General features: G+C 41.4%; 3 protein-coding genes across 14 annotated transcripts in view; all 3 read left to right on the top strand.

Moving 5' to 3' along the window:
• LOC126427329 (histone acetyltransferase KAT2A) overlaps nucleotides 1-28,900 on the top strand; it is a 339,982-nt gene extending 311,082 nt beyond the window's left edge. For all 3 annotated transcript variants that reach the window (XM_050089640.1, XM_050089639.1, XM_050089641.1), the window contains 3 exons: nucleotides 2,043-2,267; nucleotides 10,720-10,810; nucleotides 26,942-28,900. In XM_050089640.1, the coding sequence (XP_049945597.1) occupies nucleotides 2,043-2,267; nucleotides 10,720-10,810; nucleotides 26,942-27,135 (510 nt within the window). In that variant the 3' untranslated portion in view covers nucleotides 27,136-28,900. The remainder of the gene's footprint in view (nucleotides 1-2,042; nucleotides 2,268-10,719; nucleotides 10,811-26,941) is intronic.
• A 46,533-nt stretch (nucleotides 28,901-75,433) lies between these two features.
• On the top strand, nucleotides 75,434-245,199 carry LOC126426669 (GRB10-interacting GYF protein 2). 8 transcript variants are annotated; one of them, XM_050088555.1, is made up of 24 exons: nucleotides 75,434-75,496; nucleotides 76,216-76,256; nucleotides 82,319-82,634; nucleotides 99,533-99,880; nucleotides 103,075-103,294; nucleotides 112,089-112,317; nucleotides 124,021-124,105; nucleotides 129,467-129,702; nucleotides 135,146-135,459; nucleotides 144,988-145,157; nucleotides 152,285-152,445; nucleotides 162,869-162,965; nucleotides 170,861-171,088; nucleotides 176,699-176,941; nucleotides 182,766-182,999; nucleotides 188,316-188,362; nucleotides 193,412-193,817; nucleotides 196,300-196,448; nucleotides 200,442-200,724; nucleotides 206,509-206,670; nucleotides 209,461-209,635; nucleotides 211,806-212,096; nucleotides 214,739-214,968; nucleotides 244,016-245,199. In XM_050088555.1, exons 2-24 carry the CDS (start codon nucleotides 76,225-76,227, stop codon nucleotides 244,139-244,141), a joined length of 4,782 nt encoding a protein of 1,593 aa, XP_049944512.1. In that variant the 5' UTR covers nucleotides 75,434-75,496; nucleotides 76,216-76,224; the 3' UTR covers nucleotides 244,142-245,199. The 8 variants fall into 8 exon arrangements, with proteins under 8 accessions (XP_049944512.1, XP_049944514.1, XP_049944513.1 ...); XM_050088557.1 differs by lacking the exon at nucleotides 75,434-75,496 and adding an exon at nucleotides 75,590-75,700 and having other exon boundaries at nucleotides 103,078-103,294; XM_050088556.1 differs by lacking the exon at nucleotides 75,434-75,496 and adding an exon at nucleotides 75,590-75,700 and having other exon boundaries at nucleotides 112,092-112,317.
• Nucleotides 245,200-249,581: 4,382 nt separating this feature from the next.
• LOC126426809 (male-specific lethal 1 homolog) lies at nucleotides 249,582-268,122 on the top strand. Of its 3 annotated transcripts, XM_050088809.1 has the most exons (8): nucleotides 249,582-249,919; nucleotides 250,015-250,304; nucleotides 252,556-252,729; nucleotides 257,430-257,892; nucleotides 259,593-259,855; nucleotides 262,192-262,316; nucleotides 264,794-265,024; nucleotides 267,645-268,122. In XM_050088809.1, the coding sequence occupies exons 2-8, from the start codon at nucleotides 250,029-250,031 to the stop codon at nucleotides 267,790-267,792; spliced, it is 1,680 nt and encodes a 559-aa protein (XP_049944766.1). In that variant the 5' UTR covers nucleotides 249,582-249,919; nucleotides 250,015-250,028; the 3' UTR covers nucleotides 267,793-268,122. The 3 variants fall into 3 exon arrangements, with proteins under 3 accessions (XP_049944766.1, XP_049944765.1, XP_049944767.1); XM_050088808.1 differs by having other exon boundaries at nucleotides 249,582-250,304; XM_050088810.1 differs by lacking the exons at nucleotides 249,582-249,919; nucleotides 250,015-250,304 and adding an exon at nucleotides 250,420-251,564.
• The last annotated feature ends 20,236 nt before the right edge of the window (nucleotides 268,123-288,358 follow it).

Here is a 288,358-nt window from a genome sequence, read left to right as displayed (position 1 = left end):
GTGTTCGAAGGAACTTTGCATTGTAATCAGAATAGTGTAGGCCCTTCAATATTGTATTATTTGAGAGATGCTGCTTGTTAGTAAGAACTGTGTCTAGTGTTATTTTGGTGTGCTATATTACAGCAAGACTTGGCCTCTGAATCTGATGTCTCATTTGTAATTTCCGTGTCTGCTGCTTAGCTAAAATGCAGATATAACTGAAACTTCCTGGCAGATTAAAACTGTGTGCTAGACCGAGACTCGAACTCGGGACCTTTGCCTTTCGTGGGCAAGTGCTCTACCAACTGAGCTACCCAAGCGCGACTCACACCCTGTCCTCACAGCTTTACTTCTGCCAGTACCTCGTCTCCTACCTTCCAAACTTTACTGAAGCTCTCCTGCAAACTTTGCAGAACTAGCACTCCTGAAACAAAGGAGACGAGGTACTGGCAGAAGTAAAGCTGTAAGGACGGTGTGTGAGTCGTGCTTGGGTAGCTCAGTCGGTAGACCACTTGCCCGCAATAGGCAAATGTCCTGAGTTTGAGTCTCGGTCCGGCACACAGTTTTAATCTGCTAGGAAGTTTCATATCAGCGCACACTCCGCTGCAGAGTGAAAATCTCATTCTGCATATACGAGGGCTATCCACAAAGTATATTATGTTTTGGAATTAAAAATAAATAAAGTATTGGAATTTTTATTTTGTTATACACGGATGAAAGCCACACTTAAATACTACTTTTCTACATAGTTGCCATTTAAATTAAGGCACTTATCGTAGCGATGGACGAGCTTGGAAATTCCTTCGTCGTAAAATTCGGCCGCCTGCGCCTTCAACCACGTAATGACTGTCTTTTGGGACAGAAAAGGTGTGATTTTTGTGGATTTCCTGGAAAGAGGCAGTACAATAAACTCTCAAAGGTATTGCCAATCTCTGCACAACCTCAGAAGAGCAATACAAAACAAGTGCAGGGGAAAGTTGAGCTCAAAGATCTTGCCGATTCACGACAACGCCCGGGCCCACACGGCAAATGCCACTCGTGAAGTTCTCGAATCTTTTAAGTGGGAGTTGTTTCCTCATCCGCCGTACAGTCCCGACCTGGCACCGAGCGACTTCCACTTATTCCCAGCAATGAAGAAGTGGTTGGCTATGCAGCGTTTTGATGATGACGTACAGCTTCAAGAAGAGGTAACCATGTGGTCGAAGACGCAGGCGGCCGAATTTTACGATGAAGGAATTTCCAAGCTCGTCCATCGCTACGATAAGTGCCTTAATTTAAATGGCAACTATGTGGAAAAGTAGTATTTAAGTGTGGCTTTCATCTGTATATAATAAAAAAAAAAAAATTCCAATACTTTATTTATTTTTAATTCCAAAACGTAATGTACTTTGTGGATAGCCCTCGTATAACTGTTTTGTGGTGATATGAATATAATAGAGGGAAACATTCCACGTGGGAAAAATATATCTAAAAACAAAGATGATGAGACTTACCAAACAAAAGCGCTGGCAGGTCTACAGACACACAAACAAGCACAAACATTCACACAAAATTCTAGCTTTGTACAGGCCTTTACAAATGTCTGCTTGTGTCTGTGTATGTGCGGATGGATATGTGTGTGTGCGAGTGTATACCCGTCCTTTTTTCCCCCTAAGGTAAGTCTTTCCGCTCCCGGGATTGGAATGACTCCTTACCCTCTCCCTTAAAACCGACATCCTTTCGTCTTTCCCTCTCCTTCCCTCTTTCCTGACAAAGCAACCGTTGGTTGCGAAAGCTAGAATATTGTGTGTATGTTTGTGTTTGTTTGTGTGTCTATCGACCTGCCAGTGCTTTTGTTTGGTAAATCTCATCATCTTTGTTTTTAGATATGTTTTCTAGTGATAGGTGGAGTCACCATGTCCAAGGCTTCCACATCTTGTGAACCCAGAGCCTAATCATCTCGGTGTTAAACACAAATTCAAGTTAATTTGATCTTTCTTGGTTGTAAATTGTATTTTCTTATGTTTTTCCTTGTTTCTTACATGTATTATGACTTTCAGAGTTAACTTTGCATTTCCCTGCAGATTGTGAAGAAGATCATAGAAGCCCGGCAGCAGGAGGTACAGAAGGTACACCCCGGGCTGACGTGCTTCCGTGAGGGTGTGCGCTCCATCCCTATTGAGAGCATCCCGGGCATCCGCGAAACGGGCTGGCGGCCTGCGGCACGGGCGACACGCGTCTCCCGTGTCACGGAGGAGACGGCCGACCCGGATGCGTTGCACGCCACCCTCAAGAATGTCCTCAATACGGTCTGTACCGTGTTGCTCGCATCTATAAAGAATTTGAATTGCTGTGTGTGAGATGTGATAGATTCAGTGAAAGCTTCTGACAGTGTTGACTTGAATGAGTTCTTCAAAACTGTGAAGGTAGCAGGGATAAAATATGGGGAGTGAAATGATGCTTGGAATTTGAGTGGAAACTGGACTGCAGTTATACACTGAAGTTCCAAAGAAACTGGTATAGGCATGCATATTCAAATACAGAGATATGTAAACAGGCAGATTACGGCACTGCAGTCAGCAGCGCCTGTGTAGGACAACTATTGTCTGGCGCAGTTGTTAGATCGGTTGCTGCTGCTACAATGGCAGGTTATCAAGATTTAAGTGAGTCTGAATGTGCTGTTACAGTCTGCGCATGAGTGATGGGACACAGCATATCTGAGGAAGCGATGAAGTGGGGATTTTCCCGTACGAACATTTGATGAGTGTACCACAAATATCAGGAATCCCGTAAACGTCAAATCTCCGACCTCGCCGAGTCGGAAAAAGATCCTGCAAGAACAGGACCAACAACGACTGAAGAGAATAGATCAGCATGACAGAATTGCAACCCTCCCACACATTGCTGCAGATTTCAATGCTGGGGCATCAACAGGTATCACCGTGTGAACCATTCAGCGAAACATCATCGATGTGGGCTTTTGGAGCTGAAGGCCCACTCGTGTACCGTTGATGACCACACTATACAAAGCTTTACGTCTCACCTGGGCCTGTCAACACTGACATTGGACTGTTGATGACTGGAAACATGTTGTCTGGTGGGAAGAGTCCCGTTTCAAATCTTATCAAGGAGACGGACGTGTACTGGTATGGAGACAACCTCATGAATCCATGGACGCTGTATGTCAGCAGTGGACACAGGATCTCCGAGGAAGCAATGAAGTGGGGATTTTCCCGTACAACCATTTCACGAGTGTACCACGAATATTAGGAATCCGGTAAACGTCAAATCTCCGACCTCGCCGAGTCGGAAAAAGATCCTGCAAGAACGGGACCAACGACAACTGAAGAGAATAGATCAGCATGACAGAATTGCAACCCTCCCACACATTGCTGCAGATTTCAATGCTGGGGCATCAACAGGTATCACCGTGTGAACCATTCAACGAAACATCATCGATGTGGGCTTTTGGAGCTGAAGGCCTACTCGTGTACCGTTGATGACCACACTATACAAAGCTTTACGCCTCGCCAGGGCCTGTCAACACTGACATTGGACTGTTGATGACTGGAAACATGTTGTCTGGTGGGACGAGTCCCATTTCAAATCTTATCAAGGAGACGGACGTGTACTGGTATGGAGACAACCTCATGAATCCATGGACGCTGTATGTCAGCAGTGGACACAGGATCTCCGAGGAAGCAATGAAGTGGGGATTTTCCCGTACAACCATTTCACGAGTGTACCACGAATATTAGGAATCCGGTAAACGTCAAATCTCCGACCTCGCCGAGTCGGAAAAAGATCCTGCAAGAACGGGACCAACGACAACTGAAGAGAATAGATCAGCATGACAGAATTGCAACCCTCCCACACATTGCTGCAGATTTCAATGCTGGGGCATCAACAGGTATCACCGTGTGAACCATTCAACGAAACATCATCGATGTGGGCTTTTGGAGCTGAAGGCCTACTCGTGTACCGTTGATGACCACACTATACAAAGCTTTACGCCTCGCCAGGGCCTGTCAACACTGACATTGGACTGTTGATGACTGGAAACATGTTGTCTGGTGGGACGAGTCCCATTTCAAATCTTATCAAGGAGACGGACGTGTACTGGTATGGAGACAACCTCATGAATCCATGGACCCTGTATGTCAGGAGTGGACACAGGATCTCCTAGGAAGCAATGAAGTGGGGATTTTCCCGTACAACCATTTCACGAGTGTACCACGAATATCAGGAATCCGGTAACCGTCAAATCTCCCACCTCGCCGAGTCGGAAAAAGATCCTGCAAGAACGAGACCAAAGACAACTGAAGAGAATAGATCAGCATGACAGAATTGCAACCCTCCCACACATTGCTGCAGATTTCAATGCTGGGGCATCAACAGGTATCACCGTGTGAACCATTCAACGAAACATCATCGATGTGGGCTTTTGGAGCTGAAGGCCTACTCGTGTACCGTTGATGACCACACTACACAAAGCTTTACGCCTCGCCTAGGCCTGTCAACACTGACACTGGACTATTGATGACTGGAAACATGTTGTCTGGTGGGACGAGTCTCGTTTCAAATCGTATCGAGGAGATGGACGTGTACTGGTATGGAGGCAACCTCATGAATCCATGGACCCTGTACGTCAGCAGTGGACTATTTAGGCTGGTGGAGGCTCTGCGATGGTGTGGTGCATGTGCAGTTAGAGTGATAAGGGACCCCTGATATGTCTAGATATTACTCTGACACGTGACATGTGTGTAAGCATTCTGTCTGATCACCTGCATCCATTCATGCCCATTGTGCATTCTTCTGATGGGCTTGGGCAATACTGGCAGGACAATGCAACACGCCATGCATCCAGAATTGCTACAGAGTGGCTCCAGGAACACTCTTGTGAGTTTAAAGACTTACGCTGGCCACCAAACTCCCCAGACACGAACATTATTGAGCATATCTTGGATGCATTGCAACGTGCTATTCAGAAGAGATCTCAACCTCCTCGTACTCTTACAGATTTATGGACCGCCCTGCAGGATTCACAGTGTCAGTTCCCTCCAGCACTACTTCAGACATTAGTCGAGTCCATGCCATGTCGTGATGCAGCAATTCTGCATGCTCGTAGGAGCCGTTTGACAGTATTAGGCAGGTGTACCAGTTCCTTTGGCTCTTCAGGGTAAGAGTGAAATAAAATGAACGGAGAGCAGTAGTTGACAAGGGAATGATACAGGGCTATAGCCTATCACTAATATTTTTCAGTCTGTATGTTGAGCAAGGAATCAGGAAACTAAGAAGAAATTTGAGAAGATTAATTTCAGAGAGAAGAAATAAAAACTTTGAGGAAAGGCAGTCATGTTGTAATACTGACAGAGGACTCAGAAGATCAGTGCAACAGAATCAGCAGCATTTTGAAACTGGTTTATAGGATGAAGTGAGCAAAAGTAAAAAATGTGTAATTAGTGTCACTAAATTAAATGTGACAATGCTCATGAAAATAGATTAGCAAATGGGATAGATGATGAGTCTTAGTATTATAGCTGCAAAGTAACCAAAGATGCCAGTAGTCGAGAGCAGTGTTGTGCAAAATGGTTTGGAAAGCTTTAAGCGTGTTGTAGGATAGCTTATGCTGAGAAATAACTGATAATTGTTAGGAAAAAAATTCAATTCATTGCACCATTTCCGAGCGAATGAGCATTTAAGTTAGCCAATCAGGCTGTTGCATGCGCCAATTCAAGTGGCCCACCCGATGTAATAATTCTTATAGCATAGTTGATAGTGCATGACCCTGTTCAGCATTGGGTGCTGGTTCAATCATCACTAACGTCCCGTGTCCAATTTCTGTATCGATCTCTTATCGGTTTTTAGAGACCAAACAAAGAATACATTTAGCAGTACTGTCTTTGGCGGGCCACTTGAATTTGTGCACACAGCAGCCTGACTGGCATACTTCAGTACTAATTAACTCGGAAACAGCACAATGTATCGAATTTTTTTCTCGAGGATTATTTCTTGGCATAACTTACCCTGTAAAGGAGTTTTGCTGTTTGGGGAGCAAAATAACTGATGATGATCAAAGTAGATAGGATATAAAATGTAGACTGGCAATGGCAAGGAAAGCGCTTCTGAAGAAGAGAAATTTGTTAATATCGAGTATAGATTTAAGTGTCAGGAAGTCATTTCTGAAAGTATTTTTATGGAGTGTAGCCATGTATGGAAGTGAAACATGGATGATAAATAGTTTGGACAAGAAGAGAATAGAAGCTTTCGAAATGTGGTGCTACTGACGAATGCTGAAGATTAGATGGGTAGATCACACAACTAATGAGGAGGTATTGAATAGAATTGGGGAGAAGAGAAATTTTTGGCACAACTTGACTAGAAGAAGGGATCAGTTGGTAGGGCATGTTCTGAGGCATCAAGGGATCACAAATTTAGCATTGGAGGGCAACGTGGAGGGTAAAAAATCGTAGAGGGGGACCAAGAGATGAATACACTAAGCAGATTCAGAAGGATGTAGGCTGCAGTAGGTACTGGGAGATGAAGAAGCTTGCACAGGATTGGGTAGCATGGAGAGCTGCATCAAACCAGTCTCAGGACTGAAGACCACAACAACAACAACAACAACAACAACAACAACAACTACTTAGCCTGCTCCTTACAAGCTTTTCAGACTCTTTCTAAACCCCTGTATAAAATTCAGACTGGCAGTAATAAGAAAAGCCTTTCTGAGAATGAATATGCGTGTGGAGAAATTTGAAGTGGAATGACAACATAAAATTAATCACGGATAAGACAGATGCCAGACTGAAATGCATTGAAAGAGTCATCAGGAAATGCAGTCCATCAACAAATGAAGTACCTTACAAAACACTCATTTGACCAACTGTGGAAAACTGCTCATCAGTCAAAGATCCTTACCAGATAGGACTGATAGAAGAAATAGAGAAGATCCAAAGAAGAGCAGCATGTTTTGTTACAGTTTCATTTAATAAGCAGGAAAGCATCATGGAAGTGCTCAGCCAACTCCACTTCCAGATGCTGCAAGAGAGGCATTCTACATAACCGTGTGGTTTACTGTTAAAAGTTCCAAGAACATACATTTGTAGAAGGCTCAACTAATATATGAGATGTGTCAAAAAAACTAAGGTGACTTTATATTTTTATAAAAAGATATTTATTTATTCATCGATACTCATGTTGTCCCCTTCAAAGTAATCCCCATCAGATGCAATACACTAGTGCCAATACTTCTTCCAATCCTCTAAGCACTTCTCGTAAGCACTTTTCGGTACAGCCTCAAGTACTTCCACTGATGCAATATTCTCAATTGCTGAAAATCTTCATCCTTTCATTGGTCTCTTCAGTTTTGGGAACAGGAAAAAGTCACAGGGGGCCAAATCTGGTGAATATGGTAGCTGAGGTGTGATTGTCGTGTTGTTTTTGGCTTAAAGACCTCTCACAAGCAACGATGAATGAGCGTGTGCATTGTCGTGATGTAAAAGCCACAAATTGTTTTTCCACAATTCTGGGTGTTGTCTGCATATTGCTTCTTGCAAACGGTGCATAACATCGAGGTAATACTCCTTATTGACTGTATGACATTGAGGAAAAAATTATTGATATACTACACCACAGTAACTGGAAAAAAAAACAGTGAGCAAAACTATGACATTTGATCAGACTTGGTGTGCTTTTCTCAATCTTGGCTCTCCGCGGGATGCTTCCATTGTGACGATTGGGCCTTGGTTTTGACGTCATAACTGTATACTCATGTTTTGCCACCAGTTATGGCCCTTTTGAGCAAATCAGGATCATCATTGTGACATCATTCAAGAGCTCATGACCAATGCTCATGTGACGGTTCTTCTTATCAAAATTGAGAAGTTTTGGAACAAACTTCGCTGACATGTGTCTCGTGCCCAAAACATCTGAAAAAATTGCATGACACGAGTTGACTGATATACCAACATCCTCAGCAACTTGGTAATTCAATGATTTTCCAAAACATTTTTCTTCACAGCGTCAACATTATCATGTGCTGATGATGTGCTGGGGCATGCAGAGTGAAGTTCGTCATTTGCATATTCTCGGTCATCTTGTAAGAGTTTGTACCACTTGTAAAGGGTTTTTTTTTTATTTAGAGCAGACTCATCGTATGCCACTGTCAACATTTCAAGTGTTTTAGAGCACTTGATTCCAATTTTTCCACAAAATTTGATGCAAATTCATTGCTCCTTTTTTTATAATAGTCGAAAATTGCCAAGCACACTAAAACATGTCTAATCTTTCCGTCTGTCAAAAACAAATGAAGTATGCTGCTCACTTGAAACTGTGAACGTATGTTCGGGACATGTGTACCAACATAACAAAAATAATAAAAAAAGAGAGATTGATAATCAAATGTACATTGTCTGCACAACAATTTAAAAAATCACGTTTCTTTTTGATCAGCCGTTGTATCACTTCCCCCTACATATATCTTGCAAAAATACCATGAAAGTAAAATTAGAGAGATTCAGTACCACACAGAGACTTACCAGGAATTGTTCTTCCTGTGAACTATTCGTAACTGGAACAGGAAAGGGAGGAAATGATGACGTACACAAAGTACCCTCTGCCACATGCCCTAAGATGGCTTGTGGAGTATAGCCGTAGATATGCAGATGCAGATATGTTGACCATAACACCTAACAGATCTACTCAAAGGGAGCTTTTATTGACAAAGTAGGTGCTTTCAGATATCTAGGAAACAAGCTAATTATGAAAGGAAACATCAAGAAAGAAATTTCATAGAGGGTAGAAAACAGCTCAAAATTTTATTACTATTATTTATCAGACATAATTAAAGACTTTGGTGAAAAAAGGGCGTAACTCATATTTTACAAATCCAATGCTGACTGCAGTCAATGGTCTAATTAATGTGACTGGACTTTATATGTTTAGTGCAAAATAGGGATAGCTCAGTATTTATCCCTTTCTCTGACCAAAGTGGTAATAGGATGAGATTCTAAAACTTAGAGTGTCTGGTGTATTTTGTGGGAAAAAGTGTAGTTCTTCCACCGAGGTCTTCGATTAGGAACTGTGATATACCTGCCAGAGCAAAGAGTGTGATATATGAGTTATGTTATCTGCCAATTATGACCTATGGATTGGAATGTTGGACCTGGACAAAGAAAGACGTGAGTAGAATAGAAGCAGCAGATATGCCCTTTCTTCAAGGCATCCTGGGAAAGACAAGAAGGTACCGGATAAGGAATGAAACATATGTCAGATCTGTCTCCTAAAAGAATCTGCGGAAAGAAATAGGCTAAAATGATTTAGCCACATTAAAGGATGGGAAAGAGAGCTTTGAAGTGGCCAGAATTTGAAAGAAGAGCATAAACAAGAGGGAGAGACCTAGTGAAGGATTATATTAATTTAAGGGGACTGCAATGTAAGGAAGTTCCGAACGATAGACTGTGGGAGAAAAGAGAAGATTGGAAGAGACTTTGTGAATGACTTGCATGAGCAGAAACATTTCAATAAGAAGAAGAAGAAGAAGAATTCTCAACAACAATACTAGAAGTAGAAATAATTTCCACTGGAAGACATCAGGAAGGTAACTGGAAACACAAAATATTCAATAACAAAGTAAAAGATTATCTTATTAGCCACTGTTTCTATAATTTATCAGAATATTCAGACACTGGGTTCCAGATTCTGGTTAGCATTAATTTTCATATTTACAAACTTCTAGCACACTGAAGTAAGTGCAGGGCAGCAATTGGTGCTAATCAATACAATGGAAAAATAGCCAAAGTTGCAAATATCACTTTTATTTACTTGATGACTATCTGTACGCTGTAACTGTTCATTTGCAAAATTTGCTATCTTGGTAAGGTTCTTATATTTTGGGAAATAATGTTTTGACTATCTGAATGATTTGAAAATGGGTCCTGACCTGAAACTAGTCATCAAGTACATAAAAGTGAAATTTGCAACTTTGGCTGTATTTCTGTTGTATTAATTTTTAAATTAATACATGTTTTTAACTTTTCCAGTACATAGACTGCAAATAGTGTTCTCTGAAATCAGTCAGGGTGCATAAAAGTATACTTTTGGACAAGCCAAGTGTAGTGATTAATTCTGCCTTTTAATGTATAATTTGATTCTTTCAACGTTCCTGAAGGTTCTTCTTCAGTATGTGATTTACAGAACAACACATGTGAACTGGGAATTAGATTAGAGAATGAGACACATGAAGTAGTCGATGAGTTTTGCTGTGTTACTGATATGAGGAAAATGTCCCCATGTGAGTAGGCCATATGATTTATGTGACCAAAAGAGTGTAAAATATGTCATTCGAAGATAATTTTTGCCGACGATATCTTTCACTTTCCACACGAGGTAGTACACATGTGAGGTCTTTTTACAGATTTTGTGATATGCACTTCCCAGTTCAGTTTGGCATCAATATGTACTCTTAGGAGTTTGACACATTTATTATCTACATTCTTAGACAGTCCTAACCTAAGCTTGTTAAAGCACCAATTTCATTTGCCTTGTTCTCTTACATGTATGATGTATAATTATTTAATTATGATAACTTAAATTTTCGTCATTGAAGAAAGAGTTTGTTAGCATATTTTGCTTTTCAGCTGATACAGTTTGTTTGATGATTTTGAGTTATTTTCCTGTGTTCTGGTAACTTTGTACGTATGAGACACAGTAAGTAATAAGATTAGTGTATCACAGTACTCTCTGTTCTTCTTTTTGCAGATTCGCAACCACAGTGCGGCATGGCCCTTCCTGAAGCCTGTGGACAAACTGGAGGTTCCAGACTACTATGACCACATTAAGTACCCTATGGGTGAGTGTCACTATCTACTTTGCTTTTCTAACCATGTATGTTTTAGAAAAAACATGCAGGAAAACATTGTGAAACCAACTGAAACATAGGAGCTGGTTTTCAGTAAGCTGCTGCCTCTTACATTATAGCCTTTGTAGGAGACTTCATGGATTGCATTTTCTTTTTCTTATCCCAGAACCTCTTCATCCTTTCTGTTCTTTTGCTCTCTTCTTCTGAGGTATTCAGTATCCTCTTATCCTCTCTGCTCCACTAGTAATCTAGTTGTTCTAATTATAATCATTATCATTAAACTGAAGAAACTGCAAAAGGTGGGAATTTAAGGAGAAGGGACCTGGATAAAATGAAAGAACCAGAGGGTGTACAGATTTTCAAGGATACCATAAGGGAACAATTGACAGGAATGGGGGAAAGAAATACAGTAGAAGAAGAATGGGTAGCTTTGAGGGATGAAATAGTGAAGGCAGCAGAGGATCAAATAGGTAAAAAGACGAGGGCTAGTAGAAACCCTCGGGTAACAAGAAATATTGAATTTAATTGATGAAAGGAGAAAATATAAAAATGCAGTAAATGAAGCAGGCAAAAAGGAATACAAACGTCTCAAAAATGAGATCGACAGGAAGTGCAAAATGGCTAAGCAGGGATGGCTAGAGGACAAATGTAAGGATGTAGAGGGTTATCTCACTAGGGGTAAGATAGATACTGCCTACAGGAAAATTAAAGAAACCTTTGGAGAAAAGAGAACGACTTGTATGAATATCAAGAGCTCAGATGAAAACCCAGTTCTAAGCAAAAAAGGGAAAGCAGAAAGATGGAAGGGTCTATACAAGGGCGATGTACTTGAGAACAATATTATGGAAATGGAAGAGGATGTAGATGAAGATGAAATGGGAGATATGATACTGCGTGAAGAGTTTGACAGAGCACTGAAAGACCTGAGTCGAAGCAAGGCCCTGGGAGTAGACAACATTCCATTAGAACTATTGACGGCCTTGGGAGAGCCAGTCCTGACAAAACTCTACCGTTTGGTGAGCAAGATGTATGAGACAGGCGAAATACCCTCAGACTTCAAGAAGAATATAATAATTCCAATCCCAAAGAAATCAGGTGTTGACAGATGTGAAAACCGAACTATCATTTTAATAAGTCACAGCTACAAAATACTAACGCGAATTCTTTACAGACGAATGGAAAAACCGGTAGAAGCCGACCTCGGGGAAAATCAGTTTGTATTCCGTAGAAATGTTGGAACACGTGAGGTAATACTGATCTTACGACTTATCTTAGAAGAAAGATTAAGGAAAGGCAAACCTATGTTTCTAGCATTTGTAGACTTAGAGAAAGCTTTTGACAATGTTGATTGGAATACTCTCTTTCAAATTCTAAAGGTGGCAGGAGTAAAATACAGGGAGCGAAAGGCTATTTACAATTTGTACAGAAACCAGATGGTAGCTATAAGAGTCGAGGGGCATGAAAGGGAAGCAGTGGTTGGGAAGGGAGTGAGACAGGGTTGTAGCCTATCCCCGATGTTATTCAACCTGTATATTGAGCAAGCAATAAAGGAAACAAAAGAAAAGTTCAGAGTAGAAATTAAAATCCATGGAGAAGAAATAAAAACTTTGAGGTTTGCCGATGACATTGTAATTCTGTCAGAGACAGCAAAGGACCTGGAAGAGCAGTTGAACGGAATGGACAGTGTCTTGAAAGGAGGGTATAAGATGAACATCAACAAAAGCAAAACGAGGGTAATGGAATGTAGTCGAATTAAGTCGGGTAATACTGAGGGAATTAGATTAGGAAATGAGACACTTAAAGTAGTTAAGGAGTTTTGCTATTTGGGGAGCAAAATAACTGATGCTGGTCGAAGTAGAGAGGATATAAAATGTAGACTGGCAATGGCAAGGAAAGCGTTTCTGAAGAAGAGAAATTGTTTTAACATCGAGTATATATTTGTGTCAGGAATTCGTTTCAGAAAGTATTTGTATGGAAGTGAAACGAGGACAATAAATAGTTTAGACAAGAAGAGAATAGAAGCTTTCGAAATGTGGTGCTACAGAAGAATGCTGAAGATTAGATGGGTAGATCACACAACTGATGAGGAGGTATTGAATAGAATTGGGGAGAAGAGGAGTTTTGTGGCACAACTTGACTAGAAGAAGCGATCGGTTGGTAGGACATGTTCTGAGGCATCAAGGGATCACCAATTTAGTATTGGAGGGCAGCGTGGAGGGTAAAAATTGTGGAGGGAAACCAAGAGATGAATACACTAAGCAGATTCAGAAGGATGTAGGCTGCAGTAGGTACTGGGAGATGAAGAAGCTTGCACAGGATACAGTAGCATGGAGAGCTGCATCAAACCAGTCTCATGACTGAAGACAACAACAACATCATTACATCATAACATACATAAAAACATTTAAAAATACTCATATTCGCTAATTTCAGGTGCTTCTGTCTGTTAATTAAGCTTATTTGCAATATAATTGAATTGCTTTAGAACATGCGATGCTACAGGTTTACTGAGTTCCTGTAGTTGGAAATATTCCGGCATGAATATTTTGCAGTTTGAGGGTGGTAACTTCTTCTCTTAATAAGTACTCAAACTCTATTTATAATTAATCTTTTTAAAGAGTACAACTTCCACTTCCACATCATTGTCCTAATTTTTACAACTCCATGTGACTGGCACTAAAACAGATCCACACATATTCTGCTGGGTTACATTGCACTCATTTGGCAGGAGTAAAGTATTGGTTTGATGGGTGCAGCTGTTGAAGTATAATTATGTTCTTAACAGCGTAAACAGTACATGCGTTATTGATAGCAACATTTTAATTTAGTTAGAATTATGACTAGTAATTACAAGATTATCTAGATGAACTATGGTGTAAATGACGGATAATAATTACAATTTCTAAAGCAAAACTTAACAAATTTGCATTCCTTTGCTGCAGAATTTACATTGTAAATGTTTTTAACAATTAAAATTATAAAGTTTGAATTTTGAAAAATAATTAGATTAGCTTATGTTTTGCTAACATTTGTGTTATCATATATTGTTATTTTTTATGTTTTTATTCTCACTTCACAAAAGGCTAAGACTATAGCATGTGCTTATATGACAGTCATGGCTGCCACAAAAATTGGGTAAAGGTACTGTTAATTAACTTTCCGTATAGCCAAAAGAATAATAACCAAAGTGATTAAATAATAAAAATGTGTTCATAAGCATTTAATGTGCCCCAAAAAGTGTATCAGGTTGCGTCATAGATTAATGTATCATGTTGTTCTACTAATTCATCTTACATTACATTACACTCACCATCATATTCCTGTATCCTCCTTTGCCATTGATCTCTGGCTTACTGATCAGTGCATACTTGCCTCCAGTTTCCCATCTCTTCCACCTTGGTCATCAATTCCAACCAATTTTTCCTTAACTTAGCCTTCTGGGTCTCTGTCTTTTCTCTTGTGCTACCCATTGGTTCCCCCACTCATCGGAACCAGGAGTATCTCTGAAGATGTCAGATGCAGCTCTAGATGAAACTACAGGGACAAGAAGTTTTGTAGACCATGATCACACAATCCAGAAGAATCAAAAGCAGCTAAGACTCCTGGTTGCAAAAACCTTTTCCAGTCTGCTATTTTGTCAAAAACTGATATATTGAGCCTGTGGCTGTGTACAAAATGTAGGTCAACTCTTACACAGAAGATTACAGCAACCAGCCATTTATTATAAAGCTATTTATATACTTAATCAGCACCGTTACCGGTTTCAAACCGATAGGTTCATTTTCAGATGGCAAGTTCATGTTTTACATTACATTTCATTTCATGTTTTGTTTCCCCACCTGACAAAACTTCCTTGGGGTGGTGATGCCAATGAAGAATCTGTGCCATTACATTCCAGTGCAGGTTGCTTATCATCTTGCAAACTCGAAAACTGTATCCAGAATGAGATTTTCGCTCTGCAGCGGAGTGTGCGCTGGTATGAAACTTCCTGGCAGATTAAAACTGTGTGCCGGACCGAGACTCGAACTCGGGACCTTAGCCTTTCGCAGGCAAGTGCTCTACCATCTGAGTTTCATATCATCACACACTTCGCTGCAGAGTGAAAATCTCAGTCTGGAAATATCCCCAAGGCTGTGGCTAAGCCATGTCTCCGCAATATCCTTTCTTTCATGAGTGCTAGTTCTGCACGGTTCGCAGGAGAGCTTCTGTAAAGTTTGGAAGGTAGGAGACGAGGTACTGGCAGAAGTAAAGCTGTGAGGACGGGGCGTGAGTCGTGCTTGGGTAGTTCAGATGGTAGAGTACTTGCCCATCACATGAAGGTATACAGTTTTCGAGTTTGCAGTATGATAAGCCACCTGCATTGGCATCACCACCCTAAAGAAGTTTCGTCTGTGGCGAAACAAAACACGAAATGTAATGTAAAACATTAACTTGCCATCTGATGACGAACCTATCTGTTTGAAACAGGTTACGGCACTGTTTCAGTAAATAAATAGCATTATAAAAAGTGGTTGGTTGCTGTATCTTCTGTGTAAGAGTCAACCTACTTTTCCAGTCTGCTTTTCTCCTGATACTGTGCGTGTGCTCCAGTACTATTTTCCCCTAGGCCTTTACACTGGGACATGGTCTTTTGACAGGAGAATCATTATATCCACAACTAGTCGGATACTGGTTGCACATGTCACACAAACAGGAAAGAAATTATGATGACACATGGCAGGAAGACTGTCTGCAGACAGGACTCATATTACACTTGAGTTGAGCAACAGGCTGACCGAATGGCAGACCTGACACAAGAGGAAGTCAATGGCATCCTATGCAACAACAAAGCACAACAAAATTTCCACACAACTCTGTCAACTACGTGGTGCAATCCAAATCGAAATTGAAGGGGAAAATCAATACCAAAGCTGTCAATGAATAGTCAGTACTATGGTGAAGATAGTAGCAAATGTTATCAGACAAACTACACACCTGAGTGAGTGATCGATGTGTGGTGGTTTTTATGCCAGCCACGAGGGGCACTATTGGCAGGTGTATTCATGTGGTGAGACGGTGGTAGGTGGCACACTCACTGTGTGAGTGCAGCTCTGTGACAACTCTCTCCTCTATCGTCCATTTGCTCAGGCAGGCATTCTTTGTACAACCCAATACTAGGTCCTTGCTGCCCCCCCCCTCCCCCCAAACCAGAGCATACAACCAGAAACACCCTGGACAGTGCTGTGGAAGGTGGAACAATACGGGTGAAGGAGCAGTTTCAGGAACCATAGGCTGCGAGGGGGAAATGCAGTCGGCAGTGTTCATCGGAACAGCACTGGAGATGGGTGTGACAGGGTGAACCACTGATCTACAGGGAGCTAGAGAGAAGCGCTCGCCCACAATGGGACATCCGCAGTAGCCACCCGGGGCTCTGGCTGTGGTGTCACAGTGGCACCAGAAGGTAGAGGAGATGCTTGTATCCGAGGTCAAAGCTGGTTGTGGTGATGGTGCTCGAGCCCCTTCTGCACTTGGGCAGACATAACGTGTTGCCCGTCGGTGGATACTACCGTTTCTGGTATACGAGCTGCAGCATTCCCGTAGGAGCATACCCATACCACCGTGCCAGTGGTGTAACACCAGGAGGGATGCGAGTGAGATGGTGTCAGCAGAGGAAGTAAGGTCTGAGGCTGGCAACCATGGAGGAGCTCTAGTGGACTACGATTGTTAATCGGTGTGGTTTAATAAATGCTCAAAAACAAAGTAAGGGCTGTCGTAATGGCAGGGGATTCAATAGCCTTCTTCATCTGCTGCTTTAAAATCCAGACCAGAAGTTTAGCTGACCTTTGGAGGAAAGCTATAATGGAGGGCTGCAGTTGTGGTTAATGCCATTGGCAGTATGTAAGTCCTTGAAGCCAGGGGCATGAATCATGGGCCATTGTCAGAGACCAATGTTGAGGTAACCCTTCAATGGCCAAAACTTGGTCTAAGGCAGTAAGGGTGGCCTCGGTTGTGGTGGATGCCGTGCATATGACATAGGGTTACTTTGAATAAGCATCCACAGTGAGCAGCCACACAGAACCTAAGAATGGGCCTGTAAAATTGAGAGGGATGCGGTTCCAAATGAGGCAAGCAGTAGGCCAGGGGGCAAAGGACCGAAGGGGTGCCAGCTGGTGCCAGGAACATGCTGCGCAACTACAGACCATCTTTTGTATGTTGCTGTTGATTCTGGGGCAGCACACATGATGTGCCAGCAACGTGGAGCAAATTCAATACCTGATGATGCAATTCCATCTGAATAAGCATTTGATGTACATCCATCTCACAAGGGAACCTCCCCATCGCACCCCCCTCAGATTTAGTTATAAGTTGGCTCAGTGGATAGGCCTTGAAAAACTGAACACAGATCAATCGAGAAAACAGGAAGAAGTTGTGTGGAACTATGAAAAAATAAGCAAAATATACAAACTGAGTAGTCCATGCACAAGATATGTAACATCAAGGACAAGGTGAGCTCACTGTCGCAGTGGTCCCGTGGTTAGCGTGAGCAGCTGTGGAATGAGAGATACTTGGTTCAAGTCTTCCCTCGAGTGAAAAGTTTAATTTTTTTATTTTCAGTTTATGTGACAAACTCTTACGTTTTCATCACTTTTTTGGGAGTGATTATCAAATCCACAAGAAAACCTAAATCGGGCAAGGTAGAAGAATCTTTTTACCCATCTGCCAACTGTATAAGTTAGGTGGGTCGACAACATATTCCTGTCATGCGACGCACATGCCGTCACCAGTGTTGTATAGAATATATCAGACGTGTTTTCCTGTGGAGGAATCGGTTGACCTATGACTTTGCGATCAAGTGTTTTCGGTTCCCATTGGAGAGGCACGTCCTTTCGTCTACTAATCGCACGGTTTTGCGGTGCGGTCGCAAAACACAGATACTAAACTTATTACAGTGAACAGTAAACTAATTACAATTAACAGAGACGTCAATGAACGAACGGACAGATCATAACTATGCGAAAATAAAAAAAAAGTGAAATTTTCGCTTGAGGAAGGACTTGAACCAAGGACCTCTCCTTCCGCAGCTACTGACGCTAACCACGAGATCACGGCACTCCCGCACTAACATTCTCCTTGATTTTGGCTATCATGGACTACTCAGTTTGTATATTTTGCTTATATTTTCATAGTTTCACACAGCTTCTTCCAGTTTTCTCGATTGATACGTGTTCAGTTTTTCAAGGCCTATCCATTGTGCCATCTTATAACTAAATCTGAGGGGGGTGCGATGGGGAGGTTCCCTTGTCAGTATCCAAAAGGATGACATCATCCAGTACCGAGCATCGGCAAGGAAGCTTTTTCCGAGGGTGGAGCCCTGTCATAAACAGACGAGGGAGGTACGTAGTGAAGAACCTGTCACACGGTGAGTTCCTGGAATGTTGCAGCAGCAACACGCATGGCTGTAAAGGGAAAACCAACCGACATATGTTGTTGTTTGGCATTGACGTGGAAGCAGAGTACCTCCTGTTGGTAAAAACCAGGGTCTGAGCCAGGCAGTAGATCGGACACTGCATCAGCATCAGGATACTGGACTGTCGGCTTGTACCAGATGGTATAATTGAAGGCACTGAGGAACAACGTCCAGTGCTAGAGGCATTGGGCTATTCATTCTGGGAGGTTGAAACATGGCCCGAATAATGCTACCGATGGCTTGTGATCCGTTCCTAAAGAGAACTGCACCCCAAAAAGGTAGAGATAAAATTTCTTGACTGCGAATACTATTGCCAAGGCCTCCTTTTCGATCTGGGAATAGTTGTACTGTGCCGAGGTCGGGGTTTTGGATACGAGGTGTGGCTAGAAAAAAACCGGACTAGTACTGGTGAAACAATAAAACGAATGCAATAAGGCTGAAAGTCGCGTGGCCTGTCACGTGACTCTCGCTCCGCCTACTGCTCGAGTTTCATCTGCCTCCTGCACTCAGTCTGCCCGTGGCGTCTGGTTTAAGTAGTTGACGTTTTGTCTGTGTGTCGGAAAATGTTGAGTGTACAGAAAGAACAGCGTGTTAACATCAAATTTTGTTTCAAACTAGGAAAATCTGCAAGTGAAACGTTTGTAATGTTGCAACAAGTGTACGGCGATGATTGTTTATCGCGAACACAAGTGTTTGAGTGGTTTAAACGATTTAAAGATGGCCGCGAAGACACCAGTGATGACACTCGCACTGGCAGACCATTGTCAGCAAAACCTGATGCAAACATTGGAAAAATCGGTAAACTTGTTCGACAAGATCGCCGTTTAACAATCAGAGCAGTGTCTGAGTTAACAGGAGTTGACAAGGAAAGTGTTAGGCAGATTCTTCATGAAAGTTTCAACATGAACAAAGTGTGTTCAAAAATGGTTCCAAAGTGTCTCACAATTGAACAAAAGGAACGCCGAAGAATGATTTGTTCCGACATCCTGGAAAGCATTGAAAGTGATCCCACCTTCTTACAAAATGTTATTACTTGCGATGAATCGTGGTTTTTTACTTACGATCCCGAAACTTTAGCATCCTGGCTACCCTACGTGAGCGAGTACGGAGAAAACGGAACGATTTGTGGAGAAAAAAGTCACGGATCCTTCACCAAGACAATGCCCCAGCTCACAGTGCGTTGTCAGTGAAGACGTTTTTGGCAAAACACAACATTCCCATCTTAGATCATCCACCCTACTCACCTGATTTGGCCCCCTGTGACTTTTTTCTTTTCCCTAAAGTCAAGTCAGCTTTGAAAGGAACTAGATTTGAGACTGTTGAAGCAGTAAAAGAAAAAGCGACGGAAGTAATGTATGGACTTACCGAAAATGATCTGCAGCATTGCTATGAACAGCGGAAAATTCGTATGGAGCGGTGTAGAGACCGACGAGGAGAGTACATTGAAGGAGATAACATGAAATTGTAAATAATTGTAAATAAATGTTTTTTCCAGCATCAGTCCGGTTTTTTTCTAGCCGCACCTCGTATGTATAGGTTGTTCACAACCGTCCCCATTCCTGTGTGCCAAGACTCCTCCGATCCCATAGGTAGATGTATTGGCTGCCACAACCAAGAGTGATTGGGAGAAAAGGGCATGAGGCAGGGGGTGGATGCCAGCATAGCTTTCAATTGGACGAAAGCCTAGTTGCAGGCGGGAGTCCAGGTATAAGGGACCCCCTTTTCATACAATCAATTGAGAGGTTGTGCAACGTGAGGTGCCTGGAGCAAGATTTTAGCATAATGGTTGTAATTCAGGTAAATCAAACAGTGGAAACTCCAGGAAGGAATATCGACAGTGTAGGAAAAGACAGATTGCTACTTATTGTGAAGAAGACACATCAAGTTGTGAACAGGCACAATTAAAAGACACTTACATAAGTGTATTTTAGTTGTGCCTCTCTACAAGTTGTCGTGTCTCCTTCACGGTAAGTAGCAATCTGTCTTTCCCTACATTGTTGTAATTCACGTAACTTCTTCATCTGGTACATAATCTTGGCCTTGTTGTCTATACTAAAGAAGTAATATATAACAGCATTTTATAGTATTATTATAGTAATTGTGCCATATTTAACTCAGTTTCACAAGTTTTGCAATCAGCAATTTAACTTCCATGAACACTACTGTGGGCTACACATGTAGCCCACAGACTTCAAGGACAATTTATTTAAATGTCTTTGAACCACAGTAATCACCATGCTAGTAGCCGGAGGGAGGATTCACACCTGAGGAATACACCAAACGGCAGCACTGTGGCATGCCAATTTTTGAAAATAAATTACCATTTTGCTCGCTGGGCTACACAAATAGCCCGCATGTGCACTTTAGTTTTAAAACAGGAGCTCACTTGGATTCAAATTCTGTACAGAATCTGACATCAAGTACATTGGATCCTGGAGCCTTTTCTAGTTTTTTTCAGTTTCACCTGCTGCTCAACACTACTAATTCTAATATTTGCAGATATCATCATACCAGTGATGTGAGAATAAAACTAGGTCCTGTATCTTTATTTGAAAATGCAATTCGGCACTTCTGCTTTCGCTTTGATACCCTCAAGTTAGTCCCTGTCTTGTCCATGAATGTCTAGACACTAACTTTGGTGCCACTGACAGCTTTCACATACGACCAGAATTTTGCAGGGCTTTGCAAGAGATCTCTTGGTAAGATTCTGGTACAGAAGTCATTGAAGGCTTCATGCATTGTCATCTTGACAGCCAAGTGCATTTCACTGGGTCTCTCTGTATCTATAGCCCTATGCTTGTTCTACACTTACCATGCAGTAGTCTGTACTATGCAGTAGTCTATTTCCATTGAAGTTTCCTCACAGTGACTGCTGCAAGGGCATCACTTGGTGGGGCGGGGCAAGGGGAGGGGGGGAAGCTTATACCCAATATTTCATCTGTGTGTAAAACAAGATCAAATGAAAAAGACAAAAACATCATATTTCTCAAGGAGAATTTTCCCACTATAGTAGAAGCCTTGGAAACTTTATCAAGTGAAGGAAACAGTTCAACCAGAAAATATGCTTTTCACCTTTATGCAGCTGCTTCTGGCTCTCCATTTATTGTTGGCGTAATTTTAATTGCCAAGTATTGTGCTTTGATGGTACCTGTGGTTAATATTCTGCAGTCCATAACTTTAGGCACAGTCAAGGCCTCGCAACACATAAAATTAATTTTGCAATTGCTGGAAACTCACCGTGACAATGTGGAAAAAGTAACAGATGATGTTTTGAAAGAAACTATGGCCATTGCAGAAAAAATTGGTCTTGAAGACATAAAAACAGTGCTGCGAGTTGCTGGAAGTCAGTAACATCCAAGCAGTCCTCCAGTGGAAAATCTATTGGAATTTTGCAGTAGGCTATTTATAATACCTTATTTGGACTTCATTATTACCTCTCTCTAAGTGTGTTTTGCTAATCAAAACACCCCAGTGTTCACTTTCTCTGAATTACATCCAGTGCAAATGAAAAGCCGGCCGCAGTGGCCGAGCGGTTCTTGGCGCTTCAGTCCGTAATTGCGCAACTGCTACAGTCGCAGGTTCAAATCGTGCCTCGGGCATGGATGTGTATGATGTCCTTAGGTTAGTTAGGTTTAAGTAGTTCTAAGTTCTAGGAGACTGATGACCTCAGATGTTAAGTCCCATAATGCTCAGAGCCATTTTACAAATGAAAACCATGTCAATTGATCAACTGATAGGAACTTGTGAAACATTTGCCTGGTTTTACGATTTGTCAAACATTAAAAGTGAAATTGAACTTTGGAAAAAATTATGGAAGAATAACAGAACCAAGAGGAGCTAACTATTTGTGATATAATTAAAAACACAAAAAACTTCTTTCCAGAAATACAAAAAGCTTTGAAAATTTTGATTACTCTCCCTTGTACACCATGTCAAACGGTCTTTTAGCAGTTTAAGACGAATAAAAATTTGGTTGAGAAGCATGATAGTAGAAAGTCGTCTCAAAGGCCTAGCAATGATGAGCATCCACAGGAAATTAATTTTTGACAATAAAGAAGTTTTCATTGACAAAAAATTTTAATGCCAAAAATCAGCCAACGTCTTTTTTTAAGAGACTGTTTTAATGCTCACAGTTAACATAAATTCAATAGTATTTTCCATCAGTTTAATCACAAGTTATGTATGTGTATGTGTTTTTTAAACAATCCTGCAGGTTTAGTGAGGGCCTCTTCCCCCAGACTTTGGTTCAAAATCATAGTGCAACGCCCTCCCCCCCCCCCCCCCCCCCCCCCCCTCCCCCATAACACTGGCCCTGCTTCTCTGCTTCTGCTGTCTTAAACTGTTTTGATTGTTTGGATTATACTTCATGGCAGTGTAAAAAATAACAAAAGCTTGTGAAATCTACCCACAACTTTAAACATAAAAAAAAACTGAAATGAAAAATTAGTGGATACTGTGGCTCAATAAATAGAATTCAATGAAAATAACTGTTGTTGATATCTCAAAGCAGTCGGGAAACATCATCTTTGACGTGCAAAAAGCATTAAAATTTTGGTGCTCTCCCCTGTACAGTAATACTGTGGCATGACATTAAGCAAATTAATACAAATTCACGTAAAGCTTATTTTAAGAAACCATGATGAAAATTAATGTATGTTTTACAATGAGAAAAAAAAGAGACCAAACGTCTGTGTTGTAATAAGTTTTATTTGGTTTCTTAAATTTTTACTCCTGTGACTACTTTTATTTGTAACTCACACACATTACATATGTCGGCAGGCTGGCGACCTCCTTGAGTGACTGCGTGCCATGGTGTGACTTGGTCACTCGTAGGTCCACTATTGTTCCTCATATATGTAAACAGTCTTCCATCTGAAGTATAATTAGTTCTTTTTGCAGATGACGCTTGTATTGTAATCAATCCAAGAAGACATACAGAAACAATAAATGCTAAACAGAGTTCTTAAAAGTATCATTAGCTGGTTGTCTGTGATTGCTCTCACTCTCAATTTTAAAAAGACACAACATATTCAGTTCTGCACATCTAGAGCTACTACTCCAATGATAAATGTAACACATGGTGGAAAAATAATAAATAGGATGGAAATTTAAATGTAACACATGGTGGCAAAATAATAAATATGGTGAAAATTTAAATGTAACACATGGTGGGAAAATAATAACTAGGGTGGAAACTTCAAAATTCTTAGGTGTCCATGTTGATGAGAAGTTAAACTGGAAAAAGCACATTTTGGAACTCTTAAAACAACTTTGTTTGGCCACATTTGCACTTAGTCATTGCAAGTCTTGGGGAGAGAGAAATCAGGAAGTTTACATATTTTGCATACTTTCATTCAGTAATGTCATGTGGAATAATGTTCTGGGGTAACTCATCTTTAAGAAAGAAATTCTTCATTGCTCATAAATGTGAATATGTGGTGCTCACCACAATCATTTTGTAGACATCTGTTTAAGGAGATGGCATTCTATTGCTTCACGGTATATTTATTCCCTCTTAAAGTTTGTTGAAAATAATACACTACAGTTCAGCAGGGACAATGATGTACATAATTACTGTCTTTAGCCCAAAAAGTGTTGCACAATGCTGTAACAAAATTTTTTGATGGATTACCCAGTGATACAGTGATATAAAATGACCGACAGACAGCATAGTGAAATTTGACAACAAATTGAGAAAGTTTCTCCTCGACAACTCCTTCTGTTTTGTAGAAGAATTTTTATTACTGTAATGAGGAAAAGGTAGTGGGTAGGAATCACTACCTCACATCTGTATATCTTTTTTTCTTTCTGTAATAATTTAAAAAAATTAGAAGTGTTCAGAATGAAATCATATGTACAAATTAATGTGTGATGTGAATGTAGAATGACTCATTCCACATCATTACAATCTATTGTGCAGCATTATCCATGGAACTTGTAACTAACTAACTATACTGTGGAGGACTCGTTTGATCTTGAAGTGTTCTACTAAGTATATTTCTATCAAGTGCATGGTCAGGTCTTCTTTTAAACCTGAACCACAGTTCTGCATGTCCCTCTACAGCAGTGGTCACACCCTGAGAGGCAAAATGAAATTTTCTGGGGCACAATTTCGGGGAGATGAGTTTGGATAGAAAATCCAGTGAACTGGCTAAACAGACCCTAAGCAACACAACATCCAAGGTCAAGTTCAGAGGAAAGCTGTCAGAGGCCTTTCAGATTAAAACCAAGGTGAGATAGGGAGATGGACTCTCCCCTTTGCTCTTTAATTGTGTACTCGATAAGATGACTAGAGAGAAATGAAAGGATTGGGAGAAATACGACAGAGGTGTAAGAATAAAGGAGTACAGGTAGATTGCACTAATATCTAATTCAACTCGGAAAACAGATGGCTCTACAGACTTAAACATTTCTGAGTTTCATATTGAGACACTCTTTATCTAGTTTGGTGAGCATGTAGCGCTTCCTATATGTTTAAACTGCCCTATTTACTATAGTGATTACCAGTAACCCTAACCCTCATTCTTTAAATAATCAAATTTCCATGTATCAAACTACAACACAGTGTTTTAAATTTTGTAAAGATTTATAATGCTGATGTTGAGAACTATTTACATTTTTATGAAAAGCTAGTTGTTCTCCTAAACCATGTGACATACAGTGATAAAATTTTGTAGGTATCTTCAGTGGTATGTGTGGCTATTGTCTGCAAAATAGGTAGCAAATAGATAGTAGTAAAGAAATAATGAAATATCATGGTTGATTCTGAAGTTTCACCACATGAACAACGGACATTTAGTAAGCGATAAACTTTTTTCCTTTCGTTATTTTGTAGCAGTTTCAGTGAGAGAAAAATTGAAAAACGTTTTAAAGTTTTTCAGAAGTCACTAAGTGCCCCCTCTACCTAATGTTGGGTGAGTGTAGTCTGGGTAATTTGCACTTTGCTATAAGAAAGGCTAGTTTTTCTGGCTTCTGTGAACTGTGTGTTGTACAGTGATATAATTGTGCTGGTACATTTAATTGTGTGGATATGATCTGCAAAATGTATTGTGTGTAATAAATTAAAATGCCATGGCTGATGCTGGAGCTCTATTGCACGAACACAGAAATGTAGTAATCGATAAACTTTTTTCCTTTCATTATTTTGTGTTGGTGCCAGCAGGAGGAAGTTTTGAAAAGATTTGAAATAATGTCTAAGTTTTTTGGATATCACTAAGTACTCTGTCTCAAATACTGGATGAATATTGTCTGGGTATTCGCGCACAGTGAGTTGCACTGCATCGAGGTGGAAACTGTGCGTGTAACTTTAATACTTGAGCTGTTGTGTTAAACCTTTAAAGTGCGAGGGTAATCCCAAAAGTAAGGTCTCCTATTTTTTTTATAAGTACACAACTCTGTTTGTGTGGCAGTTGGTCACACTGTTATGAAGAGTGTTTCACGTGCTGTGTGTAAACATGCGCACGCCGCACTGAGGCACCCAGTCTCAGCTTGGCAGCCGTCAAGAATGGAGCTCCCGTCGGATGTTACTGCCAAGTGCGAATTGCGCGCAGTTATTTGGTTTTTGAATGCAAAGGGCACTGTGCCGATTGAAATCCATTGCCAATTGACGGAAGTGTATGGTGAGTCGTGCATGGATGTCAAAAATGTTCGTAAGTGGTGTAGAGAGTTTGCAGCTGGTCAGACCGAAATTCACGGTGGACAAAGGAGTGGGAGACTGTCAATTTCTGAGGAGACAGTGTTGAAGGTCGAGCAAAGCGTGCGTGAAGATCGGCGGATCATCCTGGATGATCTCTGCACGTTGGTCCCTGAGGTTTCCCGAAGCACCGCTCACAGAATTTTAACGGAAACATTGAACTACCGGAAGGTGTGCACAAGATGGTTGCCAAGCATGCTGACTGAGGCTCACATGCGGTAACAAGTCGATGCTTCCCGCGCATTTCTTCACCGCCTTGCAGCCGAACAGGACAACTTTCTGGACTCAATTGTCACGGGTAACGAAACCTGGGCATACCACTTTACACATTTGGCCAGAAAGCGAATCAGCTCTGATGATGAGGTGATAGAAGAGATTCATAACTTTCTGAACAGCATGGCGGCGAGCTGGTATGACGTGGGCATACAAAAACTGCCACAGCACCTACAAAAATGCATCGACAGAAATGGTGATTATATTGAAAAATAGCTAAATGTTCAAGCTGTAAACTGATGTAAACAATTGTAGAAATAAACAGGTCTATGTACTTATAAAAAAATAGGAGACCTTACTTTTGTGATTAGCCTCGTAAGATTGTGTGTGTTAATGATCACATTATGGAAGCATTTTAAATTTTTAAATCCAATCAGTAATTGTATGAAGTACTGAAAATAATGTGATTCTTCAATTTCTCCAGGCGTATTTTACGACGAAAAAAATCTCGGGTGAACAGCCTGGTATGAGTGTGCATAGGACACAATATTTTGGCAATCAACCACGTTGCCATATTGCCGAAATATTGTGTCCTATGCACACTCATACCAGGCTGTTCACCCGAGATTTTTTTCGTTACTGAAAATAAAATTTTTGTGGGCACTAGAAGTCATTAGATGGCCACCTGCAGCTTAGTAACGTAGATTGCTGCTGTAATCCGATGACATTATCGTCGGCAGTGTGTTAACCTCCACTCTTTCCCTCACAGACCTGAAGACGATGGGGGACCGGCTGAAGGCGAGGTACTATACGACGCGGCACCTGTTCGTGGCGGACATGACGCGCATCTTCACCAACTGCCGGCTCTACAACAGCCCGGACACAGAGTACTACCGGTGCGCCAACGCCCTCGAGAAGTACTTCCAGACGCGCATGCGTGAGCTCGGCCTGTGGGACAAATAGGAGCGGCCCTGCGGCTCGCCAGCCGCCGAGTGAAGGTCGTGACGGACGCCGAGTGCCGGAGTGCTGGACACCTATCCGATCCTACGACAGGTCACTCACGAGTCCGCGTCGGCTGCTGTGGCAGCGAGAACTTGAAGTGAGCGAATGTGGTGGAACAACCACTCGCGAAAGGACAGTGTGCGCGTGCGTCGGGGGAACTTTCGATTGTGGGGTGCCACGAGTGTATGTAGGGGTAACCGAAATGCTGGAAGTGGTTCCCAGATGGGGGCGACACGTCTCTAATGACAATGCATTTAGGCTGTCTTCTGCCCCCCCCCCTCTCCCCCCTCCTTCTCCTCAAGATGCCGTTTGAATACATTGGTGGCAAACATTAGCAGTGTTGCCATTACATCGACATATATCCAACTGTCTCTGGATCTGAAAGCGGAACTTAAATTTTTACGAGTGTAGATTTGCATACTGTGTATTGCAGCTGCAGTTCAAACTTTAGCAGTAGCTGAATATTTGTGATGTGTTTGTAACTACGAACTGAGTGCTGAATAGGTTTACATACATCTTGTATTCTTTCACAATAATGACTCAGTTCTGGCAAACTGTAAAAGATACATGCATTATTAGTCAGCAGCCTTCAGCGTAGTGTAAACTCGGTAGCTCCAAAGTGTGGCAAATGTGTTATTTCAGCACTGGGCACGTCTTCTCGAATGAGGTAGCTTCGAGACTTCTCACAAACATGGTACCACAGAAATTGGGCTACTTAATCATATAAAGCTAACCTTAAAAGATCCTGTAGTTCCATCTTGTATGAAGTGAATGGGGCTGCAGCTGATCAGAGACTTGAAGAAATTAAATATTGACAGCCACAATCTTATGGATTATTTTATTGGACTACCGGTTTCAGTGTTTCAATGGCATCATCTTCAAGTCCCTTTACATGTAGCTAAACAAGTCATCCAAACATTCACACTATTATAAGAATCGCTAGTTTCAACTGGCTTCCATAGATTTCTGACTCTTCTACGCAGATGTGGACTCGCCACTCTACTGATGACAGAGTTGTGGAGAGTCCACGTCTACAGAGAAGTTTCAGAAATCTATGGAAGCTAGTTGAAATTAGTGATTCCTATAACAGCAAGTACGTTTATATAACTTATCTGGCTATGTGTATAAAGACCTGAAGATGGTATAAATGAGGCACAGAAACTGGAAGTCCAATAAAATAAATAATAAAATTATGGCTGTTGGTATTTATTTTCTTCAAACCCTAAAAGAAGTTATATTATGTTAGACACATTGTAATTTAGATGGTCAGTGTGTAAAGTCTGATTCCTGATGAAATATTTAGGGAAAGCCATCTATTAACAAAGTGTGATGTAAATTTTTATTACATTTCTTAATTATAAGGCCCCTGTGTTTCTGTCTTATATAGAGAAATATTAACAGCTTGTCTTGTAAGTAGGCGACTTTCACTATGAGCTCTTCACTCTAAACTTGAACGTGGCACGTCTGTTCCAAATAAAATAATATGCACAATTCTTTGTCTTCTGATAGTGTGGAATATTTATATTGTTGCCATATCTATGACAGCTCTGTCACTTAAGTGTACCTGTGTGTTGTTTTTAAAGACAGCATAGTGCTGATACCATTTATGGATTCTTTGTTTAGCTTACTGGCTTATAATGTAAACAATGGGTGTAATATTTTCTGTAGTCATGTGTGTCTTGTCCATTGTTTATGAAGCCAATAAAGAGAAATGTTAAACTGTTGATTGATTGATTCACTTATCACATTATGTAGATTTATTTATTTTATTCTCCAAAGACAGATATGATTTGTTTTGGATTGAGGGCACATTCATACAATAACTTTCTGGGTTCAATTACAGAAAAACGGTGTATGTCAATAATTTCTAAATAGTACAGGGAGGGTGACTATACTCTACTCCTCTGAGAAGCATGCATTAATACTGTGAAAACACTTTTTAGTTTTACGTTTATACTTGTTACTTGTGGTCCATCTAATTCCAACAAAATAAAATGAACATTTTGTGCCATACGTGTTTCACCTTTATTATTTGAAATGCATCATCAGTGGCTTGAAATATTTACATATTTTGTGTATATTATTTTGTGGTACATATTCGATATTGTACATTGAGGTTATAATAGTTCTGACACTTTTTGATTTTCCATGGTGTAATGATAGTTTAAATTTCTATTAACAATTTTTTAATATACACACTGTGATCAAAAGTATCCAAACACCCCAAAAACATATTTTTTTGATATTAGGTGCATTGTGCTGCCAGGTACTCCATATCAGCAACCTCAGTAGTCATTAGAAATTGTGAGAGAGCAGAATGGAGCACTCCGCGGAACTCACGGACTTTGAACATCGTCAGGTGATTGGGTGTCACCTATGTCATACGTCTGTACGTGAGATTTCCACACCCCTAAACATCCCTAGGTCCACGTTTTCCGATGTGATAGTGAAGTGGAAACATGAAGGGACACATACAGCACAAAAGTGTACAGGCCGACCTCGTCTGTTGACTGACAGAGACCACCAACAGTTGAAGAGGGTCATAATGTGTGATAGGCAGACATCTATCCAGACCATCACACAGGAATTCCAAACTGCATCAGGATCCACTGCAAGTACTATGACAGCTAGGAGGGAGGTGAGAAAACTCGGATTTCATGGTCGAGCGGCTGCTCATAAGCCACACATCACTCCAGTAAATACCAAACAACACATCACTCGGTGTAAGGAGTGTAAACATTGGATGATTGAACAGTGGAAAAACATTGTGTGGAGTGACAAATCTCAGTACACAGTGTGGTGATGTGATGGCAGGGTGTGGGTATGGCGAATGCCTGGTGAACTTCATCTACCAGCGTGTGTAGTGCCAACAGTAAAATTCAGTGATTGTGGTGTTATGGTGTGGTCGTGTTTTTTATAGAGGGGGCTTGCACCCCTTCTTGCTTTGCATAGCACTATCACAGCACAGGCCTACATTGATGTTTTAAGCACCTTCTTGCTTCCCGCTATTGAAGAGCAATTCGGGGATGGCGATTGCATCTTTCAGCATGATCGAGCACCTGTTCGTAATGCATGGCCTGTGGTGGAGTGGTTACATGACAATAACATCCCTTCAATGGACAGTCCTGACCCGAATCCTACAAACACTTTTGGGATGTTTTGGAATGCCAGCTGCGTGCCGTGCCTCACTGACTGACATCGATACCTCTCCTCAGTGCAGCACTCCGTGAGGAATGGGCTGCCATTCCCCAAGAAACCTTACAGCATCTGATTGAGTGTATGCCTGTGAAAGTGGAAGCTGTCATCAAGGCTAAGGGTGCACCAACACCATACTGAATTCCAGCATTACCGACAGAGGGCGCCTCGAACTTTTAAGTCATTTTCAGCCTGGTGTCCGGATACTTTCGATCACATAGTGTACTTCTTACTGTTCTGGGTTTAGAGCTGTTTCCTGTTTACTGCCACTTTAAATTTTGTTTGCGCAGCATTAGGAAATGAACAGTCCTTTACTTCATGTTATGTTTCGTATATTGTCGCCAATTAGTTAATGCTGTTGCCAACTATCACATGTGTGTTTGTGTGTGTGTGTGAGAGAGAGAGAGAGAGAGAGAGAGAGAGAGAGAGAGAGAGAGAGATAGTAGGTTAGATACGTCTTTGAATTTGTAGCATATCGTGCATTAGAGACTGTGGCTGAGTGTATCATGTCCGAAGGCCAGATATACAAGAAAATGAAACAGAAAGAAACCTGTCTGATCTAGATGTGTAGCCTGTGACAGCATTCCTCTTGTAAATTTTGCACTGATTGATTTTTCAGACCCATTGTCACATTTTTTATTCACACTGCCGTGCAAACAATCATTTCAGCATTTAGGTTCGATTGAAGGGATGCATAAAGCTGAAAGTTGAGTCACCTGCAGCAGTGCTGAAAAACTTTCTGTATGTAAACAAGTCAAAGGTGCATCCTTTACTGGAGTAGTTTTTCAGAATTTTTTTTTTTTTTTTTTTTTTTTTTTTTTTTTTTTTTTTTTTTTTTTTTTTTTTTTTTTGCCTAATAAGTTAAAAACTATAGATTTAGGACTCTCATATGTTTTCACTATGCAAGTGATTGCTTAGGTTAAGTTACTCGCTGCCTATTGTTTGAAAAATGTGCAGTCAATTATGAGTGTGAACTTCAATTCCAAAAGGGATGGAAGCAGAAACTGACATTCTGAAATTCTTATCTTCTTGTGAAATGAGTCTCCCAACCCCCTGTAGAAGTCTTCAAAATTTTCTGTAGTCATCCACTAGGAGTTTCTGAGTGCCATTCCATCCTTTATTTTTGTGGTTTTAAGATCATACCCATGTCTGTCTCCTTCTTTAAGAAACTCACAAATCCACCAACATTTATGAGCAATACTGCTACTTTTCGGTTGGTGCATGTTAGGTTATTGAGTGCTGCGCACAAAATGTAGCTTAATTTCATAGTTTCCAAACAAATAATAACTGAATATGTTAAGTCACATCCAAACTGATGGTGCTATGCCAAACCTATTCCTTGCATTGTCAGTACATCAAAGGGAGCAGAGTGTTCGCAACAGTAAGCTTGGTTGCGGATACGATGTTGCATTGTGCAGAACTGTGGCTCTGAGGAGTTCTGCCATTTGCCACTGGGTGGCAATGGCATTGGCATTGTTCTCACAGTGGCAGCTGGCAAATTCATCATAGCTCAGCCAATTTGCTCGAAAATTTACAAATTATTACACTACCTTTTTCATAAAGCAGTGTATCTATCACTGAAAAACATCTAAAAATCCCTACTGTTGTTCCTGAGGTTACCTCAAATGTACAGAAGGAAGTGAGCAGGGGCATGTGTAGAGATTGCCTCTAATCCAGAGAGTGAAATTTCAATAAAAATTTTAGTCAATCTCAGGTGAATCGTAGATCACTGACTTCCAATCACAATTTATTCACCAAAAATAGTATTACTGGCACTGCACTTCATAGAAACAACCATGTAGCTATCTTTTAAAAACATCGTTAACTGTGATACCCCTTGTGCAGTTAAGAATTGGTCCGCCCAGAATAAATATAATGCAATGACTGACCACTACAATGTTCCATTTTGTGTTGCTTTTTGCAAGCGACTGCCAGTAATGGATACTAAGTCTCCTAGACCATGGACCATGAAGCTTGGTGGTGGTTCAGACATATTTAGTGGTGAACAGAAACAATTTTTTCCCAAATTTATCGATAAAAAGATTTTCCCCCCACTTGGTGCCATTCTAACATCACTCAACGACAGTTTGATTTCCATTCTTGTAATCTGAAATTAATATTTCAGCAGAGCATTAAGATGTATGTAGCTGGACCATTGCAAATGTAATAGAAAATTCATTTTGAAATACTTCATAGGTGTTCTGTGTGGTGTATACACAAATAGCTTAATTTCAAAGTAACCAAACAAATAATACCTGTATACTGTAAGTCACATCTCAACCGATGGTTCCACATCATTCCTTCAGTTCTCAGAACATCAAAGGAAGGTTGTGATCAAAAAGTAACAGGAATTCTTTAATTTAGCAGGCTTTATACATCAGATTTTCAATTTTTTTTAATCTTGTTGATACACATGTTCCTGATGTGTGTGTGTTTTCAGCTGTTTTGAATATTTAGTTTATTGTTGACAATCAAAAGGTTATATGTATTTTCGAGTGCTCAGTGAATTTTTACTTACAAAAAGCATGAATCAAAGAAATTGCATTAAATTTTTCTTGAAAAATAAAATAAAGTCCAGCCCCACATTCAAAAAGTTGTATGTAGCCTTTGGCAAATCTACTACAAGTTAAGACAAGAGTTTATGAGTGATATAAATGTTTCAGAGAGGGTCTAGAAGATGTTGAAGATGATGACCACTGTTGATGCCCTAGCACACCAATTATTGATGACAATGTGGAAGAAATAAAAAAAATTATTCTGGAAAATCGCTGAATCACCATCAGAGATGTTGCTGCTGGTGTCTGCATATCCTTTGGCTCATGCCAAGCGAGATTTTGGAAATTAGGGGCTTGATGAAACATGTAGCAGCAAAGTTTGTCCCAAAATTGTTGACTTTCAACCAAAAATGACATCACACAGACATCACTCAGGAATTACTGGATGAAGTTAACAAAGATAAAAACTTCTAAAGAAGGTTAATAACACTGTTCTACAAAAAAAAACCTTTTTTTTCTATTTCTGATGAAAAATGTTGTGATTCTAGTTGTATTTTGAGTGCTGAATTGAAAACTGTTTTTGGTTTTTTTCTGTCAGGGATAGTTTATGAGTAATCGCAATTTTGTTTCTCTTTTCAGTTTCTGATATAGTGCAGCAAATGTGAGTTGAAATTCGACAAACAAATGCACATCTTTATGATGTTATAAGTTCATCACATTAATGGAGGGTTGGATCTAACATATAACACAGTAACTTTTGTGTATACACTTTGAAACATTTATTTGACATGAGAAATTACAGAAAATTGACAAACAATGAGCATCTGCCTTGTAATGCACATCACTTTTTTCTCTTGTATTGTGAATCTTTCTTCTCTCGAATGATATTCCAGCAATAATCTGCTAACATAGAAGGTACCCACTTCTCTTCATAGCGCCTTTCTATGGTAGAAATGTCTTTATGGAATCTTTCCCCATGTTCATCCGATACGTCACTACAACTATCTGTGAAGTAGTCCAGATGAGAGTCCATCATATGTACCTTCAAAGACATATTGCATCCCAAATCCTGATATGCTTTGATAATATCCTTCACCATTGCTTTGTAGTTAGTATCTGTTCTTCTTCCGAGGAAGTTTTCCGACACCGTCTTGAAACAGTCCCATGCGGTTTTTTCTTTATCAGTTAAACATGCTTCAAAATTTGCATCTTTCTGCAGCTCCCTGATTCATGGGCCCACAAATACACCTTCCTTTATTTTTGCAGCTGAAAGACGGGGGAATTTGGTAGCTAGATATGCAAACCCACAGCCTGTTGGATCCATGGCCTTCACAAATTGTTTCATCAGGCCAAGTTTGATGTGAAGCAGTGGAAGTAGTATATATTCAGGAGCTACCAGACTTTCATGTTGTACATTCTTTTCGCCAAATTTCCATCTTCGCCTAGGCCATTTATTTTTCACGTAGTGAGAATTTCTGTCTCGACTATCCCACTCGCAAAGAAAACAGGCTTACTTTGTGTAGCCTTGTTGCATTCCCAGTACCAAAGCAATTACCCTGAAATCTGCACATATTTTCCATTTGTGTTCATTGTATTTTAATGAATTTAGTTAGCATCCTTTGTACGAATTCGTAATTCTCTTTTGTCAAACTAGCGTAAGCTACTGGAATAGAGGGTATTTTATTTCCGTTATGGAGCAAAACACCCTTCAGACTTGTTTTCGATGCATCTATGAAAAGTCTCCACTCCTGTGAAATATAAGTGAAGTTCAGCACTTTCATCAGGCCAGCAACGTCATTGCAAAATGCCAGTGCTTCGTCAGTTGAAAAATAAGAAATAAAGGCATGTTCTCTGTGCCTGAACACACTGACTTTAGTACTTTGGTGCAGTAGATTACACTCTTGTAATCTTGAACCAAGAAGTCCTAGACCACGCACTAAATCATTTAAATCTGCCTGTGTTAACAAATGTGGCGATGACTCACTTGTGCAGTGATATAAAGAATCATCATCTGTGATTTCTTCAGTACTACTTATTCCACTGTCACTCGGAATTTGACCTCGAGCTCTTGAAGGTACTGGAAGGCTGTCGGAATGCTGCACTGGTATTCTCGGTGAAGGCAGATCTGGGTAAACAATGTGTCTCTTTGACTTTTTGTTTGTAAAACCCAGAATTTTTGTTAGACAGAAATAACAATCATTAACATGGTCCTTAGGCTCCCTCCACACCATGGGAACATCAAACAACGCCACATTCTCTTTACCTTCCCACCACTGAATTAGTTCGCAGTAACATGTAGCACAACAGAAATATGATGCCCATTCTTTATCTTGGTCTCCTACCTCTACGCCAAAGTAATGTTTGTATGCTTTCTTTATGACTGAAGAAATGTTCTTCCCATTTCTGCCAAAAGTGAACTTCGCACAGATGTAGCAGAAGTTGTCCGGCTTATATCGACATCCACGACGACGTGGCATTTCTGCAAATTTAAAAATACCACTTTGGTAATACACCTGTATTAAATTAATAGTAGGGAACTAGAGGAACGCTGATGTGTAAAAACAAGCAGTCGTTTTACCTTCAGCACCAGGCTCAATCAGTTTACACACAGGAACTAAAAAATTCAACCGTGCTCGGAAATATGACAGACAGTTACTTGTCAGCCAAAACACCCACTCGTTAAGACTGACACAAATTGCGGCTAACACAACTGTAAACTCGATGCACCTGCCCCTAGGAGGCGTGAAGCTTTACTGTCGAGGCAGCGATCGGCTGTCGCCGTTCGAGTTAATGAAATGTTTCAGGTGGTCTTAATGACATAGGTGTGGCGGGGGATAACCTAATGATGTCTGATTCTTCCCACCTGCTGTTGCACAAGAAATTATCACGTTCTATCACTACTGGATGCGGCAACATACCCGTATTTCTCTATAATGTCTGTGTTTGCCATGAATTGTGAATATACATATTACATAAAAAGTATCCCTGACAACAATATTTTGTTTACATATTTGAATTTCCCACGGTAAAATGGTCTAGAAGCACATACTTTAATATCAGAAATAGAGCCCATGTCGAACAGTGTAACAGGTGTTGAAACATGGATATACACATATGATGTTGAAACCAAGGCCCAGTTGCCCCATTGGCAACTGCCTGAAGAGCCAAGACCAATGAACTTTGACAAATTAGATCGCATGTGAAGGTTCTTCTCACTGTTTTCTTTGATTACAATGGGACAGTACATAATGAGTTCCTGCCTTATGGTTGTTCGGTCAATAAGGACTACTACCTCAAAGTTCTGAGCTGTTTACGTAAAGCAGTCCGAAGAAAATGACCCAAATTGTGGCAAAACCACATGTCGAGATTTTATCACAATAATGCCACAGTTCACTTGTCAATGCTTGTTCATGATTTTTTGGCAAAAAACAAAATCTTTATTTTGCCTCAGCCACCATATTCACCGGACATGCCTCCCCGTGACTTCTTTCTATTCCTGAGGCTGAAGAGAACCGTGAAAGGATACCATTTTTCCACCGTTGATGATGATATAAAAACCGAATCGCTGAAGGAGCTGAACACCATAATGAAAAGTGAGTTCCAGAAGTGCTTCCAAATTGGAGAAAGCACTGGCACAAGAGTATTATATTTCACGGGATTACTTTGAAGGGGACAAAGTTGTTGATGGTGATAAATACATAAAGATACTTTAAGAAAAACAAAAATTCCTGCTACTTTTTGATCACACCTTGTGTGTGCGCTTCGCAGGCCTCGTATAACCCTGCCTCACCTCAGAGGTTGTTTGTCTGCAGAAGAGAGAAGAGTCGCTGAGTTGTTTACCACTGTGTGTCCTGCAGATCCCACAGGATCTGGTGGTGCAAGCCATGCTGGTACACAGCGCTGCAGCCACAAGCATATATTAGCAGTCACCTGTCCACATGAAACTGCGTTTGCAGTCTTCCACGGATTAGGTCATGTGTCCAGCTATCAACAACCTTACAATCTCGGATCCAAACAACCAACAGCTGTCATGAGTTGCAATATGGACTCAACACCTGCTGCTACTGCCCACCACAAGGCGGCATCTCGCCCTTGCCATTAGCACCATATGACAATGGACTTATGAGGGGGCATCCAAAGAGCCGGAATAACATTGCCATGGGCGGAGCTTGTGTAGTATGTATTTCTGCTGCTAGGAGTGTGTAGTACAACTCGCTGCCAGTTCAGAGCCGACTGTGTTGTCAACCTTGCCTGTTCTGTTCATCTGCAGTGATTGTTTTTGCTATCACTGTTTGGTTCTTGTTTCATTTTTTTATGATGGTAAGTTTAAGTGAACAATATGCAGCTGTGAAATTTTGTTTTCTATTCGGTAAAAATGCTGTTGAAACTGTTTTAATGTTCAAAGTAGCTTGCCAAGATGATGCTTGGGGAAAAGCTCAAGTGTTAAGGTGGTTTACTCTATTTAAAAATGGCGACATGTCGACTGATGGAGAACCTCATTCTGGATGTCCATCAACTGCCCGAATTGATGAAAATATTGTAAAATTCAAGAGCTTGTGCTCATAGACTGTCAAGAAACAATTGGTCAACTGTCCAAGATTAGTGGATTATCTTGGGCTCAGTTCAGTGAATTTTAACAGATGACTTTGAAATGAAAAGGGTTGCTGTCAAGTTTGTTCCTCAGTTTCCGACTGACAGTGAAAAGGAACATCGAGTTGAAACATGTCATGCTTTGAAACAAAGCCTGAAACTGATCCAGATTTTCTATCAAAGGTCATTACTGGAGATGAGTCATAGTACTATGGTTATGATCCCGAAACAAAGCAATAACTAAGCCAATGGAAGATATCATCATCATCACCATCCAAGAAAATGTTGTCAAGTCAAATCAAACATTGAAACAATGATGATTTGCTTTTTTGATTCCAAGGGCTTGTTCATTCAGAGTTTGTTCTCCCAGATCAGGTCATCAATCAAACCTGTTATTTGAAGTTTTAAGAAGGTGGAGCAACAGTGTTCGTCAAAAAAGACCCGATTTGTGGAAGACGGGAGACTGATTCTTCCACCACGACAATGCACCTGCATAAACAGCCATCTCCATTAAACATTTTTTGGCTAAAATGGCACAGTTATGCTGCCCCACACACCTTACTGACCTGATTTGGATCCATGTGACTTTTTCTTATTTCCACGCATGAAAAGGGGCATGAAAGGACACCGATTTGCCAACACTGAAGAAGTCAAAAAAAAAAAAAAAAAAAAAAAAAAAAAAAACAGATGAGGAGCTGTCAGCCATTTCTAAAGATGACTACAAAAAATGTTTCAAACCGTGGAAGCACTGGTGGAACAAATGTAGTAGTTGTAATGGAGAGTATTTTGAAGGGGTAAGGTTGTTTTGCAAACAATTTGAAAATATATAGCTTTTAAAAAACAGTTCCTTTATGTCAGTCACTCCAAAGCTTACCACTTTACAGGATCTGCATGTCGACTGCCCATGAGGTCACAGTCTCATGTGACTGTGTCATTATTTATCCTCCCTGCTCCTTGCCACTGTGACATTCATGGACTTCGTCCTAGTGAGCACCTGTTAGACATTGTCAGGTATCACCATTTCAATTTTTATCAAGTTGTGTGGACATTTGTCCTCAAGAACCTGTATTTAGAATAGTTCATGTCAATAAATCAATAGTTGTTATTGCAAAGTGTGTATTTCAGTTACTGTCAGTTGCACCACTCAGCAAAGAACATAATCATCTGTTTCACTCCTCTCAGTGACACAGACAATAATCCATTCCATGCCATACATTCTGAAGCAAATGTAGTCATGAGCATGTTAGAAATGCGTATTTTGAATTTTGTAATTGTTTTTGGCAAGGGAGGCATGTACATCAGGTCTTCCACATACCCCATGACAGAAACTCCAAGGATGTCACATCCAGAGATCTAAGTGGTTAAGAGCATTACACACCACTGTCATGTTGACTACAGCCAATCTAACAATTTTGAAGATGTCAGCTCAAAAGTGAGCAAACCTGTATACACGAATAACAAAGTGCTTCATCTAGCTGGAAGGAGCAATCTGTAATAAGCTGTAGCATCAATCATTGCTCGAGCACAGCTAGGTAAATGTATGTTGAAACAATGGAAAGCCCAGGATGGAGCAGTGTGCGATTTTCAGGGGGGGATGGGGGGGATTCCACCCCCCTCTGCATCAGACCATCCCCTCCTCTGGCTTTAGTTTATGCATCCCAACCTGGGATGTTTATTTCCCACACACTGGAGTAAAACTCATATAATTTAAATTTGTGGAGACGAACACTGAAAGTTTTTAATACAGTCTTACTATTAATACTATTAATATCTTTGCTTATTAATTTTCCAAAAGTGTTACGTAGTAGTTAAGCATTTCAAAACATTTAGAACTAAATCATCATTCTGATGTTGTCATTGTTGCTTTCGTCTAAGGTGCGTCACCCGTTTACTTGCGAGGGAAGTAGTGTGTCAGTCATACTGCAGCAGCCGTACCGCAGAGTTGGGTGATCTGGGGGCTGAAGTTCCCACCCCGGGCCCTGACACAGGGTGGCGACCGGCCCGGTATCTGTGCGAACATTCACCGTTAGGCCGCCTTTTGGCAACGGTACGGCGCGGAGTAACGCGCCTGTGACGAAAGCGCACATCACTAAATAACGCACCATCGTCTGATTCTAGTTCCTAGGATACTACTTCGTGGACCTTCTTTAAATACTCTTCTCTTCAACCATCATTTTCTTTTCCTTTGGTTTTCATTTCTGTTGTTAGCTGCATGTGCAAGTACCAAGTAGGCCCCAGCGTAAACGAGGCTTTAGAGCAAGGTCTGTATTGTATGGTGGATTTGATGTGTTGCGTACGAAACTAAAACCTGCAATCACATCCAAACGTCGTGGAAAACTCTGAAGAGGTGTCATCCTGCAGCAAGATAATGCCGCCCCCCCCCCCCCCCACATTCTGCCAATCGGAGAGCCGGCGCAATAAAGGAGTTGAGATTCGAGGTGCTGGAACGTCCACCATACAGCACAGACCTGGCTCCAAGTGATTTTCACATGTTTGGACCCTTAACGGAAGCACCACAGGGAAGAAGATTTGAAAGTGATGAAGACGGCATTGCTGCGGTGCAAAATTGGTTACAGATGCAACCGAAAAACGTATTTTCTGATGAAATAAAAAAAAAAAAAAACTCGTAAAACGTCGGGGAAACTGAGTCCAGGGAGGTTACGTAGGGAAATAATGCATGTTTCAGTTTTCTATCATCAGAATAAGTACAGCTTTTCACAAATGTGCCTTTACTTTTTGAATTCCCGTCGTATACCTGTATGTAGATGATTCTGTAAATAAGCTTTACCTATAATGTACTTTTAAACATATAACAAGGGATGGCTTTTCTGATAGTGCATACGCGTGCATAGTGAGTTTCGGCATTAACATCTATTTATAAATAACTGTTTAACCGTGGGTAACGCCACGGTCCAAGCTAGTAACACATGTACACTCCTGGAAATGGAAAAAAGAACACATTGACACCAGTGTGTCAGACCCACCATACTTGCTCCGGACACTGCGAGAGGGCTGTACAAGCAATGATCACACGCACGGCACAGCGGACACATCAGGAACCGCAGTGTTGGCCGTCGAATGGCGCTAGCTGCACAGCATTTGTGCACCGCCGCCGTCAGTGTCAGCCAGTTTGCCGTGGCATACAGAGCTCCATCGCAGTCTTTAACACTGGTAGCATGCCGCGACAGCGTGGACGTGAACCGTATGTGCAGTTGACGGACTTTGAGCGAGGGCGTATAGTGGGCATGCGGGAGGCCGGGTGGACGTACCGCCGAATTGCTCAACACGTGGGGCGTGAGGTCTCCACAGTACATCGATGTTGTCGCCAGTGGTCGGCGGAAGGTGCACGTGCCCGTCGACCTGGGACCGGACCGCAGCGACGCACGGATGCACGCCAAGACCGTAGGATCCTATGCAGTGCCGTAGGGGACCGCACCGCCACTTCCCAGCAAATTAGGGACACTGTTGCTCCTGGGGTATCGGCGAGGACCATTCGCAACCGTCTCCGTGAAGCTGGGCTACGGTCCCGCACACCGTTAGGCCGTCTTCCGCTCACGCCCCAACATCGTGCAGCCCGCCTCCAGTGGTGTCGCGACAGGCGTGAATGGAGGGACGAATGGAGACGTGTCGTCTTCAGCGATGAGAGTCGCTTCTGCCTTGGTGCCAATGATGGTCGTATGCGTGTTTGGCGCCGTGCAGGTGAGCGCCACAATCAGGACTGCATACGACCGAGGCACACAGGGCCAACACCCGGCATCATGGTGTGGGGAGCGATCTCCTACACTGGCCGTACACCACTGGTGATCGTCGAGGGGACACTGAATAGTGCACGGTACATCCAAACCGTCATCGAACCCATCGTTCTACCATTCCTAGACCGGCAAGGGAACTTGCTGTTCCAACAGGACAATGCACGTCCGCATGTATCCCATGCCACCCAACGTGCTCTAGAAGGTGTAAGTCAACTACCCTGGCCAGCAAGATCTCCGGATCTGTCCCCCATTGAGCATGTTTGGGACTGGATGAAGTGTCGTCTCACGCGGTCTGCACGTCCAGCACGAACGCTGGTCCAACTGAGGCGCCAGGTGGAAATGGCATGGCAAGCCGTTCCACAGGACTACATCCAGCATCTCTACGATCATCTCCATGGGAGAATAGCAGCCTGCATTGCTGCGAAAGGTGGATATACACTGTACTAGTGCCGACATTGTGCATGCTCTGTTGCCTGTGTCTATGTGCCTGTGGTTCTGTCAGTGTGATCATGTGATGTATCTGACCCCAGGAATGTGTCAATAAAGTTTCCCCTTCCTGGGACAATGAATTCACGGTGTTCTTATTTCAATTTCCAGGAGTGTATTTATACTAGCCCCCTAAGACATCCCCCCCTCTGGTAAAAGCACAAATCGCACACTGGGATGGAGTAACAACAATATGGAAAACATAGATTGCTCCTCACCACAAAGGCAGGCACAATAGAAAAAAGCCTTAAAATATACACGTAGCCACTGCCTCCAGCCACTGCTGTCCCAGCCGCCAGAGACAGTGTATTTGAGTTGTGCCTTTGTGTGTGTGTGTGTGTGTGTGTGTGTGTGTGTGTGTGTGTTGTGTGTGTGTGTGTGTGTGTGTTGCTCGAAAGTTTAAATATTTTAGCTGTCCTTTCCATTGTGCTTGTCTATGAGTCAACACCACCTCTGTGTGACGCAGTTGCAATCTGTTGTTGTTGTTGTTGTTGAAGACTAGGTTGATGCTGCTCTCCGCACTACTCTATCCCATGCCAGGCTCTTCGTCTCTTAATAACTACAGCACTCTCCATACATTTGATCCCATTTACTGTATTCATCTCTTAACCTCCCCCTGCAATTTTTACCCACCCCCACCCATTTCCCTGTAGTACCACACTGGTGATTCCTTGATGCCTCTGAATGTGCCCTATTAGCTGATCCGTTCTTTTGGTCAAGTTGTGCCACAGATTTCTTTTCTCTTCAGTATTATGAGAAGGAAAGTTGCTACTCACCATATAGCAGAGATGCTGAGACGCAGACAGGCACAACGAAAAGGCTCTCACAATTTCTCTCCCGTCCTATTCAGTACCTTCCCATTGGTTACGTAATCTACCCATGTAATCTTCAGCATTCTTATCTAATACAATGTTTCAAAACTTTCTGCGGCCTTCTTATCTGACATATTTATCGGACATGTTTCACTTCCATACAAGGTTACCTTCCATACGAATACCTTCAGAAGAGACTCCTAACACTCAAATTTATAGTCAATGTTAACAAATTTTTCTTCTTCAGAAACACTTTTATTGCCAATGCCTGTCTACATTTTATATTCTCTCTGCTTCGGGCATCGTCAGTTATTTTGCTACCAAAATAAGAAAACTCACACACTACTTTTCATGTCTCATTCCCTAATCTAATTCAATCAGCATCACCTGATTTAATTAGACTGTATTCCACTAGCCACATTTTGCTTTTGTTGATGTTCATTGTATGTTCTCATTTCCAGACACTGCCCATTCTGTTCAACTGCTCTTCCAAGTCTTTTGCTGTCTCTGACAGAAGTACAGTGTAATCGACAAATCTTAATGTATTTATTTCTTCTCCCTGAACTTTAATTACTTCTACAAATTTTTCATTGGTTTCTTGTATTGCTTTCTGTATGTACAGATTGAATTACATCGGGGATAGGCTATAGTCTTGTCTCCCTCCCTCCTCAACCACCGTTCCGCTTTCATGACCCCCAACTCTTATAACTCTTGTCTGGTGTCTGTACAAGTTGTAAATAGCCTTTTGCTCCCTGTATTTTACGCCTGCTACATTCAGAATTTTGAAGGGAGTATTCCAGTTGACATTGTCAAAAGCTCAAAATCCACAAAAGGTATAGAATCTAACCTTTACAAATTAAATGTTTGTTGACACACTTAGCTCACAAGGGAACCTCCCCATCGCACCCCCCTCAGATTTAGTTATAAGTTGGCACAGTGGATAGGCCTTGATAAACTGAACACAGATCAATTGAGAAAACAGGAAGAAGTTGTGTGGCACCGTGAAAAAAATAAGCAAAATAAACAAACTGAGTAGTCCATGTGCCACATAGGCAACATCAAGGAGAACGTGAGCTCAGGAGCGCCGTGGTCCCGTGGTAGCGTGAGCAGCTGCAGAAGGAGAGGTCCTTGGTTCAAGTCTTCCCACGAGTGAAAATTTTACTTTCTTTATTTTTGCATAGTTATTATCTGTCCGTTCGTTCATTGACGTCTCTGTTCACTGTAATAAGTTTAGTGTCTGTGTTTTGCGACCGCATCGCAAAACCGTGCGATTAGTAGACGAAAGGACGTGCCTCTCCAATTGGAACCGAAAACATTTGATCGCAGAGTCATAGGTCAACCGATTCCTCCACAGGAAAACACATCTGATATATTCTATACGACACTGGTGACGGCATGTGCATCACATGACAGGAATATGTTGTCGACCCACCTAACTTGTACACTTTGCGAATGGGTAAAAAGATTCTTCTACCTTGCCCGATTTAGGTTTTCTTGTGGATGTGATAATCACTCCCAAAAAAGTGATGAAAACATAAGAGTTTGTCACATAAACTGAAAATAAAAAATTAAAGTTTTCACTCGAGGGAAGACTTGAACCAAGGACCTTTCATTCCACAGCTGCTCACGTTACCACGAGACCACGGCGCTCCTGCGTTGCCATTCTCCTTGATATTGCCTATCTTCCCATGAACTACTCAGTTTGTATATTTTGCTTATTATTTCATAGTTCCACACAACTTCTTCCTGTTTTCTCAATTGATCTGTGTTCAGTTTTTCAAGGCCTATCCACTGTGCCAACTTATAACTAAATCTGAGGGGGGTGCGATGGGGAGCTTTCCTTGTCAGTGGAGAAATACTGACATTACAGCTTGTGTACTGAAACACAATAACATCCAGTGAGATACACAGATGTTCAGTCACAAAAAATGCTTTGCTGTACGTCATATTCAAATGCTGTGCTAGTTACATTTTCCTCTTATGTAGAAGTTTGCCTCAACACCTAAAAATGAGCTGTGCAGCTAATGTGAGTTCCTCCATGGCTTCAAGATTTATCATATTATAATTTGTACATGTGACATCATCTACCTGTGTCCATTCCAGTACAATTGATTTTCAGCTTTGTTTTGAGAATGCACTACACCATTTTCTGTGGCATTCATCTCTCTCTACTGGCTCTGTCTGTCAATTTCCATGGACTAAATTCAAATAAAAGATGAATTCTTTCAAAGTTCTGTGCTGATCCACATGGGTGGCCAGTACTTTTTCCTTTGCACAAATATGTGTTTCTACAAACTGTCAGTGCTACCAGCAAATGTTGTTGGCGATTGGAGGTGATCGACTGCACTGTTGAAATCTCTGCAGCATAATGACAGAGTGGCAATTGTTAAATTCTAACATAAAGGAATGCCTCATGTACTGGAGTTGCCATTTTCACAAAACAGTTCATTTGTGCATCACCGTGCAAATACCAACTTCCGGCTTACTGAGTTTGCACAGAAATTGGTATTCTGGTCTTTTTTTATATTCTCTCTGATTGTTATACGAAGGAAATAAATCTTGATTGGAGGGACAGAAGATTAATCTGGAACCTGCATAAAAGGCAGGAAGCAGAGATACATGTGAATGGTGTGAAGAAGAAAGCAAAAATAAGGAGGGGAGTAAGGCAAGGATGCTCATTATCACCATATTTTTTCAACTTATTTATTGAAAAAAACATTGAAAAATTGAAATGGCTAGAGGACAAACATAAGGATGTAGAGGCTTATCTCACTAGGGGTAAGATAGATACTGCTTACAGGAAAATTAAAGAGACCTTTGGAGAAAAGAGAACCACTTGTATGAATATCAAGAGCTCAGATGGAAACCCAGTTCTAAGCAAAGAAGATAAAGCAGAAAGGTGGAAGGAGTATACAGTGTGTCCCTACAAGGGCGATGTACTTGAGGGCAATGTTATAGAAATGGAAGAGGATGTAGATGAAGATGAAATGGGAGATACGATACTGCGTGAAGAGTTTGAAGTCGAAACAAGGCCCCGGGAGTAGACAACATTCCATTAGAACTACTGACAGCCTTGGGAGAGCCGGTCCTGACAAAACTCTACCATCTTGTGAGCAAAATGTATGAGACAGGCAAAATACCATCAGACTTCAAGAAGAATATAAAAATTCCAATCCCAAAGAAAGCAGGTGTTGACAGATGTGAAAATTACCGAACTGTCAGTTTAATAAGTCACAGCTGCAAAATACTAACGCGAACTCTTCACAGACGAATGGAAAAGCTGGTAGAAGCCGACCTTGGGGAAGATCAGTTTGGATTCCGTAGAAATATGGGAACACGTGAGGCAATATTGACCCTACGACTTATCTTGGAAGCCAGATTAAGAAAAGGCAAACCTACGTTTCTAGCATTTGTAGACTTAGAGAAAGCTTTTGACAATGCTGATTGGAATACTCTCTTTCAAATTCTGAAGGTGGCAGGGGTCAAATACAGGGAGGGAAAGGCTATTTACAATTTGTACAGAAACCAGATGGCAGTTATAAGAGTCGAGGGGCATGAAAGCGAAGCAGTGGTTGGGAAGGGAGTGAGACAGGGCTGTAGCCTCTCCCTGATGTTGTTCAATCTGTATATTGAGCAAGCAGTAAAGGAAACAAAAGAAAAATTTGGAGTAGGTATTAAAATCCATGGAGAAAAAATAAAAACTTTGAGGCTTGCCGATGACATTGTAATTCTGTCAGAGACAGCAAAGGACTTGGAAGAGCAGTTGAATGGAATGGATGGTGCCTTGAAGGGAGGATATAAGATGAACATCAACAAAAGCAAAACGAGGATAATGGAATGTAGTCGAATTAAGTCGGGTGATGCTGAGGGAATTAGATTAGGAAATGAGACACTTAAAGTAGTAAAGGAGTTTTGCTATTTGGGGAGCAAAAAAACTGATGATGGTCGAAGTAGAAGGATATAAAATATAGACTGGCAATGGCAAGGAAAGCGTTTCTGAAGAAGAGAAATTTGTTAACATGGGGTATAGATTTAAGTGTCAGGAAGTCGTTTCTGAAAGCATTTGTGAGGAGTGTAGCCATGTATGGAAGTGAAACATGGACGATAAATAGTTTGGACAAGAAGAGAATAGAAGCTTTCGAAATGTGGTCCTACAGAAGAATGCTGAAGATTAGATGGGTAGATCACATAACTAATGAGGAGGTATTGAATAGGATTGGGGAGAAGAGGAGTTTGTGGCACAACTTCACTAGAAGAAGGGATCGGTTGGTAGGGCATGTTCTGAGGCATCAAGGGTTCACCAGTTTAGTATTCGAGGGCAGTGTGGAGAGTAAAAATCATAGAGGGAGATCAAGAGATGAATACACTAAGCCGATTCAGAAGGATGTAGGCTGCAGTAGGTACTGGGAGATGATGAAGCTTGCACAGGATAGAGTAGCATGGAGAGCTGCATCAAACCAGTCTCAGGACTTAAGACCACCACCACCACAACAACAACAAGAACAACAACATAGAGACTGGACTGACGAGGAGTGGAGTCATGTGCTCATCTCGGATGAGATCAGATTGTCTGCATAGTGATTTTTGTTTAACCTCGTATGGTGAGAAATGGGAACATGTAATGCACCCAGAAAATTGTCAAATATGATTGTTTTGGTGGACCAGGCATTATGGTGTGAGGAAACATAATGTTACAGGAGTGTATTGCTCTCCAAATCCTTGAACATGTATACTCACCACTGAATGTTATTATGACACTGTACTCCTTCTCATTGTGCATCCTTTAGGTATGCATTGGCCCTGACAGATGGATGACAGTGCAGGACTACATTGAACAGTACGTGTGTAGGAGCTCCTTGAATGAGAAGATATATGTGAATGGATTGGCCTGTCAATTCCCCGGACTTAAGTCCCATTACGCACGTGTAGGAAGCATTGGCAATACATTTTGCAGGATATCCTCACGCACCGATGATTATCCGACAGTTGTCAACCGTACTGCTGGAGGAATGAAACGCCCTACCACAAGAACTCCTGATCAAACTTGTAGATAGCAAGGGAGCATCTTGCACAGCAAGTGCTGCCATGCGTGGTGAACACACAGTATTGTAAGAATCATGTCTTCCCTTTTGTAATGTACAGTCCACCATCATAAATCACTGTGATTTCAGTGTAATTATTGTCTTTGAATAAATATGTCATTTCCATTGGTTACCTTCTGTGCTGTAGTGAACTAGTTCTTTCTACACTATGTGATCAAAAGTACCCAGACACTGGGCTGAAAATGACTTACAGGTTTGAGGCACCCTCCATCATAATGCTGGAATTCAGTATGGTGTTGGGCCACACTTAGCCTTGATGATAGCTTCCACTCTCACAGGCATATGTTCAATTAGGTGCTAGAAGGTTTCTTGGAGTGCTGCACCGAGGAGAGGTGTCGATGTCAGTCAGTGAAGCCTGGCATGAAGTCACGTTCCAAAACATTTCAAAGGTGTTTTATAGGATTCAGGTCAGGACTGTGCAGGCCAGTCCATTACAGGGATGTTATTGTCGTGTAACCACTCTGCCACAGGCTGCGCATTATGAACAGGTGCTCAGTCGTGTTGAAAAATGCAATCACCATCCCTGAATTACTCTTCAACAGTGGGAAGCAAGAAGGTGCTTAAAACATCAATGCAGACCTGTGCTGTGATAGTGCCACACCAAACAACAAGGGGTGCAAGCCCCCTCAATGAAAAACATAACACCACCACCTCCAAATTTTACTGTTGGCACTACAACACACACAAGCCATTGGATCACCACATTGTGTACCGTGATTCGTCACTTCACACAACATTTCTCCACCATTCAGCCGTCCAATGTTTACACTCCTTACACCAAGCAAGTTGTCGTTTGGCATTTACCAGTGTGATGTGTGGTTTATGAGCAGCTGCTCAAACTTGAAATCCAAGTTTTCTCACCTCCCACCTAAGAGTCATAGTACTTGCAGTGGATCCTGATGCAGTTTGGAATTCCTGTGAGATGGTCTGGATAGATGTCTGCCTATTACACATTACGACCCTCTTCAACTGTCAGACAAGGTCAGCCTGTACACGTTTGTGTTGTACATGTGCCTTCATGTTTCAACTTCACTATCACATTGGAAACAGTGGACCTAGGGATGTTTAGGAGTGTGGAAATCTCGCATAAAGATGTATGACACAAGTGACACCCAATCACCTGACCACGTTCAAAGTCCATGAGTTCCGTGGAGCACCCCATTCTGCTTTCTCACAATGTCTAATGACAACTGAGGTCACTGATATGGAGTACCTGTCAGTAGGTGGCAGCACAATGCGCCTAATATGAAAAACATACATTTTTAGGGGTATCAGGATACTTTTCATCACATAGTGTATATGAAAAAATTTGGCAGTAATAATATGAGGGATCAAACTTCCTGGCAGGTTAAAATTTTGTGCCAGATCAGGACTCGAACTTGAGACCTTTGCCTTTTGTGGCCAAGTGCTCTACCGACTGAGCTATCCGAGCACGACTCCTGACTTGTCCTCACAACGTTACTTCCACCAGTAGCTCATCTACTTTCCAGACCTTACAGAAGTACCTGCATACTTTGTGGGACTAGCACTAAGAAAGAGGAGGATACTCAGGAGAAACGATTGAGTCAAAGTCTAGGGGATTGTTTCCAGGACAAATTTTCGTTCTGCAATGGAGTGTGCTCTGATCTGAAAAGTTCTGGAAAATTACAACTATGTGCCAGATTGGGGCTCAAATATGAGACTGGTGGAGCACTTGCTGGCAAAAGACAGTCCCATGTTCGAGTCATGGTTTGGCACACAGTTTCAAACACCCATGAAGTTTCAAATCAATGCACACACTGATGCTGGAATATAAGAAATAAAAACTGCTCGTTGATAACAGAAACTTTATGTTCACTGATATAACATCAAAACTTCTAATAGAGAAGGCAAATGAAACCCACAAGGATGTGTACAGTTCGACAGTGTGTGGTAAATTACCAGTGAATGCAAATTTCATTACTGCAGATATGAAATCCATTAGCGGCACTGTGACTGTGTTTGGCACTACCAAAATATTTCTTTTATATTTCACTCCTTATGGTGTGCTTCGGTGCCGTCATCGTCAGATCTGTGGCACAAAATACGAGGGCAGTTCAATAAGTAATGCAACACATTTTTTTTCTCGGCCAATTTTGGTTGAAAAAACCGGAAATTTCTTGTGGAATATTTTCAAACATTCCCGCTTCGTCTCGTATAGTTTCATTGACTTCCGACAGGTGGCAGCGCTGTACGGAGCTGTTAAAATGGCGTCTGTAACGGATGTGCGTTGCAAACAACGGGCAGTGATCGAGTTTCTTTTGGCGGAAAACCAGGGCATCTCAGATATTCATAGGCGTTTGCAGAATGTCTACGGTGATCTGGCAGTGGACAAAAGCACGGTGAGTCGTTGGGCAAAGCGTGTGTCATCATCGCCGCAAGGTCAAGCGAGACTGTCTGATCTCCCGCGTGCGGGCCGGCCGTGCACAGCTGTGACTCGTGCAATGGCGGAGCGTGCAAACACACTCGTTCGAGATGATCGACGGATAACCATCAAACAACTCAGTGCTCAACTTGACATCTCTGTTGGTAGTGCTGTCACAATTGTTCACCAGTTGGGATATTCAAAGGTTTGTTCCCGCTGGGTCCCTCGTTGTCTAACCGAACACCATAAAGAGCAAAGGAGAACCATCTGTGCGGAATTGCTTGCTCGTCATGTGGCTGAGGGTGACAATTTCTTGTCAAAGATTGTTACAGGCGATGAAACATGGGTTCATCACTTCGAACCTGAAACAAAACGGTGATCAATGGAGTGGCGCCACACCCACTCCCCTACCAAGAAAAAGTTTAAAGCCATACCCTCAGCCGGTAAAGTCATGGTTACAGTCTTGTGGGACTCTGAAGGGGTTATTCTGTTCGATGTCCTTCCCCATGATCAAACGATCAACTCTGAAGTGTATTGTGCTACTCTTCAGAAATTGAAGAAACGACTTCAGCGTGTTCATAGGCACAAAAATCTGAACGAACTTCTCCTTCATCATGACAACGCAAGACCTCACACAAGTCTTCACACCCGAGAGGAGCTCACAAAACTTCAGTGGACTGTTCTTCCTCATGCACCCTACAGCCCCGATCTCGCACCGTCGGATTTCCATATGTTTGGCCGAATGAAGGACGCAATCCGTGGGAGGCACTACGCGGATGATGAAGAAGTTATTGATGCAGTACGACGTTGGTTCTGACATCGACCAGTGCAATGGTACCGTGCAGGCATACAGGCCCTCATTTCAAGGTGGCATAAGGCCGTAGCATTGAATGGAGATTACACTGAAAAATTGTGTTGTGTAGCTAAAAGATTGGGGAATAACCTGGTGTATTTCAATGCTGAATAAAACAACACCTGTTTCAGAAAAAAATGTGTTGCATTACTTATTGAACTGCCCTCGTACTTATAACATAAGACGAGGTGGAAAACAATTTTCCGTACAATGACACAATAAGATGATTTACATACCTTAATCAATACACAGTATCTGGTCAGTTGTAAACATGCTGCCTTTACATCAGTGTCCAAAGTGACCCATGCCATACGGCATGTTACAAGGTAAATACCTTTTGCCAAAAAGTGGCATAAGAGACATCATCAACACCAGAATAAAAAATATATGTGATGTGCATGCTGTAAGCCATAAATACATATTCTACAGCACTGTACAAGTTATGTAGCTAATACTGACATCAGACACAAGCAGACATATGTAAAGACTTTGCCTTTACACATGTCTGCTTGTGTCTGTATATGTGCGGATGGATATGTGTGTGTGTGTACGTGTGTATACCTGTCCTTTTTTCCCCCTAAGGTAAGTGTTTCCGCTCCCGGGATTGGAATGACTCCAAACCCTCCCCCTTAAAACCCACATCCTTTCGTCTTTCCCTCTCCTTCCCTCTTTCCTTATGAAGCAACCGTGGGTTACGAAAGCTTGAATTTTGTGTGTGTGTTTGTGTTTGTTTGTGTGTCTATCAACATACCAATGCTTTTGTTTGGTAAGTTACATCATCTTTGTTTTTAGATATATTTTTCACACGTGGAACGTTTCCCTCTATTATATTCAAATTATTTAATTGGATAGATAAAGAATCTACTCACCAAGCAGCAGCAGAACACACACGTAAATGATTGTTGTGATTGGGAAGCTTTCGGAGGCAGCGGCTCCTTCTTCAAGCAGAAGGGTTGAAGGGGAAGGAAGAAGGGTAAAGGAAAAGGACTGGAGAGGTCTAGGTAGATTTAAGGAAAGTCACCCAGAAGTGATAGTCAGGGCAGAATTACCGTACAGGATGAGAGGGAAAGACTGACTGTTGGCGACTGTCTTGGATGAGATTTGAAAACCTGAGAGCTTAAACATGTAAGACAGGGTAATATGCAAGACAGAGATCACTACTAAACCATTTTGCATGAGTTAATAAGAGTGAGAAGTTAAGTGCATTGTATGTAACAGAGGTGGGAGGGGGCAGTGAAAAAAATACGGGAAGAAAATGAAAGATATAGAAAACTAAAACAGAGTGAAGCACAGAGTAGTTACAGTGAATAAAAGCTGAGACGGAAGAAATTAACGTAAATTAAGTCCCAGTGGTTGGCGAGAACCAAGGTTTCAGTGCTAGTTCCCACCTGCAGACTTCTGAGAAACTGGTTTCTGGGGGAAGAATGCAGATGGCGCATGTCGTGAAACGGACGCTGAGGTCACGAATGTCATGTTGTAGAGCATGCTCTGTAACAGGATATAGTGAGTTACCAGTATATACCCTCTGCCTATGCCCATTCATTCAATTGATAAATTGGTGGTAGTCATGCCGATGTAAAATGCTGAACAGTGTTTACATAAGAGCTGGTATATGACCTATTGTTTTGCAGGTGGCTTTCCCTTCGATAGTATACGTTTTGCCAGTTACAGGGCTATTGTAGGTGGTGGTAGGAGGGTGTATAGGACAAGTTACGTACAATGTGCTTAGCTTCTCACTCTTATTAACTCGTGCACGATGTTTTAGTAGTAATCTCTGTCTTGCATATTACTCTGTCTTCCACCTTTAAGCTCCCAAGTTTTCAAATTTCATCTGGTGCAGTCCCCAACAATCAGTCTTTCCTTCTCATCCTGTACGGTAAGTCTCCCCTGACCGCGGTTCTACCATTTTTCCTAGACCTCTCCAGTGCTTTCCCTTCACCCTTCTTCCTTTTTCCTTCACCCTTCTTCTTTCCCCTTCAACCCTTCTGCCTGAAGGAGGAGCCACTGACTCTGAAAGCTTGCCAATCACCACAGTCTTTTATGTGTGTGTTCTGTCACCACTTGGTGAGTAGATTTTTTTATTATTTAAATACTGTAGCATACATAATTATGTCTTTCATATTATCTGAGGTAAATATTACATGTCAGAGATATTTCTTGTTCTGGTGTTTCTGATGCTTTTATGCCATCCTGTGCCGAAAAACGTTTTCCTTGTAACTTGCTGTGTGGCATCAGTCACTTTGGCCACTGATGTAGCTTACTGAATCATTGTACAGAAAATTGTTCTCCACCTCATCTTATGCTATTCAATTTTTGTAGCATAGGTCTGACAATTGTGATAAATGTGTCATAAGGAATGAAATGTAAAAGAAATGTTTTGGTGGCCAAGACAAGAGTCATTTATTAATGAATACCAAGAAAACAAACAGCAGGTGTGTCAGCTTTTAAAGGGGGAAATATCACTGTAGTGATAATTTGTAGTAAAAACGAACTTTTTGTGAATCAGTATTGATTAGCAATCGACATGAATTGAAAGAATGAAGACTGGCAACAGAACATCAGCATATGCTTAGAGTCTCGTCATCATGGGGTCAAGTCCTGGGCAAACCACAGAAAATTTTTCACTCTGCCTTTAATCTAGTTTCCACTTCTTAAAGATGTCACAATTTGCTAGGAATGACACATAGTGTGGATTACAATTTAAAGTGTAGTCCCCATTTCCCTGCTGAATACTGGGGTTAGTGGTTGGATAGGAAAGATGCTAAAGTGGTGTCCACATGGAAGACATGCACCAGGCTGTCACACCACATGAAATTATGAGAGTGGTTTGAAAAGTTCTCAGAACAGAATAGCAAAAAAGTACTTACATCGCTGAAAGATTTTTATATTTTTCAATATAGTCTCCTTGTGGATTAATGCACTTGGTGCAATGATGTTCCAGTGCCTTGATCCCACCTCGAAAATGAGTTTCCTACGAGACTGCAAAATAGTTGTCAACTCCAGCTATCAATTCTTCATTTGAAGTGAATCTTCGTCCACCGAGAAAAATGTTCAGTTTTGGGAAGAGAGAGAAGTCTGATGGAGCCATATCAGGTGAGTAAGGTGGGTGTGGCAACAATTCATACCTTAGTTCGTGTAATTTTGGCATGGTGACAGCACGTGTGCAGGCGCGCATTGTCTTGATGGAAGATGACTTTCTTCCTTGCTGAACCTGGCCTTTTTTCATGTATCTTTTGTTGCAATTTGTCCAGGAGGTTAGCATAGTATTCTCCAGTAATTGTTTGCCCAGTGGGGAGATAATCTGCAAACAAAATCCCCTTCGCATCCCAGAACACTGATGCCATGACCTTTCCCACCGAAGGAATTGTCTTTGCTTGCTTTGGTGGCGGAGAATCAGCATGTTTCCACTGCTTTGACTGTTATTTTATCTCTGAAGTATAGTAGTGCAACCAAGTTTCATCTGTGGTCACAAACCAGTGCAAAAAATCTTGTTTGTTTCTCCTAAAACAGGCCAAACATTGTTCCAATATGTCCATGCTCAGGTGTGTTTTTGATCCATCGTCAAGAGTCTGGCAACCATCTTGCAGGTAATTTTTTTTCCATTTCTAATTCTTCTGTTAAAATGTGATATACCCTTTCAGATGACATCTGGCAAGTGTGAGCAATTTCACACACTTTCAATTGGCGATCTTCTATGACCATTTTGTGCACTTTTGCAATGATTTCTGGAGTAGTGACACATCTTGGCTAACCACTGCTCGGATCATCATCTAAGTTCCCCCAACCAAATTTAAATTCATTTGTCCACTTGGCAACAGTTGAATATGAAGGAGCAGAGTTCCCCAGTGTATTCTGGAAATCAACATGAATGTCCTTTGCTTTCATACACTCCTGGAAATTGAAATAAGAACACCGTGAATTCATTGTCCCAGGAAGGGGAAACTTTATTGACACATTCCTGGGGTCAGATACATCACATGATCTCACTGACAGAACCACAGGCACATAGACACAGGCAACAGAGCATGCACAATGTCGGCACTAGTACAGTGTATATCCACCTTTCGCAGCAATGCAGGCTGCTATTCTCCCATGGAGACGATCGTAGAGATGCTGGATGTAGTCCTGTGGAACGGCTTGCCATGCCATTTCCACCTGGCGCCTCAGTTGGACCAGCGTTCGTGCTGGACGTGCAGACCGCGTGAGACGACGCTTCATCCAGTCCCAAACATGCTCAATGGGGGACAGATCCGGAGATCTTGCTGGCCAGGGTAGTTGACTTACACGTTCTAGAGCACGTTGGGTGGCACGGGATACATGCGGACGTGCATTGTCCTGTTGGAACAGCAAGTTCCCTTGCCGGTCTAGGAATGGTAGAACGATGGGTTCGATGACGGTTTGGATGTACCGTGCACTATTCAGTGTCCCCTCGACGATCACCAGTGGTGTACGGCAAGTGTAGGAGATCACTCCCCACACCATGATGCCGGGTGTTGGCCCTGTGTGCCTCGGTCGTATGCAGTCCTGATTGTGGCGCTCACCTGCACGGCGCCAAACACGCATACGACCATCATTGGCACCAAGGCAGAAGCGACTCTCATCGCTGAAGACGACACGTCTCCATTCGTCCCTCCATTCACGCCTGTCGCGACACCACTGGAGGCGGGCTGCACGATGTTGGGGCGTGAGCGGAAGACGGCCTAACGGTGTGCGGGACCGTAGCCCAGCTTCATGGAGACGGTTGCGAATGGTCCTCGCCGATACCCCAGGAGCAACAGTGTCCCTAATTTGCTGGGAAGTGGCGGTGCGGTCCCCTACGGCACTGCGTAGGATCCTACGGTCTTGGCGTGCATCCGTGCGTCGCTGCGGTCCGGTCCCAGGTCGACGGGCACGTGCACCTTCCGCCGACCACTGGCGACAACATCGATGTACTGTGGAGACCTCACGCCCCACGTGTTGAGCAATTCGGCGGTACGTCCACCCGGCCTCCCGCATGCCCACTATACGCCCTCGCTCGAAGTCCGTCAACTGCACATACGGTTCTCGTCCACGCTGTCGCTACCAGTGTTAAAGACTGCGATGGAGCTCCGTATGCCACGGCAAACTGGCTGACACTGACGGCGGCGGTGCACAAATGCTACGCAGCTAGCGCCATTCGACGGCCAACACCGCGGTTCCTGGTGTGTCCGCTGTGCCGTGCGTGTGATCATTGCTTGTACAGCCCTCTCGCAGTGTCCGGAGCAAGTATGGTGGGTCTGACACACCGGTGTCAATGTGTTCTTTTTTCCATTTCCAGGAGTGTATCTTTCTTTACGAAGTACTTAATCACTGCTCGAATCTTGGTTTTTTTTTCCATCTTCGCAAATCACAACGTGGGAACAACAACAGAGATACATCACCACCACAGCTCTCTTCCAAGAGCACTGGCGTGGCACGTGTTTACAGGCAACAGTCCAACGAATAACACATGAAAAACTCACTGCGTTAGCACTGGCCACTTGTGGTGGTTCTGAGAACTTTTCAAACCACCCTCTTATCATCATTACAGGGTTCTATCATCAGTAATAACAGTCAGTGCTTTGTGGTGGCATATTTATGTTGGTACACACTGCACAACAATGTAATACATTTGTCAAATTGATACGTATAATAGTTTTATTTGTATCTCTTTTCGAAGTATGTTTGAGTGTTTCATTCAAATGGATAACCAGAAATAATGTACCATTTTATAAGTCTTTCTTATCCTCACTGTATAGGCAGTGGGAATTCATCTCAAGTTATTGAAGAGATGTAACACGTGTGCACTTTCATATTAAACAGTTAAGAAATGGGTGGTTCAAATTAAATGCACAGTACTTTTCTTGATCAGTGTCAAGGATATCATAAAATAAGACCCACATATCAAAACATACAGAGCGTCATTGCAAACGTAATTGGCTTGATGTATATTTGACTATAGTAGGAGTTGTGACAATCATGGTTGAGTTTTGGATAGTTCTGTGCATCTATGTGGTGTATTTTCCGACAGCTGATGAACATTTAGTAGACCATTTGACTTCTGTATTACCACCTTACATGTTCATTCCACTTCACACAACTTTGCAACATCGTGCCTAGATTTTTAATTAAGGTGAGTGTGTCAAGTGGCACACAACTAATGCCGTATTAAAATATTACAGGATTGTTTTTCCTATTCATCTTCATTAACTTACATTTTTCTACATTTAGAGCAAGAAGTCATTCATCGTGCCAACTAGAAATTATGGTTCAAATGGTTCTGAGCACTATGGGACTTAACTTCTCAGGTCATCAGTCCCCTAGAACTTAGAACTACTTAAACCTAACTAACCTAAGGGCATCACACACATCCATGCCCGAGGCAGGATTCGAACCTGCGACTGTAGTGGACGCGCAGCGCCAGCCTGTAGCGCCTAGAACTGCTTGGCCACTCCGGCCGGCCAACTAGAAATTATGTCTAAATCATGTTGTCTTCTCCTATAGCCACTAAATGGCGATACCTTACTGTATACAGGAGCCACCGGCGCTTTTTTACAGTCACTTCGGACTTTGCACTGGGTGAGAGATTTGTGATAAATGAAGTTAAGTAACGGCCACTGCTATAGAGCACTCTCTGCAAAATTGAATTGGTCCTCCACCAGGATCTGGTAAATTATTTGTTTTTAACTCTTCTTGTTGCTTCTCCAAACTAGGAGTGCCAATTACTATGTCTTACAATTGGGAGTCTGTACAACAGTCCAACAATGGTAGGTTTGTATAATTCTCCTGTGTGAATGATTTATTAAATGTGAAATTTAAAACTTCAATTTTCATTTTACTATCTTTTATTGCCATACCAGATTGATCAATAAGTAACTGGATAAAAGCCTTTGTCCACCTTTCTGTGAGTTACACATACAGGGTGTTTCAAAAATGACCGGTATATTTGAAACGCCAATAAAAACCAAACGAGCAGCGATAGAAATACACCGTTTGTTGCAATATTCTTGGGACAACAGTACATTTTCAGGCGGACAAACTTTCGAAATTACAGTAGTTACAATTTTCAACAACAGATGGCGCTGCAAGTGATGTGAAAGATATAGAAGACAACGCAGTCTGTGGGTGCGCCATTCTGTACGTCGTCTTTCTGCTGTAAGCGTGTGGTGTTCACAACGTGCAAGTGTGCTGTAGACAACATGGTTTATTCCTTAGAACAGAGGATTTTTCTGGTGTTGGAATTCCACCGCCTAGAACACAGTGTTGTTGCAACAAGACGAAGTTTTCAACGGAGGTTTAATGTAACCAAAGGACCGAAAGGTGATACAATAAAGGATCTGTTTGAAAAATTTCAACGGACTGGGAACGTGACGGATGAACGTGCTGGAAAAGTAGGGTTACCGCGTACGGCAACCACAGAGGGCAACGCGCAGCTAGTGCAGCAGGTGATCCAACAGCGGCCTCGGGTTTCCGTTCGCCGTGTTGCAGCTGCGGTCCAAATGACGCCAACGTCCACGTATCGTCTCATGCACCAGAGTTTACACCTCTATCCGTACAAAATTCAAACGCGGCAACCCCTAAGCGCCGCTACCATTGCTGCACGAGAGACATTCGCTAACGATATAGTGCACAGGATTGATGACGGCGATATGCATGTGGGCAGCATTTGGTTTACTGACGAAGCTTATTTTTACCTGGACGGCTTCGTCAATAAACAGAACTGGCGCATATGGGGAACCGAAAAGCCCCATGTTGCAGTCCCATCGTCCCTGCATCCTCAAAAAGTACTGGTCTGGGCCGCCATTTCTTCCAAAGGAATCATTGGCCCATTTTTCAGATCCGAAACGATTACTGCATCACACTATCTGGACATTCTTCGTGAATTTGTGGCGGCACAAACTGCCTTAGACGACACTGCGAACACCTCGTCGTTTATGCAAGATGGTGCCCGGCCACATCGCACGGCCGACGTCTTTAATTTCCTGAATGAATATTTCGATGATCGTGCGATTGCTTTGGGCTATCCGAAACATACAGGAGGCGGCGTGGATTGGCCTCCCTATTCGCCAGACATGAACCCCTGTGACTTCTTTCTGTGGGGACACTTGAAAGACCAGGTGTACCGCCAGAATCCAGAAACAATTGAACAGCTGAAGCAGTACATCTCATCTGCATGTGAAGCCATTCCGCCAGACACGTTGTCAAAGGTTTCGGGTAATTTCATTCAGAGACTATGCCATATTATTGCTACGCATGGTGGATATGTGGAAAATATCATACTATAGAGTTTCCCAGACCGCAGCGCCATCTGTTGTTGACAATTGTAACTACTGTCATTTCGAAAGTTTGTCTGCCTGAAAATGTACTGTTGTCCCAAGCATATTGCAGCAAACGGTGTATTTCTATCGCTGCTCGTTTAGTTTTTATTGCCGTTTCAAATATACCGGTCATTTTTGAAACACCCTGTACCAATGGTTGCAAAGTAGAATGGAGGCCACGGGCCATTGGACCACTGAAAAGAGTAAACGCAGCTGTACGAATGCTGCAAGTTACAGGCAGAAGGAGCCCACCGGCACAACCTAGGTGTGGTGAGTACGTGAGTCGGAGTGGCGCGTTAGCAAAACAGGGGGCACACAGCCGAGTATAAACAGCTGCCATTTTCTAACGAGAGTCATTCAAGCGTGACAGCTCTCCTGGACGGCGGGGCGTGTCACACCACTGGCTACACGCAGCAGCAGATGGGGTGCCAGCGTTCCAGTCCACAGCGGGTCGCTGGTTCGGTCCTCTGAGGGTTATGTAACCGAGGTCACTCGCTGTGTATATAAGCGGGCAGTGCACGCCAGCGGAACCATTCCGCTGTGAGCTTTATCTGCAACAGCATTGAAGCACTATGCCCCGTTGATGTGTGTATCGTCAACACCGCCACCGCATGCCTGTCTACAAACATATTATCAGCCTCGAGAATAATCTTGGGGGAAATGGAACAGCCCAAGCTGTTATATTGAATGGACCTATATTCTTCCGTGGCTGCAGGGTTAATTTCGCTCTCAACGTCGTTACTGGAAATTCTGGCAGTGGTCGGTTCACACTAGCCATTGTTCGTTGTGAGAACGCTTCGCTTCCTGGACTTGAATCTTTCGCCGACCAAGATGTGATCGCTTACAAGACCTGGCATTGAGGAATAGATCCTAAGGCCCAAAGTAGACCTAGTTACTCGCTCATGTAGAAAAGTTAGTAATGATGAAAAAATACATGTATGGTTGAAAGGACTTGGTGTACTTACTGAAAATGTAACTGTAACTGGAGATATTACTTTGTACTATAATTATTAATAAAGTATGATCTGTAGTGTCAGCCATTAACCGGTGAGCGTACTTCGCGAACCGAGGGCTCAAGGATGCAACAGTTTGAAAATATTCCAAAACATAGTGCCACACTGCTCGCTCGGCGCCTAGCCAGCTGGTTACGCAACCCGCTCGGCTCGGCGCTAGGCCTCAGCCAGCGACAGGCCACTCCACAGCTCGGTATCGTGGGCAGTCGTCTCGGTTTCCAACACGTGCCGGAGGCATCCCGAGGCGAGGCCTGCAGATTCAGACTCCGGATCGAGGGTGCTCGGGGTTACCGCAGTTCAGCTATGCCAGCGAGGAAGAAAGCAGTGGGCTGCTCGGTGGCTCCCAGCAAAGCAGCGCTGAGTCAACAGGGAAGAAGACCACCGAGCAGGCTGTCGACGGAGCCCTGACGACGCGGTCCTACGAGGCCGACACACAGCAGTGCGTTGCACTGGATCGCTGGAGTGGTGGCCCCAGCATTGTGGGACCCTGTGACACGGACCGAGGTGAACAGGGCACTGTAGTGGAAGCAAATAAATCGTTTGGAAAGTTCTCGCCGAGTTTTAATACGGAACCTTCTCGCACCATCCACTACAGATTTTACGTAGGACCAGAATTTTATTGAGTTCTCGGCATGATCTTTTGCTAAGGTGCGATAGTGGTAGTTGTATGTTTCAGAGATCAATCTTTTTGCAAATGCACAACTTTCTACCAACTTTTGCCTGCCATCACTTTTGTGTATCCTTTTTCTGTGCTGGGAACGCACAGGCTTTGCTTCGTGAGCATTTTCTGAATTCTGTTATTAAACCATGGTGGGTCTTTTCTTTACTTAATCCACTTACTTGGCATATAATTCTCCACAGCAAGATCCGCAATCAGTTTAAACTTTGCCCCTAATTCCTCCACATCCATCATATTGGAACTAAATGGTCTCCGCTCATTTTTTACGTGGGATGATAAAAACTGATTATTGCTCTTTCTACCAAAAGTACTCTCTTAGGCTTCTTGATGAATTTATTAACTTTAGTAACAATCATTACTGTATGACATCAACATCACTAATCCCTGTCTCTATACCAACACTGTTGATAATGTCAGGCCTGTTTGTAGCTACAATGTCTAAAATATTTCCATTGTGTTTGGGCTATTGAACTAGCTACTCAAGACAGCTTTCGGAAAAGGTGTTCAAAACCACTTCATGAGACTGCCTATCCATACCACATACAACAAATTCATAGACATCCCAGCCAATACATGGTAGGTTAAAGTCGTCTCCAACTAATATTGTACAATATGGGTGTATCTGCATAACTGGGCAAAAAGTTTCTTTGAATGTTTCTAAAACCGTTACGGTGAATTGGGTGGCTGGTAATATCATCCAATAATTAATTTTAGTTCATCTAGACCTGTCAGTCATTTCCGGACAACTTCACAGCTAGACTCAATCGCCTCCTACAGCATCTAATCTGGTTTTCAATGTAAATTCCACATATCACTAAGTATTTTGGCTTTTTCACTTAAGTTTTCAGCCAACTTGATTCTGATAATAATTTGAGCATGACAACTTTCCTAGGGGGGCAATAAATCCAGGAATTTTGTGACAAATACCGGGTGATCAAAAAGTCTGTATAAATTTGAAAACTGAATAAATCATGGAATAATGTATATAGAGAGGTACAAATTGACACGCATGCTTGAAATGACATGGGGTTTTATTAGAACCGAAAAAATACAAAAGTTCAAATAATGTCCGACAGATGGCACTTCATCTGATCAGAATAGCAATAATTAGCATAACAAAGTAAGACAAAGTAAAGATGATGTTCTTTACAGGAAATGCTCAATATGTCCACCATCATTCCTCAACAATAGCTGTAGTCGAGGAATAATGTTGTTAACACCACCGTAAAGCATGTCCGGAGCATTGGCGTCGGATGTTGTCTTTCAGCATCCCTAGAGACGTCGGTCGATCATGATACACTTGCGACTTCAGGTAACCCCAAAGCCAATAATCGCATGGACTAAGGTCTGGGGACCTGGGAGGCCAAGCGTGACGAAAGTGGCAGCTGAGCACACGATCATTACCAAACGACACGCGCAAGAGATCTTTCACGCGTCTAGTAATATGGAGTTGAGCGCCATCCTGCATAAACATCGTACATTCCAGCAGGTGTTTATCAGCCAGGCTGGGGATGATGCGATTCTGTAACATATCGGTGTACCCCTCACCCATCACGGTAGCAGTTACAAAACCAGAATCACGCATTTCCTCGAAGAAAAAAGGCCCGATAACGGTACATGTGGTAAATCCAACCCATACCGTGGCTTTCTCATTGTGCAATGGAGTTTCCACGACAGTTCTAGGATTTTCGGTAGCCGAAATTATGCAGTTGTGGGCATTGACAGACCCTCGGAGTGTGAAATGTGCTTTGTCGGTCCACAACGCGTTACTCAACCAATTATCATCTTCCACCATCTTTTGAAACGCCCACACTGTAAATGCCCTCCACTTCACTAAATCGCCAGGTAACAGTTCATAATGCCGATGGATTTTGTACGGATGGCATCGGAGGGTACGCCTAAGTGCCAACCAAACAGTAGTGTATGGAATGCCGGTGCGACGTGCGACTGCATGAGCGCTACAGTCTCCATTTCTTCATGAACTGTCTCAGCAGCATTACACCTTGTGCTCGGTCAGCCACTACGGGGTCTATCGTCTAAACAACCCGTGGCTTCGAACTTCGAAATCATTCTCGCCACAGCTGCATTTGTCAACGGACCTTTACCCGTTCGAATTCCCTTCCTATGGCAATAGGATCGTAACGCTGAACTAGCACATTCCCCATTCTGATAATACAGCTTCACTAAAAGTGCCTTTTCAGGTAATGTCAACATGCTGCAACTGCTGGTGCATCTGATTCTCTCTCTCATTACAGCTCCTTTTATACACGACTGTCATGCGCAGTCACTGACGTTTTGCTGTCCAGCGCCATCTGTCGGACATTTTGTGAACTTTGTTTGTTTGTTTGTTCTAATAAAACTCCATGTCATTCCAAGCATGTGTGTCAATTTTTACCTCTGTATCTGCATTATTCTGTGGTTTATTAAGTTTTCAAATTTATACTGACTTTTTGATCACCCGGTACTTTGACAATTTATTGTTAAAATTTTAACAGTCGAAGAGTCTTTACTTTGTACATGATCTGATTTAGCTGTCTGTATGTCAACTAGCAAGTGTTCGCCCAACCTCAGAGTACCATCTAGGCTAAAAATCTCCCATGTGCACTTCACAAGTACTCTGCTACCTAAGTAGCTGCTTCCTTTGTGTAGTGCACCTGTAACCAATCAAGGGGAGGCACTTCTCTTGGCTTTATACTAAAGGACCCCTATCAACTCTGGGTACTATGCTGCACGCTGTGAGCTTTGCTTGCACCCCAGATGCAGAGTTAGTGGGTTCACCAGTTCTGCCAGTGTCCTGTACGAAATGAGGATGGACTCACAATCTAACCAAAAGACATCATTGGTGCTGACCTGAACCACAACTTGAAATGCAGTTGGCAACCTTGATAGCTGCAGGCAGGGCCTCCTCTGCATCTCAGATGAGGATACCCCCCCCCCCCTCTCTTTCCTGGACAGACATACCGAGTGCACGTTGAACTTCTTTACAGCCCTGCAGGCCATTTCCCAAAGGGGTTCCATAATGTACCAAACACTCGAGTTTCAGATACCAACAAACCACTCTTTGCCTCGAGTGATGCAAACATGTTACAGCGCACCACTCACACTGTAGTAAGGGTGGACCCCGTGCCAAATACGCTGCAAGGTGATTCGACAGCAGAGCTGGTGGGCGAAACGAGCTACATCCCAGTTGCCTTGTGTCATGCACCAGATTTTCTGCCACCGTCACATTCCGAGGCAGCAGCCTGAAGCCAGATGACCATGGCCAAAAGTGTATTCAGCTGTTCACGAATTGCGGCCAACTCCTTCTGCATCCGCACACAGAATGCACATGTCCTATCCACCCTAGCCATCCTGAAGACAGACGTTGACTGTGGATATTGTGTCACAGACACAGTCCCTTTGACTGTTCAGAGATGTCACTAAACCTGCCCAAAGATGTAAACAAATTTAAATATTAATTATATGAACACATTGGAAAGCTAAGTATATAACTTGCTAATCTTCTGGTGTACCACCAACAGAACCAAGTGTCTCAGAGGGCTGTGTAGCTGGCCATTCAAAACCAAAAAATGACAACTGCACTACAGAATTTGAAAAATTTACACTTCACAGTTACTGAAATGTGAGACTACAGACACATGCAAAGAATTTATGAATTAATCTGTGAAAGCACACAGAAAAAAATTTATATACACACATCAAAAAAAGTTTTGCATCATCCTGGTTCCCAGCACTCCTGAAGATAGACATTGACTGTGGATATTGTATCACAGACACAGTCCCTTAGACTGTTCGGAGATGTCACTAAACCCACCCAGAGATGTAAACAACCATGCATGAGCAGCGCCTATTAGACGGAGGGGTGTCTGACAGCTGATCAGTTCCAGTCATTCCACCAGGAAGGAGGTACATAGCTCGTGTTGTCTGTAGTTCAACCATGCCTAGACGGTCAATACTGTGGTTTGATCATGTCCGCAGTCCGCATTGTTACTTTGTGCCAGGAAGGGCTCTCAACAAGGGAAGAGTTCTGGCATCTCGGAGGAAACCACTTGGAGGGGAGACGGAGAGACAGGAACTGTCGATGACATACCTCGCTCAGGACGCCCGAGGGCTACTACTGCAGTGGATGACCACTACCTAAGGATTATGGCTCGGAGGAACCCTGACAACAACGTCACCATGCTGAATAATGCTTTTGATGCAGCTACAGGACATCTTGTTACGACTCAAACTGTGCGCAATAGGCTGTGAGATGCGCAACTTCACTCCCGGCCTCCAGGGCGAGGTCCATCTTTGCAACCACGACACCGTGCATTGCGTTACAGATGGGCCCAATAACATGCCAAATGATCCCTCAGGATTGTCATCACATTCTCCTCATTGATGAGTGTCACATATGCCATATGCCTTCAACCAGACAATCGGAGACACGTTTGGAGGCAACCCGGTCAGGCTGAACGGCTTAGACACATCATCCAGCGAGTGCAGCAAGGTGGAGGTTCCCTGATGTTCTGGGGTGGCATTATGTGGGGTCAACGTATGCTACTGGTGGTCATGGAAAGCGTCGTAATGGCTGTACGATACGTGAATGCCATCCTCCGATCGATAGTGTAACCATATCGGCAGCATATTGGTGAGGCATTCATCTTCACGGATGACAATCAGCAACCCAATTGTGCACATCTTGTGAATGGCTTTCTCCAGGATAACGACATCGCTCGACTAGATTGGCCAGCATCTTCTCCAGACATGAACCCTATCGAGCATGCCTGGGATAGATTGAAAAGGGCTGTTTATGGATGACGTGATCCACCAACGACTCTGAGGGATCTACGCCGAATTGCCGTTGAGGAGTGGGACAATTGATGAACTTGTGGATAGTATGCCACGATGAATACAGACATGCATCAATGCAAGAGCATGTGCTACTGGGTATTAGAGATACTGGTGTGTGCAGCAATCTGGACCACCACCTCTGAAGGTTTTGCTGTATGGTGGTACAACATGCAATGTGTGGTGTTCATGAGCAATAAAAAGGGCAGAAATGATGTTTATGTTGACTCTATTCCAATTTTCTGTACAGGTTCCAAATTATCGTAATTTAGGTGATGCAAAACTTTTTTTGATGTGTGTATGTAATTAGCAACTCTTTTGGTGTGTCACTAATGGGGGCTGGAGCCTGACAGAAAAATGCAGATGGAATTGGACAAAATTTCCACTCGCTGTAACAAATAGTGGCCCTCTTTTAACTGTGGAAATGTAAGATAAATTTTATGACAATGAGAAATAACATTGTAATAGCTAATTATAAGACTGGAGATCAGTGGTGAAAATTTTGAGCATGTAACATTGTGTAAGTACTTAGAGGTAATACTAAGAAGCAATATAACATGGGATGAACACGTAAAATACATATTGGGGATTGTGACTGGAAGGCTTTGATTTATTGAAAATATTTCAGGAAAATGTGGTTCATACATAAAGGAAATCGTATATGAGATGGAACAAATTTGAAGACATGCTGGTAGGATGGCACAAGGTGGAATGGCTGATATGAAAATGTAACTGATATTCTTGGTGAACTTAATTGGGAATCCCTGGAAGAAAACTGATGTCGCAAAACACTACTGGGTACATTTAGAGAACCCGTATTTGAGAAAGACATCAACCATTCTGATCCTGCCACTGGACATCTTGTGAAGCCATCACTGGAAAAAGATATAGTGTGTCATATTTCCCTCAATCAATACATGAATGGGACAGGAAATCACCAATGCTCGTATAAGATACCCTCTGCTATGCCCTGCGTAGTGACTTGCAGAGTATATGTAAACATGAAAACATCAGTAAATTGCGCAAAACGATGCCAGATGCTCGGTGGGTCTTATTAAAATGCAGAGAACTTTACATTGTGAATTAACTACAAAATAGCTTTGCACAAGATGGGTGCCACTCGTAGAATGAGCAAGTACGAAAATCAATCTTTCACTAGTCTCGAAATCATTTTGAAAAGAATCGTCCTGATTTTTAGAACCAATTCATTACATCTACATATACACTGTGAAGTGCATAGCACAGGGTACGTCCTACCGAACTGGTTATTTGTGCTTTTTCCCATTCCATTTACATATGGAGTACGGGAAAATTTATTGTTTAAATGCCTCGTTGTGGTTGGTAATTCGTCTAATCTTGTGCTCACTGTACCTATGCAATCGATAAATAGAGGGTTGTGGTATATTCCTACAGTCATAATTTAAAGCTGTTTCTTGAAATCTTGTTAGCAGACTTTCTCGGGATATGTTACTTCTATCTTCAAGTGTTCACCAGTTCAGTTTCTTTAGCATCTCTGTGACACTTTTCCACGGATCAAACAAACCTACGATCATTTGCGCTGCCCTCCTCTGCATACTTTCAATTTCCCCTGATAGTCCTATCTGCTAGGGGCCCGCACACTTGCGCAATATTCTAGGATGCGTCGCATGAGTGATTTGTAAGCAGTCTCCTTTGTAGACTAATTGCATTTCCCTGGTCTTCTTCCAATAAACCGGTCTGTTACTTGCTTTATCCATAACTGAGCCTCAGTGATTGTTCCACTTCATGTCCCTACTAAGAATTACACCCAAGTATTTGTGCAAGTTTATAGATTTCATCTGTGACTCGCTAACATTATACCCATAGGATACTACAGGTATGTTCTTTTGTTTTCTGAACATTCAAAGCAAGCTGCCAACCACTGCACCACTTTAAAATGCTACCGAGGTTTGACTGAATATTTGTACAGCTTCATTCAGACAGTATTTCTGTGTAGATAACAGCACACCTGCAAAAAGTCTGAGGTTACTATTAATATTGTCTGCAAGACCATTAATATTCAACATGAACAGCAAGGGATCCAACACACTTCCCTGGGGATACACCCGAAGTTACTTCCACAACTGTCGATGACTCTCCATCCTAGATAACATGCTGTGTCCTTCATACCATGAAATCCTCAATCCAGTCACGTATTTCATCTGATACCACATGTGGTCATACTTTCGGCAATAAGTGTAGGTGTGGTACCAAGTCAAATGCTTTTTGGAAAAACTGCCTTGATTGTTGATGTTGTGGTCTTCAGTCCCAAGACTGGTTTGATGCAGCTCTCCATGCTACCCCATCCTGTGCAAGCTTCTTCATCTCCCAATACCTACTGCAGCCTACATCCTTCTGAATCTGCTTAGTGTATTCATCTCTTGGTCTCCCTCTACAATTTTTACCCTCCACACTGCCCTCCAATGATAAATTTGTGATGCCTTATTGCCTAAGAACATGTCCTACCAACCGCTCCCTTCTTCTTGTCAAGTTGTGCCACAAACTCTTCTTCTCGCCAATTCTATTCAATACCTCCTCATTAGTTATGTGATCTACCCATCTAATCTTCAGCATTCTTCTGTAGCACCGCATTTCAAAAGCTTCTATTCTCTTCTTGTCCAAACTAGTTATCGTCCATGTTTCACTTCCATACATGGCTACACTCCATACAAATACTTTCAGAAACGACTTCCTGACACTTAAATCTATACCCGATGTTAACAAATTTCTCTTCTTCAGAAACGCTTTCCTTGCCATTGCCAGTCTACATTTTATATCTTCTCTACTTCGACCATCATCAGTTATTTTGCTCCCCAAATAGAAAAACTCCTTTACTACTTTAAATGTCTCATTTCCTAATCTAATTCCCTCAGCATCACCCGACTTAATTCGACTACATTCCATTATCCCCGTTTTGCTTTTGTTGATGTTCATCTTATATCCTCCTTTCAAGACACTGTCCATTCAGTTCAACTGCTCTTCCAAGTCCTTTGCTGACTCTGACAGAATTACAATGTCATTGGCAAACCTCAAAGTTTTTATTTCTTCTCTACGGATTTTAATACCTACTCCGAATTTTTCTTTTGTTTCCTTTACTGCTTGCTCAATACACAGATTGAATAACATCGGGGAGAGGCTACAACCCTGTCTCACTCCCTTCCCAACCACTGCTTCCCTTTCATGCCCCTCAACTCTTATAACTGCCATCTGGTTTCTGTACAGATTTTGAATAACCTTTCACTCCCTGTATTTTACCCCTGCCACCTTCAGAATTTGAAAGAGAGTATTCCAGACAACATTGCCAGAAGCTTTCTCTAAGTCTACAAATGCTAGAAACATAGGTTCGCCTTTCCTTAATCTTTCTTCTAAGATTACTGCAAAAAATTTATACCAAAATAAAACAACAATCAGAGCAGTGAGTCGCAAATGTATCATACTGATGATTAATGGAAGTACGTGATAAATTCTCTTCTCAATTTTTGGAAAAAATGTATAAATATGAGGTTATCATGCGTACCTTTTATGAGTACTCAAAAACTGTGATTGTAAAATATGACCATGCTGTTCAGGTAACTATCCTTTTCTCCCCATACAGTAATATGATATTAATTTGTTTCATATGTGTTAGCCTTGTTCCAAGGTCACAAACAAGGCATTTCTTGTAGATTACTGGTTGCAACTTACGAGAGGCATTCAGTAAGTAATGCTACATATTTTTCTTCTTGGCCAATTTCGGTAGGGAAAAAAAAAAATGCAGATTTTGTTTTGAGATGATGTGGAATATACCTGCTTCAGCCCCTATCGTTTCAGGAAGTTTTGATACGTGGCAGACTATACATAATCTTCAAATTGGTATCTGTAATGGAGGTGCATTCTCAAGCAGAGAGTTGTCAGCGAGTTTCTTTTGATGGTAAACCAGAACATTGCACATATTCATGGGTACTTGCAGAGTATCTATGGAGATCTGGCAGTGAACAAAACCCTGAGTGACACCTTCCGACATGCTTCTGTTTGGCCCAATGAAGGGTGCTTACTGTGGGAAGCAATACATGGATGAGGGGGGAGGGGGGGGGGGTGTTATTGATGCAGCAAGACTTTGGCTCTGATGTCAACCAGTAAAGTAGTACCACACGGGAATACAGGCCCTCACAGTAAGATGGTGTACGGTTGTTGCATTGAATGGAGATTATGTTGGAAAATAGGGTTTTTTAGACAGAAGAATTGGGAATGATCTGGTGTATTGGAATTCTGAAACCAACTTGCGTTCAGGAGGAAAAAAAAAGAAATGCTGCATTACTTATTAAATGCCCCTTGTAGTTCGTTCAGTCAGTCAGTCATGTTTACAGTGTGTGTTCTATGTAAATAATGCATCCACATTTCAAGCTTTAACATTATGATGGGGAAGAGGTAACTTAAATGCACTGCAGAACAAGTGTCCCTTGAAAGTAGTTCTGTGCAACTATAAAGCAGATAAACAACTTTAAGTTTTTATTCTTGAAATAAAAAGTTGTAGGTAAACACACAATGCTCTATGAAAAGACAGGGTAACTGGCACGAAGAAAAGGTGTCACTCAGGTGTAAAATTCAATGACAGCAAAGCGACCAATGAAAACAGTATTATAAACCACAACAAGAGTAATAACTTATGACACTAGATTACATTTCACCACCAGAGATTTAACAACTGTACACATTTCAAAAGTGTTTATTTTTACAGTTTCAGTTGTGCGACATAAATGACTAATGATTAGTTTCAATCATATGTAATGATCATCTTCAGGGCTGAGAGCTCACCCCTGATAAGCAGTCAATATCTTTTGCTAAACACAATCACCATTGAGTTCATTGTGTAACTTCAGGAAAATTACTTTTACCAAAAGATTTTGACTGATCACCAATGGTAAACAATCAGATCTGAAGATGATTACATATGATCCAGACTAGCCATCAGTCATTTATGTCGTGCAACTCAAGAATGAAAAAAAATCATTAAAAACAAACTAACTGCCGGTCCCAAGGCCGGGGCCTCATCTCGCAGGCAATGAGGAAGGAGGAGGGGGAGGAGTAACACCTCGTAAAAAAACCTGGGTCCATTTGGCTCTGGATGGTAACACCCTGTGAGGTCCCCTGCCTAGGGATACAGGTGAAGCCCAGTCAACGGTCTCAAAGGCAGAAGAGGAATCCTAACTCCCAACGGCAGAGAGAGCAGAAGAACCTAATGGAGAAAACCATGAAAAATAATCATTTCGGACTAACAATCCGATGTTACCCAGGAATTCATTTCCTACCATGTACAATTTCAATTGCAGAATGGAAAATCTGCTAGAACAAAGCACTAACCCAGGTGGTAACTCAAAAGAGGAAGCCACCATTGCTTTATGCAATGCATTGGAACCTAGGGTTCTGGAGAGTCCCAACATCTGCATTAAGGATGAGTCGGAGTATCCTTGGTATCCTTCCAAAACTCAATTTCAAAAGGAAATTCTTTGCAGGCACCTTGAACGTAAACTCATTACTAAAAATTGGTAAACAAGAACAACTTGAGATTCTCTTAGATAAGCATGAAATACAAATTTTAGCAGTTCAAGAAACAAGATTTTTGGATGAAAATGTTACAGAAAGCAAAAACCATACAATTTTTAAGGGTAAACCAGCAATAAAAATCATGAAAGGCATGCCAATGCTTGGTTCCGCTTTCTATGTTCACAAAAATTTAGTAGATACATTACAGAATTCAAATCCAGTTCAGAAAAACTCTCTCTTCTCACCGTTAAATGCAAAAATAAACTGTATACCTTTGTTAATTGACATCATCCAATCAATAATGACAATAAGAAAAATCCAAGTAGAAGCATTCTGGGAATTTCTAGAAAAAGAAATATCAAAAATTCCAAAACCAAATGTTTTTACACTAATGGGGGATTTTAATGCACAAATAGGGAGGGAAAAATCATTCTGAAAAATAATAGGATATTATCCAGCTCATAAAAGAACAAACAAAAATGGCAAAAGACTAATCAGTTTTTGTAGAACGTTTCAGTTGAAGGTAATGTCAACCTTCTTCAAAAAATTACCAAAAAAGGCAAAAACATGGATCTCTCCGAATCCAATTCTAGGGGAGTTCCAGTTAGATCACGTGGCTATTTCTAAATGCAATTTTAAAGAAATCATGAATGTAAAAGTAGCAAAAAACAGGGAATTTGATTCTGATCATTACCCGACTAAAATTAAACTGAAACTTCTCCCTAATAAAAACCGAAAGAGACAGAAAAAATTAATTAAATATAATACACAGACAGACTCATCATCGCCAAAGAGGTAATAAAAAATTTTCAGGAAGAAACTGATGGCACTAAATCAGGGAAATGGGAAGAAATATCAAAAGAACACCAGGGCAGCAAAAAATGTATTTGGAACAGCAAAAATGAAGAAGAAAGTCTGGTGGAATGAAATTTGTGAAGAAGCAGTAACAGAAAGAACAAAACAGTGGAAGAAATGGAAATGTTCTGGGAAGCCTGAATACCTTAATGCATTTAGAATGCAAAGGAAAGAAACAGCAAGAACAATAAGGAGTTCTTAAAGATCTTTTGAGAAATCACAACTTCTCGACATACAAAACTATTTTGTAAAAAATAACTCCAGAATTTATATCAGATGTTTAAAAGTCATCTAAAGGGCTACAAAGCTCCAAATATTTGCTTCACAGATGAAAATGGTAAAGTAGGCCTAAGCAACAGCCAGAATTGTGAAATACTTAGAAAGTACTTTGAAAAATTATTGAACTGTGAAGACCCAAACTGTAAGCAAGAATTTCGAGATCTCCATGAAAATACAGAAGCAGATCCGCCACCTACAGCTGAAGAAATTTAAAAAAGCAATAAGTACCATGAAAAACAACAAAGCCAGTGGAGAAGACTCAATTACAGCTGAACAAAATTATAACTAACCTTCAGCTCATGTTTGAAGAAATATGGGAAACTGAATAGATACCAGAAGACTGGAAAGTGGCTCTCATCCATCCCTTACACAAGAAAGGTGATAAGCAAAGTGTAAATAACTAAAGAGGTATATCTTTGTTGCCAGTGGGTTATAAAATACAACACTATTAAACAAGGTAGAAGCAACACTTGGTAGCCAATTGGGAGAGTATCAGAGTGGATTTAGAAAGGGCAGGTCTTGCTCAGAACAGATTTTCAACCTAAAATCCATAATTGGTCACAGACTTACAAACTCCAAAGATAAAGTTGTAACATTAATAGATTTTGAAAGGCATTTGACGCAGTTGATAGGGAAACACTAGATAAATTAGCAAACCCTATTTGTGAAACAATCACAGACACCAAATCAAAAGTAAAGATTCAGGGTGAAATATCGAAGGCATTCAACATAAAAACAGGTGTAAGGCAAGGTGATGGCCTGTCTCCACTCGTCTTTCACTGCGTACAAGAGAAAATAGTAGGAAAATTGAAACAAAAAATAAAAGAAGAGAAGCTATCACCAATCAGACTGGGAACTAAAAACAAAGGTGTGGAAATTCACTGTTTCACATTTGCGGATTACTTTGCCATTCTTTCTGAAGACCTAACAAATGCTGGAATACAAATCAATCACTTAAAAGAAATAGCCAACAAAGCAGATTTCAGAATATCTGCATAAAAAACAAAATTTATGACAAATATAGAAAAATGCTCCAGAATCCCTAGTGACAGATATTGGCCAGATAAAGACGGTAAACAAACTTAAATATCTGGGAGAAATTATCCAGGAAAATGGCTTAGAAAAATTCGCTATGGAAGAAATAGTACATAAAATGGAGAGAGCTTATGGAATAACTAGGAATGTCTACAACAAAAGGTGTCTGTCTAAAAAATTTGAAGATACAGCACTACAAAGCAGTAGTAAAACCAGAATGTCTTTATCCAGGTGAATGTTAAGTACTACAGATTACACACACTTGAAGTCCTAGAAAGAAAAATAATTCGAAAAACACTTGGACCACCAAAAAATACAGAGGTATGGAAATAAAGAAGCAATGAAGAAGTTAATCGCAACATAGAAAACATACATGAAACACTACGAAAGAGGTGACTGCTATTTTTTGGACATTTATACAGAATGAACAACAGGATAACCAAACACATTTTTAAATATCTTTGGGACAATAAGTCATCAATAGCCTGGATTCAAGAAAATAGGAAAGAAACAACGTAAGTGAAAAAGATGCAACAGAAAGAGAGATTTTAAAGAGGAAAGTGTTAAAAATGGAAGGATCCCAAGGCAAGAGGGAGAATAAGATATGGTCAAAATGGTCGGAGAAGAGAAAAAGGATACATAGTGAAAAGATGAAAGAATACTGGAAGAAAAAGAAAGAACAACAAAAAAAGAAGCATTGAAATTGGTGTGTGGTCCTTAGATGACCCAAACAAAGAAAGAAGAAACTAACTGCAAACATAGAAAATATTATGAGGCAAGGTAATTCCATGGCTAGTAAAGGAAACAACAGATGTATAAAACTTCATCCCCTGTAGCAACAAATACGTATCATTGGTATAGATTAAATAATAACAGATGCTCTCAAAATATGCCAACACACATAAAATTGAACTAATTTAAAAGACATATTGCTCTTAAAATAATTAAAATCGTTTCCTCATGCAAAAGATTTATCATATAACAAAGCATAACACATCTCTTTTTAACTTCTCTCCTTTGTCTTACGCCTAGACAAAAGTTTCATGTAACCTTTGTTAAGGAAAACAGGATGTTGGTGATTTCTTCAACTTTGTAGTTATTAAGTTAGCCAACTGAATGCATAAATAATAAATAATCCATTCCAAAACAAAGCACAAAAATTTGTAGCGCTCTTTGTGGACATTACTGACTTAAGGGCACAGTTTCATGTAGGGCCAAAACCACTGCACCGCATTCTCACACTTGGGGGAGACAGGAAGTTTAGTGTGTGACTCTGTTGCCATCTGAATCATTAGAGAAATAGAGACTGTGCTCCACCTCTGCTGGACAAGAACGGCAAAAGACATCAGCCACAGCCTACTGCAAGGCTCTTCCCCGAAAAATTAATCTACAGTGAATTAAGGCAACTACGGCATTCCCAGACCTAGACGGCCACTCATATATTTCAAAAATCTACCCTTCAATGCATATACGGTGTACTAATTGCTGTGCCACCTTGCTCTGTAGATAAATAAATAAAGGTTCTCTCGATGACTCACTTTGTAATAATTTTACCAAAGCATCTCAGTCATTACATGAAGCTAATTAATGAAACAACTATTAATGATCGCTGCTGAAACTGCACAACTAATTATTTCACTCTCATTTATAAATATGGTTTAATGAAACAGAGGCAGTAACTTCTCATGCCTTGTACACCAGTTTACATTGTATCTATAAGGGTAAATATCACAGTCTAACATATGTTAGAATGTGGTAAATATTCTGTATACGTGGGTTAGATTATTTAATTTCACTCAAATTTATTGCGTTCTAATCGGAAACTACGCTTTATCTAGTAGAGGCAACATCGAAGTTAAGAAATATCTTTTTGGTAACTTTGATCGTGCAACAAACTGCCTGCAAGACAGAACATTGGAACAACTAATCCTCGCTCTAAATTCTCACAGCCCTCAGCCCACGTAGTTTATGTTTCTACGGTCCACGAAAACATCTTTGGATACACACGCCAAACATCTTTGAGAATCTTTAGAATTGCATTGGTTTCAAATGACAAGTCGATTGTTGTTATATTTAGAAGATTAGCAAGTTTGGTGCTAATAAGGTGAGCTGCTTGTTACATATGTATCATTCATAGGATCATTATAGCACCGAGATACTGTTGTGTTCATCTGTTTAATACTGTCCATTTCTCTACTGAACTTAACAGACCGTTGTTCACGTGACCTTTTGTTGCTCATGCGCTGAATTTTCTGCGTCGGCCATATTGCTGTGCTGCTTCTACAGATAGTCACGGCGAGATACATAGGTATTTAATTTTATACATACTGAATCGAAGCAGTTGCCTTAATACGGAAAGACGTTTGTCGAAAAAGATAATTTGTGTTATTAGAGTTACTGTCATGCGCTCATTCGGGACTGTTTATAAAGAAATACACACATAAATACAACCAGATTGAAGAAGTCTATGTGGCTGTGTGCTGACACTCAGTAATTTTTCTTCAGTAGTTCAACGGAGTATTTTTTGAAGTGAGCGGCGTATTTCTTTCGTTAGGATCCATTTGGTACTATCTGTTAGGCAACCCGAATTTCCAGTTGAATTTTTGTGGTTTGCAACCTCGACGTCCTTCTGTTCGTATACTTTTAAGGCGTGTGTTATTTTTGTTATATTAAGGGCATACAGCTGTTTTGAGTTAAAGAGAACTTGGGTTTTGACCTTGTGACATATCTCCGAAAGTGAATAGTTCCAGTTGATCGTCAGGAGACTTGTTAATTAAAATATAGTTGCAAGTAGCCTTAAGAAGATATCTTTTCCTGTTGCAGTCCTCTGCGATGGCTGATTCTCTGAAGTTTGGACCTGAATGGTAAGTATTGTCTGATTTTAATATTATTGCTATCTTTTTTGTGTTACTGTAAAATTTTTTAGATTGTACACTACCACTGTCATGAGCAGACAGTTTGCAATACATGACTATTTCACTGAATGCGTTATGTTTTTGTTTTGTGTGTGAATGAAAATTGTTTTTTACGAGACTGTAATGTTTTGGGTGGTAGCGTTTTGATGCGTCGCACACCCAGTGTTTTCGTTTATAATTCAAGCGCACTAATGAATTGTTAACTCTTAACGTTTAGTACTGATTGCAACCAAGTAATAACACGAAAGTTTGATATCACAGCTGACATCCAACTACTGAACCTGTTAAATGTTATAAGAATTGGGAAGTGATAGAGTAGGTGTATTGATCCCAGGTTTTTTGTGTGTACCACTGAAAGTTTGTTCCATTCGGGGTTGGGTAAAATAACTTTTATGAAATGAGTTCCAAAACATCCCTGGAGAATGATTCAGTGTTGTTGAGTTTAAACTCATTTACTATTGTGAGCCGTAGTTTGTTGCCCGTGTGCTACACATAATGCAAAACTTAATTAGTATTGAAATCCATTTCACAGGTAAATTCCTATTGTGGCTATCATTTCATTCTTAAGTATGAAATGAACATTACTCCTGCAACTGAGGTAAACATTGAATGTTGTCTTCACTTAAGCCACTTATAATATTGCCTCCAGTTGAGAAGAGGTTGCTCTAAAAACATGTAGGCAAGACGTTTTTGTCATCATTTCCTCATTCTCAGGAAGCTGTAACGATCATATTATTCATTTTCATGAGACAGTTTTTTCCATGAACAGCAGCGACAGGATAATTTAGTTTGGAGGCCTTAAAAAGCATTTATTTTCCACTGAGTATTGGATATTGACACATTTGGTACAGCTACATATTCCATAGCATAAAACTGCAGAAGTCTGTTTCTTAAAGACGGCTGAAAGGTAAAAGAATTTTGATCTTTAGCCCATAGGTGCAGTGACAAAGTGCATTTGCTACTTGCAGCAATATGTTAGAAGTAGTAGGTTGTTGAGAAAATTGGTTTTCATGGCAAGATAAACTTCTTAAAAAGTGCTCTCACTTAGTGTTATACAAAATATTTTATGTTGGGAAAATGTTTATGAAACGCAAGGATGTTCCATCAGAACTCAATGGAATAACACCATGTGGCCTTCTACATGCTATTAAGTATTGTTGACATGAAGTTATTTTTAAGCCTCTCTAGAGTGATACAGTTATTTTGTCTATCAGTGGAATGAGAATATTAAGGCAATATGCTTTCCTGCAGAGTATCTCTTGGTATGTCAGTGATTTTCAGAATATAGACTTATAAAATAGTGTGACTGCATCTGTTGATAAGGAAAAGTTAATTTTGCATCCCCATTCTTTCATTTGTTCATACACATCCATAATGAAAACAATTTTGATAACACAAGGTGAAATTTGCCCTCTTGTTTACTTTGAATACATCCTTTTTGTGCAAATGTTTATGCCTAAGATTTGAAAGTAGCAGCCATATACTAAGTGACCTAATACAAAGCTTCCCTGGTTTATTATTTAGCAATATTTTTCATTACAGAAATTGTTCTTCATGCATTATTTTCATCTTTTAAATATTGTAATGTCTGTAAACGTGTTACATTCGCAAAAACTTATTTTGATGCAAATACCAGTCCTACTATTTCTTTTTAGTGTGTGTGTGTGTGTGTGTGTGTGTGTGTGTGTGTGTGTGTGAGGGAGTGTGTGTGTGAGAGAGAGAGAGAGAGAGAGAGAACATTTCATTCATCAATTTTTTATTTATGCTGTGATTTATTCACTCTCATTACCACATTTATCGTCTGCCCCACTAAATAAGCTCACAACCTGTAGTCTCGCTTACCTTGGTTGTGAGCTCACTGTGGGAATGTAATGTCCAACGTGTTGTGCCCAAAGGAATCCTTCTGACATCCTAATCTCATTTCTGCTACTCTTCATTACTTTGCACAATTTTACCATTTTCTGTACTAGTTTGGTCTGAAGCAGGGTATCATTTGAGAGCTTAGCAACATTTTCATCATTCCATGAGGTTTTGGGTTGCAGCTGGATGATATCGAAATATTGTATCAAGGTGTTGTCATGTAGCTGGAAGCCCGAAACCTCTTGGTATGCCCATTTCTCTGAGAAAACTTCAAGAATCACATATTCTGTGTTGTTGTTTATGGGCCCATTGAATGCTCAACACAAATCATAAAGTGAGTTATCTTTCCTCCTTCTACTATTTACACTCTTGTTGCATTTTTGATTAAGGTCTGTTTACCAATTCATGTAAAAGTGATTGATATTTATTATCTCAAGGGCTGCGCTTCTTGAGATCGTTATCAGACTGAAGAGGGTGATAAGAGGACCTCTAAACTGTAGTATTAGATGCAAAAGCAACTATGATCTTAATTCTGTGAGAAAAGAATGAATTACTTTGCTACAGTAATTTTTTCTGATCCACCCACATATTCTTGAAAGAGTACAAAGATACACAAATAATTCCTACATGGAATTTTCTCTCTGTGAGCTGGTTTTTTTCTAAGTGGACAGAAGTGAAACACAACATTTCTAAGCCAGCAAATGCTATGTTGTGGCAAAGATTAAGTTTCTTGTTGTGGTGCAAATGTTATCACTTAAGCTAAAACTGAGTTTTTGCTGTTATCATCATACTGGTAAAACCACAATTACAAGTATGAAATGCAATTCTGTATTTAATTATATCATTATTATATGAAGACTGCTTATCCTCTTGCCAACTTCTCCCTCTTTTTCTTATTTTTCTTTCTGAAATAGTTCTACTTGTGCAGATTGTTCAGAGCTTGTCCGATCTTTTTTTTTTCCTCACACAGTCTAACCTTCAACATTTTGTTCTGTCCTCTTCGATTTGCGACATTCCCCAGGTCTCCATCATGGGTCGACAGAAGCGTCCAATCCAACGCGTCGGCTTTGACCCATGACGTAAGGGTGTTGTCGTGTGTGACGTCATGACGGCGCGGAGTTTGGTTTGAGTGTGGCTGTCTCCAGTTCTGTTTTATCTTATTTTATTTACTTTTCTGATCTGTTCGTTCTATCTCGCGAGATTTTTTTTTAAACACTTATTACTTATTTTAATTATCTGTTTCCTCGAATTTCTGTTTTAGTTTATTATATTTATCTTTCTGATCTGTTCGTTCTATCCCGTGAGGGGGTGGTTTTTTTTTAAGACAAAAAACACTAATCAGCTACTGAAGCATCTTTATCTTCTATGGGTTGCAGGGGTTACGACCCCTGGGGAGGTGGGTGGGTATTCATGCATGGCTGTCTTCACTTACACGTTGTAGCTACGCAAGGCGTCTAAATTTGTTTATATTTAGTTTGCCCCCCACCCAAAACACCCCATTTCCTGCGCTTGTCCCGTTAGTGTCATTAGGCTTCTTGTGGAAAGTGTGTGTGTGTGTTTTTGTTTCCGCCATATTTGTGACGTCATGGGCCAAAGCAGACGGGTGGGATCGGACGCCTCCATATTTCCCTCCATCATTTTCATGGTTTTCCAATCAGTCTTCTTTCAGATTCTGCCCATTCCAGATTGCTTTGTGGTAGTTTTTTCCATTCTTTTAGCATGCCCAAATCTTTCCAGTCAATTTAGTTCCACAATTTCTTTTACGGGTTTGATTTGAAGAATTTTTCATTTCTTTTCTCTGCCTTTTTATTCTACTCAGATATTTTTGCTCAGCTGCAGCATTCTGATTCATAGATCAAAATTTGGTAGAGAACAATTTGTGTATCATAGTCTTTGCTTGCACAGGTGTAAGCCAATTCTTAGTTGTCTGATACATAATAAATTCTTAATATTGTGAGATACACAATAATAAAATTTAAATATCTTCCTTGATTTTTTTTTTTTTTTTTTTTCCTGGAGATTTTTGGAAACATTTTTTATAATTTTTCCATTACAACTTACATTCCTCATTTTCCTTGTTAATTTTCATTACTCAACTCTATTAGGCTTATTTTCATGCCTGATTTGTCAAATCCAGTCTGCCAGGTATTTAGTTGTTTCCCAATTCCTGCTCATTGTCTTCCCATATCACCTCACCTGCATGTGGTACGAGTTTCATATAATCTGTTGTTGACCTTGGGCAAATGTTACTTACGATGTCCATGAGCAGATTGAAGAGCACTGTTGGTCGCGCACATTCATGTTGATCAGAGGTCTGTTCTAAACCATTAAGATTTTTTGGTAGCTGCTCAATGTTTAGCATATTAAAAGAAGTCTAGTACCTATACTTTCTGGTAATATTGTGGTTTTGAGTGATAGATACACTTCTGGTTTACATTTTAGTGTCTCAAATATCTAAGTAATTTGTGTCTGTGCTTTGAAACCCTTTTTTTAATTTGAGTTAGTTTCTTTTTATGTTATCCGTGTTTGTACTAATTTGCTGTAAGAAATTTCTATTTTTGACGGTAGTAATTTGGCTTTATAAGATTACTACTTTCGAGAAAAAATTGTTGAATTTTATACAGAAATGCTTTTTGTGCTGTTACCCTGTATTGTTACTCTGATTTCACTAAAATAAGCTGACAACCTTTAGTGTCATTTACTTTTCTTAAGAGCTCACTGTGGTAACAGTTATGATGGGAATGCGTGTGGGAATATCAGATATGGTGTACCCAGAGAAATCCTTCCGACACGGCTTTAATTTGCTTTTTGTGAAACATGCAGCCAGGTTGACTTGGGCTGAACAGATTTTGCGAACTTGGTTGGTTTTTATGTTACTGTGCATGGAGAGATAACAAAGAACCTCTGAAATGAGAAATTACACTTCCTATTTTCCTGTAGCCTTTTCCCATTTGTTGTGGGGTAGGGGTTGTTGTTACCAGTTTTGGTAAGGTAGTGATATTAGGTGACTGGATCCCTCCATGATGGCACAACTCTCCCACCCCTCCCCCTCCGGCAAGGCATCGTTTTACCCAATCTGTCTCTATCTCATGTTAAAGTGTGGTAATATTCTTGACGTGTTTGCAGAAAGTGTAACCGAGTCGGAAACTGGGTACTAGCCCAGTATTTACCTAGTTGGATGTGGGAATCCACCTAAAAGCCACAGAAAGGCTAGCCGGCTCACCAGCCCTCATTGTTAATGTGTGAGGCAGATAAACTCTGGGGCTAACTCGCCTCCCTGTGTGTATTGAAAGCAGCCCTTTAATGCATCCATCTATGCAAATGGGTAATATGGGAAATTGTCCTAAATCACAAGTCTGTTGTTTCTTAATTTAATAGCCAGTCTGCGAATTATATAGTGACTTGTTGGATGATTGAGTAGTTTTGACTCACATGTTGTCAAAGAAACTGAGAAAAGTAAATAAATAATTTAAAATTATTGTATATAAACTAGTAGCTGTTGGAGACTTCGATTTGAGTGACTCTGTTTTGAGCTAACGTTGTTGTGCAGAAGTAATTTTTACAGCTGCCCTCATTGAATATTTAGTTAAAGTTTGTATGTGTTGAGTGATTCTTCTCAGTGCCTCACTATACGCATGGTGCGGATGTTACTTGATGACGGGAATTACTGGTAGAATAGAAAATCGATGCTGTGGGATCAGAGTCAGTGGAAGTTTGTGCCTTACCTTTCCACAAGACGTATCTATGAAGGGTCCGGTAACATCAGTGACAATGAGCCTTTCAATTGCACCTGGAGGTATCAGATGCCCTGACACTTTAGGTGGCTGTTTGCGATAAGTGGGAAATGTGGGATCGAGTCCAAGTTTGGCACAAATTTTTGTTTGTCACGACATTCAGTACGATGGAGGTTCAGCATTTATGAGCAATTTTCACTGGCATTCCATATCATTAATTCTTCACTAATATCACCCCTCCATTTCATTTTATGTCACTGAATTTACGAAGTGTACTTTTTATTCATTTGTGTCTGCTTTTTAATGTGTATGACCATAGTGTGCTACATTCCTTCCAGTACCATAAGATATGAGAGTAAAGAGAAGGTGTTGAGGAAGGGGTACAATTTTTAACTTGTGTCCGATCATATTTTGCAGGCTGCGCACGCTGAACCAGTCACTGGCTGCGTCAGCTGCTGCGAGCAATGCCTGCACGCCGCCTTCCAGCGAGGGCAGCAGTGGGGGTGGGGGCGGGCACGGGCCCTCGACGACGACTGCGGGGGTGGGGGCGGGGCCGACGGTGCCGCGGCCTGCGCTTACCCTTGCTCGGCACCGGTACGGCCGCGAGGAGATGTTGGCCCTGTTCGACCCGGGCCTTCCGCCCCCGCCTCCATCGCCAGCTGCCCTTGCCGTGCTCTTCGTGGAGCGCGCTCAGCCACCTCTTGCTCTGGTGCAGATGTCGGATGATGAAACAGTGAGTGAATATCTGTAATTGGCATTCCTAATTGTAAAGCTTTGAGTACACAGAGTAAAGACCAGCAAATGATTTCAACTCAGTTAAAATAACACAATGCTTGGCAGTAAATTCACGTCAGTCATTGAATACATTATGGCTGTGGCAGCAACAGCTGGATATTTCTGGTCTAATTACATTGAAACACTATCCATTAAGTCAATTAACTTGCTGCACAGATAAACAATGCACACAGTGAAAATGAATCCCAGTTATTAAGACACCGACCTGTAGTGTTGTCTGCAACTGACTGTGGCAACTGACACATGGTGGCAGAGCATTAAGCCAAAGGTGAACATAATTAATACAGAATTGTGTGTTTTATGTCTTAACTGTGATATCAGTAACTTTTCTCTGTCTTTCATTGTGATTACTCAAAAAGTTGTATGATTTGTACAACATTGTATGGTGATGTTCATGTGGCTAACTGTTTTATCCTGCATCTGTAAAGTCATGTGAAAACACATCTGTTAATTTCTGTCATTTCTCCTTGTCTGTAATTTCTAGTAGACATTGTGCGTGTATCCCACTTTCATAAGATTCGGCCTGTAGTATCAGTTACTTAGGTTGTGCATCAAAGTGGGAACAGTAATTGTGGGAATGTGTATGGATGTGTCTGCACACATTGCCGTGTCCAAAGGAATCCCACAGACATTCTTGTCAATTATCTCTCTGCTAGTGTTTTCTGGACCCACAGTAACGAAGTTTGATTAAAAAGAAATCATTATCATTTTATGTCAAACTTTCGAAGCAACTAAAACATAAGCCGCAGCTGTGATTGAGTGAGTGTTTCTGTCTGAGTTTTTGTATTTTTAGTGCAATTAATTAATGATGACTTTGTATCTGCATTGAAGTCTTCATTAGAAATGCTATACACATTGCTCTTATGTACTGAAATGTAGGGGAGGGAGTCATACTTGCAGAGAAGCCATTGCGTTGATTAGTGATAAGCTGTAGCTGTTTCTTCATTATATGCATTATCAAGGACGAATTTAAAAAATATATCTTAGTTTAATTCTATTTTTCTCCTTCGTCCACAATTCCAGTGTCATTGTTCAAAAGTGTAGCCATCTTACATTAGCTGGTAGCCCATTGTATCAATTACTGATGTTTTATACCGAGTGGGGGGACACCGTTTGCAAGGAGGTCTGTGGGTCTCTTTCCATATATTAGCATGTCCAAAGGAGTCCTGCATATGTTTGTGCCTTGCATGTTATATCTGTGTACTGGCATCAGATGGCTCATGCAGTAACCTTATTTGACAACTAGAAAGTTGCTACAGTTTCATCTGTAATGACTCCCACAGCTCTGGATATCTTCTTTGAGTAACTTCAGTAGTCTTTTGATGCAGCTACGATTACGTAGGATGTTATCCTCAAAAGTGATAGGAATGAAAAGCATCACATAAGCTTAGTACTGGTAATCAAATGCTTTTTTAATTATTTTTTTTTTTTTTATTTCTACATTTCCCTCTAGTATGAGTCGTAATGTACATTCGGCAATAGTGCCTAAGTATTGAAAAATATAATATGTAAATGGTATATTGATTTAAGTCTGCCCACAGCTTTAGTACCACTGTTTTGAAATTTGTCCAACTTTCTTGAGGTGGCAACCTTTAGCATGATTTACTGAAGTTGTGCACTGAATGTGGAACAGCAATTGTGGATATGTGTATGGATGTGTGTGTTCATTTTGCAGTGTCCAAAGGAGTCCCATAGACATTTGTACCTCGCATCTCATATTTCTTTACTAGCAATCAGTGATCCATTCAGTAACCCGCTTTGAGTGCCAAAAAGTTGCTGCATGTTCAGATTAGGAGCACTTCTTTGAGTAACATTTAATTGTGCCAGTTACTATTGTAAGAGTTGTTATCTTTAAAAGAGATTGAAAGTAATATCAGCACAATATTTTAGTAAAATATTGTTTTAAATTTTATGTTTCTGCCTTTCCATGTGGTGTGAATTGAGACATAAAACAGCCAACAAAGGCTGAAAAGTGTATCGTCCAATCATTGTGACTGAAAAATCAGTGTATTTTTTAGTGTTTGGTTTTCTGTTGCCTCATTACTTGTATTGTCATGGTATAATTTCTGTGGATATGAAATCTTACAGTAAAAAGTATGATGGGATAATCATTCATTAGTTGAATTCTATGTCACCAACTCCAGTAGCCTTGTTTGTAAGATAACCCCACTTTCTTACGCCAACAGCCTGTAGTATTAATTACTGAGGTTGTGTGTTCAATGTGGGAACAGCAATTGTGGGATGTGTATGGATGTGTCTGCATATGTTGAGATTTCCAAAGGAATCCCACAAACACTTCCAATATCTCTTATCCTATTGATTGCAGGTATAAGATGGCCCACTCAGTGGCCTGATTTTACTCATTAGAAGTCACTTCCATTTCGCCAGTGATAGTTCTAAGGTCTGATCAGCTACTGTAAGCAGCTTCCATATTGGCATTTTGTGTGTGCCTTTCCTTTTCAAAATTTATTTCACTTCTACCTGCTTATGTTTTGTCCTTTTATTGTATCCCTCCCTAATAATTACCATGTATAGCAAATCTGGAGTAATGTAGGAACACAGAAGTCAATACTTTCAGTACTTATCCTGCAGGCTAGATTGTAGAAGTACAGGATGTACATTTATAGGTTTAAAAAAGTTTTTAGCAATGTTGACTGAAATGTCCTCTTTAGATTTTTGAGGTTATCAGTGATAAAATACGAGAAGTCAAAGGCCATTTAAAGTCTGCTGACAATATTGTTAACCCGTCATAAATGGCATAGGACTTGGATGATCAATTGAACAGGATGAATAGTGTCATCGAGAGAGCCAAATTATGTCCAAAGTAAAAAAGGATAATGGACTGTACTTGAATTAAGAGTAAAGGCTGAGTAGTAGATTAGGAAATGTTAAAACTAGTGGTTTATTTAGTTTTGGTAATGGGGTAGCCCAGCAATGAAAACAGAAACAAAAAGAACATATGCCAACTGGCAGTAACAAGAAAATCTTTTCTGTTAAATAAAGATGTTAATATCAAGTACACTAGGTGTGTGAGGAGCGATGGTCAGTAATCAGAGGTATGAGAGGAACACTCCTTCAAACCAAAGAAGTCTACTAAACATGAGCTCAAAAACGCAAGCCTTAAGAGTGATGAGCTTTTGTTCATCTTTGCTACTGTGAAACACATCTCTAGTGCTCATAGCTCTGGAAAAACTGAAAACAGAGAGCTTGCAGTAGAAGAGATTTGTTTCATAAAATCGATGATGATGTCAGAATGCCGTTTCTGAAGCTATTTGTGTAGAGTGTAGCTTTGTGTGGAAGTGAAGTAAGGATGATAAACAGTCCATACAAAAAGAGACCAGAAACTTTTGAAATGTAGTGCTGCTGAAGATAAGATGGGTAGATCAAATAACTAATGAGGTAGTGAATATAATAGAGGGAAACATTCCACATGGGAAAAATATATCTAGAAACAAAGAAGATGTGACTTACCAAACGAAAGTGCTGGCAGGTTGATAGATACACTAACAAACACAAATATACACACAAAATTCCCGGGATTGGCATGACTCCTTACCCTCTCCCTTAATACCCACATCCTTTCGTCTTTCCCTCTCCTTCCCTCTTTCCTGATGAAGCAACCGTTGGTTGCGAAAGCTTGAATTTTGTGTGTATGTTTGTGTTTGTTTGTGTGTCTATCAACCTGCCAGTGCTTTCGTTTGGTAAGTCACATCTTCTTAGATATAATGAGGTAGTGAGACGTATTAGGGAGAAAAGAAATTAATGGAATAACAGGCCACTTGCTGTGACATCAAGGAAAAGTCAGTTTGTTAAGAGAGGGAAGTGTGCGGGGCAAAAATTGCAGAGAAAAATAAAGATTGACTAGAGTAAGCTGTTTCAAGTGAATGTTGGTTGCAGAGAAGAGATGACCTAATGTAGAGAGCTCTACAAATGTTTTGTTAGTACTGAAACCTAAAAACATCATCACTAACCAACCAATAAGTGGCACTATATAGAAGACGTAATGATTGAAAAGAAGAAACTTGAAAAAGAAAAAAATCTTAGAAATCACTGTAAATGCCATATATGTTTACTAGAATTATTCTAACTCCATAGAAAATAGTATTCCTTGCATTGGGTAGGTACATATCTGGAAAATAACAAAATGCAGCATTCACATGACATGCATATTTGATAAACACTTTGAACCTATTGCAGACATAATATGTTGAAGAGGTACGTTCTGTACCGCCACAAAGACTTTATGTAGGCCCCTTATCACAACATACATCTTTTCTTAACAGCATAATGAAATCCAGTTAAACTTCATAGGACAGATTTTGCACCACTCTCACGAGTTGTGGATTTTGATTTTCTTGATTGAAACATCCTTCTCAGTATGCTCTTGATCAAAGGTAATAATTGTATATAGGCTCTTGTGTAATGGACATGAGTAAACGCGCATTCTTAATGCATCTCAGTAGTGTGTGCTCTTGTCGCCAATCATAAATGGTAAATGGGAGAATACAGCTTGTGAACACTACAGAATGTTGACAAGAATGAGAAAGTTATTTCAAGCTTAAGACTCTGTGCACATTGTCACTCCAGGGTAAGGAGGATAGTCAACAAAGAAGCTGCTCAGCGAATAGATACACATATTAGCAACATCATTCAACTGATACCATGAAATGCGAAACATTGAAGATCTGCCTTGTAGTAGTCCATGCACTCAACCACTAGTGATGACTGCCACCTACAAATTATGGCTTGTTCAAACCCTGAGGGGAATGCAACAGCACTGTGTACTGCCTTTTAGGCTGCAATTGCAGTGGGACCGACAGTGGTCACCAAATGCCGTCATCAGAAGTAGCCTGAAGACGCCAGCTGGCAGTTCGGTTACAGTTTATCCCAACTCCTTTGCCTGTTTTTGACGGGAAGAATGCCATGACTGAGGTGCGACCTTTGCTGTTAAAATGACGCCAAATGCATACAGATAGGCTATATCTGTTTCGAAAACAACACTGTGAGTACTGGATACTCATTCTCCTGCTGTTGGACTAACCAGAAAAGTTTTACAAATATCTGAGATGAATAGAAAATCATCTATTACATACCCAGAATGATTCGTGGTTACATTGAAAAGCAAGATTATAAACACTCTGCACAGCTTCAAATAAATTTGCAAAGCAGGCATACCTCAATTAGCCTTCAATGACTGTCGTTAAACTTATTGTTGAATGACAAACATAAATTTTACACAAACCACCTCATATGTCGTCACCACCCTACTGACATAAAAACGTTAATAAGTAGTGATAAGTTATGCTCCTACCACTCTCCAGAAACAATCCACCACAGTAACTTCAAGCATCTGAATTGATATATTTCTCACTTGAACACCTAATTTTTTGAGGATGTAAACTAGGCCTAACATATCTCAACACTGTTTTTGGCTGTTTTGCCAAGTAAATGGTGCACAAAGTATGGGATGAAATGGGTGGAGACAACCTCCGAACGTGTGTAGGTAGTACAGGGTAATGTTCAGTTAATTGTTACTAAATTTTTAAGTTGTTTGAAACTTAGGGTTTCCAATGAAGTAGCGATTTCAATCCATAGATTCTGAGACCTATCCTTGTTACAATATTTCTCATCTTCAGGGTGCCACAAATTCCTTTTTTGCACTGAACTTTAATGTTTCTCACAGTCCATGTTATCGCATGTAGGAATGTTGCCTGATTTGACCAAAGAAAACAAACTGATTTGAATACCGTCAGCCATTGTCTGGGGTCTGTACATTTGGGTATTGAGATGGATTGCAATGAGACTGCACACATACCGGTGTACCAGTTTGAAGATCGGTAGTCCTTGGCCGATGTAGGTCATCGGTTGAATCCCCCCCGTGTAGGTGCCACTGTGACGGCGCCTTAGGAGCTGAGTTGGAGGACTGTGCCAAATCGGTGAGAATACAACTGTCGTTGCATCAGTTTGGTTTCTAGGTGTCCATTAAGAACAGTGGTACAAAGCACACCGCCATGCACGAAGGAGGTGGGTAAAGGAAAACATGTAATTGAATCTGGATTGATGGTATTGGTTTCTCATCACCAACAAGTTCTGTGCCCGACGATCATAGTAGAAGAGTGCGGAGGCGGCCAGTAGTCAATGTGAATCTTAGGTGTGCAGTCGCACAGGTTTGCCAGTTGTATGAGCTGGTATCGTGGACAACTGTAAATGTCTGTCATCAGTACTGAGGGAAATTTGATGGCTGTGCAGTATCGTATATGTGAGACAACTTACACACTTTAACAATACTGAAATGGGACCCTACTCACTACTCACTTCAGCTTCACAATGAGATTTTGATAAGATGCTATTTTGATAAGATGCTATTTTGATAAGATGCTATTTTGATAAGATGCTATTTTGATAAGATGCTATTTTGATAAGATGCTATTTTGATAAGATGCTATTTTGATAATGGATTAGTCCTGATTGGGAGTGCATTTGTATAGGGTAGGTGTGAGCAATTGTTTTATCTTTTCTTTCTTTTCTTTTTTTGGGGTGGGGGGTGTTAGCTGAGGGCTGTGTGTGTGTGTGTGTGTGTGTGTGTGTGTGTGTGTGTGTGTGTGTGTGGGGTTAACTTTGCATTTCAGAAAATGTATAAGTTGTGCCATAAAAATCAGTAAATATAAATAAAATTTTATTCAGTGTATGTATTGTGGTGGAATAAGAGAGCAAATTGAATTTAGACTGAATTTTCTTAAAATTCTGAAATCTTGTGACATTGTTGTCCAAACTCTACAGATGATCCATGAATTTAGCAGAAACTGCTTCAGGCAATTTCTGTATTCCGAGTAAAGATAAATGCCTTTACGATTGCTTCCATCAGCCAGCATGCCGAGTGTTAAATTGGTTTGCACAGGTTGTCTCTACACTGCACACTCGTACTGATGTCTTCATTCTTGTGGAAATCTCTGATCACAAACAGGAAGTAAGTCTCAGTTCGAAGGAGATTTCTCTCAGTGGTTTGGCGGGCCATACAAAAACCCTCAGAGTGTGTTGTGTGGCCCATAGGCTGCTGTTTGTCCACTCCTGGTCTAGGGGTTGTCTTATAGATGTTTACAAGTTTGTAGTCAGTCAGAGCATTACTGTCTAGTGCTCAACAGTATAAGTGTGACATATAACACCTAGTTTAACGTCTTAGAGATACAGTTATTCCAGACTTCCGTACAGTGCCTTCTAAACAATTAAAGCTCCTGCCAAGATAAAGGTTTTGATTGGGAATAGTTTTGTTAATAATACGCTGGCTTCAGTCTCTTACTTCAGTCCAGTATGTTTTGGAACTACAAATCCATTCTGAAGGGCTATGTTGACATCTTTTGGACATTACGTCTGCTTCATTTTATCACCTAGCAGTAAATGAACTGTTTTGTTGTTAGTTTTATGTCAAAAAATCCCAGATAAAATATTCATCTTTTGCATTGATGGAAAAACTTCCACATTCACATGTACACTGAAAATAAATATGTATTGAATTTTTTAGTACTTCCATGCCTACTATTCCAGTAGCAATGTTACGATATTTATCCCACTTACGTAAGTTGGCAATCTATAGTATCCGTTACTGAGGTTGTGTGCCCAGTGTGGGAACAGTAACCGTGGGAGTGTGTATGGATGTCTCTACACACATTCCCTTGTCGAAAGGAGACACCCCCCCTCTCATGACATTTGAATTGCTCTTCACATCAAGTCAATTTCTTAAAATCTGACCGAAGTGTAGGGTTTGTTAGTTCAGATTTGATTATTTATCGCCCTTGCTCAAACCTTACTATATAGTAATTTTTCTGATTTATGCATATTTATTTTTGAACCTAGCATTTATTTTTTGTTTTTGTCAAATGCAGGAAGACATATCTTGATAGTCCTATCACATGGAACATTGTTTTACTCCATTTGATGCAGTGTTTTTGCGAAGTAGAAGATGTAATTACATATTTATAGAAGACAATGTACTTCTGTTTGCTGAGAATAATGTGGTGGCTTACCACACAGTTTTACAGTTTTTGTCATTAAGACTATGTTCCTTTGATATTGGGGCTAACAAGAAGTAGCCTATTACAGGCTTTTTGAGTTTCTCTACTATTTCCAAGAATGTATAGCACTAATATGGAAAACTATTAACCTGATCAGTTGATTGGTTTTTTGGCTATCACAACATCTAAAGTAATTTGTGAAATCAAAGGTGACCCCACTTTCATAAGCCGGCAACCTATAGTATCAATTACTGAGGTTGTGCGCTCAATGTGGGAACAGCAATTGTGGGAATGTGTATGGATGTCTCTGCACACATTGTCATGTCCAAAGGAATCCCTCAGACATTTGAATCAGGTTCTGCATAGGTCTGTTTTTTCAGATCTATCAGAAAGTGAGTTCATTTATTTATTTTGGTTCTCCTGGACCAAACCATATGCCAAGGTATTTTTTCCGTTTTGTAGCTATTTATGTCTGAGCCCAACATTTTTATATATATATAGTTTGAGATGTGCATTAAAAGTGTGTACTGGCAATCCCCATCAGGCAACACGTTTTATGGTTCCAGTAAATAGTCTGTTCCTGAGAAATAGGTGTGATTACATTTATATAGAAACAAATGTATTTGTTGTTTGCTGGGGCAAATATAGTGACTTATCATACTTATTTCATTATTAAGATAATGTATCCCATGGTATGACAGCTGACAGAAAATGTGAAAGGCATGGCATGTTTCCCAAATCAGTGTTACATACTTTTAAAAGCAGTAGTGACAAATAATTGTTTTATCAGAATTGATAGTTTTCAAAGCTGTTGTAAAATACACTGAAGTCACAAAAGTCATGAGATATCTCCTAGTATGGTGTTGGTCTTACTCCTTTTGCCCAGTGTATTGCAGCATCTCAACGTGGTATGGACTCGACAAGTCGGAAGCCTCTGCAGAAGTATTCGGCCACACTGCTTCTGTAACCATCCATAATTTTAAACTGTTGCCAGTGCAGGATTTTATGCACAAACCCCATAAATGTTTGATGGAATTCATATCAGGCGATCTGATTGGCCAGATCATTCTCTAGAACTGTCCAGAATGTCCTTCAAAGGAGTCGCAGGTAATTGTGGTCCTGTGACATGGCACACTGTCATCCATAGAAATTCCATGGTTTAATGGCTGCAAATGATCTCAAAGTAGCCGAGCATAACCATTTCCAGACAATTTTTGGTTTTGGTTGGACCACAGGACATTGTCCATTCCATGTAAACACAGCCCACACCATTATGAACCACCAACAGCTTGCACAGTGCCTTGCCTTGGCTCCATGGCTTTGTCGGATCTGCACTACACTAGACCCTACCATCAGCTCTTGCCAAGTGATGTCGGCAGTCATCTGACCTGGCCATGGTTTTCAAAACGTGTAGGGTCCAACCGATATGCACAAGCCCATGAGAGGCGCTGCGTGTGTTGCCGTGTGTTCGTAAAGTCACTGGTGTCTGTTGTCTGCTGCCATAAACCATTAATGCCAAATATGTCTCACTGTCCTGATGGCTACATTAATTGTATGTCCCACGTATATTTCTGCAGTTATTTTACGCAATGTTGCTTTTCTGTTAGCAGTGACAACTCTATCCAAATGCCACTGTTCACGGTCGTTAAGTGAAGGCTGTTGGCCACTACATTGTCTGTGGTGAGAGTTAATGTCTGTAATTTGGTATTCTTGGTCACTCTTGACACAGTAAATCTTGGAAGCAAATTCCCTAACAATTTCTGAAATGAAGTGTCCCATGCGAGTAGCTCCAACTACCATTCCGTGTTCAAAATGTGTTAATTGCTGTGTGACCATAATCACATTGAAAAACTTTTGACATGAATTGCCTGAGTACAAATGACAATTCCGGCAATGCACTGCCCTTTTATGTCTTGTGTACACGATACCTGGTACCACTGCCATCTGTATATGTGCATATCACTGTCCCATGACTTCTGTCACCTCAGGGTATACAGTTAGCAGAGTTATGTAATTTGTGAAGTCAAGATAGACCCGACTAAAATAAGCTGGCAACATATAGTATCAATCACAGAGGTTGTGCACTCAATGTGAGAACAGCAGTTATGGTAATGTGTATGGATGTGTCTGCACTTACTGCCATGCCCAAAGGTATCCTATGGACATTTGTGTCATGTATCTGATTTCGTTGCTTGGATATGTCACCTGATGTGATCCTTACTCAGCCCAGCCATTTTACATGTTATAATTCTGAGCTCTGAGGAAATGCCTTGAGCAATATTTAAGCCTTCTTCTGCCTGACTGGACAATATTTCATTGACATATTTCACCATCATTAGGTGCGTCTCAAGTACTGAACCATCTCTCTCTCTCTCTCTCTCTCTCTCTCTCTCTCTCTCTCTCTCTCTCTCTCTGTCTTTGTGTCACGACTGTTAATTTATCTGTCATTAATAATCTTACGAAATAGATAAATTACTGCCCACGTAAAGGTGTCATGTTGAGTTGCAGACAGGCATGACAAAAGGACTATTGCACATAAGCTTTTAGTGAAAACTGCCTTCAGAAAAGAAAAACGTGTACATATTCACATAAGCAACCTCACCTCAAACACACTTGGCCGCTATCTCCAGCGATAGGTAGTGGTTGTGAGTGTGGTGTGAGATGTCCTTGTTTGTGTGAATGGGTGTTTTTCTTTTCTGAAGGCAGCTTGGGCTCAAAGAATATGTGTAACAGTCTCTTTGTCATCATATCAGAAAATGAGGAAAAACAATAGATTGGTACTCACAGTAAAGATGACACATTAAGTTACAGAGAGCACAATGACAAGACTTTTACAAAAAAATTATCTTTTGGCCAAAGACTACTTCAGAAAAGGAGAAAAATAAACACAAGATTGCCATAATGAGATTTTCACTCTGCAGCGGAGTGTGCGCTGATATGAAACTTCCTGGCAGATTAAAACTGTGTGCCGGACCGAGACTGGAACTCGGGACCTTTGCCTTTCGCTGTGTGGATGGGGCGTGAGTCGTGCTTGGGTAGCTCAGTTGGTAGAGCACTTGCCCGCGAAAGGCAAAGGTCCTGAGTTCGAGTCTCGGTCTGGCACACAGTTTTAATCTGCCAGGAAGTTTCAAGATTGCCATCTTTGGCAGCTTGTAGTGGAATGCAGCTGTAACATGGAATGAAAGCAGCATCTAGCGGGTGCAGGAAGGGGAACAGATAGCAGTGTACGCATGGTGGGAGAAGAGAGTGCTGTCTGGCAGTGTGTGCAGGGACTAGGCACCAGACACAGCATCAGGAAGCTGTGGGGAATACCATATTTCTGCATTTTTGAAAAGCATTCGACGTGATACCCCACTGCAAACTGTTAACAAAGGTACATGAATACGGAATAGGCTTCCAGATATACGAGTGGCACGAAGACTTCTTAAGTAATGGAATCCAGTATGTTGTCCTCCACAGCGAGTGTTGCTCGGGGTCAGGGTTAACGTCAGGAGTGTCTGGTTGTTTGCTGATGTGGTGATGTACAGCAAAGTGTCAAAGATAAGTGACTATAGATTGAAACAAGATCACCTAGACAAAGTTTATACTTCATGTGATGGATGGCAGTTGGCTCTTAATGTAGGAAAACATTAGTTAATGCAGATGAGTAGGAAAAGCAGACCTGTAGTGTTTGGATACAGCATTAGTAGTGTCCTGCTCAGCACAGTCATGTCATTTAAATACCTGCACGTAACGTTGTGAAGCGATATGAAATGGAATGAGCAAGTGAGAACTGTAGTAGGGAAGACAAATGGCCGACTTTGGTGTATTGGGAGAATTTTAGGTAAGTGTAGTTCATCTGTAATGAAGACTGCATATAATACACTAGTGTGATCTATTTTCGCTCAAGTGTTTGGGGTCCTCACCAGGTTGGACTGAAGGAAGACACCGAAGCAACTCAGAGGAAAGCTGCTGGATTTGTTATCAGTAGGTTCGAACAGCATGCAAATGTTATGGGTATGCTTCAGGAGCTCAAGTGGAAATTTCTGGAAGAAAGAAGATGGTCAATTTCGAGGAACAGTACTGAAAAAGTTTAGAGAACTGCCATTTGAAGCTGACTGCAGAACGATCCTACTGCCGCCAACATACATTTCGCGTACAGACCAGGAAGATAAGATACGAGAAATTAGGGCTCATTCGGAGGCATATGGCCAGTCGTTTTTCCTTTGCTCCACCTGTGAGTGGGACAGGGAAGGAAACAACTAGGTGTGTTGCAGAGTACCATGCACCATATGATGGCTTGTGAAGTATGTATGTAAAAAAAGTTCAAGTGCGGGGAGGGGTGGGGGTGGGGGGTGGAAACTGGATTGGAAAAGGAGAGAAGCAAGGAAGTGGAAAGACGGGCAGGTGTATCGGCAGTGGGCAGCGCAGAAAGAGAGTGGAGAATGTGAATAGGGAGGAGGTGACAGGACAGAGGGGGCGGAAACCATTGCATGGAGGGTGCGGGGACAGTAGGTTACTGTATGTTACATTTTCATAATATTGTTGATATTGCAACCTCAACGTCTCAGTGTTTGATTTTACCGATCTTTATTCATCCTAAGTTCATTACACCATGATACTGTGTTTTTCAAGGTAATACAATGCAAGTAAATAGGCCAAATATACAAAACACAGCGTTCATAAAATGCTGTTACCTGCCCCGTGGTGGTATAATGTGTTAAGTACTGAAGTAAGGAGCAGCTCCTGTGACAGCTCAGTGCACTGTGAGCACCTGATGATGTAGGTGATTGTGCCAATCAGTTCAGATCATCCAGCTGGAAACGTGGGATGACAAATTAGCAGAATGTAAGAACACAAAATGGGGCAGTTTGGACCATACAGTGTTTTTCTTTGTATAATTATATGTTCAGATTCAGATTTGTTGTTTTATTGTCACTCTGAACATTTGCATCTAAAAATCAAACTCTTCAGAATATGCCCGTGTAACTCTGTTGTACCTTGTCTATGATCCAGTTGTGCTTGTGCTGAAATTGAATACACATTCAGCAGAATGTCAACTTTTTATAAATGAGGTCAAAGCACTTCTTCTATAATTATATTTCGTACAACCGTGTACAATAGCTCTTGCGCTTCAAACATTACAGCATCTACTCATGACGAGTTCATACATAGGAGACTAACATTAGAATGAATTAAATCGTGCTAGTGGATTTATTCTGTCACGCCTTGATGTCGTGCAGCATTGTTATGGCACATGCATTTACTCACTGGTGCACTGCGTCACCCCAAACTGTATTGCTGATTTACAGTGGTTGCACTAAACTTGGGATAATACTGCGATCGCTATCTCATCCTGAAGATGTGGACTCCCTCCATGTATGGGCCACATGCATAACAGATAACAAAAACTGCAAACAGCTAGCTAATTTTAACCACTAAATTATTGTATAAGTTAACTATCATGACCGTCATTTGTCGGTTTAGTAGGTGTAGGACTACACATCATTCTACCATTGTGATATGTTATACCACAACCTGCTGGAGAGACCGTTGACCTTTGTGTCTGATTATATTATAAAAGTCAGTGTCTTTGTCAGATGCTACTTTATTGTAATTGATAATAGGTTTTGGTTTTACAGCCATCATCAGATCTAAAAATTGCAGCAGCAACATGTAGTCAGTACTGACTAGGTGCCTATGTGTCGCTGCTGGTAATTTTTGGATCTCATGATGTCTGCAACCCGAGTAGCATGTGACAAAGACATTGCCTTGTATAATCTAGAGCGTGAGAAGTTAAGTACTTTGAGCAGATTGTTCAGATATTTAGTATTAGCTGCCACTATGAAGAATAAGTTTTTAGTGTGTGTAACTGCCAAACTACAAATTGAAAGAGCCTTTGTTCCAATGTCGCATAGTTTTTTTACATTACATATCACTTCTTTTGCCACAGACAAAAATTTGCTATGGCAAAAATGCCAAATGTATTGATTAAAATTTTTGTTTTTACATGAGCACAGCTTCAGTGGCAGTGTCTCAATATTTACCCCACTTTCTTAAGCCGGCAACCTATAGTATCAATTACTGAGGTTGTGTGCTCAATGTGGGAACAGTAATTGTGGGAATGTGTATGGATATGTCTTCACACATTGTCACGTCCAAAGGACTCCTACGGACATTTATCATCTATCAGATCTTGTTTTTATATATATAATCACCTGATTTGACCCGTGACAAGCCCTGCAATTTTACACATGATAATTCTGAGCTCCAAGGAAATGCTTTGAGCAATATTTAATCTTTCCTGGTTTTCACCTGGTGTTTCAGAATTCACATTAAACTGTATGTCCGACCTATAACAGTACATGTCAATTATAGGTGTAGGACTGCAACAGTGTACTGCCTCCAACAGCACTGCATTGTTCAAACAATTGGTGGACAATTTCACTCTAAAATTTAACAAAATAATTTTTGGTTGTAGTTTTAATTCCAATATCCAACAGCTGTTTCGTTTCACATTTGTATTAACAAATTGCCATAATAGCAGCCCATTAGTGCTGTAACATGGGGTGCACAATTATTTTTAAGGGAAGTCAGTCAAATATATTTCTTCTTACCATTCAGCTGTAGCACTAGCTCAATTTTTGAATTATTGAAGATTGTTTCTCCCGTTATGTATGATTGCTCCAAAACCATTGATTAGTTACATTGCTACACACTTTACCTCCAACTACAGTAGCAGCATTCAAAATTTTACCCCACTTTAAGTCAGCAACTCATAGTATCAATTACTGATGGTGGTGTGTAATCAATGTGGGAACAGCAATTGTATGGACATGTGTGTATGTGTATGCACAAATTGGTGTCCAAAAAAACACCCCAAAGACATTGTTGGAGCCTGTATTATGGCAATTTTGTAAAATCTGACAGATATGCAGTATTTGCAGAATGATTAAATTTGATCACTAATTTTGTTCCTCTGTTACCAAAACTTTATCATTTTTTTTATATATATCCTGCTGTTTGACTGTATTTAATGTTACTTATAATTAGGGAGAACTGATTGTCCATAATATGGATTTTATTGTTCGCATCAGTTTTATGACCCCCCGTAGATACATTAGTTTTGTGAACTAGGAAGTTTAGTTGTGATTATCTCACAGTTAGCAATGGCGGTTGTTCTTGTTGCTATGAAAGCTAACAGAAATTGTTGAAGGTACGGAATCTAGTGTCTATCACTTACAGAAACACACAGCATGCATTTACCACATAGACTGCTGGGAAAAGAAGTATTCTACATGTCACATACAACTGTTAACAGAATAATCAACTGGCAGGTGCATACAATATACAGGCTTAGTAAAATCTCATTTAACACTCAACACCATGGAAAAGAAATGGAAACAAATGCAATAAAATGATATAACACCCACATAATTCAGAATAATTCGGAGCCTCGGTAACAATAGCACATCCGACTATGGCAGAAAGAAAACAGGCAGAAAGTAAGAGCACCTCAATACTCCAACACTAACTTGGACACATTATCGTACGGAAGCTAAGACAGTACTAAGATGAATGAGAGAACTAACAAAAATTAATGCTGCACAGTAATGTAAACATGCAAGTCAATACACAGTATAGCAACTATGTTGAAGAAACAAGATTTGATACCCCCAATCAGATTTGCAGATGTCAGATACCAAGAAGCAGGTATAGCCAGTCAGAGTGTCAATACAGCAAATCATTGTACCTGGAAATTTCGGAAATTGCTACAAAGATAATGATCAGTATGTACAAAAATTGCGGTTCAGCCTTTACATAGTCTCTAATGAAGCATGTTCATTCACGAACCACCAGACATGCAGTAAGATATGAAAGTTAAAAGAATGAGCAACCATAACAGAATGTAGCTGGAACATATTGGTGATAAGAAGGAGTGAAGAATCAAGTTCAGTCTGAAAACACTACTTGATTAAGACGTAATTGCTACCCGATTACGAAGTAGTACCAACAGTAACCTGAAACTGGAAAAATGACAAGGTATCGGGAGAGGATAAAATATTAGCAGAAGTACGGGAACTAGCTTGTCAAACAGTTTTTCTTAAATAAGAAAAGAAAAGAAAAGAGTGGGGAACATTGGAAAAGAAACACACAGTAATCTGACCAATTCACAAGAAGGTGTGTATAAGTACACACTAAACAGCCAGAATTTCATATTGTGAAAATTTTTAATCTTATATTTCTGATTTACGAATTAAGACATTGTTAGCTTTCTGCTGCCCACCCCCTTTTCTATCTTTTGAAATAGATCATCCAATGATGTTTTAATGATAAGTCTTTATTTAACATTTAATGATTTCTATTGTATACTTTATATGATGATTTATGGCCATATGAAGCTTACATGCCTATAAAATTGCTGTTGTCGCCTTACATATCAATATTAGCATCTGCTTATTCCTTGTCCGTAAAGTTTATGCCCTCCATTTTCTTGATCGACATATGTCGCTCCTTTCATTTGGACTGTAATTCAGAATTTTTGTTGTTGTATGTCACCTCTAGTTGTATTCATGTTGCATCCGCCATTGTCTGTGCTCAGCTATTTCCTTATCATTTGGTTGGACATCCAGCTTATTTTGAATGTTTATATTTTTAGTTAAATCTCTTGTTCTGCAACCATTCACTCTCCCTAATAACCTCATCTCTGTTGCTTGTATTTTGCTGTCATCTTTCTTTTTATTTATCTACTGTCTAATGCCCTTTCAAATATGTCTGTAGACGAATAAACAGCTAACTTACCAACTATATATTGGATATTACCTTTTTCTTTTGACAATGTTCTCAGCGGGTGTGGAACAGAGGCGTGAATAGCGACGCAGTCCTGAGGATGTCGAAGAGCACCGGTGCCGGCGGCCCATCGGGTCAGCCGACTTCGGGGCCGGGCGGAGCGGGTGGGAGGGGAGGCGGCCTCGGGGTGACGGGTGGACCCGGAGGCCTCCGGGGACAGTCGCGCAGCCTCGGCATCCCGGGCAGGGGCGCTGGCAGTGGGCCCGGCCCCGGCGTGCTGTCCGGCTCCGCCCCCTTCTACCGGTACGACGACTCGAGTGCTGCCGGCGGTGACAGTGGTGGGGACGGCATCCGCGGTGGCAGCATCGGCTCCCTCAGGCCGGGCCGACCGTTCGTCAGGATGCAGGTGTGTTGTGAACCTTCTGAGAAGTAAACTATTCCAAATTTGTGTGATTGTAGTGTCTGTAGTTGTTGGATAATTAACCCTAGCAATACGGATGTATGTTTCATAATTTGTACACTGTGGGGAGGGAGGGGTACTTTATGTCCACCAGAGAAATGTTTAAAAAATATGAATTTCATTAATTGTCATTATTTTTCACAACATACTTCTTAAAACTATACAGATGTGTAAGAAGAGTCCTTAATCTGAAAATACATTCATGACATTTGTTGCGAAAAGTCACATTCACTACTAAGGCATATATTTTTGGGTTGGGTTTTACTGGAAAATTTACAATTATTACAGAGTCTGGTATAAGAAAGCATTAAAAGAATTTCAAAATTTGAAAATATGAAGAACAGGACTAGACTACAGTATTTACAAGACCCTGCTCCCCTGTCCCTTGCTATTGCAAAAGGTAAGGTATTTCAAATCCGTCATTCAGCAAACAGTGAAGGAAACTGAAGATAAATATGGAAAGGGAATAAAACTCAGGGTGAAGCAAAATGAACTCTGTGGTTTGCCAATGACATTGTAATTCTTTTAGAGATGGCAAAGGTCTTGGAAGAGAAATTGAACGGGATTAGTAGTGTCATGGAAATAGGTTGTAAGGTGAACACAACAAAATTAAAACAGTGGTAACAAAATGTAGTGGAATAAAATGAATTAAAAGTGAGGGAAAGAGATTAGAAAATGAAACATTAAAAGTAGTAGATGAGATTTGTTATTTGGGAAGCTGAAGAAGAGATGCTACCAAAAATAGACAGGATTTAAAAATGCAGACTGGCAATAAGAAGAAAAGCGTTTCTGAAAAGGAGAAATTTTTTAATATCAAATTTAAATTTAAGTGTTAGAAAGTTTTTCTGTGGGTATTCAGAGTGTAACCTTTTACAGAAGTGAAATTTGGATGATAGACAGTTCAGGTGAGGAGAGAATAGAAGCTTCTGAAATTTTGTGCTACAAGATTGTGGCAAATTATATGCACGTTTTGGGTAACTGACGGGAAGGTATGGATTGGAACTGCGAGAAAGGAAATGTATGGCGTAACTTGACAAAGGCCCAACTACAGTAAGCAGAGATACAAATGGATGTAAGGTGCGGTAATTGTGCAAAGATGAAGAGGCTTGCACGGCATAGACCAGTGTGGAGAACTGCATAAAACTTGTCTTTGGTCTGAAGAAAACTGCTGCTTTCTGCAACTGCTAAAGATGTGTTTGTATTTTATCATAAGATTTTGTTTTATTCGTTCAAACTGTTGTCAGTTATCGGAAACTAAATGTACTGACTATTTTAGTCTTGGTTTTAGATACAAGGATGCAGTGGAGAAAGGAGATTAGGAACTAAATCCTAGTGAAAGAAAATGTTTTACATAGTCCATTAAACAAAGCATAATTGGACGTTACTTGTGACTGCACCAGTGAAAGGAATATGGACATAGTGTCAACTATTTTGTGACATCGCGCGCGGCCACACACACACACACACACACACACACACACACACACACACGCACACGTATGTTTTATCACAGGAAAACAGATATTAGTGGTGTGAATATTTGGTCATATTTTAGATCAAGAAGTGTTCGTGCTGCAAGTCAGTGATAACATGCCAACATCAGTACGATATGTTAGAACACCTGGAAAAAGTACATACAAAATACACTTTTGGTTTTAGGCAGAAGTTCATCAAAAGTTCAGTGAGTAAAAATCAGAGTTCAGTGGCTTATGAAATGAGCTGCTTACTAAAATTGTTAACAAGATTGGTTGGTCCAGACCCCTGGCAATGTTTCAAGTGAGTAAACGAAAAGCTTATGGTAAAATAAAAACAAAATTTTAGTAGTGCAAAGATGGATTTGAAATACCTTAAACTAATATTGTATCATCTTCATGTGTATGCTGTCTGGCTGGTTTTGATTTTGGTCATCCCAAAATGTGAATGATTATTAGTAAAATACTGTGACTGAAGATAATGCACGACTAGCGATAATATTATTGACCACATATATGATGCTTGTTTTGTACCTTTAGTGACCTTTCTTCATTTTTACTATTGATTTATAATTAATTTAAAAAATAAATTTGACTTCATTTTCTTTGCTCATGTAATTTTCTTTTCTTTCAACATTTTGCCAATTATTTTGCTCTCTTATATGTATCATAATTTTGACCAATAATATGCTTTCACTATCACAGAAAGAAGTAAACAGAGGTCTGAAGTAATTTTGACTTTCTACAGAATGCCTTGTGTGTCTGTGTCTATCTGTCTGTGTTTAATTTCTTTTCTCCATTGAATCTTGCATGGGACAATTTTTCCTGGCATTTCTGGATAACGACAGCTGCCAGTGTAAAAGCATTTTCCAAAATACCGCCTCCGCAGCACATCTGTTGCTACAGCACAACTGGTTTTAGACCTGCTATAGTTGGAATCACGAATGATGGCGGTAGAGTTTAGGCTTGTTATGTGCATCTACGTCATGTATGCTGTGAACGCCATAGCTAATGTGAGCATTAAACATGATTTTAGTGAGTTTTTTAGTGAATTTTGATTCCATTTTTTGCGAGTTGTCATCGCTGATTGTGGTGGAAGTGATAAATTCTGCATAAGTAAGCGAGAGACATATTTGTAAGATATACGCTTTCTTCAGGTGGAAAACATGCACATGAGAGTACTGCAACTGTCACTTGAAATCGTCAACAATTCAATCCCCATCCCTTGAGATGCACAAACCGCCATCGTTTGTGGGTCAGACTATAGTGTAGTTTCAAGTGATACCTCAAGAAAATACATTTTACATAAAATCACTTTCACTCAACCAAGTATGAAAGTAAAACCTAGCTATGTAAAGTTGGAATAATGATAGCTGCCCTTGTAAAAGGAGAATGTTAAATTCCAGTTCATTAAGTTTACCATAAGTGATTTCATACCTCCCAAGTTCATTCCCACATGGTACCCAGGTTTCTATAAATTTTACTAGAATTTGTATCAGGTTTGAAGCCATATGTACAATAAAAGTTGTTGGCATACTGTTCTTAAGGTTCCATGTAACCGTATATTTGGCACATATTTTTTTCTGTATATCAATAATGTTTGCAATACTGGCAAATTGTGATGACACGACAGTAGCTTACTCGTCTACTTGTTCGTCCATCGAAAAGCAGAGTTCGGAGCGCAACTGGTCGGACCGTAACGGCACGGACCACGAGTGGGGCGGGGGTTCCGGACCGGGCAGCTCCGCCCTCGGCACCAGCCCCCGCAAGGACTTCGGGCGCGGCTTCGACAGCTGGCGGAGGCAGGGGCGCAACACGGTCAACTCCGAGCAGGACGACGACCCGCCAGCTCCTGGAGGTTGGAGGAGCTCTACCACCAAGTGGAGTGGTGAGTTTGCCATAGTCGTCCACAATGTCTTAAAGAAGGCAAATGTTTCGTGTACTAGTGTTTTTATCTATCACTTAACACTTCTTTCACATCTGGCAATATTGGAGATAGTGCTAAGATCACCTACTTATGTTCCATTGTTTGTGAAAATGTAATATTGTTCACGGTCATTTAATCTCCTTGTAAATATCATATTTCTGTTCTGCTCTTTTCTATACCTCCAGACATCACCATGCACCAGTCAATAAGGGTGAACAATTAGTTGGAGTGTTATTTAGTGAGAGCCACAGTATGTACATTATTAAGCAAATTTTTTTTCTGAGTGACGTGTCATACAAAAGTACATGAGGTACGTCACTTGCCTTTTGATTCCTGTCATTCCTCCCTTACCCTCAACTCCAGCTCCAGTTAGAATATATGTACCCCACTTACATAAGCCGGCAATCTATAGTATCAATTACTGAGGTTGTGTGCTCAATGTGGGAACATCAATTGTGGGAATGTGTATGGATGTGTCAGCACACATTGCCATGTCCAAAGGAATCCTTCGGACATTTGAATTGGGCGCTACATCGGGTAAATTTTTTTCAGATCTACCAGAAGTTAAATTCGGCTATTAATTTTGGTTGCCCTTGTCAAAACCATATGTTAAGCCATTTGTTCTGTTCTATAGTTTTTTACATTTTAGCCCAGCTTCTGCTTCTTCTTCTTCTTTTTTAGTTTGAGATGTGTGTTAATATTGTGTACTGTCATTTTTCCATCAGGCAACACATTGTATAGTTTCAATAAATACTGTTGTTGGTTTTTTTTTTTTTTTTTTTTTTTTTTTTTTTTTTTTTTTTTTTTTTTTTTAAAAGGTAGATCTAATAACATATAACTAGAAGCAAATATTTTTGTAGCTTGCTGGAGTAAATATGGTGATTTCACTCTGTTTTCATTATTAAGATCATGAATCCTATGACATGATACCTAACATAGTGTAAAATGTATAGCATCTTTGCCATATCAGTGTTAGATATTTTTGTAAGCAGCAGTCACAAATATTTTCTTTAGCAGGGTTAATAGTTTTCTGAGCTATTATAACAGGTGCAGATATCATAATTGAGTTATTTGTGAAATCGAGATTGACCCCACTGAAATAAGCCGGCAGCCTATAGTATCAATTCCTGAGGTTGTGCGCTCGATGTGGGAACAGCAATTGTGGGAATGTGTATGGCTGTCGGCACGCATTGCCATGTCCAAAGGAATCCCACAGACATTTCTGCCTCACATCCTATATTTTTGTACTGGTGTTATATGGCCCATTAAGTAACCTGATTTGACTGACAAAAATTGCTAAAATTTAGTCTGGAATGATGATAATTATTTTCAATCATAAAATGTTGCTTACCTTAAAACAAAAAAGAAAAAAATATTGGTTTTTCCTTTCCATGTGATTTGAATTGCCACATAGAACAGCTCATAAGTGTTCAAAAATAGATGGTGTAATTGTAATAACTGAGAAATCAATGTGTGTGTTTCTGTTGCCTCATTTGTATTATCAAGGTATAATTTCTGGTGATACGATTTCTGTCAGGGAAAAGTTTGATAGGTAAATCATTTATAGCTCATAGCATCAACTACAGAGGTTACATGTTCAATGTGGGAGCATTAATTGTGAGAATGTGTGTGGCTATGCTCGTGTCTTTTGCCTTGTCCAATGTAACCCCAGAGACATTTGTGTTTTCCAACTGATATCAATACGCTTTTCTGGCCTATTCAGTAATAAGATTTTGGACCGTGATACCTGCTGTAAATGCTGAAACCTAAGAAAGGGACACACATTTACAGAGAAACCAATGTATTCCGTACTGTTGAGCCATAGCTGTCGCCTTGTTAATTGTATTATCAAAGATTAATTTCCTTGGATGTGGTGGGGCTTACAGAAAAATATGTATATCATTTCTTGATTTAATTCTGTTCTACCCTTTTGCTCACAATTATAATACCAGTGTTAAAAGTATACCCCCACATACATATCCAAGCAGATTGTTGTATCAGTGAGATTGTGCACTCTATGTGAAAACAGTAAGTCAGAATGTGTGTGGATGTACCTGCTCTTATTGCCATGTCCAAAGGAGTCCTACGTAAATTTGTGCCACTGGTCCTATTTCTGTATCCCAGCATCATATGACCCCTGCAGTGACCTGATTTGACAGCCAAAAGGTTGCCACAATTTTGTCTGTAATGTGTCCCACAGATTTGGAAAACCTGATTGATTATATTTGCAATTTTTGGCTACCATGAGTATCTTTGCAACCTGTGCCAGCTCCCACTGTGTGTGGAATGTTATCCTCAGAAGTGACAGAAATAGTATCACATAAGTTGGTTAGTAAAATGCCTTTTTAAGTTTAATTTTTATTTCTACTTTTTCCCATACCATGAACAGTCACATACGAGAACTCATCTGTGCTGAAAATGTGTCGTGTAAATTGTGTATTGATTGAATTTTTCTGTGCAATGTTGCCTAAAATTTCTGCGCCAGTATTTTGATGTTAACCCCACATTCTTAAGCCGGCAATCTGTATTATCAATTACTGAGATTGTGCGCTCAATGTGGGAACAGCAATTGTGGGAATGTGTATGGATGTTTGTGCACACATTGCCATATCCAAAGGAATCCCTCAGACACCTGAATCAGTGTTAAAAAATATATCGGCTCAACCACTTGTTTATAGTGTAAAACACTAAGATTGACGCGTTTCGGAAGTCAAGCTTCCATCGTCAGAACCTGTTAAAACTCGCTGAAATGGAACATGCACCAGGCACAATGAAATTGATGATAAAATTAAAACATCGTGGCTACTTTCCCTGCTGCAGCCGTGTCTTCCAAGGTGCATCTCCATATAAAAAACTCTAAAATGGTGTCGCCTATGGTGTTCAACATCTAACCACATGGCTTTCTCCTCTATTGTCGTAAACCACCCGTGCGTCTTCATTGATACCACACACCACGTAGCCAAACAAGACACTGAAACGCGAGTGAGATCACGTGCAAGTAAACAAGGAAGTCACAGAGATGTCTATACAAACAGATAACGTATACATGTTCCAAGGACCTCATGAAATGGTGGTATCCTACCAATTGCTAAAAATGTAGTTACTAAAAGAAACCAGTGAAATGTTTGAAAAAGTTATTTGTATCAGTGTGTGTTCTGATTATCCATGCTATGTATCGTAATTTCCAGCTGTTCTAGTAGATCCAGCTTTTTGCCTTTGTCCTGGTTATGTAAAATAACGAGATCCTGATCTATTCCCAACATGGTGTGCCCCATTTCCCAAATATGCGTGGCTACAGCTGACTTTTCGAAATTATTAAGCCGGAAAGCATCGCTATGTTCTTTGTAACGTATTTTAAAGGACCTACCAGTTTGACCTACATAGCTTGCCTAGCACGTGTTACACTGAATTTTATAGACCCCAGCTCTCTCATATTTATCACTTTCCTGCTGCAAATTATTTCTTTTTTTATTATTCTGATGATGGAAGCTTGACTTCCGAAACGCGTCAATCTTAGTGTTTTACACTATATACAAGTGGTTGAGCCGATATATTTTTTAATATTGACATTCACAACCACGACCTCTCATCCAGTATGGATAAAATCAAAACCTGAATCAAGCTCTGCATCCAGTCTATTTTTTAAAATGTGCCAGAAGTCATTCTGTTATTTATTAGTTTGGTTCTGCTTGACCAAACTGTGTGATATTTTTTTCTATTTGTTTTTTAACCAAGAATTTTTATTTTCATTTTGTGAAATGTGTAAGTAATATGTACTGAGTCCCTGTCAGGTGAGACATTTTATGGTTCCAGTAGATACTGTAGTTTTGAAAATAGTGCAGACTAACATCCCAAAGACATTCGGGCTCACATGCGGTTCCTCTTCGTCTTGGCCCAAACTTACCTTGTGTCGCATCACAAGTCCTAAATTAGACACTTGTGACCGTTTGGTTAAATTGTATGGCTGATGACAAGTCTGCAAAATACAAAGTTAATATAACATACAATAACAGTAATAATAATAATATCAGGAACTACATTAACGACCCATAAATGATGTAGGCCACACAGTTGCAATGTGGTTAGAATAATGTTTATTCAGAAAGCCAATTAATAGCAAAAGTGGACATATTTAGAATTACTATTACAGTCATCAGCGCTGAAAATGTCGTGTAAATTGTGTATTGATTGATGTCCATCTGACACAGTTCGATCATTCATAATCATCTGACACAGTTCGATCATTCATAATCACATCGCGAATTACCAATTCCATACCCCACCTTGTTAACGACGCGAAAAGTGAAAAGTTAAGAGTTCATACCAGGCATGCAGCTGCTCACTGCTCAGAGACTAAGTCCCGCGATACCACACAATGCGAAATTTTCTAAGTCTTTTCACTTCCTAGCTGCCTAAAGACTGACCTTCCGCTTTTGCGTTTGTATCTGAACTGTACCCTTTGGTGTCTTCAGCTGAACTGTACTCTCTGGTGTCTAGCTCAGAACTGTCCCTCTCTGCGCATCTCCGGCCACGTTCATCCACGCGCCGAACATCGTCACTCAACTGACTAGAGCCGTTCCCTTTCTTGAAGCTGTCCATCTGATTGACTACAGCTTATTCTACATTATTTTACATTTTAACATGTTTAAATAATCAAAGCTTGACCACCTTCACATTCTAAATAAAGTAACAATAATATCCATTGTTAAATTCTTGTACATAAAACCAATACAATTCCCTTCTTAACTTTGACTGTCAGAGCCAGTAGCCTTGCTGATGCTTAACTGAAAAAGTGATAATTTAAATGTACTGTATCTTTTAAACAAATGAAGTTACAAAGTTGATATTTACAACATTCATCATTTTAATGATGTGCCTCTATATGAAATGTCAATCGTCAAGATTAACTAAAGAGTTCAGATTTCAGCGTTCAAGTCTTTGTTACAAAAGTTATGAATCTCACTTTAAACAGTAAATCCTAAATGATTATAGCTATGATCAATATTCAAGTTTTATTGGGATCACCATGAAAATTCATGGAGGATGGCAGATTAAAATTACTGTGGCTTGATTCCCTACATTACTACAGAATTAAATAGTTTCCATAAATGTTTCCCTTAATAGCTGATCTTAGGTCCGCCATATTTAATGCTGCTACGCCTCCTTGGCCACAGAAGCCTTCTACTTGTGAGTTAACGAGCATTGCGCTCTCATTTAAATATATGACTGAAAGAGTCAGCCTACAGGAAGTGTAGATCCAGAACCGGATGCCACAAAGGGCACAGATTCACCACGAAATGGGGAAACTCACAGGCGTCCATTGAGGCCTAAGCACTGTAGTGTGTGAGTGAGACAGACAAGATCCTACATCATAGGGAATGGGTTTCCCTATGATGTAGGATCTTGTCTGTCTCACTCACACACTACAGTGCTTAGGCCTCAATAGACGCCTGGGAGTTTCCCCATCTCGTGGTGAATCTGTGCCCTTTGTGGCATCCGGTTCTGGATCTACACTTCCTGTAGGCTGAATCTTTCGGACATATATTTAAATGAGAGCGCAATGCTCGTTAACTCACAAGTGGAAAAGTCAACATAAATTTGTGTCACTGGGCCTATTTCTGTGTCCCGGCGTCATATGACACCTGCAGTAACCTGTTTTGACAGCCAAAAGGTTGCCACAATTTTGTCTGTAATATATCTCACAGATTTGGAAAACTTCACTGATTATATCTGTAATTTGTGGCTACCATGAGTATCTTTAAAACCTGCTCCAGCTCCCATTGCGTGTGGAATGTTATCCTCAGAAGTGATAGCAATAGCATCATATAAGTTGGTTAAGTCTAATTTTTATTTCTACTTTTTCCTACGCCATAAATCGTCATGTTCAAGAACTCGTCAGTGCTGAAAATATGATATGTAAATTGTGTATTGATTGAAAGTTTCTGTGCCAGTATTTTGATATTAACCCCACATTCTAAAGCCGGCAATCTGTAGTATCAATTACTGAGGTTGTGTGCTCAATGTGGGAACAGCAATTGTGGGAATGTGTATGGATGTTTGTGCACACATTGCCGTATCCAAAGGAATCCCTCAGACACCTTAATCAAGCTCTGCCAAAAGTCATCTGTTATTTATTAGTTTGGTTCTGCTTGACCAAACCATGTGTGATATTTTTTTCTATTTGTTTTTTAACCAAGGATTTTTGTTTTTATTTTGTGAAATGTGTAAGTAATATGTACTGAGTCCCTGTCGGGTGAGACATTTTATGGTTCCAGTAGATACTATAGTTTTGAAAAGTGGAAGATGTGATAATATGTATGTTGAAGCAAATGTATTTGTTGTTTGTGGGGGGGGGGGGGGGGGGGGGGGGGAAATACGATGATTTTGTCACGCTGTTTTTGTTACTAAGATCATGCATCCAATGATACGATAGTTAACAGAAAGTGTAAAGATTACATATTTTTGCAAACACTACTGACAAATCTTTTGCCTTATTGAGGTTATTAGCTTTTGAGGCTATTACAACATATACAATTAGTGGAAATAAATAATTTGTGAAGTCAAAGTTGACCCCACTAAAATAAGCCGGCAACCTATGGTATCAATTATTGAGGTTGTGTGCTCATCGTGGGAACAGCAATTGTGGGAATGTGTATGGATGTTTCTGCACACATTGCCATGTCCAAAGGAATCCCACAGACATATTTATCAAGCCCTATTCAAATCTGCATTAACATTGTTTGTGATTTTGCTGTGTGACAAACTTTCGCTACTGGCTACCGTGTCTTTCATATTGTTATTGTATTTCATTTTCCTTGCAGGTGAACAGTGACTATTGGTAGCATGTTGACAATAGATCAACTAAAATATTTGCTTGACTTTCATGAAGCAACACCATGAAACAGTTGTGAAATATTTAGAGTGTATTTATATTGATAAAAAGTTACAGTATGTTATTTTTTTGGAACCACAATGTCAGCAATACAGTGTATTTTACCTCTTGCACGTTTACCAAGTTGGTGCAAATAGATATTGTACACTCTAATTTGTAGAGGAAGAGGAGGCAGAAACTAAGTGAGGACACGTTTGTGATATACCCATTTAAAAAATGGGAAAGTCGGGATGGAATAACTAGAATATGAATTCAGATAGTTTGTTACTCACCACATGGATGAAGCATGGAGTAAAAGTAGACCAAACCATTAGACTGAGCCCATCAGGGAAGGACCACATTCTTAGATGTTGCACATGTATGGCCAGTCACACTGAATCACATGCTATAATGTTGTAATATAGACGAATTATGCAGAAGTACCAGATCAGTCATCATTGCTAACTTCGTTGCAGATGTTTCCTGTACACTATCAGTATTTTTTCACATTCAACCCAAAGTTTGCTACTCTCATTACTGCATGAGGCATCGGATGTGCAGCACTTCTCGAAGCCTGTGATGCTCGAACATGGTAATATTGTTCAACTTTGAGACAATTCACTTGCGTGCCGGGCTACCTTCAAGTGCAAGATATTACCCACTGGTCAGCCCTGTTTGATTTTCTTGAATAATCAGCAGTTTTCAGCTTAGTGTCCACTGAAAACCGATGTTGCATTGGAGCTTCATCCAAACACATTGCCAGTATCTCTATTAGATTTACTTCTCACATAATGAATAATTGCGAATTTGAATTTTGCACCAAATTGTGTCCAATCCTGAAGCTAGTTGTTGTTTTTCTTTTGACAATACCACTCCGTTGCTTAAGACTAAATTTTACTCTTCAGCTATTTAAAAACTGTATTAGTCCTGCTGCATAAAATGGTGAAACTATGAGCACTGTAATAACCGTTACTAAAATAAAACATTTGGGACATTTATATTATTACCTGATTTGTGACTCTTTTGAAACCCACTTCATATTGTTGCTCTATTTAAAACTAAGAAAATAGCACACGTAATTGTTGGATTCAAATTAATGATATCAATATAATGGAAGGAAACATTCCACGTGGGAAAAATTATATATAAAAACAAAGATGAGGTGACTTACCGAACAAAAGCGCTGGCAGGTCGATAGATACACAAACAAACACAAACATACACACAAAATTCAAGCTTTCGCAACAAACTGTTGCCTCATCAGGAAAGAGGGAAGGAGAGGGGAAGACGAAAGGAAGTGGGTTTTAAGGGAGAGGGTAAGGAGTCATTCCAATCCCGGGAGCGGAAAGACTTACCTTTGGGTATACCTGTCCTTTTTTCCCCCAAAGGTAAGTCTTTCCGCTCCCGGGATTGGAATGACTCCTTACCCTCTCCCTTAAAACCCACTTCCTTTCGTCTTCCCCTCTCCTTCCCTCTTTCCTGATGAGGCAACAGTTTGTTGCGAAAGCTTGAATTTTGTGTGTATGTTTGTGTTTGTTTGTGTATCTATCGACCTGCCAGCGCTTTTGTTCGGTAAGTCACCTCATCTTTGTTTTTATATATAAGAAAATAGCACCATATTTGTAGCTTCCATGTGTAGGGTTGCCCAGATAAACTACACATTAATTTCTTGTGGCCAGATTTTGAGGATAAAGTGTGAATTATATTCGGGCCAGTATGGTATATGCTGTTTTTAGACACACAAAAATAATGTGTGTTGAAAGCTGTAACTGTTCTACACGAGATATTCTGCATGTTAGCTGAGGCATAAAACATATTCGTTTAATTTTTGTTTTTCCAAGTTTCTTCCTCACTTTAGAGACTCAACAGTTTCCAATGTGCCAGCAGGTCGCACCGGTGGCAATAGTTGGCGCTCGGACTCGGAACCTAACAAGGACACGGGCGGCTGGTCGGTCCCACGCAGTAACAGCAACTCGTGGGGCGACGACCACGTATCGTCCCGCGGTCCCCACCCGCACGTGCACAGGCCTTGGGATCCACAGCCGCATGCCCACAATCACCCTGCGGCGCACGGGACGGACAGCGACTCCGTGTCTGGGCCACTACCTGAATGGTAAGTCGAGCTATTCACTGAATACCTCTAACCATTGTTAATAGCTATAATTTTACTACTTGGTACAAACTTTAACTGTCAAGGCTTTTCTTGCAGATCAAATGAATATTTACGTTGCAAATTAGCCACAGTTCCATCAGAAAGATATCTTGTGCCTCCCACAATAAATAAATAGCAAATACCTGAGAGCCATATATTAGAAATGAGATTGTTGAACTATATTACTAAAATGCTGTCCCAGAACATGGTATCACTTGGAATGTAGGGGCAATAATATTTATTGTAATTATTGATCGACTTCAAAAATTAGATATACTGGCATAATCTATTCATTGAGAGGTATAATCTTACGTTAAAAGTTTAAGAGTATAAGACAGTTAGAAAATCTGTGTTTATCGAGGCAACATTACTGATATGGGTTTTATTCATCTATTATTTGAGAATCGGAGCCCTTAGCGACTTCTAACAATGTTTTAACATTATTTCAAATATTTATCTCACTGACACACAATAATGAAAGGCAGAAGCTTACCTGTTTCTACGTTCTCACTGTTCATGCAACAGACTTCAGAGTCGGGCATGACATTTTAATCTATCACTTCCTTACAATTGTTTTCAACACACTTTGTATACAGTATCTGCGTATAGCACTTAATGTACCTGAAAAATAGTGTCATTGTACGGCACGTAGTTCAGGGGTTATGATTTCATAAACTTTTGATATGTGTGAAAAGCTAGCTTTTAAAATGGAGCAAAAATTACTGCATTTATATTCCAAAAGAAAAACAGTCTTAGTTGCAGGGGAACAATGCTTTTATTAACATATTTCGCCCTTGTGACGCCCCAGAAGAGCAAAATGCGCCAATAAAAGTATTGTTGGCCCTGCAACCTAGAGTGTTTCTTTTGTGGTTGCTGTACCAGATACACCATGGAGTGTGACAAATTGCACAGTCCATATTCATCCAGCGTTTCATAATGAGAACGCTTAGCAACTTGCAACAAACTTCTATGTATAATTTCAAACCTCTCTTAAACTTTCTCACATAAATGCTTAAAGGCAAATATTTAACACAATAACGCATTTATGAAATAATCAGTACAGCTCATATCTGCATGGGAGTTTGATCTTCTAAAGAATTAGGGGTTCGCTGGTATGCTGCTAAGGTGAAATTATAGATGAGACATGTATAAATGAGCTAGAGGCACACATTTGCAAGAAGTAGGGTGTGTCATGTGTTTTGTTGGTAGGAAAGCGAAGTGCTACATTCTAGTGTGTGTGTGTGTGTGTGTGTGTGTGTGTGTGTGTGTGTGTGTAGGGGGGGGGGGGTCACACAGGTCAGAGGATATTCTTGACAACTTTAGTTCTGATCTTAGGAAACTAGTATTTGTGTATCTTGTAAATTGGAACAGTTTTTCTGGAAGCACACCCATACCAACTAATACTTGCAGGTGTCTGCCTGCCCCCAGCCGTCGCAAACTAAGGAGCATACTAAGAACTTTAATATACAGGACTCATGTAGTATCCACCCTGACAGCGTGCAGGGCAAATTGTAAATGGTATTCAGTAAAAACGGATGTACGAAAACCAAATTGAGATATCCGCAAATGAAAATGGCAGCCAAGTGCAAGGAGGAGCATGAAAAAAGAGCTGTCAAGTTCTGTGGAAAATAATCTTTCACAAAAGGCAGATATATGAAATTCTTTTTTTTTTTTGTGTGTGTGTGTGTGTGTGTGTGTGTGTGTGTGTGTGTGTGTGTAGGGAGGAGGGGGGGGAGGTTAAAAGGTACATAGGACAAACAATACGTGCTGAATAAGAACAATGCATCTAATGCCAGTTACGCACTGCCTTCTACAGCACAATGTCTGCAGTGGCTGGACATTGTATTTCCACTGGCCATTCCATTGAGCATGGGAAAGTCGGGATATTGGCCAGAGTCTAATCCTGTTGGGTTTGAGTAGTCAAGGGAACTGTGGAAATAGAATTGGCAGACAACCTGCTCAACCAAGTCGAGGGTTGCCAGCTCAAAAAAATATGGAAACTCCTCATTTCATGTCTGCACTCTCAGAGAAGTTATTTTCCAACTTTTCAATGCCAGACTTCACGCAATGGCCATCTGTAATAATCGACCACATAATTCGTAATCACTGTGGATATGCTGAATCTGTGCTTGCTTTGTTTTATTCTCAGATGTATAAAGTATTGTCTGACTGACATTCTTACTGACCGTGTTATCTCTGACCACGCACATTTACTCCACAGTATTGTGTAAAGTGGTTTAAATTCTGCCAGCAACTTGCCTTGAAAATGGAAGTTAAGGTTGTTAAGCGAAATACCAAAACAAGAAGTGTTACCGTACTGAATGAATGTCCAAAATACGTTGGAATATTTTTATAAATGCGCCTTTAAGTTTAAGAAATGTGGTTGATAAAATAATGAAAATCGTATATGTGGCAAGAGTTTTTCCTTTGCAAATGAACCTCATTAAAAAAAATTTAGATTTATCTGCATTGACTATATTGCAAAGTATTAAAATTGACCATAATTTTATGAACAGCGACAGCATCAGAATGAGTCTTGTGTACATCTTGTTTGTCATCAGTGAACTTGAAATAGTCTCTGGCAGGTGAAAACCTGTTTTGAAACATTAATAAGACTTTTAAATAAGTTCCTTTGTCATGAGCAGTTGTGTACAAAATGGAAAACAGAAAAATTGCTAGGAAGCCAGTAGAAACAGCATATGATGATATGCAGGATGTTGGTATGAGGGGGGGGAAAAAATCAGTCATAGAAACAAAATGCAGTTAACGAGATGTGACTCATTGAGACAGACAGTTCTTACATTTAAAAGGTACTGCAGCTTATGACAACCGCTATGACAACAAGCTATGACAACCACGTGTTTATGTTTATCACTTTGCTTATTATGCAGCACTAAATAGCCTCATGCCCTTGTTAACTGGGTATGTTAGGTGAGCCGTGCTGCTACAAAAAGAAAAGCTTTTTCTCTGTGCATTGCTTTACACATTAGAAGCAATGTGGATGAATTAGTTTGTGACATACAGAATGAAGTTCTGGGTGTTCTGTGGCCCACATAATGAAATTATTTGGGGGAGGGGGCGTATTTACAGTGTGTGACGCCTCAGATAAGTCAGATTGTGAAATTTAAGTAAAAGTCTGAAACTATATTTCAACAAGCATAGTGTACTTCAATATTTCATTATTATTCATTAAGTATCTGTGTTTGTATGCCCATCCCATAATCCTTAAAAAGTTTTAATGCAGATTCGCCGTTTACTGACTTATCTGTAACTTTCTGATCATTAGAACACGTTTTTTTGTTCATTTGTCTTTAACACATTCAAACCATCTATAACTTCAATAACAAGAAGAATTGTGACAAATGTTAACTGTCAGTGTCACTTATCCATTTTAGATGCTGTGATATTTGTGATCTGTCGGAGGCCAGGAAAGTACATTCAACAATGCATTCGTCATTGTGATGTTTGACAGATGCTTTCATTTCATATTAACACAGAGAAAGAATTCTGAAGGGATCCATCATAGAAGAAAATCTAAATCATTTTCTTTCACTGGTGGTGTAAAGTGAGTTGGAAATTATTGAACTTTAATGCCTAGGGAAAGAGTTAAGACAAACATATAGAAAAGAAATCGGACTTCGACGTGTTACAAGGGTAGAGTCCATACATTTATTGGGAGATGAAATGGGTAATGACAAAAAAAAAATGGTTTCACGGACGTGTGATAGTGTGTGTAACAAGTGCAGCCTAACACAGGAAAAAGTGACTTAATAATTTCTGATGTGGCAGACTGTTGGTTTAATTTATCAAATTGCCTATTACAGCAGCACTAAATAGCCTCATACCCATGTGCATTGGGTATGTTAGGTGAGCCGTGCTGCTACAGAAATACCAGCTTTTGCTCTGCACACTGCTTTACTACTGTAGAAGCAATGTAGATGAAATGCTGTGTGACAAAAATAATTGTTAAGATAGGGTGTCCAGAAAGTAGCAGGGTCTACCACTGTATATATAATAATAAAAAATGTCACTACTAACATGTTAGTAAATTGAGAGAGAGTTGTTAGTAGAGTTTTTTCTGTGTACAGTTACACAATCTACAGGGACAATGTTGATAGGTGGGTGAGATTACCTGGTGCTTAAAGCTTTGCACTGTTTGGAAGAATTCAATACCAAATCGCATACAATCACCACAGTTGGCAAGTTCATTGCAAAGGCATGAATTGTCAAAAATAAACATTTTTCAGGAGATTGGAAGAAATATTCAGAATCATTTGATGTCTTATTCTAAATCATATTTATTTTACTGCAGTTCACATTGATGTGTGTATTCATAGCAAATCATTTTACACTGAAGTGCCAAAGAAACTTGTGTGGGCATGCGTATTCAAATACAGAGATGTATATAAACAGGCACTGTGATTGACAATGCCTGTATAAGACAACAAGTGTCTGATGCAGTTGTTAGATCAGTTACTGCTGCAACAGTGGCAGATTATCAAGATTTAAATGAGTTTGAACGTGGTGTTATAGTCAGCTCTTGAGCAATGGGACACAGCATCTCAGAGGTAGCAATGAAGTGGGGATTTTCCCATACAACCATTGCACGAGTGTACCGTGAATATCGGGAATTCAGTAAAACATCAAATCTCTGACACCGCTGCAGCGGGAAAGAGATCCTGCAAGAACGGGACCAATGACGACTGAAGAAAATCATTCAACGTGACAAAAGTGCAACACTCCCGCAAATTGCTGCAGATTTCAGTGCTCGGCCATCAGCAAGTGTCAGTGTGTGAACCATTTAATGAAACAACATCGATATGGGCTTTCGGAGCCAAAGGCCCACTCGTGTACCTTTGATGACTGCACAACACAAAGCTTACGCCCCGCTTGGGCACATAAACACCGACATTAGCCTCTTGATGACTGGAAACATGTTGCCTCATCAGATGAGTCTCATTTCAAATTGTATCTTGTGAATAGACATGTATGGAGACAACCTCATGAACCCATGGACCCTGCATATCAGCGGGGAACTATTAAAACTGCTGGAGGCTCTGTAATGGTGTTGGGTGTGTGCTGTTGGATTGATATGGGACCCCTGATATGTCTAGAGAACACTCTGACTGGTGACATGTACGTAAGCATCCTGTCTGATACCCTGCACCTATTCATGTCCATTGTGCATTCCAACAGACTTGGGCAATTCCAGCAGGACAATGCGACACTCCAAAAGTACGGAATTGCTACTGAGTGGCTCCAGGAACACTCTTCTGAGCTTAAACACTTCCGCTGGCCACCAAACTCTCCAAATATGAACATTATTGGACATATCTGGGATGCTGTGCAACATGCTGTTCAGAAGAGATCTCGACCCCCTCGTACTCACATGGATTTATGGTCAGCCCTGCAGGATTCATGGTGCTCCAGCACTACTTCAGACATCAGTCAAGTCCGTGCCATGTCATGTTGCAGCACTTGTGTGTGGTCACGGGGACCCTACATGATATTAGACAGGTGTACCAGTTTCTTTGGATCTTCAGTGTATATCTGTAATGTTACACAATCAGGACCAATTTAAGACCAAATAACTCAAGTGACTGCTTGGGATGAGAGGGGTACCTCAGGCCTCAAGTGCAATATCTGTATACAGAACATATCATAATTAGTAGTGAAAACTAGCACAAGTGAAAGAATGTGAGCAAAATGAGCCTGCAAACAAACCATTCATGAATAATTGCAAATGTGTGGTTACGAGTTGCCACTGACTTCAGTCTGAAGTACTGTTCTGGTTATTATAAATGTGTTAAAAATTTAAACTTGTCAATTAAGCCCTTGCTTAATTGGGTTCATATTTCACCCAATGCCTAACTTAGTTCTTAACGCATGAAGTTCTCTTTCAGGCCACATGGAAATTTTTGAACTTGCACTGAGCTAAGTTCTGGTGGAAAGTTTCTATATCCCCCTACCTTTCTTAAATTGCTAATCCTACATGTTTTATTCTCGGTTGCATTGTCACCTTCTTTGTATGTCGTTGACACACGTTGGGTACCCATTTTCTACAGTGTAGTGCAAAATGTGTTCATAGGAACGTGTAAAATTTAATCATTGAGAAGGAAGTTCAGGACAATGGTGATAGGCATCTTCGTGTTTCTCCAATAAAATATGTAAAAATTTTGGGTAAAATCGAATGTGTTCTGACAAGTACAGATCCCCAGTGGTGAGATCGACTTTTTGAAACCATCTGCATGGTGATATAGGTTAAGATACAAAGTTTCATACTCTGCAGCCATTCATCCTCGTGGTCTCGTTAATGAGTAACCAATGTAAAAAGAATTGCAGGATTTTGCACGACACTCAGTAGATTGAAAAAAAAGCAGTTTTTTGAAGACTGGTTCTGTAGTGTAATGGATAGGGTAAGGGCCTCACATGCAGAAGGTTGTGGGTTCTAATCTTGACAGATATTTTAAGTTTTTTTGTTTTCAAATTTTTATCAGTGACATCATGCTAATTATTGTACCATCTTTTTCATTTGCTCTCATTGTTCTGTTTCCATTTGGAATCTTTGATCATGTGATTATAATTAATTTTATCTGTTAATTATGATGTAATTTCTTTCATTTTTGTCACCCAATACTTTGGTCCCTGTCATCCTATATTTTCATCTGTTATTACAGTCTTTAGTTAAATTCCTCATTTTGCTTGGATATCATGTTACTTATTATCCCTTCTTTTGCTTAAATCTCCATCTGCATCATTTTATCCATAGTGCAATAGGAATTTGTTTGAAATGTTTGTATGACAATTACCACACACAACTGCAAATCTTACTGCAAAAAACACATTTTGACACAATTTCACAGTAAGCATAAAAAGATTTTCACCTTTTGTATTTTTAACTGATAGATTGGTATTTTCAGTCTAAGTATTGTAATAGATAAATAAATATAATTATATCTAAAAACAAAGATGATGTGACTTACCAAATGAAAGTGCTGGCAGCTCGACAGACACACAAACAAACACATACATACACACAAAATTCAAGCTTTCGCAACAAACTGTTGCCTCATCAGGAAAGAGGGAAGGAGAGGGGAAGACGAAAGGAAGTGGGTTTTAAGGGAGAGGGTAAGGAGTCATTCCAATCCCGGGAGCGGAAAGACTTACCTTAGGGGGAAAAAGGACGGGTATACACTCGCGCACACACACACATATCCATCCACACATATACAGACACAAGTACTGCTTGTGTCTCTATATATGTGGATGGATATGTGTGTGTGTGCGAGTGTATACCCGTCCTTTTTTCCCCCTAAGGTAAGTCTTTCCGCTCCCGGGATTGGAATGACTCCTTACCCTCTCCCTTAAAACCCACATCCTTTCGTCTTTCCCTCTCCTTCCCTCTTACCTGATGAGGCAGCAGTTTGTTGCGAAAGCTTGAATTTTGTGTGTATGTTTGTGTTTGTTTGTGTGTCTGTCGACCTGCCAGCACTTTCATTTGGTAAGTCACATCATCTTTGTTTTTAGATATATTTTTCCTACGTGGAATGTTTCCCTCTATTATAACCATATATTAGTAAATATAATTAAATTCATATTCACAATAAGTCCAAGTGGAAAAAGAACGATAGGGAGAAAAATGAGAGCAAATGAGAAAGTTGGTATAATGATTGAAGTGATTGACAAGGGAATATAAATAAAAATAACTGCATTTAACAAAATTAATTTAATAAGAGTAACGATCAAAGTAATTTCGAAAAAGATTAAAATATACTAAATTTAACGCACCTGGTGAGATTTGAACTTGCAAACTTCTGCGAGCGAGGCCCATTCTCTAACCAGTACACTAGACAACCAGTCTGCACTACCCTACTTTTTTTAAAGCTATTGTATGTCATGTGAAATGATGAAATGTATTTATTTATTTACTTATTCCCTCCTCTCGTCAATTACTCATAAATGAGGGCCCATCAGGGTGAACGGCTGCAGGGCATGATACACAGGACCTTTACATACGTCACCATAAAATTGGTTTCAAAAAGTTTATTCCACCACATGGATCTTTCCTTGTGAGTTGTAGTAAAGAGAAATGTAGATCCTAGCTTTGAATGTCAATTGAGTGCAATTTTTATATGCAAGTTTGAGTCATAGAAGTTAGTGTTACGTGAAAATTTATTTGCTAGATAGGTACTATATTTTTTCAGAATGTAAAAATCATTTCTCTCACGGTTCATTTATGTGTGCTATTAAAAAACTATTCAGAAGTGTGGGATTTTGTGTGACAAAAGTAAAATACTCTAGGATTTGTTCAGTGCAAGGAGTATTTGAGCCAAATGAAACAATGGAAAACGCAGGATGGAATGTGACAATATCACGTAAAGGATAGTTGCTACTCACCATATAGCAGAGATACTGAGTTGCAGATAGGCACAACAAGAAAGTCTTGTTGGCAGAAAACTAAGTTTCTTACAGTCTTTATGTTGTGCTTGTCTGCAACTTAGCATCTCTGCTATATGGTGAATAGTAATTACCCCTTTCATAATATTGAGTTTTTGAACAACACTTAAATAATGGCAAAAATAAAATTTATATAACTTACATTCAAATTTTCAAGTGATTTTTGCCTTAAATATTGGTTTAAACATAGGGGCAGACAACACCTCTTAGCATACAGTACAGTAATGTGAGTTAAGGGGTAACAAGTAATGCAATATCGACTACTTTAGCACATTACACATTAAAATTTACTGTACACTAGTACCTGTGAAAAGTCTCATTCAAAGTGTCGTCCTCACATTCATGTCCGCAGTGTTTAAAATGCTTTGAAACATCCCTGTATCATTTTGTAAATCTTGACAAGATGGTACAATTAACTGCTCCAGTTCTTGAGTCCTATTAATGGGAGTGCTGTGTACCTCACTTTTGAAGTGACTCCAGACAGAAAACTCGGGTAGTTGAAGTCATGTTATCTAGGTGGCTGAGGTACAGATACCACTTCACTTACCCATCTTGAACCGTATTGACATGTTAGATGTCATCGTACATCGACTCCAAAATGTGCTTGTGTCCCAACGATGTACGAGAGCCGTTCAGAAAGTAACCTCCGGTTGATTTAAAAAAATACACCAAGCTAAATAAAAATATTTTAATATATACATCTTTGCACTATTTTTCTACATAGTCTCCATAGCGATTGAGGCACTTATCGTATCTCTTCACAAGCTTTGAAATTCCTTCTGCATAAAAATCACCCGCTTGTGCCTGGAGCCAGCCTGTGACCGCATCTTTGAGCTCTTCGTCGTCATCAAACCGCTGTGACCCGAGCCATTTCTTCAAATGCATGAAGAGGTGATAATCACTTAGCGCCAGGTCTGGGCTGCAAGGTGGATGGTTGATAACGTCCCACTTGAAGGACTCAAGAAGGGCCGTTGTTCTGCGAGCAGAGTGAGGACGGGCGTTATCGTGCAAAAAAAACGATACCGGAAGTCAGCATACCACGGCGTTTGTTCTGTGTAGCCCGTCGTAACTTTTTTATTGTTTCACAGTACACGTCTTGATTAATGGTCGTACCACGTTCCATGAATTCAACCAACAACACCCCTTTGGCATCCCAAAACACCGTTGCAATCAGTTTTCTGGCAGAAAAATCTTGCGAGGCTTTTCTTGGTTTGGTAGGCGAATTTGAATGTGCCCACATCTTTGATTGCTCTTTTGTCTCAGGGTTCACGTACTTAATCCAGGTTTCGTCACCGGTCACGATTCTGTTTAACTTGGGTTTCCTTCGTCCTCACAACGTGACAGAAAGTCTAATGCAGAGGCCATTCTTTGAGTTTTGTGGTGGTCGGTAAGAATTTTGGGCACCCATCGTGCACAGAACTTACGGTAACCCAATCTTGCTGTCACTATCTCGTACAAGAGAGTCTTAGAAATCTGTGGAAAACCAGTAGACAACTCCGACATTGAGAAACGTCGATTTTCACGAACTTTTGCATCAACTGTCTGAACGAGTTCGTCAGTCACCAATGATGGTCTACCACTCCTCTCTTCATCATGAACGTTTTCTCGTCCACTTTTAAATAAACGTACCCATTCACGGACAACTCCTTCACTCATAACTCTCGGTCTGTACACGGCACAAAGCTCACGATGAATAGCTGCTGCAGAATATCCTTTGGCTGTAAAAAACCTTATGACAGCACGCACTTCACATTTGGCGGGGTTTTCTATTGCAGCACACATTTCAAACTGCCACAAAAACTAAACTAGCGCAGGTACGACGTTCACTCGACCACGGCTTTATGCCGACTGACCTGTTGAGTGCGTGAACGCACAGATGGTGTCGCTACTCCCCCCACAACCCGCACTGTGACCAATCGGAGGTTACTTTCTGAACCGCCCTCGTATATACCAGGTTCTCCATCATTGTACTAGGTATGATAGGCCGTGGTTGCAATTTGAGCCCAGTTAGATGGAAACTTAATTGAAAAATTTACATTTCATATACATTTATATCAATCAATACTGAAGTCAGTGCTAGCTGGTAACCACACATCCTCAGTTATCTCCAAAACAGTGCATTTGTGAACCCATGTATGCTGAAATACTTTTGCTACTTTTGTCATATATTTTCACATCTGTTTCCCTCTGTTAATTGTGATACATTCTGTATATACAGGTTGTCTCTCCTGAGAGTTGTCAGTCTTATTTTCTCACTGTGTTTGGCAGTTATTTGCAATTTTGTTTTTATAGTGTGTAACTAGTGTCAGCCCAAACAAATACTGCTCATCCCATCTTTATGTGACACCTAGTGTGACGAATAAGAGTCTTTCCTTTACAGACAAAATTATTTTTGAAGTGGAATTGTACATGTCCGTTTGATAGAACGGCCCCAAGTTAGTTTAGTGTGGTACCCGTTTTACTGGCATGCGTTACGAGGGACTGTACAACACCAAGAATAACAGACAGTACTCCAGCAGCAACAACACCGCCTTGGCATGCAATGACTGCCACCACTAGGCAGCAGCACCAAATGGACACTTTTTTTTTAACACTGAGTGCCCTACAAAAGATGTGAAGAGCTGACTCCAAAAACAAAATTGCAGAATATCTGCCAGAAGATCAGGGGAAAATGTACCTGACAACTCTTAAGTAGGGACAACCGATATAAAACAAAATTATAACATTTGTCGTGAAACACATAATACATCTCATATGGTGCAGTTATTTTTATTGGAAGCCATTTCACTGACAAGCATGTCAGTTTAAATTGCTGCTGTGACCAGTAATCAAATGCAGCTCCATCATGAGGAAAGTGGGAATGCTACGTTTCAGCAGTGGAGAGGGATAATTGGATTAATAACATTGATAAAATGAGTAAAAAGCAACTGTCATGGGGGGGGGGGGGGGCAGTAACATTGTGTGAGAAAATGTTCTCAAACTGGTCCTGTGCACAATGCATTGCCTTGTATATTAAAAGAAATACTTTGCAATTCAAGCAAAAGTAAGTTTTTATGTTAATAACAGTATTGTGATCACTATAGCCCAGTGACAATGCCACAGTTTAAAGTTCTTGGAAATGTGTTAATTAGAATGAAACTTTGTCGAATGGTAGGGAGAAAAAAAATAGCTACGAGGGCTTATTTACTGAATAAGAGCTTGTTGCAGGGCGACAGAGACGCCAACCGAGTCGAGGGGTAGCTTTGACGCTTCGGGGGCATTCCACGGAGGAACTCCCCTGTCTGATGACGAGGTAAGTCCCACTGCACACAGTCTTGTCTTAACTCGTCGGTGAGAAAAGGGGAACTATATACTTCCCATTCGTATTAGTATGATACTTGTTATGCCTCTCTTTCAATATTTTTCGTTGGAGGATAGCTAACTATTTTCTGGAAGGTAGCTAACACAAAAAAGTATTACCGTTGGCTTTGTTATTGCCTTGATATAAATTTCAGCCCTTCTCATTTTACTGATGCCTGTACATAATATTTTTAACTATATCAAAGTTTGCTTGATAGACATAATTAACATAGCCCATACTTTTTCCTTCAGACATGTAACATTATAACAAAACAAAAAGTATCAAAGACCAGTGGATGTGCAGTGTCCAGAAGTTAATCTCGTTAGGATCTTTGGACAGTGTGGTAGGCAAAGAGTGGCTAATTTTTGGCCCGCATCAGAAGAAATTTGTTTGGATGGGTCAGTTCTTACAAAAATACTAAATAATTGTATTAAAACTCTAATCTACCAAAGCTCAAAATGTAATTACCATATTTACCCAATTATAAGGTGACCTTGAATATAAGACAACCCCCAGACACCCCCCCCCCTTTTATATAAAGTAGTTCCTTGAGAAAAACTTATTTTTAAACATATTCTGACTAATCAAAATTACAAACTTCCTCTTCCTAAACAGTTAACATAAACTGTCATTTATTGATTGTCTACATTTTGATAATACAAGGAGGAATAAAATAAAAAGAAACTGTTTACATTAATTTTTATCTTCACTGCCCTTTTTGTTTACCTACTGTGGTATCACTATTCTTCGTCGTCTTCCTAGCAGGGTAGCTGTGATATTTATATCTTCATTGTCACAGATATTTGGATGTTTCTTCCAAAAATGTTGTGATTTCAGTACGACCTGAGAACATAGCTGTTATTTTTCCTGAAAGCATTGCTGCTCTCTCATGGCTGTGAAGAATCAACAGCTGACACACCCCCAAATGTTCCCATCATAGCTCATGGTGAGGATTAACAATATTGCTGCATGAAACACGAAAGTATGCAACTGGCCCCTATCTAGACTTTGAGCATATCCTGCAGAAGTGTGTGCTGTTGTTGAGTATTTGTCCAATTGTAAAGTTAATTTGATTCCAAATGCCGATGGATTCAGGCAAACTGCAGTTTAAATGTGGTGGATGTTCATAAAAACCTAAAGTACAGGGCGATAATTATTGAACTGTAGGGGGAAAAAAACATAAATTAGTTGCAAACTATGGTTTGCACACACTTTATCAACATGTAAAAGTCACTACAGATATTCGGATTTAGGTTACGAGATGTCCTAATGCAAACCAATCAGAAGCTATCACGCTCTTGGATTGTGTAGTTCAATAATTGTCACCCAATATACAGTATACATTCCCATGGTTGGCAACAAGATGTAACTTCTGCTCGCCCACAGCCAAGTTTGTTTTTCACGGTGCCCCATTAAATGTTCTGTGATGCTGTTCTTCAGCAGCAGCGAAACGTAGATGGTAATACCTTTCATGGTGCAGATCATGTGTAACAACAACAACAACAACTAATACATAAATAAAAGATTGCAATCACGATTCAGTACAATTATCAAACAAGAGATTTAGTTATGCCTGTTGATACTATCTCCAAAATGGGTCTTTCTGCAGTAATTTATTCTTGTGATAACAATTGCAGTCAGTTTAGCGATACTTATTTCGTTTCTTAGACATTCTGGATTTTCTTTCTCATTTCATCTGAATGTTATCAGCTTGATCCAAAGCTGATTAAAAGCTGGTAACGTTTTTCTATGTGAACAGTGATGAATTCTCATTTGCAACCCAACTGGCAAATCATTACAGTTCATCATCATCATCATCATCACCGTCTTGGACAGTTTCCAGCCTCTGTCTGGGTCTGTTTGGAACATAAGCGTCTCCATTGTCTTCTGTTTGCCACCATCTCTCCATCTTCACCTTGGTCCCGTCTTCTCCTTTCTTCTGGACGCATTCCTCCACTCCTTTCAGTCATCTCTCTCTCGGCCTTCCTCTTGGTGTCTTTCCTTCCAGTTTCATCTTGTGTATCCTCCTGGTATCCTCTTCTCCTCCATGCCCATACCATCTCAGCCTTGATTTCTCTCTCTCTTCCTATAATGGTTCCACCTTCATTAACACTCTGGTCCTCTTATTTCTTAACCTGTCTATCTTTGTCACTCCAATACTGTTCCTCAAGAATTTCATCTCACTAGCGTGTACTTTGCTTTTATCTCTTCCTTTTATAACCCAGGTTTCGGATGCATATGTCAGGATCAGGATTTAGTATGACTGGTATATAACCTTTTTACTGACAGTTTCTCATAAACAAATAAAATATTCACTTGGGTTTAGAATCAAGTAATGGTTTTTGAAGTAGTAGTTTTTCTGCCTTTCAATGTTACCTTCACTTAAAAAGCACCGTAAGTATGTGTATATGGTGTCCGTATGTATCAGAACTTGTATTACAGACCTGTTCAAATATAACAGAAGTTAACAAGCTGATAAAATTTAATGTTATTCCCTCCAGTGCTTCACAAAATTGTGAATTTTTTAAGCACCATGTTAGATTGTTGTAATCCCTAGTACATCAGTTTCTTGCACGTCCCTCACGCTAGTGCCGCTATTTAAATGTCATACGATTGATCAAGTCGGCACTGTATCCACCGCTTCGGTGTATCGGGAAATCTCGAAACTATTTGAATGCAATCGTCTTTTGCAATCCCCTACCCATAGGGATTGTTCAAAATAAATTTGTATGAAACCTCAGTAGCCAAAGCTTCTTCTGTAAATATAAAAGGATCACTATATTAATCTATTAAATAATGTATAAACATTGACCTTGGCAGCAACCTAGTGAATTATTAAACTTTATAATAACTGACATTACCTGTGCTTGTGCAAATGGTAAGAGTGTGAGTGCCAGTGTCCAAAGTTTAGTGACAGTGCACAGTTGTTCATTACAGTTGACTGTAGGCAAGATATTTAATGCATGGGAATCTTGTTTTTCTGTTATTTTCTTGTCAAACGCATCTTATTAATACTTGCATTTCGCTGTTGTTCTCTTATGTTCTTGAGTCTTAATACTATCTGGTTCCTTTTGTGTGCTTGTAAAAAGGTAATGTTACCCTCTTTGGTAAAGTTTGTCACATTATCTTGAGTTCTGTCCCTTTGCTTCAGACCAGTCAGTATCTATGTTCGATGAAGATGCTATTGCGAACATAAGTAGGTATTACCGCCATGTGCTACCCTCTTTTAGATGGCACTAAAACAAAAATGACACTGATGTGTTTGTTAATTCAGAATTGGCAGCCATTTAAGTAAGCCGAATATGAATTTCACAGAGATTACCAAATGCAGCATTCTTCAGCGATTTGGTTTTTGCCTTTGCGTGCAAAAACATGGTGAGATAAAAGTGAAGTTTCATGCTATTAGTAGTGACCTTTCACCATCTGGGACAGCAGTTAGATACTGGTTCAATGAGTTTACAGATGATTGAACATCAGTTTTCAATAGCCCATGTCACCAAGTAGATGTGGTTACAAAGAACTCACTCAAAAGGTCAGAGATGCAATTCTTTAAGACAGTACTAAGTATAAATGGTGGACAGTTGTACAAGTAGATACGGTACCAGTACAACAAGTAAATCAAAGAAATGTGACTGTTTGGAAGTGGAGAAAGGGCCATATCACTATTGCATTGTGCCTGCACGTCTCTTTTGGAGGTGTCAACACATGAGCTTCATTATGAATTGCTGCCACCCTGTCGTGTTTGCTGGGACCGAGGGAGGTGTTGCAGTGGTTAGCAGACTTGGACTGGGCAGCAGTTTTCCATGATTTCCCAAAATCACTCCAGGTGAATGCCATGACGGCTCCTTTCGAGAACAGATGACCAGTTTCTTTCTCCCCTGTATCATAATTTGAGCTGTTGCTCTCTCTCTCACACAATTGTGCTGTCAATGGGATGTTGTTTGTTGTTGTGGTCTTCAGTCCAGAGACTGGTTGGATGCAGCTCTCCATGCTACTCTATCCTGTGCAAACTTCTTCATCTCCCAGTACCTACTGCAACCTACATCCTTCTGAATCTGCTTAGTGTATTCATCTCTTGGTCTCCCTCTGCGATTTTTACCCTCCACGCTGCCCTCCAATACCAAAATTCTGATCCCTTGATGCCTGGGAACACGTCCTACCAACTGATCCCTTCTTCTAGTTGAGTTGTGCCACAAATTTCTCTTCTCCCCAATTCTATTCAGTATCACCTAATTAGCTACGTCGTCTACCCATCTAATTTTCAGCATTCTTCTGTAGTACCACATTTCGAAAACTTCTATTCTCTTTTTGTCTAAACTATTTATCGTCCATATTTCACTTCCATACATGGCTACACTCCATACAAATACTTTCAGAAACGACTTCCTGACACTTAAATCTATACTCGATGTTAACAAATTTCTCTTCTTCAGAAACACTTTCCTGGCCATTGCCAGTCTACATTTTATATCCTCTTCATACAGTAAAGCTGCATGTCCTTGTGAAAAATTATGGCTGTAGTTTCCCCTTGCTTTCAACCTTTCACAGTACCAGTACAGCAAGGCTGTTTTGGTTAATGTTACGAGGCCAAATCAGTCAGTCATCCAGACAGTTGGCCCTGCAATTATTGTAAAGGCTGCTGCCCCCTCTTCAGGAACCACACGTTTGTCTGGCCTCTCAACAGATACCCCTCCGTTGTGGTTGCACCTACAGTACGGCTATCTGCATTGCTGAGGCATGGAAGCCTTCCCACCAACGGCAAGGTCAGTTGGATGTTAAAACTGTAAATCTTCCTTCTTATGTAGTTGGCCTGGCTGCATGCAGTTTCTTCTTTTTCTTAAATGGGCATGAATGACTCAAAGCAAGAGAATTCTGCTCAAATTAAGAGGACATTGATGAGGCAGAGAAGTATCTAAAAAGTTCTTGTGAATTTCTGTTTTTTATGAGTAATAAAAAGATGTTTGCTGTGTAATATGTAATCGATAAATGCAGAAAAATAATTGGATTTTGGAAGAAGAGAATGGCATCTTCATTTCTAACACAGTTACTTATGGAACTATTTTTCCGTAATCATTGTCCCTATTGTGTGTGTGTGTGTGTGTGTGTGTGTGTGTTTGTGTGTACATTCCTCTGGCCTTCTAGTGAAGTGTTGTTACTTTTTTCTTTCTGTTCTCTGTCCAATTTCTTGAAATAATTAAAAGTAACTTCATTACGTAGTTGCATAACCATTCTGACTTGGCAGAGATTTTTCAAGATGTCAGTGTTTGCTTGTTGTTTGTTGCAACAAGAATATCGTTACTATATTGTGTATAGTTCTTGTTGTCGCAGGACGGTAGTGGAGGTCACAGTACTGCTCGTGGGCAACGCCATTCTGCTCTGTCGGGAGATCCCGGCAAGAGGGCCGGGTCACCACTCACGCAGCGTGACACTGTCCCACCGGGAGTGTCGCGGTCGGCATCACAGAATGGTATTGGAGACCCGGCAGAGCGGCACATTCGACCAATGCAGGAGGTGACCAAGAGTGCTTCTACTGGCAGCGATTCGCCAAGGTAAGCGATTGGAAACCTGCTTTACTGCTAGAAAGGAAAACAAAGGTGGGGGCGGCACATATAAAATATATTCCAGTGGTAGAAGCAGCAAAGAAGAGTGTGTGTAATGGAGTAGTTGTAAAGAGACCTTGTAAGCTATCACACCCAATGGTTAAGAGTGTTTTTGCTGTGATCTTTTGCATTGTTGTAGCACATTGAGATGTGACAGATCTGGTTTAGTAGGATGCACCATTAAAACATTTTGAGAAATTGTGGTTCGAAGTCAAACTAAGACATTAAATCAATGATGTTAGTTAATTCAAAATGTCACTCGCTCCATATGAAGTTTCTGGTTGATAACTTTATTTGGTAATTATAATGTATTTTTCTTACAACAAATTTCTGTACATAATGTTTTTTGTACAGTAGAACTCTTTATTAATGAACCTAATTTTAAGGAATTCCAACTTTTAATGAATATTTCTGTCGGTCACACTGAAATTGCCATAAGAACAATGTTCCAGAAATTTGGTTTTAATGAACTCTGCTCTGAGTAGTAGTCCACTTTTAAGGAATAAATATTAAGCAGAAAACTAAAAACCAGTCATGACCAAATTCCTAACGTATTCGAATAAGTTGCATGAAATTGGTATTGGAGAAATCATTTGTAATTCACAGTAGTTTTTTTATTACTGCTGCTAGATTTGAACAGGCGTTGACTTCCACACACAGGTCACGTGCTCTGGTGGCCCAGAATACTTTGCTATCATATCGTAACACTCAGATAGATGGCATTATGTTAGTTATGTGAATGTTGAATTATATACTGTGACAGTTAGTCTTCCTGTGACTGCCAGATGAAAAGCTTAAGATTAAACAGCAAAAGTTGACAATTATTTGCAATGTTGAAGATGGTCAAAACATTAAACTCATCAACGCGGCAGATAAATAAGATTTTGTGCCATCGTCATTGTTTGTGTTTCATTGTTTAAAGTTATGTACATTACTTCAGTTTAATTGTGCAGTTATCCGTTTGAGTGAAAATTTGGACACTTTATCTGCACTAAAGCTGTAGGCTACAGTTTTCCCCTCAGTTCTCTCAATGCTTTCATGTTCATGATTGTAAAGTGGCAATGGGGAATAGAAAAAAGAGGAACTGCAATTTGTTGGTGGTTGCCGCAGTGTTGAACTTCTTTCTGAAAAGAGGATCAAAAGTTACTTTCTTCACTGCAGCATCATAGCCCCCAAAAATTTAAGTTTTTAAATTAAAACATTGTAGATAGCCACTTTTTTTGACACAGCTGGGATTTCAAACTCATTCTGTATCCCAGAGTTCATAAATATTCCAGAAGCTTTTAATAAAATTCAAAAGCACATCTTTTTCTAAGTGGAGGTAATGAGGCTAACAAATTGAAATTCTGGTGACAGACAATGTGGGGTTATTGGAGGGAACTGTGCAGTTTATCACTGTGAAATGCTCTTGCAGTTATCTGAAGTAACTGTACAGTTTGTTCTTCAAATATGACATCACATGTGAGAAGCTGTGTTGCTAAACTGACAGTTTGAAGATGATATCAAATACAGAAATTTTTCAGTACTGATGGAAATGGGGGTATGCTGGTGTTCATGCAATCCTCATACCTTGACATGCTAGTTCTTCCATTCCCTCGGTGATCTATGTGTTTCTGTCTGTCAGCAGGTTGTGTCATTTTGGCATTACCACTTGTATTCCCTTCATTGGCACAAGCTCTGGGGAATTAAACCTCTCCCAGTGACTTCGCCGACCTCCTCTCGCTCCTTTTGCTGCGAGGAGATCATATTAGTTAGTTTGCTTATTGGGCACTGTAATTTTATCCATCGTCATTTGTTAAGTGGTGATTCCCCACTACTTTGTGCTCATTGTCTGTCAGCCATTGATGGTTTACTGTTTCCTGATGGGATGCGTGGCCTGTCGACCATATTTTACTTCTTATCCATCGTAGCAATATGGTGAAGGACATTTAATCTGTAGTTCAGGACCTCCGTTGTATCCCTGGCGTGTTTTATGGACTTTTCTCCAAGAGAAAGTTCGAGGTTTTAGCTGTCTTTACTTCCATCAATTATGCTCAACGTGTAGTCGCTTTTAACTCCTTTTTCGTCTTCGTGTTGTACGGTTCTGACATGAGTATATATGACCTTAATTATTTTTGCACCCTAAAATAAAACAAGCGGACCCTCCAGACCTGGCCCTGCAGACTTTTATTTTTTTTATTTCCAAAGTTGAAAATCCCGTTGAAAGGATGAAAATTCCAACGATAGATGAGATAAAGGAACATTCGCAGACGGTGGTTTCTGCGATCTAGCAAGAGACGTACCAAAACTGCTTCTGGAAGTGGAAAGCACATTGGGTGCAGTGTATCAAATGTAGGGTAGAGTGTTTCAAAAGAGGCCACACACAATAAGTAAAAGGTAAGCTTAGAAACATTTTGTGGAGAAAGTTCTAGATCAGTTTGTACTCTGCTGTAATAATGTTGTCTAGTATCCAAAAGTTGTAAGCAAGAAAATTATAACAAGATACAAAATAATATATATTGAAAGCTCTGGTCCACTGTGGGACCAAGTGACGTCAGGTGACATGAGGGGCTGACATCACATTTGAAACCTTCCACTTCTGTGTTCCTCCAAGCATCAAGCATTTGTCATTACACTGTTTAGACATCCAAAGCCCAACCCCATGCCAACTAAGTGTGTACGTATGGTCTCTGTAAAAATTGTTGTTGTTCATTCTAATCTCAGCTGCCTCTTTTATAATGGAATCCCAGTATGTTGACACATCAACCAAGAGTCTCGTGTTTTCAGTTGTCTGGCCTATATAGATGCTTCCGCACTTGCAAGGTACACCGTACACATTCGGCACACGAAGAGCTGTGTCGTCTTGAACAGGGCGCAGCATATCTCGTATGTTGGGGGTAGGCCGGAACGTCAGTGTCGGTCCGTGTTTCTGTAGCACACATCATAAGTTGCCGCTCATTGCCCCACAGTATGGCAGAAAGCAGCCGGCCTGGCCTCCTGTGTCGATTCACAAGTCGTCGTCCTTCGGTGGCGCCAGAAAGCGTTTGCAGTCTCTCTCTTGCTGTAATCATTTTCTCTGGACGCAGGGCCTCAGCTGCTCCAATTGAGACTGTAGGTAGTGGGGGGGAAATCAAAACCACACCACCTGCTTGGAAAGTTATGGCTATGGTGTTTTTCGATTCCAAAGGACTCTTGCTTATGGACATCATGCCAAGTGGAATCACTGTAAATTCTGATCCATATGTGACAACACCGAAGAAACTTCAAGCTCAACTGAGTCATGTTCGACCACATCGGCAAAAGCAGGATGTTTTGTTGTTGGACAACAGTGCACGGCCACATGTCAGTCAAAAAACCATGGAACCGATCATAAAACTTGGATGGTCAACACTGAAACAACCGCCTTATAGTCCTGAGCTGGCTCCATGTGACTATCATCTCTTTGGGAAACTGAAAGACACTCTTTGTGGAACAAGATTTGAAGATGATGACTCCCTTGTGCACACTGCCAAACAGTGGCTCCAACAGGTTTGTCCAGGATTTTACCGTGCGGGTATACAGGCGCTGGTTCCAAGATGGAAATTATGTGGAGAAATGAAAATATTGTTCCTAAAGGATCTATCTGCACACTGTAGAACTTTTAAACGTGTAGAATGAAAGATGGATTTAAAAAAAAAGAGTGTGCATTTCCTTTGGAGTGACCCTAGTATTTTATGTTGGGATTGACACCATTCTTCTGATCGACAAACTGTTGCCTTCTTCCACAGCATAAATTTCTGCTGTTGTCTTATTGTTGTTGCATAGGCACTTTTCTTGGCACTTAAAAAAATTTATGGAGTCTAATAATTCAAATGATTCTCACACTTCACTCAACATTCTAATATACAGGTATTTTTGTAACTAATTACTTTCACATCAAAACCGAATATGTCGAAGATTCTTGCCATTTGTGGCTCTGATTTAGCTATAATTATGGAATTCATTACTTCTGGGTTGGGAAACAGTTGTATTGCTTTTGACGAATTATTACATCAGAGTGGTTTTCCCTTAAGCTACAGGTGTAGTGGTTCATTTGGTAAGTTAAATCGTATAGGTATTACATTCCTTGTAGGTTTCCTATGTTCCACATTGGCTGATTTAGCTGAAAGTGTAGCAAACAATATTTTGCTTTGTTGGGTCGATATATGGTGTCTTTCTGCAGAAAGTCAGATCTGGTGTTTACTGGTAATTTTTTGTTATTAAAACTGTCCTGTAATCTGTTGTTTCATACCTTCAGGAGTTTCCTTAGGAAACCAAAGACTGACAAATGTGGTGTCATTTTTCTGCTGTCGATTTTTACGGCATTACATGTACTCCCTACTGTAAAAACTGTATTATAAATCAGTAGAAATGTTAGCATTTCCACACACCGATATCCCGTCCAGAAGTGTCGCTTCTGTCTGCTTGGGGTGCTGTTGTCACTGCAGGTAACAGAAATGAGATGAAGTGTCACGACTGTTACGTTACACTGTTGCTTTACTGTACCTTGGATTGTGTGGTTATTCATACCATAGTACTGGATTTAAATTGTTTCTCATATGCCTTTTAATAAATATCATAGTTTCCTTATGAGCATAATTAGAAAATCAAAATAATAACCCACTTTGTTGTATTTACAAAATGCATAGGAATGTATCAATACTTGTTTCTTCATTTCATCACAGTTCCTGGTGAGAAAAGTGCTCAGTGAGATGGTTGTTCCTTATTTTACCTCGCCATCTAGTCCTAAGTGTGCACCATAGAAATATTCTACAGCGCCCTACATATTGCTCCTATAGAGATGGCGAATTAATTACAGTGAATTTAGAGGTGTGTGAGAAGTCATCTTTCCCGTGATCAGTACACAAGTGGGATGGCTAGAAACCCTAAGGTGTGTTACTGTGGGAAGCTCCATTTGTCGCTTGTGCCACACAGTGGTTTGCAGTGTACGAGTGTAGGCATGGTTTAATAGTGCCTGGGGAACTGCACAAATAAGAAGCCGTCCCCTTGGCAGTGGCACAGCTAGAGTGATCTCAAAGTAGCCAGTCACAGTTCAAGTTTCTGAATGTCCACTGACGGTTACTGCTTAAAACACTGACCAGCTCTGTATCCTCACCAGGCACTGTCCACCAGTCTGACTTGGTGGTCTCATTTAATCTCTGCGGTGCTGTCGGCGATGCGCTTGGTGGGTGGAGAGGCTGCAGTGTAAACGTACCGTCAGTCTGTTGAGAACTCTCCGAACAGTGCACAGGCTGCTCCACTGCTGCAGAGTATTTCTTCTTAGTATCAGAATTATCTTTTTCCCAAAATAAAATCTTTTAGCATTAAAAGAAACACAAAAGATGATATTGTTCAGTTTTGCCCACTGCTACAATGTCTTTTCAATTTATCACAGGAGTGTAACATCGAGGAGCACAGATCGATCTGGTGGCACCGAGGATGTCGAGTCGCGTCGTACTGCCACGGAAAAGCAGACGCCTCCGCCGCCGCCGCCGGCACCTTCGATCGCCCCGTCTGACAGGGGCAGGGAGAGGGAGAGGAGCTCGAGCAGGCCCGACGAGGAGATGGAGCGAATGCGCGAGGTGGCGGACGACCTGGTGGCGAAGCTCATGGAGGACGAGGACCACCGTACGGGCGTGCCCCCACCCACGTCCGTCCCGCCCGGCAGTGACAAGTGGTACTACCGTGACCCACAGGGGGACGTCCAGGGTGAGGCTTTTCACCATGACTGACTGCTTTTCTTTTGTGTTGTATAAGTCTATTGTTAACTGCTCTTGCTCTTTGCGATTCCACATGCTACTCAGTCTGTGTAACTGTCTTTCTGTATCTCTCCTTCATTGGCATTTACATCAGAGCACTTGATGTGGAAATGTATTCTTTGGCACCCTATTAAGATGCCTCCCTCCCCCCTCACCCCCCTCTCCCCCCTCACGCCCCTCTCCCCCCTCTCCCTCTCCCCCGCTCTCCCCCCCTCCCCCCTCTCCCCCCCTCCCCCCTCTCCCCCCTCCCCCTCTCCCCCTCCTCCCCCTCCTCCCCTCTCCCCCCTCCTCCCCTCTCCCCCCTCCTCCCCTCTCCCCCCTCCTCCCCTCTCCCCCCTCCTCCCCTCTCCCCCCTCCTCCCCTCTCCCCCCTCCTCCCCTCTCCCCCCTCCTCCCCTCTCCCCCCCTCTCCCCCCTCCTCCCCTCTCCCCTCTCCTCCCCTCTCCCCCCTCCTCCCCTCTCCCCCTCCTCCCCTCTCCCCCCTCCTCCCCTCTCCCCCCTCCTCCCCTCTCCCCCCTCCTCCCCTCTCCCCCCTCCTCCCCTCTCCCCCCTCCTCCCCTCTCCCCCCTCCTCCCCTCTCCCCCCTCCTCCCCTCTCCCCCCTCCTCCCCTCCTCCCCTCTCCCCCCTCCCACCCTCTCCCCCCTCCTCCCCTCTCCCCCCTCCCACCCTCTCCCCCCTCCCACCCTCTCCCCCCTCCCACCCTCTCCCCCCTCCCACCCTCTCCCCCCTCCCACCCTCTCCCCCCTCCCACCCTTACAGCTTCAATTATTTGTTGGATGATTCCAATCTCTATATCCTACAGTTTTTACCCTCTGCAGATCCCTCTACAGCCACCAAATTTACTCCTCATTGTCTTATTATCCGGTTCCTCCACCTTGTCAATGTTTTACATACGTTCCTACTTTCTTCTTTTCTGTGGAGTACCTTCTCATTCATTACATTCTCAGTATACCTAATTTTGAGCATCCTTCTATAGAACTACATCTCAAAACACTTCTGTTCTTACATCTTCTAGTTTTCTCCTATTTTATGGTTCACTGTCATAATGCTGTACTCAAACATCCATGTCTGGAAATTTTTTATTCAAGTGAAGGCCTTGTTTGAAACTAGTAGACTTATTTCAGCCAGAAAGCACTCTTTGCCTATACTATTCTGCTTTTCATGGTTTCCTTGCACCATCTGTCATGGGTTATTTTTCTTCCAAGGTAGAAGATTTCTTTTAGTTCATCTACTTTGTGGTCCTAAATTTTGATGATATGTTTTAATCTCATTTATGCTTCTCTTCATTACTTTCATCTTTCTTCAGTTCACTTTCAATTCATACTTCGTGCTCAGTAGATTGTTTGTGTTGTAACATTTAAACTTGTAAGTCGCAACATTATGTATCACTTCTCCTTTTTTAATATTCCATTCAATTTGCTGCACTTTTGTGAAAACCTCATGTCAGTGTGGGTTGTAAATTGTGAAATATGATGTCCAAAATATACGTAGTCTTGTACCTTTTCTATTCATTCAAATTTTTACTCTTTCATAACTCTTTTTCCTCTTTCAGATGTTGTCTTTTAGTTTCCAGAATTTTCTGTTCTTACTTTGCATAAATGTTTTGAAGTTTGTATACTGATCTCTGCAAATTATCTTTGTTTTTAGCCATTAATGCATAGTTGTCTTCAAATAATAATGGTTACAGCAGTGTGTTTTTTGTCAATTTTTACACCTGGGTTTTTGGTCCATATAAACAATAAACAATAAGTATGATAGATCATATCTTTTTGTAGTTCCCAGATTAATTTCTATTGTGTCTGTGCATTTACTGTGCTGTAAGTGAATTCAAATGTGTGTATGTTGCTGCTGTTACTAAATATTACTTGAGGGCTAAGCGCCTCCAGGTCTTTCAGCTTATTGTTAGATAAATGTGCACTGTGCTTCATTTTATCATAAATGCAGATGCAAGAGATCAAAATCACACACTTCAAAGTTTACAGAATCCATCATGTCCTTGCAAAATGTGCCAGATTTTGTTATTCTCTTGAAATTGACAGCCTTTATCTATAGGCAAGAAACAGTTGTTGGTAGATTATTCTGACACAATGAAATGCAAAGTAACAGTTATATTTCTGTAAAATGTGCTAAGCAGCTTTAAGCTTCTGTTTCCGAGTTAAGCGTGGAATGTGTTCACTGAAAAGAATTACTTTTTCATGGATGTAAAATTTTGTATATGCATCCATTTTTTTTTCCCCAATGCAGTGGAACATTCTGGTCTAGGGACTTGTTCCTATGTGTGGTTTGTATACGAATATGTTTTGTGCGTATTAATGTGTCGATTGCTTCTGGGATTATGTAATCGTGCAGAATTTGTTCTTGACACACTGACTGAAAGTGTCCGTTTCAGGTTCTTTTGCAGAGTGCTATTTGATAATCTTACATTACTTGTGCACGATTGGCTAGCATTTGTACAGAATTTCCTCTAGTGCTTATACTAGCTGAAGATTTTTATCAGTCTGTTTTTTGTAGCAGCACCAAATAGCCTCATACTCTTTCTTATTGGGTATGTTAGGTGAGCCGTGCTGCTAGAGAAATACAAGCTTTTGCTTTCAGCATTGCCTTTCTACTATAGAAGCAGTGTAGATGAATTAGTTTGTGACAAAAAAATTGAAGTTAGTAAGTAGTATCCAAGAGTTGTGGATAACACTGCAGTACTTCACATAAGTCAGTGTAAAATTGCACGTCCCCAGGATGCATCATGCTAATACTGTGTAACACCACCTCAGGCCTTAATAATGACCTCACATTGGTGAGGAACTGCCAACAAGTATTTTCAGGTATGCCGTATAAAGCTGTTGCCACTCATTGATGATAAGATCCTATACATATTCTATCGTGTGGTGGTGGTAATTTCTATGTTTCACCAACTGTTCCAAAAAGTTGCAAATATATTCAGTCCATTTAAGATCTGGCAATTTAGTGGGCCTGTCAATGTGTGTCGGAGAAGAGCTTGAACAGGATTACTTGGTCAGTTTGCAGAAAACACATTCTCGTTCTCGATGCTGGCCGAGGTCATCCCTCTGTTCCAAAGGGTGTCTACCTCAATTGCCTATAGCCCACACAGCTGTGAGCTTTGTTCGTTGTGAAGCCTGCTCGCCTCGGCAACACTGCTGGAACAGAGGCATGCGCATACCAGTTGCACTGCAAAGTTTCTCAAACAATCGTAAAGAAACTATTCAGTAAAAAAAATTTATTCTCTCACATTTCGCAACATTATTCATCAGCTTCATGATGAACTGCATATCATTTCGTTAACAGTCATAGTTATAATGATGTTTCTATATTTAGTAGTGTGTGTGTGTGTGTGTGTGTGTGTGTGTGTGTGTAGGGTTCAAATACCTTGCAATGAAAAATAGGGATCACTATGAATTTGCATTTGATGTATGTTAGTCCACATTATTTTGCTGCGTATGAAATGGTGCTAACATATTGTATTTTTGTTTAAAGTTGGGACAAGACCTACATCTGTTGTCAATGTCGAGAAAATTGATTCTATGTAGTGCACTCTCTTCCAGGCATCTGTGGAAATGAGAGTGGAACTCAAATATCTGTATATTCTTCAGATCTCGTAAAGGAATGTTTGGCAAATGTTAGCATGCAAACCAGAGAGTATTTTGCTACATAGCTAATGTGCAAAACTTTCTTCTACAATATATGAGTGACTACAGATTTTTTTTCATTGAAATAATGTAATTCTTGGAAGGGCTGTAGATAGCTAGTGAAATGGGAATTAGTATGGGTTTTGTAACACGATAAATGAAGGAATCGCACTGTTATTTTTATAGCAAGCTAGAGCTTTCCGTAAGTTATTGACCTTCACATATCCTCAGTTGTTTGATTAATAGTAGATTGTTTGTAGATTCAGTTGCAGCTACGTTAGGGTGGTAGTGAAGTAGAACGGTGCTACATGCTGATATAACTTGTTAATATGATCACTTGCAGACTTGTTAACTGTGGTGGTCTGCAAGGTGTAGATTTGTGCAAAGGCTTATGCTGTATAACTACACCTACTCTACTTCACTGCCCTGTCAGCAAGGAAGCACCGAGCGAGGTGGCGCTGTGGTTAGCACACTGAACTCGCATTCGGGAGGTCGACAGTTCAATCCCGCGTTCGGCCATCCTGATTTAGGTTTTCTGTGATTTTCCTAAATCGCTCCAAGGCAAATGCCGGGATGGTTCCTCTGAAAGGGCACGGTCGACTTCGTTCCCCATCATTCCCTAATCCGATAAGACCTATGACCTCGATGTTTGGTTTCTTCCTCCAAAACAACCAACAACAAGGAAGCCCCGTCCACTTCAGATGCCCCTCTACCACTGCACATTCAGCACAGCTGGGGGCCAAGTAATATTGCGTGCACTCTGCATAAGTGTTCGTCAAACTGGAGATGTACGCATGCAGTCTTGTGAAAATGAAAATGACTGTTGCCTTGGAAGATAGTAGTGTAGGAGCTTGGGTTGAGACCCCTACTATGTCAGGATGACAGGGTGTGGAGTGCTGTGGAACTGGTCTATTGGTATGCTGGTCACTAATGGTACATTAGGACAACAAGAATTTATTATATTAAAGTTTACAGTCATGTATTCTACTCTGTGTCTGCAACCTAGCCAGCAACAGTGCAGTACTCAGTCTTGCAACGTGCTTATGCTGTATCGGCAATCTCTGGTGAATGTCAACATGCGGTGTCTGGCTCACGTAATCACAGCATCAGACAGGTGACAGGTCGTGTTGCGATTAGTGTAGCTCCTACGAAAGGCTTTGCTGCCTGGGAAAGACAATGTTTTCACCAGAGCACGCATGTTGACATTGAAGGGGTGGTCCTCGGGTAATGTCTCGGCAGCTCTGCTGTGTGTGGAGACGAGCAACAGCATAGCCCTCTCCCGTCTCCCCTCTCCCGTTTTTGTCTTGTGTTTGATCCACTTTCGTACAAACTCTTTGGCCTTGTCATTGTTGCTGGTCTATTTATAATGTTGTTGTTGTTGTTGTTGTTGTTGTTGTTGTGGTCTTCAGTCCTGAGACTGGTTTGATGCAGCTCTCCGTGCTACTCTATCCTGTGCAAGCTTCTTAATCTCCCAGTACCTACTGCAGCCTACATCCTTCTGAATCTGCTTAGTGTATTCATCTCTTGGTCTCCCTCTATGACTTTTACCCTCCACGCTGCCCTCCAATACTAAATTGGTGATCCCTTGATGTCTCAGAACATGTCCTACCAACCGATCCCTTCTTCTAGTCAAGTTGTGCCACAAGCTCCTCTTCTCCTCAGTTCTATTCAATGCCTCCTCATTAGTTATGTGATCTACCCACCTTATCTTCAGCATTCTTCTGTAGCACCACATTTCGAAAGCTTCTATTCTCTTCTTGTCCAAACTGGTTATCGTCCATGTTTCACTTCCATACATGGCTACACTCCATACAAATACTTTCAGAAACAACTTCCTGACACTTAAATCTATACTCGATTTTAACAAGTTTTTCTTCTTCAGAAATGCTTTCCTTGCCATTGCCAGTCTACATTTTATATCCTCTCTACTTCGATCATCATCAGTTTTTTGCTCCCCAAATAGCAAAACTCCTTTACTACTTTAAGTGTCTCATTTCCTAATCTAATTCCCTCAGCATCACCCGACTTAATTTGACTACATTCCATTATCCTCGTTTTGCTTTTGTTGATGTTCATCTTATACCCTCCTTTCAAGACACTGTCCATTCTGTTCAACTGCTCTTCCAAGTCCTTTGCTCTCTCTGACAGAATTACAATGTCATCGGCGAACCTCAAAGTTTTTATTTCTTCTCCATGAATTTTAATACCTACTCGGAATTTTTCTTTTGTTTCCTTCACTGCTTGCTCAATATACAGATTGAATAACATTGGGGCGAGGCTACAACCCTGTCTCACTCCCTTCCCAACCACTGCTTCCCTTTCATGCCCCTAGACTTTTATAACTGCCATTTGGTTTCTATACAAATTGTAAATAGCCTTTCGCTCCCTATATTTTTCCCCAGCCACCTTCAGAATTTGAAAGAGAGTATTCCAGTCAACATTGTCAAAAGCTTTGTCTAAGTCTACAAATGCTAGAAACGTAGGTTTGCCTTTCCTTAATCTAGTTTCTAAGATAAGTCGTAAGGTCAGTATTGTCTCATGTGTTCCAACGTTTCTACGGAATCCAAACTGATCTTCTCCAAGGTCGGCTTCTACTAGTTTTTCCATTCGTCTGTAAAGAATTCGCGTAAGTATTTTGCAACCGTGACTTATTAAACTGATAGTTCGGTAATTTTCACATCTGTCAACACCTGCTTTCTTTGGGATTGGAATTATTATATTCTTCTTAAAGCTGAGGGTATTTCGCCTGTCTCATACATCCTGCTCACCAGATGGTAGAGTTTTGTCAGGACTGGCTCTTCCGAGGCTGTCAGTAGTTCTAATGGAATGTTGTCTACTCCCGGGGCCTTGTTTCGACTCAGGTCCTTCAGTGCTCTGTCAAACTCTTCACGCAGTATCATATCTCTCATTTCATATCCATCTACATCCTCTTCCATTTCCATAATATTGTCCTCAAGTACATCGCCCTTGTATAGACTTTCTATATACTCCTTCCACCTTTCTGCTTTCCCTTCTTTGCTTAGAACTGGGTTTCCATCTGAGCTCTTGATATTCATACAAGTGGTCCTCTTTTCTCCAAAGGTTTCTTTAATTTTCCTGTAGGCAGTATCTATCTTACCCTTAGTGAGATAACCCTCTACATCCTTACATTTGTCCTCTAGCCATCCCTGCTTAGCCATTTTGCACTTCCTGTCGATCTCATCTTTGAGACGTTGGTATTCCTTTTTGCCTGCTTCATTTACTGCATTTTTATATCTCCTTTCATCAGTTAAATTCAATATTTCTTCTGTTACCAAGGATTTCTACTAGCCCTCGTCTTTTTACCTACTTGATCCTCTGCTGCCTTCACTATTACATCCCTCAAAGCTACCCATTCTTCTTCTACTGTATTTCTTTCCCCCATTCCTGCCATTTGTTCCCTTACGCTCTGTCTGATACTCAGTTTATCCAGGTCCCATCTCCTTAAATTCCCACCTTTTTAAAGTTTCTTCAGTTTTAATCTACAGTTCATAACCAATAGATTGTGGTCAGAGACCACATCTGCCCCTGGAAATGTCTTACAATTTAAAACCTGTTTCCTAAATCTCTGTCTTACCATTTTATAATCTGTCTGAAATCTTTCAGTATCTCCAGGCTTCTTCCATGTATACAACCTTCTCATATGAGTCTTGAACCAAGTGTTAGCTATGATTAAGTTATGCTCTGTGCAAAATTCTACCAGGCAGCTTCCTCTTTCATTTCTTAGCCTCAATCCATATTCACCTACTACGTGTCCTTCTCTCCCGTTTCCTACTACCAAATTCCAGTCACCCATGACTATTAAATTTTCGTCTCCCTTCACTATCTGAATAATTTCTTTTATTTCATCATACATTTCTTCATTTCTTCATCATCTGCAAGGCTAGTTGGCATATAAACTTGTACTACTGTAGTAGGCAGGGGCTTTGTGTCTATCTTGGCGACAATAATGCGTTCACTATGCTGTTTGTAGTAGCTTACCCGCATTCCTATATTTTTTTATTCATTATTAAACGTACTCGTGCATTACCCCTATTTAATTTTGTATTTATAACCCTGTATTTGCCTGACCAAAAGTCTTGTTCCTCCTGCCACCGAACTTCACTAATTCCCACTATATCTAACTTTAACGTATCCATTTCCCTTTTTAAATTTTCTAACCTACCTGCCCGATTAAGGGATCTGACATTCGGCGCTCCGATACGTAGAACACCAGTTTTCTTTCTCCTGATAACGACGTCCTCTTGAGTAGTCCTCGCCCGGAGATCCGAATGGGGGACTATTTTACCTCCGGAATATTTTACCCAAGAGGACGCCATCATCATTAACCATACAGTAAAGCTGCATGCCCTTGGGAAAAATTACCGCTGTAGTTTCCCCTTGCTTTCAACTATTCGCAGTACCGGCACAGCAAGGCTGTTTTGGTTAGTGTTAAAAGTCCAGATCAGTCAATCATCCAGACTGTTGCCCCCTGCAACTTCTGATAAAGCTGCTGCCCCTCTTCAGGAACCACACGTTTGTCTGGCGTCTCGACAGATACCCCTCCGTTGTGGTTGCATCTACGGTACGACTATCTGTATCGCTGAGGCACGCAAGCCTCCCCACCAACGGCAAGGTCCATGGTTCATGGGGGGGATTTATCATGTAGACAAACAAATGAAAATCTGATAGATGCAGATCTGGACTGTAGAGAGGATGAGATTGTATCTCCCAACCTATTTTTTCAATGATATTTGGGTCAGCTGGGTGGTGAGAGGGCGAGCGTTGTCATGAGTGATATCGTGCCTTTTCTTTGAGACCCGCAACATTATTTTCTTACTGATGATTTCACTTTGTACATCAGCATGTCTCAGAAGTGGGCACTATTAATGTACACTGATCTTCCAAGTGATTACAAAAGCAGGTACCTTGGGCATTCCAAAAGACAGTCAATATCGCTTTTCCTGTTGATGCTTGTGCTCTCAATTTCTTTCACAGGTGAGCTGGTGCATTTCCATTCCATGCTTTGTCTTTTGGAGTCTGGTTCAAAATGATGAACCAAGTTTCATCACACATTCAAGTCTTTTTTTATAAAAGGATCACCTCTACTTGTGGACTGCACTTACTGTGACATATTTTTACTATATGTTCAACTGTAATATGTCTGTCTTCACGAATAATGTTGTCAATACAGGTTTCGAGTGAAGGAGTTGGCACTTGAACTGGTTGGGCAGGACATTGCTTGCCAATCATTGAGGTTCAACCATTTTTGATCTGTCTTATCCACATTTCCATGACTCATACACCTTTCATCACACTACAAAATCAATAAAAAAAAGATTTTAGCCAGTTTTTCCCTTTGATCATTGAACGTTGTTCAACTAAAGTGGAAACTTCAAGCAGATACACTGTCATTAAATGCAGTGTAGAGGTTATAAACAAAACAGAGGTCCTAAACCAAACAGTTTTTATCTGCCAGCTGTTCTCAGCACACTCAAGTGGTGCCAAACTAAAGTCACGAAGCTACAAAACTACAAAATGTTTTATTTTTATGTTAATTTGTCTCTCTAATTATTGAATGCCCCTTGTATTCAGTGCATCACGTCAGAATGAAAACGCACTGGATTAACAATTTGTAATATAGCAGCTGATTAACATTTTTTAATATCAGTTGGTAATAGCATGTGACTTGATATAAATTACAAAAACTATCCAGTGCTTTTGGCATATTGTGTCTGGCTGCTGGTGTATTTAATTTTGTGTCAGTACTCTGTCAAATGTAATGTCATATATATCATCAAAGGATGAAATACTATCAAAGTTCCCCAAATTGTCTGTAGGACCATTCTCATCGAGTGAGATGCTGGACTGGTTCCGTTCGGGATACTTCAACCTGACGCTGCTGGTGCGGCGAGCGTGTGACGAGCGCTACTCGTCACTAGGAGACATCATTAAGCTGTGGGGGAGGCTGCCTTTCACGCCTGGTGGACCACCCGTGCCTCCTATTAAGGTATTCATTTCTCACTATATGCCTTAAGCTCCTAATACGCAGTGTGCCTAAGATGTACACCTGTGTATCAGTGTCCAAAGAGTATGTGTATGGATCTGCCAGGCTGGTTCTCGTCGACCAGTTACTTGATGCACCTGGGATATTCGTGGCGTGAATCTTTCACATGCACACTAGACAGTAGTAATGCATGAAACTGGAAGGAGAAAAGTCATTCATTAGAACTAAAAATTTCTGATAGCTCAAGGTTATTATTTATCAAGCAATTGTTTATTGTGCTATGTAGCAATCACAGAATTATGCTGTTACTGTTCTGAATTGTTTCATATTATGACACTTGTTTCCACAAGGATATTTTATCTGAATTTACGTCCATACAGTGGTTGTTTTTGGAGCTCTTTCGCTGGCAGTGTCTGTAACCTTTAGAATGGGGCAGACTGATTATGACACCGAAAAGCCAGATGTTGGTGGATCCCAGCCTGGCTGGGGAAATGGCAGGGAGATACATTCCCTATTAATGAATTAATTGAGGCCCGAAGATATGAAGAAATTTCGGAACTTCATGAGTGGATGTGGCTTGTTCTGACAAATTGCTGTCGATGATACAGGGAGGAATTTGCTAGAGTGACACAGTAATGTAGGAGGCAGTTTTAGTGTAGTTGGAAGTAAGTATTAACTCATCATTTTATTCATTTTGTGAGTGGACTTTCTCACCTACTATAGTCGGTCTCCTTTCTAGCATGCTGAAATAAAGTAAAAGATTTAATCAAATCAAACATGAATTCCATCAGCTAAGGTTCTACATATACAAATCGAAAATCTCACATGTGAATTTATGTGCACATTTACTGAGAAATAAATGATTGCTGCTTATTTGATACAGCGGGTTGTGAGGATCGTACACACACATTTACTCACTATACACATGGATTACGACGTGTAATGTTTCTGTGGTCCTTTCCATTTTCAGAAAATGAAGCAATTAATACAAAGAATGCTTTTCTCAAACAGCTGTATAAACGAAAGTCTGCTGGCCTAAACTATTACTTTTGTTTAGTTACTGCATTTATGAAAAACACTCAAAAAAATCTCCAACCCGAAAACCTGATGTTAGCTGCTGGCCACTGATGTCAGCTATAACAGGACACCATGAACAGTAACAACCAGTAAGATACCGTTCTGTTTTGACAACACGAGAAGCGGTGCGAAACTGGATTGCATTCACAATTCACATCTCGCTCTCATCAGTTGACTTACGTGATGTCTGTAGCCGATCCTCTTCTCTGGATAATCAGCTATGTCGATCTCCCAAAAGCTTCTTCTCCTAAGACTATCACTGGTTATAGGAATTTGACTATTTCTCTGTTCTTGAAATAACTGTGTACTCGCAGAATACTTTCAGTTCAGTCACGATATATCTTCAACTTTCACAGGAAACAACTTAACAATTTACATATATATCATCAAAGGATGAAATACTATCAAAGTTCCCCAAATTGTCTGTAGGACCATTCTCATCGAGTGAGATGCTGGACTGGTTCCGTTCGGGATACTTCAACCTGACGCTGCTGGTGCATTAGACTCAATAAACACACTCATAATTGCATTGGCTTGACAACCAAATAATTCGTGAACATCACATGCGTCTTGCCTCATTCAGAGCTGAGACATGAAGTAAGTTAAAAGTCTGTAGTCAATTGTTCAGTTTTCTTTTTTACAATAATGACGTTCACTAACACAGCAAAGATAGCAAATAATTACTCTGTGTTCTTTCACACAGCGTCTGTGGCACTAGCGGCAAATACTTGTCCTTGTCAGTGGACCACCACTCTTACAGTCTTCTCATAGCAAACTTCCACTCTGCACACAGAAACAGGTGGTGCAGTAGATACGTTTCCACTCTCCCACTTACATTTAAAATATCATGTGTTTGAGACGGTAGAAGTACAAGTGGTTCTAGAATTCACACGGAAATTCTCGAACCACTACACTGTGGGTACCCCTTCTGCGCATGCCCACATTGGGAGACTCAAACGTTTATAACGGGTGGCAGGGACAAATAATCCAGTGAAATTTTTTTGAGTGCATTATCTGAAAACTACCTTGAGCAGTTAAACAGAGAACCGACTCGTGGCGATAACATATTAGACCTTCTGGTGACAAACAGACCCGAAATATTTGAAACAGTTAACACAGAACAGGGAATCAGCGATCATAAAGCGGTTACTGCATCAATGACTTCAGCTATGAATAGAAATATTAAAAAAGGTAGGAAGATTTTTCTGTTTAGCAAAAGTGAACAAAAGCAGATTTCAGAGTACTTGACGGCTCAACACAAAAGTTTTGTCTCAAGTACAGATAGTGCTGAGGATCAGTGGACAAAGTTCAGAACCATCGTACAATATGCATTAGATGAGTATGTGCCAAGCAAGATCCTAAGAGATGGAAAAGAGCCACTGTGGTACAACAACCGAGTTAGAAAACTGCTGCGGAAGCAAAGGGAACTTCACAGCAAACGTAAACATAGCCAAAGCCTTGCAGACAAACAAAAATTACGCAGAAAACTGCTGCGGAAGCAAAGGGAACTTCACAGCAAACGTAAACATAGCCAAAGCCTTGCAGACAAACAAAAATTACGCGAAGCAAAATGTAGTGTGAGGAGGGCTATGCGAGAGGCGTTCAATGAATTCGAAAGTAAAGTTCTATGTACTGACTTGGCAGAAAATCCTAAGAAATTTTGGTCTTATGTCAAAACAGTAGGTGGATCAAAACAAAATGTGCAGACACTCTGTGACCAAAATGGTACTGAAACAGAGGATGACAGACTAAAGGCCGAAATACTAAATGCCTTTTTCCAAAGCTGTTTCACAGAGGAACCCTGCAGTGTAGTTTCTTCTCTAGATTGTCACGCAGACGACAAAACGGTAGATATCGAAATAGATGACAGAGGGATAGAAAAACAATTGAAATCGCTCAAGAGAGGAAAGGCCGATGGACCTGATGGGATACCAGTTCGATTTTACACAGAGTATGCGAAGGAACTTGGCCCCTTCTTGCAGCGATGTACCGTAGGTCTCTAGAAGAGCGTAGTGTTCCAAAGGATTGCAAGGAGAGTCGAACAGATGTGCAGAACTATAGACCTATATCTCTAACGTCGATCAGTTGTAGAATTTTGGAACATGTATTATCTCGAACATAATATAGTATAATTACTTTTTCAGAGACTAGATATCTATTCTGTAGGGATCAGCATTGGTTTCGAAAACGACGATCGTGTGAAACCCAGCTCGCGCTATTCGTACGCGACTCAGAGGGCCATAGACATGGGTTCCCAGGTAGATGCCGTGTTTCTTGACTTCCGCAAGGCTTTCGATACAGTTCCCCACAGTCGTTTAATGAACAAAGTAAGAGCATATGGACTATCAGACCAATTGTGTGCATGGATTGAAGAATTCCTAGATAACAGAATGCAGCATGTCATTCTCAATGGAGAGAAGTCTTCCGAAGTAAGAGTGATTTCATGTGTGCCGCAGAGGAGTGTCCTAGGACCGTTGCTATTCACAATATACATAAATGACCTTTTGGATAACATCGGAAGTTCGCTAAGGCTTTTTGCGGATGATGCTGTAGTATATTGTACTGAAATGCAGGAGGATCTCCAACGAATTGACACGTGGTGCAGGTGCAGGGAATGGCAATTGAATCTCAATGTAGAAAAGCGTAATGTGCTGCGAATACATAGAAAGAAAGATCCTTCATCATTTTGCTACAATATAGCAGGTCAGCAACTGGAAGCAGTTAATTTCATAAATTATCTGGGAGTAGGCATTAGGAGTTATTTAAAATGGAATGACCGTATCCAACGGAAAGCAGCGCGCTTCGTTACAGGATCATTTAGTAATCTCGAAAGCATTACGGAGATGTTAGATAAACTCCGGTGAAAGACTGCAAGAGAGACGCTCAGTAGCTCGATACGAGCTTTTGTTGAAGTTTTTGAGAACATACCTTCACCGAGGGGTCAAGTAGTATATTGCTCCCTCCTAAGTATATCTCGCGAAGAGACTGTGAGGATAAAATCAGAGAGATCAGAGAGATTAGAGTTCACACAGAGGCATACCGACAGTCTTTTTTTTTCCGCGAACAATACGAGACTGGAATAGAAGGGAGAACCGATAGTCAGGTGGCTTGCGGAGTATGGACGTAGATGTAGATTATTGTCGTGTAGTGTGCATGAGCAGGTTCAAGTGAGTTTAGAGCTGCTGTCTATTTAATGTGTTTATAATGCAACTACTATCTATCTTATTCCACCTGTTCTACTGCCCGATTGTTGACTGTTGTGCTCGTCCTGTACCATTTCTGGTGGATTATCGCCTAATGCCCCCTTTAGTTGTGATGTGCCATTTATAATAGTGTAGGATTCATCATATACAACTCACCACATTCTGCCTTTACATATTTTATGAGAAGTTTGTTATTACTGCTTAGATGAAAATATATTTAAGATTTTGTTCATGTGCAGTGTAAACCCGCTTTTACATTCCCGAAATTAACGTTTTCCCGCCATTCACAATGTTAATTTGCACCTGATTTTGCATCAACATATTTATAATTTTCCTACGATTTACACATTACGAAAAAATGTTTGTGGAGAAAAACTGACACTGGCATGATGTTGGCCATCCAGTGGTTTCTTGACACCGGGGCACCCTACTCAGCTGATTTGAACCGGTAAACATGTTAAAGTTGGAATAATTCCTGCGGTATCTCCTGCCGCTGCCAAGCTCTTCTTGGCATGGTGGCTGATGTGAGTAACTCAGTTCGTTCAAATGAAAAATCATGACCAATCACAAACATTTCCAAACTGTCTCTATTGCGCAAACGCAGTTTCGTGATTGTTGTAATCATTGTGATACCTTTGTCGAACCATGTTTAGCGTGTTTCGGTGTATGACCACCTGGAGCACTCATTCACACAGTCATTGACTTTGCGTTGCTCAAATGTTTTTAGTTTAAACCAAGTGCTGGTTACATATTTTATTCATACTAAGCAAAATGTGTTTTGGGAATTTATTCTCGCTTTCAAGTGCAGTATTTACGCATGTATTTTTTTGTGGTGTTACACAAACAAACAATGTGAGTGATAGTTTGAGTGTGTTAGTGTTCTATATAACTGATGAGGCACAGTACGTGATAACTTCAAAAAGATGACTACAGTGTAAGTGCAATAACCCATATTCAAACACCATACAAAATACTTATTTACATATTTGCACTTGACAACGAGAAAAAAATTCTCGAAATGCGTCGTGCTAAGCATGAAAAAATACGTAACTAGTGCAGTATTTCATTATTTAAATAATGAATGACAGCTGCAGGCTTTCAAAAACATCAGTTATGAAATACGAAATGGAGTCAAACGTTCCTATTTCCCAGATAGTTATCAGTTCCAGTTACATCAGTGGTTTTAATTAGATGCTAAACCTTCATTAGGTAATAAAGTTCGTGACAAGCCTTTTGATGCATGTAATGTATATATAACATACATAAAGTGCAAGGGGGTATCCTATGCGTAACTTTTACAGCTTAAAACGTTATTTCTCACACTTTACATTTTCCTGCATTTTACACTTTTTTGTTTTTTAAGTCCCATGAAAAGTATAAAAGTTGGATTTCACTGTATTTCACATCAGTGAGAACCAATTTTTTGCAGTTTTTGGTTTGTGCGTGTGCACGCGCGCGCACATTTATTCCTTGCAAAGTTCATTTATCAGTGACGATGACTAGTTTATGTACTACGAAAATTTATTAATGCACTGATCCAGATCAGCAACTACAATACTTAACAACAGTATAGTGGTGGTGTTAATTGTTTAATTGTGGCTCAAGTTCACGTTTACATGAAAAAGGCAAAGTTTGCAATCACCATTGTTTTATAACACAAAACATTCCTCCATTAATTCAGTCCATAATGTGAACCATTATGTCCAACAACCACTTGTTTCGATGACTGTAACATTCCTTGCTGTTGCTAATCACAACAAGGTGTTCATTGATTTTATTTGCTGAAATCACTCAAATTATATAAACACTAATATTACCAAGTTTTGCGGTTGACAGTATGCAGAGTTTAGCATACTGAATGTGCATAGTTGGGACGTGAGTTAGCACCGAGAATTCACCTGACATGTCTTGCTTGTAAACTTTCAAACCACAAACTGGCAATTTTGTGATAAGAGATCTTCTTATAAAAACTCACAGGAACAAACAGTTATTTCGAAAACTTCCTAATGCTTTTAATAATGTCTAGGTTGGGTTTTACTGTTTTTGATGTATTCAGAGAGCAAATACACTGGACTTGCATTTGGGAGGACGACGGTTCAAACCTGTGTCCAGCCATCCTGATTTAGGTTTTTCGTGATTTCCCTTAATCACTTCAGGCAAATGCCGATACGGTTCTTTGAAAGGGCACAGCCTACTTCCTTCCCTAATCTGATGGGACTGATGACCTCGCTGTTTGGTCCCCTCCCGCAAATCAACCAACCAATCAGAGAACAAATAGAATTTGTATTTTTTTAAAAAATTGCTGGTTGAAATTTAGAAAAATGCATGGACACTATTATTCCTATGCAATAATATTGCAAACTCTGGTAAATTTCAGGAAATTATTTAATTATTTCTGATAATTCAAAATACTTTCCTGTAAAGTGGGACTGCCAGACTTTTCTGTTGATGTTGGTAAACTTCTTCAGATATACTGATTAGCCAGGTTTTTGTATGTAGCGAAATGTAGAGATAACATCAATTAATTGTATTTTCTAATTATGAGTGCGTGTTCGAAACAGAACAATATTATGAAACGGATAGTTGCTACTCACCATATAGCTGAGATGTGACTCTGCATCTCAATTGTATGGTGAATAATAACTATCCTTTTCATAATATTGTTACATTCCATCCTGGGTTTTCCATTATTGAATTTTGTTCTAAACCGAACAAAATGATAACCTGGAATTAAAGGAATCTTAGGTACTGGAGAGACTCTTATCTTAAATCCGAGTGGTTACTCGAGCTCACAAGTAGTGCAAGGTTTCTCATGCCCCACCACTTTAATCGTACTGTCTCGCATTCCAGGCGGACGCAATCCCCCCCGTCTCTTCCGTTTCTGTGCCGCCGCTGGTGCCTGCGGCGCCACCACCCACGTCCGACATCCTTTCGGATAGCCATGGCCATAATCTGCTGATGCAACAGTATCAGTACCAGTACACCATGCTGCAGAGACAGCTGCTTCTGGGGTGAGTCGACACATTGTTTGAATTGCTCTATAGGTTAAAACCTCAGCAACCGTTGGCTCGTGTGCATGACTTTTTGACATGTTGAGAAATGTCTTTAATATCAGTACACCATGTAGTTATGCAGTTCTTGAATAACTTTTTGTCAGTGTTTGTAGGAAAGCATATAACTGTACTAAAATAAGGTTGTTTCTCATAAAAATGCTGCACTTTTTTTTAACGCTGTTTTGATCCATAATAGATATTTTTATCAATTAGTTAAGAAATATTTTGGTTTTTGCAATTGAATGTTAAATTTGTTTCCAGCCGCACATTTTACCTATTCATATTATATATAAAGTTAATGGTAAATGCACTGCCGGGCACAAATATGAAGCACCGTAAGGGGGAGGAGGGTGGGAAATGAAACTTCAGTTGGGAAGAGTATGTGATGTTATTTCAGTGATTGTAACATCGGGTGATGCTGAGGGGATTAGATTAGGAAATGAGACACTTAAAGTAGTAAAGGAGTTTTGCTATTTAGGGAGTAAAATAACTGATGATGGTCGAAGTAGAGAGGATATAAAATGTAGACTGGCAATGGCAAGGAAATCGTTTCTGAAGAGGAGAAATTTGTTAACATCGAGTATAGATTTAAGTGTCAGGAAGTCGTTTCTGAAAGTATTTGTATGGAGTGTAGCCATGTATGGAAGTGAAACATGGACGATAACCAGTTTGGACAAGAAGAGAATAGATGCTTTTGAAATGTGGTGCTACAGAAGAATGCTGAAGATAAGGTGGGTAGATCACGTAACTAATGAGGAGGTATTGAATAGGATTGGGGAGAAGAGAAGTTTGTGGCACAACTTGACTAGAAGAAGGGATCGGTTGGTAGGACATGTTTTGAGGCATCAAGGGATCACAGATTTAGCATTGGAGGGCAGCGTGGAGGGTAAAAATCGTAGAGGGAGACCAAGAGATGAATACACTAAGCAGATTCAGAAGGATGTAGGTTGCAGTAGGTACTGGGAGATGAAGAAGCTTGCACAGGATAGAGTAGCATGGAGAGCTGCATCAAACCAGTCTCAGGACTGAAGACCACAACAACAACAACAACAACAACATCGACTCAAATTTACAAAGAACTTTGCACTGTGCACCCACTTATCAGTATGGTGTTTACATCTCATCTGGCCTGGATGCACCTACTGATTGGGTTGGGAAGGGTAACATAACCGTTACGTCCTCTCCTGAGGCCCACAAGTGTTCTAACTGGTCCTTGGTATCCTGTATAATGGCCCAGGCGGGGTATTTTGCTACTCGCAGGAGTGCCTCAATTTCACGCAGACAATTAATATGGACTCTGGTGACATGATCAGCATTGTCCTGTTGAAAAGTGGCACAATGTTATTGTTGCTTGACAGGTAACACTTGATGACACAATATGTCTGTGTCCTACAATTGTGGCAGTAGAGTTCCCCCAATCACTACCAGTTGTGACCTGGAGTCATACGTGGTGACTCCCCACACAATCATGCTACGGAGTAACTCTGCTCGTGCTCACTATCCCTCTCCCCCTAAAACATTTTAAGAATGAGACCTCTCTCGAGGTCACCGCCACACTCAGACGATTATCATCCAGTATAGTACAGAAGTGCACTCCGTTGCTGAACACTATAGACACTTCCCAGTCACGGCATGACTCCAGACGCAGCCATTTGTGGTGTAGTGTTAACTGCAGCCTACACATGGGATGGTAATTCCCTAGTCCAGATGCCACTAGTCTCCAACTGACAGTGTGGGATATCACAGAATATTCCAGGGACTCCATTATTTGTGAAGAGATTACGATGTGCTTCGTAGACAGTACAATGGTTACCTCGTTTTGTGATCAGACGTGATCGACTGGAAACTGTACGACAAGTATGCCTGCCTTTATGTTCCCGTGCAACCCGGCAACGGGGCACTGTCACATCAGAATGCCTCACAAATCTGGATGTTACATGATTTGACCAGCTAATCGAATGGAGGCTGATAATGAGGCCTCTTTCAAACTGTCTCTTCCACAACAATCATTCAGCACCTGACTCTATTAATGCCTCTTGTATACCCTACTAGGCCTGTAAACACGTAGAACACTTGTGCTCTCTAATGGCTGTTCGGTCACAGAGAATTGCAGATCTAATCATTTACATGTCCCTCAGTGGCATTATGTGTAGGAAGCTGCATTCATATCCTGTCAGGTCTCCTAGGTGCTTCACTTTTTTGTCAGGCAGTAAAAAATGTATATTCTCTTTCTGTTTATATTTTTCATGGTAAGTTCCGAATTAGTAAGAATATTTTCCTTTTGTCCACTTTTTTGTGACTTAGCATATTTTCATTTTTATTTATGGCATACTGTGAGACACACACTTCTGAGCGGTAAGCATTCCTGCTCCTCTCTCAGCTCTACCATTCCCCATGATCCTTCAGTCAACCACAGTACAAGAGAGCAAGTCCATGTGTATCAGGTAAGGTTGCATGTGGTGAATTGCATGACTGCAGCATAGTCAGTTGGAAGCCCGTACTGTGAGCATGTATTACCTACTCAGAACCTATAGATACACGAAAAGAAGACAAAAATGAAAGAAAGACTGTAATCTCATAAAATATTTGCAGTGAAATTATTTTCTTTATATTACAGCCCCCTGCTGATGCCTAGAATGAATAGATGAAATATATTTGGTTAGAAACAAAAGAAACATTCAGTTGCGAATGATGAAATTATTATTATTTATGTTGAAAATATAACTGAAGTAGCAATAGAGGAAGAACAGCTGCAAATATTAAAAATGTTACAATAACTCACTCTGACACACTGTCAAACAGCGTAAAATAGTTTATATTGTGTGGCAGTGGTGTGTCGGAGCGAGTTACTACAGTGACAAAAATAAGTACCGGGTGATCAGAAAGTCAGTATAAATTTGAAAACTTAATAAACCACGGAATAATGTAGATAGAGTGTTAAAAATTGACACACATGCTTGAAATGACATGGAGTTTTATTAGAACAAAAAAAAAAAAAAAAGACGTATTGCTAGACGCGTGAAAAATCTCTTGTGCGCGTCCTTTGGTGGTGATCGTGTGCTCAGCCGCCACTTTCGTCGTGCTTAACCTCACAGGTCCCCACACCTCAGTCCGTGCGATTATTGGCTTTGTGGTTACCTGAAGTTGCAAGTGTATCATGATCGACCGACATCTCTAGGGATGCTGAAAGACAACATCCGACGCCAATGCCTCAACATAACTTCGGACATGCTTTACAGTGCTGTTCACAACATTATTCCTCGACTACAGCTATTGTTGAGGAATGATGGTGGACATATTGAGCATTTCCTGTAAAGAACATCATCTTTGCTTTGTCTTACTTTGTTATGCTAATTTATTGCTATTCTGATCACATGAAGTGCCATCTATCAGACATTTCCTGAACGTTTTCCCCCCCCTAATAAAACCCCATGTCATTCCAAGCATGTGTGTCAATTTGTACCTCTCTGTCTACATTATTCCGTGATTTATTCAGTAATCAGATTTGTACTGACTTTTTGATCACCCGGTATTTGACAATGTACTTAACATTTTTTAAAACACAGTGGTATTAAAGTTTTACCAATGAAAAATAAGAGTAGTTTTTCAGATACATTCACAATTAATCTAACCAATAGTGTGTGATTTTATTTTATTCATTTATTTTTTTTTTATTTTTTTATTTTTTTTTTTTTTTTTTTGACATGTTTTCCTTGGGACAGAATTACCCAGTGACGTAAGTTTTATTGGTAAAGCAGTGGTAAAATAAGCCAGTTCTGTCAACATTGAAGACATATTTAGCTCATTTTAATATTAAAGTATTGAAAGCAACATATACAGCAAAAAGTCTGTAGTCACATTCAGGGAAACTTCGTTAGCTTCACCACATTTATTCACAACATGCCTTTCGTTTTCTTGAACATTCCAGCCAGCTTGGAAATGCAGAAATCTCATTTCCCTGTGTTTTGCAAAGTCATAAGCTCTTTCCAGCAAAAGTATTCTGAAACCAAGCTGTTTCAACCAAAGAAGCAACACATTCTCTAACGTTGTCTATTTCTTGGTATTTAACTGTTCTCATACATTTTCTCTCTAGCTGAACTCTGTTGAGTAACCAGTGCCCACTCTCTTTACATATTTCTATTGTTGACCGCTGTTTTTATCGACTGCGTTAAGCAGCTCCATCTTCATTTTAAGTGAAATACTGGTTTGTTTCCATCCCAGTTTGTCATTGTGTGGGAAAAAGAAAAAAAAAATAGTACTTTCATTTAAAGACTAAAAGAACAGAATAATTTTGAGACACAATGCATGGGTTGTTGACACATTCATCACTGAATTTCAAAACTGACTTCAGCTTTTTTGATATTGGCACTACCAAAGACAAGTGGTAACAAAGCAACAAAAGTAGCAACCATTCTGCACATTATTTGCTCAAACAAGAGGGAGAGAAAAATTCGGCAAATCTGGGTAGTGGTGTGACTGCAGAAAGAACATATTCATTCGTCAGAGAAGTGAAATCTTTTTAGGCCTGATGATTTTTGTTGCAAATTAAAAGGAAAAAGGTATGAAATTACATAGCATTTTGTTGGTACTGCTGTAATGTTTTCTATTTATGAATTTTTTTCTTTTTACTGATTTTTCATGTTAAATATTTTTCACTGCATATGGAGAGTGGTTGCTTTTACCCTTTTAATAATTTTTGTTCCCTCCATAACTTGACATTACTGCATGTTTTTGTAATGTTAGGAATGAAATTAAAATAGGATGTAAACAAACAAAAGAAATTATAGAACTGTACATATGAGTGTGCCTTGTTATTGTGTGTAAATATTCTGAAAAGAAAATGTTTTTCTTGCTGTATGCATTAGATGTGTGCATGGGGGTGAGGACATATGGGAAATTTGCACTAGTCAGCTTAGTCTTGCATATGCACAATATGTTTTTTCTTGATTCCTGTAAATTGCCCACAAACTGAGTCTATGTCTTTACATGTAACTGTTCTGTTTGTTAAGGTGAAGTACAATTCCCATTCTCTATTCCATCTTAAAGAAGTGTCTGAAGGGAGCAATGTTACTAGAGTAGTTTATTATGTTCTGTCGCGAATATTCTATCACCGAGGTAAAATATGCAGCACCCAACTGAGCTAGAGAGAATTTTGTGATCGGCAAATAGTTTGTATTAGAAGGAGCATGAAAGCTAATGTGAATGTGGAGTAAGACAATTAACATGACACCACAATATGAAATTTCATCTTGTGAAGCATGTGTGCACAGGAGCACCCAACTGAGCTAGAGAGAATTTTGTGATCGGCAAATAGTTTGTATTAGAAGGAGCATGAAAGCTAATGTGAATGTGGAGTAAGACAATTAACATGACACCACAATATGAAATTTCATCTTGTGAAGCATGTGTGCACAGGAAAAACACATTCAGTTAGTCATATTTTTTAAATGTGTACCAATAAAATGCCAGATTGCTTGCTACATTATGTGCTGAGCAAAGCAGATGCCTAGGTGGTGTTTACAATTTGTTACAGTAAAATATTGCCAAGTGGTATGTTGATGGTAGAAAGTCTCATCATTCTAAGTGCACGGGTTCGGGTGCAGTTCCACAGATCGTTTAACAGTGATAACTTTTGACATGAACTAGAAAGATGTGGGAAAACAAATTTACAGGCAGTAGGAATAAGGGAAGGGGGGGGGGGGGCAGACCTGAAAACAACTGGAACTTCTCTATAAAAAGCAAATACCTCCCTCCCACCAACCAAAACTTCACTCTGCTTCACAGTACTCTCCATAGCATTAAAACAAGTTTCATTCCTGTGTTGAAATCTACCCCTTTTTAATATCTGCTAGTGCAGTCATAACATTGCATATTATGTTTTCATAGTCAAACTGCTTTCCTTTGAGTCTCCTTTCATCCTTTGGAACATGAAGAAGTAAGAGAGAGATAAATCTGTTGAATAGGGCCTGTGGCTAAAGATGGTCATGTTCGTTGTGGCCAAAAACTTGAACACAGAGAACAATGTGTGTGGGAGTGTTGTCATGATTCAGGAACTGCTTGTCAGAATTACACAAAGCTTGACATTTGTGTGCAACCTTTTTGTAACCTCCAGGCAGAATTATTAGTTTGCTGTCTGCCACAGGATGAATTCTTAGTGTACAATCTCTTTGAGGTAAAAAAAAGAATACAAACAGGTCAGTGCTGTCTTCACATGTGATTTCACTTGTTGGGCTTTTTAACACAAGGTCAGCCAGGTGAATTCTATTAGTTTCACTATTATTTACTTCCGCACGATTTTGTTGAAAAAATAGGATTGTCTTAGAGTGCATCCTTCGGTTCACGACAGACTCAATCCCACTGATCCACTCTGTCCCCGTTGAGCAAACTTTGCTGATACTATATGTATTCCCCAATTGATGTCTTAAATGCACTGATTTGTGCTTGGGGGTAACCCGGATAACTCTTTGAGTTTGTCGATTTTCCTGTGTCTGTCTTCACTGGTGACATTACAGATTTTGCCGATGTGTTCCTTGGTTTGAGGAGTTGAAGTATGACAGAACAGGGCTGATCTTCAGTGGCCATTACCCTTTTTAAGCCAGTAAAACCATAGTGGCCACCTGGTTGGACACTATGGTAGGTCATGATTTGAAGTCAACGAAGAAGCACACAGGAATGTGTATAATGCCAACTCCGAGGGTAGTTGGCTGTCTGATGCACAAAAGCATTATTGAAACAGTATGAAAACATCAAATGTTTATTATCCACTGAATACAACAGTTAAGATATCGACATTCGAGCAACCGGTGCTAGCTGGCTGGGATGTCTGCTGCAGTGGTATGCGCCAGACAGCACAGGCTCGCTGCTGGCTGTGGTGCCGACTCAGCTCTATGACGTCAAGAGGCTGGTGACCCGTGGTACGCGAGCGAGGCCACACCTGCATTGTATGTGGCTGCACACAGCTCCCAGGGTACGATGACCGAAGCACCGGTGGCATTGTCGTGAACTACAAACGTGGGATAACAGCCCCTGGCAACAGTACCTATCCTCAGAAGCAGGTGAAGGGCAGCTGCATCAGCTTGCCCTTTGTGACGGCGGAAGAATGACTGCGCGTACACGGATGGGAAAGGGAGGCCCTCGGGAAGATGGCACCAGTTGTAATAAAGCCCTCCACAGGTATTGCAGATCAAAGTCACCTTAGTTCTTCCCAAAGGTCTCGTCACGGATGCCGATGCTGTGACTCGGTCTCTCCCCAGAGTGGGGCTCACTGTTTCACAGGAGCTCTTAGACAGCTAAAAGAGTTGACGGAGGCTGACGTAGATTCCTCCTACAGCCTGGAATGCTGCAAATGAGTGATATGTATGTGAAGCTGGCCCACATTCCTCGTGATACTGTGAGGTGGCCTGCTTTTCTCGTCTGAGCAGCTGTCTTGGCTGCTTTCTGTCATCACGGTGTAATTCCACCGTGTTGCTGGGTTGCGCATTCAGATTGTGCAGGGTGTAGCAATTGCTTTTGTATTCACTGCAATATCAGTTGTCTTTCTTTGCTGGAATTCCGCATGGCTATTGATCTGTTATGCCTTGCCTCTTGCGTCCCCCAGGGAGGTTTCCGAATTTTGTCTAGCTGCACTGAGTATTCTGTGCCACTTCAGAATGATTTGTGTACTTGAGTTTTACTAAAAGCACATTATTTGTAGGCTGTTCGCACCACCACAACAGTTTCCACTATGTCCTTCTCGAGTGAAATCCAAAACTCCAGACGTACGTTTTTCGTGGGTTCCTTTGTGCCGTGAGCGTGCTACAGATTCACACAAAGAACTGTTACAAAAACTGCACTTGCCGCTCGTTGACACCTGGAGAGGTTCCGCAGCAGCTCCCTGGCGCTATAATCCGTAGTTCAGGTACATGATGTGCAGCATTGCGATGCCAGTTACTTCCCCCACCCCCACCCCTCCCCCCGCAGTTGTTGTATAACTTTGCATTTTTCGTGCAGGAAGCTGGTAGTGGAGAGAGCGAGTACTTCATGTACGTATCTTACATCTACGCACAATTGTCTTCAAAATGGTCAGCTTGTCAGTACATCACTCCCATGATTCTGACACTGCTAAAATGTGCTTGGAAGTCTTTTTGAAGTGCGTCTGGCACCTTCTCCAGATCTCGATAATGGTGACAAAATAGTGACTTTGAGCTTTGATATTCATCTTTAGGAGGATGACGTAGGCTGCAGGAGCCTCATCTGGTTAATAGAATGGGTGTAGAAGAGCGATAATACAGTTTCTGGTGAGAAGAGAATACGAGGGCAGGGTGTGTTGTCATTGTGGAGCAGTCAGTTTCTCGTACACCATACTTCCTGTCATTTTCACCATATGTCCTCCCTCCGATAGTTACTTTGTGTCAGGGTCGTATCCGTTCACTCCTGTTTTGTCACTGTGAATGGTCCTCGACCTGAAAGACAGGGGTCATTCACTGCACGCTAATGGAATTCTCGGCAGATTTTGACACGGCGTTTCTTCTGCTGCTGTGTCACCAGCCTGGAGATGAACTTGGCAGCAACACAATGATTGTCAAAATTACACCTGAAGTTGCCTTCACTTTTAGTACGGCATACTGACCGTGGCAATAATGTTGTGGATTCTTCTCAGGCGATCCTCGTGCACAAGTTGCTGAACGGTTTCGTCATTTTTGGGTGTTTTTCCTGTTGACTGTCATCCTGATATCTCATGGTATTCTCGTGATGTCTTCAGCTCTCAAAGCATGCTTGCTGCTCCGAACACCAGGCACGACTGACCGCAGCATCTGCATACACTTGCCGAATTTCCCCCGTTTCACACTGAAATTGCAGATGTCACAAATGTGGTCAGAATAACACCAGCTGTCTCTTGGCACACTTGGCTTACGAACGTTGGTGCTCCCTATGCTTATGTGTGCAGTCTTTAACACTTGTCATCTGTTAGTGTGTTACATAGCTAGTCTCAACAGGTTTTGATACATCCTTGAAGAAGTAAAGATGCTTTACATTATCCTAGTTTGTGGAACTACTAGTTGCTTGCTCAGGAAAGAGAAATTGATATTTTCGAGAAGGTTGGCCCTTAGATGAATGGGGGACACGCATAATGTGGATGAGTATAGTCGCTTTTATTTGTAACAGCACGGTTTGATTTTGAGTGGGTCAAATCATTTAAGTGATTTTGTAAAAAGTTGTCTGTTTTATATGTGACCAGCCATTAGAGAACAGTGTTTGCACTCCCAGCAACCACAGCATTAAGTGCCAGGTTACACAAGCACTTAGAAATGAAAATTAGATATTTGTGTTATGTGTGCACACAAAAATTGAGTGTGATAAATCTTTCTCAAATCAGAGTTGGTGTTAGATGCTGGTACAGTAGCTGGTTTGCCTCATTAAAATATATTATCAGTTATTAAATATGTAAATTTTGCTTAAGGCTGTTAATTTTGTATAGTTCGATTTTCAAGCAGAAATAATAAAAATGTAGGTACGCTCACAGGCATAAATATAATGTTTAATCCAGCTAGCGAGCAGGACAACACAGAGATACTAACTTGTTATGATGATTGTTTTGACACAGTTTTTTGTATTCCAGTTTGTGATCTGGACACCACTGAAACTTGCTCGAAGTTTGGAATAGCAGTTAGTATTTATACCTCTGCACGTATTTCCAATAGTGATTTTTACTTGAAAATGAGGAATACTGCAAATAGCAATCACAATAAATTTAAAAAAATTGGCAGCTGTTGGCAAAATTTGTTGTTTAATATCTGTGTGAAGGTTGTGCATCCATTCATTCCACTTAAAAGGCAATTTCAACAAACTTGGTATCTCTGATAAGGAGACGACTGACTGGCCATCAGATGAATGTGTGAAACGAATTGAGGAAAGTTTTTTAAACATGTCTGTAAACTTTAAAAATTGCAGGTTCTATTAGAATATAGATTATTCATATCTGCTTAACATTTTGTGATTCAAAAATTAAATGATTCGGGTCCATCGTTTTTAATGACCTTGTGGCTTATCAGGGTGGTCTACATAGGATGATGGAATATTTTAAACATGAGTGGTTGTCATTTTAAGCCCCTTAAAATCCATTGAGAACTCCAGTGGCCTTCGCAATTTTCGGCGAGGATTTCGGATAATTTATAGTGGGTTTGACACAGCTGTCCTTCCCGTGCCCGCGATTGGTAGCAAAGTCCGTGCAGTCGACACTCCACGAACTGTCGACGACACGAGCCGTCGGTGGCAGTTGCCGGAGTGTGTCTCATGTCCACACGCGTGTAAGCCTTTACGTCTCTCTCGAGTCGTGTGGAAGGTGGCAGTAGGTGGAGGCGGGCGGCCGTGAGGGTGACGGGCACTGGTTGGCGTGTTGCAGGCAGCAGGCGGCGGTGCACGCGGCAGCCCAGGCGGCTATCGGCGAGCTGTCCCAGTCGGACCGCTGGGCCACACTCTCCCCCATCGAGCAGAGGCGGGTGAGTCGGCTGTGCTTCCACTACCCACCAGCAGCTAACACGCAGTGGTGCCTGGGGTAGCTATTCCTAGTCCTCTCATTACAGTTGTATACTGGTTCCGGGCGGCAGCAGCACGTACGGGTACTGGCAAAATTTCACAGTAGTTACAGATTCCACTATGAGCAAATTGGAGGAAAGAGTTTGAAGAAAGGCTATTAACATACAAATTTTGTTGCTTATAGGTACTCACCTACTATGAACCTTACATATGACAATTTGGTTTCACAACTGACTGAAGTTGTAACCTTTATTCGTATTACTGCAGCCACAGATGTTTGGTTATTTACCAACTCTTGAACTGGGAAGTTGAGTCAACACACAGGTTTGTGCAAATTACAAAGTGCGAGGGGGGGGGGGGGGGGGACGGACTTGTATAGTAATTTTGAGAAACCATGCTTACTCATAGGATTAATCAAATAACCACAAAGATTTTTTCAGTAGACAGTCATGTTAGTGAGGTAATGAAATGTTTATGTATTGACCTGTACTACTACACAGATATCTGAGGTAAACAATTTAGGACTGAAGGTGACAACTCATCAGATAGCAGCTTTGAATCATTACTTACAACTTTGTTACCTTAAAAACAAAGATTCTGTAACTTACCAAACAAAAGCATCGGCACGTTGATAGAAACAATAACACACACACACAAATTTCTAGCTTTTGCAACCCACAGTTGCTTCATCAGGAAAGAGGGAAGGAGAGGGAAAGACGAAAGGATGTGGGTTTTAAGGGAGAGGGTAAGGAGTCATTCCAATCCCGGGAGTGGAAAGACTTACCTTGGGGGGGGGAGGCTGGTATACACTCTCTCGTGCACGCACACACACACACACACACACACACACACACACACACACACACACACACACACATCCATCCGCACATAACAGACACAAGCATATATAATAGAGGGAAACATTCCACGTGGGAGAGATATATTTAAAAACAAAGATGATTCGTCTTTCCCTCTTTCCTGATGAAGCAACCGTGGGTTGCAAAACCTTGAATTTTGTGTGTGTGTTTGTATTTGTTTGTGTGTGTCTAAACATACCAACGCTTTCGTTTGGTAAGTTACATCATCTTTGATATATATAAATTTAAAAAAATCTGGAGAGGGTGCATGTGACACACACACACACACACACACACACACACACACACACACACACACACTACACTGTTTCAGGACTACAAAGAAAGAGACAGCAGGTGCATAGAATACGAATGCACCACGGCGCTGGTGATAAGTGCACGCTGACGGGGTGTGATCATAATTTGTGGTAGTGAATTGGCAGGGGTTATGGAACAGCGACAGGGGGGACTGCAGAGAAAAGGATGTGTGTGCGGGATGAGTGTGTTATCAAAGATTTGTGCCAGAAGTATTATGGCAATGGAGGATTGTTGCAGATAACTCCCATCTACGTAGTTGAGAGAATCTGAGAAGGGAGGGTACCCAGTCGGTACAGGTTGTGAAGAAATAATTGAAATTGAGTTGTGCTGATAGTCTTCCGCTAAATAGTCTGCTCTGTTCTAGGGCACAGTTCACTCAGGTGGGCAGCTAATTCATCTTACTCAGATAGAATGCTGTGCATAAATTACAGTAGAGCTGGTATATAACATGGGTCCTTCTGCAGATGGTGGTGAATCTTATAGGAGAAGGTAAGGTGAACTTGGGATGGGAGTGGGCTAGGAAGTGCTGGGTGTGTTTATGGTACCTGGGTCTTCCAAAGAGAAAAGACTCATGTGGCAAGTGGTTTGAAATGGGTGTGGCATATGTATGGACCAGGATATTGTTAGATTAGTGGCAGCAGAATATCACTTCCATAGGAGTGAAAGTGATTACGATATATATATAAAAACAAAGATGATGTGACTTACCAAATGAAAGTGCTGGCAGGTCGACAGAAACACAAACATACACACAAAATTCAAGCTTTCGCAACAAACTGTTGCCTCATCAGCAAAGAGGGAAGGAGAGGGAAAGACGAAAGGATGTGGGTTTTAAGGGAGAGGGTAAGGAGTCATTCCAATCCCGGGAGCGGAAAGACCTATCTTAAGACCTGCCAGCACTTTCATTTGGTAAGTCACATCATCTTTGTTTTTAGATATATTTTTCCTACGTGGAATGTTTCCCTCTATATATATATATATATATATATAAAGATGGCATGTCCGAAAGAACAGATACCATCGGTGACTATGCAGCTCGTTAGAGTGAAATTACAACGAAATGAACACCCTTAGCTGCTTACAGGCGTTGACATGAGCTTCGTGACAGATTAGAACTGAGAGATGGGCCGCAACTCAAAACAAGGGAGCTGTAACTTCATTGGGCAAGTGCTTTACCGACTGAACTATCCAACCTGCCCTCGCAGTTTTAGTTCTGCCAGCACCTCATCTCCTACATACCAAACTTCACAGAAGGTACGAGGTAAGGTACTTGCGGAAGTAAAGCTGTGAGGGTGGGTTGTGAGTCGTGCCCGGATAGCTGTCAGTAGAGCCTTTGCCCATGAGCTGCAAAGGTCACAGTTTCGAGTCCCAGTCTGGCACACACTACTTTAATCGGCTGGGACATTTAAAATTGGGACACAGTTCCCTGCAAAGTGAAAATTTATTTTGCATTAAAATTTTGTTGTGTTGCTGCCTCAACTGTTTTGAGGAGAGGGAGGACCTTTTTGGTTATTTGATTGTTTCTTTGACTAGTCGTGTGTTTTCAAAATTATGATACACTTTGTAATATACACAAACCTATGAATAGACACAATTTGCTTCATTTTAAGCATTTGAAAATTGTCTAACATCCAAAACTACAGTAATAGAAATAAGGGCTAGAAATTCAGTCAGTTGTGGAAGCATCTTTTCACTTACAATGTTCTCATATGGCCTGAAAGTGTCTGTTTCAAGTTATTTGTGTGACAATAGTTTGATTGATGGTCTGAAGCCTCACCAGCACGAGTTCTTTGAGAATACTGACAATTTTTGCTGGAAATGTCAGATTTCACTTGCAGCCATCAGCTGAAGAACTGGGGCATGGAATTTGCCGAATAGTGACCATGAAAGTCTCGGCGATTCGAGTAGCCTATTCATAGAATAAAATGGGCTTATGTCTCTGTTGTGCATTGGTGTGCTGCATACATTGATTGTCAGGCTACCCCTTACATCAGGTTTGATTTTCAGTTTATCCCTTACATCAGATGTGGCCAAGTAGTGGGCCACAAGCGCCTGCTAATGCTTGTTGTGCGGCCTAGAGTCGAGGAAAAGACAGTGAAATTGAAAAAGAGGAGAAAATCTTGTGCTGTCTCCTTTGATGTGAGATCTTTGGCAGACTCTGTTCGTATTGATTTTGTAAGGACTGTAGACACTAGGTCTAGGAAGTAAGTAAATGGCACCATTTTTCCTTTAATTAGGCTGTAATTTTTAGACAAAAATTTATACATCTAAAAAGACCAGTCCCTGTTCCCTCAATTGAGTTGTCAATATGTAAAGGGGACTTATAAAATTATGTGAAGAACCCAAATTACATTAGCTTCTGTACAGAAAGTTATCAGCTTCCCACACAGTAAATGTTGCATTTCCATTTTCATTGACCAAAACGTTCCGATGTTTCCCGTGCAGCATTCACATCACATCATGATCTGATATCTTTCTGTAAAGTGCTGACATAATATGGATTTCTCATCCATCATATTAGACTTATATGCTGTTTTCTGATAATTGCAGCCTAATTAAAGAAACAATGATGGCACTTAATTACTGATTCATCTGCCAGTCTTTAATTTATTGATTTATTTTTCCAAGTGAAATCTGTATTTCCAAAAGCTAATGCTTATGTTCTTGTTTTATGTCTGCCTCTGCTGCTTCATTACAACCAATAATACATGGTGTCCCATAAAATTAACCTTGATTTGCGGTGGTCACAGCCCTACAAATAACATTGATGCAGATCTGATATTTGAAATGTGCATACAATCATAAAGTGTTCAGTCAGATGTAATTTCATTTAATGCGCTCAGTGTGAGCACTGCTGGTGGTACATAAAATATCCAAACAATACTCCATATTACTCTTGAGTGTCACACTTCAAACTGTCTGAATGATTTGTTTGTGCAAGGTATGCTTACGGTACAGGTGTGACATTTACATTAGTCTTAGAGTAGTGTCTGGTGATCTTGGTGTTTATCGGATCCAACCATTCTTACAATACTGTGATATGGAGATTCTTCTTCCTAAGGCTCCTGGGGACATATTGCCCAGATTGTACTCCACATAGTTGAAACGTGGGGACATATTGCCCAGATTGTACTCCACATAGTTGAAACGTTACATGGTATTGCGTTACACTGGCATAGAGCATGTTCTGAAGCATTTCCATGTACTGGATTCGTAGAAAGAAATGGGCTTATAACTCTGTTGTGCATTGGTGTGCTGCATACATTGATTGTCAGGCTACCCCCCTTACATCAGCTTTGATTCTCAGTTTATCCCTAACATCAGATGTAGCCAAATAGCGGGCCACAAGCACCTGCTAATGCTTGTTGTGCGGCCTGCCAAGAGTCGGAAATTTAAGTGTCACAGTTCATACCGTTTCTGAAATTCAAAGTTTGCTAATGCATGCAATCATTTCAAGGGTGCGGCCCATTCCTAACCCTGCTTCCACAAAGTGTGCCCCGGGCCAATATTATTGCCCATCCCTGCGTTATACAATCCCACACACATCTTGGCTTTCCATTTCCACAAATACGCACATTATGTGTAATTACAGTGCCACATAAATGAAACTTTTCTTATTAGAAAATACCTTATCAGTATGGAATTAGACACTATTGACCAATTTTTCTCTTTGTTCAGTTTGATCGGTTTCTGTTTTTCAAAAATCTGAGTTTTTTAAGTGTACAGTTGCAGCTATTTGCATAGTACTATGTGCACTATGGTGGACTTCTGTATCTGAGCTGACATGATGCTTGTCTCACTAATTTTGATGGTGATTGTGTAAACACTGTCCGAATGTCCTCACCAATGTCTGCAGACATTGAAGGTCAGACACTGCTTTTCTTTTCACCTGCACCCACATCTAAACAATTTTGCGTGTATGCCTTAATTTACATGACATCTGGTAGTGGTTGGTTTCCCATAAGTTGCTCTGAGCATTTACTGCACTGAAATTAGACAGTTTGTCTCAGCCAACCAGACAACACATTGTGCTTTTTTGTGCGCAGCTGCCACAATTTTGTGCTTTACTTGACAGTGGCACTCCCAGGAACTGAAACGTACTGCCATGCAAACTTAATTAGTTTGTCAACACACTAAAAACAGAGTACCGAGGACATATGCCAAGTGTGAATAGTAATAACTGTTTAAAATCAGGTAAACCTTCTGGAAAACTTTGCATACACAGAGATGTGTGGCAAAGTTTTATTGATAATGGCACATATGAGTCCTCTCTCCCGATGTATCACCCAGCTGTGAGACTGACATCTAAAATAGCAACAAGAGATCATTAAAGTGAAAAATTTGATAAGCTTCTCAAGTTAAATTCTCATTCACCTTTCACACAGTTCTATATTGTATAGTATAATTTTTTTTTTAAATTGTAAATATGTAGAACTTTGCAAATACAACTGTATTTACATTTGTTTTGCGTAGTGTGTATTTTCAGTAGTTTGTGGTTGAGGGTACTGGTGAAAGTGTCATGCATTCCATTCTCTTTATGCTTCTCTGTGTGCTTAAATTTTATCCATATTAATCTGTAGTCATACTTAAATTAATTGCCATCTGACAGCTTGCGTGCTAGGGTATCCCCTCCAGCAGTACATCAGTCGGAGATGTGTGGTATTGTGGACTTCCATTTCGTCGCTGCTTTCGCTGTACAAAGCATCTTACATCCCATTAAAAATTGAACTTTTATCTACAACTACATATACTTGAACATGTTAAACAGTTACTGATAAATGTACAAGTGAAGATGTTCGGGGAGGTACTCAGGACCTGTTAATTTGGCATGAGCTTCTGTGTAACATATTCAAGTTTATATTGTTGTGTGTAGTAGTTGTCTCAAACAATGGAAAGTCCAGGACGGAAAGGGTTTGAGTATCTCTCATCATACTCTGAAAAGAGAGAGAGACCCTCTCCACTATCCTCCCCACCCTCCCACAATGGTATTCATGTACTACCCAGTATTCCATCTGTCCCTACTCCACCTCTGCTCCCAAACCATTGCCTCGTGGCACATATCCCTGCAATAGACCTAGATGAGAGATATGTCCCATACAATATTCTTCTCACTAACACCTACCCCAGTCATATCACTGGTATCTCCTTCACCAAAGGCAGGGCCACCTGTGAAAGCAGCCATATACTTAGCTGCAGTAATTCTACGTAGGCACAAAAATTAACAGGCTGTTTATCTGCACAAATGGCCACCGCCAAACTGTGGCTGAGACACAGCTGGACCACCTATTTACTGGATATATTGCACAGTACTGTGTGCTTCACTTTGACTACTTCACAGCCTGTGACATCTGGATTCTTCCCAACAGCACCAGCTTTTATGTATGATGCTGTTGGGTTATCGCTTTATAATGTATCCTTTGTTCCTGTAACCCTGTGGCCTCAACCTTCATAGTCCATAGTCCCTGTACTTCACTGCCTCTCTCTCTCTCTCTCTCTCTCTCCCTCCCTCCCTCCCTCCCTCCCTCCCTCCCCCTCTCCCTCTCTCTCCTCCTGGTCCCACTCTCCTTCTGTCCTGCTGATGCACATACATAGTCCTTCCCTCTCCTCTACTTCTCACATCTCACCCCCACCCTGTGTAGCCTCCCAATGTCCTACTAGCAGCTATACCCTGTTCCCATCACATCCCTGCGCACACACACACACACACACACACACACACACACACACACAGCACTCTTCCCGCACTCCTACCCTGCCCCCCCCCCCCCCCCCCCCCCCCACACACACACACACACACACACACACAGGCAGCACTTTTCCCACACTCCTACCTCCCCTTTCAATAACTCTTCCTTAACTCCGCTGTCCACACCAACTAGATTGCTGCTCACGTCAGACACCACAAGAATCAGGTCCCAGTGCCCGGAGACAGTAGCTGTCTGTGTCCGAGTTGTTCTTGCGTGAATGTGTGTGTTTTCTACGTGTGAAGGAGGACTTCATCTCAAAGCTGAAGTATTTATAGCACTCCCGTTTTTCGTTGTTCCCACCTGTAAGTCAACACAGTCTCTCTTATGTCTTAGAAATTTATTTTATTTATAATTTAGTTTCCTAGTATTTAGTATCCACCATTTTCTTTGTTTTTAACAAATGGTAGGTTGTCTGGGAAAGAGTTGTTAAGAAAAAAAATTCAATACATTGCACCATTTCAGAGTTAATTAACATTGAAGTTAGACAATCGGGCCATTGCGTGCACAGATTTGTGCGGCCTGCAAGAGATGGTGTCGCCAATTGTATTCTTCGTTTGGTTTCCTAAAACTGAATGGGAAAGCGATACAGAAATTGTACATCGGACGGTAGTAAGAATTTATCCCAAGCCAGTGGCTGGGCCACCTCGTACTCTGTCCTCTATGCTGTGAGAGCAACTGAAACTAATTGTATCTGGTCCGATTGCCTATCTTCCGTGCTCTTTAACTCTGAAACAGTGCAGCATATCAAAAGTTTTTCTTACAGATTCTCGGCACAACCTACTCCGCAACACCCTTACAAGATTTCTCCGCAACACCCTTACAAGATTTTCGTACTGTTTCTGGCTATTCTATATAATAATATTTTACAAGTCAGTCACCGTGTTTGCATAAGGCAGTACGATTAGTGTGCGTACGAAAGTGTGGTGCTGCCGGCAGCTGGTGACAGAGCGGCTGGCACTGCAGCAGATGCTGGGTGTGCCGCCGTTGGTGCCCCCCGTGTCGGTGCCTCCGCCGTCCATTGTGGACCTCTTCTCGGTGGCCGCGGCGCAACAGCAGCCGGGACCGCAGCCCGCGCAGCAGCCGCCGCCCCCACCCCCGTCCGCGCAACCCCAGCCCGTGTCCGCGACCAACCCCGTTGCCCAGCTCATCTCCCAGATGCAGATGGTAAGCGGACTGTTGGATGTTATGTGGTTTTCTCACTAGACTGGGATCCTAGTCCACTTCCGTGCGTCGACTCTAGGCAGTTCATTTGTGTGAGGGAGTCGAATTGGTGAAATGAGTAGAGGTATAAATTCAAAAGGCTGCCACGCTGTGTGCCTGAAGAGAAAGCCTTAGTGATGAATAGAAGCTTTTGGACTGGAGTGTCTGCTTTTGTAAAAACTTCAAGACTTATTTTTGCTGAAATGGTCTTTGTTTTCTTCTTTTGGATCTACTTAAGCTTTCAGCAAATGACTTCCTGTTGTGAAGTGGCAGCATTTTCACTGAGGTGAACTGAGTGTTTCTCTCATATGTGTTTTTGTCATTATTTATCTCTTCCCGGCCAGTTTGATAATCACAAAATCTGTAGAATATAAAATTTGACCTTTCATGAATATTCGTAGCCAAACAATCCGTAGTTGAAAATCCTACTTACTGAACTGACAAGGCACTTGTCGTGAAGTAGAAACGAAAATGATTCTAGTCCCAAGTTACAGGAAGGGTTTTGGCGTAGTCAAAATATGTTGACAGTTGTTGTTTTCTGGTTGCGGAGTGTGGACACAATAAATTGTCAGTTGCCATGAATGTAAACAAACTAGACTGTTGACCACCAGAGGGGATACGAGCAGTGGGAAGGAAAGCAGAACTGGCCTACGATTCCCGATTGCTGATCCCTTCGGGTGTTGTGAGGATCATACCTGAACTTGGTGACATCCCTTGATTAGTCTCTGCACTCATTAAAAATAAGAAAAGAAAACAAGAAGCAATGTGCAACACAAAGCATTCAGTAACAGCTACCCTGCAATTGATTGCTGCGGTTGGCAGTTTCGTAAATAAGGTAGTTCAATCCCAGCCTCTCCCAGTATTTGACACAACCACAGTTCAAAATGTCCAGCACCCGAAACTGCCACATTAAATGTGTCTGCACTGTACCAACTTTGTAACTTCAGCTGGAAGACAAATGTATGTGTTTCTTTGTTCTAAGATGCTAGGTCACATGGCAGAACCCCATGTTGCATTACACAGCATGTGTCATATGTAGGCCATTCTACTGCCCACAATTGATGTGCCACCAGAACATTGAACACACTGACACTTTGTTGTGTTCAAGCACTTTTTATTTTCCAAACACATTTGTATGCACGTTAGCTTTCCACATTGTGCTTCACCAAATGATGTGCAATATAAGTAACTAAAAATTGGCTACATTTTCAATACAGTGAAACCTCGCTTTTACACTTTTCAAGAGACTTAAAAAAAATAGTGTAAAATGCATGAAAATGTAAAATGTTGGAAATATTGTTTTAAGCTGTAAAAGTTACGTTTAGGATACCCCCTTGCACTTTATGTATGATGTATGTACATAACAGGCATCAAAAGTCTTGTCAGTGACTTTTTTTATTATCTAATAAAGGCCTATTAGCTAGTAAAAACTGCTGATATAACTGGAATTGATAACTGTCTGGGAAGTGGAAATGATTGACTTAATTTCAAACATCTTATTCAATGTTTTTGGAAAGCCTGCAGCTGTCATTCATTATTTAAATAATGAACTACTGCACTAGTTACGTATTTTTCATGCTTAGCAAGACGCATTTCAAGAGTTTTTCCCTCGTAGTCAAGTGCAAATATGTAAATAAGTGTTTTGTATAGTGTTTGAGTATGTGTTATTCTGCGTCTTTTTGGGGTAATCAGGTACTGTGCCTCATCAGTTATGTAGAAAACCACACACACACACACACACACACACACACACACACACACACTACCACTCACATTGTTTGTTCGTGCAACATCACAAAAAATACGTACGTAAATACTGCACTTGACAACGAGAATGAATTCACGAAAAACGTTTTGCTCAGCATGGAATCAATACATAACTGGCGCATAACACTAAAAACATTTGAGCAACACAAAGTGAATGATGGTGTCAGCTAGTGCTCCGCGTGGCCATACAGCGAAACATGCTAAATATGATTCGACAAAGGTGTCACGATGATTACAACAATCACAAAACTGTATTTGCTCAGTAGAGACAGTTTGGAAATGATTGATTGGTTATGATATCTTCATTCGAACGGAAAATGTTAATTCTGGGAATGTAAAATTGGGGATATACTGTATTTATATGCAGAAAATAAAGGCCATTTCAAACACTCTCATAAAATAGCTCAGTTGGACACAGTCGCTATGAAATAGGTAGGTAGTTTTGCATTTTGAGGCAGAATGGGCATCTACATTCATTTATTGCAATATGTGAATTTTTTGGATCGCTAGTTACAAGCCACTATTTCAGTGTACTGTGAAAGTGCTGGTTACGATCAGATGGTGGTGTGGACAGCAAAGGCAGAGGGGTAGAAAAGCCAGTTACACAATACTTCATGTTTATATTGTTAAAGTTGTTCCACATTGAATGCTGTCAGAATTGTTTGGCGTCAGGCTGTATAGTTAATGACAGCACTATGGGACAGATTTATGCCCGAGTTACATGCATCTTGTTAGTCTGTAATCATGCACCTAGTGAAACCTACCTTATCAAAAACTATTATTCCTGCATATCATTCCCTAACAAAAATATAAAAAATCATGGAAAAGTCTCTTGAAGCTATACAGAGTTTAAATGAACACTGACATGATTGTGGTTTAAATGTAGAGAAAAATGGCTCTGTTGCCTTGCCTAAGTGGCATTCATTCCACAGTTCCTCTCACAAAGTTTTACAGTTCTCTTTGAGCTAGCCAGTGCTCATAGCGTGCTTGCTATTATTGCCGTTATATATTGATCATTCCTTCATCATATCCAAAATCATTCTTAATAACAGTGACTACTATTTCGGACCCGATTCCACACTTAATTCACATTTGACGGGCTGGGTTCGACTTACTGTAATATTCTCTACTGTTCAGATTTCTGTTGAAATGACATTAATTCCCAATTACTCGTGTTCTCTCAAAATCTTCTTCTCTCTGCTGGGTGACTGTGCATCCACAACCTGTCATGTAGGCCTCTTATACCAGAGTGGCTCATTCGTGCACACCAGATCTGTAAGTGCTAAAACCACAACGCTCTCTTGATGTGGGCATTGGTGCATCATTACTGCACTGGCCTGGCAGAGATAATTAAGGGTAGACTCAACATGTTCCGTACATGGTTAATTTCAGTACTGCTACTTCAACTTGGCCAAGTATCCTGACGTGGACTAATTGATCTATACCCAGATTAGATTAGATTAGATTTACTTTCATTCCAATTGATCTGTAGTGAGGAGGTCCTCCAGGATGTGGAACATGTCAGAAAAACAACAATACATGACAAATATTTACAACTAAAACAAATAAGCTAATGCACCATTCCACAGGTCCCAAGTGGAATGATCATCATTTTTTAATGAACACTATATGAAAGTCATTTTACAAATACTAATGCACTGAATTTAAAATTAAAAAGTTTTATTTATTTATTTATAAGGTAATAAACATGTAATACAACTACTATAATACTCATTTACAATGAACACATTACTGCACTGAAATTGTGCAGAAGTTACACACACACACACACACACACACACACACACCACACAAATCAGTTGGTTTTACTGAGAAATTCATCAATGGAGTAGAAGGAGTTGGCCACCAATAAATCCTTTAGGCTTCTCTTAAAATGAATTTCATTGGTTGTTAAGCTTTTTATGGCTGCTGGCAAGTTATTGAAAATGTGTGTTCCTGAATAATGCACACCTTTTTGTACAAGACTAAGTGACTTTAAATCCTTGTGAAGATTATTCTTATTTCTAGTATTGATTCCATGACAGAATAACAAAATTATGGACAACTAGTTGTTTACAAAAGAGCTACTGTAGCACCGACTGACGAGAAAATGAACATAGTCGCTCTCTCACACGCACAAATGATTGCAATAAACCGTGAAACTTTGTCAGTAGGCAAATATTGTTGCTTCACCACTGGATACAGTGTAATCAGGTCCATAAAAACTTATTTGTTGTTGAGAGTGGTACCATGCATTAAAAGTCTTCAAAATAGGACTACCCTGAATCAATACAGTTTGGGCAGCAAGATTTCTGATTGCTGGATTCATCCTGAAAGGTCTGTATTTGAGTGTCCTTTAGGGCAAATGTAACAGGGGCTTTCACATTGTCAGTGGTCTCAAAACTGTCTTTTTGAGGGTGTCTGAAATGTACAGATGGAAAAAAGTGCCGAAGTGCAGTTGAGACTGTAGGTTGCTGGGGAAGCATTTGTGTTTTTGAGCAGCTAAACCTTCACCGAACCGTCTTGGTGGCGCAACCGGCAATGTGGGGTCTCACATGTGTGATTCTTTTTGTCTGTGTTTTGAGGAGTACCACATAAAAGGCAACATTGACTGGCAGTCTGTCAGGAAAAACACGTGGCAAACAAGATCACTAGAAATGAAAATTGCAGTAAGCATTGCTTACACTTCTTAACTGCTTACGAATGTTTCCTCGGGGCATGTTGACTGCAAGGTGTGCTAGTCGGAGGTCTGCCTCTTTTGGAGTTCTATTAAAAAAATCATATGTCCTACATTATAGCATTGTCCGAAGATAGTATCATCAAACCTAAACAGTTCTAGTTGTAGTTCACAAACAAGCAGTCAGTTGGTCTTATGACCTCCTTTCAAAATTGTGGGAACCAATTTTACACAGTTACAGTGTCACGATCAACGGTTTTTGCTGTGCTCGGGGTTTGAGCCATCGGATGAACATTCATTCTATGGTCTATGTTCAAACTCATCACACTGTCTTCACTCTCAGATTCAGCGCATGTTTCATCATTGGAAGACATCTTGGTCTTCCAAAAACACTCTGTCTCACCAAAACTTGGTAGATTAATCTGCCACGAGTAATAAGTATGATGGGCAAACATCTATTAGGCATACTGCGAATGGTGTGGACATGTTAGGAATGTGGGTCTCACGGGGAGTGTGCAAGGGATAAGTCCCTGCAGGCTCACTATCCTCTGTGCCCTCGGTGGCTCAGATGGATAGAGGATCTGCCATGTAAGCAGGGGATCCTGGGTTCGAGACCCGGTCGGGGCACACATTATCAACATGTCCCCAATGAAGGATATCAACACCTGTTTCCAGCTAGGGTGTCCATTTAATTATCATTTCGTTTCTAGCAAAGCTGCGTGGTCATCAACAGTAACTGTTCTTTCGGGAACAGATACTACCGTCATATATAGAAAACACGTTGCATTTTTACAGACGTTGATTCCCAAGTTTCTATTCAATCACTGGAAACATTTTGGCAGCAGACTTCTCAAGTTTCATGCAGAATTTGATTGTGTACTGTTGTCGAAGTGTATTCTGCAGAGTGGCTGGAGCTGGATCACACAAACAGAGGTTTGAGTCGGTATGTCCTGACTCGAGAAACTGAGAACGTCCACCAGCTATCCCGGATGCTTCAACCGATAAGTGTCAGAATAGAATTGGTGACCATACTTCCCAATTCTTATATAAATGACACAGCAGTGGCCTGTTTATGTAAAACTTGTCAGAGGGCTTGTCAGTGTGAAGTGAGATGCCGGTGCCGTGTGCAGGGAGCAGTAGCTGCCGCCGTTGCCCCGAAAGAACACCAACCGCCGCCACCGCACGCCCTGGTGGATCCGCTGCAGCAGCTGATCCAGCAGATGAGCGGCGGCCTGCCGTCAGTGTCGTCGGCCCCCAGTGTCCCACCTCCCGGCGGCCAACCGCTCGGAGGTGGCATAGGACTCGATTCGGACGGCCCCGGCAGGACTTTGCTGCAGACATTGAATGCGGGGAAGCCTCCCGCTATGCCTCCGGTAGGTAATGTTATTTCCAGAACCTTGTTTGGGGTGTTAATTAATATCAATTATTCTTCAGTTGCGTTGTGTATATGTCTGCTCAAAGTTTAATTTTGCCTGTAGGGGATGAACACATTCTAACAAGGGAACCTCCCCATCGCACCCCTCAGATTTAGTTATAAGTTGGCACAGTGGATAGGCCTTGAAAAACTGAACACAGATCAGTCGAGAAAACAGGAAGAAGTTGTGTGGAACTAATAAAAAAATAAGCAAAATATACAAACTGAGTAGTCTATGCGCAAGATAGGCAACAGCAAGAAGAGTGTATGCTCAGGAGTGCCTGGTCCCGTGGTTAGCATGAGCAGCTGCGGAACGAAAGGTCCTTGGTTCAGGTCTTCCCTCGAGTGAAAAGTTTACTTTTTTTACTTTCGCAAAGTTATGATCTGTCCGTTCGTTCATTGACGTCTCTGTTCACTGTAATAAGTTTAGTGTCTGTGTTTTTCGACCGCACTGCAAAACCGTACGATTAGTAGACGAAAAGACGTGCCCCTCCATTGGGAACCAAAACATTTGATCGCAGGGTCATAGGTCAACCGATTCCTCCACAGAAAAACACGTCTGATATATTCTATACGACACAGGTGACGGCATGTGCGTCACATGACAGGAATATGTTGTCGACCCACCTAACTTGTACACTTGGCGAATGGGTAAAAAGATTCTTCTACCTTGCCCTATTTAGGTTTTCTTGTGGATGTGATAAATACTCCCTAAAAAGTGATGAAAACATAAGAGTTTGTCAGATAATAATTGTCTGAAAATAAAAAGTCAGACTTTTAACTCGAGGGAAGACTTGAACCAAGTTCCGTAGCTGCTCACACTAACTACGGGACCACGGCGCTGCTGAGCTTACACTATCTTTGATGCTGCCTGTGTTGTGCATGGACTACTCAGTTTGTATTTTTTGCTTATTTTTTTCATAGTTCCACACAACTTCTTCCTGTTGTCTCGATTGCTCTGTGTTCAGTTTTTCAAGGCCTATCCACTGTGCCAACTTATAACTAAATCTGAGGGGGCTGCGATGGGGATGTTCCCTTGTAAGAGGCGTGTTTGTTAAACAAGTACAATTTTTATATTAGACAAATATAAGTGCATATTTTTAAACAGTTGTATTGTTACACGAAAGCCTTTACTGCAATCAGTTTTCTGACCTAGTTTCCACAAATATTAAGGTACGTATTGTATCAAACAGTCTAGTTCTTTATTCCATTGTCATAAAAATATTATGTAAATTGAAGGTGAAGGTGGAGGTGGGAGAAAGGGAAGGGAAGGAACTATTGATGTCAACTGCATTGGAACTCCATGCAGCGAAAGAGTGAAAACGTGTTCGGACTGGAACCACTGCTTACTAGGCAGTTGTGTTAACCACTGCACTATTCCGATTCTGTTTATCACAATCGGACGTACTACCTCTGCGTGCCTCCCGGCCTACACACATTCCCACCAAGTGCCACCTGTTTGCAGTCTCTGTCCCTGTCCTCCGTGCTCACTTCTGTGGGATATCCACAGGAGATCCAGCGTTACTGAGCACCTGCACTGAAGGTGGTGGATTCATTGTCCTTCTTGACAAATCAATTGTATGAATGCGCGGTGTCCGTTCTTTTGGACGTGTCTGAAAGAACAGACCACACAGACTCCACAGCTGCGATACATATTATGTAAATTGGAGGAGGGGGAAGGAAAGGGAAAGAACTATTGACATTAGCTGTATAGGAACGTCACGTAGGATCAGTGGTGATAAGTGAAAGTGTGTACCAGATCGGGATTCGAACCCAACAATTCCTGCTTATTAGGCAGTTGCATTAACTGCTGTGCCATCCGGACACAGTGTTCATTGCAATTGTGCGGACTGTCTTGGCACGACTACCAGCCGACCCACATTCCCACACATTCATGTAATTGATTTGCCTACATGGACAGTTACACCACCACCTTTAGTACAGACGCACAATAACTTTCCGCCACCTGCAGGCATCTCAAAGTAGTCTTGCCCAACGTAAAGTCCCGAGCGACTGGAAAAAAGCACAGGTGACACCTGTATATAAGAAGGGCAGAGGGACGGATCCTCAATATTACAGACCAATATCCTTAACATCGGTTTGTTGCAGGTTTCTCGAACATATTCTCACTTTGAATATTATGAATTTCCTTGAGACAGAGAAGTTGCTGTCCATGCATCAGCACAGCTTTAGAAAGCATCACTCCTGCGAATCGCAACTCGCCCTTTTTTCACATGATATCTTGCGAACCATGGATGAAGGGTATCAGACGGATGCCATATACCTTGACTTCCGGAAAGCGGTTGGCTCGGTTTCCCACTGCAGACTCCTAACTAAGGTACAAGCAGATGGTATTGGTTCCCAACTATGAGAGTGGCTCGAAGACTTCTTAAGTAATAGAACCCACTACGTTGTCCTCGATGGTGAGCGTTCATCAGAGGTGAGGGTATCATCTGGAGTGCCCCAGGGAAGTTGTTTTGTATCTACATAAATGATCTTTTGAATAGGGTGAATAGCAATGTGCGGCTGTTTGCTGATAATGCTGTGGTGTACGGGAAGGTGTCATCGTTGAGTGACTGTAGGAGGATACAAGATGACGTGGACAGGATTTGTGATTGGTGTAAAGAATGGCAGCTAACTCTAAATATAGGCAAATGTAAATCAATGCAGATGAATAGGAAAAAGAATCCCGTAATGTTTGAATACTCCATTAGTAGTGTAGCGCTTGACACAGTCACGTCGATTAAATATTGGGGCATAACATTACAGAGTGATATGAAGTGGGATAAGCATGTAATGGTAGTTGTGGGGAAGGCAGATAGTCGTCTTCGGTTCATTGGTAGAATTTTGCGAAGATGTGGTTCATCTGTAAAGGAGACCACTTATAAAACACTAATACGACCTATTCTTGAATACTGCTCGAGCGTTTGGGATCCCTATCAGGTCAGATTGAGGGAGGACATAGAAGCAATTCAGAGGCGGGCTGCTAGATTTGTTACTGGTAGGTTTGATCATCACGCGAGTGTTACGGAAATGTTTCAGGAACTCGGGTGGAAGTCCCTAGAGGAAAGGAGGCGTTCTTTTCGTGAATCGCTACTGAGGAAATTTAGAGAACCATCATATGAGGCTGACTGCAGTACAATTTTACTACCGCCAATTTATATTTCACGGAAAGACCACAAAGATAAGATGAGAGAGATTAGGGCTTGTACAAGGCATATAGGCAGTCATTTTTCCCTCGTTCTGTTTGAGAGTGGAACAGGGAGAGAAGATGCTAGCTGTGGTACGAGGTACTCTCCGCCACGCACCGTATGGTGGATTGCGGAGTTTGTATGTAGATGTAGCTAGATCGGAGGACATAGATAGGACTGTGGATAGGTGACACTAGGTGGGAATGTGTGTCGGCCAGGTGGTGTACAGTGATAGTCTGCATAATGCGATAAATGTTATGCCCAGGTGGTGCAGTGGTTAACACAGCTGCATAGTAAGCTGGAGATCCCAGCTTCGAGTCCCAGTCCGGCACAAATTTTTGCTGACTCCCCATAATGTTCCGATACAGCTGATATCTGAAGTTCCTTTCTTACCTTTCTTTTCCTCTCTCTCTTCCTCCACCTTTACTTTACATAAGATATGAGGGCGGTTCAGAAAGTAACCTCCGATTGGTCACAGTGCGGGTTGTGGGGGGAGTAGCGACGCCATCTGTGCGTTCACGCACTCAACAGGTCAGTCGGCATCAAGCCGTGGTCGAGTGAACGTCGTACCTGCGCTAGTTTAGTTTTTGTGGCAGTTTGAAATGTGTGCTGCAATAGAAAACCCCGCCAAATGTGAAGTGCGTGCTGTCATAAGGTTTTTTACAGCCAAAGGATATTCTGCAGCAGCTATTCATCGTGAGCTTTGTGCCGTGTACGGACCAAGAGTTATGAGTGAAGGAGTTGTCCGTGAATGGGTACGTTTATTTAAAAGTGGACGAGAAAACGTTCATGATGATGAAGAGAGGAGTGGTAGACCATCATTGGTGACTGACGAACTCGTTCAGACAGTTGATGCAAAAGTTCGTGAAAATCGACGTTTCTCAATGTCGGAGTTGTCTACTGGTTTTCCACAGATTTCTAAGACTCTCTTGTACGAGATAGTGACAGCAAGATTGGGTTACCGTAAGTTCTGTGCACGATGGGTGCCCAAAATTCTTACCGACCACCACAAAACTCAAAGAATGGTCTCTGCATTAGACTTTCTGTCACGTTACGAGGACGAAGGAGAACCATTGTTAAACAGAATCGTGACCGGTGACGAAACCTGGATTAAGTACGTGAACCCTGAGACAAAAGAACAATCAAAGATGTGGGCACATTCAAATTCGCCTACCAAACCAAGAAAAGCCTCGCAAGATTTTTCTGCCAGGAAACTGATGGCAACGGTGTTTTGGGATGCCAAAGGGGTGTTGTTGGTTGAATTCATGGAACGTGGTACGACCATTAATCAAGACATGTACTGTGAAACAATAAAAAAGTTACAACGGGCTATACAGAACAAACGCCGTGGTATGCTGACTTCCGGTATCGTTTTTTTGCACGATAACGCCCGTCCTCACTCTGCTCGCAGAACAACGGCCCTTCTTGAGTCCTTCAAGTGGGACGTTATCAACCATCCACCTTACAGCCCAGACCTGGCACCAAGTGATTATCACCTCTTCATGCATTTGAAGAAATGGCTCGGATCACAGCGGTTTGATGACGACGAAGAGCTCAAAGATGCGGTCACAGGCTGGCTCCAGGCACAAGCGGGTGATTTTTATGCAGAAGGAATTTCAAAGCTTGTGAAGAGATACGATAAGTGCCTCAATCGCTATGGAGACTATGTAGAAAAATAGTGCAAAGATGTATATATTAAAATATTTTTATTTAGCTTGGTGTATTTTTTTAAATCAACCGGAGGTTACTTTCTGAACGGCCCTCGTATATCACAGCTGTGGTGTCTGCGTGGTGTCTGTTCTTTGACATATCCAAAGGAACAGACATGATGCATTCATATAACTCAATAAAATATGTCATCTATTTGATGTCATCATCAGGGTTTTGACTGCTGATGCAGGAGATAAGGATTTCATTGTACAGTAGTTACATGAGATTGCATTTTTTGTTACAAAAATCTTTTTGTCTTAAAATTGGGTCAGGTACCATTGGTACACGTTTGTTTGTCTGTCATCATATTTAAAGAAAATAAATAAATAAAATTAATGCTATTATTGGCCTAACAGTATCTCTTGAGCGCGTGTATATTAGTTCCATAGTTACCCACTTTGTGTCCATTAGCTGAAATCGGAGGAGACTTTACAACAACGTACACCACCTCCACCCAACCCCCACCCTCTGACCCACACACACACACACACACACACACACACACACACACACACACACGTGTTAAAATCATACCTTGTGCTTAATAGTAATGCTTGTGTGTTACAACTCTCCATATGCACAGCATATACACACTCAATCTGTCCTAAACTGCTGGTGCATAATTGGCAACAGAGCTAAAAATATGGCATCAGTGCCTAGCAGCACTCAACAGTGTATGCTTGTAACTCGAAATATTCAAAATAAGGCTACATGGAATGGCAGTGTACTTAAAATTAATATATTATCTTTGTGGCAAAGGACAATACGTAGAATTTGACATAACCTGCAGTAGTTAAGAAATTATAGCATTATAGAATTTGAACATCAGGTACGGTGTCATACTGAGCTTAACTTTCAAAAGTTTCCTGTCGCCGGCTTCAGCCGCGGCTTCCACCTGTGCAGGTAGACTCCGTGTGGGGTGGCAGCGTGCCTGCCGGCTACAGCTTGGGAGTGGGAACTGCTGCACCCTGGATGAACGCAGCAGTGACGACGCCCACGCCACCTGTCTCGTCGACGTCGTCCGTGCCTCCCGGGCAGCTTCCTTCGTTGCCTATGTCGCTGTGGGATTTGGCACAGCAGCAGGGAAAAGACATAAAGACGGAGCACCAGGTGCTTGTAAGTAGACAAATACATTCTGTTGTCTTACACACACACACACACACACACACACACACACACACACACACACACAAACCATTTTCCATAAATCCCATTGTGGAGGAGAGCCTTCAGGACTGTGGAATGAGTGAAGTTGTGTTAGACAATGGTTTAGGTGTTCATCCATTTTCTGCCACTGATTGTTTTATCTGGTTAAGCTGTACTGCATTGCAAGCATATATTGTTTACTACTAGTGCCATTACTACTACTACTACTACTACTACCACCATACTCTGCAAACCAGAGTGAAGTGCATGGCAGAGGACACTTCCCATTATATCAGCTATGTGAGCTGCTTCCATTTACATATAGAGTGCGGGAAGAATGACTGCTTAAGTACCTTTGTGCACACTGTAATTAATCTAATCTTGGTCTCATGGTCCCTACAGATCTATATGTACACAGTTGTACTACATTTCTAGATTCATCAGTTAATGTTGTTCCTTGAACCAAACTTTGTAAATAGGCTTTCTGAGGATTCTGCTATCTACCAATTCAGTTTCTTCAGCGTCTCTCACACTATTTGTTGGGTCAGAAAACCTGTGACTGCTTGTACTGCCTGTTTGTGTATACATTCAATATCCTGTTAGCCTTCTCTGGTAAGGATCCCAAACATTTTAGCAGTATTCTAGGGTGGGTTGCACGAGTGATTCGTAAGCAATCTCATTTGTGAACTACTGCATTTCTGTTGTGTTCTACCAGTGAAATAAAGTCTGACACCTGCTTTACCTACGACTTATCCTCTGTGGTCATTCCATTCCATATCTGTACAAAGAATTAGACACAGGTATTCACATGAGTTGACAGAATCTTATTGTGACTCATTGATACTGTAGCCATAGGATACTAGCTGTTTTCATGTGAAGTGCGCAACTTAACGTTTCTGGACATCTAAAGCAACTGTCCAATCTTTGCAACACTTTGAAATCTTATCAAGATTCTACTGAGTATTTTGTAGCTTTTCTTCAGATAGTACTTCATTGCAGGTAACTGCATCATTTGCAAAAAGTCTGAGGGTTCTATTTATATTGTATGCAAAGTCATAAATGTACAACATGAGCAGCAAGTCCCAGAATACTTCCCTTGGGCACACCTAAAGTTAATGCTACATTTTGCGATGACTTTTAATCACAGATAACATACTGTGTCCTTCGTACCAAAAAATCTTCAGTCCAGTCACAAATTTTATTTTATATACCATCATAACTAGACTGACAACACTGCCAGCATACAATACCCTCAATGGTAGAAGTATGAAACTCCCCTCCCCAGTGGGTTGCTGCCCACTGTTGATCTCAGCATACATTCATCTTTGCTGAGAGCATATTCTGAAAATAATGGGTTGTCTTGTGTTACCGAGTGCTAACAGAATGTAGTCACCTACAGCGCCTCACCTGACCTCGTGATCATGTTGGTTGGATCTTAGACAACTGGAATACTGTGGTCAGTTCAGATGAGTCCTGATTTCAGTTGGTAAGAACTGGTGGTAGGGTTAAAGTGTGGCGCAGACCCACGAATCCCTGGACTCGAGTTGTCAGCAAGGCACTGTACAAGATGGCAGTGGCTCCTTAATGAAGTGGGCTGTGTTTACATTGAATGGACTTGGTCCTGTGGTCCAACTGAATCAGTGATTGACTGCAAATGGTTGTGTTCTGCTATCTGGAAACCATTTGCCAACTTTCATGGATTTCATGTTTCCAAGCAGCGATGGAACTTCCACGGATGACGATGCGTGGCCCCCATTCCTCGCAATTTGTTTCAAGAACGTTCTGGACAACTTGACTGAATGATTTGGCCATCCAGGTGACCCAACTTGAATCACATCAAGCATTTATTGGACATAATCAAGAGGTTATTTCATGCACGAAATCCTGCAATGGTAATACTTTCGCAATTACGGACAGCTGTAGAGGTGACATGGCTCAAGATTACTGCAAGGGACTTCCAGGCAAAAGGAGCTCTTATGTGATATTTGAAGGTATTCCACAACTTTTGTCGCTTCAGTGTAAATAATCCTTCACCTGTCAAGTGATCTGCAGTCTTTGATGGCAGATGGAAAACCATTTCAACTAGAAATTTCTGGAGGACTGATTTTGAGTTAGAGGTTGCCAGTGAATGAAGGAAAAGTTAAAGATTTATCTGGTGTAGTGTCCTTGTCTAATTACTGGTATTTTGCTCTGTCTCATAATGCCCTGTTGATTTACCAGATAGAGTATCCTTTTTTCTTCAAGACTACTTTTAGATGGATGAGCACCTTTGGCAAATTTCCAGAACCCGAAACTCTGTTTACTCCATCTGTAAGTGCGTTAAGTACCCTCACTGTTTCCAACAAGTGAGAAATTGAAGAGCGTAATTATAAATTTGTTCAAAATGTGTGTGAAATCTTATGGGACTTAACTGCTAAGGTCATCAGTCCCTAAGCTTACACACTACTTAACCTAAATTATCCTAAGGACAAACACACACACACCCATGCCCAAGGGAGGACTCGAACCTCCGCCGGGACCAGCCGCACAGTCCATGACTGCAGCACCTTAGACCGCTCGACTACATAAATTTGTGTTACTGGGCTTATGGTAAAGTGAATGATCCAGAGAGTCATTGTTCCAGAGTGTCATTGTTCCACCAGAACGTCCAAGAATGACAGATAACCAAATTTTTAAGTTTGTACAGAAAGTTATGTCTGAAAATAACGAATTATATAGGAGTAAAGGAGATGACTCACCTAAAGGCTGAAGTGCTGTGTCATCGACGACTTGCGCATGGAAGGTACAGAGCTTTACTTTGCTAGCTTTCAGAATGGAATTCCTTTCTCAAGCTTTACGAGAAGCGTGTGTGCAGGCGCGCGCGCGCACACACACACACACACACACACACACACACACACACACACACACACACACACACACACACTCACTTTGGTGGGGGGCCAGCTACCTTAGGTCAGCTACACAAGGTCTGGGTGCCATGACGGGTTGATGAGGAGCAGCACTGGGAGTAGCGCTGGGGTTGGATAGTGGCCAGGGAGATTATGCTCCCAAAGGATGTGCTGTAAGGATAGCTCCCATCTGTGTAGCTCAGAAAAGCTGGTGGTGGTGGGGAGGATCCAGATGGCACGATATGTGAAGCAGCCATCGAAATCTCGCATGTTGTGCCACCGGGTGGTCCACCCCCTTTTTGGCAAGTTTAATGGTGGCTGTTCATTCTGGTTGACAGGTGGTTGGTTGTCATTCCAAGGTAAAATGCTGGGCAGTGGTTGTGGAGGTTGGTTGGGTGGTTGAACACCACTTTTGGAGGGAATGGAAGTATCTTATCTTGGGTGGGATGCCCCACATTTCAGGGCATGATGATAGATAATCAAAGCCCTGACGAAGACGTAGTTCAGTCGTTCCAGTCCAAGGTAGTATTGGGTGGGCTTGGGGGGGCTTCTTTGTGGTTGTTTGGTGTGCGGGATTAGCCGAGCGGTCTAAGGCGCTGCATTCATGGGCTGTGCGGCTGGTCCTGGCGGAGGTTCGATTCCTCCCTCGGGCATGGGTGTGTGTGTTTGTCCTTAGGATAATTTAGGTTAAATAGTGTGTAAGCTTAGGGACTGATGACCTTAGCAGTTAAGTCCCATATGATTTCTCTCTCTCTCTCTCTCTCTCTCTCTCTCTCTCTCTCTCTCTCTCACACACACACACACACACACACACACACACACACACACACACAATTTCTTTGTGGTTGGTTCTTAGGATGGATGTGAGGATCAGATGTGTGTGGTAATTTAGTGCAGGAGATCTGCTTGTGTATTAGAGGCCTTCAGAAAATTGGGCAAGGGTCTTTTCACTGCAGATGCATCTGCCACGGGTGGCCAGGCTCCATGGGAGGGGGTTTTTGGTGTGGAAGGTGTGGCAGCTGTCAGAGTGCAGGTACTGTTGGTGATAGGCGGATTTGGTATGTACTGAGGTGTGGATGGAGCCATCTGAGAGGAGGGGATCAACATCTGGGAAGATGGCATGATGGGAGGAGGAGGACCAGCTGATGTGGATGGGTGAAAAGGTGTTGAGATTGTGGAGGAATGAGGATAAGGTGTCCTGGCCTTGGGCCCAGATTATAAACATGCCATCAATAAACCTGAACCAGACCAGGGGTTTTGGGAAGCTGGGAATGTTTCCTCTAGGTGGCCGATGAAGAGGTTGGCGTAGGAAGGTACAGTGTGAGTGCCCATAACTGTGCTACAAATTGTTTGTATAACTTCCTTTCAAAGGTGAAGTAGTTAGGGATTTTCCTGCCGAAGGAATTGTCTTTGCTTTCTTTGGCGGCTGAGAATCAGTATCTTTCCACCACTTTGACTGTTGTTTTATTTCTGGGGCACAGTAGTGCACCCAAGTTTCATCTGAGGTCACAAACCAGTGCAAAAAATCTTATTTGTTCCTCCCAAAACAGGCCAAACATTGTTCCGATATGTCCATCCTCGTGCGTTTTTGACCCAGCGTCATTTGTCTACTTGGCAGCAGTTATATGAAGGAGCAGAGTTCCCCAGTGTATTCTGGAAATCGGCATGAATGTCCTTTGCTTTATACCTTTCTTTAGGAAGTACTTAAATCACTGCTCAAATCTCAATCCCCCCCCCCTCCTCCTCCCCATCTTTGCAAATCACTATGCTGGAACAATAACCAAGCCATGTCACCGCCACAGCTCTCTTCCAAGAACACTGACATGGCTCATGTTTACAGGCAACAGTCCAATGAATATCACATGAACAACTCGTTGTGCTACCGCTGACCTCTCATGGTGATTCCGAGAACTTTCCAAACCACCCTCGGGGATCATCATGAATCAAGGTGACTCGAGTGTAATTATTGTCTTTGAATGAAAGTGTCACTTTTGTTTATCTCATTGTGTAGGTCTTTCGGTTACCTTCTGTATTGTAGTAGTTTTTTTTTTTTTTAACGTATCGTCAAAGTTTGATCGAGCTATGTTACTCGATAGTGATACACCATGCACAAGTTGCTTTCGTCCTTAAGGTTCACACTCCGATGGTTATCATTCTGAAGATTTGTCATGTGCGTAATTTGTATCATGATACAAATATAATGATTTGCTCGTCTGATCATGCCTTAAAATGCAGGTAAAACATTTATTCACCAGTAGTCAGTCAATGAATCGGTGAGCAGCTACCTACTTAATGCTAGTCACATTCATGTTTCAGAGCTAAGTGTATTCTGTGTATAAATGTGACACATTCGAAATAGACACTTAATACTTTGTCCGTTTTTATATACCTACAGGAAGAACAACTCAGGGCTGAAGAAGAAAGGAGACTGGAGGAACAAAGGTGAGTAAAACATTAAATCTCTGCACTGTATAAGAATGAGCCGCTTGCCATGGAAATTATCTGGTATTCCAGTAAAAATCGGTGATGGAAAAACAATAACAATATAAACTAGGATGACTGCTACTCAAGACACACAGAGGTGATGGTGAGGGGCAGACACGTGCATTTAAAAGATATTATTCACATCTTGGGCAAAATCTTTCTTCAGCTGTAGACACACACACACACACACACACACACACACACACACACACTCTTGACGCCACCTCTGTGATATGTAGCGGTCTCACTTGTGTTATTGATCTAACAGTCACACTTCAAAGGAAGTTTACATCCTCTCCACTTTGTTGTAAGCAATACATAAAGCTTTTGTCTACTTTTATTGTTCACAAGAATTGTGCGTACAATGGTGTGGTTTGAATAAACGTAATGTTGCTGATAGAAAAATATAGGAATCATATGTGCTTATAGGATTCAAAATATCCAAAGCACAAATGCCGAATGAAAAGAAATATGACTGGTAAAAAATTGCCAAATCAGTGAAGGTCAGACTAGGGTCATGAGAAAAACAAAAACTTTGTTAGATTGTTGCAAATACCAGGCGGGAGTGGAGTGAATAATCACAAGCTTTGTATTTCTTCCAGAATGAATTTCCACTCTGTGGCAGAGTGTGCGCTGATATGAAACTTCATGGCAGATTAAAACTGTGTTCCAGACCAAGACTCGAACATGGGACCTTTGCCTTTTGTGGGCAAGTGCTTACCATCTGAGCTATCCAAGCACGACTCATAAAGGTCCCGAGTTCGAGTCTCGGTCCGGCACGCAGTTTTAATTTGCCACGAAGTTTCATATCAGTGCACACTCTGTTGCAGACTGGAAATTTCATTCTGGAAACATCCCCCAGGCTGCTAAGCCATGTCTCTGCAATAATCTTTCTTCCAGGAGTGCTAGTTCTGCAATGTCTGCAGGAGATCTTGTGTGAAGTTTGGAAAGTAAGAGACACAAGGTACTGGCGGAATTTTTATTTATTCTTATTGAAAAGGAGAAGCATACTAAATTTCCTTGAAAGTAAACAGCCACAAACGTGTGCATTACACTGATTAAAATGACAACATTATGAAAAGGATAGTTGCTACTCACCAAAAAGCGGAGATGCTGAGTTGCCAGTAGGCACAACAAAAAGACTGTCAAACAAGTAGGCTTTCTGCCAAAAAGTTCTCTCTCTCTCTCTCTCTCTCTCTCTCTCTCTCTCTCTCTCTCACACACACACACACACACACACACACACACACACACACACACACACACACACGTGTGTGCAACTCACACATACATGATTGAAAATATATGAAAAACTTGATAATTCTTGTTGCTTACATTCATGGCAGCTGTAATTATGTGGTGGACATATTTATGTTAGAGATTTTTGATAAATAAGAAACTGTGTTGCTGATTTCATAAAGTGGTCCATGTGTTAGGTTGTATGTATATTTCGCACTTCGTTAATCATATGTTATTTACATTATCTTTCTTTTACAAACCTTGGCAAAATATTTGAAGAGCTTCGCATATGTCATTGCAAGGCATCAGAAACTGTAATACAATCACTAACATAAGTGACCTGGTTGCTGATAACCGTTGTATAAATGCTAGTTTTCTTTGTGCTGTATTTGCTTCAGTTCACTCAGTCACAGGCCTAGCAAAAGATCTTCTGGCAAAATATTTTAAAAAAAGGTAACTGCAGCTGATGGGCTTTTAGTCCATGCATGTTCTACCTTTTACAGATTAAAGGGTTTTAGTTGACAAAGAGATTTCAGTAGCCAGTCCCTTGTGAGGACCTGACTGAATGATTTTTTATACAGCATCAGTATTCTGAATCTATAGTTACTTCTTGATTTTCTTGGTGAATTTTTCAAAACCATACTAATGTCTTCAGATTTTGTTTTTCTGATTGTTATTGCACACACCAAGGGTCCCATACAACACTATCACAGTTGGAATAGGTGCCAGAATCTCTTCTGCGCAAGCAAAAGTAGGCCTTTCTGTTGTATTATTCCACAATTACATAAAAAGGAAGTGGTCTGTAATTTGAACAGTCTGTTCCAGAGTCTTGTTGATTCAGTGTTCTTTTACAGGTGTTCCCTTTTCAGTCACCCTTTTGTTTTATTATCAGGAAAAGGCTGCACAATAGAAAACAATGTTTGGAGAACTTGGGACCCAGCATATTGCAGAAGTCAGATGAACCTCTTACGTGACAGATTGGAGACGTGACCAGGGCGGCACACCAAAGAAACAGGAAAAGGTGGCAGTAAGAGTGTACACTCTGCTATCCCCTACAAGTGGAGCATTGTCACCCACTACACGTCGAAATGAATGCACCATTCATAGCACAATTAAAAGTTTCCCAGAACACAATGTTTGACAGTGCTCCGTACACACCATTAGTCCCATGAGATGTGTTCACAGTGTACTGTTTATTAATCCATGTTTTTTCATGGTAACCGTGGTGTTTTTAATGCGCTGTAAGACCTGATGTTGTCAGGCGAAGGAGATACCGACAGATGTCAGGCGAAGGAGATACCGACAGATGTCTGTTTATTTGTTAAAAAGTTTGGAAGTCATGATCAGCCATCAGCAGCTGTATGAAAATAAACATGAAAATTGACTTTCAGTTAATGTGTAATAACAAACTTTAAAAAACTTACACATTTACAAATTATTAAAAAATAAAAATGTCAAAAAAAGTACCATGCGTACTAAAGACTCTGTACTTATGTACAATGTTGGCACAGTATGATTGTATAAGATGCGTTTGAGAAAAAGAAGAAGAAGAAGAAGCTAGAGTCTGGACTGCGCAAACTGGTGACAGGAGGGTAATATTGTGGCACATATAACGAGGTGTGATTCCGACCATTGCATGGAAGTTCACAGCTCGTCACAAGAGGGCTCAGGAGCATGTCACGTGACTATACAGAGCTAGCAGCAGCATGCATCAATTGTCCAATGCTGCTAGTCGCATTGCAAACAGTGACATAGAGGAGTCAACAGAAGACTAAGATGGCTCCCTTCTGATTCACACCGTGCAGCATGAGACAACAGTGAATGCCCAGCGTTTCTCGCCAACGTTGACCACTCTCTGCCAAGCGATCAAATCAAAAGACCAGGCAGTCTCACCTGTGGGGTCGTTCTGCTCCACGACAATGCAAAGCTTCATACAGCCAACACAGTCGTGGCATTCCTTCAGAAATTCAAGTGGGAGGTTCTTGGCCACCCTCTATATAATCTGGACCTCTCTCCCTGTGATTACACCATTTTCGTCCCCTTAAAAATGCTCTGGTGGGCAAACTATTCACCTTGGATGACGACGTCCAGCTGTACGTGTGGAACTGGTTAACAGCACAGCCCCGGGAATTGTATGAGACAGCTGTTGTTGTCACAGTGGGAGAAGTGGCTCAAAAGCCAGGGTCAATACTTCTAACATACAGGTACTGGTTTCTGTAATTATGCCTCCGGCTTGTTTCTTTTTGAACGCCTCGTATAAGTAAGTTTGTCAGATCTATGGAAACTGACAGAAAATTGCATATCCGTAGATCTGGAAAACATTGTACATAGATACTGATTCTTTAGTAAGCATGGTACACTTTCTTACTATTTTTGTTTCAATAATTTTTAATTAATGCATATTTGTCATGATTTGTTAAGTGTACATTAACTGAAATACAATTTGCTATTTGATTTGAAGATCATTGTTGGTAACTCAAAACCGGTAATCATCCAGTTGCAATTTTATTTTTTATTGCAATCGAGACTATTAAAATTTTTAACAAATAGTGTAGAAAGTCTTTATTGAGCATTTGTCATCTTGGTTTGTACACAACAACTTGTTTATTCTGCCACCTTCTAAAACCCAACCCCATAGACAGAATAATTTGTCTCGTTATGTATCCAGAATGAATTTTGAGTGTGCACCGATTTGAAACTTCTTGCCAAATTGCCTGTAATAGGCGAAGGTACCAGGTTCAAAGCCCAGTCCGACACGCAGTTTTGGTATGCCTGACAGTTTCAATTGGTCTTAAAGTTCTCTTGCCAGCACCAAGTCTAATTCAATGCAACAAAAGCTGTGACTTTTCTCTAAGTTGGTATATCATTTTATTGTTTCTAATGTCACATAAATTGCTGCCTAATAACTAATTTATCCATATTGCCAGTGGCCTATATATAGAGCTCACTTTGCTTCTTCTTCCTAGGTAATAGGTACTTGAATCCCCTTCCACTGGGATCAAGTCCTGTGTGGCAGAAATGATACACTGGTGAATTAAATTTGACCTACGTGTTCCATCACCTTTTCTGTGAACACTATTGTTCACTTCTTATCAACAATAACAAATTTACTGACGATAACAAGAAGTCATCACTGCTGCACACAAAGATATTGTCTGCACTCACTTTCGGTGCACTGCTTTGAACTGGAACTTCCCAGTTACATGACCAAGTTAGTCCCTACTAAGGCCGAATCTATTGTTTGCTATGTTAAGTAATAGAAAGTGCAGAAAATAGGACAACAACATCTAAATATGGAGTACAAAATAAAAGAATCGAAAATTGATCATCCATTCTTTAGAAGCTGGATGTGGGAAAGGACAAATTATTGAAAGTATGTTGCTTGATTATCTTCATACGCTGTTTGTCTTTTTTGAGGAATTTCTTAGTTCTTTTGCCATTATAATGTTCTGTTATTCAGTTTTGTATGACTCATTCTTTATATCCACCCAAAAACAGGCCGCGGTTGCAGATGATATCACTTGTATTAAAATAGCTTCTAGTCACTGATGCCAGTTGACCTGGCCAAACAGAAATGGGTTTAGTTTATCACAATGCCGTGTGCAGAGTTTTTTGTTGCAGGGTATATATTTTACTATTGGTTTTCAGAGTTATGTGATGTATAAACTAACTTTGAAGTTGCTTTGCCCTTTCTTCACGGTTTAAAGGTTTTAAGTTGCACATACTGTATATTAATTATAAAAATTAAAGTACCTCGATGTGTTCCAGAAAACGCGAGGAGAATGAAGAAGCTATGCGGAAGCAAAAAGAGCTGTTGGAAAAGGAGGAGGAAGAGAAGAGAAAACTAAAAGAGAAAGAAGATGAGGAAAAGAAGAAGAAAAAGCGACAAGAAGAGGAGGAAGAGAAGAAGAAGCGAAAGCAACTGGAGGAGGAAGATAAGAAGAAGAAAAAACAGCAGCAGGAGGAGGAAGAAAGGAGACGGAAGAAGCAACAGGAAGAGGAGGAGAAGAAGAGAAAGAAACAGCAAGAGGAGGAGGAGAGGCGCAAGAAGAAAGAGGAGGAGCGGAGATTGCGTGAGCAGGAGGAGGAAGAGAAGCGGCGGAAGAAGGAGCAGGAGGAGGCAGAGCGTCAGCTGAAGGAAGAGGAAGAGAGGGAGAAGAAGAAGAAACAGCAGGTGAGATAAATGTTTTAGCAAAGAACAAGTGAGTAATCTTTCACGTGGGATGTTCATGAGGTACACAGAGTGTAAAGAACAGAAAACAATCCTGGTCCATATGAGGGGTGAAAATAAACGTTGTTATTATCACCTTAAATCTCCTATTCCCCAAAAGTGGTAATTAAAAATGTAAAATTACACCTCATAAATTATCTAAAGGTTGCCACCACAAAGCTGTGTGACACTTCTGCATTTACATAAACAAATATTTGAAGTATTTATTTGTAAGTACTTGAAGTGCTTCTTTGTGGCTGAAATTCTAGCCATGTAATGTTTCACACTATTGTATGGGAAATAATGTCATATGCCTAGACCATGACTAAGTTTGACTGAAACCTCAACATTCCCATTTTAGACTCCACAGGAAACACAACAGTGAGTCTTGCATCGCACCTCAGCGAACGTGCATCTCAGTAGGTGTTAAACTCAATATTCATTCTTTGTGTGTGTACGAAAGATTACCAGAATCTCCCTATTTATTCACAGTGCAGTGACAAGAGTTCAGCAACATATATTGGTATGATATACACCATATCTCTGAAAAACTCGCACACTGCTATACTTTCTCAAAGAAGCCTATACTTGCTGCACTAACTGAAGCACTTTCACTTATCTTCCTTCTGAAATATGGATTTTGAGATCTGAATGTTTCCAAAAAGAACCAAGACACTTCCATTAGCATCATTTCCTTTAAAACATTCAACAATTCATCCTGTAAATGCAATGCAGCCATCTGATGAACAGTTGGAAGCCAGTAATGGGGAGTAATAATAGGATGTTTTAATAATAGTTTAGTGGTTGATAGCTGTATTAAAAACATATTCTATTGTATCACCAAATAATTCTCAAAATGTCATCTAGAGATAAAATAGCTTTGAGATTTTGATTTCAAGGCAGAGAAGGATACCTCTTAACCAAAAGCTGGAGTTGCTTACAGAAGTGTGCGGAATTGGACTTTGAGACTGTGTGGACTCCATAGCAATATGATGCTCCTTGTGGAAATTTTAAAGTAAGTTACGAAGTCGTTGAGTTGATAGCTTATTATTTTGCTACACGTGTTTTCATGAGATTTCTTATGTAATCCTTTTAGCCTTATGTAGGAGCAAAGTACTTTCGGTAAATTTCAGATAATGATCTGAAGGTAAGCTCATATTAATCGTTCACTCTCGTAAGTCCCTCAGTGCACTGGCTGACAGAAGTAGCATTTTAATAGAAACTGAAAGTCATATATGATTTCGGGCCAATGTTAAGTTGTCTCTGGTCACTACCAACATTACCTTTCAGTACTGTTTGCTAATACATTGCAGTTATTGTAAACATATTATTTTTATGTAAACATTGTCCTGCGATTATGATACCATATACAGAGGACATCCAGTCCTAGTATTTGAGACTAACAACATATGTGTGTGTCAGAACTTGTACACACACTGAACACAGTATTGTCTGACTGTTAAAGATGGATGCACTGATAAAGCTGCCGGTAATGGTTGAAGCCACTTGACTTCTATTGAAAAAGCTACCTCTGCTGCACTGAGTGTGTCTGAATGAACAATTAGTAAAAATGATTGAACAATTGCTAATATTTTGAACACTCCCCCCCCCCCCCCCCCCCGGGACACACACGCGCACACACACACACACACACACACACACACACACACACACACACACACAGTGAATATTCTCTCCTTCTTGATGCAACCTTCATATTCATTTCGGAGGGACGTCACCTTCCACCAGACTTTTCCTGTAAAAGAATATTATTACGTAGTAACAGGCACTGGTGGGTTAAACATGGTCTATTATCCCAATTTCAAATTGGTTTAACTTCCAGCTGACAATAATTTCTTGTAAGTAATAACAAGAACAGACTCTCATCATGGTTGTGATTCAAATTTGGTTCTGTGTTGTATATAGGTCTCTCTAGTCACTGAGTCCCAACATCACAGAAGTTTGCCATGGCACGCTGCACAGCTCTACAAACTCTGAGCTCCTGCCTGCTCCGATGTCACGAGCAGCCATCCGATACTCCCAGAGTATCTCCAACATAAATCATCACATCAATCCAAACAGAACCTAATTTCCTTTGACCTATAACTATTATTACTTAAAATAGTCTTTCTCAATTCAGTTCTCAGTCTTATATATGTTTCTATAAACACACACACACACACACACACACACACACACACACACACACACACACACACACACTCTCTGCACTGAAAGCTTAGCTACAAGTCTGTCTCTCTCTCTCTCTCTCTCTCTCTCTCTCTCTCTCTCCCTCCCCCCCCCCCCCCCCACTCCCCCCTCCCTCCCCTTTTCCGCTGTCTACCACCCAATGTCTGAACTAGGCCATTAATGGTTTCATTCACAATTTCCATCCAGGACTTGTAGTGTTGCCTCTTACTTTACTGTTATGTTTATTTTGTGGCAGGAGGCGAAGAAGATTGAAGAAGCAATGAAAAAGGAAAAAGAGAAGGCAGCACAAAAACGGGAAGAAGAAAAGAAGCGTAAAGAAGCTGAGAAGGAAAAGAAGAAAAAAGCAGAAGAAGCAAAGAAGAAAGAAGAAGAAGAGAAAAAGAAGTAAGTGGATCAGTAAATCCTTGCAGTGTTTGATAGACACTTAACTCGATAGTTGTGAATTGTTGCTATTATTCTTGACACTCTCAGAAATTCGTTAACAAAAATCCACAGCACGCTGTTCTGTGCGAGTATGTCACATAGTATTTGTAGTATTTTCAGCCTACTAGCAGCTTATGTTGATATATTCCATGGGATTGCTCTCTGTCAGAGAGGAGTGTAACTGTCATTGTCTTGTATTGAGTACTATCAGCTGCCAGGTGCAACCTTTCTCCTCGAGGTAGCAGGCCTGCGCTGTAAAAGTCTGAAGAAGGCATACTGTAATTATCTCAATCAGGTGAAAGCCTGCCAACTCATTGTGTTAAAATTGTGGTCAGCTTATGCATTAGCAGTGAATTATCTCCCTGAGTTGCCTATGGTGTATCAAGACTTGTGTTTAACATCAGAATACTGTGAAGCAAGGTGGAGTACTAATAAATTGTTTCCATTATGCCAGTATTTCATTACCTTATGCTGTCTGTGTTGGGGTGTGCTGTGGTTTATAAACTGCAACTGTTTGACATAAAACATAAATTACAACAATTATCTGTGCCAGCCACTTTTATATCCTTCCACGATGTGTTTCGAGGACTTACACCCTTATTTTCTGGTGGATTCCTACATCTGTATTAGTCAGCCACAGTATTATTGCACCTGGGAGTGAGGATGCTGCAGTTAGCGTGTGTGTTTACCTTTGCACTTGAAGCTGATCAGAATGTGTTCCGGTGTTTTGGCGACCAGACAAGTTGCTCATGAAGCTGTCCGGACTTCCAAAGTGCAAATAACAGTAAAAAAAATTTGTATGGTTTTCATTTACTGTAACGTCACTGCTTGTTTCCGATAATGGCCATGGGAGTTAAAGTGCAGTAATTTCAAGATTGGGTAGTACTGTATCTGGGGCATTTGCGCTGCCCTTTAGGGTTTGTGGTTCCTTTTCATGTATGTGCTGTCCTTTAGCGATGAATATTAATTTTTGTAATGATCCTCTGAATTCTTTTTACTGGAACATCTTTCAAGTGATATATTATCTTCAAAATTTGTAATTCGTGTACCATGTTATAACAAGTGACAAATTATACCCTTTTTGTAGTGAAATAAAGTTCAAAGCAAATAGCTTAGGCACATATCCAGTAAACGAATCTCTGTGAGCTAATCTACTGATCCACCTGCAGATAAGGGTGGAAACCATCAAAACACGTCAAGAAGGAAAATAAGTGACTGAAAAAGATAATTGTTGTAATTCACCTTTCGAGTATTCCCCCCACCCCCACCCCACCCCCCACCCCCCCACCCCACCCCTCCCAAATGATTTGCCGCCATCAGTGGGGAGTCAGACTTGCATGCCTCAGCAATACAGATAACTGTACTGTAGGAGCAACCAGAATGGAGGGATATCAGATGAGAGGCCAGATGTGTCCTTTGGTGTCAGAGATGGCAAAGGACTTGGAAGGGCAGTTAAACAGAATGGAAAATGTTAAATCAGCTGATGCTGAGGGAAATTAAATTAGGAAATGAGATACTTAGTGTTGTAGATGAGTTTTGCTATTTGGGCAGCAAAATAATTGGTGATGGTCTAGGTAGAGAGGATATAAAATGTTGACTGGCAATGGCAAGAAGCATTTCTGAAGAAGATAAATTTGTTAACATCGAGTATAGCGTCAGGAACTCTTTTCCGAGCAATTGTTTGGAGTTCAGCCTTGAATGGAAGCGAAATATGGGCTATAAACAGTTTAAACAAGAAGAGAATAAAAGCTTTTTGAAATATGCCACTGCTAAATGCTGAAGATTAGATGGGTGGATTGCATAACTAATGAGGAGATACTGAATAGAATTGAGGAGAAAAGAAATTTGTGGCACAATCTGGCTAGAAGAAGAGCTTGGTTGGCAGGACACAATCTTAGACATCAAGAGGTCACTAATTTAGAACTGGTGGGTAGTGTGGGAGGGGGTAAAAATCATAGAGGGAGAGCAGGTGGTGAATACAGTAAGCAGATTCAGAATGCTGTAGGTTGTTGTAGTTAATTCGAGATGAAGAGGTTTCCACAGGACAGAGAAGCTTGGAGAGCTGCATCAAACCAGTCTTAGGTCTGAAGACCACAACGATGACAAGAAGTATTTTGTATCCTCACTTGCACCCATGATAATAAATTTAACTGAATTATGTAAACAAAAAGTATTTTCCCCTACTATATTGTGTAGTGAGATAAGTGTGTTTCCTTCCATTCTCTTATTTTCAGTTTCATGTGGCATGCTATCTGTTTGTGTTTTTTAGATGCTAATGTCAGAAAATAATATTCATTATTCGGAAATTCACACACTCACACTCAGTCATTCAGTGTCTGACATGTGTTAAAATTGTAATATGGTACAAAGGTAGTAAGACAGTATTGTTTCCAAAGCATTTGGTTACATTTAATATGTAAAGAAAAGCTGTGTTGAGGATGGTTTGTGAGTGCGTGAATTTCTACATAATAGGAGAGGCACAATCCCTGTAAGTAAATACACAAAAACTGCTATTTTCTAACATTGCCATCTAAAAATTCCAAGATTAAATTTTCAGATTGCAGCAAGACTTAAAAAATAGAGCTGCATGGCTACAAAAGTGAAACATCACTTACACAGGCGCTGATTATGATACTAATGAGTAACTGAATATTTTGAGAATTAGGGAATTCAGTCAGGGAAATTTGGACAAATTGATACCAGCAATAATATAGAAACTCCAAATGACTAGTTTTACTGTTTGTCTGAATGAATGCTTGGAGGTGGAAGAACTGAATTAATGCAAATTCAGTTCCCACAGAAGAGGTACATGACACTAAGTACTGAGTGATGTAGTGAGAGCAGGTTGTAAGTGCAGGTCTGAGGCTCGACTGACGTTGAGGCCCTGTATGGCAGCCTTATATTGAGACTTGTGACTCCCTGCTCCCCCACCCCCACCCCCCGCCCCCCACCCCTGCCCCATGTGTAAAACTGACACTTTTTAGCAGTAACCTTTCAGCTTTTGTAGAGCAAAGTAATACCTTGTGGTGAGACACTCTGGCTGCAATACCTCACTAAGGGTTATTACGATAGTTTCCTGGAAACTCTCATATTGTGCTCCAGCCATTCCTTATCACCAAGTGTGCACTATATCTGAGATACAGATGACACTACTTCCCTTCATTAACAATTTTATCATCAGTTGTAGGCTTCTTGATGTAGTACCGGAGCACCATCTGTATCTGGCTAGCCTCATTCTTATTACGTTACTACCCCTGAGTGGCGATTCTTCTGGAAAATCTGGAATCCCCAAGGAAATAAATCTTACATGGAAAAATCATGGGAATCTTGGGAGAATTTCTATGCATTTCATAAAATCTTGGTGACTCCTGCATTTTTAACCTAGAATTGAAATTTGATTTTGTTGAGTTTTATAAATCACAAATTTTAAAGTACTTAATATTTCAAAGTGTGTTATATGAATATTATCCTATATAAATTATCTGTGTTTAAAAACTGCAGTGAAACTGTTGTTTATGGCTAGTATATCTCAAGTGAGAGGAAAGAAGGAAAAGTCATTATTGTGATATGCCCTTCCCCCCACCCCCCTTTCCACTCACCTTTGATTAATTGGGGCTTCTTAACACCATCTTTCTCCTCACACCTGGATTTCTCTGGGAACATAACTTTTCAAGTTTGAATAGCCACCCTGTACACTTGTCGTGACCCTCTGACTCCCTTAAGTGAGATGCCCGACTGACAGTCTACTAGAAGGCTCGACCTCTGCCGCCGCTGTTTTCGGTGCCGCACTGCCCACATGTGACACTGCCTGACGTGGCGAGCAGTTTGTGTACGTTAAGACTGCGAGTGGTACTATCGCACCGTTCGGGTGCATTTGCAGTGTTACCTGACTACCCAGTCGAGTCTCCCGTATTGCGTCTCTGCTGAAAATTATACAGTGTGACACGTCCACAGGCAGGAGGAGGAGGAGCGAACGAGGCAGCGGCGGCAAGAACAGCAGGAGAAAGCACTGCGCAAGCTACAGGAACAGCAGGAGAAGGCGCGCCAGGCGGCAGCGCTGCGGCCCGCACCCTGGACTGCCGCACCCGCGCCGCCCGCCGCCACCGTACAGCAGCCGCTCACAGAGATCCAGCGCCAGGAGCGGGAGCGCGAGAGGCAACTGCAGCTGCAGCAGCAGCAGTTGCAACAGCAGCAGCAGCAGCAACAACAACAGCAGCAGCTGCAACAGCAACAGCAGGTGCGTAACAGGGCTGTGCTCGAGGTCCGACAGCGGTTATTTTCTGTATCAGAGTAACAGTCGATTGAAAAAAACTAATGAAGTATAAGGTGTAATTGTTGTCCGGTACTTCACTCCATCCGGACTAAGGAATTACCATCCCACGCGTACACCGTCATTAACACAACAAATGGGTTATTTGGGAAGGGAAGAGGCATCAAAGTGAAACATCATGAATCAAAAGGGTATGTAATGTTATTTCGGTGATTACAGACTTGCGTCAAATTTACAAAGAGCTTGCAGCACGAGAGCTCACTTTTCAGTACAATTTTGCTCTCCCTCTCGTCAGGGTGTGCGCACTGATTCATTTGGGAAAGGGTGTCGGACAGCCACTGTATCGTCTCGGCTCGGCTCGTACCTCACAACTGTCATACCTAGTCCTCGACATCCGAGATACTGGACCCAGAGCAGAGTTGACGTCAGAGCTGATCCCGAATGTGTGCATTTATTGACAGAGCTGGAGATCTTGCTGGTTGTGGGTGTAACTAAATTTTGTGCAGACGGTTTGAGACATGTGCCGTATGTGAACGAGCATTGTCTTGTCAAAAAGTGGCACCACAATACTGTCACATTAGCAGTAACGCACAAATATGCAGGATACCTTTGTGCCTCCGCTGAGTTACCACAATCATTACCACCTGTGACGTGAAATTGTACTAGATGGCTCCCCACACTGTGATGTCGTGGGGTAACACTTCTGTACCTCTCCAGAACATTGCAAGAAGGGACCTCTCACCGAGTTGCAGCTGTACTCACTGATGACGGCCGTCCGGGGTAGTGCAGAGCTCTACGATTCATCTCGGAACACGACGTGAAACAATTCATCAGTAGTCCGTGGTTTCTGGGAACGGCACCATTGCAAGAGCAGCCATTTGTTGTGTTAATGGCGGTGTACGCGTGAGATGGTAATTCTTTAGTCCAGATGCAGCTATTGGAAGTGGGGTGACACAAATGGCAGATGCAGGTGTGAAAGGGTTAAGAGATGATCCGTGCAAGATAATGTGGTCCTCCCATATGATGGTCAGATGTGATAATCCGGAATCTTTAGGCGAGTGTGCCTGTACCCCATTTGTTGTACAGTCTGAACTCGAGCCACTGTCTCACCGGAGAGCCCCACAAATCTGGATGTTGCACAGTTTGACCAACCGGCCAAATGGAGAACGACAATGAGACCCCCATCAAATTATGTAAAGTGATTATAATACTAAGGTGCTGATAATGCTGTCTCTCTGTGTCCTTCACAGTGATCACTTGGCATCTGACACCGTTCACTCCCCATCTACTCTGCCAGGCCTAATAACAGTACTTCTGTACCTCTCCAGAACATTGCAAGAAGGGACCTCTCACCGAGTTGCAGCTGTACTCACTGATGACGGCCGTCCGGGGTAGTGCAGAGCTACGATTCGTCTCGGAACACGACGTGAAACAATTCATCAGTAGTCCGTGGTGGCCATTCTACCTGTCACTTTTTGTTGGGCATTGTATTTTCAGGAGGTGAACTGTGTAATACCGCCATCACACACACACACTGACATCTTAGTTTTGGGAATTAATAATTCCTTCCTCTTGGAGGAGAGATGAATAGATTGAGGGCTGTAGAGCTTAAGAAGGAAGTCATTCTGAGTCTAGAAGTGTGAGTGAGACTTACCTTTAGTGAGGACAAGGGTAGGCAGAGCTGATGGGGTGTACATCAGAGAGACACAGACAGATACAGAGAGAGGGAGAGAGACAGGAGGTCCTAACCTGTTTCCCCCCACTGTGTCCTCGCAAGGGTAAGAGCATGTTTGTGGGAAGAACATATGTATTGAGATTAGTGTGTCCCTTAAACCGTGCTACCCACTTCTTCATTGTAGGTGGGCTCCTCTTGTCTAGGACTCCCCCTTCTTAAAGCCATATATTCAGTATTCAGAATCATCCATGAAATCAATATCAAATAGTACTTCATTTGTTTTTCCTGGATTAGTGTTGATTGTTTATACATTTATTCTCAGGAACTCGAGCAAGCAGGCGATTTGTGGGATTTCTATTAATGTGTACCAAAAGGTATTTACTTTGACAAAGTTGCTGTGATTGCCGTCCTGTATTGAAGAGGCACACTTTCCTTCAATGTAGCTCACCATGTGCAAATAAAAATCAGTTCCACACAGTACTTTACATTCAATACTGCACTCTGTAACTTCTTAATAGAGAGTTTCATTCATCAATAAGATGACGTAGGGATGTGCTAGTACCACAAGGGAAAGCAAGAGAATGTGCATAAAGTTTGGGAAGTAGGAGACAAGTACTGGCGGAAGTGAAACTAAGGGCGGGTTGTGCTGTGCACGTGATTGCTTAATAGGGAAGAGCATTGACCACAAAAGACAAAGGTTTTTTGCTAAATTCCTACAAGCACTTTTAACCTACCATAAAATATTTTTACAGGACTACCTGTCTGATCAGCCTAAAGTGTTACCTTCCTTCTGTTCAATTTGACCAGTTTTCTTTTATTGGAAGTTCACTCCGGCTGCTGTATGGAATTCCAGTACTGTTCACCTAGTTGGATGCAGGGAACTGACTAAATGCAACATCGAGGCTGGCCTGTACACCGGACCTGGTCATTAATCTGCTGGGCAGATTTGATCTGGAGCCAGCACGCCTCTCCAAATCTCAGAAGTGATATGCTAATGTGTGTGATTATCTGTGCATGTCATCCAAAATAAATTTATGTAACTTGAAATAATGAGTTGTCATCTTCTTTCATAAGTCTTAAGTTGTTAGGTTGGTTGATAGTAGCTCACCATGCTTTTGTGTTTTCAGCTCTCCTCTCGAAAGCAGTACAAGGATTGCAGTTGGTACTCACCACAGTCTGAGTGATGTATTCTGGCCTCAGTCTGCCCCTTGCGTTATTCCTAACTCCTGTTTCCTCAGTTATACTCATAATGACACCACCGTGTCTCGGCAGATGGTAGACCCCTGTCTCCTTTCTCTGTCAAGTTTCCGAAGACACGGCTCCTCTTCCTCTGCTCTGGAAGGCACAACTTCATTCAATATTTTATCTACCCAGGCAGTCCTTAGCATTCTGCACTAGCGACACATCTCCAAGGCCATTATTTTGTGTTTTTTCTGCTTCTCAATGTGTCCATGTTTCAGTTCTATACAATAGATCACACCAAACAGATATCTTTGAGGCATTTCCTGAGTGTTAGTGTATGCAGCAGGATCTGAAAAGTTTCTCCACTCTCATTAAAACAGGCCTTTACGTGGTACATTCAGTTTGCAGTACCCTTCTTTGATCTTCCATTTGATGTAATTTCACCTTTTAGAAAAGTGAAGGATTCTCCCTTCTCCTGCCGTTCATTGTTAAGTGAGCATTGAGAAACATTGTTTTTGTACCTGCAACCAAGATTCTTTGTTTTTCAGCTTTATTAATTTTCATTCTTTAGAAAGAGCTGAGGATAGTTTCCTTCTGGCCCAGCATCACTTCTAATTATTCTACATCTTCACTTAATATTGCTGCATTGTTAGCAAATCTCAGAATGTCTGTTTTCTTACCATTTGCTATAATTCCTCCTATACCTTTTCTCTCGCTTCAGCTGCTGAGTGTTGTAAGCTATGTGTGTTGTTGCATTGGGCTTCTCACATTAATTCGTATTAAAAATTTGTCTTGCTGAACAAGTTCTTGGCTTTTTGTACTATTCATGAATAGTCATTCTACAAAATCTTCAGAGATTTTTGCCATGTTTTTCACACATTGTGTGGAAATTATGACATTTTACACAGAATAAGCTGAAGTTATTCATAGGTGTTACACATGTTTCTCTGTATGTATGAAAGAAGCCATTTTCTATGATCGTCAACCAGTGGTCAGAAGCTTTTGTGAGAAGTGCCCTTAGAGGCTCGCCTCACTATATAGGACAAGACTCGGGTCTCTAACAATACACAGTTTAAATTTGCCAATATGAGACACCCTTAAGAGTATAAAGTGAGACATTATGTGATGATGTGATGGAGATTTTAGAGATAAGACAGGTGTACTCCATCTAATTTTTTTGAGAGAGTTTACTTGTAATCGCTTTCAATATTTGAACGTGAGTGTTGCAGAACACCATTATTATTTGAGTATTGTGAAGTTCATGTAAGGGAGTGCTGGAAAATCATGCCACCAAATATTTTTACGTAGAAATTCTCAAGTCTTTTCTAAATAAAATGCTTTATTAATATTCTGCATTTTTATCCTTCATGTCTACATATTTATTTCTCAACAGTGTCGCACTAGTAACGAACACACTTCTTCTGAGTTCCACTTTGTTGGTACTATCACTGTAGAATGTTTGATTTTGTTTTTGTAAACAGATGAAAAATGGATAGAGTGAAGTTTGGGACTGTATGGAGGATGATGGATGACAGTGAACCCAAGGCATCAATTGTTGCAGATGTCTCAGCACTAGTGTGTGCTCTGGTGTTGTCATGTTGAAGGAGAGCGTGCTCCATGAGTGGATGAAGTGAGATGCAATAAATCAACTGATATTGAGAACAGCTAAAAGATTCAGAGGTAGTACTTTTCATTGTGCTCTCCTACTTCTAATAATCATTCCCTTTCCCATTCCACTCACAAATGGATTCAGGGGAAAAATGACTGTTCATACTTCTATGTGCAGGCCCTGATTTCTCATATTTTTGCTCTTGCCCTCATGTGAAGTGTGTGTTTGTTAGGGGCAGTAGAATCATTGTGCAGTCAGGCGCAAGTGGTGGTTTTCAAAATGTTCTCAATATTTTTTTGTGGAAAGAATGCCATCTTCCCCCCCCCCCCCCCCCCCCCAGGGATTCCCAATTGACTTCACAAAGCATCTCCTTGATGCTTGCAAATTGACTGAACCTACCGGAAACAAATCTAACTACATGCCTCTGAATTAGTTTGATGTCTTCCTTTAGCCTGACCTGGTGGTGAAGCCAAACACTCGAGCAGTATTCAAGAATAAGCCAGCCAGGTGTTCCATACACGGTCTACTTAATAGACCAGCTACACTTCCCTGATATTCTCCCCATAAAATTGTAGCTGACCTTTTGCCTTCCCTAGTATCGTCCTGATGTGCTCATTCTATTTGCTGTCACTTTGCAATATTACGCCCAGATATTTTATCTGTGTGACGTATCAAGCTGCACACCACGAATACTGTATTCGAACATTACTGGGTTGTTTCTTCTACATGTCTACATTCATTTCCATTTTTGTACATTTAGAGCAAGCTGACATTCATCATACAGAATAGAAATTCTGTCCAGGTCATCTTGTGTCCTCCACCAGTACTCGATGACGACACTTTCCTGTACATCAGCAAACTGCTGCAGATTGCTACTCACCCTGTCGGTCGGCTCATTTACGTATATACGAGAGCAGTCCTATTGCACTACCTTGGGACACTCCTGACGATACCCTTGTCTCCGATGAACGCTCGTCGTCGAGAACAGCACACTGGTTTCTATAACTTAAGAAGTGTTCGAGGCACTCACATATCTAACACCCTAATCTGCACGCTTAGACCTTTAACAGTCTGCAGTGGAGCACTGTGTCAAACACATTTTGGAAATCTAGGAATCTGCTTGGTGACCTTCATGTATGATTCGTGTCGGGGAAAGAGCAAGCTGATTTTTGCACAGGCGATGATTTGTGGACAGATGCTTTTCCGTCTCAACAAAATATATTATCTTGGACCTCAGAATACAGAGAAAACATGTATTCACATTCTATTTGATGTTACTTTTCAGAATGCGAATGCAGCGGCACAGAACTCCGCAGGTGCGCAGACTGGCAATGGCAGCAGCGTGTTGGGAGGCCTACAGCTGCGGTGGGCGGAAGTGAAACCGCCGGTGCCCGCCGCAAAGTCGCTGACGGAAATTCAGCAGGAGGAGCAGGAGAACCTTGCCAAGGTTTGTGGGCTGTTTGTGTTCTGTGGGAGAAAGCAGGGGGTATGAAATCAGCATTAATGTGGAGCCTTTTTATCTGCTTTCCATGAGAATATTTGTGTGTTGTGGGGAGGGGTGAGCTTAGCTGTGGAACATCTGGCACAATTTTGACCAAACTTGATACTGACGTGACTTGCTATTTGGAGACAATTACCATTTGGAATTACATCTGTTTATGAGGGTGTGAAAGTGGTGAGATGTTAAAAATAAGTGAAAACAGTACATATTAGTGTTGAATTGATAGCAATTACAAACAGCTGTTAACTATTTACTGCATGTTATCTTCCACCTTTCCCCTATTACAATAGTGTCTCTTGCTTTGTAGGAGTCCATACTTCAATCAGTAAAAACAACCCTTATAGGATAACTTTGTTGCCCGTGTGTCTGTTAACACATCTTTTTTTCTCAGGAATGGGTAGAGGTATCAAGTTGAAATTTATGTCAAATACTATGGTCGATGATCCCTTGGCATTGTAAAAGAAGTAAGCTTCTAAGACAGTGCTATCAAAAGATATGATCATTTAAGTCGCGTATTTTGATACTAGCAGACACTCTCATCAAATGTAGATGAACTGTCTATATTCGTAACTAAGTTTGTACTGAACTCTCAGAGCACAAGTCCTACTTGCACTTCATTGCCCCCCCTCCCCCCCACCCCCGCCCCACCCACCCACCCACCCAGATGCCCCCATCCCCACTGTTTATTTTAGCTTGCTGTGAATCTTTGACCATAGATACATATTCGCTGAAGCACCAAAGAAACTGGAATAGGCATGCCTATTCAAATACAGAGATATGGAAACAGGCAGAATATGGCACTGCGGTCAGTGATGCCTAATATAAGACAAGTGTCTGGCACCATTGTTAGATCGGTTACTACTGCTACAATGGTGGGCTATCAAGATTTAAGTGAGTTTGGATGTGGTGTTACAGTCTGTATACAAGCGAAGGGACACAACATCTCCGAGGTAGCAATGAAGTGGGTATTTTCCTGTATGACCATTTCAGAGTGTACTGTGAGTATCAGGAATCCGGTAAAACATCAAATCTCCAACATCGCTGTGGCCGGAAAAGTTATCCTGCAAGAACAGGACCAACAATGACAGAAGAGAATTGTTCAACATGACAGAAGTACAACCCTTCTGCAGATTGCTGCAGATTTCTGTGCTGGGCATTCAACAGTACTGGTGCATGAATTGCACTGTCAGAGGTTTAGGAACGATCTTCGCTTATAAATTTAAACTCTGTATTTTCTGGACCAGGGTCCCTTACCACAAATTGATACATTTACTTTTCTCCATCATCTACAATCTCTGTTGTGGGCTATACAGGATGTACATAAAGTCCGGGAACACATTCAATTATTTATTGCACAAGAACTAAACATTGTACAGATGTATACATATTGCATTTTGAAGAGAAACTCTGATTTTTGTTTTAGAAACATTCGATGTGTGAACCATGAGTGACAGCAGATATCAGTATGGTAATCAAATTCTTGCCATACCCATCCCAGCATGACATTGTTGACTGTGGCAGTTACTTCTTGTATTCTCTCCCGGAGCTCTGCTACTCATGTGGTAGAGGTTGTACATACACCAGGTCTTTAATGTGTCCCCACAGAAAAAAGTCACACGGAGTGAGATCTGGTGATCAGGGAGGCCAATTTCCTGAAACAGCTTTCCTCTTCTGTAGCATGGCCAATCCATCGATGAAGCAGCTCCGTGTTCTGGTGCCCACGAACTTCACAATGAAAATGGGGTGGAGCCCCATCCTGCTGAAAGATGAATGGAAAGTCCGATCGCATTTTAGGCATCAGCCATTGCTGCACCATATCCAAGTAGAAATATGCAGTGACAGTGCTCTCGGCGAAGAAGAATGGCCCGTAATGTTTTCGACATGACAAGGACAAAAAAAAATTACCTTTGGGGAATCACACTCCAATTCAATGCATTCATGTGGGTGCGACAGTTATACCTGTTCACTGTCCCATTAATGTGAAAAGTGGCTTCGTCACAAAAAATTAAGCGATCAACAATGTCATCCCCATCCTCATTCAATTGTTGCAACAAAACTCAAAATGCTTGTCTTTGATGTCATTATTCAGCTTCAGCACTAGCTCCAACTTCAATGGTTTCATAGACAGCTTCTGTCCCAGGACTTACCACATTGTCATTGGAGGCATTTCGAGTTCACGGGATGCACAACGTACCATTTCCTTTGCACTCCTTATGAATGTCCCTCATACATGCTCTACATTCACTTCACTCACACTGGGACATCCGCTTCTCTTTGCCGGGCACAACCAACCCGTCATAATGAATTTGTTGTGCCAGTGGTAAATGGTCTTCCTTGTTGGTGGCTTCTTACTGTACTTGGTTCTAAACATCTGTTGAACGGCTATAGCACACTTGTTTTTGTCGAACTCCGACACACAGAATGCTCGCTCCACACCTGAACTTGCCACATTTACAACTAGCGCTGACTGTCAGCAAATTACCAAACTACGCTGTGGTGGTAGACGCGAAAAAAACTTTCAGGGTTTCTCCTCAAAATGGCATATGTAGGATATCTGTATAATGTTTGGTTCTTGTGCAATAAATAAGTGAAAGTGTTTCCAGACTTAATGTACACCCTGGATATGTAGTGGCTGATTCTGCGAGCAAGTAACTCCAGTTCAGATAGCGCTCGATAAAATGAGAAGTGTGCAGTTGTGTGGACAGCAAACGTCAGGAGTGTGGGTTGCTGTTGCAGCAGCAGCTGGAGCGTGAACGGCTGCAGCAGCAGCAACAGCAGCAGCAGGCGGCAGCGGCGCCCGCCGTTGCCACGGCTAGCATCTGGGGGTCGGCTTCCCAGTCGCTGTCCTGGGCCGCTTCTGTCAGTGCCGCCTCGCCCTGGGGAAACACCGGTGTCAATTCCAACTCCACTGGTAAGTGTAAGAGATAGTAGCAGACAGGATATAAATAACTGGACGATCAAATGTGACCACTCGCAGTGTAGGAAGGGTGAAACTAGGATGCACCACAGACGTGCGCGTTGACGCAAAACTCCGTACATCTCATTTATCAATTGCACTCTTAATTGATTAAACAGTAATATTATGGAATCGTATGCGTGTGTTTTGTATTTTGTGTGTCATTGCATCAGTTGTTAGATTGTTTTTGTGTTGGAGTTAATAACAATGTTATTTAAAGTAAGGAAAGGTTTGGTGTTACAATTATGATAATTATGTTATAAATATGGTACAGAAAGTTCTGGCAGAATGTAAATAGTTTACTAGTAAAGGCACCAACTCACTGAATAGTAGAGGTGTCACACCATCAACAGACTCATAAATGAACCCATCGTCCCTTACTGTTTTGTACACCACACGGCTCCTTTCCAGCCTAAACACCGTGTTAGCCATATATTCTGTGGCTCCTGCATTCTCAAAGTGCTGCAGTCCAACTGACCAATTTATATGCATGTCAGTGACTCAGCACTTCAACTATACCTTGAGGGGGATTGTTTTTCATCTGTTATTTGAGGTAATGTCTGTAATATATGGAAGCAGTTCTTTTTCAATCTGTTACCATAACTGAAGTCACCACTATTGACTGTGCTTAGGAGAATTGACAGTAGCAGATGGAAATCCAGAGGAAGGAGTTTGTCTTTCCCATTTGCGGAGTTACCCCAGATGTCTTCGATCGGCATAATTCAGAAAGGTTCTGAAAGTAGAAATTTTTAGAACGAACACTGTTGCAGTCGCGACACGGAAAAATGCAGTTATTTGAAAAATAAACACAGCTGCTTGCAATTGGTTTTGGCATAAAGAATTAAGAGGCAACTGAAAATGTAGCATGTAAAGTTTTTTCTTTGTAAATGATAAGACGTACAAATTAAAAAGGCGGTCATGCTACATGAGTGAAGTCAATGCCTCAGTCTTTTGAAATTCACTGTTAATGATTGGGGAGCTTTTTGACTGGAATATTTGCTTTTGCAAAATCTTCAACAGCTTTTTTTTCCCCGAGATAGTCGGTTTCCTTCTTTTGACTGTATTTGTTTTCAGAAAATTGTTTCTGTTGAGAAGCAGCAGCATTTTTCTGCAGGTGAACAAAACGCATCTGTGATTTAAGGTGTTCCTCAAAATCACGAGGAACATTCAGTAAGTGTTCTCGCTTCAGCCCCTCTAGTTTCATGAATTTCATATTGTAGGCGGTACTCTACATAGTCTTCAGGTGCAGATATTCATAGATGATTGCAGAATGTCTGCGGAGATCTGACAGCAAAGAAAAGCACGCTGCGTCGTTGGGCAAAGGTGTCTTCCTTCCCCTTCAACCCTTCTGCCTGTAGAAGGAGCCACTGGCTCCTAAAGCTTGCCAATTACAATCCTCTTTTATGTGTATGTTCTGCCACCGCTTGGTGAGTGGATGTTTTATCCATGCAATTAAATAATTTTGTCAATAATTGATTGTTTTCATTGCTAAAATAGTTCATCTGATATTCACTATGAAATAGTGTCTGTTACGTAATTTCGCATTTTTAGGCAGAATTGGCATTTACAGTAATGTTTATTGCAACATTGAATTTTTTTAGGTCCCAAAGAATTAATGATTGCACTTTTTTTATTGTCTCATCGTGCCCAGTATTTGAGGCTTGGCATTTCTGTCAAATAATAATTTTAGCTGCCCCCCCCCACCCCCTCTCTCTCTCTCTCTCTCTCTCTCTCTCTCTCCCCCCCCCCCCTTTCCCCCCTCCCCCCCTTCTTTGGCTGATCCTCTCTTTTTGTATATTTTATTTTTTTTAATTGGATGGTTATACAGAAGTTTTGTTTATCAATAAACATTGTGCTTGTGTTAGTGATTAGTGTTATGAAAGTGGTTTATATGTATTGTTCATTATTTTTGTACTGTATTCTCTATTGCTAAAGAGAAATTATTGTATCTGAAATTTAACAGGTCCCTGCTCCCGTACAAATGTTGGTGTTACTCACTACTACTTCTCAAAGTTCTTAGATGCATAAAATAAACAGATGTTTGTATAGTGCACCTCTACAGTATTATCTGCGTAAGTGTTACATGCCATTCTTCTCATTCCAGTTTTTGCTATGTTGCTTTAAGGTTCAGGCTTCTGGGAGGACGCGGCCAAAACCTCTGCAGCTGTGCCTATTTCAAAGAGCCGATCTGCCACAAACCACAACAACAACATTATCAACAACAACTCATCGGGCAACAACAAGAACAGTGGTGGCAGTGCCAACACCACACAGCCGTGGAAAAACCTGCCAGCGAATACGAAAACGCGCAGCAAGAAAGAGGAGGCCGTGGTCATGAAGCTGTTCGAGCCTCGCCCTGACGAGTTCACACAGTGGTGTACGGATGCGCTCGGATCTCTGAAACACTCCATAGACGGTGAGTTGTGACACAAACTGTGTACATCTGCAAACAGTGTGATAGAGAGTGATGTTAGCTCTGTGAAACTTAAGTGAATTTTTTGCCACTCCTCATGTACACCCTTGCCATGTGTTAATGCTGGTTCCGAACTTGGCTTTTTATTCTGTGCAGCAGCATCATTGATTCAGTAGGCTGTTTCAAATAGTTGTTCTTATAAGATGTGCTGTTACAGTAGGAGAAAAAACTGCTTAATTGTGGACTGTATCTTGCAATTACTGTTGTGCAAAAGTTATCTTGTTCCTGTCACGGCTTTCTGTTTTGTTGAGAATGCTACCAGTACTTGAGGGGAATACCACCAGACAAATCATCAATGGAAGAACTGTTGACAGTATTGATGTTACTTGATGAAGTTTGTGGCATGGACAGAAAAAAAGAAAGATACGGCTATTAATGTCACGTAAATTCCTGCACGTATTTTTACAATGCAACAGGACCCATAATATTTATACCCAAATAAACATAATTTTGTAGACCATATACATTTCGACAGCAGTACTTTCACTCCTTAGGTTCATTGACATTAATCTTTAAAAATGTTTGCAAAGTTTTTTTGTTTTAAGGCAACCTTACCAATGTAATGAAATATTATTTACGTTTATACATTTTTCGAAGCATGCAAACGCTGCACAAGACTCCACTAGTGCACACCACCACTGTAATAAAAAACTGAAACAAAAAATAAGGAAAGAAAAATTAATATTCATTCCATAAACCACCTGCGATACAGTCAACTCATCAGCTTATTGCTGTTGGTTTCAATTTACTGACATCACGTGAGGTCTCTATTGTCAGTGGTCTAATACAGTAAGCGAACAAATTATCGATTTTGCTCATCTTTGCACAGTCGCAGTACATACATAGGTGTAACAAATTCTGCTGTTGTGCAGTGCAATAAATTCTGCCTCTTAGTTTTATAACGCTGTTAAAAGGCAAATGAGAAATGAGAGCACAAGCCTTTCAACTGTGGTGTTATAGCCTTAGCTGGTTAGGTAAAGCAGCAGACGCTAAATATAAATCTGCCCATACTGTGCTCTAAGCCCTGTAATTTTATTATTTTATTATTATTGTTATTATTATTAATATTAATAATAATACAGTGAACATCATTCAAAGCAGTATTAACCTGATATGACTTCGCTATGATATTCTTAAACAGTACACATTATAATAATTACAGAATAGCAATTAAATGAACATATGATGCATTCATATGTGTACACGAACACATGTGCGTAGTTCAAAGTGTATTATTATTTCACCAGTAGACCCCAATTCTTTAAACAGTGAAACTCGCATGTACAAAACAAATTGAAGTGTTTGATGGCTTTAATGAGGGAATTGCGTTAAGTATTTAAGTGAGTAAAAGGTTTAGAAAAGTTTTGAAATTATGCTTAAAGTTCGTTGGAAGTCACTAAGTACTCTCCATCGTGAAACACTGGATGAATACTGTTTAGGTAATTTGCACTCATGTTTTAAGCAAAAGCAAGTTTTCATGCACCTCAATCTTAATGATATTTTTTCTTTGAAACTGTGCATCATACAATGATATAGTTTTGCAGCTGCATTCAGTGTTATATGAGGGTGCTGTCTGCAAACTGTATTGTTAGAGGGGTCAATAGTAAAGAAGTAATAAATTAAAACTTTGTATCTTTTACTACATGAACAGTGAAACGCAGTAAGCGGTAAACATTTTCCTTTTTTCATTTTGTGCAGGACTATCAGCAAGTAGCAGTTTTGTAAAGTTTGAAATTTTGTGTACATATGCCTGTTAGAGGTCGTCAAGTGCTCTTATTCTCCAACTCTGGATTTATGAAGTCCGGGTATTTGTGCTCCATCTTACACTGGCCTAAGACAAACGCTCAGTTTCTGATAGTAATACTTGTCTTATTGTGTTAAACTTTTAACATAAGATTATACCTCTTAATGAGTTTATTATGAAAGCATTTTAAATTTGGACAATAATTACGCAAAATAATTGAAAATTACATTTTTGTTGCCCCTGAACGCCATTAGGCAGGCAATCTGCAACTCATAGTGAGTCCCAATAATGGCGTTCAGTAACACGGGCAGCAATATGTGCACAGGTGTATCAATTTTAATAAAAAAAAAAAAACAAAAAAAAAAAAAAAATCATGTCATTTTAATTCCTTGTTGTATCTCAATTGTGTGTACCCCCAAATGTACTGCAATGAGTGCTGTTTTACTGTTCCTTTCCTAAGAAACATGATTTGGCGAAGCAGTACAACTGTTTGGTGGAACATTCAGGGAAGAACCAATTGAATCACAGTCCTGACAGAGTTGTAGGCTCTGATTGACAGCTCCTTGTGCTACCACTGCTGTTCCTAATACTTCAAACTCTGATTTGTTAAAAAGGCTCAAGGAGGACATTGTGCTTGAGCAGTACGTGTTGTAGGCATATAAGCACTACAACCGTGTAAAATATGAGCAAAATGAGTGATTTACTGTGTGTGCACTTCCCATGTAATTGCTAAAACATTGTAAATAGTTTCTGAAAATTGCTAAGTATGTGTTAATGAGATATCAGGTTTTCTCAACCATTCACACATTCATCAAACCCAGCTTCCTCATATATTTTCCAGTGCCGACATTTGTGGCATTCCTGCGAGACATCGAGTCAGCGTACGAAGTGAAGGATTACGTGCGGGTGTACCTGGGCGAGGGGCGTGATGCACAGGAGTTTAGCAGGCAATTCCTCGAGCGTCGCAGCAAGCTGCAGCAGCAGAAGGCCGCACGGGATCGCACGCCCGAGGACGACCTCAGCACTCCTGCGCCGGCAATTACGCCCTCGCAAGATTTCCACGAGGTTAAGGTATCCTGCTCGGGTTTTTCAATTCTGATTTTGTTATTATTTTATTATTATCTGTCCGTTGCATCGTATCAGGGCAGATACTTTACAATATTGAGCATCTGAAACTTAGTTATACCAGTACTTGCATTTGCATATTCTGTTTCGTAGATGGAAAGAACTTTGTGCACACTGTTATACAGATTGTTACAGAATGTTTGCTCTGATTTAAAGTGGACACAACATTTTAATTAACAGTGACACAGACACAGTATTGGTCAATTCCGTGCCAAGTCAACAGATCACTGAAAAAGATCCCGTGTGACCATCACGGACTTTGCTGAAATTGTGTGTGAACATTCACACATGTTGCCAATGGAGATAGGTAAAACATTACTTTTTCCAGTGTAATACTTTCTTAACTCCATAGCACAACTCTCAACAGTGCACCCCTGAGTTTTAAGCAATTTTAAGACGTCATCTGTGGCCATATTTTTCATTTGGGAAACAAAACTTGACCGTCTTGTACAACTTCTGCACTCTCTTAAATAAAAAAAAAAATTCTTGAATGATTTTCAGATGGATAATTTGAAGCAAAGTCCGCCATAAAAATAGATGCTTGAAAAAAAAAAAAAAAAAAAAAAAGGTGTGAAATTTAGCTTTATGTACCTCCAGAAGTAATTGCAGAATAAACATAAACTTTGCATATAGTAACTTAGCAATACAAAGTCGTAGAATACAAAATTTCATTCTCCTATTGCTTTCCAGTAGTTTACATATTGAGGGCAAAGTTGACTATTTTTGTAAAAACCCCAAAAAGAGGTATATTTAGCCCACTTGCACAAAAAACTCTTCTGCAAACTGATTTCAGTAGACAGACCATGTTCTAACCCACCTAAAACTTCTTAAGTAATAGAACTCGGTATGTTGTCCTCGACACCATCAGAGGCAAGGGTCCCCCAGGGGGCTTGCCGCTCTTTGGTGGATTGTGCTTGGTTATCGTGGTACCCCAGCCTTTGCAGCATCTTTTCCCTTCCATCCTACATGTCTATTCTCTTGCTGTTCTTTTTCTCCTCCCTTGGGGAACATAACTGGGCCGTGTTTGGACAAGTGTTCTGCATTTTCGGTAGTCAATTAGTCAGTATCAGAATACTCCCCACCGTTTTTCTCTCTTTTTTTCTTCCTTCATTCACCTTCTCCTATCCTTCTCCGCTTCAGCGTTTGAGGTTCCACATTTTCCTCTTCCTGCCTGTGTGCTCCTGAAGACTGGCCCACACGTCTTGATGTGTAATTGACAAGTGACTGGGTAACGTGTAATTCCCAGCCCCAAGTCGACAGGTAGGGTAGGATTCGATGTGCCCTCAGGTACAGGCCAGGCCCAGGGAGGGGTGATTGCCTTAGCTGCTACCTTCCCAAATTGCCGATTGGTCCCTCTGCCAGGTGTTTGGGAGATGTGATCTGAGGTGTGAACAGTCGCTCAAGGCAAGTGCGTCCTCATCTGAAGGGGCCCCCGAGTTGGAAGGAGCGCGCCATTGGAGACGCTATCAATCGTGGGGATTTTCTCGCCGTGAGTCAATGATCTTCACAGTCAGCGGCTACGAAGCATAAACAGAATGAGGCTAACGATTCAAAGACCCTCCCAGCTGCACTGTAGTTCCTTGTGGTTTCATGTACTGAAGACAGTCAGTCCTTCACTACAGTAAAACTGTGTATTATACAGAAAGGTGTTGATGTAATTGCTGGCTCTGAGAGATCCTGCTCTCATTTACGCAATGGCACTTTGCTTTTGGAAACTACTTCTGGTTCTCAAACACAACAACTGCTTGCAGCTTCGCTCCTCCACAGCTATCCTCTACGTATCAACACCCGGCAAACTCTGAATTCTTCCTATGGTGTTATTTACAGTAGGCTGCTCAATGGTCTGACTGAGGCAGAAATCCAAACATATCTCTCTGATCAAGGTGTCATAGCGTCCTTACTGCCCACACACACTGTCTTTCTCACTTTGGCAGAGTGGTTCTTCAGTCAAAGATCAGAGCAGGTTATGAGGTTATCACAGTCAAACCGTACATTCTGAACCCGAAGCGTTGCTACTAGTGTCATCATTACCACCACACTCGAGAGTCCTGTTGGCACCCAGCCAAATTTGTAACTGAGGTAGGGATGCTTATGAAGACGATTGTCCACCTCCTTCTCTCCTCTGCATTAACTGCAATGGCAACCCTGCCCCCTCTTCCTGCGATCGTCCCCTGTATCTCAATGAGTGGGCTGTCCAGGAGATCCGGGTGAAGGAAAAAGTGCCTTACCTGGTCGCTCGCAAGTTGTCGGCTAGTCGGAAACCCTGCATTCTACCATCTTGCATCTGCAGTACTGCTCTTGCTACATCTCGCTCCATGAAGGACATGACCTTGCAAACATGCAACCTCAAAATTACCACCACAGTGGTGAAATCGACCAGCACCATGGTAGCGACCCTGTCTCATTCTCTAGCTGTGCAATATGCCACTAAACTTTTTCCTCACAGGGCGAAGTCACCAGCTACACAGCCGGCAGATTGGAAAGGACAAACCTGTGAATACTTCCTACGTCCCTCCAGCGAACAGACATCTGAGTCTTCCTCTGCCAACCGGAAAGCTTCCAAGAACTCAAACAAAGGCAAACGGTCTTCTGCTTTGCCAACTCGAAGATCCTCTATGACAGCGTCGCCACGTGACCTGCGTGTCGCTAGTTCGCACCACCGACCGTTTTTGTGCCTGGACCCCACAGGTCGACAGAAGGACCTCACGGAGCGGTATCCTCCTGCCCTGTGCCCTGTAGCAGTGAGTCTTCGAAGGCTGACACTCGGCAGCTGCCGACGTAACACCCCTTTAATTTTTCCTCAGCATCACTCTCCTCCAATGTGCCGTTTGTGGTAATTGATCAAAAAAAAAAGAGGATTTACAGCTGCTCTTAGAATTGCAGCGCCCACTTGTTCTCTGCCTCCAGGAAACAAAATTGCGTCCTCACGGCCACTTCGAGCTCTCACATTTCTTCCCGGCCTCTTTTGACCTTCCCCTGAGGACAGGATTCCATCCCATATGGGAGTCATGCTGTTCATACAGGATTACATTGACAGTCAACCAATCTCCCTGACTATCAGCCTTCAAGCTGTTGCAGTTCGCCTTCTCCTTCCTCACGTGACCTTTTTTTCATTGTACCATTTACATCCCTCCGTCATTCAATGTGACCACGACAGACTTCCTCCAGCTTACTGACCAGCTACCTCACCCTTTTCTGCTGCTCGGTGACTTCAGTGCGCACCATCCTCTTTGGGGTTCTCCTAGAACCTGTCAGAGAGGTGCCCTGTTGGCTGACCTTCTGACGCATACTGAAATGACCATTTCCTGTGCGCTATCAGTTTGCCGACTCCTACCCCACCAATGTGCACACCAAAACGTCAGCTTACTAAGACTGACTGGAGGCTTTATTCCTCCCTGGCGACCTTCAATGAACAACATTTCCCCATTTGTGATGACCAGGTAGAATATCTTATAAATGTTATCCTTACCACCACAGAACGTTCCGTTACTCGCACTTCCCCTTTACCATGCCGTGACCCGGTCCCTTGGTGGACTAAGGTGTGCTGCGATGCAATTTGGACACGGGACGTGCTCTTCACATTTTTAACTGTCATCCTGTGATGGCAAACTGTATTCATTATAAACAGTTGCGTTCGCAGTGTCTTTGCGTTCTTCGGGACAGCAAAATTGCTAGCTGGATTTTATTCACTAGTTCTTTTAGCAGTTCCGCTCCCTCTTCCATCTTGTGGGCCAACCCCCCTCAGGGACTAAGATCCATTCTCCAGTTTCCGGCCTGACAGTACCAGACGATGTCATTGTGGACCCTATTGCTGTCTCCAATACCTTAGGCTGCCATTTTGCAGAGACTTTGAGCTGCTCCCATTATTACCCTGCCTTCCACCACTGGAAATGAGCCGAGGAGTCTCGGGCGATACTCTTCTCTTCTCTTCTCAGAATCATATGAGTGCTACAATGCTGCCTTCGCTTTGAGGGAGCTAGATCGTGCTCTTACTTCATTCCGATCCTCCGCCCCAGGACCAGACGATGTTCACATTTAGATGTTGCAGAAACTTTCTCTTGCAGGCAAGCTCATTCTGCTTAGTATGTACAAATGCATGTGGGCAGAGGGCACATTCCCCAGACACTTTGTGAAGCCACTGTCATACCCGTACCTAAGCCCGGTAAGGATAAACACGTTCCTTCTAGCTACTGCCCCATTTCTCTCACCAGCTGTGTTTGCAAGGTGATGGAATTTATATGATTCATGCTCAGCTGGTTCGGTGGCTCGAGTCTCGCAATTTACTAACCATTGCACAGTGTGTATTTCGAGCGCACCATTCTGCAGTTGGCCATCCCGTCAGTTTGTGCACACGTCATGAATCGTTTTCTGCAGAAATCCCAGACTGTGGCTGTGTTTTGTAGTTTGGAGAAAGCCTACGACGCTTCCTGGATTCCTGGTATCCTCCATATTCTCTACACTTGTGGTTTCCGAGGCCGCCTGCCCCGTTTCCTTCAGGAATATTTGAAAGACTTATGTTTTCAAGGTACGCCTTACCGAACACCTTTATCAAGGAAAACGGTGTGCCCAGGCTTGTGTCCTGATTGGTGCCCTCTTTCCTATCACCATTAACCATATAATGGCCTGTCTCCCACCAGGCATCTCCAGCTCCATTTTTGTCAAAAATTTTGTTACCTGTTACAGTTCTCCACTGAACTGTCTTATTGAGCAGTTCGGCGTTGTCTCGATTGTCTTGACTCGTGGAGCATTGACAGTGGCTTTCGTTTTTCCACTGACAGAACAGTCTGTATGAATTTCTGGCGGCTCAATGGGTTTCTTCCACCATCTTGACATCTCGGGCCTGTTGCTCTTCGGTTCGTTTGAAACTATGATATTCATGGGGCTCATGCTCGGTAGGATACTTTCTTGGTCCTCCCACGTGTCTTACCTGGCAGCCCTCTGTACGTTGTCCCTCAGTGTACTACGTGTCCTCAGTGGTACTTTCTGGGGAGCAGAAACTAGACCGAGCGAGGTGGTGCAGTGGTTAGCACACTGGACTCGCATTTGGGAGGCGACGGTTCAATCCCGTGTCCGGCCATCCTGATTTAGGTTTTCCATGATTTCCCTAAACTGCTCCAGGCAAATGCCGGGATGGTTCCTTTGAAAGGGCACGGCCGACTTCCTTCCCCGTCCTTCCCCAATCCGATGACCACGCTGTTTGGTCTCTTCCCCTAAACAACCCAACCCAGTCACTAGACTATGGGTGTTTCGTTTATGCATCTGCACGTCCGTCCCTCTTAGCCTTGTCGATACTATCCACCATCATGGCATCCATTTGGCCAGTGGAGGCTTTTACACTAGCCCGGTTAAGTCTCTATGCTGAAGTTGCCGAACTACCGTTGTCCTACTGTCGTGACTCTCCTCAGTAGATATGCATGCCGCTTGTCTGCCACCCGTGGCTACCCATCCTGTGCCTCCTCCTTCGATGACACTCTTAATTGCCAGTATGGGCACATCCCTCTTCTCTGTTACCTCCTGGAGTTTACCTTTGACTCTTGCTCCGGCAGCTTAACCTCACGCTACCTGCAACTTTACCGGTGGGTGTAAACCCTCGGCTTCGTGCGGCAGCATGTGTTCACGTCGGCCTTCATTCGCTTCCTAAGGGCACTACTCCAGACTCACTCTATCGCCTTCAGTTTAACGACTTTCGTACAGAACTTCGTGATAGTACCTTTGGGTACACTTCTGGGTCTCGGACTGACTGTGGTGTCCGGTGTGCCTTCGTCATTGGCACTGAAGTTTTTTCAGTATGGACTTCTGGAAGACAGCTCAGTATTTTCAGCAGAGCTCTTCGCCCTGTATCGGGCCGCACAGTCAGTTGTGTCATCTGTTCCCGTGTGTGCTGCACACTGTCCATCCCTTAGTGCAACGGGTCCAGGAAAGCTGTCCTTTGCCCACTTCTGTAGAGCCATTGATGTGGGCTCTTGGTGATGTCGGTTTGACATAAAACGAGGCTGCTGATGCTGCTGCCAAGGCTGCAGTCCTTGTACCTCTGCCCTCTAGGTCTTACGTTCCCTCTGATGATCTCTGTGTTGCCACCTGTCTGCAGGTGATGTCAATTTGCCATCACCTCTGGTCATCCCTTCATGGGAACAAGCTCCAGATTATTAAGCCTCTCCCAGCGGCACGGACAACCTCCTCTCGGCCCTCCTGTCATGAGGCAATCGTGTTAGTTAGGTTGGTATCAGGCACTGTGTTTTGTTAAGTGATTCTCCCTCACCACTGTGTGCTAAATGTGCTCAACCTTTGACCGTCTGCCATTTGCTGACGGAATGCCCTTTTTTCAGTGACTTACATTCTCGTTTGTGTTCGCCGTCTGAGTTATTGGCATTTTGACGAATGACATGCAGACCTTTGACCACATTTTACTTTTTATCCATCATAGCAATATGGCAAAGGCTATTTAATTTTTAGTTTCTCTATGGGGTATTTTATAGACCTTTCTCTACATCCCTGTTTTGAGCTGCCTTCTCTTCCGTCGATTGGGATTAATGTGTAATCGTTTTTAATTCTTCTCTTTGTCTTCGTGTTCTACAGTTCTGACATGGGCACATATGATCCTAGTTGTTTTTGCACCCTAAAGCAAAACAACCTAGAGGCAAGGATATTGCCATGGTGCCACAGGGAAGTGTGAGAGGACCACTACTATTTTCTGTTCTGTATAAATTATGTGGCAGACAGGGTGGGCAGCAATGTGTGTTTGTTTGCTTCTAATGTTGTGATGTATGAGGTGTCAAAGTTGAGTGACTGTAGGCTGATACTAGATGACTTGGACAAAATTTCAAGTTGTGTGGTGAGTGGCAGCTTGCTCTAAATGAAGAAAAATGTAAGTTATTGTAGATGAATAAGAAAAACAAACCACTGAGATACAGATACAGCCCTGCTTGAAACAGCCTCATTGTTTAAATATCTGGGCATAATGTTGCAAAGTGATATGAGAGGGAACGAGTGTATGAGGATTGTGGTAGAGAAGATGAATCGTCAACTTGGGTTTATTGGAAGAATTGTGGGAAAGTATGGTTCGTGCATAAAGGAGACTGCATATAGGACTCTAGTGCGACCTGTCCCTGAGTACTGCTAGAGTGTTCAGTATCTGTAGCATGACATATTAAAAGAAGAGTTCAAAGAAATCCAGATGCGTGCTGTTAAATTTATTACTGGTAGGTTCGAACAACATGCATATTTTACAGAGATGATTTGGGAACTCAAATGGGAGTTCACGGACGGAAGGAGGTGATGTTCTTTTCGGAGAATACTACTGAGAAAATTTAGAAAACCAGCATTTGAACCTGGCTGTGGAACGATTCCACTGCTGCCAATATACATTTCGCATAAGGACCATGAAGATATGAGAAATCAGGGCTTGTACAAACCAATATAGACAATAGTTTTTCCCTCGCTCTGTTAAAGAGTGGAATAGGAAAATAAATAGCCGATAGTGGTACAGAGTACTCCTCACCAAACACTATACAGTGGCATGCAGAGTATGTGTGTAGATGTAGATAACTAGATTTGGTTTTGCAATGTGAGCGTATAAAGCTCCAAAAAAACGACAAGGTGGAGGTGCATTGATAATGCGTGAATATTCTGCTGGTACTCAAATTAAACCTGACATGTTTTATTATGTTCTACATTTGTTTAGTACTCTGTGGGGAAGGTAATATCAAAAGTCCTGATGACAAGTAAGTGAGGTAGCCAGAACTCAAAAAAACTGTCATTTGGAGAGGATTCATGTTATCGAGAATTCTCAGTGTCTTTTTATGATGCAGTGCTATTGAAGTGCTGTTCAAATTGCAGTCGGAAGTATAGTATATTTTTTTGTTCACATAGTTTGCGGTTTATGTGGATCATCAGTGTACTGATATAAAAATTGTATTGGCTTCTTCTTCTTCTTCTTCTTCCTTCCCTCTCTCTCTCTCTCTCTCTCTCTCTCTCTTTTTTATTAAAAGTGAGAAAGCCAACATCCCTGATAGCTGTGGCAGCACCAGCCATGGGAGGTTTTCTTTGCCACAGGTTTCCAAGTCGGGCAAGGGTTTCTTTATACCAGATACCGAGCCTGATGATACACATAAGTTTGAGGCCAAAGCTAGAATGGGTCTCTTTCAGAATCCTAAACTTATGTTTACCTCGAACTACTTGAAGTTTGTACAGGTTTCACTAATTTGCTGTTGAATATCACGAGGAAAACCATACTGATGGCCAGACAATGTCAATGATGTTGCTGAAGTAACTGCAGTAATGTGCTGTTGTGGAATCTAGCACTCATCACTCGTTGCGGCCAATAAAGTAAACTGGCTGGGCCATATGAAGCTCATTAAAGCACCAGGCTTCTCAGTCAAAGTCTCGCAGATATATTCGAGTCCAACTCTCTTTCGTAAATGTATGCAGTATACCGTCCTGACTGGAGGTCTAGTGTTGATATATCTTCATCACTACTGTCTCAAATTTTGGACAGAAACCTCTGCTGACATGAATTATTGTTTCATCGGTTGGCAAAAAATGATGGGTTTTCCCTAGTTTCTGCTTGAGCATAGACATGTCCACACCTCTCTCCTTGTAACACTCCACTCCACTTGATTTCTTCTTTGCAGATGAAAGCAAATTTAATGACATTTTGCTAATTGATGAAGCAATAGTTCAGGTCAGCAGAGTTGTACTCAAAATTAATGATAGTAGTGAAGAATATACTGCATATATTCATGAAAAAGAGTGGTAGATTGGAAGTATCTGAGAGACTTCTGCTGAGCAGAAGGATGGTATAATAAGCTTCATATGGCCCAGAAAATTCGTTTTATTGGCCATAAAGGAATGGCAAGTGTAGGTTCCAGAGCAGCACATTGCTGCAGTTATTCCAGCATCATCATTGACGTTGTCTGGCTGGCAGTACAGTTTTCCTCGTAATATTCAATGGCAAATTTAGGAAACATATAAAAAAAAATCAAGTAGTTTGAAGCAAACATAAGTTTAGGATCCTAAGAGAGACCTCTTCTAGCTTTGGCCTCTGAAACTTAAATGTATCATCAGGCTTGGGAACCTGTGGTAAAGAAACACACACATAGCTGCTATGCACAACTATCAGACATGATCCCTGTGGCAATGGGGAAACTGGTTTTCTCACTTTAAAAGAAACCAGTAGTGTTTAAACCACCATGGACCATAGCAACATGTTTATACAATTTTTCATCAGTACACTAATGTTCCACATAAATTGCATTTGATGCAAACACAAAATATGCTACACTTTAAAGTGAAATTAAACAAGCACATCAGTAGCACTGCACATAAAAAAGTACAGAAATCCTCTCCAAAAAATGTCAGCCACATTGCTATGAACTTGACCAAAATTTACACAGCGTTCCAGTGGTGTATAACTTGAAGGTAGTTTATACAATGTGTTTTGCAGTTTTTATGCAATAATTTTACTACCATGTTCTCCAGTGCCTTGGAAGTGCACAGTTAAATTTTGAAATCTATACCGTGTTCAATTTTGTAGTTATTATAGCATAAGAACAGGCTGAAATATGTCACAATGAATCATGACACAAGAAAAGGCACCCTTTTCTTGAGTTCAGACTATATCTCATTCTTGTCACCAGGACTTTTGATATTACCTTCCCCATAGAGTACTAAACAATTGTAGAACATAATAAAACGTCAGATTTAATTTGAGTACCAGTGGAATACGGGCGCATTGTCAGTACATCTCTACCTCGTTGTAGTTTTTCAAGGCTTGATATGTTCACATTGCAAAACAAAACTAGTGTTTTAGGTGGTTTGGAACACATTCTTTGTAATGAAAATGGTTTAAAAGAGTTTGCAGAAGAACTTAATCTTTTTTGTAAAATGTTCTAAATATACTGATTTATGAGGGGTGGCAGAAATTGTCAACTTGTAAACTGTTGGAAAGCAACAGCAGAATTAAATTTTATATTGTATTGCTTCAAATTATCCAAATGAAAATTACTGAAGTCTCTTTTTATTATTTTACACAAGATAGTGCAAAAAGTTGTAAAAGGTGGCCAAGTTTGATTTCTTTCAAGTAAATATTGACAGAGATATATCTCAAAAGTTCCTGAAAACTCGAGGGTGTACGTTGAAAGCTGCACTACTGGGCAAAAGAAATTACTACTGTACATATCTCCAAGCAAAAGTGAAACTGTGTATGCTCATTGTGAAGATGTGCGAATGTTCTCACAAAATTCCAGCAAAACCCATGATAGTCATGCAAGGAATGACACTATTGTGCACATGCCTACTCACAATTGTAAAGTTTTCAATCATGTGTGATACCATTTAAGGCACGCAATGTGAGCACCACTTATAACACACAAAACATCCAAACACGTCTGTCACACTATACTATTTTCAGCATTTGAGAGGTGACACCTACAACAGTTGGAAAATTTTGGTGGCTGGATACCACCAGTACCAAAATTCTTCATACCAAGACTCCTGGTCATGTGTCGAAAATTGTGTGTAATATTTTGTTTGTGGGGCTTGTCTCACTGGTTTGGATCGTGATCGAGTGAACACTTGTCTGGATGTTTTCGAAAATCTCTGCAGAAGCTGTAGGTCGCCTGCTGCAGTTCTTCTTTTCGGCTGTAACTATATTTTAAAACAATTGTTTCCATTTCTCATAACTGGTTCTCAACCTTCATTGAACTGTGACTGGAGATATCATCTGCAGCCACGTAAGATATTCTGTTTTTTTCCTTCGCTTAGTCGATAACGGTGATCCCAATTTCGGGTTCAGGAACTGAAAATTACTGTCATGAAAACATGACGAGATTGTCGAGACACTTGAAACTGTACATAAAGTAAGGGAAAGGCAGGCACTCACCTGTAGTGGACCAATGCACGGAGCGCACATTTAACAGTAAACAGCATTCACACTAGCTTTCAAGTTCTCTTTTTCTAGCAAAAATACACACATTCATGTGCACAACCATACAGACAATGAAATGCACAATTCTGTGGCCATGACAATACTGATTACTTACAGCACACAGTCCTTCCCCATCCAGATCATGGACAGCATTCACCAACCACTCCTCTCCCACCCCCTCCCCCACCCCATCCCCCCACACGGGATCTCCCCCCTCCCTCCCTCCTCCCCCTCCCTCCCTCCCCTCCCTCTCTCTCCTCCCCTCCCCCTCTCCCCTCCCCTCCCCCTCTCTCTCCTCCCCTCCACCCTCTCTCCTCCCCTCCCCCTCTCTCCCCTCCCCTCCCCCCTCTCTCTCCTCCCCTCCCCCCTCTCTCTCCTCCCCTCCCCCTCTCTCTCCTCCCCTCCCCCCTCTCTCCTCCCCTCCCCCGCTCACTCCTCCCCTCCCCCTCTCTCTCTTCCCCTCCCCCCTCTCTCTTCCCCTCCCCCTCTCTCCTCCCCTCCCCCTCTCTCCTCCCCTCCCCCTCTCTCTCTCCTCCCCTCCCCCCTCTCTCTCCAGTCCCCTCCCCCCTCTCTTTCGAGTCCCCTCCGCCTCTCTTGAGTCCCCTCCCTTCCTCCCCCTCTCTGCTCCCCTCCTCCCCCTCTCTCCCATATCCCCTCCACATTCTCCTTTTACACCCTCTTCCACTTTTAGCACTACTCTCAGTACTCCCTTCATCTCGTGGTTTGGCCACATATTCATCTGTCCAAAGACGTGCCTCTTTCCTGCTCTCCCCTCTTTGCTCCATTCCGTACCTCCTACCCCCCTCCCCCACCTCAATTAGCTTAGGCAACTACTCTCAATAATTACTAACAGTTTCACCACGGCTACAGGATTGTGCAAGCTTCGTATTTAGTTTCAGAATTGTGAATTGATATCTATGTTAATGTAAAATATGATCAGAGTAAAATTTTCCTGAATAGATGAAGTGGTGCTGTAGGTATGACCTTTTTTACATTTGTGATAGATTTTGTAGTGTTAATTTGTTGTTCTGTTTTATCCACTTCCTATATGTTGTTTTTTGGCTTTCCTAGTGTTCGCAGGTGTAACATGAAGAGACTCTTTATGTAGTGCTTGTTAATATCTAAATTAAGTTTCATATTCAGCTTAATAGTTTCACGTTTCTTTACTAACTGTAAATTTTCCAAGATGTACACACAGGACAATGATAGTGTGTTTAATACACACATCAAAATAAGTTTTGCATTACTCCGGTTCCCAGAACTCCTGGAGATGGACATTAACTGTGTATATTGTATCAAAGACACAGTCCTTTTGACTGTTCAGAGATGTCACTAAACTTGCCCAAAGATGTAAACAACCATGCATTAGCAGCGCCTATTAGACGGAGAGGGTCTGACAGCCAATCAGTTCCAGTCATTCCACTGGGAAGGAGGTGCACAGCTCACGTTGTCTGTAGGTCAACCATGCCTAGGTGGTCAATACCGCGGTTCAATCGCATCTGCGTTGTTACTTTGTGCCAGAAAGGGCTCTCAACACGGGAAGTGTGCAGGTGTGTTGGAGTGAACTAAAGTGATGTTGTTCATACGTGGAGGAGATACAGATCACCGCTACCTAAGGATTATGGCCCAGAGGAATTCTGACAGCAACGCTACCATGTTGAATAATGCTTTTCGTGCAGCCACAGGATGTCTTGTTACAACTCAAACTGTGCGCAATAGGCTGCATGATAGGCAACTTCACTCCCGATGCCCATGGCGAGGTCCATCTTTGCAACTACGACACCGTGCATCGCAGTACAGATGAGCCCAACAACATGCCGAATGGACTGCTTAGGATTGGCATCATGTTCTCTTCACCGATGAGTGTCGCATATGCTTTCAACCAGACAATCGTCAGAGACGTGTTTGGAAGCCAGCTGGTCAGGCTGAACACCTTAGACACACTGTCCAGCGAATGCAGCAAGGTGCCATAACGGCTGTGCGATACGTAAATGCCATCATCTGACTAATAGTGACCATATCGGCAGCATATTGCCAAAGGATTAGTCTCCATGGGTGACAGTTTGCGCTCCCGTCGTACACGTCTTGTGAATGACTTCCTTCAGGATAACTACATTGCTCGACTAGAGTGGCCAGCACGTTCTCCAGACATGAACCCTATTGGACATGCCCAGGATAGATTGAAAAGGGCTGTGTATGGATGACGTGAAACCACCAACCACTCCGAGGGATCTACGCCGAATCGCCGTTGAGGAGTGGGCCAGTCTGGACCAACAGTGCCTTGATGAACTTCTGGATAGTATGCCACAATGAATACAGGCATGCATCAATGCAAGAGAACGTGCTACTGGGTATTATAGGTATCAGTGTGTACAGCAGTCTGGACCATCACCGCTGAAGGTCTCGCTGTATGAGGCTACAATATACAATGTGTGGTTTTCATGAACAATAAAAAGGGCAAAAATGATGCTTATGTTGATCTCTATTCCAATTTTTTGTACAGGTACCGGAACTCTTGGAACCAAGGTGATGCAAAACTTTTTTTGATGTGTGTATCTTAAACAAATGCCTGTTTGAATCTCTGATGCTCTTCCCAGTAATGATTCTGACAGCTCTCCTTTAGAACTCAGAAAGTACTGTGTGCTGAAGGAGATTCAACCCAAAAAATGATTATATATTTTATCTGTGAATTATAATGTGTGTAATATGCCCTGACAATTGCCTGCTAATTTATGCATCTGGCTTTTCAGGCTCCTTAGGCCATAACAAATGATCTTAAGCTTTCCTGGTGAATGTTTGTACTGTTCTCAGGTGTCCAGCCGGATTCAGTCATCTTTGTAACACAACAATACGGCAGCATACCTTGCCGTCATCTTGAGGTGATAACTGTAGAATGAGCATCCTCGCTACACCTTGCGTCGTTTATACTGTGATTGCTCCTAATACCTTCCCCCACTACTTGGGCGCATTACATGTCTCATGGAATGCTGGGGGAACGACATTGCCGAAGGCTGATCACAAACTCTGGTCCCTCAGTGCTTGTGTAGCCCCCATTGAGAACAGAAGTGTCTCTCAGTAAACATTGTGGTTTTAGTTGGCTGAGTGCTGGGTCACAAGCTTTGCTTGGGATGTAGCCACTGTGTTGATCAGCCTGTCATCCACATGTATTTCCATAGCTTCCTTCAAAACACAGTCCCGAAATGACAATGTCTCTCTTCACACTTTTGTTTCTTCATACTATTTTGAGTCCCCTGACACTGTGTAATGTTTTGCAACCGCAGATTTAGTTGGTTGCTAAAGTTCAGTGTGACTTTAAACCTTTCTTAGATTGTGTGCACAGTCTGTCTGATGTATGCCTTTACTGCATTTACATGGAATGCTGTAAAACCTGGTTTATTGAGCCCCAAGTTGTCTTTCATCATACGTAATAGGTAAATGTTAAGACAGACTTTGTCATTTTGGGACTGTGTTATGAAGGAGCCTATCGAAGCACAAGTGGCCAATGGGGTGATCAAAAGGCACAGTGGCTACATCCTAAGCAAAGATTGGGACATAGCACTCGGCCAATTAAAATCACTCTATTGGCCGAGAGCTGCTTCCACCCCCAACGGGGGTGCAGAAGCACTGAGGGTCCGGGAGTCGTGCCCACCCTTTAGTAATGCCATTCCCCACCCCTCTACCCGACATGTCGTGTGACCAGGAAGTGGGCGTGGAGGTGGGGAACTATCACAGTATGAGAGAGATGTAGCAAAGATGCTCTTTCTTCTGGCATCACCTGAAGGTGACGACAAGGTATGCTGTCCAAATATTTTGTTACGAAGATGACTGTGCTTGGCTGGACACTGGAGAACATTACAAATATTATAGGTTTGTTGTCATTAACAGTGATCAAACATGCTTAGACATACTACAAAATAAAGAATATCATACAGCGTAATCATCGCTAATGAAAGCTGGAGATTTAAATTGGTATTTTGTTTTGTGCTAGCTGTTGTGGAATTTATCATTGGTGTGATGCATGGTTATATTTTCCCATGAAATCAAACCATCAAATGTGTCAAGTTTTGTTTTAATAAATAAGCCATCAATTTTTTCACACTTACTACAATTTGCTGTGTGGTCTAATAAATTTCTTTTGAAATACAATATTTCATCATTGTCTGCATAGATCATCATCAAGCAGATTGTAGCTTGTAAAAAGTCTGATGCACACCCTATTTAGCTGCCAGCTAAAGTAAAATTTCATTCCTACATGCTCCCATGCAGAAATGTGATGTGGTTTGTTCTCAAAACTTAAGCACAATTGGCTATTATTAGTCAATATAGTCCATTATTGGTATCACCCCATGGTGAAGACAGTTGCACATCATCTTCAGCACCGGCCTCTAAATACCATTTAATTTCACACACTATTCCTTTCAGTTAAAACTGTGTGTGTGTGTGTGTGTGTGTGTGTGTGTGTGTGTGTGTGTGTGTGTGTGTCGTAATCGACATGGCCTCTGCACAGCCTTTCATAGTATCCACTTAGGGCTGCCAGTGCTAGAGTCTTATCAAATCAAATCTAGTTATGTCATGGCTGCAAAGCATGTTCTGCAACAGTTGGTCTTTCTTTTTATCCTCTTCTACAGTAGCCCTTTTCTTCTACTCGTTTTTCAACTGTTCTTCTATTAGTACACATGTACGTATCTCCACAACTACACTGTATCCTCTAAATTCTTGTTTACAAACACCTTGGCCGACCTTCGGTGTTCTTGCAGCTTCTGGATCAGTTAGTAGACAGAATATTGCTGTAATCAACAAACCCACGTTGAAGATACCTAATACCTGAAGTTGGCTACGGAGGCTCACAAATCGTTGGAAAAGTCAGAAACTTACAGGATACTGTGTAGTTGTGAAAATGTGTTAGTGGATACTACTTACAAAAAGTTGAAAAATGACTAGAAGAGCTCAAAATCAACTGTAGAAGGGTAGAAAAGGACAGATCAGCTGTTGCTGAACATGCTTTGAAGCCAGGGGACCACAGGATTGGTTTGATAGGACTTGGGCCACAAGCAGCCTACTATGGCAGGCTGTACAGACAGGCTATAGAGGTTACTCACAAGGGAACCTCCCCATCGCACCCCCCTCAGATTTAGTTATAAGGTGGCACAGTGGATAGGCCTTGAAAAACTGTACACAGATTAACCGAGAAAACAGGAAGAAATTGTGTGGAACTATGAAAAAAATAAGCAAAATATACAAACTGAGTAGTCCATGTGCAACATATGCAATATAAATGTGAATACTAACTGAGGAACGCCGTGGTCCCGTGGTTAGCGTGAGCAGCTGCAGAGCGAGAGGTCCTTGGTTCAAGTCTACCCGGCAGTGAAAATTTTAATCTTTTATTTTCAGACAATTATCAAAGTTCAAGCACTTACACAAAATCAACTTCGCTCTCCAAAATTCCAGGACATGTTCAGATTTGCTCGGACATATGCAGGATTTGACGGTCTACACGCGGAAAAAATTGAAAACGTTAAAAACATATGTTTTGACAGAGCACAAGGAAAACTGTGCGACTGCGAAACTGTTGCATTTATTTGTTGCAGTTTATGTGACAAACTCCTATGTTTTCATCACTTTTTGGGAGTGATTATCACATCCACAAGAAAACCTAAATCGGGCAAGGTAGAAGAATCTTTTTACCCATTCGCCAAGTGTACAAGTTAGGTGGGTCGACAACATTTTCCTGTCATGTGACGCACATGCCGTCACCAGTCTCGTATGGAATATATCAGACGTGTTTTCCTGTCGAGGAATCGGTTGACCTATGACCTTGCGATCAAATGTTTTCGGTTCCCATTGGAGAGCCACGTCCTTTCGTCTACTCATCGCACGGTTTTGCGGTGCGGTCGCAAAACACAGACACTAAACTTATTACAGTGAACAGAGGCGTCAATGAACGAACGGACAGATCACAACTTTGCGAAAATAAAGAATAAAATTATTTCACCTGAGGGAAGACTTGAACGAAGAACCTCTCTCACCGCAGCTGCTCACGCTAACCACGGGACCACGGCGCTCCTGAGTCCGCCATATCCTTGATGTGGCCTATCTTCACATGGAATACTCAGTTTGTATATTTTGCTTATTTTTTTCATAGTTCCACACAACTTCTTCCAGGTTTCTCGATTGATCTGTGTTCAGTTTTTCAAGGCCTATCCACTGTGCCAGCTTATAACTAAATCTGAGGGGGCTGCGATGGGAAGGTTCCCTTGTCAGCAGCCAAATAATTTTAATCAGGAGGGGGAGGGTGTGAAACTGAATAGTGTCTGGATTCTGTTGCTGAAGATGATGTGTACTAGCCTACCATCAGGGGATGTTAGCAATAACAGGGGACAGCAACTGATAAAAACCAATTGTGTGCATGTTTGCAAAACATGTCATGTCACATCTCTGCAGGAATAGAATTTTTTTTCAGTCTGTAGCGAGCTAGGGTGTGCAAAGCTACAACCCCACTTGAAGATGTTCTCAGCAGGCTTCCAACAAGAAATTCATCCAACCTCGGCATAATAGCCCGAAATATTTTAATAAGTTTAACATACTTGGCTGTGAAAGCTTACATTTGCAGTCTTCTAAATTTTTTTTATTTTTATTTTTTCTTGTTCCCCTATTGACAAGAAGAAAAATTGTCCTAGCCTTACAAGAGGAACATCCTTATATGATTTACTCCAGAATTTTTATGTGCCCAATAGGAGAATAATACTAAGTAATTATTCCAGAGTCCGAAGATTATTTACAAAATTCGGTACATAAACTATACTTAATAATAAAAATATATAAATTAATGTCCAAATGAACCACCACAGGCCACACATTATTTGATTATTTAACTAGTTTTTATCATTGTGAATGAGTCTCTTAAATATTTGTTGCCATCGTGACAACATATTTGTGATGAACACAAATGATAGTGCTGAGAGGTGCTTTGAACCTCTAACGTATTAGCTCTAAGGCAATGAAAATCTGAGAATGCCATCTTCTGATGACCAGAATCAGCCAAATGAATCAAATGATATGTGAACTATGATAGTGACTGTTCTCTGCAGGTGATGCTTGCATTTGCTAAAAGCACATAATTTCGAAATATCTGTACGCATATCTCAGACACAAGCTCTCATCAGGAAACAGTTTACAAGAGCAAAAATCTTAATTAGAGACAAATCAGTGGTGTAGAACAGGTAAATTTACATAAAAAATAGAAAACAAGGGCTAAAGTATTCTGTTTAATTAGAAAAAAATATTTCGTTTGGAGTACAAATTTCTGGTTGTGAAGATCTTATTAGGAAAACACCTGCAAGTGGCCACACTGTGACACATATAAACCAGGATTCAAGCAGCTAAGTGACACACAGCCGTGCTGGGGCGGTCGAGGAACCCATTATCGTGTGTGCAGACAATAAAATTTGTATATCTGCTTTAGAAGTATGCAGGGCAAAAATCATTTGACTATACCAATGTTTTGATTCTCTAGAAAATGAGAACTGTCCTTGGGGGGGAAAAAGCTGAGACTGTTATTTCCCAAAAGTGAACTGAAAGCAAGTGATAATGAAGTGCAGTGTGTTTATTAAGGTGGTCCATTTTTTTACGAATTTGTTTTTTCTTCACACAAATCCCCCCCCCCCCTCTTTTTATAAAAAGAAAGAATTGTCAGACATATTTTGTTGAAATTGAAGACAAGGGATCTGTGCCACAGTGGCAGACAAATTGCGTCATGTCAATATGTGTCATTTATTACTGCTTCTACGTGTGCACGACTGCTCTCACATTTCAGAATGAAACTTTCTGCAGCGGGGTGTGGACTCATACGAAACATTCTGGTAGAGTGAATCTGTGTCCCGAAGCGAAATGTGAACTCTGGGTATTTGCTTTTCGCAGGCAAGTGCTCTACCAACTCGGTTACCCAGGCATGACTCACGAGCTGGTCTCTCAGCTGTCCTTCTGCCAGAGTCTCGTCTTCTACTTTCTAAACGTTACAGAAGTTCTCCTGCAGAACTTGCGCTCCTGGGAGAAAGGATATTGTGGAGACATGGCTTAGCCACAGCCTGGGGGGTTCTTTCTAGAATGAAATTTTACTCTGTAACGGAGTGATGAATTCATTTCAGACATGAGTTTGAACTTGTTGAAGTTAAGCATAGGTTCAGATTTCCTGAATAATGTTCATTTTTCTTAGGAATTAGACACTTCCTATCTTAGTGTCAAAGGGCTATGAAAAATATGAAGGTGATAGGGTGTGGCTTAAATATGTCTCCGCTATATCTTTTCTTCCAGGAGTGCTTGTCCTGCAAGTTCCACAGGAAAACTACTGTGAAGTTTGGAAGGTAGGTGACGAGGTACTGGCGGAAGTGAAGCTGTGAGGTCAAGTCACGAATCATGCTTGTGTAACTTAACTCAGTAGAGCATTTCCCCACAAAAGCAAAGGTCCCGAGTTCGAGTTCTCGGCCTAGAACACAGTTTTATTCTGCCAGGAAGTTTTGTATTGGTACACACTCCATTGCAATGTGAAAATTTCCTTGTGGAGTATGATAGCAGTCGCAAACATGCATAACCAGTAAAAAGCAACAAGCAGTGACATGCAACTTTTCGGAGACGGCGGCACGGATTCCTTATCTTCACTCTCAACAAAATAGGTCTTAAAATTATTCTTAAAAAAAAAGGGAAAGAACTTGGGGGGGGGGGGGGGGTGAAGAAACACAAGATTGGAAAAAAATAAGGACCACCGTAATGCTTATAACGTAAATTTGTGTATAAGTTGTCAGCTAGTATTCGATACAGTAGGCTTTCAGGTGTGGCATATAGCTTGTTTTGTAAGCACAGTAAATATATTTTTGATGAAAAGATATTTATTTGGAGAGCTGTATTTTTCGGTTATCTGTGCAATCTTGGGTCCACACTAAGCCATTGGTGTGCACAGAAGAAGGTGATGCATTCAGCACAGAGAGATAGAGCATAGTTTGCAGTTACTAATGCGCATTCTGTCTGTCAGATTTTTTGTGCTCCAGAGTTACTTATCCAGGTAGCTGGCACCGCCAGAGGGACTGTGTGACTGTTCCTACGTTTGCCTTTCCCTAATACGCGGGTTGACTGAAAAGTAATGCCTCCACTTTCGCAACTCTTCAACAGTTGGCAGCATTCGTTTGCGGCAGGTACTGGCTTGTTCCTTAGCCTCTTCTCTACAGCTCCAGTTGACTAGAATCCTTAGCACTGAACAGCTGTGTTGTTACAGTGTAAAGTATGGAACCCTGCATAGACAGTCTGTCAGTGCGATTTAAGCAACATGCATTCATTGAATTCTTGACAGCAGAAGGTGTCACCTCAAAGGAGATTCATCAGAGAATGAAAGTAGTTTATGGTGATTGTGTCGATGTGATTACTGTGTGCCGTTGGGCGAGTAAGTTTAAAGATGTTGAGGTGGGACCATCTGAGCTGCGTGACAAACAAAGAGTTGGACGTCCTGTGACAGCAACCACCGAGTTCAACAAGCAAATGTTCACATATTGATTCAGGATGATCGCCATATCAGTCAAAAAGAAATTGCAGGCACAAGCGACATTTCACAAGAACGTGGGGGTCACATTATTGCTTTGTTTGTCTATCGGAAGATCTGTGCATGATGGGTACCACAGAAAGACGATCTGCAGGGACATCATTATGCTTCTGATGAAGATGTCCACAGAGAGAACTGTGAGACTGTGGCTGCGGAAACAGTGTCAACTTCTTCTGTGACGGCTTCAGAAAACTTGTTCATCGTTGGCAGAAATATATCCAATTTGCTGGTGATAATGTCGAAAAGTCAATATCGGTAATTAAAGATCACATTCTAAGGATTATTTCTGCATTTGATTTATTAAAATATTCCCATCCAAACCCAATTAACGAAGGTAGAAGCATTACTTTTCATTCAACCCTCGTAGAATTTATATGCCTGGAAAAGTATCACTGTACCTTCTTAATTTGATGCTTGTTGTGTTTGCTTGTATGCCACTCATATGAACACTACAGTGGCTGTGTAGCACATCTCTACCTAAACTGACATGAAAATCAACACAGAATGTTTTATTTGTACCCAGAAATGCATGCTACGGGCAGAATGATGCTGTTAGCGAAATTGTCACTGTGCATTATCCCATCACACACCTTCTTTTAAGCTGCCAATACTGATCAGACTTGTTTGTCATATTCAATCTTTTTTCTATCCATATTTTTGTCAATCAAACATGCAGACATACAAAGATTGTCGCAGACATACAAAGATTGTCGCAGACATACAAAGATTGTCGCAGACATACAAAGATTGTCGCAGACATACAAAGATTGTCGCAGACATACAAAGATTGTCGCAGACATACAAAGATTGTCAAATTTAACCTCACTTCTGAAATGTGTGTGTCACACTTTATCATATCAACTTTAACACACCATATAAGAAAGAAGGGGAAAAATGACATGTTGGTCCAGGGAATGGTTGAAGTAAATATACCCACTTAAGATTGCTGTTCTTCTTGTAAACTATCTAACAAACAGTCTCAGTTGGGGAACACGTGCCTCTCATTGGTATCTTGTCTTTTTGCCTTGTTAATCCTATGAACAAGAATCTCACTCCCCTGTTTTTGCTTTCCCTCCGTGACTTTTAAGTACAATACCCATTATCTATTTAATTTAAATAATTTAAAGAGTAAAGGTAAAACTTGCCAAATAGTAAATACAGGAGTAATGGTCAACGTTCAGAGATATTACAGGAATGGTCATCTGAAGCAAGAAGCCCAGTAAACATAGGCTGTAAATGGCATACCTTAGAAGCTATGAGCTCTTGTTCATTTTTACTATGGTGAAATACATCTCTTCTATTGAACAAGTGCTCTTAAATCTTTTCAGACCCTCTGGCTGCAATTGTGTACATTAACTTCTACTGTGTCTTACCTACAGCAGAAGTATGTTTCCCAGTGGAAACCAGTTGTACACATTTCTTTTCATCATGTCATACACAAGTGCTGCCAACTGTTAGACATTATTATGAGAATATCACCAAGCCAGTGTAGCAGTGTGCAGCAGCTCGTGACCACCAGAATACACAGATGTGTTGGTTCACTGTATTCCACTGTGTAATTGTATGTTATTATTGTTGTTATTTTGTACTGTAATTATTGAATTATTATATATTACTTTAGAGAATTTTTAGTAATTAGTTAATTTTGCCTCTAAAATGAAGCCAAGTGTACAAAACGGGTACATATTTTTGTACAAATCCTGCATCTAAAATGATTTTAAAAAATCACCTAAGAGCATTACTACGTAAACAAAAATTTTCCTTCTTTCAGAAAGAATTCTAGTCAGAAAGTATTGAGCTACGAAAGACTATTTTGCTTTGAATGATCATTTCTGTCACATCCCTGAATATTTACCAGTCCTCCTCAGACGACCTGTAGGCGGACACTGACACACAGATGAAGAAAAACAAATGACTATTGCCCACCACAAGATTGATTGCTGCTTACTGCTGTTGTGTGCATGTGAAGCAGTAAGGGATGTATATAAGCAGGGCAGAATCGATGGGGAAATGTTTCAATGACAATATGGGCCTTAAATGGGGGAATCCAGTGATATAATGAAACTCAAGGTTAGAATGTCAACAACATAAGAAAAAGAATAGCTTGCTACTCACCGTAAACATGTGCTGTTGGGTTGCAGACAGGCACAATGAAGAAACTGTTACACATTATAGCTTTCAGCTGAAGCCTTCTACAGCAAAGAAAACACACACACACACACACACACACACACACACACACACACACACACACATTACTGCTACCACCGGCAATGCTTTTGTGTGTGTGTGTGTGTGTGTGTGTGTGTGTGTGTGTGTGTGTGTGTGTGTTTTCTTTGCTGAAGAAGGCTTCGGCTGTAAGCTATAATGTGTAACAGTCTTTACGTTGTGCCTGTCCCCAACTTTAAGGGCCATCTTTAGAGTGAGTAGCAATCTATACTTTTCCTAATACGGGGTGTACATAAAGCCAGGGAACACTTTCAATTAATTATGGCACAAAAAGCAAACATATGTCATTTTGAAGAGAAACCCCGAAAGTTTTTTCATGTGTACCACCCCAGCGTAGTTTGGTAATTTGCCAATAGTCGGCACTAGTCGCAAACATGGCCGTGCTACAGAAGGGGACAACTGTTTCATGAAATAGCCTCCCCGATCACCAGATCTCACTCGTGTGACTTTTCTTGTGTGGGGACACATTAAAGATCTGGTGTATGTACCGCCTCTACCACGTGATGTAGCAGAGGAGAATATGGGAAGTGACAGCCACAGTCGATGATACCATGCTGGGACAGGTACAGTAAGAATTAATTACAGTATTGACGTCTGCCGGGTCACTTGTGGTTTGCATATCAAATGTTTAAAGAAGAAAAAGAAAGAAAAAGAAAAAGAAAAGAAAAACACTTTACGAGTTTCTCTTCAAAATGCGATATGTATGACATCTGTGCAATGTTTAGTTCTTGTGCAATAAATAACTGAAAGTGTTCCCAGACTTTATGTACACCCTGTATTAATGATAGAATTAACTTTGACAAAGGGGATCTAAGATCTGGTGCTTGGGAATGAACTTCTCAGAAATGGCAAAGCTGTCGCATGCTAATTTTGTGAGCATCTGTGGGAAGTTGTTGAAGAACGATAAAACTGAGAGTGATTGAAGAAGGCAGATTTGTGAAGAGGAGACAAGGTGTCGTACGTCAACTCCTTGTCAGAGAGCTTGTAGATCTGAGATTTGGCCTCTCTGTAAAGCAGGGTATGTGTCAATCTGTGGGAAATCAGATGACAGTACAGTACAGTGCCAGTGTAGGCATGTGGTCTCGAAGGTAATGTCAGTTATGATTTCAGTTGGCACAGGGTCATTGATATTGGACCATTGGTGAATGTAATTGTGTAACCTGGTCGGTTTTATCAATTTTTTGGTAAACCATGCCGATAGCCGTGTTCAGGTACGTTGCCATCCTGGCAGTACCATTGGTGAACTGTGCCACAGATGCAGGTCGGTGGAGTAGTATTTATGTTATTGGGGGACATTCACGTAGTCCGTGGGACCTGTGATAGTAATTGAAAGCACTGTGATTGCCGTGGACTACTTGAACATTATTGCATTTCTTCATGCTTGATGTCTCCTGCAACTCTTATGAATGAAAAAGAGAACATTCTCCAGAGAAGATTCTCAGAGCAGAACAGCAGCCTCTGAAAAATTTCTCAGTTTCGTATGAATAACAAATTCGGAGCATATTCTCTGATGAGGCAGTTATTTCTCACTACATCCTCTCCTCATTGAGAAGGTTCTCGATGTGTGTTGTGTCTGTCGCAGAACACAAATGTAATCTTAAATGTCATTCAACTCGCTCCAACAGATAAACTATTCATTGTACAAATATGGAACTGGCATCAAGGTGTTCCGGAAGAGGCGCACTATGTTTCAATTTTATGTTTATGTGCAGCAACAAATTATTAAGATTATTCCAGACAGTTTATGAAAATGCAGTTTCTGACGATGATACGGAATTTTCGGCATGCGGGAACCTTTTTTTTATGTTAGGTGAACACTTTATGCAAACAAAGTCTTAATAATACATCACATTTCACATACTCCAAACCAGAAATGTTAGTTTTCTAACATCAGATAATTTTGATTAAATACGACAGGCAGTGGTCCACTCACGCCTGTACTTACGTGGTCGCCTGCCCTGTTTCATTATGCTAAGTTTGTAATAAACCAGTTATTAGTTTTCCCGATCTGCTTGCTTATTTCTAACATAACAAAATATAATAATTATGCTGTGAGAAAACATGATAATGAACATCTGAAAACGTTAATGACACAGTTGTTGGGTGTATACCTAAGTCTTTTCCTATACCAGCCTGGAAACATGGATCTGCATGTTTCCATTTCCACTTTGGTTAAAGTGTCACTCCTCTTCTTTCACAATTTTCAGGAAGTTAGTTAGTTCTCCAGCCGAATAGTGTTTCTGTTGTTAGACCTGTATAAAGTTCTACAGTTTCTGTCTTCAGTAATTTTTTGTGATGTGTGTGTCCTTTTTTGTCTGAGCAACATAAATTCTGCTTTTTTCTTTTTTTTTTTTTACCAAAAAAAAAAACCTCTGTGAAACTTTACCTCAGAGTACACTACAGAGCTCACTTCAAAAAAATGGAGGATGTTCTCAGAAACTTTTAGAATCATGTACATTCTCTGTTTCATTCATACAATACTGTGTCTGAATGCTGCTAAAGTGGTTCAGGAGCACAAAAGCGAAAGTGCATTGGTGCCTTGGCCACAAAACTCGGCTGTTTTGAACTCGATGGCACCTATGTGAGATGCTGTTGGGCACCAGTTCTGTGCCCAAAAACCATCAGCTTCTAATTTACAAGAATTGTATGACCTGTGCATAGACATCTTGGTGCTGCCACATACCTCCAGCACTTTTGGCTCAAGTGCGCACACACAAAACCTCTGTAGTATGGCTTAACTGTGCCAGTTCTGGTGCTTGTCTCTTGTTTGGGGCCATGTTGTGTGGTATTGGAGAGGAGTTGGAGGGAGAGTAGGACGAAAAGGTAGCAGATGCACACGATACGAATGCCACAGAGGCACCACCCCAGATGGGTTCATACAGCACACTATAACTTGGAGGAGTGGGTTGAGAAGGGGGAAGAGGGTAGATGTGATCATTGACTGAAGTTAAGGTCCTATAGCAGGAATGGAGGTGAGTGTGAGATAGGGTGCTAGTGGAGATGGAAGGTGGAATTACGTAATTGAAGTGTGTGTTATGGGGACTGCCTTATAGTTCAGAGAAGTTGGTGTCAGAGGAGTAGAACCCAGGAAGCACATGTTGTGAAGCATCCATTGGAAATAGAGCGTGTTGTAAACAGCAAAATGTTCCACCCCAGGTTGTCGACTCTGCTCTCGGCCACAGTTTGTTCGGTGGGGAGAGCTAGTTGGTCTTCTTAACTATGTCAAATGCTGTGCAGAAATTACTGCAGAACTGATACACGACACGGCTACTTTCTGAGTGGGCCATGCCTACAATAGACTGGGATAAGTTTGTGATGGGACTGGAGTAGGATGTGCCAGGTGGGTGTATCGGATAGGTCTTATATGTGAGTCTACCACAGGGGTACGTACTGTGTGGCAAGGGGTGGGGACTGGGTGTAGCATAAGTATGGACTAAGATATTGTGTCACTTGGGTATGCACAGAGGCAGCATAGATTGGTTGAGATGGGAAGGATTGTAAGTAGGATGTTACTGATTTCTGGGGACAAAGCTAAATAGTTGAAGGCTTCTGTCAGGATTTCTACTGCCAAAAAACATGTAGTTTGTATCTTGAAAAAGTAGTGTCCTAAAATTAGCAAAGTTCTCTGTGTTGTTTATGTGCATTTCAACGGCTCAACTTCTGTATGCCTTGGTAAGTTGTTACCTTCCCTACGTAGAATATTTAAATTCCGCCAGTACTTTCAATTTCCGTAAAACTGTAGCTTCTTACATTATTCTTTTCCGTCCCATTTGGCTGTCTGCCCTCATGTCCAGGCCCCAGCTCACACCACACTTCTGACAGTGCACTGATTGCTGCAACAATGTTGACTGACTACGTGCAGTGACCAGCCCACTTATACTGAAACGTCGACATTCATTGGTATATGAGAGGTGTTTAAATTGTCTTACACAAACTAGCCATACTTCCTTTGGGAAATACAGTAAAATGTTGATGTAGTTCAGCCTTAAGATGTATAAATGATGACATTATGGGATGATCTGTTCAAATAGAAAGAGGAGCACTAGTAACACAGTTGTATAAATTTGGTAACTCTTGAATCAGGAATATATGCTTAATGTTACTCAGAGTATAAAACTGATTATGAAACCGAGCCTTCTCATTGCAAAAACTAGTAAAGAAATTACTGAACTACTGTTGTAGATAAGCTAGATTCCACTATTAGCCGAGTCACAAGTGCACATTAAATAGCCAGAATGAAACAGCTTGTAAAATAGTACTGCTGTTAGAAAGATGCAAGTTGACAAAAAAGGAAGAAAGGACATCATAATGCATCAGAAAAATCTGCAAAAAGTCTTTTTATGGAAAGCACTGTGTTCGTTTAATAACTATTGTTGCTATTTCTTCTAAATTAGTAAGTTTTAAGCTTATCAGGAGTGTCCAAATAGTATCCTTTTAGGACATAATGACAAACATAAATATGTTTATGTGTGCATCTTACATTTGTGTGCATTTTTTAAAAAAAGAAACGAGAACCGAAAGTTATATTAATATCTACATTCTAACAAGGAAATTTTTGAAACCATCTATGCAGTGATGTAGGTTAAGATCCTAGTTCAGGTGTCACGCCCTGCAGCCATTCGCCCTGGTGGGCCCTCTTTACAGGTAATTGATTGGGTAAAAAAAAGACAATTTCACATAATAGTTTAGAGCCTTAAAAATGGTAACAGTACACAGAGCATGTCTTCATGTAGGCAGTTAAGGTATATATCAGACATGCAGAAGGTTGTGGGGGCAAATCCGGTTTTTAAATTTTTATCAGAATGTCTTTAATCATGGACCTTGTGTCTCGAAGAGAAGGAATGGAATCTTTGTCCATGTGTCATTAATTACTTTTATTTATCTGTCATAAGTTTAAATGTATGAACTGAAATACAAAAGACAAAATATTCTATTTATATGTCAAAAATGTATTCTTCGTTAAAAGATGTACATTGTTTGGAGTATAGTTGTCGCACAGCATAAAGGGATAAAATAATGCAGATGGAGATTTAAATGAATGAAGGGACTAGAAATAAATTCGAGCAACATGAAAAAGAGAAATAGTGAATACAATACCAAAATCAAATGAATTTCTTAACATGGTGATTGAAATGACATGACAAAGCATTAAACTACATTTAAATTAGTTACCTTAATAAAAATAATGGTAAGTCAAAAATAATTTGAGGCACTTGTCAAGATTCAAACCCACAACGTTCAGCACGTGAGGTACACACGATAACCACCACCCACATCACCACCACCAACTCTGGCAGTTTGGGCTCGAGCCAGAATGGTGTTCTGGCTTGCTGCCAGAATGGTGTTCTGGCTTGCTGCCAGAATGGTGTTCTGGCTTGCTGCCAGAATGGTGTTCTGGCTTGCTGCCAGAATTGGTGGTCATGTGTGTGTGAAGTATGCTTAGTTGTGTGAATGAATGGTGTGATTTTTCTGATGAAGGCTGTGGCCTAAAGCTTATTTGTAAATGTCTTTTAATTGTGCCCGTTTGCAATTTAGCATGTTATCTTTACAGTAAGTAGCAATCTCTCTTTTCCTACATCATTAAATTGATCTTCTTCAGGGTAGGCATCACGGCCACAAATACATTAAATGGAGGTGGCACATTTTCACCTAGGCTGTATTTATTTAGACTACTGTTTTGTTGTACAACTAGTTTCTGTTTTTATTTAGCTTGTATATGCATAAATTGTTAGTCTGTCCCTAGTTCTTTGGTTTGTGTTATAGATTTACACACAGCTTATTTTGTATGCGGTGTTCAGTCGGTAATGGCTTAAAGAACAGACTAGTTGTGGAACAAAGAATTTATATAAAGAAATGCAGCCTAAATAGAAAAGTATCACCTTCATGTCTGAGTCACATACTTAATCATGTTAACATTTTTTGTTGTATGTAAATTTACAACTTTACTGCATTCTATACATTTGACGCAGTTAATGCCTAACACTGATATGATCCAAATGTGTTGAGGTTAGTAGAGATTACATTGAGAAAAATGTTTGCCTGTGCCTAACCTTTCCAACCTATCCTAACCTTTCCTCCCCCCCCCCCCCCCCCCCACACCACCCCACCCCTCACACACACACACACACACACACACACACACACACACACACACACACACACACACACACACACACACACAAATCCTCTCCCTCCACACCATCCCCACGTGAGAAAATCTGTGTTTCACGAATGTCCTTTTTATGCTGTTCCAGGGAAAAGGGAAGAAAGCGAAGAAGAGTCGAATGTACAAAGTGGACAGCCGCATCCTGGGTTTCAGCGTAACTGCCGCTCAAGACAGGCTCAACGTCGGGGAACGGGATTTCGGAGATGGCATGTGAGGGTGCAGGGAGAAAGGAACGATGTGAATTACAATCCTGGTGCCGCAGCTGTGTAACAGGTTGTGCGCTGGCGCGGCTTTCTGCCTACCGCCTACGCGTACAGTGTCACTCTGTTCACCGAGCTCCGACTGCAGATCTTGCATCACCACGACGAGTGTGCTTTAGTGACCCGGTCTCCTGTTTTTGAGTCTCAGCTTTGTCTGTTGTCGGTGCTTTGCACCCGAAATGCGAGTGGACTGTCAGTGGGAATGCGTGGAATGTGTCGCTTATCGTTTTCGGGTACGGGAGAACGAGTACCGCTATTTGCCAGAAGTCGGAGCTCTGGCGGCAACTCACCTCCTTTGAAAGGTGCAGATGTGCCGGAGTGTCGGTCTTTAATTTATTAAATCCTGTCACGATTGACTGAAACAAAATAGAGTCACTGTTATTATTTTTGTTTCTTCCTCCTTCTTTCTTCTTCTCATTTTTGTTAGACCTTGCTACTTTTTGATAATTTTATTTTTGAAAAATTTAAAAAGAAATGCTTGTGCCATTTCTCAGGCACTACTTGTGGTGTTACTCAGTTACAAAATTTGGACTGGCTACAGAACTTCATTTACCTTGGCATATTTCAGAGTGAAAACCCATAGTATTTCCCTGAGTGTTTCTTTAAAAAATAATTGTTGGATCCCTACTTTCCAATGAGTCTCCCAAATGAATTAAATTTTTTGAAGCAAATGTTTTACGTGCACAACAGTATTATTTGTGTTTTGAAAATGTTTTTGAGATTCATGAAATGACATTTGAATATTTTCCAAAAGATTGTCAAAAGAGAGTAGGTTGCATTCGATAGTCTGTAATTCATTTTTCTTGGGCAGGTGTTGAAATGCAGTTTTGTGCCTTTTAAGTGTGTGATGGTTGAGAGATTTCCTGTTGAAGAGTGACTATGACTGTGTATAAAATTTGACACTTAAGTTGGTTTTGTTATCAGCCATTTTATCAGAGCAGACAAATATTAGGAAGAAAAAAAGAGAGAGAAATAAAGAGTAAACGTATTCTGAAATTTTTTTTTTTTTTTTCCTCTCAGGTATAAATGCTGCGAATATGTGGCACTGATCCTGTAATGTTATTCACTGCAAAAAAAAAAATAAAAAAAAAATCACATGATATTGACTTAACTGCCTGTGAATGTATTCTTTGCCAACATTATTCTTACTAGGCAAATATTTATAGAGAACATGTTGTTAATGCAAATAAATTGATATAATCGTTAATGAAAGAGAGATATGCCGCTTGTCTCTTACCTAACAAAATTGCCTGTTCCTACCTTACTTAGACATTGCTGTCATGAAATATGCAGTTGTATTCCTTATATCAGTGACAGGATTACAAACGATCTGTCATTGGGATCATTGCTTGAAATACCTTATTCTGTGCAATGTTCAGATTTGACAGAAATGAAACAATTATTTTATTTTATTTCTTTTCTTTTTTCCCCCCCGTTGAATTGATGCAGAATGATTGTCTAAAATTTTTGCAGTATGAGGCATCAATGTAACCTCATCTGATTGCCCTGTTCTGTGATTGTGATGCCATAAATATTTTCCTGGCACTGTGAATTGGCTTTATTCTCAAAGCTGTGCACTGTCATAACATTTAGAAATATTTTTAATGTGAAATAAAATAAATTATTATTGTTTGTGTGAAATATAAGAGTGATGTATTTCATGGTACAGCAGCGCTTACTGATTGGTTTTATATTTTTGAAAGAAGCTAGTTTACATGTGACATGTTTTCAGAACCAATTCTTCCCAAAAATAAGTAGGTAGATTTTCCATGAAGATGAACTTCAAAAGTGGGTTGCATATTTCCCTAGATGTCAGAGTGATAAAAAATTTACATCATATGATGAGTAAATTACTCTGTTAAGTACTGGAGTAATTTTGTGGTAAGGAGAACAAATGAATCAATATCTAAGTTAAATCAAACTATGAAGTTAAGATAAATTACCAAAGGAGGGTATAAGTACAATCTTAGATATGAAAATCAACTTTGTTTATATCAGTGAAAGAGTACAGCACAATCTGAAATATTAAAATACATTTTTATTCTGATATTTTTAAATGGCTTGGATTGAGTGGAGACAGGATATTTATTAAAAATTTTGGGAGCATTCTCTTTTTGGAAGTTTCCTGTTCATTCTAGCCTGTGCTTGGGAATGCCTGTGTTTCTTTCCTTTTTGGTATGGTGTTCTTAAATTGCTACCCTTGTGGAAGATCATTCTTTAATGTTTGTCACATCATACTGTGTTAAGCAGAAAAGAAGTTAGAGCCATCACACACTGGTTGCAGGTTGGAAATCAATAGTTGCAGCAAAGGTAAGTATTGTGTTAAAACTTACCTGAAATGTGGAAATGCATGTCATAATCTGCAGGGGAATTCAAAAAGAATTGTATGATCATAATTAGTAGTAAGTTTAATTTTCAAATCTTTTGTATAGTGATATGACACCAAACATTTTCTGGTTTGAAGCAAAATGCATTAGTATTTATACAGGTAAGTAATATTCCAGAATACAAAGCACACCCCTTATTTCTTTCTAGAAATGAATTTGAATGTCCATAGTTCACATAGCTCTCATAAAGCTGTGGTTCCTCTTGGCTCCTTCAGAAATTTTTTTTTTTTTTTTCTGCACTTGGAATAGGTTTAAAATCAACCATTTCATAAGATAAAAAAAAAATATTGTGCTGACATTAAAATGTAAAATGAAGGGAAGGCAACCACCTACCTGTACCAGACTAACGTATGGCGCATATAATCATGCAGCAGAAAGCTTATTTACACTAGCTTTCAAGTTGTTGTTCTTTCTCCTGTAGAAGTACATACACAACCGCACAGACACCCAAAAACAGGCACTCACAATCACTGCGAGATGTGGTTATATGTTTCAGATTTGTGTGGTTGCACGTACTTCCATCAAGTTACCTTCCATTAGGAATGTCGATGCAGTCACTGACTGTGATACGACTTTCAAATCGTAGAGGCACAGCAATCAGTTATTCTTTTCTTGCAGGTTTTATTCAGAAAATCTAGATTTCGGCTAGTGCGTAGCCATTGTCAATGCACCATCTCATAGTATCAATGCATGTTCTAGTACGACAGCCCCCTGTTGTTCAGGCTTCTGTCACATTTCATTCAAGGCTCTTGTCGTGACAACAGGGGGCTGAGGTACTAGAACATCCATTGATACTATGATACGGTGCATTGATAATGGCTAGGCACTAGCAGAGATCTAGATTTGCCAAATAAAACCTGCAACAAAAGGATGACTTGATTGGTGTGCTCTATCATTTAAAAGCATGTGCTTCTATTAGAGAAAGAACAAGAGCTAGAAAGCCATTATAAATACTGTTTTCCGTTGAGTATTTCTATGTGTCACACGTCAATCATCTATCAATGAGTGGTTGCTTTTCCTTCATTTTATGTATTATTCCATCCAGGAATTTACATTGTTGTTGTCCTGATACTAGTCTATGTATAATTTAATTTAGGAATATGGAGGTACACTTAATAATTGGAAAGATAATCTTGTCCTTGCAGTTTAAAGGACAATTCAAGTCACAGTATACTATGGTAGAAAAATCTGAACTAATAGTTTTTTCTTTTCATAGCAATCGGTTATCCATTTTTAGAGGCTCACAGCAAACGTTTTATCCGTTAACATCGCCACCAGTCATATGTATAGTACTCTCCCCTTGGGCTTTTCTGGTGAAGTTGTCAAAATTTTACACGTGTCATATCACATATAATTTGTGTGATCTGCAAGGTTTGTAAAATACAGCAACACTGATGTTTACTTAATGTAAACTCTCAGTAAAATTGACATTCATAACGATATCTTAAAATGGGGGCCTCATGCTCAGTCGTCATCGGCCCAATAAAGTTACAGTTGCTTTGCCAGTAGGTCACTGCTAATTGTGGAGCGGAAATTCATTGTGGAATCAGATTTCAAATCATGCTAGATCACCAGATGCTTTGGCAGAATTCTTGCCATAGTTAACTGTACAGCAATATCCACATGATATGAGTGTAGTCACACTACCGTTCATGCTGTCATGGGTGGCAGTTGACTGAGTGACGAAATTCACTTAATGCTTGTGTGTTACAAGCGACTTGACAGGTGCATTTTATAAATTGTACTAGCAAGGGATTGCTGAACATTTTTATAAATTTGTATTATAAAGGGGTTGCACTGAATTCCCTAATGTAAAACTTTTTTGAAAAATGATACCGCTTCTATGCGTATTTCGTAAACTGCTGTTACATATTTCTAAGCAAGGTTTTATCAGTTCTTATGTAGAGGCATAGGTGTTTGGCTCAGGGTTCACCTTCTGTGCTACGGAAGCAAAGAAACTTGTTAAAAAAAAATCTTTAACTCATGTCAGCTGTTCAAAATGATATGTTAATATAATGCTCGTTTTTCCATTAAAATATCTGGAAGTGTGCCGTATATGAAGGAGTCTTGCCAGTACAATGCATTTCCTTCTAGTGTTCTGTTTTTCCCAGTTGTCGCATTTTGTTAGTTCTTTTAAATTAATTTGAAATTGGGCATATGACAATTGTATCATTATAGTACTATTTCTATAAGCTGTCAAATGCCATCAACAAATCATAATCATTTAATAAAAAAAATATCTGTATTGTTAGAAAAAAGTCTCAAATGTGCAACAAATGTGTAATTTGCTGAAAATCCACATATTTCTGTAAATACTATTTGTGGAAGATTTATATCGTGGCAAGTAATCATGTTTCCCACTGCATTATTCTCTAGCTTTACTAGCCATTGTATTTCCTCATCAAATTGAGGCTCCATTGGTGTAATGTCATTTACTACATGCACTGACATCCAAAAAAATTTCTGCCGTCTGCGTATCAAATTTTATTTCATAAAATTATGTTTACTGTACTGTAAGGTGTAACAGAGTGAATTACTCATAGTATGGTATTCATATAAGGTCTCCTGAATTTGTAAGTGCACTGTTTCATCAACCATCATGGTACACATTATACTCGTATCCAGCACATCGTTACGTCTTATTTCCGTTCCGAACTTTGTCACTTGGGGGATATCTATAGTAGAGGTAGAGAGAGAGAGATCCATAAAACAGTACCTTTAACAATAAGTAATTAAACAGCGCTTAAGTAATTAAACAGCGCTTCTCTTGTGCACCAGTAGTACATTTACGGTGATATTAATCTAAATTCAAGATATAAACGGTATGTGCAACTTTTATGTAACGGCACAGAGAAAGTGAACCGGCGTAGTTGGTTTGACCTGAGCACATTGACATTTGAAAAACGCGCCAATGTTCAGTGTGAACAAGATGGCGGTTTTTGTGACTGCGGCTGTGTGGTAGGAGTAGGCAACACTGCCGAATCTGCTACCCTCTGGCGGCGGTCAGACAAACTGTTCAGTTTTCAATATGTCGGATGCACCGTAATTAGTAATATGAAGAAGATTACTGGTGGTTTAACCACTGCATTATGGTGTAGAATATAAAAATTAAGTTCTCGTGAAAGTGCCAGTACAAGCAGTGTTCGTTTTATTATAGTTATTAATACCTGAACGGTCAAATGCGACGCAACTGATGTGTACGTGTTGCCACCTAGCGGTAATGTGTGTTAGTAGTTAAAGTTTGTAGGCAGTCAGACCGATTGAGGTGCGACTTAATCGATGAACAGACGTTTAGTATTTTTCATGTGGGCCACGCTGTATTCGAAGTGTTGCGAAAAGGATCGGGTGGGTAGGCCTGCTACATGATAATAGTGTGAAGATGTCAAATCCTCTGCCAATGTTGAACGGCGATAAGACTGCTGTCGGTGATTTTTCGACAGATCCATCCGTGAACATGGTCGCTGCCATACGCGATCATATCTCGTGTACGAAGCCCGTTCAAGTGGACAATTTTGTTACTGAAGACACCAAAGCTGGTATAATATATCCCTGTGATTTCGACCATATGTATGCGAGTTTGACTGAGGGAACTGTTGTCCAAAGGGAAAATCTGGAAGTCAAACATTTGAAGGATCTTTTGCTGTTGCACCTCGATCTCATACAACAACAATCGGAACAATTGGTAACGAAGGATAAACAAATTTCATCGTTGCGTCAAGAAAATGAAACGGTGAGTTACAATGATACTTGTTAAATTACATAATTTTTAACTTTTTTTTGTTTCAATTGTGAAAATGGAAGCATCCTTCCGCTGTTTCTCTTCCGCAGTTCTGCGAGTTGCCTATAGAGACCGTTGCTGTAGCTGCCGTACCAGTCGTTACGCGCTCTAAATCCCACGACAAACGTTTGTTATGATCGCTATATAAATGAGGGGGCGTGTGAATTGTACTTTTCATTAGAGGCGGAATCCCGATGATGACCTAAATGCACTAGTTTTGCTTTCGATAGCGCGGTGAAATTGTTTACATTATGGCTACCAGTTCAGTCATTAGCTGAAAATGTTTTGGAAGTGGAAATTGGCTTTGTTTTGTTTCGAATGCATTACATTAGATTTTGTTTTTATTTCGGTTAACGGTAGTGTGTTGTAAAATGACTTGAAGCTAACCATCAGCACATTGTTTTTGTTTTAGTTCCTATTAAGTTATTAGCGTCTCGTGTTGCATCTTCATTTTCCCGCTTATAAGTGCATCCGTAACTGATAGTATCGCTTGAAGGTATTGAGATTACTTGGTTTAAGATGGAATTGTAGGCAAACTTACCGCGTATACTTAACTACAGGTTAATTGGGAAATCAGAATTTAAAATGGTTCTTTTGTTCACACATCCTGTACATTGTTGCTTTCCGTTTATTGTTCTTTTCAGCAGCGAAACACCGATCAGAAACATACTAGATTTCAGTTTTTATTGAGTTCCATTTTTGCTGTTGGTACTTAGTTGTGATAGTTTTTAGGCTTAAAACAGAAAATGTAATTTGGGCGGGAACACATTTGTTTACAATGACAGTTCATAGATTTGTTTTGAATTAAAATTAGATTAATGATTACTCGGCTAGCATGAGCATAGCAGTGAAAGTATTTGGAGACAAGTGCTCAGGAATCTAACACTGACTTGCAATTCAATTAGCTCCAAGCATTGGACACCCATTGCACATTTTGGTCCCTTGCTTTCCGCCAGACTTTATTTTCGAAGTAAATTGAAAACTGTCGCAAACTGGATAAAGGCGAGTGTGCAATATGTATTCAACTTTCTCAGGCAACCACCAAATGCGAACTTTTACATTGAACACCTTTTAACTACAGATAACATAAAAGCAACAGTGTGAAATACACAATTTGTATACGTACTCAGCATGTCAGCTTTACTGGTTGGAAGATATAATAAACGATTATCAGACTGGCGTATCACACCTGGGGCACTGTACACATACAATGTAAGTGTTGTTCATTTGACTAATACTTGTCAGTTGTCATATACATGCATGTTAATTGTATAGATGTTACAGTATCCAGCCAGCCCCGATTGCCTTTTCACTCGCAAGTCTAATGCACGTATGAAAATTTGCCATCCAGAATTTATTACAGGAATATTCGTGTGATCCTCTTGAACAACACAGTTATTAGGTGTATATGGAAAAGACTCCAGTGGCGGGCGTTGTCACAGCTTCGTAATTGAGGTGATGGGAACATGTAGGAGACGTGATATCAGTGAGCAGTCAGATACTAGTTTCATATCTTACAACTTGCAGCTTTGTTCAATAAATGTAATGTAATGTGCAATATTAACCAACAAAAACCATTTTCATTAGGTTTCTGTAATTAGCTACAGCCTATTGCAGTATTTGTTATTCCTGTTAAAGGTACATGTGGACCTTCTCTGGGAGGCGACAGTGTGAATCTTACTTATTTGAGGGGTCTTCGAATATCTGTTGTGGTGGCACCATTCGATGCAATGTGCAGACAATGGTGTGTGCAGGTAACCACACCCCCTTTTGGCTTTTATTGGCAGATTGACCTGTGATGCAGTCAGAGGCCTACGTTAAAAGGTGACAGTTTAGTCATGGGTTGCCAAAGGCAGTGAAAATAATTGTGACATGGTAATAATGGTAAAAAGCTGCAGTGTTGACGACATTCCATAGTTAATACATGACAAATGAATACATTTATATTAGTTTATCCACCTCAACTTTTTACAGAATCTGTCGATGTTAACATTTGCATAATTTAAGTATGATTTCTTTATTTATTATGTAGATTGCAGTAAAAAATGTTGTATTATATTACACAGAAACATCCAATAAGTATAGTGGCGAACATTTTGGTTTGGGTACATACATCTCCAGTGGAAAATATGAAAAAATAGGGACAGTGCGACTTAACAACGCTCAGGTGTTAATTTATTGAAGAAAGACTTTCTGTTTACAGCTCCGGCAAAGGTTGGAGCGCATGGACCGTCGTGTTAACCTTCACAAACAACGAGATGGGTTAATGCCACCTGTAGATAATATTGCTGAGCGTTCCCCTCCTGTGCCATCATTTGAAAGTACATTTGTCGTTCCCAAGTTGGAACCAAATGTGCTGCCTTCCTCGCCAGAATCGGTGAGTATTGCTGTTACTTAATCCTAATTGTATGTCCACCCTTAAGTAAGGTTCCACTGCTCTTTCTCTCCACCAACCCCCGCCGTGCCCCCAATCTGTGCTGCCAAATTCATTGTTTCACACACTGCGAGGTAATCAGTGTTCGACACTTACGTGAAGCTGCACGTACATTGACGGTTGGTTAATTTCATTAATGAGGTTTTATTACAGGCTGTAGGTGGCATCAAGGAAGAAAATAAGTTTAGGGCCCTGTTTGTCCAGATATATCACGAATTATCTGTTTATGTTGGACCTAACAGCCAGCTTGATTTGCTACAAATTAAACTGGCAACAACTGTATTTATAATCTAGGTTGCCACAAATATTTGACTTTTTTCCAGATACAAGGTGTCTTCAAAAAAGATGGATCTTCACATAAAATATCTTTATTCTCACTTTACTGTATTTTAAGCACTGTCCCCTCAAAGTTGTTCCCTTTTCTGGCAGTACACCATTCTCCATGTTTCTTCCATTTTTAGAATGCCTCCTGGAATACACTTTCTGACACAAACCCGGGTCTCTTTGTCATGCTGTTCTGAATCTCCTCTGTCCTTTTAATGTGGTTTTAAGTTTCGGAAATATAAAAAGTCTACTGGGGCTATATTCAGAGCAGAGGGTGGATGGGTTAAATCAGATGTCTGATGTTTTGCCAGATAGCTGGAGACAAGGAGCAATATGTGGGCCGAAGTATTGTTGTGACACGACGTCCTCCCTGCTCTCTCCCCCTCCCTCCCTCCCTCCCTCCCTCCCTCCCTCCCTCCCTCCCTCCCTCCTCACCGCTCTGCCTCCCTGCTCCCCTCTCCCTCCTTGCTCCCCCTCCCTCCTTGCTCTCGCCCCTCCCCTCCCACGCTGCTCTCTCCCTCCCTCCCTCCCACGCTGCTCTCTCTCTCTCTCTCTCTCTCTCTCCCCCCCCCCACCGCCCTCCCACACTGCTCTCTCTCTCTCCCCCCCCCCACCGCCCTCCCACACTGCTCTCTCTCTCTCTCTCCCCCCCCACCCCCTCCCACGCTGCTCTCTCCCCCCCACCCCCTCCCACGCTGCTCTCTCTCACTCCCCCCTCCCACCGCCCTCCCACACTGCTCTCTCTCCCCCCCCCATCCCCCCTCCCACACTGCTCTCTCTCCCACCCCCTCCCCCGCTGCTCTCTCTCTCTCTCTCTCTCTCTCTCTCTCTCTCTCTCTCTCTCTCTCTCCCACCCGCTCCCATGCTGCTCTCTCTCTCTCTCTCTCTCTCCCACCCGCTCCCATGCTGCTCTCTCTCTCTCTCTCTCTCTCTCCCACCCGCTCCCATGCTGCTCTCTCTCTCTCTCTCTCTCTCTCTCTCTCTCTCTCTCTCTCTCTCTCTCCCCCTCTCTCTCTCTCTCTCTCTCCCTCTCCCTCTCTCCCTCTCCCCCCCCACCGCCCTCCCACACTGCTCTCTCTCTCTCCCCCCACCCCCCTCCCAGACTGCTCTCTCTCTCCCCCCCTCCTCCCAGACTGCTCTCTCTCTCCCCCCACCCCCCTCCCAGACTGCTCTCTCTCTCCCCCCACCCCCCTCCCAGACTGCTCTCTCTCTTCCCCCACCCCCCTCCCAGACTGCTCTCTCTCTCCCCCCACCCCCCTCCCAGACTGCTCTCTCTCTCTCCCCCCACCCCCCTCCCAGACTGCTCTCTCTCTCTCCCCCCACCCCCCTCCCAGACTGCTCTCTCTCTCCCCCCACCCCCCTCCCAGACTGCTCTCTCTCTCTCCCCCCACCCCCCTCCCAGACTGCTCTCTCTCTCTCTCTCCCCCCACCCCCCTCCCAGACTGCTCTCTCTCTCTCCCCCCACCCCCCTCCCAGACTGCTCTCTCTCTCTCTCCCCCCACTCCCACACTGCTCTCTCTCTCTCTCTCCCCCCCTCCCACACTGCTCTCTCTCTCTCTCTCCCCCCCTCCCACACTGCTCTCTCTCTCTCCCCCCCCCTCCCACACTGCTCTCTCTCTCTCTCTCTCTCTCTCTCTCTCTCTCTCTCTCTCTCCCTCCCCCCCCCCTCCCACACTACTCTCTCTCACCCCCCCCCCTCCCACACTGCTCTCTCTCTCTCTCTCTCTCCCCCCCACCCCCACCCCGCCCCTCTCCCACGCTGCTCTCTCTCTCTCTCTCTCCCCCCCCCCCCCGCCCCTCTCCCACGCTGCTCTCTCTCTCTCTCTCCCCCCCCCGCCCCCTCCCACGCTGCTCTCTCCCCCCCCCCACCTCACTCCCACGCTGCTCTCTCCCCCCCCACCTCCCTCCCACGCTGCTCTCTCCCCCCGCACCTCCCTCCCACGCTCCTCTTTCCCCCCCACCTCCCTCCCACGCTCCTCTTTCCCCCCACCTCCCTCCCACGCTCCTCTTTCCCCCCCACCTCCCTCCCACGCTCCTCTTTCCCCCCCACCTCCCTCCCACGCTCCTCTTTCCCCCCCACCTCCCTCCCACGCTCCTCTTTCCCCCCCCCCACCTCCCTCCACGCTCCTCTTCCCCCCCCCACCTCCCACCCACGCTACTCTCTCCCCCCCACCTCCCTCCCACGCTGCTCTCTCCCCCCCCACCTCCAGCCCACGCTGCTCTCTCCCCCCCCACCTCCCTCCCACACTGCTCTCTCCCCCCACCTCCCTCCCACACTGCTCTCTCCCCCCACCTCCCTCCCACACTGCTCTCTCCCCCCCACCTCCCTCCCACACTGCTCTCTCCCCCACACCACACCACTCCTCCCTCCCTCCCACACTGCTCTCTCCCCCACACCACACCACTCCTCCCTCCCTCCCACACTGCTCTCTCCCCCACACCACTCCTCCCTCCCTCCCACACTGCTCTCTCCCCCACACCACTCCTCCCTCCCTCCCACACTGCTCTCTCCCCCACACCACTCCTCCCTCCCTCCCACACTGCTCTCCCCCCCCTCCTCCCTCCCTCCCCCCTCCCTCCCACACTGCTCTCCCCCCCCCTCCTCCCTCCCTCCCACACTGCTCTCCCCCCTCCTCCCTCCTTCCACACTGCTCTCCCCCCTCCTCCCTCCCTCCCACACTGCTCTCTCCCCCCCCTCCTCCCTCCCTCCCACACTGCTCTCTCCCCCCCCTCCTCCCTCCCTCCCACACTGCTCTCTCCCCCCCTCCTCCCTCCCTCCCACACTGCTCTCTCCCCCCCTCCTCCCTCCCTCCCACACTGCTCTCTCCCCCCCTCCTCCCTCCCTCCCACTCTGCTCTCTCTCCCCCTCCTCCCTCCCTCCCACTCTGCTCTCTCTCCCCCTCCTCCCTCCCTCCCACTCTGCTCTCTCTCCCCCCCTCCTCCCTCCCTCCCACTCTGCTCTCTGTCTCCCTCTCGCCCTCCCTCCCCCACTGCTCTCTCCCCCCCTCGTCCTCGCTTTCCGTCTCCCCCTCCCTGCACTCTCTTTCCCTCTCCCCTTCTCACAAGTCTCCCAACTCTCCCCTTATCAGCCACCACACTGTGTGTGGCAGAGGGTCTCTTGTTCCGTTGCCGATCATTTCTTATTCAGTGCCTCCTGAAAATGGAGCTAAGTGTCTGTCTGCTTTAGTAAGAATCCTGATTTTTCTTGCCTTGCCTTTGGAGTCCATAAGCAAGATGTATCGTTGTTGCAGTAGAATCATTCTCAATCAGTTGCGAATGCTAGTTCTCTAAACGTTCGCAATAATGTTTTCCGAAAATGTACTCTTTCTTGTAGGGATTTGTATTTTTGATGGAGTATTTCAAAATAATTGTGTTTATTAAATTAATTGGCGAGAAATTCAGCAGCCTGTCTGAATGGGATTACTGGGACTAGGATACCTCCAGTCTTCTTTGACCAGTGACATCATCACTGCGCCGAAGACCACTATTTCGTGCATATCCAAGATGGCCCCCAAAACATCAATCATAACATCCGCAAAAATACGGTTCTGTGTGAACCTATACAGTGACTAAACCTGATGAAATTAGCAGGACAGTCATGAGAAAAAAAAGAGTTACTTGGGTGAAGGCAGAGTGATATTGAGTGAACATGAGCAATGATGAGTTAGATTGGACAATGTGGATGAACCCATGAGACAAGTTTTCAATAAACATCATTTCCCAATTAAATCATGGTGCAAGGTAGGTGGGTCAATATTTATTAATAATAGAGTCACACTTGCTATATTAAATAAACATTGAACCAGCTGCCATCTTCCATAATTTAACTAAAAGTATTGATGCACTTAGTGGTTATGCAGGCACCTAAGAGTGAAGTTTAAATGTATGACATCTGTTTCGCGTGAAACATTCTGCACAATATATTCCATTGTGCCACCTCATAATTTCATACACTCCACATCGTGATAACGGTAGCACACTAAATGACAATGCAACTGAACCAAATGCATTGTGGTTAGTGCAATGAAGGGCAATATGTAAATTAAAGAAAATGCCAGGACAGTTCATTTGATTTCATTCCATGTCCTTCCCTGACTGGATCTTGTGCTTCATCGCTAACAAAAGGGTACAAGATAAATTGCATGATCTGCAAGTATCTTGTTATGTAATTATATCACATTAAAAGTATGCCTCTCTCCTTGCCACAGCGCAGTAAGTTTTGTGCTATCCAAATGATATTTTATCTTTCACACAGTGTCGAAGCTACTATTTTCCTCATTCATAAGAGTCATGGCTTCGTTCTCTTACCTGTTTTACAGGTGGTGTCGGCACCGGTCCCAGCTGTTCGGCAACATTTCTACCGCCCAGGTACGCCCTTCCCAGGCAGAATAGAGTACCGTGAAGAACCGAGATACTCGCCACCGCTACAGCACCGTGAAGTCGCGGCGAGAGAGAATGGGGTGCCCAGTGCAAATGCTACACTCGCGGTGGCGCCTCCCGCTGCCTGCGAGGCAGAGGGGGAGCCGCCAAAGCGGAGGAGGACGGACGAGGGCGAACCTTCACCGAGAGTGCCCTCGCCCACAGGGCATCCGTCATCTCTCGGTGCGGAGCGTGTATCAGACGCTGCACTCGACTCCGACGGAGCGACGCCACATCGCGATAGTTCCGAGACCTCTCACACAGACGACTGTCAGCGTATGGGCCGGGGCACAGCTGCGTGGGTGTCATGTGCTGGGAGGCGACGACGACGTCTCCACTTTCGCCATGGACGCTCAAATGAGAGTACGGGATTTGCTTGTCTTCAGCTAACACACTTTGTTCCTCATGATCTTAATGGCTAGTCACAAAATTTTTGGATGTCTGGTACACATTGAAATTGGTACATCCTATTTATGAAATGGAGGTGGCGTGTGCTATTGTGCTCAGGCACCTTTAGCAGCATGTTGCGCACCTGTGACATTGGTATTTCAACAGTATGTACCAGGGCTCCAGACATGTACTACAAAACAGACTAAGAATTAATGTGTGACTTTACTTTTTGGAGGTGATACTTAAAATTTTTATGAATATCCCATTTATCAATTACAATTACATATACGGAGACAGCTGAGATGAGAAACCTTCATGACAATCTGTCCATATTGTTCATAAAAAGGATTTGATTTGGAAAGCTCAAAAATTGAGATAATTACATAACTTTTTCAGAGTTAGATCCGTTTATGAAATTTTCATATATATATTATTGAACAACTAACATTGGGCACAGATCCAATTGTAAGTTGCCTCTCTAGTGGCTTCCAGAAGCAACAAAAATTTGATTTTCAGTATTTCAAACAGTTATTGGCTGAAGTTAAAATGCTGTCATAATCTACCAATTAAGATCCATAACCTTACACTAAAAGTTTAGCGCAATAAGTTGAAGTATTGTATTCAAAAATTGTATTTCTGTTTTGTCGTTCCAACATTTCTTCGTTTAAGTATTTTATGGATTGGTTTTTTTCTGTAGTATGTGGCCCTGGTAAAGTTATTGTTGGTTACTGAGTGGTGAATATGTGATTACTGTCCACGCAAACTTAAGTTCACACTCGGCGCGGTGGCTGATGCGAGCGAAGGTAAATGGGAAATGCCTTTATAGTTGCTCCCGTCGGCACCCGACCACTGAATGTCAACTTAGTTTGTGCAGACAGTACATGTAACCAGTTTTAAAGCAAAGTTCGTAATAATAGTCTTACGTAGACTCCTATAGCAGATTGTGACAAACTGCCAGGAACTAAAAGAAGAAGAAAAGCGTCATGTGGACGTTGGCTTTTTTCTGTAGTATGTGGCCCTGGTAAAGTTATTGTTGGTTACTGAGTGGTGAATATGTGATTACTGTCCACGCAAACTTAAGTTCACACTCGGCGCGGTGGCTGATGCGAGCGAAGGTAAATGGGAAATGCCTTTATAGTTTTTTAGTGGTTCCAGAAAATATGAACAGCTATGGTCACGAATAACATTTTTAAGCCAGAATTTTATATCCTTTGCCCATTCCCGAAACATACTGTGACATACACTGTAACTAATTTCGAAAGGATGCTACCTGTTAGTAGTACACACTATACATTTTCTTCTTGCTGTAAATTATAGTGTTGCTATGTACTAATGCTGAAAGATGTATGTTGATTGCAGAATCACTTTAAAATGGGTAAAAGGCCAAAATAGGTATAGTGGGTCAGGAAGGAATTGAAATACATCAAATGGCAAAAGCTGTCTCATTTGGACGATTGACCATATTCTCAATAGTTCTGATGTATATGCCACCATTTGATGTAAGTTATATAAAGTGTTGTTATTTGGTAGTGTGTATTGACCTTTATACTAGTTGTGCCAATCTGTAGATTGATTGCGATATTCGACTTCACGTGCCAGTCTCGCCTCATGGCTAAAACTGAAAGTCCTAATTTTGCAAGCCCATGCAGCAATGGGATTACTCTCTGTTGCAGGCGAGAGCTCGGCTGTGTCGCAACCTCACTCGCCTACCCGCAGCGGGTCGGGCGATTCGCGGCACCCGAGTCGCGGACGGGGACGGCGGGCACTTCGCGTTCAACACAGGGGCCGCACGGCAGGGGGGAGGAGACGGCGCAGGTCTGGGGATGCGTTCAAGGATGTCCTGTCCACAGACAGAGCATACTGGACAACAATTGGAGAGCTGTCATCTGCGCTCAGATTGCACGAAGGCCTCGGCACGGACTGCACCACTGTGGAGGTGAGTTACCGCATCTGCACCCTCGGCTGACATTCTGTTGCCCTGATCTAAGTGGCCCCTCAGAAAACCTGTCGACAGCTTTAATAACTGTCTTGTCATCACTTGCTGTATTTGATTATAGCTTGCTAATCTCTTCACTTTGATTATATCGGAGAGGTGTTGTGTATCACATATATTCATTGTCAAGTGACAAGTGTTGTAAAAGAGTCCAATTACAGTTGCATTACTGCCGGAAATGTTTCAGCACTTGTGTGTTTCTTTCCTGCACACGGCCATCGTGGACAGAATCGATAGATTTCATAGTCCTCCAATTCGTCTCACACTGTGGTCTCTGGGTAATGGAAACATTTCATTCATTGCTCGTCTTCCTTCCTGCTTATTTGTAGACTCAGTAGTTTTCATATTTTTTTCAACATCTTACTGTCAGCAGTCAAATTGTTTCCTATTCCAGTCGCAGATGGAACAACGAAAAAACTACTGTCAATATACTTCTGTACAAGCCCTAATTTTTCTTACCTTGTCTTCGCAGTTCTGGCAAGAGATGTACATTGGCAGCTGTAGAATTGTTCTGCAGTCAGCTGCAAATGCCTGTCCTCCAAATATTCCAGTTACACGAAGCTTCTCTGTAACATTTGTGTGATGATTGAATCTACCAGTAACAGAATGCTTCTGAATTACTTTAATGTTGTCCTTTAATCCGACCTGGTGAGAATCCCAAATGCTCTAGCAGTACTCAAGATTGGTTTGCCTAAGTGTTCTGTATTTGGAAACCTTGTAGATGAGCTTCACTTTCTGAAAATTATCATAATAAAGCAAAGTCGACCATTCTTCTTTCCTGCTACTGTTCTTCTGTGCTCATTCAGTTACACGTTTACGCCTAGATATTTAATCGACGTGACTTTGTCAAGCAGCACACCACCGATACTGTATTCGAACATCGCAGGGTTATTTTCCTATTCATCTGTATTAACTTCTGCATTTAGAGCAATTGTACCAAATAGACTTTCAATCAATGTCTTGTATTCTCCCAGTCTCACAACAACGATACTACAGCATCATTAGCAAATGGTCCCAGATTGCTACTCACCCCTTCATAACGTCATACATATGTAAGTACATGCTCAAAAGAAATGCCTCCAAATTTTTTATTCTATTCTCGATATCAATTGAGATTACAAATCGTGCATATTACCCAGTCTACCACACTTCACTGACACAAGTTGCAACCATCTGCTGCTAGAGGGCTCCGAATTGTAGCATGTAATATGACAATGTGTTACATAACTGTCAGTGCATGAGAAACGATCTGCTGTATCTGAGTTTATAGCCGTCCACACATGGTGCACCCTCTCTTTCACCTCGACAGTGCCAGACCTTAACATGAGCACTGAGTCATCTGCAACGATCCGAAGCCTCGGGTTCACTGTCATCGGTCATCCTCCATATAATCACCACTTGGCCCCATCCGATTTTCATGTTTCCAAAACTTAAAGAACATCTTTGAGCACTTCACTTTGATGGCGATGAGGCGGTGCAAGCTGAGGTGGGGTAGTGGCTGCGTCAACAAAGTCAAACATTGTAAGTGATTCTATCAACAAACTGGTCTCTCGTTGAGAGAAATGTGTTTGTTGCCAGGGTGACTTACGTTAAGAAATAAATATATAGATATCGAGAATAAAGATGTAGAACATCAGTAATGTTTGTTTTATTTAAGCTTTGAGTTTTTACATAACGAATTTGGAGGCATTGCTTTTCAGCATACACTCATATACACACAAGAGCAGTGCTATCACACTTCCCTGGGACACTCCTGAAGATACCCTTGTCTAGGGTGGGGTGATGGTTTGAAATTATTTTGGTGTGGGCAATCAGTTCAACTCTTGTAGCCTCATCTGTTATCATTATCAGTATAGCAGTAGTGATAGTTCATCAGTGTTTAGAAGACAAAAGCTGTTCCACTTAAATGGCACAATCACTAGGGTGGTTATGCTCTCGACTTGTTAGGATAGCAAAAATGTATTTACCTGTCGTGGTTAAACTATTAATACCCAATAACGAGCAACAAATACTTGTAGCAAGTGTAATATCAATTGTATATTCTTGATTGTATATGGTACAAAATGTAGTCATTACTTGTGCAGCCTCGTTATAATGAGGAATCACATCTTCGGTTTACCTTGTTCATTCATTAAATATGACTATAATCAACACAGACAGGTAACTTCTTTCATTACCGTTACAGAAGCATTTGGTGCAGAACATATTGAATAGTATGTTAGGTGTGTTTTGTAAATGACCAAGAAATGTTACAATGAATTTGTAAATATTGTTTAAAGGTCCCTAGTTGGAGGCACAAGGTTTACACGAGCTGCTACGCAATGGAGGGCACCGAGAACTTGGATGACGAGGTTTTCAGTAAACGTCATCAGCGTTATGAGAGTGACGAACGACGCCGGAAAAGGTGAGTGTGCTTGGACACTAAGGTGATAGTATTGGAGGAACCCTAGTTGTGGAATCTCTCTGAAAGACTGTAGTTAAATCTGTATTTGCCCATGTCTGAGGAAAAAAATATTCAGCTGTTTTTATGGGGTGATCACCCCCAATCGCTATTTCCTTAGGAATTAGTAATTTTCTGCTAGTATTTTCTCCCTTACTTGCAGGGCTCCTATCTTAAGGCATCTGGGGCACATCTTTTGTCCATTCACATTTGCTACATTTCATAATCATACTGTTTGAAGTGGACATGTGGCTTATGCTTTTCTGGACAGAGTGGTAATATTTGCTGGCAGAGCTGATAAGACTAGCTGACATTACACATAGTTTAATTATAAACTTATGCTTTCTATTCATAATATAGAGTGTAATGTTCACCTAGTAAAAAGCTTTTTGTGTGACTATGTTTTGTAAACCCATGTCCCTATAAAAGCTGTGTAGGATGTTGACCTAAGACTGCCAAAGTTACAATAGTTTTTTCTTCTGTAATGTTCCTTCCATGTTGAACTTCCCACCTACCCTCCAATTTCTCCTTCCACCATCCAATCTTGTCTTAATATCTGCCCAATTATCATATCTCCTTGATTCCATATGTTCTTTAGTAGGCAGTTTTGTCCATCAACTCATTTCAGGGTCTCTTCAGTCATTACTTGACAAGCCATCTCAAAAATCTTCAGAGGTCTCCTGCAGTACCACGATTCATGGGGTTCTTATTGTTTCATTTCTGTTGCCCCATTGTTAATATTTCACTCTGATATGGAACTGTGCTACAAACATAGCTTGTGAAACTTTTTCTGATTTCAAGGTGGGTTTGTTGGTTTAAAGAAGGGAGAAAGGGACCAAACTGCTTGGTCATCAGTCCCTAACCAATTTTTCATTGGGATCGTAGCTGTAATTTCTTCCTTGCTACTGAGATGGCGTAATTCGTTCATTGCCTCAAGTTTCTTGTCTATGTTTATCATTCAGCCATAGCAGTGTATCATTTCCGAAACCTTTATCCTTGTTTCATGTAACTAAAAGCATTCTCTGAATCTATAATAGAGTTGCTGTAAGATTCCCGATAGTTGAGGTGGGCTGGACGCAGCAGCTCCGGGTGGCTACTGCAACAGATTACATTACACGATTTTGTAAACGTCTGTATGACAATGGGTCAGTGTTGCCAGAGCTCTATATGGCTTCTGTTTTTGCCTGCGCTCAACTTAAACTGATTCGACAATAGAGATGTGATGTTTGCTTTTTATTTCTTAAATGAGTTTCGTGCTATTAGCTGTGGTGCTAGAAATTCTCTTCAGTGCCCCGTGCCCCTGCTTCTCCTAAACATTTCCCAGTCTTACTTGCAATTTTTTTACTTCCCTTATCTGATGAAAAGTGTGTTCAAGTATATCGTAGACGCGTGTGATGTAAGAGCGACAGCACAGAATTTTTCGCATTTGTTCCCCTTGTTGTAAGCAGAAGAATGATGATGTAATGCAAATGTTACTGTAATGAAACTTCTAAGCACACTTTTCGATTAATATGCAACAAAGATATTGGTAATCATGTGTAGCATCCAGCCACTTTTAATCTTGTGTAACACACTTCAAAAACATGTTTTGAGAGATAGTACTCTCATTGTAAAGTTATCAACGAACAGCACATGTGGTTATAACATTAAAAACCCTTAACAACACATTTGCGGTATCCGTTGGACTTGGGTCCTCTTCTTGTGCTAAAATCATCCATTTCTGTCCATAACAGGCCCATTGTGCAGCAGGCGTTGTCATCATGAGTTGCAGACACAGTGTGTCCATTTGACACTTAACGCTTATGTTGTGTTACAGATGATGAGCTGCTGTGCCCGAGCTACTGCCTGAATCTCGACATCATTTCCATTCTGCACCTGGTTTCCCTTACTTCCGGCATTCTTACTGGCAGACTGATGTCCGTGGTTGTCATCTCTGGCTAGCACAGTGACAAAGTACCAAATACTTATAATGAGGAGTCCACATTGAAATAAATCCTGTAGGGTGCTAAAGAATTTCGTGTTGTCATATTCCATTTGGATGTTAAGAACACTGCTGTATTAATTTTCATGAGTGGTTGTTTACAACTTTTCCAGTGAGTCATGTTTTCTTTCTTTTCTTTTAAATCTTCTTCCATTTCCTTTCAGGGGTGACCCATTTTGTACACTCAGTTAAATACTGCTAACTGGCCGTATTTTCTCATTGTGGATGTGTCTTTGTGTTCCTTGTATCAGACCAAATTTTTTCTCCCTGTTTGTCCAATATACTTTGCATTACAGGATACATATTGTCTTTTACATTTTAAAAACCACGAGGTTGAGGGTGTTCAAAATCGCATGATTAAGGAGACAGAGAGGTAAAAAGCTTGCCACAAATAAGAATGGGACAAAGTACATCGAGGAAAGTGCTGCAAATGACAGTAGACATTATTCTGTTTTGACAGGTGGGACGTGCAGCGTATCCGCGAGCAGCGCCACGTGGAAAAGTTGAGGCAGCAGGAGGCGGCACGCGCTGTGTCCGCCCCCATCGGTCGCGCGTCTGGCGGGCACCGCCGCAGCGACGACAATCCCCTCGCATCGCTGTGGCCGTCACCGGAGGATGTCACTTATGTGGAGATTGGCGAAAAGCTGCCTGTTGCTGCTTTTGGAGCCCCTGTTATCAACTTCCACCCCAAGTAAGTAGTCTCCCATTGAGGTCTCAATTTCCATGCTGTAATGTAGGCCAGTTGTTCAGGAGTAGTCTAAATATTTCTAGTATGTAGTACTAGCGGAGCGGACCTTCTGTGAGGTGACAAAGGCAGTGGGAAATATGGCAAGCACCCAGTCTTCAGGTAGCAGATTATCCATTTATAATAAAGTGATTTTTGAAAATCTAAAAAACGAGCTTAAAGTATTCATCTCTGATTAGAACAAATATATTCCGTCCTAATATACTTTAAGGCGTGTGACTCACGTTTTCCTGCCGGAAGACAATGCAAACCCCCAATTCTACTGTTGGACATCTCTGTAACATTTTCCTTTTTTTCCCATTCCTTCCTTAGTTAAATGTAGGGACTGTCCTGTCTCTTTGTCTACGATAAAGGTTATGATAAAAGATTACAGTTTCTGTAAATACTTCTTTCCTGTAAATGTTAGCCTCAAATGACTGCATGGCGTCCTTGAGCCTAAAGACCCCTGTAAACAATCAAATTATTTGTCAGATCATATGGCAGTGTGCAGCATTGTTTGATGTGCTTGTCAAATGTATGCTGTGTTTGACATGTTTGATGGAAATTTTAATTGACAACTGATTTCACAGGTTGTTAGACATTGTTGTTGGTTTATTACTATACATGTTCAGTTGTATAATTAGTTTCCACATCTATGGAAACTATGATCAAGAGTGGTGGAATTAACAAAATATTAGAGGTGTTCTGCTTCTTTCCCTGCCATATAACACAGGAAGACGTCAAAAGAAAGTAAATCAGTATTGTATTCTCAACATACAACTGGGAGTGTTTAAAATGGAAAAATAAAAGCTATTTGTTTCTTCCACAGGTTATGTATATTTCCATTAGATTTTTCATGTGTACATTTCTGTCTTAATTTCATCCATTCTGTGGACAGAGGTTTTGTTTTCTTCTTTATATGTATTTATAAAGTCAATGTAAAAGATTCTTCATTTACATCGGTAGCCGTTCCCACTAGCATCAGAATGATGTCAGATACTGTGTGATAGCTGCTTCAGAAGTGAGGTGAATTTGACAAACATTGTTTGAACATCTGCACACTTCTTTGATGATAAACCCATGGATAGCAAGCAGCAAATTTGATAAACAAGTTTGATCATTAACATAGGTCATAAATGTAAAGCTCTACCTACTGACCCTGACAGGCCATTCAGGACCAGCTGGCCACCATGTCAACTTCTGCTAATGTTAGCATTCTGATTTAGTGAGGAAGGGCACGGGCTAAGCACATAACTCTCCCAGCCATTAGGGGCTTCCCAGACCGTGGAGCTGCTACTTTTCACTCAAGTTGCTCCTCAGTTGGCATCATGAGCTCGAGTTCAGTCCGTTCCGGACCTTCCACCAAAGAAAAACCCCTGGTAGTACTTAGGAATCGAACTCGGGTCTTGTACTTAGCACTCTTGTACTAACTTTTAACAAGTAGAAACTGTTTGCCTTGAGTCAGTGCAACTGAAGGCATGCAACTACCTGGACTTCATTCGTCCAATATTTAAGGATGAGAACACGTAATTTAAAACCTTCACGAATTTTTGTGTTTCGCTGTACCCTCCACAAAATGATGAAAAAAGTTTGATTGCTCACTACATTAAGCTGTTTGCGCAGTAAAACTTGATCCTCAGGTATGACATTGTAATTTATTACTTCCTCACTACCGACTCTATTCACAACACAGTTTACAGATAGTATCCACATAAACCACTGAATGTATCTGCAAAATTATGTCGTCGTACAACACACAGTTCAGGAGATATGGTGTCAAACCTTGAGATACTTGAAAAACTTCCTTGTGCTTAAAATGGAGTGCAAATCATCCAGACTATATTTAATCAGAAGTTGTTTGTTATATATAGTTCAATTCTTTAACAATAAGCAGTGGTTTACTAGTAATAACTAGCGAGCAAGTCTGCCATATTTACAATTGATCTCGAACCATTTGCTTTGCCAACAGAGCCCTTTGATTGTGTTTCTATATCTGTCTGTCATCCTGGAATAGATTTTGTTTGCAGTATAAAAGATCTTATTTATGTATCAGATGGCTGAAAAGTAAAGGTATTTACATTGACATTATGTCTTCCACATGTAGATCTGACTTCCGTACATAGCAATAACTAAAGCTCAAAAGGAGTTCAAAATTTGTTCTGCTCACTCATTTTTGCTTTTTGAATGACACTTTGTCCTCCGCAAATAACATTTCAGTGCATATTTGCTGCATCCGGAATGATTTCTAGAAGAAATCCATTTTTGTGAGCTAAAGACTATTCCCCCACAGTTAATCTTGAAAATTTTGCCAAGAGAAGTTGTGATTGTACATGGGAACGTTTTCATTGCCTGTGGAAATGCCGCTTTACTGTTGGCTTAATACTTCAAGGAGAGTGACCTACTGTGTTACTTAAGCGTACCTCACAAGTCTTCTGTTACTGGGATTATGCAGTTTTCCACATGCAGTTTGGAGAGCTGTACCTAATGTAAATGCTTTTCAGTGAGACCACAGAAAATCTCTTTCTTTATAAAAATCGTAATAGTGCAACACTCGATGACCTTATTCCCTTCATCTTTCCTGTTACAGTGAGTTCTCACTACCGTGGAAGTGGCGGCCGGGTGTCCCGGAGAAGATGTTGCGTAGGAGACACCACGGGCCCTACACGAACAGAGACGGAGTGCCGCACCAGGGCTGCGATGGCGAGGGCGGAGGTGGAGGCGGCACAAAGCGCTAAGGCCAGGCGCGGAGCTGTCACTACGGCTCGCCAGAGATCTCAGTTCGCGCACCCGGCTGCGGCTGTGGGTGCGGAACCTACACCACCCGTCCCGTGGGGGGCGCCCGACTGTTATCGGACTAGCTTTAACTGGTGACAAAATGAACTGTGGACTCTCGATTCGGAACACTGTGAAAAAAATTATAAAAATTATATGTGTGTTTGTGTGTGTGAGGACAGAGTGAGTGGATGTATACTTTTGTTTGAATGCGGGTACAAAATGTTGCACACTTTAACAATATTTGTGATCAAAGAATAGTGGAAAGTTAATAAATTCTTCCTTTGTATATATTTTAGCGTCCCGTTTATCTTCTCTGTACTTTAAACAGCACTCAGATTGCTATTCATTAGTGTGCATTATCTATGAGACAAGAAACCTTGTAGTTTGATTTAAATACCGGGTGATCAAAAAGTCAGTATAAATTTGAAAACTTAATAAACCACGGAATAATGTAGATAGAGGGGTAAAAATTGACACACATGCTTGGAATGACATGGGGTTTCATTATAACTATCCCATATTGCTAGACGCGTGAAAGATCTCTTGCGCGTGTCATTTGGTGATGACCGTGTGCTCAGCCGCCACTTTCATCATGCTTGGCCTCGCACGTCCTCAGACTTCAGTCCGTGCGATTATTGGCTTTGGGGTTACCTGAAGTCGCAAGTGTATCGTGATGGGCCAACATCTCTAGGGATGCTGAAAGACAACATCCGACGACAATGCCTCACCATAACTTCGGACATGCTTTACGGTGCTGTTCACAACATTATTCCTCAACTACAGCTATTGTTGGGGAATGATGGTGGACACATTGAGAATTTCCTGTAAAGAACATCATCTTTGCTTTGTCTTACTTTGTTATGCTAATTGGTCTCGCGGTTCTAGGCGCGTAGTCCGGAACCGCGCGGCTGCTACGGTCGCAGGTTCGAATCCTGCCTCGGGCATGGGTGTATGTGATGTCCTTAGGTTAGTTAGGTTTAAGTAGTTCTAAGTTCTAGGGGACTGATGACCACAGCTGTTAAGTCCCATAGTGCTCAGAGCCAGTTGTTATGCTAATTATTGCTATTCTGATCAGATGAAGCGCCATCTGTCGGACATTTTTTGAACTCCCCCCCCCCCCCCCCCCTCGCCCCCCTAATAAAACCCCGTATTATTCCAAGCATGTGTATCAATTTGTACCTCTCTATCTACATTATTCCGTGATTTATTCAGTTTTCAATTTTAAACTAATTTTTTTGTTCACCCAGTACTTCTTGTTCTTTACAAAATGTTACCCGAGTGCAAGCATTAGTCTAATTTATTTACAGTGGTGACTCGTTAGGAAAATCACTAATTCTGACACGTGAGGTATGTGTGTTGTTAGTCTTTCAGGGTGGCATGCCTGAATAAAATCTGCCCAGTTTACAAGCTGTGTCACTTCGGGTAAAACACTCGAGCTTTCAATAGCTGTTTGTGCTGTTGTCGTCAGGAGTAAGAAACCACCGACCGGTGGCTTTTTATCTCCCAATAATGATATCTGAGACAGTTTTTGGTAGCTTGACTGTTTTATTACTAGTGACACAGCTTGTAACCTGAGGAGATCTTAGTCTCTCTGGAGCGAACTCAACTGTTTGTTGAAGTCAAGAAATGTATAAAGTCATATTGGTACAAATCTCTGAGAGACTTTCCTTCAGAAAAAACCGTCACCCTCACACAGGATGTGTTTCTCACTTACAAAGCACACTAGACATGGTGCCGGTCGTAGTTGCTGTTTGCTCTGAAATGACCTGTTACATCTCATTCTGATTTGCGACCATAGCGCTGTAGTGGCAGTTCTTTGCTGCATCTGCTGTGCAAGTCACAATTTGTTTGCAAAAACAGATGCATGTAAAATAGTTGCATTAACCCTATTTGCAATTGGCAAAGAAGAGTGAAAAAAATTGTGAAGAGGATTCTGGACTCGTCGTCGGCTTGAAGAGAGAATTGCTAGCAGAGGAACACAAACAACATGATACTGTACGATATGAGGGGGGATCAAATACAAATGGGATTTTTGTTCCTGAACATCAACAGTTGGTAGGACTGGCCCCGTGCTTCTGCTATGCTTAGGCGGGACCGTTACAAGTGAGGAGAGCATGCTGTTAGATATTTCCCGCCGTTTTGTCAGTAACGCTCATGGTGTCTGAGCAACATTGAACAAAGCATAATTATCAAATTTCTTGCTCGTGAGGGAGTTACAGCAGCGGAAATTTGACAAATATTGACTGCACAGTTCGGTGATAAAACATTACCAAGGATGCGTGTGTTTGTCAGGCATAAATAGTTCACGGAAGGACAAGAACATGTGGAAAAATCCGCAACATTATCGCCGTCCGCGGACCAGGCAAAACATTTGTGCGGTTAAAGGCATTGATGTCGATCGACGGGTGAGAGTATCAGAATTGCACAAAGAAGTCTGAATCAGTTATGGGAGCTGTCAAGCAATCATGACAAACCGCCTACAGTTCCATAAAGTGTGTTCCAGGTGGGTCCCTAAACTTTTGACTGAAAATCTGAAGTTGAGACGTTTGGAGGTCTGTCGGAGGTTTACAGCAAGGTTTGCAGAAGAAAGCGCATTTTTGAGTTGGATCGTCACCTGTGACGAAACATGGGTTCACCACTGCAGTCCTGAATCTAAACAAGCCAGTAAGGAGTGGCGGAGGAAAGAGGAGGGAGCACCAGTGAAAGGCAAGGCTGTTTTTTTTTCCAAATCATTGAGGCATTTTGCTGATTGATTTTTTGCATGGGCGACGCACAGTTAATGCTGCTGACTACTGCAAACTGTTGGACAAGGCAAATCGGCACAAAAGGCGTGACCAATCGATTGGACATGTCATCCTCTTCCACGACAATGTCTGACCCCATACTGCAGCTCTGTCTCCAAGCTACAGGAAATGCGCTGGACCAAACTTGATCATCATCCTTACAGCCTGGACTTATCCCCTGCAATTTCCATTTATTCGGACAGCTTAAAGAAGCTCTAGGAGGATGACAATTTGAAGATGACGAGACTGTGGAAGACATTGTGCGCAACTGGCTAGCGACACGACCTAGTCCTTTTTATGATGAGGACATCAAAAAGTTGCCCGTATGCTGAGACAAATGCATTTCCAAAGCAGGAGTCTGTGGAAAAATAAATTATAATTGCCTTGAGTTTTTCAATAAATGAATTTAAATAAACAATAAAATCCCATTTACATTTGATCTGCCCTAATATAGACTAGTAGAAGTTATTTATTAACTCAATTGAATCTCCATTGCATTTATTAAAGTATAGTGTCTAATATTAGTTTGCACATGCATAATATCCACATTTTCGATTTTGTATTTACTTCCATCTTTCTGTACGAAAGTGCTTAATCACAAGTGTTTCAAGATCAGGATTCGTTTCGCAATTTCATTTGAATGGAAGCAGAAGTTGTTTTCAGAGTTGCTCACTGTAATTGAAAAAGATTTTTACCAGCTAGATACAAACATGAGGCAGTGCATAAATCCATGAAAAATGTGTATATATTTTACACAAATAGCAAAATCTTCCCATTTGTAACTTGTGTTTACTTTCTGGTGTTGATTGATAGTCACGTTAAAATTTCCGGCTACTGGGAAAACATTCCAGTTGTTGGCCTTTGTAATAAAAATTGCAACAAATACATTATTTACAGTAAGTATTGTCGACTGTTAAAGGTAGCGGAAGTTTCATATCAGTGCACACTCCGCTGCAGAGCGAATATTTCATTCTGAAAACATCCCCCAGGCTGTGGCTAAGCCACGCCTCCGCAGTATCCTTTCTTCCAGGAGTGCCAGTTCTGCAAGGTTCGCAGGAGAGCTTCTGGGAGGTGGGAGACGAGATACTGGCACAATTGAAGCCGTGAGGACAGGGCGCGCGAGCTGTGTTTGGGTAGCTCAGATGGTAGAGCACTTGCCCACGAAAGCAAAGGTCCCGAGTTCGAGTCGCGGTCTGGCACACAGTTATAATCTGCCAGGAAGCTTCATATTGGCGCACACTCTGCTGCAGAGTGAAAATTTCATTCTGGAATGTGGAAGAAGTTTTAAGCAGATCTGCCAACATTCTTAATAACTGCTTACAATGCTATCATTACACTGTAGCTTCAACGTGGCTGCAGCACTTCTATTACATAGCATACATCAGGTAACAACTGTCTATAAACATCATTATTTGATATTGAAGTGTGACACATTGTACCAAACATGACATGCTTTTTAACAGGATTAATATTGCGCTGTAGCACTGAGCAGTATACTTTCATAGCATACCAGTTATAACACTGAAAGCATTACATACGGGAAGCCTTCAACTATCATTATGTAGTTTCCCGTTGTAATAAATATAATGTTGTACATAAAATGGTGCGTCCTCAAGAGATTCTCAATGCTCTGATGGTTTGAATATGTTTATATTCATACCACATTCTGCACAAAAAAAAAAAAAAAAAAAAGCTTTAACTCCATACGATATAGCTGCTTGTGGCATGAAACTGATGTACGTCACTGGCCATGTACGTCTCCACAAGGCAAAAATCTGTTCGTGCTTCACAGTGTAGTGGAACGTGGAATTTCCTACTGTGATGTTACCAGCTCCTCATCCCTGTACATTTTCATGTACCGTGAGAGGGCTGCTTAAGGGAGATTCTAAGAATTGCGTTGAATGTTGACCTATTTGATACTGTGTTGCAGTTACGTATAGCACCCACAGACATCACAAAGCTGTGTAATTGTCTGTGTGTTCTCAGGCTCAAAGTCTGTTTACTATTGCACAATTGTGAATGCAACAATGTATGCAAGAGAATTTGTGTCGTATCTGTGAATCCATCATAAATACAAAAGCAAAGGTGGAATTTTTAATTTTATAAAATATATAAATATGGATTTGTATTTGAACACATTTCGTAGATCACCACCAATCATTCAATTTCCAGTTCTAAACACTGTACAAAATACAACAGAAATGTTACCTGCAATTTTAAATTTCTAATGAAATAAAATTTAATAATTAGAAAAAAAAAAGATGCAAATAACTGTTATGAAAATAGTTCAGTGATATGTCTCTATTGAGATGTTTCGTAGCAGTGGGTTGAGGAAATGCTGCACCTTGTGAACAATCTGTTCCCCAGAACGTATGTTCAGTTTACCTCGTAAATAAACTGCGGTTGCTGTTCTTATAGTTAATCACTTCTGTGATCCTGCCATGCAGTCATGGTGCCATGAAGTTGGATGTATTCACCTTGTTCTGACAAGGGTGCTGGAAAAGGGCTTTAATCTGTCCAAATTATAAAATAACGTAAACAATTTAGCGTCGACTCTTCTGTACATTATGCACAATGTTATCATTGCACATTTTTGGTTAGAATAGTTGGTGAACAGATCAATTTAATTTCATAGTTCAATGACAGATTATATATATAACAAATGACATGTTTATGTAACAAGCATTCAAATGATTTTTAATTGTTTACATTCTTGCATGCACTGCTTTGCTCCTTGGCCTACCAAGGTGCCATCAAACCACAGCAGTTGGAAGAGTTCACTTGTTATTGCACCGTGGGAATGTGTAGAAGTGATCTGACATAACACCTCGCCAGCAAATTCATTTTTTCTCCAGTTTTGACTATCCAACCTGTTTGTGATTTATTGGGTCTTCTTGCTCCACACACACAAAATATATATATATATGTCCAAAATTAAAGCAACAAGCCACTATCACGACAGTACTGCCTTAGTACACCAATAGTGGCATATGTGGGCGGGCAAATAATGGAAACTTGTTAATAATTGCTGCTTGAATAACTGAAAAAAAATTGATTGGAAAGAATAGTTGAAAGAAATTGGAAGGTAATTTATAAATTTGTTCACGTATCCTGGGCAGATCAACAGACCTTAAATATCAATACATTTAGGGTCAGTATTCATAATTTTCTTTACGTACTGCTTCACATTAATTCCATTGTGTGTAGCCCTGATTATAACAATGCCTACGCAGGATAACTGCTCGCACAAATTCCTCTTGTCTGCTCTGAACCTCCTGCTGCGGGATCTCGACGGCGGACGAAATGATGAACATACGGATGGTCGCCGTGAATGTACGAATAAACTTTGCTTTCCTAATAACTTTATATAACACTTTTAATACACGGTTGAAATGCACATTTTTAAGCAATACTGGCACGGTGGATCTACGTATACATCCATATGCTACCGCTTATAGAAACAAACAGGTGAAGATTAGGAATTAATAAATCAAAGAGCATATTTATTATTCCCTTTTTTTCATGTCGATCTATCAAAAGATTATCCTTGTCACGAAACAATTCGTTAGTTTCTTTGTTGCGGTCTATAAGTTATTCAGTTTTCGGTAATTTCCAAGAATGATTGCCTATCGAAGAGGCGGGTTCCAAACGATACATATCGAACGTGCGATCGTAAATCGATCGTGCAACTCTGATGGCGGGCGTTACGAGTATGTATACGGTGGTCACTACAGAAATGACAAAAGAAGAGCGTTGCAAAAAATACTTGTAATTGCAAAGGAGACGACTTCCGTTACTCGTCGTCGGCGTTGTCGTCATGTTGTCCATTACGTTGGTGTGGATGGATAATTTGGAAGAGTCAAACCATGTATTTTTCCTGAAACTCGTACGTTTTCCGCAATGAAATTGTAACGGTATTTCAGCATCGAAACTGTTCTTACGAAGTTTTACGTACTTCGCACCACCACAATCTACACAGTCCCTTCTTTCCTCGTCCTATTTGCGACAAAAAGTCAAACAATTTTCTACGCTGGATAAACATGGAACTAGATTTTTCCATATGAGAGAATCCGCCGAAGAAACATAAAGCACACCAGCCATTCCACTCATTAACAACATAAATCTTCTGGGATACCCCAGCAACTCACAAATAATTTGCTGAGGTATGTAATTTAGAGCAACAACGGGAAACAGATAAAAATGACGATCACAAATAATTGATCACAACGCCCGCCACCGGAGTCGCATGATCGATTTACGATCCCACATTCGATATGTATCGTTTGGATCCAGTGTCTTCGATAGGCAATCATTCTTGGAAATTACCCAGTTTTCATTTAGCTTACATGTATAAAAAGAAAAAAAAATGAATCAACATAGTTGTCCCCCACTGTGCACTGACATCATACCGAGGTGCACGGTGTCTGAGCTTATTTCCCTGTTTCAGGGTTGATAATCCTGGCCAGTATGTGGATAGCCTTTATTTTCGGCCATTGGAGTTGTCCTGAATGGTTATCAATTTATATGGGCATGTCAGCTTCTTTTAACACATGCAAATATATGTTTTCTCTCAAAGTGCTTGCTGCAACCGCATAGTCCCATTGTTGTTAGTATCTGCGCAGTGTTTAGGTTGCGAAGCATGCGGGTGCAGCGCAACGTCCGTTATCGTGCCAGTTCGCGCTCACATGTTCGATACGAGGCCAGAGTCTCTGTGTAGCTTTGACTGCACAAATTCGTGAAGCTCGTGTTCAGCAGTGTGATCCTTCGTGCAATCTCCGATGCGGTGACAACTGGCTTCCGTATCAGCAGCCCGAGGAATTTATTTCACCACGGCGCTCTCACTTATTCACTGGAGACACCAGCTGTACATCCGACATCCGTCGACAAGGAAGTTCCATGCCACTTTTAAGATGTTGTCGAACACTGAAAATTCGTGTTACACGAAGTATTGCCATCTTTAGTTTATCATGCGCACACCCACGTATGTCACACGCACACTTAACGCTTTGCAGCCAGGTTTCGCATGGTCTTGGCCGTTGCCTTTGAGCGTCCTTCATATAGTTGCATCACGTGAAGTTTCTGTAGTGTCATTTCCACATACTAAACACATAACATAATAAAATAGAATTACAAAGTACACTTATACTATTCATTCACTGACGTGCCGTTATCATCGCTTATGCACATTATAGTCTGTAACGTATTTTCTCCCCTTAATATAAAAAGTGTCAGTGCTTGTCATTTTGCTTTCATTTTCGTTACATTATTCGATTCCAATTATATGAGTACACATTTTACTCTCGTTTTGTTATACATTCTTCATGTAACATTCATACAATAATAGATTCTGTTTTCATAAATGGACATACATTTTACACTCCTGGAAATTGAAATAAGAACACCGTGAATTCATTGTCCCAGGAAGGGGAAACTTTATTGACACATTCCTGGGGTCAGATACATCACATGATCACACTGACAGAACCACAGGCACATAGACACAGACAACAGAGCATGCACAATGTCGGCACTAGTACAGTGTATATCCACCTTTCGCAGCAATGCAGGCTGCTATTCTCCCATGGAGACGATCGTAGAGATGCTGGATGTAGTCCTGTGGAACGGCTTGCCATGCCATTTCCACCTGGCGCCTCAGTTGGACCAGCGTTCGTGCTGGACGTGCAGACCGCGTGAGACGACGCTTCATCCAGTCCCAAACGTGCTCAATGGGGGACAGATCCGGAGATCTTGCTGGCCAGGGTAGTTGACTTACACCTTCTAGAGCACGTTGGGTGGCACGGGATACATGCGGACGTGCATTGTCCTGTTGGAACAGCAAGTTCCCTTGCCGGTCTAGGAATGGTAGAACGATGGGTTCTATGACGGTTTGGATGTACCGTGCACTATTCAGTGTCCCCTCGACGATCACCAGTGGTGTACGGCAGGTGTAGGAGATCGCTCCCCACACCATGATGCCGGGTGTTGGCCCTGTGTGCCTCGGTCGTATGCAGTCCTGATTGTGGCGCTCACCTGCACGGCGCCAATCACGCATACGACCATCATTGGCACCAAGGCAGAAGCGACTCTCATCGCTGAAGACGACACGTCTCCATTCGTCCCTCCATTCACGCCTGTCGCGACACCACTGGAGGCGGGCTGCACGATGTTAGGGCGTGAGCGGAAGACGGCCTAACGGTGTGCGGGATCGTAGCCCAGCTTCATGGAGACGGTTGCGAATGGTCCTCGCCGATACCCCAGGAGCAACAGTGTCCCTAATTTGCTGGGAAGTGGCGGTGCGGTCCCCTAGGGCACTGCGTAGGATCCTACGGTCTTGGCGTGCATCCGTGCGTCGCTGCGGTCCGGTCCCAGGTCGACGGGCACGTGCACCTTCCGCCGACCACTGGCGACAACATCGATGTACTGTGGAGACCTCACGCCCCACGTGTTGAGCAATTCGGGGGTACGTCCACCCGGCCTCCCGCATGCCCACTATACGCCCTCGCTCATAGTCCGTCAACTGCACATACGGTTCACGTCCACGCTGTCGCGGCATGCTACCAGTGTTAAAGACTGCGATGGAGCTCCGTATGCCACGGCAAACTGGCTGACACTGACGGCGGCGGTGCACAAATGCTGCGCAGCTAGCGCCATTCGACGGCCAACACCGCGGTTCTTGGTGTGTCCGCTGTGCCGTGCGTGTGATCATTGCTTGTGCAGCCCTCTCGCAGTGTCCGGAGCAAGTATGGTGGGGCTGACACACCGGTGTCAATGTGTTCTTTTTTCCATTTCCAGGAGTGTATTTCAGTTTACAATCACTTCTTGTCAGGGCATATTCATCAATTCCGAAGAATTAAAGAAGTAAACAATAGTTGCTACAATATACAGTGTGGTCCATTGATCGTGACCGGGCCAAATATCTCACGAAATAGGCGTCAAACAAAAAAACTACAAAGAACGATACTTGTCCAGCTTGAAGGGGGGAAACCAGATGGTGGTATGGTGGGCCCGCTAGATGGCGCTGCCATAGGTCAAACGGATATCAACTGCGTTTTTTTCAATAGGAACCCCCTTTTTTTATTACATATTCGTGTAGCTCGTAAAGAAATACGAATGTTTTACTTGGACCACTTTTTTCGCTTTGTGATAGATGGCGCTGTAATAGCCACAAACATATGGCTCACAATTTTAGACGAACAGTTGTTAACAGGTAGGTTTTTTAAATTAAAATACAGAACTCAGGTACGTTTGAACATTTTATTTCGGTTGTTCCAATGTCATACATGTACATTTGTGAACCTATCATTTCTGAGAACGCATGCTGCTACAGCGTGATTACCTGTAAATACAACATTAATGCAATAAATGCTCAAAATGATGTCTGTCAAACTCAATGCATTTGTCAATACGTGTAACGACATTCCTCTCAACAGCGAGTAGTTTGCCTTCCGTAATGTTCGCACATGCATTGACAATGCGCTGACGCATGTTGTCAGGCGTTGCCGGTGGATCACGGTAGCAAACATCCTTCAACTTTCCCCACAGAAAGAAGTCCGGGGACGTCAGATCCGGTGAACGTGCGGGCCACGGTATGGTGCTTCGACGACCAATCCACCTGTCACGAAATATGCTATTCAATACCGCTTCCACCGCACGCGAGCTATGTGCCGGACATCCATCATGTCGGAGGTACATCGCCATTCTGTCATGCAGTGAAACATCTTGTAGTAACATCGGTAGAACATTACGTAGGAAATCAGCATACGTTGCACCATTTAGGTTGCCATCGATAAAATGGGGGACAATTATCCTTCCTCCCATAATGCCGCACCATACATTAACCCGCCAAGGTCGCTGATGTTCGACTTGTCGCAGCCATCGCAGATTTTCCGTTGCCCAATAGTGCATATTAGCCGGTTTACGTTACCGCTGTTGGTGAATGACGCTTCGTCGCTAAATAGAACGCGTGCAAAAAATCTGTCATCGGCCCGTAATTTCTCCTGTGCCCAGTGGCAGAACTGTACACGACGTTCAAAGTCGTCGCCATACAATTCCTGGTGCATAGAAATATGGTACGGGTGCAATCGATGTTGTAGCATTCTCAACACCGACGTTTTTGAGATTCCCGATTCTCGCGCAATTTGTCTGCTACTGATGTGCGGATTCGCCGCGACAGCAGCTAAAACACCTACTTGGGCATCATCATTTGTTGCAGGTCGTGGTTGACGTTTCACATGTGGCTGAACACTTCCTGTTACCTTCAATAACGTAACTATCCGGCGAACGGTCCGGACACTTAGATGATGTCGTCCAGGATACCGAGCAGCATACATAGCACGCGCCCGTTGGGCATTTTGATCACAATAGCCATACATCAACACGATATCGACCTTTACCGCAATTGGTAAACGGTCCATTTTAACACGGGTAATGTATCACGAAGCAAATACCGTTCGCACTGGCGGAATGTGAGTGATACCACGTATTTATACGTTTGTGGCTATTACAGCGCCATCTATCACAAAGCGAAAAAGGTGGTCCAACTAAAACATTAATATTTCTTTACGTACTACACGAATATGTAGTAAAAATGGGGGTTCCTATTTAAAAAAACGCAGTTGGTCTGCGTTTGACATATGACAGCTCCATCTAGTGGGCGAGCCATACCGCCATCTGGTTTCCCCCTTCAAGCTGGACAAGTTTCGTTCTTTGTAGTGTTTTGGTTTGATGCTTATTTCGTGAGATATTTGGCCCGGTCACTATCAATGGACAACCCTGTATACTACGCGCCGCTCGCCGCTAGAGTGGCCTCGCCTCTCTAACATTCTCCAGGAAAGAGCTACCCACTGCAGGGTTGAGGAAATTCCACGGAAAGTCATTTATGTGTTCAGGTAAGTCTCCTTACTAGACTTAACTGTGATCCTAAGGACAAAATAGTTTGTTTTTTGTAAACACAACTCAAACCCGACGATACCAATCGTATCAAATATTTATTCAGTGTTTAAAAGTACAGCTCAATATTAACTATGTTCATTGTATAAAGGACAACCATTTCAGGTGCTGAGGTGTACAGAGTTGTATCATTAATACGATATGTTACATACAATGTGCGTAAAATTATGTTTACATAAGTAACAAACATGCATAAACATTCAATGTAAATCAGGTGTTTGACACCTTCATGGGCAGTCGACACTCACAATAATTGTTTCAGCCCCTTGATTATTTGCTAGTGCACAACCTTAGTTCAGCACCATGATATGTGACGTACTGCAATTTTTTTCTTCTTCACATACTTTCACACTTACATTTACTTGCGGTGCGATCCTTTCTTATGTTAATATGGCAGTAGCTAACACTGTACAAACATTTATCTTTCTTCACTTTGGGGCGTGTTGATGCACTGTTCCCTGGAAGAAAAAAAACCTTAATACTAACTTAAAAGTAAATCTTCATAAATAAGTGTATAGTGGCACAGTGGCTACTAACACCTTTCTCATATATTCCGCCATGTATTCATTCACTTCGGTGTGCAGTTGTGCTATCACAAAACTTATTTAATGTCATGTGTGCGTCTCTACTTACCCTATGAACCTGAAAGATGAACTGTATTAGAGGCGTGGTGCGACCTCCTATTCAGTTTTGCTACTTATACTGTACTCAGTTGTTTACCTGTAGCAAGACTTTTGTCGTCTATCAAGTATAATCAGTGCATGCGCTTTCAATACTTAAATTTGTAAATATTGTACATATATATACACTCCTGGAAATGGAAAAAGGAACACATTGACACCGGTGTGTCAGACCCACCATACTTGCTCCGGACACTGCGAGAGGGCTGTACAAGCAATGATCACACGCACGGCACAGCGGACACACCAGGAACCGCGGTGTTGGCCGTCGAATGGCGCTAGCTGCGCAGCATTTGTGCACCGCCGCCGTCAGTGTCAGCCAGTTTGCCGTGGCATACGGAGCTCCATCGCAGTCTTTAACACTGGTAGCATGCCGCGACAGCGTCGACGTGAACCGTATGTGCAGTTGACGGACTTTGAGCGAGGGCGTATAGTGGGCATGCGGCAGGCCGGGTGGACGTACCGCCGAATTGCTCAACACGTGGGGCGTGAGGTCTCCACAGTACATCGATGTTGTCGCCAGTGGTCGGCGGAAGGTGCACGTGCCCGTCGACCTGGGACCGGACCGCAGCGACGCACGAATGCACGCCAAGACCGTAGGATCCTACGCAGTGCCGTAGGGGACCGCACCGCCACTTCCCAGCAAATTAGGGACACTGTTGCTCCTGGGGTATCGGCGAGGACCATTCGCAACCGTCTCCATGAAGCTGGGCTACGGTCCCGCACACCGTTAGGCCGTCTTCCGCTCACGCCCCAACATCGTGCAGCCCGCCTCCAGTGGTGTCGCGACAGGCGTGAATGGAGGGACGAATGGAGACGTGTCGTCTTCAGCGATGAGAATCGCTTCTGCCTTGGTGCCAATGATGGTCGTATGCGTGTTTGGCGCCGTGCAGGTGAGCGCCACAATCAGGACTGCATACGACCGAGGCACACAGGGCCAACACCCGGCATCATGGTGTGGGGAGCGATCTCCTACACTGGCCGTACACCACTGGTGATCGTCGAGGGGACACTGAATAGTGCACGGTACATCCAAACCGTCATCGAACCCATCGTTCTACCATTCCTAGACCGGCAAGGGAACTTGCTGTTCCAACAGGACAATGCACGTCCGCATGTATCCCGTGCCACCCAACGTGCTCTAGAAGGTGTAAGTCAACTACCCTGGCCAGCAAGATCTCCGGATCTGTCCCCCACTGAGCATGTTTGGGACTGGATGAAGCGTCGTCTCACGCGGTCTGCACGTCCAGCACGAACGCTGGTCCAACTGAGGCGCCAGGTGGAAATGGCATGGCAAGCCGTTCCACAGGACTACTTCCAGCATCTCTACGATCGTCTCCATGGGAGAATAGCAGCCTGCATTGCTGCGAAAGGTGGATATACACTGTACTAGTGCCGACATTGTGCATGCTCTGTTGCCTGTGTCTATGTGCCTGTGGTTCTGTCAGTGTGATCATGTGATGTATCTGACCCCAGGAATGTGTCAATAAAGTTTCCCCTTCCTGGGACAATGAATTCACGGTGTTCTTATTTCAATTTCCAGGAGTGTAGATATATTGTATATAGCAGCTTGTTTAAGAAAGTATCTCATACTGTAGCGTCCCTTTCCTGTGTATATAATCAGTTTAGCTTATCTTTGTAGGTGTGTATTGTGTAGATAGCCGTAGTTGTAGTATAGACTCTTCCTGAATTTTCTGTGCCCCTGTTCATTCAATAGGCTTTACAAATGCTAGCGCAGGCTGTAGGTGATCAGGTTTGTTTGTTTTGGGTGCTCCAACATTCCCACCTGTGTCTGTCTAACATCGCGGCGAGTTGTGTATTGCACTGCGCTCTACTGTGCATTTCACAAGTTCGATTATGTGTTTACAAGTGGACTACGCACCAAGGCGAAGTGTGGTATTTAGAGTATTGTTGTCTCTAGACACATAAAAGTAAAATTCTTCCTTGTTACAGCCACTCATCGTTTATACATTTGACATACAGAAAAATATACAAACAAAAATTTCCCTTATCAACTAACAACATAAGTTCTGGAATGTGACTTTCCAGCATCCTAAATCTAATATAATTTTCCATATATACAACTTGGAGGGTATACATCCCTTCTTTCAATATTAAACGTTCTCAAGTGTGTGTGTGGGTAAAGGCCCGTGTCTTTAGCCGTGTCGGTGTGTGCCAATTTTTATGCTCCCGGGTAGGGGATTTTAGTTGTTAGGCATGGTCCGGTGTATAGTAATTGCCTCTTACGGTTCAGTTTTCCAATATTTGTTGATTTGGGATGTGTTTTAAGTAACACTTTTTGTCCTATATAAAATCTACATCCATACTCCGCAAGCCACCTGACGGTGTGTGGCGGAGGATACTTTGAGTACCTCTATCAGTTCTCCCTTATGTTCCAGCCTCTCATTGTTCATAGAAAGAAAGATTGTCGGTATGCCTCTGTGTGGGCTCTAATCTCTCTGATTTTATCCTCATGGTCTCTTCGCGAGATATACGTAGGCGGGAGCAATATACTGCTTGACTCCTCGGTGAAGGTATGTTCTCGAAACTTCAACAAAAGTCCTTACCGAGCTACTGAGCGTCTCTCCTGCAGAGTCTTCCACTGGAGTTTATCTATCATCTCCGTAACGCTTTCATGATTACTAAATGATCCTGTAACGAAGCGCGCTGCTCTCCGTTGGATCTTCTCCATCTCTTGTATCAACCCCATCTGGTACGCATCCCACACTGCTGAGCAGTATTCGAGCAGTGGGCGAACAAGTGTACTGTAATCTACTTCCCTTGTTTTCGGATTGCATTTCCTTAGGGTTCTTTCAATGAATCTGTCTGGCATCTGCGTTACCGACGATCAACTTTATGTGATCATTCCATTTTAAATCACTCCTAATGCCTACTCCCAGATAATTTATGGAATTAACTGCTTCCAGTTGCTGACCTGATATATTGTAGCTAAATGATAAAGGATCTTTCTTTTTATATATTCGCAGCACTTTACACTTGTAATTGTGTTGTACGTATCAGCTTTCTGTAACAAATTCCTTTCCTATATTTAGTCCAGGTTTCAAGGTTGATTACTGCTTGTCGTATTTTATCATCTAGTGATAACTACTATATCGGTATCTTGGGTAGCGGTTTCTCCCACTTGTCTGCTTGTTTGCGACTGAACATAAGCTCATTTGGTTGTAAATCTAGTTGATGTATGGGGAAGGTGGTTCCGCCCGGTTAGTTGTACGGCCTAACACACTGCTTTCCGGATTGGCAAGGAGCGCCTGGTCCCCGGCACGAATCCGCCCGGTGAACTTGTGTCGAGGTCCGGTGAGCCGACCAGTCTGTGGATGGTTTTAGGTGGTTTTCCTCCTGCCTCGGCGAATGCGGGTCGGTTCTCCTTATTCCACCTCAGCTACACTTTGTCGGCGATTGCTGCGCCAACAAGTTCCCCACGTACGCATACACCACCATTACTCTGCCACGAAAACATAGGGGTTACATTTGTCTGGTGTGAGACGTTCCGGGGTGGGGGGGCGGAGGGGGGGGGAGGTCTACTGGTGGCCGAACTGCACAATAACCCTGAAAGATTGCTTCGGCGTGGGGCGGCGGAGGGGTGAAGTGGACTGCGGTAGTCGTCGTGGAGTTGTGAGCCACTGCGCCTGGTGTCCAGGGACGGAGCCTCTCAATCGTTTCTAGGCCCCCGGTTAACATACAATACAATGGGAAAGGTTGTAAGCAAATTGTAAGACGGGAGTAACATATTCAATCCAAACTATAATACTTGATGTTGTGACTTAGCAAGACAGCCAAGTCACAACGAGAGGAAGCCGAAAGGCACGCGTTAAGCTCACGCAGATTGGAACAGTTAAAAGGAAATGAGAACTTAGAAAATGGACGCAGTTGCTGTAATACTTAACTTTAATCCACATTTGTAGAACATCGCTCTTGATGATACATGCTTCACAATATTAATTATCAAAGCTATGGCGCCTTGCTAGGTCGTAGCCAATGACTTAGCTGAAGGCTATGCTAACTATCGTCTCGGCAAATGAGAGCGTATTTGTCAGTGAACCTTTCCTTGCAAAGTCGGCTGTACAACTGGGGCGAGTGCTAGTACGTCTCTCTAGACCTGCCGTGTGGTGGCGCTCGGTCTGCAATCACTGACAGTGGCGACACGCGGGTCCGACGTATACTAATGGACCGCGGCCGATTTAAAGGCTACCACATAGCAAGTGTGGTGTCTGGCGGTGACACCACACTTGAAGTTCTAATTTTCTGCCCCCCAATACGAAGGAGGTGTACTTCCGTTTTGTACACAAAATCCTTAATGATAACTGGTCTTTTTTTTTTTCAAATACATATATATAAGCAAGTATCAGTTCCCTATGTTCCGCATGCTGTTCTTGAGACAAGCTTTGATTCACTTACCTTTCTGTTTATTGTGGCCGGCCAGAGTGGCCGAGCGGTTCTAGGTGCTACAGTCTGGAACCGCGCGACCGCCACGGTCGCAGGTTCGAATCCTGCCTCGGGCATGGATGTGTGTGATGTCCTTAGGTTAGCTAGGTTTAAGTAGTTCTTAAGTTCTAGGGGACTGATGACCTCAGAAGTTAAGTCCCATAGTGCTCAGAGCCATTTGAACCATTTGTTTATTGTGTCGACGTTTACATCTTTTGCTGCCGACTGTTCATTACTGTTTGTGTGGACAAACGTAAGTATGGGATACCAATTGAACCTCAAAGTCGTGAGTAACTTTAGTTTATGTCTATTAGTACTTCCCCTGATTAGGTCTATTGCAAATAATTGGTTATTTACTGTGAAATGACATTGGCCCTTTCCTATGTCAATTTGTAGACTACTTGTTATGTCCGAAATGTATCCATACCAATTAAACAATCAACTATTAATTTCTCTACTGTCAAAAAATTGCACCGTACAGTAAACTGTGCTAATTGGAATGGAATTAAGGCTTGTATTTTGACTCCTTTCGATTTCTGACCAGCGGCAGTTTATACCTTCCGATTTTGCACTGGCAGTGTGGGTATACACCCACGTTTCTTCCATTCTTCAAAGAACCCTTGTGACATCAAATTAGTCGCAGTACCTGTGTCATGCACAATGGGTACATAAAGGTCAAATGTTTTGGCTTTAGTAGTAGCTTGTATCTTGTCCTCTGTCAAGTTTTCATGCCTATCCTCATTACCTTGATATATCTCATCACTACCATGAAAGGGAAGCAGTGGTTGGGAAGGGAGTGAGACAGGGTTGTAGCCTCTCCCCGTTGGTATTCAATCTGTGTATTGAGCAAGCAATAAAGGAAACGAAAGAAAAGTTCGGAGTAGGTATTAAAATCCATGGAGAAGAAATAAAAACATTGTGGTTTGCCGATGACATTGTAATTCTGTCAGAGACAGCAAAGGACCTGGAAGAGCAGTTGAACGGAATGGACAGTGTCTTGAAAGGAGGATATAAAATGAACATCAACAAAAGCAAAACGAGGATAGTGGAATGTAGTCGAATTAAGTCGGGTGATGCTGAGGAAATTAGGTTAGGAAATGAGACACTTAAAGTAGTAAAGGAGTTTTGCTATTTGGGGAGCAAAATAACTGATGATGGTCGAAGTAGAGAGGATATAAAATGTAGACTGTCAATGGCAAGGAAAGCGTTTCTGAAGAAGAGAAATTTGTTAACATCGAGTATAGATTTAAGTGTCAGGAAGTCGTTTCTGAATGTATGGAGTGTAGCAATGTATGGAAGTGAAACGTGGACGATAAATAGTTCAGACAAGAAGAGAATAGAAGCTTTCGAAATGTGGTGCTACAGAAGAATGCTGAAGATTAGATGGGTAGATCACATAACTAATGAGGAAGTATTGAATAGAATTGGACAGAAGAGAAATTTGTGGCACAATTTGACAAGAAGAAGGGACCTGTTGGTTGGACATGTTCTGAGGCATCAAGGGATCACCAATTTTGTACTGGAGGGCAGCGTGGAGGGTAAAAATCGTAGAGGGAGACCAAGAGATGAATACACTAAGCAGATTCAGAAGGATGTAGGTTGCAGTAGGTACTGGGAGACGAAGAGGCTTGCACAGGATAGAGTAGCATGGAGAGCTGCATCAAACCAGTCTCAGGACTGAAGACCACAACAACAACAACAACCTTGATCGTATCTGATAAAGCAAGAATCGACCAAGCTCGTGTTCCCTCTCTCCTCTCAGGTCACAGAACGGTTCTAGTTTGAAACTTCCTGGCAGATTAAAACTGTATGCCCGACCGAGGCTCGAACTCGGGACCTTTGCCTTTCGCGGGCAAGTGCTCTACCATCTGAGCTACCGAAGCACGACTCACGCCCCTCCTCACAGCTTTACTTCTGCCAGTATCTCGTCTCCTACCTTCCAAACTCTCTCATTCCGGTTGTAGTTTTCCGGCGTCACGGTGGCATCGGTCTCTGGGTTAGGCGTAATTCCACTCTGTGGACTGTTGGTGTTTGATTACGCCAATTAGGATCCCGACTGATACTCTTTTTGTCTTTGCGCGTTATTCGGCTGTCTGGTATTGTTTTTGTTTGCCAAGCGATCGGCTGATTATTGCCGGTAGCTGGTGTCTGTACATATTGTACAGGCTAGCTATACGCTACTTGCCTGTTATAGTGTTTTTGTTAAAATTCTCCCCATTTCTTTTATATGCGCCCTTGAATTTACGCCTTTCTCCATTGCTGTTGTGATTACCGTTACTATTACCATAGGTCTGTGTGGAGTAAGGTTGCCTTCCGTGTTGTGCTACGAATCCGTTGTTCACGTGTTGATTCGTAAATCTCTGTGGAACTATCTGCGTATTTAAGGGGGGTAGGACGTCAAACTGGCCGACTTTGAGCAGGAGGGGCACCGCAGGACATTTCAATATCCACTGTCTATACTTTTACAAATAAATTCATAAAACTTTGTCAGCATGACCAGGAAGGATTCCGGATTCACACTCATAGCAGTGGAAGTTCTAAAACATGACGAAGTAATATTTTTTACGTGTTAAATTTCACCATTTTTTTCACTTACTAATAGCATTTGTTGCTATAGGTACACATTTCTTCATAAGTAAGAGAGATTCTTCGATGAATTTTGCACAGCATACAAACCATACTTAAAGGTGTATGAAACACTAGAATTTTCCAAATCTATTAAAAACTGTGGTAAAATTGAGGTAATTAACTATAAAATTTGTGTTTTTTTCTAAACATGAAGTGAAGTTTAAAATATAACAGTTCATTCGTTTTTTCATAAATTAAATTAATTCTAGAGTTTCATACACCTGTGAGTTTGGTATGTATGCTGTGCATAATTCATCGAAGAAGCTCTCTAATTTATGAAGAAAAGTGTACCTATAGCAACAAATGCAGCCATTAGTAAGTGAAAAAATGATAAAATTTCGCACGTAAAAAAAAGTTATTTTGTTATGTTTTCGAACTTCCACTGCAATGAGTGTGAATCCTGAATCCTTTCTTGTGATGCTGACAAAGTTTCATGAATTTATTTGTAAAAGTATAGACAGTGGAAATTAAAATGTCCTGAGATGCCTCTCCTGCTCCAAGTCGGCCCGTTTGACGTCCTACCCCGCCTTAAAGGCTTGGGTTGTACTGGTCTCTCTTCGTATATCAGATCTATTGAGTCCAGTGCAGATAGAAAGTATTCGGTGTCGTGTTCCGGAATAGTAATGAGTTTTTCCCTAATGCGGGCAGGAAGACGGCTCTTTAAAATTTTCAACACGTCTACTTGAGATACCGGCTTAGTCTAGTATCTGGTTTTATTCAAATATTTTTCAAAATAGCCCCTTAAAGCTTCCATGTTTGCTGTTGGATGGAGCTGGGTTGAATGTTTCACGTCCGAGCCTCTCCAGCACGGCCTCAGACCAATATTTATCCAGAAAGGCTCCCTCAAACTGTTCATAGTAGTGGTAACGATCCGCCATGTCCGTAGCCCATAGCAGAACGTCACCCTGTGTGTATCCGACAACAAATCTAATTTTCTGGGCTTCGGTCCACGTACGAGGTAAAACATTTCGAAATGCTCTGATAAAGACCATAGGGTTTGTTCTTTTCCCTTCGGAGAGAAATGCCGAAAATTGTCGATGCCT

Source organism: Schistocerca serialis, chromosome 11 (assembly GCF_023864345.2).
Source record: "Schistocerca serialis cubense isolate TAMUIC-IGC-003099 chromosome 11, iqSchSeri2.2, whole genome shotgun sequence".
NCBI classification, from domain to species: Eukaryota; Metazoa; Arthropoda; class Insecta; order Orthoptera; family Acrididae; genus Schistocerca; species Schistocerca serialis.
Note: the sequence above shows the minus strand (reverse complement) of the source record. Positions and strands in the feature narration are given on the sequence as shown.

Bases quoted from the DNA above. Each gene is read 5' to 3' on its own strand.
- LOC126426669 (XM_050088555.1), top strand. From the start codon at position 76,225: ATGGCTGATTCTCTGAAGTTTGGACCTGAATG. The intron at 129,703-135,145 runs GTAAGCGATTGG...AATTTATCACAG, and splicing joins ACTGGCAGCGATTCGCCAAG to GAGTGTAACATCGAGGAGCA. The intron at 152,446-162,868 runs GTGAGTCGACAC...GGCGTGTTGCAG, and splicing joins CAGAGACAGCTGCTTCTGGG to GCAGCAGGCGGCGGTGCACG.
- LOC126426809 (XM_050088808.1), top strand. From the start codon at position 249,954: ATGTCAAATCCTCTGCCAATGTTGAACGGCGATAAGACTGCTGTCGGT. The intron at 259,856-262,191 runs GTGAGTTACCGC...TATTGTTTAAAG, and splicing joins CGGACTGCACCACTGTGGAG to GTCCCTAGTTGGAGGCACAA. The intron at 262,317-264,793 runs GTGAGTGTGCTT...CTGTTTTGACAG, and splicing joins GACGAACGACGCCGGAAAAG to GTGGGACGTGCAGCGTATCC.